Source organism: Sciurus vulgaris, assembly GCF_902686455.1.
Source record: "Sciurus vulgaris genome assembly, chromosome: 17".
Lineage (NCBI taxonomy): Eukaryota > Metazoa > Chordata > Mammalia > Rodentia > Sciuridae > Sciurus > Sciurus vulgaris.
In genome coordinates this window covers 30,188,418-30,476,775 of record NC_136478.1, presented here as the reverse complement: position 1 = coordinate 30,476,775, position 288,358 = coordinate 30,188,418, and the positions used below count along the sequence as shown (strand labels likewise).

General features: G+C 40.9%; 2 protein-coding genes across 2 annotated transcripts in view; both read left to right on the top strand.

The window, feature by feature from the left end:
* Positions 1–87,491, top strand: part of LOC306648404 (alpha-ketoglutarate-dependent dioxygenase FTO) — a 217,569-nt gene extending 130,078 nt beyond the window's left edge. The window contains exons 5-8 of the mRNA XM_079118534.1: positions 32,525–32,604; positions 39,228–39,371; positions 46,699–46,818; positions 87,022–87,491. Of these exons, the coding sequence (XP_078974660.1) occupies positions 32,525–32,604; positions 39,228–39,371; positions 46,699–46,818; positions 87,022–87,159 (482 nt within the window). The 3' untranslated portion in view covers positions 87,160–87,491. The remainder of the gene's footprint in view (positions 1–32,524; positions 32,605–39,227; positions 39,372–46,698; positions 46,819–87,021) is intronic.
* Positions 87,492–116,876: 29,385 nt separating this feature from the next.
* On the top strand, positions 116,877–273,702 carry LOC306648408 (alpha-ketoglutarate-dependent dioxygenase FTO-like). Its single transcript, XM_079118539.1, has 2 exons — positions 116,877–117,028; positions 272,834–273,702. Exons 1-2 carry the CDS (start codon positions 116,910–116,912, stop codon positions 272,985–272,987), a joined length of 273 nt encoding a protein of 90 aa, XP_078974665.1. The 5' UTR covers positions 116,877–116,909; the 3' UTR covers positions 272,988–273,702.
* Positions 273,703–288,358: the final 14,656 nt, after the last annotated feature.

The following is a 288,358-nucleotide window of genomic DNA, read 5'->3' as shown; positions in this document are numbered from 1 at the left end:
TAAAAAGGAGATTTTTATATCACTATTTTAAACAGAAACCAAGTATCACTTGGCATAACTACAGGGTTTATAAATACAGAGAAACTAAAGCAATATTAAGTGCCTGCTACTTTTCTTTGCTGGAGATCTTGAGTCTGAGTCCTCTTCTGTCTTTGTTAAAAAGGGAGTTTAGTAACTGTTAGAGAAGTGTTCATTATGTACTGGTACCAGTCTGGGACTTTTTCCTTAATGTCTGTAGGAGGATTGGAAGGTGATTATGTAAAGATTCTTTCACATGGCATGATTTAATGGTACTTCATGCTGTAACCCTTTACCTCTTAAATTCTTCTCCTGAGGTGATGATTCCCACTTTTGTTGAACACTAGCTTTAATCTCTTGCTTTTCCATTCTCATGTTGCTTTGCAGTTTGCAGATCAGTTTCTTAAGTGATCTCAGTCTCCAGAAATCTGCTGAGGAAGATGGCAGAAACAGTTTTTCTTAAGTAATTTACCCAAGGTCACTCCATTAAGAAGCAGAAGAGGGACCAGGATGGGTTGCAGGTCCATCTGTACGCAGTCCTTTTTTTACTGTAAATAGGCCAGTTTGATTGACTCTCAATACACTGAAATCTCAGTCTGGATAGTTTTTAATGTTAAGATCATCTCTTTTACTCTTCCTCCCCTGTCTGTCCTCAGGAACTGAGTTTCTCTACTGAAGTTTCTGTCCCATCACTGTGTAAATAGATTATCATTTCATTTTTTATGTACTACACAAATTTGGATATTTGGCTTGACTCTATATAAGTGTCAGATTCAGCCAATATATTACTTCTCTTTGTTTAGGAGCTTATGTTAGTAATTTGTATCTCTAAAAGAGATTAGAACTATAATGATTCCTCTTAAAACAGCTTTATTAATTTTTTCTATGTATAAAAGCAAGTATTTTGTAAAGTTCAGCTTTTATGTTTAATGACATCTTACATGTTCCCCTCTTATTAAAAAAGAAGCAGTGAAAGAAAACTCTGAACTATATAAAATGAAATAAGAATGTAAAAATTTCATGTGGGATTTAGTGTACTCCTTTTCAGTCTGTGTACACGTGTATATCTGTAATTGTAGTAATATGAATAACAGCCACATTCATTGGGGACTAGCAACAAGTGAAGCTCAGAAGCAACTATTAGCTATTATTGCAAAAGAAGAAATCGAGTGTTGGAACTTGTCATTTTATCCCACTTGGGGTCTGACACTTCACATCGGACCACCCGCCCCACCGACCCCAAATGGATGCCCTTCTCACCCCACTCCAGGACTGACCCCTGCTCAGACTTCAGTGGCCCCCTACTCCTTGACCCCCTTCTACCCACCTCAGCACAATGCCTCTGCCTCACCTAGTGGCTTTTCAGGAAGGGAAGAAAAAATGATGTTCTGTAGGTTTCTTTCTTTCCATTTCTTCTTAAAGTTATGTTTTTCTTATAGTTTAAGAATTGCATTAATAATAAAAAATATTAAATAATTGCATTATTCTTTTGATTTGCATGTTATAAGGAATATACATTTTTATATGTTGGATCTCTGTGGGTGATAAACAGAAGAAATCAGTGTTAGTTTATAGGAGCTGATGTACAAGATATAAAACCTACTTCAGCTTTTCCAGATACAGGGATATCTGTGCCTTCAGATACAGGAGAAATAGCTAGTTTCCTCCTGAAGTGTGGCAGGGACAGCATAGTGTACCCCAATGTGCATTTAGAATGTATTTTCTTATTAAGACATAGTGTTTACTTTCTAAAATTAATCTTTCTCTATGTTCTGCTAAAAAAAAAAAAAAAAGAATCAAAAGTAAAAGCAACTGTCATCCAAACACTGCCTTTCCTCGTTACTTTTTGAAATCCAAATAACAAGAAGTCCCTCAGCCCTGTGCTGATATCTGAAATCTGAACTTCATAGCACTTATGAAAAGGAAACAGTTTAGCTCAATTTATAATAATATATTGGTCTGCAGAGGAAGTGCAGACTGAACCCTGCTGTCTCGAGTAAATACTCCAGGGGTGTCTGATGGGGAACGTGTCGGGTGCCTGTAATAAATCTACTGCCCGTGGAAGTGAGTGAAGGCCCTGCTGGCAGTGCCTGAGGACACGCTTAACTGGGGTTGTCACGGTTTTACTTTTAAATTGGAATCTTTGCCCTAATCTCAGAGTTAGACATGACCAGATTTGCAAACAGATTTACAATTTTCACTAATTTTCTAACCAGGACTTCAAAACACACTTAAAGAGGAAAAAAAAAAAAAAAAAGAAAAGAAAAGAAAAGCATACTCTGGTCTTTCTCAGGGTAGGATGATTTACTTTGCCACAGATGTTTTCCATAGACTGCATGTAACCAGGGAGTTAGGGACTTAAAAGTAGGTTGGAGACAAACTGAGTCTGTTTTTTTGTGGAACAGATTATACAGTTCAAGGGACATCAACCAAATTATGTTCATTAACCAGGAGCTGGGTGTGAAGGTGGGATGTTTGGGACAAAGGTGAGTGGTAGGTAAACATTTGGGGCAAACCCCTTTTGGTCCCCCTTAATTTATAATTTTTTTTTTTTTTTTTTTTTGCAAGTCACTCTTCATGACTGTTCTCTCTAGTCCCTTTATTTTTATTTATTTAAACCCAGCTAAATTTCACTTCCAGTTATCTGTTGTTACTATAACAAACAGCTATTTTGAAGCTTTGGTTGCCAAGAAAAAAATCCACTGTGAAAACAGAAAAAAAGCAATATAAATCAAAATGCAGCACACTTCTGTTTTGGTTTTGCTTTACTTCACCAATTTTTTAGAGTAGAATAATGGAAAGGCTATAGAATTTTCTGTCAGGTGACTGGGTTCCAGATGAACTCTGCTGTGTATTGTGCTGAATTGCTAGCATCTCTTTGAGTTTCTGCCTCCATTGTAAAATGGATACTTCATGATGCTTCCTTCCCAGAGTTATTTTGTAAGTCCAAAAAAAAAGTATGGGACCTTGCTTTGCAAGGTACATTTGAACGTGGGGACTCATGACAAGGATTGGACCTGGGCCATGGCATATGGGAGAACCAATGAGGCGAGTAGGTGACAGAAGAGTGCTGAATGTCATGTTCTTATCTGGCTTCATGCCCCGAGTTTTGTCAGCTTTGCACCTAACTGTTCCATACTTATATTTCCATAGCCACATAAAGGGACTACAAGAAAGGGAAATCTCACCAATTGCCTCTTGGTAGTGAGAAAAGTTAACATCTGGCCATTGTTGAATCAGAGTTCTGTGGTAGCCAGGGTTATTTTGGTTAAGGTTGACTACTCATACAGTCTGGTCAGTAGTTTCATATAGATCAGTTTCACCTTCCATGAAATACGCATGGCTTAGAGGCAGCAAGACTCAGAGCACTGTGAGCGTTTGATGTGGTATAACCTGAAACTGTGTGGTGCTTCTGTTTTCTCCAGTCAACACGGGTACTCTGGTTGGAGTATGCAGCCCTGTGGGCAGGAAGAACAGAGACTTCTAGGAGTTAAAAGTCTCTTAACCAGGGCTCCCTTGGGACTTAACTTGGAGACTGGGGTATCTTTGTAAATCCTCCAGGTGTCCCTCAATCCTGCCCTGATTGAGACATTTTATTCAAAGGAAAAGGCTTTTGTTACGCCTTCCTCTGACCCCATTCCCTCCCCCCCCACCTCTGACTGACCAACTGAAATAAAAAATACATATAATTTATGGCTTAATCATAAATTCAAAATAATTATACTTTATTACCTCTCCTGGGTCTTGAAATGTAGGTGCTCTGTTCTGCCTTCTGCCGAGGCAAGGGAATAATGCAGAAACAGTAATAAATTATAACTTCAGGCTGCAGTCAGTAAGCTTGAGGAATTGCCGTTTAAGTGGAAAGTGCTTGAACAGCAAATGAGCACCCGTCATGTTTATTTTCACTTTGAAAAGTAGAAACATGACAGTATAGTTTCAGCTGCTTGTCCAATATGAGCTTGCAGTGTTCTTCTTATCTTCCTGCTAACTGCAAGGTGTGCTTCTTGCTGTTCAGTTTCTTGCAGGGGTGAGGACATATCTCTTCTCCTGAAACTTTCACTCTAAAATATGTCCTCCAATGCCGATGTTTTCAAACTTGTGTCTTTGAACTTGCTCCCTGGTTTTCTGGAACTCCAGAGAGGGCCTGGACCTGTGCAGTATGCTCTGAGGATAGGACTCTGTGTTCCTGGACCCTTGAAAGGATTTGCTTCTTTCTTGTACTTTATTCATATCCAGGCTTTTAGTTCATTTCTGTTCATTTTTACATCATTTATGTTTTGAAGTTTACCTGAAATGAATGTGCTGTGTGCTTAGTTAGGGCCAGGCACTGTGCTGGAAGCTGCTGTATTTTATTTGCTCCTCATCATAAGACTTCAGGTAACATTTCTCTCATCCTGACACCAAATTTTTTCAGAAAAGAATTTTGATGGTGATTGACTCATAATACATAAAGGGTTCCTCTTCAGATTATGAAAGTAGTCTAAAATTAGTTTGTGATTATGGTTGCACAACAATCTGAACATACTAAAATATGTTTACTTATATACTTTAAATCAGAGAATTGTGTGGTATATGAGTTAGATCTCAATAAAGCTCTTTTAGTAGATTTTTTTTTTTGGGGTGCTGGGGATTGAACCAGGGTCTTGTGCTTACAAGGCAAGCACTCTACTGACTGAGCTATCTCCCCAGCCCCCAATAAAGCTCTTTTAAAGATAGAAGATGAGGCTTAAAGAAGTCTATACCCTGTTCAAGGTAACATACCTGGTGAAGTTTGTGTTTGAATCCAAATTCTTAAGAATGTAGAAAAAATAATCTAACAAATAATAGAGAATACCAATATATTCTCATTCAATGTGGAACTTTTTAGAATAACATGTGGAAGTTCTCTTTTACCTTACTATCCCATTTGCAAGCATTAACACAAGTGTACAGATTGAATATCCCTTATCTGAAATGCTTGGGACCAGAACAGTTTCAGATTTCAGAGGTTTTCAGATATTGGAGTATTTGCATAGACTTTACCAGTTGAATATCTCTCATCTGAAAATTCTAAATTCTCCAGAATTCAAAACTTTCCAAGCACTGTTGGTATGTATACATATCTGTGGATGCTGCTGTTTTTTAAACATAAATGGGACTTGAATGCATACATCATTAATAGTACTTTTTGTTTCACTTAATAATATGCCCTGAAAATTTTTTCATGTCCATACTTCATTCACATTATTATTGTTTTATAACACATGTGCTAGGAAAATCAGATTCAAAGAGTTGAGGACGTTCTAAAATGGAAAGTAGAAAACTTGCCACCTACCCCTAGGTTCCATTTCTTAAAGGTAACTACATTTGCTTCATTTGCATTTTGTTCTGTGATTACCTCTGTCACTTTTGAACATGTGTTTATGCTTTATGACTTAAGCTAACAGGTTTAAGCACTATTGGTTGTTTATCCATCAAGAAAAATGGAATTAGCTCCTTTACAATACTTTTCATTTTTCCTGTTTCATTTACTAGTTAACATTTACTTCTACATGTGCTTTCTTAATTGCTTATCTTGAGAACCAATTTTTAGAGACTTCCTCTTGACTTTGAGTATGTAAAGTAGGGATATTGTTACTTTGATGGTGTTGAGTTTTATAACTTTTCATATGGATCTATAATTTTGATTGGATGAGCATACTTTTTCTATCAGTTGATTTTTGAATTTTGAAAACCACTGCCTAATGATGCTAATGCATGTGTTATTTATTGCAGAGCAGATAGAGTGATTAGATCCATAAATAGATGTAATTCACTGAAGTGACCCAACTCGAGTCAGTTGAAGGGGAATGTTGCAAGTGTCAGTTCAAGATTTCATACATCATAAAAGACTCAGAATTATGCCACATTTTAGTTTGCTTTGAATTTGAACAATAACTTTCTGGTATAGCTTTTCCTCTCTCCCTAGAATTTATAATTGCTTTTAAAATTTTTACTGATAGAAGCAGCATGCTATAGTGCTAGTTCTCTATCGCCAGATATTTTGTCATGACTTATTTAATGTCTTGATAAAAACTCCATGTAGCACAATTATGACACTGGGATTTCTTCTTATTGACCTTCTTTGCTGATTCCATTCTTACTTGGACCATTCATGTTTCTCTTTCCTGGAGTTTTCCAAAACCTCTATTATATTTTAGATTCCTAAGAAAGAGGGCTGTTTTAGCTTTATATCCCCTCTAGCAACTAGTACAATACTTCGAATATGGTAGATGTTTAATAAGTAGGTATCCATCTAATGAGCGAATGAACCAAAAATTGACTTTTCTTTAACTTCATGGCAATATCTCATTGCCATACAGACAAAAGAGAACATTAATTCTGTCCTTGAAAGTTCCTGACTGGGAAAACTGTTGAAGTTTCTCCCCACAAATGTCCCTACACCTAATACCTGTAGATCTCCAGAGACAGAATTAAAAGTCTTCCATGGCAGCCATTTCTTAGTGACCTGTGCTTTATTTTCTTATATCTATTCTAAGTAATCATGTAACATCATAGATTTTCCAACAGTGTCCAGACCAATGTACATTCTCTTCTACATCTTCTATAAAAAAAACACCAAATGTTGGTTTCTGTGTAGCTGAGCATGGATATGGTATGATGAATTGTGAACTCTTTTTGTTATTTCGTATTTCATTCAGATTCACACTATAATGGAATAAGGCTGTATCTGGGTAGGATGGGCAGAATTTTTCCCATTGGCTAGCATTCTTAATATAGCCTTGTTGGTTATCTGTATAACACAATTCCTAAAAGCTTGAGAAATGGAAAAGAATTATTAAGGCTTTTAGTTAGATTATATGTCTTTTGAGTATTATTTGCTGCACTCTAATATAGTGGAAAAAAAGACTAAATAACACGTTTTATTTGTTTTGCTTTTTTGTTGTTTTTGTACTAGTCAGAAACCATGGCCATTCTCCTTAATTGCTAATGAAAATTGGATGTAAGATAAGAGTGAGTAAAGAGGAAGGTCAGAAGGTATATGAAGGAACAGAAATTAAGTATAAGTGGTATTCATTTATTTCATTCATTAACTTGGGGAAGTTCTGGTCCCCACATTTCACTGGAGCAGTAGGGAGAAGTCATGGCTCTACCTATATAAAAGGGGAAAGGAAGAAAACTACTTCATTCAATTGGCTGTTAACCCAAATTCTGTTCCTTCTTATTTTTCCATTTCCCCATTCACCTATGTTCTTCAGTCTCTTGGGAAGAGTTGAGGTCTGGAAGAGTTAAGGGGGAAGAAGCCCTTACCAAAGTTGGATTAAAGAATTTTTGCATATTTAAAAAGCAAAAATGAATTATTAACCTCAAGAATCTTTTCTCTTTAAAGCATAACAACAAACCTAGCATTCCACAAAAGTTAATTTTCAAAGAAAGGGGAAGAGGGAGAGGTCATATTCTCCCCCATACTTTTTTTTGTACGCATGTGATGCTAGGGATCAAACCCAGGGCCTCACACATGCTTGGCAAGTGCTCTACACCTCCAGCCCCATACTTGTTTTTATGAAAAAGTTTTTAATGTTAGAGAAAGTTATATTTGGGGAAAGACTTACAAGATTAACAAAGCTCTTACTGCCTTCACTAATGGCTATGTACCATCCTATTTATTCGGTGAATAAATACCTCTTTTCTAAGAATACGTTCATTGGACAATTCCATTTGTGTCTTTAAAACATAATTTTTTTTTTTGCTTAATGTGCAGTAATATCTAGCTAAATTTGCCATCTTAAGATATATTGGAATTTCAGAGATTTTAAAAATGAAGAAAAATGTATAACGTGGAATTAAATAAATATGGTTCATGTTCATTGTAGAGAATTTTCAAACTATAACAAAATGTAAAGAAGACGTAATATTATTTATACCTAATTGGTCTAATTTCTTATAGCATTTCTTTTTTATACATGGTAACATATATTCCTTTTTCATTCTTTCTTTTTTTTTGGTACTGGGGATTGACCTGGGATGTTCTATCACCAAGCTACATCCCAGCCTGTTCTTTTTTTAATTTTGACACAGGTTTTGCTAAGTTGTAGAGACTGACCTTGAACTTGCAGTCTACCATACCAGCTATTTATGTTTCTTTTTAGAAAACTAATGTACATAATGTTTTGAATCTGTTTACTTCCCAATGCTTTTATATATTATAGCATTTTCTTTATCATTCAGTATTCCTTGAAAATATCACTGTAGAAAGCTAGTTTAAAAATTAATTCCCTACCTTCAGGCAAGAGGGTACAGGGGGAAAGGAAAATGAAGGGAATACCTGACTTTGTTGTTAACCTGACAACACATCTGCCCTAATGAATTCTGATGCCAGACTGGCCCCTACTGACCATGTGTCTTGGTAGGTTCCCCCAAAACCAGGCTCCACACCCACCCAATACCAGGCCCCCTTTACTGACACAGGGTCCAGGTTGACCTAAGGGATCCCAGATACCAAGCAACCTTCAGGCCCCAGAATCTAGGCTTGCTCCTTTGGACCCATGCTCTAGTCTAACCCTAGTTTCAGGCTGGCCCTTGTAGCCATAGTATCTGGTGGATACAAGGACCAGGTCTAGATCAATGGCCGCCCCAATGTACCCTAGTGTAGAATGACATGTATGTACCCAGGCCTCACACCCACTGCTGTAGACCCAGACTTTAGGCTAATCCCACAAACCAAGGACATGGACCTAGTGGATCCAGGTTCCAGGCTTGTCTCTGAAGCCCCAGGGGACAGAACCCAGGGTGTCCAGGTCCTAGTCCTATGTGTCCACTGACTGAAGCACTAGGCTAGCCCAGCTGAGGTCTCCCAACAACAAGCACATAGGTAGGGCCTGTCCCATGTCCCACACATAATCTCCAAATAGACTGACTGATGAAGACTAGAAGGAATTTCTGCTTTATCAAATGTGCAGAAACTAACACAAGGCCACAGGCATCTCAAATAATCAGGGAAACATGACTTTACCAAAGTGACAAAGTAAAATGTCAGTAATTGACCCCAAAGAAATGGAAATCTATGAACTCCTTGACAGAGAACTTAAAATTATTATCTTGAAGTTCAGTGAGTATTTTAATTAGCTTTTGCATTGCTGTGACCAAAATACCTGACAAGAATAACTTCAGGGGAGGAAGAGTTTATTTGTGGATCATGATTTTGGAGATTTCAGTCCATAGATGGCTGACTCCGTTGCTCTGGGCCCAAGGTGAGGCAGCACGTCACGGGGGAAGGGCCCAGCAGAGGAAATCTGTGCAGCTTACGGCAGGAGCAGGAAGCAGAGAGAAACAGGAGAGGGGTGCACAAGGAAGATGCACCTAAGACACACCTCCAGTGACCCACCTACCTCCTCCAACCATGCCCCACCTACTTACAGTTACCCCCCTGTTAGTTCATTCAGACTAGGGTGGACTGATTGGGTCACAGCTCTCCTAATCATTTCACCTCTGGATTTCCTGCATTAACAGGATATTTTGGGGGAACCCTCATATTCAAACCATTAACAATGAAAAATAAATCACTAAGAGACAGTTAAACTAAAATAGGAAAACAAGATAGGAACAAATGGAAAATTTCAAGAAAGAGATATACACTATTAAAAATCCATAAACAAATAGAAACCCTAGCACTGAAGAACAAAATGACTGAACTGAAAAATTCCATAGAGAGCTTTCAGAGCCAGCTTGACCAGGCAGAAGAATCAGTGAGCTTCAAGATAGGTCATTTGAAACTAGTCAAAGGAACAAATAAAACCATGAGACTTATGAGAGATCATCAAGTGGATTAATATATGCCTTATGGGAGTTCCAGACAGAATAGAGAGAAAAAAAGGGCATAAACCTTAATTTTAAAAAATGAAGCATAGGACACTTCTCAAATCTGAGGAGAGGAATGAATATTCAGGTCCAAGAAGACCAAACAATCTCAAATTGGTAAATGATTAACGATAAATGATAAAGTGTATTAGTTAGCTTTCATTGCTGTGAACAAAAATATCTGACATAAACAACTTAGAGGAGGAAAGATTCATTTTTGGCTTTTTCTCTCAGAGGTTTCAGTTCGTGACCAGCTGACTCCTTTGCTGTGGGTGTAAGGTGAGGCAGAACATCGGGGTAGGAGGGTGTATGTGGCAGGGAAACTGCTTACCTCATAGCAGCCAGGAAGCAGATAGTGAGAAAGGGCCAGGGTCAAGGAATAGTCTCCAAGGTCATATCACTGGTGACCTCCTTTCTCCAACCATACCCCACCTGCCTGCAGTTATCACCTAGTAGTCCATTAAAACCAGTAATTCATCAGATTGATTAATCCACTGATGAGGTTAGAGCCCTCACTGTTCAGTCATTTTCTAAAAGCCCCACCTCTGGATATTATTGCATTGCCTTTGGCACATGAACTTTTGAGGAGTATTTCAGATCCAAATTATAACACCAAGATATATTATAATCTAGGTTTTAAAGTCAGGTGTGAGGAGAAAAAATTGAAAGCAGGAAGACAGAAGCAAATTGTCAAACATAGGGGAATCTCTAACAGACTGTCAGTAGATTTTTCAGCGGAAAATTGATAGACCAGAAGAGAGTGAGATGGTATGTTCAGAGTGCTGAAAGGAAAAAAAAATCTAACCACCAAGAATATTGTACCTGACAAGCCCTTCCTTAAAAAACACAAATACAAGCTGTAGAAGTTCATCATCATCAGACATGCCACAGGAATTGAGATAGAGACTAATAACACAAAAATGCTAAAGTATAAAACTCATAGCAAATTAAGAATGTGCTCACAGCACTCTAGTTGTCCATAAATACTTTAAACTCTCATAGAATAGTTAAAAGACAAAGTATTTAACCATAGCTACAATAATTTGTCAGTGGATACACAACATATAAAAATGTAAATTTTGACATCAATAACATTAAAATTTGAAGAGAAACATTTTAAGTGCAGTTTTTATTTGCGAAGTTAAGTCATTATAAGCTTTAAGTAGAATTCTATTTCAATAATATATTTTGTGTAGGCTTCATAGTAATCACAAAGAAAAGCATAGTAGATATACTGTAGGTAAAGGCAAAGAAAGCAAAGCATACCAGTGCAGAGCATCATCATGTTGCAAAGGAAGAGGACAGGAGAGGAAGAAAGGAATAAATGAACTATAAAACTGTCAGAAAACAATGAACAATGAATAGATAAGTCACCCAATGCCAATCAATAAGGCAATAGCAGACATGAAGAATATGACAGACCAATGGGACCTAATAGATATACATAGAACATTCCACCTAATAGCAGAAGAGTATGCATTCTTTTAAAGTGCACACAGAACATTCTCTAGATTAAATAATGAATTGGGCCACAAAATAAGTGTCAACAATTTTAAGAAGGTTGAAAATTCATTAGCATCTTTTTAATTTTTCCCCACATTATTATAAATCTGCAAATCAATAACAGGAGGAAAATTGCAAAATTCACAATTATATGTGAATTTAAAACCCACTCCTGAACACCTAAATGCATAGGTGTTCTTTTTTAACGCCAGTTTGTTAAAAAAGAAAAGGAAAATCAATATTTTTGAGAGAAATGAAAATGGAAACACAAGATGCCACAATTTTTGGGATGCAGCAAAAGCATTCTTAAAAGTTTTCTCCTATATTAAAGAAGAAAGAAAGATACTTCAAGTAAACAATCTAACTTAATACCTGAAGGAACTAGTAAAAGTAGAACAAACTAATTGCAAAGTTAACTGAAGGAAGGTAAGTTATAGAGAACAGAACAAAAGTAGCTGACATGAGAAAAATAAAAGGAAACGTGAATGAACTTGTGATTTGTTTTGAAAGATGAATATAGCAGACTTTTAGTTAGACTAAGGAAAATGAGAAGAAAAATTATAAATGAAAGCAAAATGTCACCACATATAACACAGGGTTATAAAGGATCTTACGAGATTACAGTGAACAATTTTATGCCAACAAATTTGATGATCTAGAGTAAGTGGATACATGCCAAGGACATACAATCTACCAAAACTGAAATATGATGAAATAAAAATTCAAATAAGAAAATAATGAGTAACAATATCAAATCAAAAACCTCTCAAAGAAAAGCCTATGTACTTATTTTTTCACTGACTTTGCTACCAAACATTTGAAGAAAAATTATCACCAGTTCTTCTCAAACTCTTCTAAAACATTGAAGAAAAAAAGAACATTTCCGAACTCATATTATGAGGTCATTTGTGCTCTCATACCTTACTAGAGTAGGCCACTGTAAGATAATTGTAGGCCTAGTGTCTATGATGAACATAGATAAAAGTAAATCCTTAACAACATATTAGCAAACTATATTCAGTAGCACTAAAAAAGGATTATATTCTATTAATTTATTGGGACTTACCCATTGGCTGCAAGACAGTTCAACATATGCACATCCATAATTGTACACCAAATTACCAAAATAAAAAACAAAAATCATATGATTGCAGAAGATGCAAAAAAGGCATTTGACAAAAGTTTGGCATCCTTTATGATAAAAATTCAAGTTATATTTAGATGAAATGTATATCAATGTAATTTTGAGAAACCTATACAATCTCCAACCTCAGTATCAAAAACAAGACAAAGTTACCCACTTTCCACCACCTTATTTAGCATAGTACTGAAGTCCTAGATCAGTTAAGCAAGATAAAGAAATAAAAAAAGGCACTAAAATCAGAAAGATGGTACTAAAATTTTGTTTGCAGATGACATATATTAGATACAGGAAACTCTAAAAATTCTACCAAGAATTTGTTAGAACTAATAAATTTAATGATGTTGCAGGATAGAAGGTCAGCAGAGAAAAAAAAAAAACTTGCAGTTTATGCACTAACAAAGTTTTAAAAAGATATTAAGGAAACAATCCCACTTACAATAGTATCAAAAAGAAGTTACTTAGGAATAAATTTAAGCAAGGGAATGAAATATCTTTCCGCTGAAAAATATACAGCATTGATGAACAAAATTGAAGAAGACGAATAAATGGGGAAGTATCCCATGTTCATGGATTGGAAGAATCAATATTGTCAAAAGGCTCATCCTACTCCAGTGATCTATGGTTTAGTGAGATTCTTATCACAGTTGCAATACTTTTTACAGAAAAAGTGATACTAAAATTTATGTCGAACCACAGAAGACCCCAAAGAGCCAAAGTTATCTTGAGCAAGAACAATAAAGCTGGAGGCCTTCATATTGCAAATCTCTAATAATCAAATCATCATGGTTATTGCCTAGCAACAGAAGTATAGGCCAAGGGAACAGAGTAGAGAACCCCAGAGTAAATACACATACTACGTGCTTAATGGTTTTTGACAGAGTGACTGAGGTTCCAAGAATATACAGTACAGTAGAGAAAGGACAATTTCTTTCATAATAAATGATGTTGAGAAAACTAGATATTCACATGGAGAAGAATGAAATTGGCCCCCTACCTCATCCTTTATACAAAAAAAACTCCATATAGATTAAAGACTTACATGTAAGACCTGACAATGTAAAGCTAATCAAAGATTAAAAAAAAAAAAAAAAAAAAAAAAAAAAGGAAAAATATTGATACTGACCTGGGCAATGAATTTATTTGGAAATGGTACAGGCAAAATTAGGCAAATGGGATTGCATTGAACTAAAAAGTTTATTCACAACAAAGAAAACATCAATAAAGTGAAGAGACAATCTATGGAATGGGTGAACACATTTGCAAACTCTACACCTGATAAGGGGTTCATATCCAAAATATATGAACAACTCAATGACAAAAAAATAAAAACAGCCCAAGGGCCTGGACAGACATTTGTCAAAAGAGGACATACAGTTAGAATCACTGTTGTCAAAAAGACTTAGACAACAAGTGTTGATGAGAATATGGAGAAAAGGGAATTCTTGTTCTTGATTAGCAGGAGTGTAAATTGGTACAGCCAATATGGAAAATGATACTGAGGTTCCACAGAAAGGTAAAAACTTGTATATGAGAGAGCACTTTCACTTGTGGGTATGCACCCAGAGAAAGTGAAATCAGTATTTTGAAGAGATATCTGTATTTTCTTGTTTATGGCAGCATTTTTCCCAGTAGTCAAGATAAAGAGCCCAAGTGTCAACAGATAGATGGACAAAATGTAGTATGTGTGTAGGTGTGTGTGTGTGTGTGTGTATATATATATATATATAAAACATGTATACATACATATATATTACATATATGAAATGAAGTATTATCCTTAAAAAGGAAGGAAAGCTTATCCTTTGTGACAACTTGGAGAAATCTGAAAACATACTAAGTGAAATAAACCAGGCACAGAAAGATAGATACCATATTATCTCACTGATATGTAGAATCTTAAAAAGTACTTAAGGAAGTACAGGATAGAATGGAGGCTGTCAGGGGTTCAGGAGTGGGAGGAATAAGGAAGTATTTGTCCAAAGGTAGAAAATTTCAATTATGCAGAATTAATTAATTCTGGAGACCTAATGTATATCATGGTGGCTCTTCTATTGTTAATAATACTATATTGCATACATGAAATTAGCTAAGATAATAAGTTTCTTTTTTTTTTTTCCTCTTTTTGGTACTGGGGATTGAACTCAGGGACACTTTACCACTAAGGTACCTCCCCAGTTTCTTTTATTTTTTATTTTGAGATAATGTCTCCCCACATTGCTAAGGTTCTTGCCAAGTTGCTGAGACTGGCCTTGAACTTATGATCCTTCTACCTCAGCCTTCTGAGTTGCCCGGATTATGGGCATTGCCACCCTGCCTAGCAGGATCATAGTTCTTATATATTCGTACCAGACACCAAACCCTGGGCTATGAGATGATGGATATGTTAATTTAGCTTGATTGTGAGAATTCTTACAATGTGTACATATGTTAAAACATCACAATGTATGTCACAAATATATGTTATATTTATCATTTGTATATTGAAAATCTCAAAGATTTTTAAAATTAAAAAAATCTACATTTTGTTATTCAGTTCATTGCCAATTGTTTGATTATCATCATCTGCATTGCTACAGTGAACAGACTGGTCTGTATGTATTATTTCTATAGGAAAAATTAGAAGTGGAGTGCCGTGGTGAGGAAAGGGAGAGTGGGCTTTTAAAAAACTTTTCATCTTCCATTGTCAGACGGTTATTCAGAAAAATTGTCTCCAGTTTCCCTTCCCACCTGTAGAAGGTGAAATGTGACCAGCAGTTCCTTCCACCAGCCTATTTTACCATGCTCTAGACAATGCTGGGCATTACAATTGAAAAATATTTTGCCAATTTGATGAGTAAAAATAACAAACTGCTATTTTAAATTTTATTTATTCATCTATTCATGGGATTGAACCTTTTCCATTTTTGTTGATCATTTGTATTCTTTCTATTATTCATTGACTGATCATCTTTAGCCCATTTTTCTGTTGAGGTATTAGTATTTTTCTTTTTTTAAAATATTTTATTAGTAGTTGATGAACCTTTATTTATTTATTTATATGTGGTGCTGAGAATGGAATCCAGTGCCTCACACATGCTAGGCTAGAGCTCCACCACTGAGCCACAATCCCAGCCCCTAGTATTTTTCTTAACACGTACTTTATCCCATCTTTCTTCCCACTTTCCAGGTATTTTTGTATGTATTATTCTGAATTTCTTACTTAGATTTTTAATATATACTTTAGATGAATCTCCTTTATATTTAAGAATTGTTTTTAAAATTTGCATTAAAGTAAGCAACCATTTGATTTAAAATGGTTTAATGGTGAATAATATTTGAAATGATCTAAGTGCTTTTATGCTTACTACTGGCATTTTTATACTGTGATTTTATTTATTTTGATTGCTCTTGTGGTCTGCTAAACATAGTTTCTAACAATCTTCATTAAGCCTGATGGCGGGGAATGGTGTTGGCATGTTCTCTGACTCCCTACGCTGAGAGTGACTTCCTATCCTTTCTTATGTTCATGTGTCCCTAAACGGTTCTAGGATAGCTGGGTAGCACACATTCCCTTAAAACTGTAGATATTGTTCCCATGGCCTCTGGTGTTTTATAGTAGGGAGATGAGCTATCTTTCTTTTGTTTCCGTTTGGTGAAGCTGTTTCTCTTGAGACGTTTGCAGTATTTGGTATTTAATTTTTTTAGCAGAATATGTTTATGTGTTTGGTCAGCCATTTTTGTAGAGCACACTTAGGCCTTTTTACAACTTTAGAAAATGCTCTGTTATTTCTTGGTTGTTTCTTATATCTCTGAATTTCTCTCTCTCTCTCTCTCCCCCCCCCTTCCCTCCCTCCCTCCTTCCTTCCTTACCTCCCTTCCTTCCTTCCTCCAGAGATTGAGCCCCTGAGCACTTAAGTACTGAGTGACATCTCCCTCCCTGATCCCCAGTTCTTTTGCAAAATTTTTATTTTTAGACAGGGCCTCACTGAGTTGCTTAGGGCCTCGCTAAGTTTCTGAGGCTGGCTTTGAACTTGCAGTCCTCCTGCCTCAGCCTCCCAAGCTGCTGGGATTACAGGTGGGTGCTACCGTGCCTGGCTGTATTCTGCTTTCTTTTGAAGACTCCTCTTCTATGTATTTTGGCCTCTGGAATTTTCCGTCATGTCCTATCTTTCCTGTGACTAATTTTTCACATTCCTTCCAAGTTCTAGGATCGTTTCTTCAACTCACACATGTAGTTCAGTAATGTGATTTTTTGGCAACATGCCTTCTGCCATTTACCTTATCTGTCATTGTTTTAAATAAAAGAATTCAATTCAAAGGAGTCAACTCTTAAGTATTCTGTCCTGATCTCATACTCTTCCATTTCATGTTGGTTTTGTGCCATTTTCACAGATGCAGTGTCCTTTTGAGTTAAGCATTTTCTCAAAAAATTGAGAATTTATAAAAATGTTTCCTGTCAGTGTGAGTGAGCCTTTTTTGGAAGAGACAGTTCCATCCCAACTGGTTCCATTCCTTTGAACTGTAGTGTTTTTGTCTAAGTCTAGGGAGATCTCCTGGTCTGTTTATCCTCATACAAAGATGACGAGTACTGGCTTATAGGCAAATAGTTGAGATTGGTTCTGTGAGAGATTAGCATAGATTCCTGACAAAATCCTTCCCTGGAAGGAGGAAGGAGAAAATATATTCTTGCACAGCCAGATGAGCGATCTGATAAATTGGACTGTGCTTAATAACTTGTCTGTGTCTTTATTTGGTATGGATGCTTGCAGTGTGAGCAAACAGGATGGGCTTGGGCCACCCTGGCATCACTGTTTGCTCCAGTTCCTTGCCTCAGCCATGGCTGGTCCCTTCTCAGAGTGGTGGCTTATAATAGCAACACATCCTGGAGTCTGCGAGCACATAATGCTGCCCTAATCTGGGGCAGGGGGAGCCCTGCCCTCCGTATCCCCTCTAGCTACCCTGTCTTCTTGCTTTGCCCTCTGAGTTACAGGGTGAACACCTGTCTTAGGATCTGACTGTGTATTTACTAGGCCTGTGGCTCTTTTAGACATAGCCATGTGTCAACTTTCAGCCTTCTTCCACCAAATTCTACCTGTACTCTTGGTAGCACATTTTTCTGTCCTGTTGTTACATTGAGCACCTTTCCCTCATATTTTGTGCTGCCGGTGGTTTTGATCTGTTTTTATCTTCCACTGTATGTGTTTGGGGGACTCTGGGCATGGGGCAGTTAGCAGCCTGTGTCTAGACTGACATTTTGCCAGCGGCTGCCCCTCCTGCTTTCATTGGCTATTAAATTCTGAAAATGATCTCACTCATGGATGTCCCCACATCTAGGAAAAATAAGGTCATAAATATTAAGATTGAGAGATGAGAATGGACAGGTGAGTAAGAATGAAAAGCTTCAGTGATTGTGTGAAGCTGGGAAGATTGGATTTCACTATTGGACTGATTTACCTCAAGAGTGCCTTTAGCAAAGCTCCTGATTGTTACTTTAAGAAATTTGGATGAAAGAGCCCTGGTAACACTGGACAACAAAATCAAGGACGTCAGTGTGGGGGCCACTTTAGGGTGACCACCTATCCTGGTTTGTCTGCAGGGCAGGAGACCTCAGGATGTGCAGTTTTCAGTGTTAAAACCAGAAGAGTCTCAGGCATGAACTCCAGGGTAAATTATGCTCTTGCCTCTGTGGTTTTTTATATATGAGATGAGATTTCATGCTACAGTGAATGTCCAGAGTGCTCTTTACCCACTGCTGGGGCATGCATGCAGGATTTAGCTCGCAAAGAATGAGAACCTCTTTTTTTATTGATGTTTTCTTAAGTAATCTGCAAACTCTTGATTCCAGTTGTAGATAAGGTCAGGCAGTTTTTAGCTATATTCTGAGATAACTCTGGCAAATGTATGTCCTTTAATGTTTTCTTTCTAAAAATTATTAGGAATGGCCTTTGAAAGTGGAGAATGTCTTTTGTATATCCTTTGAGATACATAATCCATGAAGCTTGAGCCACTTTCATCGACTCAGAGTCTTAGAGAAATTAGAAGCTCTTAAATGAAAATTACAGGGTTTTTCCTAAAAGTCATAAAGGATTAGAGAGAATTGGAAACAATTTCAAAAGAGTTGTTTGATTAGAGAGTTGCCAAGGATTAAATAAAGGTGCTTGCCCCAGAGTGTTGCTGCTGAAGTGGTGTTTGCCAGTTGGCCTTCATCATAGTATATTAATTGCCACTCAGTAGAACAAAAGCGCTTAACAAATATGTCCATTTAGATGATTTTCCCCCCATAATGATGTCTGTGGATCCTGATATTAATAATATGGAAGTAACAGGCATTAATTTGGATAGATGAGACTAGTATTTGTGTGCTTCCTAGAAATTGTTCCAACTTTGTGGGAATCTAGCCTAGGAAAGTCCCCTTTAAGTCCACTTTTTTGTGTGTTTGTTTGATTCTGAAACCCCCTTTAGATAAAGTAGGATTAATCGGAAATGTTCAGGAGAGCCTTTAGCCAGAGTCCTTGGAGAGGCCAAAGTGGAAGAGAGAATGATCATGCAGCCTTCTTCTTATGTTCCAACTATATCACTGCTATTTTTACCCTTACCTTATACTGTGTTTTGTAGTATTGTTTATACAGTATCCTAATGCTTAGTAATTTGTTCACCTTCAATCACCTTTTCTTATGAAAATTCCAAGAACTGCTCTTGAGCCCAGGCACTAGAGGCTCATGCCTCTAATCCCAGTGGCTTAAGAGGTTGAGGTAAGAGGATCACAAGTTCAAAGCAACTTACTGAGGCCCTAAGCAACTTAGACCCTGTCTCAAAATAAAATATAAATAGCGCGAAGGATGTGGTTGAGTGACCCTGGGTTCAATCCCTGGTACAAAAAAAAAAAAAAGAAAAAGAAAAGAAAAGAAAAAATTGCTCTTGATACCATTCTTTCTCCTACTTCATTTATTCAGTGTGTTAACATGTCCTGTTATCTTTCCCTAAAACATTCCAAATATGATCACTGCACATGATCCCCCCTGTCATTCTAGTCCAAGTCACTATCAACTTCTGCAAGACCTACTGCAACAATTTCCTGACTGGTTTTCCTGGGTCAACTCGTTCGCCTTTAGTCTTCTCTAGTATTAGTCAGCTTTTTGTTAGTGTAACGAAATACCTGAGGTAGGCTGACTTTATAAAGCAAAGAGTTTTGTTTCTGCTCATGGTTCTGGAGGTACAAGGTCAAGGGGTTGCATCTGGTGATGACCTTCTTTCTGGCAGAGTCCTTAGATGGTGCAGGAGACAGGCAGATGTGTATGTGTATGTGTGTGTCTGGTCTCTCTCTCCTTATGAAGCTACCAGGATTTAATCATGGGACTCTACCTTAATGACCTTGTCTAATCCTAATCACTTTCCTCAACCCCTAACCTCCCAAGCAGCCTCCTACTACCTCACAATGCACATTAAATTTCAACACATGTAGCCTTGGGGAACACTCAAACCATATCCACACCACAGCATCTCTCTTTCCTGTAAAGCTGCCAGAGCAGTCTATTCACAGTTAGGTCACATTATTTTCCCTGCTTAAAATTTTCTGAGAGCTTCCCAGAGCATCTAGAATAAAGCCCTAAATCCTTACTGTGACTGACAGGGACCTCATAATCTGTCCAAGTTCCCCTTGCTCTTCTGTGACTGTGCTTGCTCCCCAGGGTGAAATCACCAGGCCCTCTACTTCCTCAGGTACAGCAAGCAGATCTCCCCTTCAGGACCATGGCCTTAGCTGTTTGCCCCAACTAGAACATTCTCACTTGAGGTCTTGGCATTGCTGGCTTCTCATTATTCAGTCATCAGCTTAAATGTCAGCAGTGAATGTTTTGTACAAAGTAGTGCACTACTTCCAAGTACCCGCACTAATTCTTAAACTTGTTAAATTATCCTGCTTTATTTTTTCTCCATAGCATTCAACCTTTGAATTTGTTTTATATCTTCCCCTCCATAACCTCACCTCCAGAGAATAGCTACTTAGTTTCATTCATTGTGCTTAGAAGATTGCTTGGTGCTTAGTAATTGCTCACCCTGTTTTTATGTTTCCCATGTTTTTTTATTTTTGCATTATAATTATATGTAATGGTGGGATTCAATGTTACATATTCATACTGGCAGATGATATAACAATATGATTTGGCCAATGTCTTTCCTCACTCACCCCACCCTGTTTTTAAATTAACAAGTGAAAAGGTTTTTGTTTTTGTTTTGTTTTGTTTTTACTGTTAGACTACCATGGGAGAATAACTTTATATACTTAAGTAACTATATATTATTGGTCTCAAGATGGTGAACTGAACAGTCTTAAAGAATTTTCCACTTTTCAGTTGATATGTTTTTTAAAATAGTGATTTTCTTTTTAATAGTAGTTTAAGGTTTACCACAAAACTGAGCAAAATGAACAGAGTTCCCTGAACCCCTGCCCCGTGCAATGGAGTCTCCCAGCTAGCAACATCCCACCCCAGAGTGGTACATTTATTGCAGTTGATGAGGCTACATTGACATGTCGCTGTCACTCAGTCTACAGTTTATATTATGGTTTACTCTTGATATTATATATTCTATGGGTTCTGAAAAAGGTATAATGATCTGTATCTACCATTATAGTATCTTACAAAATCGTTTCACTACCCTAAAAGTATTCAGTGCTCTGCCCGTTCATTCTTCTCTCCCCGAGTCCCTTGGCAACCCTTGAATCTTTTGTTGTCTCTATAGTTTTGTCTTTTCCACAATGTCACATATATTTGAAATAATGTAGTATGCAACCTTTTTAGATTGACTCCTTATACTTACTAATATGCATTTAGGTTCCACCAAGTCTTTTCATGGCATAATAGCTGGTTTTTTCTGAATAGTATTTCATTATCTGGATGAACCACAGTTAATTTATCATTTTACCTACTGAAGGACATCTTGCTTGCATCTAAGTTTAGGAACTGTGGATAAAATGGCTATAAACATTTGTGTGTAGATTTTTGCATGAACATATGTTTTTAGCTTCTTTGGGTAAATATCAGTTTGGTGATCATATGGTGAGAGTAAGCTTAGTTTTATAAGAGACAGTTAAACTGTCTTCAAGAGTGAGTGCACCATTTCGTTTTCCCACCAGCGATGAGTGAGAGTTCTTGTCCCAGCACTTAGTACTGTCAGTGTTTTGAGACTTTTGGGCATTTTAATTGGTATGTAGTGGCATCTCATTGTTGTTTTAATTCGAAGTTCCCTAATGATATATGATGTTGAATATGTTTTCAATACTTATTTTTCATCTGTGTCTGTCTTCTTTGGTGAGGTGTCTGTAGGTCTTTTGCCCCTTTTTAAATTTTTGTTAGCTTTCTGATTTGTTGAGTCCTAAGGGTTCTCAGGTATTTTGGAGAAGAGGCCTTTACTGGATTAAGTCTTGCAGCTTCTTTTTCCAGTATGTGGGTTGTCTTATTCCATTGGCAGTGTCTTTTGCAGAGCAGAAAAATTTCATTTTAAAGAAGTCCAAAAATCTTTTTTTTGCAAAGATCCTATCTTTGGTCATGATCATCCAGATTTTCTCCTGTGTTATCTTTAGGAGTTTTATTCTTTCACATGTAAGTTTATGATCTGTTTTGAGGAAGGTATGGGACTTGTGTCTATATTCTTTCTGGTTGCATGTACAGATGAAGAAAACTCTCTCTGCTGCCTTGTATCGTCTTTGCTCCTTTGTCAAGAATCCGTTGATTATATTATATGGGACTGTTTTGGGCTCTTTGTTCTGTTCCATTGGTCTGTTTGTCTATTTTTTTACCAAAACCATTCTGTCTTAATTACATAGCTTTATGGCAAAGGCTTCAAGTCATGTCATGTTAGTTCTGAAATTTTCTCTTCTTTTTCCCTCAGTAGTGTGTTGGCTGTTCTAGGTGTTTTGCCTTTCCACGTAAAACTTAGAATCAGTTTGTTAGTATCATCAAAATGACTTACTGGAAGTTTGATTGAGATAATAATTAAATTTATAGAACCAGCTGGGAAGAACTGATATCTTGACAATATTGATTTTTTTTAATAATCAATATGAAGTATCTATTCTTATATTTATTCTTCTTTAATTCTTTCATCTGAATTTTATGGTTTTACTCATATAGATTCTGTACTTATTTTATTTTGCAGTGCTGGGGATTGAACCAAGGACTTTGTGCATGCAATGCAAGTGCTTTGCCACTGAGCTAAATCCCTGGCCTCAGATCTTGTACACATTTTAGATTCAGACCTAAATATTTCATTTTGGGGGGATGCTAATACAAATGATATTATGTTTTAAATTTCAAATTTCACTTGTTTATCACTGGTATATAGGAAAGTGACTTTTAAATAATAACCTTGTCTCTTACAGCCTTGCTATAATTATTCATTTGTTGCAGGAGATTTTTGTTGTTGTTGTTCTCTTACATTTTCAACATAGTCATGCCACCCGTGACCGATGACAGTTTTATTTCTTTTTTTCTATGCACCTTTTATTTCTTCATGCTCTCTTACTGCATTAACTGAGCTTCCAGTATGATGTTGAAAAGAAGTGGTGAGCGGGCCCAGTGGTGCACACCTGTAATACCAGTGGTTTTAGAGGCTGAGGCAGGGGGATCACAAGTTCAAAATTAGCCTCAGCAACTTAGTGAGGTCCTAAGCAACTTTGTGAGACCCTGTCTCAAAACTAAAAACTAAAAAGGGCTGGGAGTGTGAGTCAGTGGTAAAGGCCCTCTGGGTTCAATCCTGGGTAGCAAAAAAAAAAAAAAAAAAGTGATGAGAGGGGACATCCTTCCCTTGCTCCAATCTTAGCCTTTAGTTTCTTACTTTTATCTATGATATTATCTGTAGGATTTTTAAAAGACATTTGTTATCATGTTGAGGAAATTATTTATTCCTGTTTTTTATCATGAATTGATTCTACATTTTATCAGATATCTTTCTGTATCTGTTGTGATGATGTGGTTTTTCTTTAACTTGTGGATTTGATGGACTTACATTGATTGATTTTTCAGATGTTGAACCAGTTTTGCATACTTAGGAAAAATCCCTTTTGGTCATAGTGTATCATTCTTTTTATACTTTGTTGAAATTAATTCTGTAATATTTTGTTGAGGATGTATCATCTGTGTTCATGAGAGACATTGGACTTTGGTTTTCTTGTAATGCTGTCTGGTTTTCATATAAGGGTTATCCTGGTCTCAGAATGAATTTCAATATATTCTGTGCTTTTATCTTCTGACAGAGATTGTAAATAATTTGTATAACATCTTTAAATGTTTGATAGAACTCAACAGTGAACATTGGCTGACTTCTGATTTGCTTTCTGTTTTGGAAGGTTATTATTTATTGATTCAGTTTTTAATAGAGCCATGACTATGTTGTCTATTCCTATGTGAGATTTAGCACATTGTGTTTTTTGAGGTATTGGTCCCTTTAACATAGTTATCAAATTTGGGGGCATAGAGGTAGTTGTAATACTTGTTTATTATTGTTTTAATATCTATCGGATCTGTAGTGATGTCATTTCTTTGGCTCATATTTTTCTTGGCCTGGCTAGAGGCTTATTGACTTTATTCATCTGTTAAGTGAACCAGTTTTTAGTTCCATTGATTTATCTCTGTTGGTTTATTGGTTTTTATTTCAATTGTCTGCCTTAATTTTTATGTCTTTTCTCATGCTTATTTTGAATTAATGTGCTCTTCTTTTTCTAGTTTCCCAAGTGGAAGCTTAGATTAATGAATTTAGATCTTTCTTCTTTCTATTATATGCATTTGATGCTATAAAATTTTCTCTAAGCAGGGTATTTAACAAATTTTGCTAAGTTGCATTTTCATTTTCATTTAATTCACAACAGTTTATAATTTTTCTTGAGATTTCTTCTTTGATCCATACATCTAGAATTGTTCAATGTCTACATATTTTAGGATTTTACTTTTTCCTTTTATTGAGTTTTAGATTAATTCCATTGTGGTTCTTAGGTTGAATGTTACATGATTTTCATTGTTTTAAGTTTGGTAATGTGTGTTTTATGACTCAGAGCATGATCTATCTTGATGACTATTCCATGTGAGCTTCATAGAATGTGCATTCTGATGTTGTTGGATGAAATTGTCTATTGATGTTGTTTGGTTTAGATGTGAGATGTCCCCCAAAAGCTCACATGTGAGACAATGCAAGAAGGTTTAGAGGAGAAATGATTGGGTTATGAGAGCCTTAACTCAGTGAATTAACCACCTGATGGGATTAATTGAATAGTAATTGAAGGCAGGTAGGGAGTGACTTGAGGAGGTGGGGCATCGGGGGTGTGGCTCTGGGTATATATTTGTGTCTGGTGAGCAGAACAGTTTCTCTTTCTGCTCTCTGATCATCATGTGAGTTGCTTCCCTCTATTACTTTCTTCTACCATGATATTCTGCCTCACCCTGAGCCCCAAGGAATAGAGCTGACTTTCTGTGGACCGAGCCCTCTGAAACCATGGACAATTATTCCAGTTGGGTCTCTTAGTCAAAGCAGTTTAAAAAAAAAAAAAAAAAAGACTAAAACAGATGTCAGTTATATCCAGTTTATTGATGGTGTTGTTTAGTTCAGCTGTGTTCTTAATGATTTTCTGCCTGCTGCATTTGACCTTTTCTGACAGGAATGTTTAAATCTTCAGCTGTCATCATCGATTTGTCTGTTTCTTCTTTCAGTGCTGTCAGATTTTGCTTTACATATTTTGCAGCTCTATTGTTAGGTGCATATACATTAAAGATTTGTTATGTTTTTCTGATAGAATTGACCTCTTTATCATTATGTAAAGTCCATCTTTATCCATTATAATTGTGCTTGCCCTGATGTCTGCTCTCACTGAAATAAATATAGCCACTTCAGCTTCCTTCTGATTAGTCTTAGAATGGTGTCTCTTTCTTCATCTCTTTATTTTTAATTTATATGTGTTTTTATACTTAAGTTGGGTTGCTTGTAGACCACATATAGTTGGACCTTGCTTTTTGATCCACTCTGATAATATTTTTTATGAATTCAGAAATAATATTTATTTTAATATTATAAATATTATGAAATGTTTATTTTAATATTCCAGAGGCAAATCCATGTACCTCTATAATAGAAGCACATAAATAAGAAAAACATATTTCGTATTTAATATACAATTGTATATGAATCACTTGCAAAGGAGGGTCCAAGTCCATTTCTTGCCCCTACTCTACCTCAAGTATTGTTGACTACAGATTAGGAACTATTGAGTTTGTAATTTTACCAATAAGGAAACTAAAGTTCAAGAAGGTCATGTGAATTGTCCAAATCATGCAGTTAGAAAGGAGCTAGAACCAGAGTGTTTAACTGGAACCAGAGTGTTTAATTTTTCCTCTAAAGCCTTTTAGCAGAGATAGGACCATGCCTAAACCATTTATTACCAGTGTGATCTGGGGCGGGTAACCTCACCTTACTAAACCATAATACCTCACTCATGCAAGTGAGTAATTGTATTCGATGTAGATGCTTCCTCTGACAGAACAGGACCTGATCCAGAGCAAGTACTCTATGCACATTGGCTATAGTCCTGTTTAGACCCTTGATGTTTGAAGTATTATTGATACAGTTGCTTATCTGCTGTATTTGTTACTATTTTTCCATTCATTGTCCTTGTTCTCCATTTTTTTTTTGGTATTTCACTTTTTCTGCCAATTGTGGTTTTGAGAATTTTATATTACATAATTCTATTTTCTTTCTTTTCTTACCATATTAATAATACTTCTTTTTTATATTTTTAAAATAGTGTCCTATAGTTTGCAATATTTGTTTATAACTAATCCAAATATTATTTCAAATAACACTATGCCGCATCACAGATTGTGCAAGTACATTAAAATAACAAAGTATTCCTAATTCCTCTCTTTGATCATTTGCATTGTGGCTATCATTTATTAACTTATACATAAATGTTCATAGGCATGTATGTGTGCATATATAATTGAATAGATATAACTTTTATTGTGAACAAATTGTTACCCAGTAGAGCAATTGATGATAAAAAAGATAGTTTTTATTTTACTTTTACATCTTTCTTCTCTAATGCTCTTTCCTTATGTAGATCTCAATTTCTGACCTGTATCATTTTCCTTCTGATAGACTTTTTTTTTTTTTTTTTTTTTTAACATTTTTTGGTAGTAAGTCTACTGGCAATGGTTTCCTCAATTTGCATTTGTCTGGGGTCTTTATTTCTTCTTCAGTTTTGAAGGATAGTTTTACAGGATACATAATTCTAGGTTGCTTCTTTTTGTTTTTAATCACCACTAAGTATTTCACTTTATGCCGCTTTTTTTCTTTTGGTTTTGTCTTTGTTCTGTTTGAGGCAGGGTCTTGCTATGTTGCTTAGGCTGGTCTCCAACTCCTGTGCTTTTAAGCAGTTCTTCTGCCTCAGTCTCCTTAGTAGCTGGGGCTCCAGGTGTGCCTTGCTGCACCCAGCTCACTTTCTACTCTTCTTGTGTGTTGTGCATGGTTTCTGAAGAGAAATCAGTTGTAATTTTTATCTTTATTCTCTGTTGGATAAATTATTTTCCTCTCTGGCTTTGTCAAGATTTTATCTTTGATTTTCTTCAGTTTGAATAATGCCTAGGTATATGGTATTATTATTATTGTTGTTACCATTACTGGTGTTTGCTTGGAGTTTTCTGAGCTTCTGGATCTGTGGTTTGGCATCTAATGTTAATTTGTGGAAAGTGTTATAATTATTGCTTTCTATTTTCTCCTATTCCTTCCTGTATTTTCCTTCTGGTATTCCCACTGTACATACATTACACTTTTTGTAATTGCCCCATTGTTCTTGGATATTCTGTTCCATTATTTTTTAAATTTTCAGTCTGTTTTTGATTTTCAGTTTTGGAAGTTTCTATTAACATATCCTCAAGCTCAGAGATCTTTCCTCTGCCATGTCCTATTTGCTAATGAGCCCATCAAAGGCATTCTTCATTTCTGTTACAATGTTTTTGATCTCTAGCATTTCTTTTTGATTCTTGGAATTTCCATCCCCTTGCTTACATTATCCATCTGTTCTTGCATGTTGTCTACTTTGTCCTTTAGATCCCTTAGCATATTAAGCATAGTTTTAAAAATTCATGATCTGATAATTCTAACATTCCTGTCATAGCTGACTCTGGTTCTTATTTTTGCTCAGTTTATTCAAGCTGTGCTTTTTGCCTTTCAGAATGCCTTATAAATTTTTCTTGATGGGCAGACATGATATACTGGATAAAATGGAATTGTAGTAAATAGGCCTGTAGTAATGTCATGGTGTGGTATGTGGGGAAGGGAAACAGTATGTGCTGTTATGATTATTTCTTGGTCTTTTAGTGATTCTGTACCTTTGAACTGTGAAATTTTACAAATAATTCTCATTTTTCTTCCCATTTTTAATTGGGACAGGATTCCAAGTGGAAGATCAAGTTATATATTTTCCTTCCTCCACGTAGAAAGCTAGTTGGAGCTGAAGTTGGGTATTTCCATCCTCCCACATGGAAAGCTAGAGTTGGCTGGATTAGGCAATTTTCCTCCCCCAGATCAGTTGGAATCTGATAAACCCTAATAAGTTAGGTTCTGGTAAAACAGGTTCTCTTGACTGCAGGCCTTATGAAGAAGAGCAGAATGTTCTGGTATATTTCAGCATGGTTAATTTCCTCTCCTGGTGTGGAAGCAAGAAGAGATTTTTCTCAGATTCACTGTGGGAACTTAGAACTTCTGGAGATAAAACTCGCAAATGCATAGGGCCTCCTGTCTCTGAGTCCACTGGATTTTTTTTTTAACTCTCAGTTTGTCCTCATTGAATCTTAGCAATTCAGTGATTATAGTGTAGGTTTCCCTACTCTGGTACTGGTTCCCACAGATATTTCTGCTTATTGGTTTTTACTCTGTGAAGTTGTGATTTTCTATTTCTGGACTGTCTTCTGCCATATTTTGGGGCAGCAGTTTGTCTTATGATCTCACTTCTCTAATGGATCTTAGAAGAGTTGTTGATTTTTCAGTTTGTTTTCTTACTTGTCAGGCTGGAGTGATGTCTTTCAAGTTCCTTATATGTCAGATCAGAAACAGGGAAGTCCTGGTAATATTTAAATTTGCTTTATTGAAGTTTAATGTAAATGATTCACATGTAGTGATGTCTGCCAATTTGAACTATACAAGCCGGGCACGGTTGTGCACACCTGTAATCCCAGTGCCTTGGGAGACTGAGACAGGAGGATCACAAGTTCAAAATGAGCTTTAGCAACGGCGGGGCTAAGCAACTTAGTGAGACCCTGCCTCTAAATAAAATACAAACTAGGGCTGGGGATGTGGCTCAGTCGTAGAGTGCCCCTGAGTTCAATCCCTGGTACCAAAAACCAAAAAATAAAACACCACCACCACCAAAAACCCCTAATACAGTATGATTAGTTGTTTTGTGATATGATATGTCTTTAAATACGTCCAGATTAATGTAAATAAATCAGTCATAATATAGAAAATACCTAACGTACCCAGAAAGTTCCCATGTCCCTTTGCTATCAGTTCCCTCTCCTGGCCTTTCCTGACACCTAACTCATCTACTGATCTGTGTTCTACCATTGTGACATTTTTTTTTTTTTTTAAGACTGTCTTAGAAACAGAATCATGTTGGTCATGTTGTATGTAATCACAGATTTTCTCTTGTTCTAGAAGTTTTTTGATTTGATTTGGCCTCTTACATTTGGATTCATGAATAATTTTGAGTGACTAAGATACTTCTTGTATAAAATGGTTTGTGAGATTCTCCTGCTGTTTTCTGGAAAAATTAGGGTAGATCTGGTATTATTTTTTCTTAAGTGCTTGTTAAAATTCAATAGTGAAGTCATCTTGCTCTGAAATTTTCTTTGTGGGAAGATTTTTTAACTACAAATTCTGTTTCTTTAATAAGATGTAGAACTGTTCTCATCAGGCAGTCCTATGAGTTGTAGCATGTTTGATTCTTGGCCTTTACTCACAAGATGCCAGTAGCAGCTCTAGTCTTCTCAGTTGTTATTACAGAAATATTTCTCTATACATTGCCAGAGTTCCTTTGGGGACTACGGGGGAGGTGGTAGTGACAAAACTGTTTGAGAACTACTACTCTTAGGTTTACACTATATATCTTTAATTTACCACAGTGTACCTTCAAATGTTAGTATACTGTAGTGTAACAATCTTAAAATAGCAGACTTTCATTTCTTCTCTCCTTTGTGCAATTTACATGTATTTTACTTCTAGTTTATGTTTTATCCTCACAATACATTGTTGTTATGTGGGTTTTAAACAATAATTTATCTTTAATGCTATTTTTTATTTATGATATGTTTTATTCTTTGGACAGATACAGATGTTCCTTTTATTTTGCCTGAAGAAATAATTATTTTTTTAAACAGTTTTTACAATACTAGTGTACTAAAATAAATTACTTCAGCTTTTTTCTGAAGTTTTTATTTCACTTTCATTTTGGACAGATATTTTCACTTGGGATACAATTCTAGATTGATATTTGTTTTCTTTGAGTACTTTAAATGTGTCACTAGATTGTCTTCTGTGTCTTAAGTCCACAGAGAGTAAGTCTGTAATCATTCTAGTCTTTTCTCCTCTAGATATAATATGTACCTTTTTTTAATCCTTTGTTTAACATTTTTCTTTATCACTGATCAGAGTTTGATTATGATATATATTAGTTTGGTCTTTTTAAAATTTTGCTTCAAGTTTTCTGAGCCTCTTGATTCTTGTGTTTTCATCAAATTTGGAATTCTTTTTGGATATCACTTTTACAAAACAAATATTTTTAGTCATTTTCTCTCCTTCAGGACTCATTTTACATTTTAATTTACGCTAAATGCTTCATATTGTTCTATAGGTCACTAAAGTTCTTTTAGTTTTTGGTACTCTCTCTGTTTCTTAATTTTGGATAGTTGGTGTTTGTGTGTATTCTAGTTCACTGATCTTTTCTTATGCAGTGTCTAAATTTCTCTTAATCTCATTCAGCAGGATTTTTATTTCAGATACTATACATTTAATCTTCAGGAGCTTCATTATATACATGTATATATATGAAGACATATTTATATGCAAAAGATATGTTTTTATCTTATGCACTTGAGTGTCTTTTTTTCCTTTACTCTGTTCCTTTTTTTCAGTATATGTTGTTTTTATTTTCTAGTGGCATAAGGTAACTTATTGTGTGATTGATGCCATCTTAGTGAAAATCTCTATTTCTTTTTAAATTTTTTTTAATTTGTTGATGAACCTTTATTTTTATTTATTTATATGCTGTGCTGAGAATCAAACCCAGTGTCTCACACATGTTAGGCAAATGCTCTACCACTGACCCACAACCCCAGTCCCTCTATTTCTTTTTGTAAGTGGATTGAATCCACTAAATTTAAACTTTTACTGGTCAGTAACAGGGTGCCAGCTGTATTTTGGCAAATAGTGGTTTCAGGTGGGGATTGAGAAATTTGCCCTTCATCTATTTTAATATAAGCAGCAAGGTTTGAGAAGATTGAGAATGCTGAGAATGATTTTTTTGTAACCTAAAAAAATTTGTTTTAGCTTTTATTGGTACTTTATGTATAATCATACTTAACAGTGGGATTCTTTGTAACATAACCTATAACATGTACTTAACATAATTTAATCAATTTAGTTCCCCACAACCTCCTGTTTCCCTCTTCACCTCTCTTGCTTTCAGTGGTTGCTAGCACGTTGTATTTGTTGGGCACCTGATTTTGTTGAATTCTTTTAAACACTGCTGAAATTTTCCCGTGAATGAGTTGGATCCTTCTAAAGACCAGGAAACCCTCCTGCAGATCTCTGCCTTCTCTGTCTCTCTGTGCATGTTCTTCTATTCTAATGTTCTCCCTTAACAAATTTGCTGCTTTGGTCTTGCCCTGTTTTCTAGAGGCAGAAACATTTGATTCACATTTTTGCTTTCTTTTGTAGTTATTTAAGGCAGAGTTTGTAAGCACTGTCCCTGTTACTCTATAATATGTAAATGGAATGAAAGTCCTCTGGTTGTTATTCTGCTTTTCCTCTCAATTTTAGAGGTCATATGAATAGACTTTGCTGACATGTATGGGGCCTGGGGTCCTTTTTATGGGGCCTGGTTTCCAAGTCTTATCTTTGTTGTTATCTTGCTAAGAGGCCTGTGTTGAGGACTTCGGAGGTCATATGTTGTTGGAGAACATACTATTCAACTCTCTTCTTTGTAATAGAGGAAGTAATGCCCTAAGGAGAGATGTTACAGATTTTGCCAGATGCTTTGCCTTAGTTCCCAGAATATGCAACAACTTGGCCATTGATTTTTCTCCCACTGATTGTGGTTTTTAAGGAGTATTCTTCAGCTGATGAATTTACCATCTATTCCATTCTTGAGTCATGAATCCATAGGCTTGAATTCTATTCTGAGAACCAAACATGGCAACATGCTGAGTTGGTTGGTTTGTTGCCTGGAAAATTATTAAGGCAAAATTGATACTTTAATTATAGAAAGAAAGAGGCAGATTTCATATGTTCACTTCCAAATAATAGAAAATAATTTATTATTCTGGCTTATTCTAAAGATACGGCTGGACCTAGATCTGTCATATGACAGAGAAAGCAGCTTTGTCCATAAATAGTAACCTTTGTCATGGGTGAGCCTCATAAGACCACATGTAAGTAGGGTGACCATTTGTCATGTTTGCAGAGGAGAGTCCTGTTTTATACTTGTCCTGGAATTGCTAATAACATCTCTTTCTGTTCTTGAAGTATCCTGTTTTGGATGTATGAATATATAATATATGTACATGTATCACACATGTATGTATGATCATACATATAAATGCTATATATGCATCGTCCTAGTTATAAAGAACAGTTTAAGAATACAAGGCTAAATATTCATTCCTTGGTTACTGTTATTCCTTAAATGATGTACTCACAATTTACTTTGTGTTCACTTAAATAGTAGAAAATGTATACTGACTAGTAAACATGTTTTAAAAAGAATTTTTGGTATTTTTCCCGCAGATGATCTCAATGCCACCCACCAACACTGTGTTTTGGCTGGTTCACAACCTCGGTTTAGTTCCACCCACCGAGTGGCAGAGGTAAGTGTAAATAAAAATGTGATTCACACTTAATTGGATGTGACAGAAGTGGTTGAGTGAGCAATTTATCACAGAGCTTTGGAAGAATATTTGATAGAAAAATTGTTTCCATCTAACTTGACTTTAGTCTCTGTTTACTTGCCTTTTTAGCTTTGGGATATATTGGATGCAGGCTTAAAGTGTTTTCACAGCATGGGATAAGTATGTTTTGCTTCTTGGGGTTATGTTTCTTGGAGAAGGCAAATGCCATTGGCAGGTGTTGCTAGTTCAAGATTTTCTTAGTTGGTAGTATCTTTCAAGGTCAAGGGGAGGAGATGGACCAGAGTAAATGGAGTGAATTTATGTGCTTGTGCATGTGATAGTGGTGGCGGGTTCAAATGGTTGAGAATTTACATTTCCCTTAACTATTTGGTTAAACAAATATAAATTTAGGAGAATCTTATAGTGGTGCCAAGGAATTTCTGAGTTCCCCAGATATATTCATAGCCCAGACTTTATTGCTTAATTCTGCCATCCCTTGGCAATGGCTGCTGGTTAGATGATCAGACTTGTTCAGAATGGAAAGTTAAGTGATGAGGAAAATCCTTAGTAGTCACTCTATCTAGAGAGCAGGGGAATAATCATAAGAGGATTAGAAGCTGACCTCCCACCTAAGCTTGTTGCCTGCGCTTGGCTTTATGGCTTGACTTTTCAGGGAACTATGGAACAAGGGTGACAAAGTTGGGCAGAAGGCATTGAACATGTAGGGATGAAGGGATCTAGGAGATTTTAGGATAGTTAATGGGATCAGCCAGGACCAAGGTGAGACTCTTAGGATGGGATGGGGGTGTTTGGGAAATACTGAGTGGCTATGGTAGAGTGGATTCCAGGGTTCCAAAGGGAGGGGCAGGGAAGGCTGACTCTGGCACCAGACCAGATTGTGAAAGGTCTTGGAGAGCAGATTAGGTGTTTCAGTTTATGTTGGCTGGCAGTTGCAGCCTATTGATTACTTTTTTTGATATATCCGTAATAACTTTAGGAAGATGAAAATGATGGGGACATTGCTTAAAACCTGTCAGGGTCTGAACTGTGGTAGTGGCAGCAGTGAAAAAGAGAAATTCCCATGAATAAAGGAGGAGACCTAGTGTGAGACGTGGCAACTGACTGTCTGAAATGGCTAGAGGGAAATAAGAATGGACTACTGCAGTGACACCCAGGGACAGGGGGCGTCTAGACATGTGGGGAAGAAAATAATTGGTTGAGTTTTGAACAGACTGAGTTGGATCTTCCAAGTGGAAAGGTCCAGCAGACAAATGGAAATGTGGAAGTAAACTTGGGAGAGAACAAGAAGCTTTTTACCCGACCCTCTGCCATAAATACACACACAGAGACGCTCCTGCAAAGAGCCCTTTGGCATAGTTTGGAAAGTACCCCGACCCCAGCCTTGATGCCTTTGTTCACATGGACCAATTTCATACTGTCATTAGTTACTTTCAAAATATCCTGAGACTTAGCTTTTTCAGATTAATCATGGTTATGTTTATATCTTCTAATTTTAGACCAAATTTTAGCACTAATTAAATAAAGAGGGGAATGTATATAGTGATTCTGTTGGGAGAAAAACATCACCCTAAATCTATGATTTTTATATTCCCTGTTTTAGTTCAAGCTATATGATATTTTACTATCAGACATGTATAATGTGAATTATATGAATATCTTGGTTTCTGTATTAGCAGTCAGAAAACCAGCCTATGGGCCAGAGGGCTACTTTAGTAAATAAAGTTTTATTGGATACAGCCACATTCATTTGTTTACATATTGTTCATGAATATTGTTTACATATTGTTACATATTGTTTCATATTATACAATGGCAGAGCTGAGTAGCTACAATACAGACTTTGTGGCCTACCAGCCTAAATGTTTATTGTTTAGTCTTTTAAGAAAAAGTATGGCCACGCACAGTGGTTCTCACTCCATAGTCCCAGCAGTTTGGGAGGCTGAGGCAGGAGGATCACAAATTCAAGACCAGCCTGGGCAAATTAGTGAGATCCTGTCCAAAACAAAAAATTAAAAAGGACTGGGAATGTTGTGGAATGCCCATGAGTTCAATCCCTAATACCAAAGGAGTGGAGAAATTGTGCTCACCTCTATTACAGATGATCCTTTATAAACAGGCTTTAAAACTTACCTTAAAATTAAAAGTATTTTTTTTTAATCACTGTTTTAGGTTTTTATTTCTACCTAAATATTACTATCAAAAGTAAAAAATACTAGTATTTGGTGCTGGTAAAATTACAAGTGAAATGGATATGTTCATGTTCTGGTAGCTTTTCTGATTGGTTTACTTTTTGTGAAGCTATATGGGAATATGTGTTAGACATCATAAGAATATTCATGTCTTGTCCTTCAGTAACATAAAATCAGAATGATACAGAGAAGATTAGCATGGAACAAAACAAAATATTCATATCTTTGATCTCATAACACTATTTTTGGGAATCAAACATAGGAAATATTTCAATAGAATTAGATCTCTAAAGAGGTTTATCCAGCATAACCAGTACTAGTGAAAATGGACAGATCCTTAGTTAATTAAATTGTTGAAATTCACCTTAATTAATAACATTGCAAATGGGAATTTTGAATACCTGTGTTAAACAGTGAGAAATAAGGTGCACATTAATATGTCTACATTGATTTTGACCATTTATGGACAAAGAACCACAATAACAAATTAAAAGGGCTAAGGTGGTGGGAATGATTTTATCTTATTTAAAAATGTTGGTTTTATTTAAATTATTGTTTCTAATATTAGGAAAAGGGATCCCCCCCCCCCCCCCAGTGTTGAAGTTACACTATTGTTTTCCTCATTAGAAGAGGGGAAAAATTCACACAACTTTATTTCCCTCCCTGAGTCTACAAATGTCCTCTCCTTACATATTAACATTATGTCTTATCTGTGCCAAACAAAATCATTTGCTGTTTTCTGTGTATTCACAATATGTAGAAAACAGATTGTCTTCTTTTCCTAAATTAATCTATTATTTATATAATCCATTAATAATGTATTTAATACAACTATGCATAATAACTGAATCCATAAATCAAATGTTATACAAAGATAGCTATTCATTTGATGTATTCCTCAGAGTTATTCAACTTTTTTTAATGTTTTTGAACTGCCTGTTTTCTTTCTTTTATTTTTATTGGCATATAATAATCATACAGAATAGGGGCTTCATTGTGGCATGGTTACATGTGCACATAACATAATTTGGTCAGGTTCACTCCCCCGTACCTCTTCTTTTCCTCCTCTTCTCAATCCCCTTTCTCTTCGCTGCTGGTCTCTCTTCTGTTTTCATGAAAGTAGATCGTCTACAGGAATGGTATTCGGAAATTCATTTTTGTTCGTCAGAGAAGAAATCTGTTCTGGTTGTATATGAGTAGATTATTTCTTTTGACTCTTGACCTTAATTTGACTTTAGTTTTTTCTATTTGAGTCAGAATATGCTTGGGATTCAACACAGAATGTCTCTTTTTTAATTTAAATTTTATATGTAATTATTTTTTGAGTAGGTACTCAAATGGGTCAAAATTCAAAAGTTACCTAAAGTTATGGCAGTTAAAGTCTCTTTTCATCAAGTCAGCTAGCTCCCCTTCCCCAAAACAACCAGTGTTATCAGGTGTTTGTTGTCTTTTAATTAATAAAATATGCGCGTGTGTACACACACACACACACACACACACACACACACACACACACACACAAATGGCAGCCCACCCTGTCCAGCATTCTGTTCTTTTTGTTGTGTTTCAAAAACCTCCTGATAATTACTCATTAACATGTAATTCTTATCTTGATGTAGGTAAGGCTTTTTACGTAGGACACCAAAAGCATAAATAGCCCAGAAAAAAAAAATAGAAAAATTGAATTGTATGAAAGTTTAAAATTTTTGTGCTTCAGAGTACAACAAGAAAGTGAAAAGACTACCCATAGGAAAAGAGAAAATATTTGAAGACCATATATCTTGTAAGGTACTTATATTTAGCATATATAAAGAATTCTTAAAACTCAGCAATTAAAAAGGAGAATACTGTTTAAAATGGTGAATGATCTAGATAGGCATCTCCTAAAGAAGGTATACAAATGGCCAAATAAGCATGTGAAAAATGCACATCATTAGTCATTGGAGAAATGCGAATAGAAACTATGATGAGATACCCCTTCACCCCCAGTAGGATGACTGTGGCAAAAAATATATTAACAATCGGGGCTGGGGAGATAGCTCAGTTGGTAGAGTGCTTGCCTAGCAAGCACAATGCCCTGGGTTCAATCCCCAGCAAAAAAAAAAAAAAAAGAATAAAAATATATTAACAATCAAGAGGAACCTCATGCACTACTGGAAGATTAAATACAAAGTTTACCCTAAGGCCCAGAAATTCCATGCCTAGATAGATATCCAAGAGAAATGAAAACTTGTCTATGAATGTTCATAGTAGCTTGATTCATAACAGCCAAAAAGTGGACACAGCCCAGAGTTTCACCCCTTAATGAATGGATAAACAAATGTGGCCCATCCATACAATCAGGTATTATTTAGCAATACAAAGGAATAAAATACTGATACAGCAACATGGATGAACCACGGAAATGTGCCAAATATAAGAAGCCAGACATAAAGATCACAATGTTATATGATTTTGCTTACATGAAATGTCCTGTATAGGAATATATATGGACCTAGAAAGTTGACTGGTGGTTGCCTAGGGCTGAAAAGTTTGGTAGAAATAGAAGAGAGTGACTACTAAACAGCATAGGGTTTCATTTTGATGTAATAAAATTATTCTAAAACTAATTGTAACATTCAAAGGAGATCAGTAGAGGAAAGGGACCAGGGAATGGGAGGGAGGGAGTGCTGGGAAGTGATATTGGCCAAATTATAATGGTATACTATATGTATCTGTAAATATATAGCAATAAATCCCATCATTATATACAACTATAATGCACTAATAAAATATGTGGAAAGAGAAAGAACAAAATTAATTGTAGTGATGGTCACACAACTCTGTGAACATATTTTAAAATGGAATTGTATGCTTCAAATAGTTGAATTTTATATATGTGAATATATAAAATTTTATATGTGTGAGTTGTATTTCACAATCATATATATGAATTATATTTCTATAAAGTTGTGGCAAAAAAAAAAAAAAAAAAAAAAAGAATGAAAACCCAGTAACCTCTCCAGGTCTGATCATAAGTTCTTTATACCAAGTAAAACTCTTTGTACCCAGGAGGAAGAAATTTCCTTCCCCCTCCTTTTTTATTGGGGGGATTGCAAATAAGTTTATATCATAGTTCATTTCACTGGTTCCCTTTTGATGGAAAATTTAGATCATTTCCAATCTTTGGCTATGATAAATGGCCATGCAGTTCATAACCCTTTATGTTGGTCACCGTATACTCGGGCAAGTGAAGGTAGAAGTCGCCTTGGGATAAGAGTGAGTGGTAATTCACCTCTATTCTTAGTTTTTTCTTTGTAGCAAATTGGAGCTGCCTGCCCTTGGTGCTCTCAGCACTCTGGGGTCATCATATTAAAATACATATTAGTCAAGCTTCTGTTTTTTTTGGCTCTGAAACTTTTTCCCAGGCTTGTCCATGTCATATTATTTAAAATGGCAGTAACTGTGCAGAGAATATTTATACCAGAAGATTAGCCTTCAAGGTTATTTCCAAGGGTTCAGTTTAAATTATAAATACAAAAATAAAAATATTTTGGGGATACATTTCCCTCATTGTGTCTAACAGATATATATAGCTTGCTTTCTGTCATTGTAGGAAATCCTTTCATTATTGAAACAAATGGATGCATGCTCCATCTGCATCCTCTTCTTTTCTGACATATGATCATTCAAAGGAGTTTGTCCGTTTGACCTCTGTTTTGTTCCATTAGACTCAGGGATGAACTCATTATCTGTATCCTTGCTGATACCCAAGTACTAAGTTCTGCCTTTGAATGTGCTTTGAGGATATGAACCACATATTCTCCTTTATTTGAATCTGTTCTACTAAGGACCTCAACTGCTTAGTATATGGTTTTGGTAGAAAGGGAAATAAAGTCCTTTGCCTTGTATTTACAAGTTCATTTTCTTCCTGCCATAACTATTCTATTTCATGTTTTTGAATCAGTTTTACAGTCTGGCTACCTTTCTTTCCCATTGTTAGATTCATGACACTTGAGATAAAATCAATGTCGTTGACTTCTTGATTAAGTAGTTATTTGTTCAATAATTATTGCTTTTATCCCACATTTAGGACTCACTTCTAGATGCTATGGTACATTTAGAAAAAAATATGTGTATACAGAAGTTCTTAGTCTCAGGATACTTACTGCTTGGTTAGAGAGAGGAGACCCACGTAATAAAAGAAAACCTGTAAACTGAGTGGCCTGGGCAAGGCCATGCTGGCAGCATGGGACCCTGTGAGCAGGTCACTGTATTAACTCTTGAGTGAAGGATTATGGGGATGACAGATGAATGCACAGAAAAGAGATAGATACTTACAGTTCTAGGAAGAGTGCCATGGTAAACGTGGACTTCTCTCATAAATCTTCATTGCTTGTTCTGTCTTGGCAGTGCTCGACGGGAACCTTGGATTATATTTTACAGCGCTGCCAGGTGGCTTTGCAGAATATCCGTGAGGACATGGACAATGGTGATGTCTCTTTGAAATCCTTTGAACCTGCAGTTTTGAAACAAGGGGAAGAAATTCACAATGAGGTGAGCACTTTCAAGAGTCTGAGATGCAAACTAACAAGTTAATCTGCCACAATTTCATGCTGTTCTAAGACAGCAGACTCTGGAGTCAGAGGTGAAGGTACGGGTTATTACAACAGTGGCAGTCCTTTTCGTCCTTTTCTTTGTCTTTGGGCAAAATCCAATAGACAGGGTAGCTTCTAAGCCACAGTCATTTATCCCCACAGTGTGGGGGCTGGGGAGTCCCAGATCAAGGTACTGGCAGTTTTGGTGTCTGGTGAGGATGGTCCCATCTCACTGTGTCTTTATATGGTGAAAGGGACAAACAAGTCCCCTTGATCATGTTTTGTAGGGGCCCTATATGCATTCATGAGAGCTCAGCCCGCCGGAGTTTTCACCTCCCCAAGGGCCACCTCTTAATACCGTCACCTTGGGGGTTAGGATTTCAACGTAAGAATTCCAGGGGGAACAGCAGCATTCAGACTACAGCGTTCTCTAAGCCTCTTATTTCCATAGCATGATGCAAAGTGGGCCGGATAATATGTATATTGGGAGGAGCTGCATTGTAAGAGAGTAAGGTCCCACTAAGGGAACCGGCCTTTCTTCTGGTGGGTAAGCAGGCTTGCTCTTAGCTCCGGATGAAGACAGTGTCTCACTTGCCAAGCCTATGAGCAGCCCTGCCCCCTGTTCTCAAGGGAGAAGCTGTCCTTGTCTTCCAAGGCCTTTCACCATAGAGCATTCTAGCAATGAGCATCTGAAATGCAGGGCAGTCAGTGACTTGCTCACACACATGCAGAAGTATAAGAGACTCAGCCCATCAAGGACTGCGGTGTCTCTAGTAGCAAGTGACCATGCCTTGCCTTTCATTTATGCAATTAGATGCATTTCTGCAGCCCATCAGACCCTCAGGTCTTGATTGCATGAGTTCATGTTTCATCAATTTACTATTCTTGTTCATATTTTTGTAACTTTTGCTTTATTTTTGGCCTACATATATTGTTAACTGTTTAGTAGTTTTCTTTAAGCCAACTAATTTTTTTTGCATTGTTCTCCCAATGTTTATTTATTTATTTATTTTTACAGACTGCATTTTGATTCATTGTACACAGATGGGGTACAACTTTTCATTTCCATGGTTGTACACAATATAGATTCACACCATTCGTGTAATCATATGTTACATAGGGTAATACTGTCTGTCTCAGTCTACTATTTTTCCTTCCCACACCCCTCCCACCCCATTTCCCTCTACACAATCCAAAGTTCCTCCATTCTTCTCTTATCCCCTGCTTACCCCCCAAGTTATATATCACCATCCACTTATCAGAGAAAACATTCAACCTTTGGTTTTTTGGGTTTGGCTTATTTCATTCACATAACATGATATTCTCCAATTCCATCCATTTACCGGTGAATGTCATAATTTTATTCTTTTTTATGGCTGAATAGCATTCCTCTGTGTATACATACCACAGCTTTTTTTATCCATTCATCAATTGAAGGGCATCTGGGTTGGTTCCATAATCTAGCTGTTGTGAATTGAGCAGCTATAAACATTGATATGTAAGCCAACTAACTTTTTACAAAAAGTATGTTAAAGGAAAATGTTTATTGCTGCTTTAAGTGGAAATCCAGCATATCTAGTCAAAAAAAGTAGCAAAAAAACAAAAAATCCATTGAAAAAAGAGTGATGTTATTATATTCTAGTAGGTACCTTTGCCTCGGGAAGGCTCTGAACCTAAGGTCTCCTTTCTTCAGTTAAGAAAGGAGATCAGTGGCAACAGTTACATGATTTCATAAAGCAAAAAAAAAAAATTATTTAGTTGTACACTTTAAATGAGTAAATTTTCTTATGGGTAAATTATGCCTTAAAAAAAAAAAAAAAAACTGTGTTCATGGAGTAGTTGGACAGTTCGAGTGGAGGGAGCGAGGCTTCCAGTAGGAGATGAGGTCACAGAGATAGTATCAAGCGACTGAGGAACAGCAGATTGTAAAGGTCCTTGGAGGCCCTAAAAGGTCAGGGACTCTCCTTTATTCTGGAGGAAAGTGAGGAGTCATTGGAGGGTTTGGAACAGAAGATAAACAGTGTCTGTACCCACGCTGACATTTATCTTTTTAATATCCTAAAAATTTTGTGAAACACTGACAAAATCTTCAGAACCAAAGTCGAAGAAATTCTGCCTTCGAGGGAAATAGTAACCACTTGCAATGGGAAGCTCACTTTCTTTTCTTCATTGTGCCTAATAAGTGTCCTACTTTCCCTACCATCAGTCCTGGCTGGAGACATTGCTGATAGCTAGAATTGCAGAAAAGATGCACATTTATGGGACTGATGGCCTCAGTGAATTATATCTGGAAGTCAAGTCATGTCTTTTTCCATTGTAAAAATTTCCAGTGTAAAAATTCTAATCTGGAAATTTAGTTCTTTCCTTCTCCAAAGACCTCACAATTTTAGGAGTCAGATTAGCAGATTGGGGGCTGTCTTTAACAGGCATGTAGGCTATTTTGTTTTGCTCTCCTTTCTCATCTCTGTGATGTTTTGTTATCATCAGTGAACAAGGAAAATCTGTAAAATCACACTGTTTATCTCACAGTAGACTATAGACTAATCTGAATCCACCTGCTTCAGAAAGTGACTGGCTGTTTTTGACATTGTATATGTTAGGGAGGTGGGCACAGATGTATCAGGAACCTTAGTCCCTCGGGGCTAGCCTGGGATTAAATGGAAAGAGACCTTGAATCTAAGCATCATGTGTGCCAGTCTGTGCTACCCCTGCCCTCCGTCTTTCATTCTTCAAGGTCATCTCCTCCCTAAAGAATAGATTCCACATGTCAAGGCACTTTGGCAGATATTGTTCTTTTGCTGTACAGCTTGGCCTGGGTTTGAGCACTTGCATGCTTACTCTGTACTATGTTCTGATGTGAAATGAAAGCACAAATGTCCATAATAGTTACTCAGTTTCTTCTTATTTGCTTTTCTCTTTCTTCAAAGCCACGAACCTTTGCTGGACTAATAATAGGGTAAGAAGCCCATGATTTTAAATGCTGTGTGCTTTCAGGCTGTCTGGCTTTAAGAGCAGCTTGTTTTCCTTGTCTAGGATGGTTTCTAACTAAGCAATTTGGGAAGTGTAGGTCCAGGAACTGAGTACGTTTTAGATATTTTTTTTTCTACTTTAAGATGGTTGGGAAAGATCCATGTTCATTTATAAGCATAATCTTCCTCAGTGTTATTGTCTGTTCTCGTTCTTAAAAACAGTAAAATGTGGAATCAATCCTTTCTAGTAGATTTCTCCTGGAAGAATATCCTGCTTGGTGGCCTTGTTTGGTTCTTATTTTCTTCTGGTCAGACCTGCGTCTTCCTTACAGCCGTTGTGCCAGGGTCCTCATAGGGTGCTCTTTGTAGATGGCACCTTAGCATCTCTCCTTGGCCTCGTTTCTTTCTCTTTTTCACTTGTTACAGTGAGACATCGGCCCTAAGGGTCATGTTCACATATCTCATGAGGGAACGACAGTCAACGGTCTAAACAAGTGTGGTAGAAGAAAAGTGGTGGTATTTGCTCACCTGTAGGCGCGCTCGAGATTATTTATGACTGTATGGGGTTGCAGCTGGCATCCGGAAACTATGATTTTAGTTTGACTATTCCCCAAGTGTCGGTGGCAGAGGTTCAGGCAGGTGATGGATCCTGTTTCTTTCTCTGGGTATTTCTGGGGGAAAAGCTTTTCTTGGTTGGTCTCTTTCTTGACTGTTCACGGAGAAGGCAGGTACAGGTAAGTGGGCTATGCTGGGGTCACAGCTCTGAGCCTTCATCTGCAGGGAACATGTTTTCATTTTTCTCTGGAGATGTAGAAGCCCGTCAAGATTCTGCATGGCCTCTCGACCGTCGGTCTTCTTTCTGACGCCTGTAAGCTTTGATTTCCTTCGTATTTTAATTGCTCAAAAGAGTAGATAATAGGGACTCTTCACTGATTGCGTGTCAGAAATGAGGGAGTTTGGTTTGTGAGCATAAAGAAGACCGAACTGAGAAGTCGTCTCCTCCCGTTCTCGTCTGCAGGGAGCCGCATCACCCAGGGGTGTTTCTCGGCCTCCAGTCCATGTTTGTTGGCCCTCTGACAACTTGTCTCTTATTTCTGCTCTGTTAGCTCAGCTCCTTGGGGGGACTGCACTCTGGAGGAGGGCTGAAGACCCTGCCCCGTCATGGTTAGAAACGTTCACGAGTCAGTCAATATGGTTAGCTTTGGTTTTTTCTTAGTCTAAAATGATAAGGTTTCCATTGTATTCTCAGTCCTGACCCTCTGCTTTTGTGTGAAGTCCGCCCTACAGCTTCCCTTTCCATCCCAGAGTCTAGGGGGACACTGGGCTCACACGCAGGCCTTAGCACGCGAGGCAGGCACTGTGCCCCTGTGCTAGGAGTCCCAGTCCCCACTCCCCACCATGTTTTTTTTAAACTCAAACTCTGAATCAACGGGAAATATTTTTTGCTTCTTCACATGATTTTAAGAAAAAAAAAAAAAAAAAAGCAATCACTTCTCTTGGCAGTGGGGGATCTGGTGAGAGTGGCATTCAATTAAAATCCTGTAATTTTTTTTACCCACAACATTGAAGTGAAAAAGTCATGTCGTGGACTTGAATAAAACGCATGCCATGGATTCACTGTCCACAAAGATCGTGTCTCAGTCCTTCAGATCGTGAATAAAGCTCTGTTGGGAGTAGGTCCTCAATGTTGAATTCTGTCATCGGCCTTAGCGGGAAGGGGTGAATCAGAGTTGACATCAATGTTGAAACTTCTCCCGCTCAGAAAATGTCATCAGCTTGTGCGATACTTGCCGACGATAAGTTGTAGGGCTTGGGCCTTGTTTAGTTTGTGTTCTTTGCATCTAGCAAGGACCTGGCACACAGTAGACCATTCATTATGAACCCATTTAGTCCTCACCACAGACCTGTGCCGTTGTTTATGTAGTTATCCCTACTTTGCAGATGGCACAGGTAGTCTGTAGTGGAGCCCAGCCAGGAACTGACTCTAGAGCCCTTCCTTGTTCTTAACCATGACAGTATCTGCCTCAGAAAACAGCTGGGTAAATGAGAGGAAGATGAAGGCACTATCTAGTAAAAGGGGCGAGCCTTTTTCCTCACTCTCTTGTCTAGTGGCGGAGAGGCCTGATAGGTCCTTCTCCTTGCTTCCGAGCTTTAATTCATCAACTAATTACATGTGACAATATGTTTGATTTCCTGGGATACTGTGGTTGCCAAGGTCTGTCCTCTTCAGTGGAAATAACCAGCCCAAAGGCTGGAAGCCCTCGGCAGCTCTCCCCACACAGGGCTTGGTACGTTGCTGACAGGCCTTTCCGATAGTGTGAACAAATTTCATGTGAAACTCTTTAAAAAGAGCTCATTTTTCTCCTTGTAATAAATGTTGTTAAACTTGTATCTTCACTGAAGTTGAACTATGTTTATATTCTTTCTCCTTTCAAAGCACTCAAGTTCACTCTGTTAACCACTGTCTTTCAGTGCCACACATTAGGTGTAGCAACTGTTGTCTTAATATTGTCTACAGTCCTTTTTTGTTTTGTTTAAACAGCTTTAACTGAAATCAGTCGTACATATTAAACAAACATTTAGTTAATGTAAACTAAAATCTTTTCGTATGCCTTGGTGTTCTCTGGTTACTCGTTTGAACCATTTTTGCCATTGTTCAACCTTCACAAGTTGCTTTTGTTTGCTTCATGAAAGTTCAATGTGGATGAACAAACAAACAAAAAATTCTTTGTGGTAACAGGTGACAATTGTAATGGCTGGGCACCTGTACATGGAACACAATCACCATAGCAAAACCAGACAATTCTGCACTAAACTGTGATTGCTGCACATTTCTTTAGAGAGGAGGTAGAAATTTTTTAGATTAAATGGTGTTATACTTTGATGGTACAATTTGATTTTCAAGATGAAGGTGGGTGCTAGAAGACTTGGAGAATGGACCGGAAATGATTTCTTGAGCTTCCAAAGTGTTACTCAGCCTCTCATCTATATATGTTGGATTATTTCAGTTGTAAGGGAAAGAAGAGTGAACCTGAATTGGCTTACATCTTTAGGAATGGCTTGATCAAGGGTCAGTTGATGTTACCAGGACCTGGTTTTTCTCTTTTCATCTTGTAGCCATCTCCTACTGTGCTGGTTCAAACCCACCCATTTCTTTTGAAGGCAGGATGACTGTGGAGTCTTCTTCCTATATCTTCTGACAGTTCTGATTGGACATGTAATTATTCTTCCCCAATCCCAATTCTGTGACTAGAGAACTGCGGTGAACTAATTGGCTTAGACTTGGGTTGCCGGTTCTACCCTGAGTGTTGGTGGCAGAGCCCTACCTAGATCACATGGACTGAGCCTGGGGAAGGGATGATGGTGGATTACCAAGGATAGCAAGGTCCTGCTGGATTAGAAGGAAGAACGTGAAGGTGGCCAACAATAAAGTTCACTATAGTAGGTTCATCGGAGGGGACATAAATTTTTGGTATCTTTGACATTCTTTACCTGTTGCCCATTAGCCTTACTGAGTTGACAAGTGGCAATTTGAATGGCATTCCAATTTGAATGGCTCTGTAGTTAATTTTTGAAAAAATGTCTTTTAGTTGTAGGTAGATACAATGCCTTTATTTTTATTTATTTATTTTTTTAATGTGGTGTAGAGGATTGAACCCAAGGCCTCACATGTGCTAGGCAAGTGCTCTACCACTGAGCTACAGTCCCAGCCCCCTAGATAGTTAATTTTGTGCTGTTTGGTTATATGGGCTGAGATTACCACCAATTTCTACTAGCCCATAGGAAAGCTCTCTATTTAAATCTAAGAAACTTACAGTTGACACTGCTAAGATGTGCCTGTGTCTTTAATAAACATGTTTTAGCAAGAACATTTCATTTTGATTATGTCTTTCCTGTCCACAGTGCAGATTGCTTATACTTTAGCATCTCAGTATTTGTTGTTGATTGACTTATGGTTTCCTCACTGTAAGTATATGACTAATAAATTTATTAGTATTAGATAAATACTAACAGATAAATTAATATTAGTATTTGATAAATACCAAGTATCCTCAGTATCTAACTAACAAATGTGATTGAAAAGCCCTCTCTGGCCTGAGCTGAGCTGTGGTCCTGAGGGGACTTCAGCCTTAAGACTGCTCTCTTCTTGGCTTTGGAGAAACACTCTGGAGATACCAGGTTATATTGGGAATGGCTAGGCTGAGCTTTTCTCACATTTTCTCACCATATGGCTTTTAAGTGACCAGAGGAAGTCACTGTCCTTGTTTGTCCATTATAAGGACATTGTAACTGCCACCTTCTCTTTCTGGTCCACAGGTCGAGTTTGAGTGGCTGAGACAGTTTTGGTTTCAAGGCAGTCGATACAAAAAGTGCACCGACTGGTGGTGCGAACCCATGGCGAACCTGGAGGGGCAGTGGAAGAAGATGGAGAACGTGGTAAGTGGCGGGTCTGGACCCCGTGGCCTTGAATTTTGCGTGCATATCCCGAGCTCTCTAATTTACATAGGCCAGTGCCTATCTAATCATTCCAAATCATTGAGTTAGATTATTCTTGGTGAGATAATGGGACAGCCAGGGTTTTGTTCTTACAACTTTAGCTCAGTGAACATTTATGGATTGAGCATGTTCTCCATCGAAGGCGCTGCGCCAGGTATGTGCTGGGAAGCAGTGACAGCAACTGCATCTGAAGTTCATCTGCATTTTTAACATCAGGCACTATTCTAAGGGTTTTCCCCATACCAACTTTAAAAATGCTTACAATGTTAGGTGATGTAGAAACCGTTATGAGCCTTAATTTATAGCTGTGAAAGCCGAGGCTCAGAGAATTGCCTCTCAAGGTCCCTGGGTAAGTGGCAGAGCAAGATTGAAGCCCAGGCAGGCTGGCTCCAGAGCTGGTGCTTCTAGCCACTGTGATCCAAGTGTTTAACAAGGAGAGAGACATAGAATGTCATTAGGTATTACATTAGCAAAAATGAGATTCTATAATAGAGTTTATAAAACTAAAACCACAGCCCAGACAAGGGAGTGTTAAATTCCGGCCACTGGAGCTAGGACTGTTTGGAAACTACAGATGTGACTTTTGGGAACCTTGGATGGGGAGGAGAGAGATGGGGTAGGGCACTGGGGAGGAGCATTAGACACCTGGAACTGTAGGAAGGAGATCAGAAATGAAGAAGTGAGCAAGGAATACAGGGCGTGGTAGGAAACAGCTGGAAGGCAAGTTGAAGCCCCTTAATTAAGTCTTCATTTAAATAGCTCTAATCATAGCAGACACTTGGATGGTACTTGTTAAGTACCAGACACTACCTCCGTGTTTCTCTATAGCTTATTTAACCTATAAGACAACCACATACATAAGGTAGGTATTATTTTCTTCCATTTTTACGCACGAGGAGACTAAAGCCCAATGGGCTTAAATAACTTTCCCAGGGCCCCATGGCTAATAGGTGGGTGGGCTGGGATTTGAACTGAAGAAGGCTGGCTCTAAGGTCTTTGCCCTTCACTGTCTTCACTGTTCTGCTTCAAACAGTTGAATTCGAAATGTAGTGGGAAAGTGATAAAAGCCTGCTAAATTCTGGACAGAGTACCACTGCACGAAATTTGTAATGTGCTGAAAATAACGAACTAATCTGCAGAAATGGATAGCCATTGCTAATCCCTATTTTAATTTCTTACTGCTTTATTGAAGTAGGATTGACCTAAAAAATCTGTGCATATTCAATGTAAACAATCTGATAAGTTTGGAGATAAATATATCCATGAAACTGTCATCATGATCCATGCTATAAATCTCTCCATCCCCACCGAATTTCCTCCACCTTCTTGATTATTGTTAGTGTCGTGATAAGAACAGTTAAGAGACTCTACCCAAATCCCTATTTTATAATAATGAAAATATCAAGTCGCAACCCTGAAAGCCCCAGTTTTAAAGATCGGGTCAGAATCCAGAAGGCCCGCCTTCTATACATCTCTTCAAGTCTTTAAACCATGGCTTTTTTATGGATCTGCGTCTGGGGAAGGAATGTTATAATTCTTCTTTTAGTGTAGTAATAATATCACAAAAAATTATTTCTCCAAAGACCTGAATCAGTGCAATACTGAGTTGGAGGTGATAAAAGGTCCTTACCTTCATTTCCGTAGTTAGTTCTGTTTCTAAATGAAGCCTGGCTAAGGGCGTGCCCTCTTTATGGGACGTATGCAGCTTCAGTTTCAGGGAATCTCCTTTTTAAAACTCCCATTGTATAATTCAGATTTCATCTATTTACGTATGAGTTTAAATTATCTTTACCAGGGTTGGAGTTGTAGCTCAATTATAGAGTGCTTGCCTAGCATGGATGGGACCCTGAGTTTGATCCTTTGTACCACATAAAAATAAATAAATAAATAAAATAAAGGTACTGTGTCCATCAACAACTAAAAAAAATTATAAAAAGAATAAAAGACAAAAAAATATATCTTTACCTGGTAAGCCTTTATTCTAACACATTAGCTTGACTTCGAAGTTGTAATTTGAAAATGTTAAGAGTAAGAAAACAAGAGAGGAACTCACTGATTTTGTAAAAATAATTTTTTAGATTATTTTTGTTAGGTAAAATCTTTGATCTTTGATCATACCAGTGATGTTCACTATAAATTCATTTAAAAGATATATGTGTGTGTAAAAAATATATATACATATATAGGATATGTGTGTGTGTGTGTGTGTGTGTGTGTATTTGGTGGTGCTGGTATATTAGTTAGAAGAAGTATCTTCTATTTATTTTATAGCTCTCATGTAAAAAAAATGCTAAAAGAAATAGCAACCCTGGGGATTTTCCAGAGCTAGTTTCCTTTCAGTTGGTGTGGCATTCCTAAGTGTGCTGCAGGAAATCAATGGCCTGGTGCCTCTTCTCTGCAAGCCTCAGGATGATCATTATCAGCAAAGTGAAGGTTTGGGCCAAGATAAAAGGGATAGTCCTTCTAAATTAAATTTAAGCACTGCTTCAAGCCTTTCAAAATGACTTTTAACAAATTCATAATAATTTATTTTTGCTATTGGAAGAGACAGAAGAGAATAATCATTGGAAAGGTCTAGGGCTCTGTGGCTCTTTTAGTGCACTGCCATCTGGTATTTGTTGTACTGGGGTGGAATTGGCCCTAGCTGGTTAGATTCCTACTCTCTATCAGCCCACCTCCTTTTTTTTTTTTTTTTTTTTTCCTGTTGCAAGCAGTAGGGGGCAATGTTGAGCTGCCATTTTGAGGCCCCCAAGATGCTGGCCTTTCAGGAAAACGCATACAAATGTACCATTAACTGTCAAGAATTATCCCTGTTGCTTCAAGTTAGCTGTAATCTCCAAGATTCCATAACACAGGAAATCAGTTGTGGGTTAACAAATTCAACAGCAATTTAACATAAAAAGTGCAGTGTTTGGTGCACATTTGGATTCTATAGAATTAGACTTAATCTAAACGACATTTCTGAATGTACTCACTTTGCTTCCAGGGAATATACTACTTAAAATTATTATCATTTTAGACAAATAATTCTTTGTTATCTTTATGCTCTTTTTGAATTGTAAAATCTATGTGTGTGTTGTGGAAGAATTTCTTTAATCAATGCATTTTGTCTGTTCTGCAACATAACATCGATCTCTTTTGGTGAGAAAATAAAATAAAAAACCTCAGGCAATGTGTGCTTTACTTTTCCCCTTTTGCTTATGAGTAAAGCAACCTTTGACGGCCCTTGTACCAGGGAAGAGACTTATGTTGTAATTTCTTTCTGTCTTTGTATTCTTTTTTTCTCTTTGTGGTTGGGAGGTGTAGTTTCAGGAAGGATATAGAAGAATGGAAAATGAGCTTTGAAATAGCTTTTCTTCCATTAATGGTAATTGCTTCACATGTCATAACCAGTCGCATATTTCAAAAAGTTTAGTCAGCTGTCTCTAAAACTCCCCCAGCCTCTACTTCCCATTCCTTGCCCCAGCAAGCACCACTTTTATCGCACTATTTATTCATGCCATTTCTCTCCCGTAGGATAGTTTTACTCTGTGCATGCTCTTGTGATGTAAATGTTAAACCTTACATTTGAATGACATTCTGATAAAATATCACTTTCCCTGAATATTACCTCATGAATTTATGAGCCATTAAGCCCAAAGCTACGTAACCCTTCCTTACAACCCAGGAATTCAGCCGAGCCTTTACCCCCACCTTTGTGCCCCATGCAAGAAGTGTTAGAACACTCTCACGCTATTCAAATATTTGTATTTTATTTTATTTTTGAGCCAACCTACTACCTCCCACCCAAGATTATTGTATTATGAAGAGACTCTTCAGGATAAGAGAGAGTTACCATTTGAAAGAAACTGTATAAGCTTTGCTTTCTGGGTAAAGAGGAATATGAAAAGCTGAAATCTCCTGTGAGGTGAGGAAGTCTTGCTGTAGCCAGAGATTCAATGGATAGGCCATTTGTCTCTCAGGGTCTGGTATCGCTCTTTGCAAAACTGACATTTATTTTACCTATAAAAATGTTTTAACACTATCAAATTCACAGTAACCCTGAAAAGAATGCTAGGTGTGAAATCCTCTAAATTGATGACATTTATTCATTTCCTTTTGACCTTAAAAAAAAAAAAAAAAAAACCCTATTTATTCTAATCCAGTGGAAATATTCTAGAATAGTTTCCAGAGTAAACATTTTCAAGAATACAGATGATTTATATGCTGGAGAGAAATTTCTTCATGCGTTTTTCATTGCTTTTCCTCTTCGAAGAGAAAGTAGATCCTGATCATTTTGAATGTTTTGAATCCCATTTCCTGTCCTGACAGTTCCTTGTGCTGGCATCGTGGTACGTTTATATGGCAGTTGGCCTTAATAACCTTTATTGACTTCAGTGGGTGGGAGCCAAGACTGGATTATTTTAATGTATCCGTTTTGAAACTGTGTAAAACACAACATATAATTATGTTAGGTAAGCTATAGGCTACATTTAATTCCGCCCATTTGTGTTAAAATTTGGCACAGGAGAGCAGAGAGACGTGGAAAATGAGTAGGTGTTTTATTTAATAATGTAACCAGTTTCTTGTTGTTAAAGTTTTAAGAGAGAAATGTACTTAAGAATGTAAAGGTTGTCCCTGACAAGGTATTTATAATACTTTAATTTCAAGATGAGTCATGCCTCTTTCCTGTCATTTTAGCCTGAGTAAATCATCTCAGGGAGGCTCATTCCAGGAGGCTTGTTGTTGCTGTGCGGATGTGGATCGCCTCAGCGTCGGTTGTGCTGTTGCGGGAAATGATGGAGCCGGTTTGGGGAGAGGTTAATGAAGCAGTGATTTGGATTAGATCCTCAGAACTGATTATAGGAACAAGGCTGCTTTTTCACATACTGAAAAATATACTGAGTTTTTTGGTATTTATTATTGTAATTGGTATTGTACTATTGTGTAATAGTTCAATTAGCTAATTTCATTTTGAACTTTTTTTCTAGATTAAAGATATTGGAAAGTATGAGGATAAAAAAGTGATAAAATATGAATATTACTTTATTGGCTCATGTGAATGGTGAAAACAGCACATATAATCTATTATGTTTATATAGGATATATGTATGTATTTCCCCTTCCCATTAATGTAGTAAGTTACATGGGCTAACATAATCCTGTCTTCCATTTTTCAGGGTTAGCATTTCTGATTTAGAAGCAGAGTATATTATAATAATTTAGGATCTGATGTGAGATGTCTGGTGGTTTCAAATTAGGATTTAAATTCCCTTCTCCCTTTTTTGATGGGGACAGTTCTGAGTGACTCAAGATAAACACAGAGGCGAGGCAGGTTAACCAGCTATAAGCACCCAATAATTCAAATTCTGAAGCACGATATTTTAGGGACTCTGTGTTTAGCTTTGGAAATTTGGAAAAAAGAAAAGTCACTTTCAGCCATAATAGCTTAAAATCTTTGGATTGCATTTTTGGTTATCCCGAACGTGTTTGCTGAAGGTTAGTTCTTTCCATTCTCCCTGCTCACCCACCCACTGCAATTCCCCACAGCCATATTATTGTTTTAAAAGTAAAATATCTTGGGGGGAATGGATTTTGGCATGTAATTAAGCAATTAATTTCTAGCAAGTTTTGCTAAACTTCTTTGATTGCCTTCTGAATTTCAGATTTTTCCATTTTTCCTGCTTAGTTGCTGCAGATTTAGTAGTGAATTTTTTAAAATGTTGTGTATCCTGTCTTTTTTGGGGGAAAAATTACAATTCCAAAAGAATTCAGGCTTAAGCCTCAAAAACAGAATGTGCATGGAAAGCACAAAGGACTGTGTTTATGATTCTCTTTGAAGTGTTTTTGCAACTGGATAAGGAAAATTTTAGAAACTGTCTGATAGTGTTCAGGGTAAATACTTAAACCCCTTTAGAGAATTTCACACACAGATACTGTGCAGCAGAAAAAAGGGATACTTATGTTTCTTAAAGCTGCTACAGCCTACAGCTTTGTACTTAAAGACAGAGGTGTTGAATAGAATTCTACTGAGGATACATCCGGTGACAATATCTCCAAGAACATCAGAGCAAACCAGTGGGTAGGACTTTCTGTTTTTAACCCTTACATGAGCCATGTGAGTTGAGCTTTGTTGGTACGCAGTATTAGAATGTGCCTGGTATATCCCAGGAATGTTCAGAGGATCATTCAGCTGCCTCTATTCTGCACACAACAGGAATGAGACTAACAACGCTGAAGATGGTGAGACAAAGCCACAGGAGTAAGGAAATTCCAAGTGAAAACCTTGCCACCTCTCTTAACTCTTGTTAGTATGTGGAGAGAAAAACTGAACCAACAAATGCAGTTTTGATATTAGCCTTGATTTCATAGGATTTGGTTAAATTTTGCCAGTCTTCATTAAGCATACGCACGCACACATACACCCCCCTATACATTTTACACGTTCTCCATGTTGAAAAGAAATAGATGAATTCTCTTGTTTTACGTGTTTTAAACTACTCTGAAATTCAAATTGATGTAAAAGGTGTGCAAATCCTCTTACTTTCCCCTGGGTGCTCTTGCAGCCCCCAAGGCTGCTGGAATTTATTTTGGATTGCTTTGACAAACTGCCATCCTAGCATTTAGATGTGAATTCAGGAACTCTGGTGCCAGATTGGGGTGTCAGGAACTTCCATTTTTCCCAGGAAGGATATAGCATTAAATGAAAGTATGCCTTCTTTTCTTTCTCTAGTTTTTTTTTTTTTTTTTTTTTAACAGAGGGTGGGAGTGGTGATTAAATTTAGCTGTAGTCTGCAATACATTTGCAATATTCTAGAAGACTCTCAGTTCAGAAGAATGAAGTAATGTTAAAAAAAAAAAAAGAACAAACAAACAAAAAAAAACCCAACAGACCTGCAGTTTTGAAAGGGAAGCAAGATTTCCAACAGATGCTGTGCCATTTATTTGAAGTATTATCCAGATTTTAGGCTCTCTTTCCCCCAAATTGGCAAACGAATGGTCCTTGAAATTATTCCTTTTTGAAGAATATTACGATGATGATCACATGAGAAAGTTGGTGCAGTATAAAATACATATGCAAGGTGTCACTAGGGTGATATTAGGCAGAAGTATGAGCTGTCCTCAACTTGGGATGTTACTTACTTTTGAGTCTCTGTTGGAATTGCATCCTTTCCCTTTTCTTATTTCCCTGCCTCTAGAATTGGGGTTCAGGTCAGGAACTAAAGACAATTTGGAGCACAGTGCTACTTTTGGCATATTTCTGTCCACTGTTGGTTAAATACTTTGGGAGGTGGGGGCCAGGAATTTTTCCATATTTTGCAAAAAGGTCTCTATAGAGAAATGAGCTCCAAGTGCCCAAAACTGACTTACCAAAGAGCTCTGGGAACACATCAAGTTGGCTCTTCCGTACATTAAGGGTAACATAACCATCATCCTGCTCTCTCCTCATTGACATCTATAAAATAATGACCCTTTATTTTCAATCAAAGGAAATAATGGTATGTTGCTTTTTTCGGTATTTGCCAAAGTATCTTCGGTCTTGTGTAGTTTTTTTTTTTTTTTTTTTCTTCTTTTTTTTTGGTGCTGGAGATTGATTCCAGGGTCTTGCATATGCTCAGTGAGTGCTCTGCCACTAAACTACATCCCTGGCTCTTTTTAAATTTTGTGACAGGGTCTCAGTTAGTTGCCTGGGCTGTCCTCAGGCTTGTGATCTTCTTGCCTCAGCCTCCAGAGTAGCTGGGATTATAGGTGTACACCAGTACATTCCATTTGTAGATATTTTTAATTCTGTCTTTTCCAAATAACTAAGTTATGATTTACTTTTTTGATTCGGTCTACATGATCCCAGCCCATCTGTAACCACCTGTGACAGTCTCACTTATAATATTTCCTTGGTATGTATAAAAAATCTCAGATAGAAAATTTCCTACTTGTTTTCGATTGACAAAATTGCCTTCAAATAAAAAAATCTGAAAATTTAGGATTATATTCAGAATTAAGCTCCAATGCTTTGGTTGTGAAGACTTGGAGTTGGTGGTAGCTTGATAATATATAACCCTGTTACTTAAATATTATTAATAAGTGAGAAATCATGAAATACCCAGAATTACATATCAGATGTTGTTTAACAGATGTTGGGGGATTAGGAGGTTTTATAAATGTCATAAACTTTTCATGCAATTAGCAGTGAATTTTTTAAAGGATAGGAATGATGAGGTATGCCAGTGCTTATAATAAATTAATATTTTCTTGGTACTGAAGTCTCACATCCTGAGGCACCTGAATATTAGACAGGAAAGATGGGCTCTATCCAGCCATCCAATAATAGGTATCTCAAATTTCGCATGTCTAAAACCAAACTCTTAATTCCCTATAATCTCTTGCTCTTTCCCCCCCGTTTCTCACAGTTCATTACCTTGAACCATGCTAATCTTCTCTGTCTCATTTCAATTTTAGTTTGTGTGTTAGAGGAAGAGGGTCGAGGGGGAGGGACAAAGGTGGGAAAGGGGGGGAACAGCAGAATGAGGTTGACCAAACTGTTATGGGCACGTATGAATATATCACAATGAATTCAACCTTTATGTATAACTATAATGTATCGATTAAAAACCAAATTAATAGAAGGAGGACCCACTGAGAGAGGAAAGGGATCGGGGGAGGGAGGGTTAAGGGGATAATACTGGGGACTGAAATGGAACAAATTAAGTTGTATGCATTTATGAATATGCCAAAATGTATCCCACTATTGTGTATAACTGTAATACAGTAATTTTTTAAAAAAGAAAAACAAATTGAATCATCCAGTTGCCCAGCTAAAACTTAAGGATCCTCTTGATTTGTCAATGAATCCAGTTAGTTCTATTTTCAAAATATACTCATGATCTGACTTCACCACCTCCTGTGCCCCCACTTTGGTAAAAACCACATGGTTTGTAGAAACAGCCACCTAACCAGCCGTCCTGCCTCTACCATCCTAATACATCCATTGCAGTTGGATCTTTTAAAATACAAGGCAGGGCTGGGGATGTAGCTCAGTTGGTAGAGTGCTTGCCTCACATGCACAAGGCCTGGGTTCAATCCCCAGCACCATAAAAGAAAAAAAAATAATAATAAATTACAAGGCAGCTCATTTCACTCCTGTGGTCCAAACCTATCATCATATTCAGAAGACCCCCTTCCTTGCAGTGACCAGAGGCCTGCAGAGTCAGTCCCTACAACCCTCCCCATCATTTCTTCCCCTCCTCTACGGGCCTCCTCACTATGTTTAGAGAGTGCCTACGCCAGCATCTTGGCATTTGTTTTGTCTTCTTTCTGGAATATTCTTCTCTCTGTTATTTACTTGTCTCATTCTCTTGTTTCATTCAGGTATCTCTATCCATGTCCCTTCTTAGAAGAGAGTTTCTCTGGCCAGGCTCTGTCTCCTGTAGAACTCTCCCTTCTTGCCTCATACCACTCTCTCTGCCCACCTTTGGACTATGCATTTGTTTCTTGTCTGAACCTGGTGCTGTCCCCATGAGGGCAGCAGGGACATTGTTTGTTTTAGTCACTATGATTTCTCAGCTTAGGAACAGTGCCTGGGACACTGTAGTTGCTCAGTACATATTTGTTAAAGGAAGGATTTGATGCAGGTTGGTTTCTAGGTCCTGCCTCTTCCTCCCACCCCTGTTAGTCAACGTGGCCTCTAATAAATTCTTCTAAACTCTACATTTTCCTAAAATATTACCTCCTGCCCAACAGGAATATTTTTGGGTTAGTTCTATTTTTAAATAAACATAACCTTCATTACAACACTGCCAAACATCTTTAACTTCTTTAAAAAAAATAATGTTGAGGGCATAGAGGTATATCCTGTTTTATGCCTATGGCATTTCTAGCTGAGGCGATTGAGCAATCAGTGGCAAACAACTTATGTAAACACAGGAAATATTTTTTTAAATGAGAGGAGTAAGGAGGTTATTAGTTTCCTAGAGTAACCATGTGGCTCAATAGTTGAGGCGTGACGCCTCTTCTCATTTATTGGCATCCTTCATATTTTAGATTTCCCTACTCTTAAAAAAGTAATCAAGTCAAATTGTCTCAAAATTAAACGACGTCTCCAACCAACCTTAACTTTGTTGTTCTTAATTTTCAAAATCATATAGAGAAAGTGGCATGCACTGGACAGGTTTTGGGCACAGAACTCAAGAAGTCCCCGAGGAGTAAACTGACTTCCGCTAGACAGGCTGGAAACTGATTAAAATATTTATCATCCTTTGGGTATGCAATAGCTTTTGATGATGGAAGGCATATTAATATTCATCTTCGCGGCTTGTCTACACTTCAGACAGATCCCAGGAAAGGTGGTTCAAATGACCAGTTTTCTTTCCTCACCAGGAGCCCTTGAGCCCCAGTACAGCTTGGAACCAAGAAATGCCTTGTGATGTGATGGAGCTTCTCCTCTGGGGGATGGGGATGGGGGAATACAAACCAGGAGGGACCTTTGGACTGGAAAGCTTTAAAGGATTACTGCTTTCTCACAGGAAGTCTTTTGCCAGAACAAAGGAAAAAGTTGGTTCGTAATTTTATAAGCAGGAGAACTACTGTTGCTATCTGAGTACGGGAAGCAGACTTGGCTCTTAGTGAAGTCGGGGGATCGAAGCCTTATAAAAGATTTTGAAGTGAATGCCACTGGAGGCTGATACCACCCCCCGCCCCACCTCTCCAAGCACTTTGTTGAGGAAGAAGGAGAAAGATCAGTTGTGTTTGCAGCGGATGCTGCAGTCTTCTGGCTGATGGTTAAAGTGCTCCATCTTCCTTTCACTCAAGGCAGAGTCTGCATATGGTGTCCACATATCCAGGCACAGGTAGCACAGTGTGGCCTGCTGGGGTTCTTAGGACCTGTCTTTTTAATTATTTTTCCTTTAATGGGAGAAAGAATTTGGCTCTATTAGTTGTGTTAATTAAGCAGTGTTGTTTTCTGTCTAGGTTGGAATAGCCTTGATTACATTTGTGGGTGCTAATATGAGCTCTGAAGAAACTTGACCTTTTTATTGATTGATCTGAAAAACCTGGAAATTGAAGAGAATGTTCTCATAAACAGGCCAATAGGTTAAGACCCTCAGTTTCCATCTTTCAAATCTGAGAATTCAGAATCTCTTTTTACATTTTAGTATTTGTTATTCTTTCTATTCAGATATTTTCATGAAAGATAACTTGAAAATTGGACAGTAATTATATTTGAAATCTATTTGTATAAAGTGACATCTGAAGAGAAACGTTCTGTCTTCATCCAAGTCATTTAATCATACACCTGTTCCACGTGGTGCAGATAAGTGGGAAGTTATACAAAGAGCTGGGACTTAATCTCCCAGGCTGATAAGGCACAAGGCAGTAAGTAATTCAGAGGAAGAAAAATCAAAAGAGAAAAGCAGATTCTGACATAGGCCTTTGGGAATATGAGGAATTTTGATAGATGCAGATGGATGGAAGAGATTTAAAAATGGCAGAAGCAGAGACACTATAGTGGGAAAACACAAGATCTGCTCACAAACTTGATTAGAATGGATGGAGTTTGGTTTGTGTGAGTCCAGTAGTGAGAGACAAGATGAGGAAGATTAGGAAGGCTTATTTTCTTTGCTTCTTCTTCTCTGCGTTTCTTTGCAAGGTATAGGACTTTTTACCACTTTATGACTGCTTTCCTATCAAAGTCTTGGAAGCAAAATTTTAAACATGTACAAATAGAAAATAAAATGAAGACCATTTTTATTCTCTTGCATTTATATAGGTTTTACTTTGGAACCAAGTCAAATCCTGTCATTTGCCCTAATTTTAAGACCTATCTCCATCCTGAGTACAGCAAATAAGCAATATGCTACATTTTCAGTATAGGAATTATAAACGAGCTTAGGTATTTTTTATCCTGAGAGTCTTTTTTGCCTCATAAATTTAATACCAGACTAATAATTTTGGACCTTGAGAGGTGGGTCTTCCCATGTGTGAACCACTTCAGAAATTTTCTTCCTTGTTAAGAGACGTTAGCTGTATTTAATTTTACCTTCACTATTAGAATTGTGGTTTGGAGGAAATGACAGGTCCCCTGCCTCCTATCCAGGTGATAGTCTTGAGGACTCATTACTTGCATAAAAGTATTTTGAAGTACTATTATTAATAACGTTATTAATGAGTTAGTTAATTTGTTTCCAGACAGCAGGTGTGGTAATGTCATTTCCACTCCTGAAAGAGAGTGGTTTCTTTCTTCCCAGGCCTATCTCCCATTCTTTGGCTTGTAGTGTCCCCTTGGTGGTTGCTTACTCTGTTGTCCTGCATTTGCCATTGCCCTTCATGTGTCAGTCACACCAGTTGAAAGATTGAGTAAATGTTCAGAAGGTAGATGGTGGTGTGCATTCGGGTGTCTTCTACTTTTGTTTGTAGATTTCTGCCAGACCCTCACTTCTGTCCTCCCTGTGATGCTGTTATTTCCAGTGACTGGTTTTATTACTTCTAAGGTGCAAGGTATTAATTCTTGAGTGGATAATAACTCGTTTGTTCTTCAGACTTGGGCTTTCTGAAAGACTTCCTTCACTTTGATTCTGTTTGGGAATCTAAGGTCTTGGGGTTAATTTAGAGGCCCCATTCTTCCTGCAGAGCAGTGAGACAGAGGAATGATATAGGGCCGTTGTTTCCTTTTACCAGAGAACCTTATGGCAGTCATCCTACAATGGCACTATCCTTAGAAAACAAATGGGCTTCGTGCATTATTTTAGGATGGCTTCTTCCTTGCCCAGCGTGGTGGCACACAACTGTTATCCCAGTGGCTCGGGAGTCTGAGGCAGGAGAATCTTGAGTTCAAAGCCAGCTACAGCAACATAGCGAGACCCTAAGGAACTTAGCAAGACCCTGTCTGTAAACAAAATACAGCAAAGGGCTGGGGATGGGACTTAGTGGTTAAGCAACCCTAGATTCAATCCCTGGTACCAAAAATTAATAAATAAATAAGAATGGCTTCTTCTTTATATCTGTTTCTCATATTGCCAGAGAAACGGGGAGCAGGCATGTGGTCATATTAGCATTGTTTAATTTCTTCCAAGGCCAGGAGTATTTATTCTGTACTCTTTTTTGGGAAGAGGTGGGTATCACCCTGGTAGGGCCCACATGCTAGGCACTGACAGCTGAAGCCCCCTGCCCTGGAGTCATGGAATGTCAGTGTTGGAAGGGCCTGAGAGGTGATCATTCTCTCCCCTTCCCTCATGGAAAGAAGGGCTCAGAAGGGAGTAGAGCCTTACCTGACTTATCTTAGGGTCAAGAGCCAGATAATGATGGCCATGGCACCCAGATTCCCTGTTTCCAGGTTAGGATTTCCCCCAGTCCCTAACTCTCCCGGGCTGTGCCTTCTCTGATGTCTTTACCAACTTTCACTTGTAGCAAAATATGACAAGCAGAAGTTTTATTCTGGAGCTTTTTCCTTTACCCCGTGTTTGATTTTAGCATATCAAAATTAGGCTGTTTGATGTCGAGGTAGGAACGTGATTTTGCTCTCTCTCGGCATCTGTTCCTCCTACTCTAGTGGCATTTTGATGTTGCCTTGTAGATCTGTTTCCTTCTCTGGATGCAGGGGAGGAACATTGTCTCAGCATGGTTACTCCATGAGCCTGGCACCTGGGCGAGGTCTTTCAGATGAACTCAGGACTACTTGCCAGGCACATGGTGCAGAATTCAAAGGGTATAAAAACATTTACAGTGAAAAGTGGCTTTCTCCTCTCTCTGTCCCCTAGATACCCATTTCCCTTCCTCAGAGGCTAGCAGTATTCCCAGTTTTTCCCTATACCTTTCCAGAGCTCTTCAATATACGTAGAAGCTTGTATGTATTTTATCATATGAATAACATACTTTGCAATGTTTCCGTATTTGTATATTGTTTGAATTACTACAGATCTTTTCATTATATGGTTTCATAATTTATTTAACCAGTCCCCTACTGCCCTCAAGTTTCCTGCTTTTACAAATAATGTAATATATATCAAAATATACAAGAATTTTCAAATAAAATATAATAAATTTATAAGTTTTACAAATTATTTGACAAATAATGAAATTTTTCACTTTTGAGATCTATTGCAATACTTAGGGGTAAAATTATCGGATCATGAAATATATGTATTTTTAATTTTGATATAGTCATATTGCCCTCCATAGAGTTTCTAGTGGAGAGTGTATGTGTGTATGTGTGTGTGTGTGTGTTTAGAGTTTATGTGACATAGTGCCTGTTTCCCCACATCCTCACCAATACAGTGTATTATCAAACCTTTTGACTTTTTGCAAATAGGATTGGTGACAAATGCTGCCTCATTTGCACTTGCGTTCTCTCCAATCCTACTTGGAGATGAAGAGACTGACGCTCAGAGTTGCTAACTGATTTTCCAGGTCATAGACGTAGTGAGTGACAGAGCTGGGGTTTGCTTAGGCAGAGGCCACTGCTTTCCTAATCGCAATACTGATGTCAGCCAAAGTGCCATTCTGCTGCTGCCACCAAAGAATCGGAATAGTCCAGAGGTTCTCACAAGGACTGCTCATACAACTTGAGTGGCGAATGTGGGAAGGTTGTTTTCCCCCATGAGATTGGGTGCCATATCAGCTGGATGAGTCCAGGGGATGAGTGCAGTTAGCATGACGTCCACTGGTGCCATTACGTGGCGGAATTGAGCTCCATACAGGATGTAGGTGGCCCTTTTCCCTGCAGAGTCACGGGCTTTGTGCTATGACTGTTTTCATCAGGAGAAAGTGAAGGGCGGGCCCCTCGCCCCTGGAAGCGTGGCACGTTGCCTGATTTTCTGTTTAAAGTTATGTTCCTGTTGGATTCTGTTCAGGTCTGAGTTTTAGTTGTCGCGTTCTGATATGATGAGCCTCCTTGGCCTCCCCTGTTCACCGTCATTCTTCCTCCATCTGTCAATCTTCATTAGGGTCATTTAAACACTGACTCATTCTCTGTCCTGGGCCTTTTCCTGCTTGGCTGCAGAAGTACAGATTGAAGCCTTTACCCTGCATGCACAGTTCCTAGGTAAGAGGTTATTTTGAGAAGACACTGGGAGAGTTGAGATGATTGGAATACGATTAGAATTATATTTTCTAGTAGAGACAAGGATGATAAAAGATCTCAGCCAGAGTGGAGTGTTTTCCTGTGACCCCTCAGTAATCAAATCAGTAGGCTCTAATGTTGGGAGCCCTTCCAGGACCACGTCTCTTGCTGTGTTGCTGGTCAGGTTCTATTGCTGGCTGTGTGACCCACAGGATCATTTCAGCGTGAGCCCCCGTTGCCTTTGTAGTGGTCAACTTCTACTCTTGGGTTAAAAGCATCAGCTCTCAAGTGAGTCAATCTGTACTCTTTAGCTGTGGACGGTCATATGGACAGTCTAAGGTTTCCTCATCTGTAAGATGTGCAAGTTGCCTGAGATAACATACGTAGTGCTTTGCACATTGCTTGGCAGGCTTTTGGCACTATCGTTTTAAGACTTCTCTCTTCTCTCATTCTTCTGTCTGTTTATCTGATGCTCCCTCCTTTTCATCCAAGTTCCCAGTTCTCCCTTAGGCTCTCAGTTTATGGTGATGGATGCATATAATCTATGTTTTCTATTCAGGTTTCTGTTCAGAAGTCATCCCTATGTTTTTATCCTAATTTTTTTTTCAGAGTGAGAATGATAATAATCTATCTGAAATGATATGTCTTCCTTCTTCCCACACCTAGACTAGAAGCACCCTGAGGGCAGGAAGGTTGTCTTGTATCTCACTGTTCTCTGCTTCTGATACAAAGTAATAGCATGACAAATGTATAAGAATCAAGAAGAACAAATGCTTTCTGGGTGCAGGCTTTGTCTGGTGCACCTTTTTATCATTGTGGTGCTCTGAATGTGATGTTTTTGAATGGACTGCAGTCCCTACTTGTGATCCTTTTGTATTGGGGGTAAGGTGGGGCTAAGGATTGAACCCTGGGATGCTATACCACTAAACTACAGATCCAGCCTTTTTTATTTTGAGACAGGGTCTTCCTCATTTTTAGAGACTGACCTCTAACTTGGAATCCTCTTGCCTCAGCCTCCCAAGTCACTGAGATTACAGGCATGAGCCACCGTGCCCAGCCCTTCTTTTTGTTTTAATCCACTTGTCAAACTCCCATATTTAAAAATATTCAAAAATCAGAAATCATCTTTTCATCCTTCTCTGGAATGTAATTCCTCTGCATTAGAGGTATTCAATGTTAGTATATATGTTAGAGACACCTGTACAACTTTTTTTGGGGAGGGGGTACCAGGAATTGAACTCAGGGGCACTCGGCCCCTGAGCCACATCCCCAGCCCTATTTTGTATTTTATTTAGAGATAGAGTCTCACTAAGTCACTTAGCACCTCGCTTTTGCTGAGGCTAGTTTTGAACTCGTGATCCTTTTGCCTCAGCCTCCTGAGAAGCTGGGATTATAGGTGTGCACCACCATACCTGGCACCTGTACAACTTTTTAAAGACACAAGTGGCATCTTTAGGCATTTGAGTTCAGTAGCCATAGCTCTTGATCTTGGCTACATATTTGAATTACTGAAAAACTTAAAAAATCTCATCATTTAGGTGTTACCTCCAAAGATACTGATTTAACTCATCTAAATCATGGCTCCCAGTTGATTTTAATATTTTGTCAAGCGCGGTACATTTAAAAAGCCTTACAGGTTAAGAACTACTATTCAACAGGAACCCAGCATCTCACCAAGTTAGATATGATTGAATGAATGAATATGTGAACCAATTAGCAATGAACACTTTGACTCACTTTAAGCCAACAAAAACTTATTAAGTTACTGCTAGCTTTCCCCTGAAGGAAAAGCTATATTTATAGTTCTTATATAAGTTAGAAGGTAATGTTGATAATGAAGGTACATACAGAGCTATGTAAGCTTGAGAGAGGGATGGAGCTTTAGAATTTCAGAAGGCTTCAGTCAGTGGGGACTTCTGAGTTGATTCTTAGAATGAGGAGAATTTTGACAGGTAGAGATGGATGAAGGAAGAGTGGATGCTTCTGGGGAAAGAATAGCAGGCATAGGGGAAAAAGCAGGAAGATGCAGCCTGTGTCTCAAGAATCTTGGCCATCAGTCTTTTCCATCAATTAGGATGGTCTGTAGCCATCTTCCTTAATATTACCCCATGCCTGTCTGTCCTGGAAGCCATGCAGAATCATGGTTTCAGAAATTATCATTTAGATGCCATTTTTTCTTATTCTTCTTGTGTTGATGCCCAGACTCACTCTCCAGCTTGAAGGGACTAGCAGGTTTTCTGGCCTAAAGGTCCCCTTGGCATAAATACAGGAATCTTCATGCTGAACTGAGTTGGATCTCTTGGTGAGAAGTGATTTGTTGTGCTGATTAGAATGTAAACAATTTCTAAAGTTGAGTTCTGTCTCTCATGCGAGTCTTATTGTGACCCTCTGTGTTTATAAACATGTCTTGAACTTGAAGAAGAAATGTGGAAACGTTTGAGCCCCAGGAGCATGTCCGTTTGTTTTCAGTGTGGACTGAAATTAAGACGCCTGAGCCTCCTTCTCTGAGGGTCCTGTATCCCTCCTACTTTCACCAGTAGCTGGGGTTTACCATTTCCTAACCATTCTCTTCTTCTAGTTGAGTCAATAAAGTCCTTTGATGAAGTATAATTCATGTTCAGCTGACATCTACAAGGGCCCAAAATTCAGGTAAGATCTGAGTTTAATCCAAAACACAATTATGGTTTCTTTCTTCTTTTTTTTAAAGATTTAATGTGTTAAAGTATTATAGAACACGAAGAATTGCTACCCCCATGAAGCCAAGGAAGCAGACATCCCCGCCAATAACACATGGCATGGGATGTCAAATGGGAGAGAGAAACAAAATGTTATGTGAGAGCCTCAGAGAGTACGCATCAGACTGAGAAAGTGGGGAAGACTTCCTGGAAGAGGCAGCACCTTTCCATTTTTAACAGAGATTTGGTGGCGCAATAAGTCAGAGCAAATAGTGGTTACAAGGGCAGGGCTCTGTAATATAGTGGGGCTTGTTTGCAAAACACAGTGCCTTGTGACAGTGCTGCAGGTACCTACCTGGGGGCAGTGGAAGAGGAAGAGGCAGGTGCCCAGGAACGAGGGAACTCCAAATGGATTTGGGAGTAGTGGGGCCAGCTGCTGAAGAGCCTTCAGTGACGTACTTAGAAATTTGGCCTTTTCATGGTATTGGTACCAAAATAGACAGGTAGATCAATGGTACAGAATAGAGGACACGGACCCAAACCCAAATAAATACAATTTTCTCATACTAGACAAAGGGGCCAAAAATATGCAATGGAGAAAAGATAGCCTCTTCAACAAATGGTGCTGGGAAAACTGGAAAACCATATGCAACAGAATGTAATTAAACCCCTATCCCTCACCCTGCACAAAACTCAACTCAAAATGGATCAAGGACCTCGGAATCAGACCAGAGACCCTGCATCTTATAGAAGAAAAAGTAGGTCCAAACCTTCACCTTGTTGGCTTAGGAGCAGACTTCCTTAACAGGACTCCCATAGCAGAAGAATAAAAGCAAGAATCAACAACTGGGATAGATTCAAACTAAAAAGCTTTCTTTCTCTCAGCAAAGGAAACTATCAGTAATGTGAAGAGTGAGCCTACAGAGTGGGAGAATATCTTTGCCACTCATACTTCAGATAGAGCGCTAATATCCCGAATCTATAAAGAACTCAAAAAACTCTACACCAAGAATACAAATAACCCAGTCAACAAATGGGCTAAGGAAATGAACAGACACTTCACAGAAGAAGATGTACAAGCAATCAACAGATATATGAAAAAATGTTCAACATCTTTAGTAATAAGAGAAATGCAAATCAAAACTACCCTAAGATTCCATCTCACCCCAATTAGAATGGCGATTATCAAGAACATAAGCAACAATAGGTGTTGGAGAGAATGTGGGGAAAAAGGTACACTCATACATTGCTGGTGGGGTTGCAAATTAGTGCAGCCACTCTGGAAAGCAGTATGGAGATTCCTCAGAAAGCTTGGAATGGAACCACCATTTGACCCAGCTATCCAACTCCTCGGCCTATACCCAAAGGACTTAAAATCAGCATACTACAGAGATACAGCCACATCAATGTTCATAGCTGCTCAATTCACAATAGCCGGATTGTGGAACCAACCCAGATGCCCTTCAATTGATGAATGGATAAAGAAACTGTGGCATATATAAACAATGAAATATTACTCCGCCATGAGGAATGACAAAATTATGGCATTTGCAGGCAAATGGATGAAATTGGAGAATATCATGCTAAGTGAGATAAGCCAATCTCAAAAAACTAAAGGACGAATGATTTTGCTGATAAGCGGATGAGGACATATAAGGGGGGGGGGTAGGAGGGGTTAGTGTTAGGGTTAGGGTTAGGTTTAGGGTTAGGGATAAGGAGGGTGGTAAGAATGGAGGAAGGAAGGACTGTATAGAGGGAAAAGAGGGGTGGGAGGGGTGGGGGGGAAGGGAAAAAAATAACAGAATGAATCAAACAACATTGCCCTATGTAAATTTATGATTTTTAATTAAAATAAAATAAAAAAATAAGAAATTTGGCCTTTCTCTTGGAGACAGTGGTGGGAGTTGGATTCAAAGAGGTTTGACTAGGAAAGTGGTCCCTTCTGCACATCTACAACCAGTTACAGCATAGGGGATAGACCAGAGAGGAGAGACTGCAGCAGGAAGAGCTGTGGGAAAATTTTAGTTGTGAAATAATGAGGACAGTAATAGAGGGAACAGAAAGGGGGAATGAATTCAGAGTTTTGTTTTACTTTTTTGTTTTGGTTTGGTTTTTGTTATTTTGTGCTACTGGGGAGTGAACCCTGATTGCTGTGCCACTGAGCTACATCCCCAGCCCTTTCGATTTTTTATTTTGAGATGGTCTCACTACCGCTCACCTCAAACCTGCAGTCCCCCTGCCTCAGCCTCCTGGGTCGCCAGGATTACAGATGCGCACCACTGCAGTGTGCTGTTTTGCTTTTAGGCAGGTGCATAAAACGTCGCCATCAATTGGATGACAGAGATGAGAGGGAAGGAAGAGTCACGGGCAGTTTTACAAAACTTTTAGTCCTAATTGTTGGCAGGATGCTGATTTCATTTACCAAGCTAAGGGACACAGGTGAGGAGGAAGTTCAAGGGCATATGAATTGGAGGATCCAAGAGAGCATCAAAGAAGAGCTGAAATACTGACCCGGAACTTGGTGGAGACCTCAGAGCCAAGCATAGATTTGGGAATTTGAGACATGCCTGCAGAAGACACGTGCCTGTCATGTGCCACGGCGTGCTCCCTCGCATGTCACCTCATGCATGAAAGCACCTTACACAGGGTAGTCATCTACACAGAGACAGTAGCTGAAGTGATTGGAGTGAGCAAGAAAAAAAAAGGTGGGGTAAGGAGCAGCCAGGCTGCATACAGGATGATCCAAGATAAGCTCCGGGCAGCCAGTGAAATGGCCTGAGATGGCAGGTAGAGAGATTGGAAGGCCACCAGGAGTAGGTGGTAGCAATGAGGGGAGGAGAAGCAAGGAGCTTACTAATGCCGAACCCTGCCCGGAAATCAAGAAGGAGCCTACTGTTGCATTCAGCACAGGAAAGGTGTGGTTAAATGGTTAGGCTGGAAGGTGAAGGTGGGGAAAGTGGGGTGAGCATGTAGACATATTTTTGTGATTGGATCTGAAGAGAAGCTTCTCAGAGCAGACTGTCTGCCAGTGACGTTTAAAGGTTGTCCTGGGGTGTACATTTCAGCCCCATAGAGTGCTTCAGCTAGCCGCCTTCTAAGCTTCTCCAGAAATCACCCTGTGGATAGCCCTTGCCTACTCACTGACCAAACAAAGGCTGACCTAAAGCCTTAAACATTTTAATTTGCAAAACCATTGTTGTATTAAATCACAAATGGGAGGCAATTTAGCAATGCATCTCCAAAATTGCCTGGGCTCCTGGCTGTGGCTTTGCAATTTATGTTGAAAACTAACATTGAACTGTGTGGCATAAAAACAGATTGTTGATTTTGTGATTAATTTGGTCTCTAAGGCCAAGGAAACTGTTAATGCTGTATATCAGTTATAAAGTTGTGGTAGTATTTGTGGAGCAAAATGAAAAATCAATATCGTAACTACAGGATAGCTCTCTTAAAATCCAAGGTGTGTTTTGTTGCAAATTGCATGGAAGAAACTGACCCCCAAAGGAACAAACATGCCTTCATTTTTTCACAAGTGTGTATCCAGGGCGCAAAAGCAGAGGAAAATGGTTGGGTATTATTACAGTGTAGCTGGGGGACAGCTAGGAGAAGGATCAAATTGTTGCAATTTAGAGTAAAACCTCACTTGGAGTTATGTGTGTCCTAAGGCAAAGGAGTGATCTTTCAGAGGGCTGCACAGTCAGAAGCCAGGACACCTGGGTCATGCTAATCACATGCTGGTTTCAGACCCCACTCTTTCCCTCCCTGATGTGTTTGTGGTTTTATGGGTTAGCACTTTAGAGAGACATTGACATTCTTGAGTGATAAAGGAATGTCATCCATTAGCATCATTACGAATTAGACACCCAGGGGTTTATTTTTGTTTTCCATTCCTAAAGGTGGGTAAATAGACTTTTCTATTATGCCTGCACAGTTAGAGGCAGACGTAGAGGATTCCTTTCCTTGTTTTGCCTTTTGTTTTGGCAAAAAAAAAAAAGAATGATCCTTGTTTGCCATGGCAAAAGAATCATGTCCTCCATGGACTGCACTAAATGCAGATGGTGTTAAGGGTGGAACCTTTTATTGATGGGCTGTTGAGAGCCTGGATACAGTCCCTTCCCAGGTTGGCTTTGGTTGGCAATGATGCTCAGGTGAGGAGCCCGTGTCTCCCCATAGAGGCCAAGATTCATTCTGCGATCCCACCTGCCATTTTCTCAACTAGTGCTGGAATTGATTATGATCCCTGGTCCAGCTGAAATTTCCCACCAGCTTCTTAGCCTCGTATGTTATCCTCATAGGTCAGGCCTTATCTGGTGATCAAAAGAGGATGCAGCTTTGAGAAAGAAGTGTTAGTGGAAAAAGAGCTCCTTCCAGAGAAAGGTGCCCCAAGTGGCCCTTTTAAACTGCTTCCGTTTCATATGACTTCTGATTATTTGAGTGTTACAATTTGTGGTGGGTCATTTTGGATGTATGGGTAAAGGTAGTGTTTTGTTTTCTTTCTTTCCCCATCTCTTTTGCTTTTCCTTTTTCATCTGAAGCCATGAATTGTGTGGTCTTTTATAATACAGAGATTAGTGCAGCCATTTTTAGTCAATTTTTGTTATCTCCCTTAGGAGCTGACTCTTTGCAAAAGAAACACTTCTGTCTTGTCAGAATGACAGTGATTACTCCACAGTTTGGATCATCTCCAGCAGCTTTGTTCCCTGAAAAACGAACTTGATTTGATGAATACAAGTTTGGTGTATTTGATGAGTCAGAGGGCAGGAAAATGTCCTTGTCTCTGCTGAGGCTCTTACAGTCAGACACATTGAACATCAGGGATAAAATAAACCTTAATCTCCGAAGGAAAAAACCCCGGAGCATGAAACTGTTCCCACTAGAAATGCTGTAAATCTTGCAAACCATGTAGGTTTTCTGTTTGGGGCAACATCAAAGCCCAGTGACTTTAGAGATTAAAGTGTGTTTGACAAGCAAAACTTTCCCTGCGCCCTATTCTTTATGAGATTTGGCTTGTCTCTTGCCTGTGTTTCACCTCGGCATGACTTCCTCTCTTCCTGGGAAGTAGGAAGCATCACCTTCTGGAATTTGGACTGGGCTGCCCTGGTTGGCTCTTAGAAAGCTGGTGTAGGCCCAGGCAGCAGCCCCTTGGCATTCTAGCATCTTCTGGCCCCAGTGGAAGACAATGCTGTCTTATGATCACTTCCCAGGGACCCTCTTATTTGTGTGAGAGTTTCAGAGCCTTTTGCTGACTCCAGGAGGATCAAATGACAGGAAGATAGTGGCTTCCCTCAGCTTGGACAAAAGACTCCATCTTCCACCTTAGAATATGTTTCTTTTAAAACTCTGTGATGCCTCTGAAGAGAAGCTAGTATCATTTTTTTTTTTTTTAAGGGTTTGTTTTTGTCTGTTTCTGTGTTTGGGATGTCTCATTGCTTTCTCTTGTTAGGTTGGAAATCAATGATGGTATTTTTGTGCAAATAAAGAAAACTACTTTCCATATAAATGATTATTTAACACAGTAAACTTTTTTTCATTAATATCTTTCTTGGAAAGTGCAATCCCATTTTGCTTTTTAGAAAAAAAAAATTACTTTTAAAGGAACTGTGGCCTCTCAAGTCAGACATCCCTGCCTCCTGCCAAGTCCCTCTACATTCTGCTCTTTGGCTGCTTCTCAGGGTGGTCAGATAGTGAGTGGAGGACAGATTGGGAAGCCAAATGGCTTTAAGGGCAAACCCCACAGCGTAAAATCTCATTACTGGAAAAGCGCTTTGTGTTTAAGGATAGGTATTCCCAAGAGGAAGGATGGCAAGGGTGAATGGTTAAGGGACTCACTAAAATATCTTAAATCGTCTCCGTTAAACATGTAGCATCCTTAGAGGTCAGACAGAGCTGAAACTTGAACAGCTGTACAACAAGCATCTGAGATTGTTTTTAATTGTGTCCCCTTTCTCTAACAGCAGTAATTCTTGTTTATATTGTCAAGAACCTTTCCACTGAGCACAAGCACACCATACTTGAAGGTCAAATGCTTAACCCTTCTGCATGGTTACAATGAAAATGGACCCTTTTGTTTTCATTAATGTATACCCCAGCCACGTATACCGGGAGAATGGGAACCCCCGCGTTCACCAGGCTGAAGTAACTTATTGTAAAAGAGCCACAAAGAGAGCATATTTTTGGTTCCATACAACAGTTGTTTAGCCTTTGCCTTGTGCACCCAACCACAAAACAGTATGCTCCTTTATCAATAGGCAGAATTTTGGGTGCCATTTTGTTCCTTTGACCTGTGTTACATTTTACTGACCCGACCAAATTGCTTAAAAATTTCCCCTTTCTGCTGTCAATGTTTAAAGCTGCTTAATGTCTCTGAAGTGATCCCCCCCTTCCCTTTTAACACTTTACATTCCTGTTTACCACAGCACCTGTTACTGTAGTGAACCATGAAATCACAAATGTTATGCAGCCCTTATTGACCCATAATACTTTATTAAATATAAATAGAGTATGCTCCCGCCTCTGGGGTGGTGCTTAAAGGTAGAAGGCAGATGCACACATGTCCATAGAGACACATGTATTGATTTGTGGAGGCCAATCAGGAAAGCAGGTTGGTGGATTGGTTTGTTTGTCAGGCAAGAAATATTTCTTTTTCTCCTCCTTAAGAGTTAACCAAAACTCAAGGGGCCAGTTCAGCAAACATTAAATATGAGCCTCAAACATGAAGGCTTCTTTGTTACTGAAACAAAAATACCGCAGCAGGTGGTAGACTCGAACACAGGAGGGAGGAGGAGGCTCAGTTGTTGCCCATTTTTCTAATCCTTTCAGAATACCCATTGTCTGAACCCTAAAGTTAAAGTGTCCCTGCTCAGTCTCATGGAGACAATTTTAGCGTGAAAGGGCTGTGCCTGTCGCTGGTTTTCTACTGGTTTAATCTTTGGGTATGGAATGTATAACCTCCAAACAAGGCAGAAGAGGCAATTATCTCTCTGAGATGAGCCAGTAATATCTGCTCATCAAAGCATAAAACTGTCCTCACTGTGGCAAGTTAGAGTTAAGTAGGAATTTGTGCCAACAGCGATAGTGTTTTTTTGCAGATTTCAGACTGTATTCTTTAAGGCAGAAATGTGGCTTTTGTTGTCTTTGGGGCTCTCAAAGCCACTTGTGGCAACCACATTAGCTTTCTAAAGTTAAAGTTAAATCTCATGCAGCCCATGCCTATTTCTATCAAGGTGCTTCACCGGGGAGATAGCTTTTAATAGGGATTAATAATTGAAATTAGAATAATTGTTTTCCCCCTAAAAATGAATGGAATGTAATTTATAACTCTAGACCACAGAACACCCTAAATGGGAGGCATTAAAAGATGAGCTAAAGGGCAAAGGCAGGCTACCAGACAAATTCCTATTGCTGCCCTTGATGAAGGGTACCAAATATCCCATTCAAGTGCCAAGTCCCTCTGTGTTCTCATTGAGCCATCCATAATTGTCTCTTTTATTCCACATCACAGTTGGGATGATTGAAGAAAATGAATGCAGTGTAATGATAGTTTTCTTTTATAAATTCATGAGAACGCTGGAGTTGAAAATCTTCCTAAAAACTTCAGACACAAATTCTAATAAGTTGACAGATGCTCCCTAAATCATGTCTTCACACTAATTGCTCATGCAAACATTGAATATTCTTTCCTAACCAGAAAGAGGCTCTCTTGCTGTTGCTTACACCACGTCAGGTCCCGTGGCCACTGCTCTCAGAGGCACCGGATACATCCACAGAATGGCTTCTGCCAAACTTGACTTCGTATCCTTCTAGATAATACTGGCCGTGTTCCCATCTGACACCCCTGCTCTTTTATTATACAGTACTCAAAAATGTGAGAAAGGGTAAAAGAAATCCTAAGTTGTTTTATCATTTTCAGCCTCAACTCGGGGCATTACTTCAAAGAATCTGGAGTAGTTCTCTACAGAAATATAGCTTGGTAGATCAGAGGCTCAATGATCATTTGATTATTGTCTTTCTCCATTCAAAAAATGATCCTGGGGGCTGGGGATATAGCTCAGTCGGTAGAGTGCTTGCCTCGCAAGCACAAGGCCCTGGGTTCAATCCCAGCACCACCAAAAAAAAAAAAAAAAGGTACTGGTCACTGTGATCTCAGGTCCTCTGTCTGTGTGTCCAGTCAGGGAGGGAGTCAGTCCTTCCACCAGCACGGACTCTCTGCACCCCTGCACCCACTGAAGCCATTGTTGTCAAGAGCTTAGTTTTGCAAACTATCCCTGTTCTGCCGCTGGCAGATGAGATCCAGGGCCAGTTACTGAACACTCTGAGTCCTGGTCCCTTCACTTGTGAAATGAGTTTCCCGATGCTGCCAACCCACCTGCCAGGTTGTTGGGAGGATTAAATGAGATGCTGTGTGCCTACTTCACAGAAAGGGCTTCCTATTTTATAAGTCACTAGGTAAGAAAGTGAACTCTGCTACCAGCTTGCCTGGATTTAAATCTTAACCCCATTCAAAACTGTGGATCTGAGGCAAGGGACACAGTATCTTTGTACCTTGATTTTCTTATCTATAAGTTAGAAGAATAATATAACCTATTTCACCGAATTTGTTATGAGAATTTAAATTAGGAATGCATGAAAAGTAATAGTTATTGTTCTTATTTTATTTTGAGACAGTCTTGCTGTGGTTGACCTTGAACTTGTGATTCACCTGCCTCAGCCTCCTGAGTCACTGGGAATACTGGCATGCACCACCACACCCAGCAATCAAAATCAATTCTAAGAGCTTAATAGATTTGAACATTTGTTTTATGTAACCCCTTTGGTCATTGTCCACACTGTGCATGTAGTTTATTTCCCAACCTAGATTGTGAACTTCTAATGACCAGTTATTGTGACCTTCTAGATGTCCACAAAGTAGCAGAGACTCAAGTATCATTAATTGATCCTGCAGAAATTTGCTTTGAGTACATTCTGTTCCATGTGCTCAGTACAAAATGTGCTGAATCTGGACTCACAACACTTGATTTCTAGTCTCAGCTCAATTCCTTTACTAACTGTGACATTCAGTGAGTTATTTAATTTAGTCAGTCCTCAGTTTTCTTATCCATAAAAATGGGGCTAATAATACTTTCTTTACATCACTTACATAGTTTTTATGAGGATCAAATGAGATAATGTTCATGAAAACTCTTTGCAAAATATAAGTTTACACATATATTAGCTTCAGGCACAGGAACCTAATGCCTAAGTTAGATTTGGTTCTGTTGCTTAATAGTGGTATAAAATTTGGCAAATTACTTACCTTTCTGAGTCCCAGTTTTTTTTTTTTTTTTTTTTTTTTTAATACCCAAAATGGAAGTAATAATACCTTCATCTCATAGAGTTATTGTTTGGATCCAGTGATGAAGGGCATGTGAGGGGCACCTGGTGTGTAGAAAGTGCTCAATAATGTTAGCTACTGTATCATCATCACCCTTATTATCCAGAAAGCATTCAGGGTAAAAGGTTTCAGCTTCTGTGGGAGAGAGGCACTCTTAATACTAAACAGAAAGAGAGGGAGGCAAAAAGAAAGGCTTTGCAAGTATAAAAGTGAAGACTGATTTTAGTAGCTGTAATGTGACTTGAAGTGACCAGCCCTCTAGATTTATCCTCCGTCTCAATAGCTGAGTTCTAGGGGAAATAAGCAGCCCACACGTATTGACTAGTTATCATGTGTCACTTCCTTCTCTTAAGGGTCTTCTGTGTGAAAAATGAATCCTGTCAGCCCTCTGAAGGAGGTACTATAACTATCTTCATTTCACAGATGAGGAAACTGAGGTCCAGGGAGAATAAGTAACTGACCCAGGGCCAACTTGGCCACTAAAGTCAGTTGACCTTCCAGAACTTTATCCTCAAAGATAAGGGGGACTCTGACTCACTAAACGTAACTTTTTCTTCATTGCAACCAAGAGCTGAGAAACCCACTCACCAGCTTTGCTTATGTTTACATTCTGTGTAGTCTAGATTCTAGCTCAGATGCAGTGATGTTAAAAGTACAGAATCCTGTGTGCATGTGTATAATTTCCCCAAATCTTTAATTTCTAGGAATACATTCCTGTCAAGCTCCAAACCCTATCTGTTGAACATTCCACTAGCATTTTCAACTGTACATCTCTAAAACTGAACTCTTGCCTTGTAACTTTGGGAGGAATTTATTCTCTGTGCCTCAGTTTACTCATCTTCAAAGTCAAGTTGTCTTTTCATATGATGTTGCCTGGATTAAATGAGATGATGTTAAGGAAATGCTTATTGGCTTGGAAGGCAGGAAGCATTGAGTAAATATAGCTTATGTTCTTCTTGCAACTCAGAACTAGTTCTCTAGGCCTGGGTGCAGTAGTAAGGTCTCTGCTGGGCCTTCTGGCTTCACTCTCCTGAGCTGTTAAAATATCCACTGGGGTCGGTTTGGATGTTACTGAAAGAAGCGGTGAGTAGAAGCGGGGCAGATATATACAAAGGAGTGAATTATAACAAAGAGCCTTTCTGCTTCAGTTCTTGTGTAGAAAACATATGTTCAGTGATGCAGGCAGCAGTTGGGTTAAAGACACACTGTAGGGCTGCAGACAAAAGGTCCGGCTCTTCCTGCATTCACAATGTTTCCCAACATATTCACTTGTCTCACTTGTTAGGGACTGAGCTGTCAGCTGGATCCTCTTGCAAGTGTGATTTCTTTTTCCCGTTCCCTTTCAAAGGCCGCCCTCCCTCCCCTCTCCCCCAATGTTTTACACTTCATATAATCTAGTGTGCATGGCAGACCCCCTTCAGTCTTTGTGCTACTGATGTTTGGGGGAAGGAGGGAGCTGATCTGATGGAGATCTTGGGTAACTTTTCACTTGCCCAAGGATTGGAAGGTGCTAAGCTACTTTTAGGCCAAACATCATCAGTGCTCAATTATTTAGTGCTTGGTGTGGTTAGCCATCACTTCACCTTCAATTAACAGTGAGGCCAATGAACAGATTAGTGCAAATTCTTAGATGTGACCCTGAGAATTAGGGGTTTGTGTGTGTGTGCACGCGCCTGCACATTGTGGTTGGGCTGGGAGAGTTCTTTTATTTATAGAGTGAATAGTTATTTTTTTATTTGTTCTCTTTAGTTCTACATGACAGCAGGATGCATTTCGATTCATTGTACACAAATGGAGTACAACTTTTTATATCTCTGGTTGTACACAATGTAAAGTCACACCATTTGTGCAATCATACACGTACATAGGGTAATGATGTTCATCTCATTCCACCATCTTTCCCACCCCCCTGTTGGAGTGAATAGTTTTTGATGAAAAGACAAAGATAAGGCAAGGTGTGCCTTAAAGAGCTGGAGCGAAGTCAGTTTTCATTCTAGTTCATCATATGAAATATCTAGGTATGTCCAGCAGAATTCTAGACCCAGATAGTACTGCTAGGTATCATGGCTGTAGATTGAAACTTTTTATTTATTTATTTTTTATTGAAGCTCTGGTGGGTTTTTTCCCATTGGTGAGATTTTAGAACAATACTTTTATGTTACTTTTGATCAAGTATACATCCATGTAATTTTCAGTATTAGGCATGATATTTTCATGTGTACTCTCTTAGAGCTGCTTTACAGTAAGAGTAAACTAGAGATTTATAGAATTAGCGTGCTACTCCTTCTGCCACTGATGGGTATCTGCAAAATGGGAATTACATTGTCATCATACTTTATAGAGCATACCATAATTAAACAAAAAGGGCTTCATAGATAACAGCCAAGAGAACACTTTGCTCATCTTTGCAGAGATCTCAGGCTGTGTCTTCATTGCCCTATTATTGAGTCAATTTCAGTGCTGTTTTCTCCTTTTCTCCCCAAGCGCCTTGCTCATGCTTTCTGTTTCACGATACTGTTTATTAGTGGAGTTGCTCATTCTGGAAAGCACCAGCATATTCCAAAGAGGGAGAGGCAGCAGGGAGGCAGAGAATTTCCCATTGGCCTGAAGCTCTGAATGGATTGTTAGTTCATTTCAACTGTGGAGGCAATTACAGTCCTGCTGATGAATAGGCAGCCAAGTGGAATTTCCCATATATGGAGTCTTCTGCCGTGAGGATAATTGCAACACCTCAAAATCCACAGACAAAAGATACTGTATAAATATTTTGTAATGGAAAGTAGCAACAAAGTCATCCCCACCAACACGTGTCAGAGCTGACAAAGGAAGCTTCCGAGGGCGTCCTAATTTTTAATGCTGTTATTTGAAAATGCTTGAAAGGAAAACATTGAACAAATGTGTATGTGTGCTCCTCAGACTGGAAGTCACAGGCCACAGGATTTTAGGAGCAGGTAAAGCTAATGTACCGCCAGTTGGGGTAGAATTGCACTGAAGGTGACACCTTCCTACCTTGCCTCGAGTGGCGTGTCACCAACCAACAGCAGAACAACTGGAAAATAACTTTATACTCTTTCCACACTGAGGGGGATTCATTTCTCAGAGTTATGAGAAAGCGGTCAGGGTCATAAGAGTATATTTGTGAGACTTACCTCCATTGTGGAAGTTTTGTTTTCTTGTGTTTTTAAAGGAAGCTAATGCTTTAAAAGCTAGAATGATTCCTGGGTAAGAATAATGAAGCCGTGTCTTTCACCTCTCCGTGAATCAGCTTTATCCTATGGACTGCATGTAACAGTCAACTGCACTGAAACAAATGAATCTATTAGGCTACGTGGAAAACAGAGGGAAAAAAGAATAATGATTTTGTAATGAATGATTTTGTAACCAGAATGGTTTAAAAAAAAAAAAAATACGGGGGAGGGGTAGTTCTCAGTAAGTATGCAGAGACTAGAAATCAAGTCCCATTTCCTATCATAAGAAGCCCGTTGTTTCAGCCGCAGTAGTTAATGTACTGTATGTGAAAGATTTAAGACTAGTTGGAAAGCTTTGCTTCTGTTTTATTAGGCTGCTATTGAAAAGCCAACAGCATAACTTCGACTAGGTGCTCTGAGATTTCTTAATGGGCTGTCAGGGGCAAGACACCAGGGCTGTGCTATACTAGCTCTTTCCTGTACATTAAAACAACAGGGGCCAAGCGATCACATACAGAAGTATGAATTACTTGATGCTTTCTCTGTTCCATATGGCCAGCCATGTCTTTGGCAATTAATCATGTACAAAATCAGTCGAGTGCTCTCTGAAGCATTGAAGTCAACATTTAGTTGTACCTGTGCCAGTGGGGGCAGTGGGGTTGCAGCGTAAAATAGCAGGATGAGGGGCTGCTGGCGCCACAGCCCAAGCAGCTGGCTTCTATAAACAACACTTTTTTCCCCCCTTCTTCACCTTTTTCCCCCTTTTTCTTTCTTTCTTTATTATTCTTTTTCCTTTCCTTGACAAACACATGGGCTGTTTTTTCACCAGCATCTGAAATACCAGAGTTGCCAGTTGAAGCGCTGAGGTCTAGTTTTGTACACTGCCCTGGTGTTCCAGGCTCAGCGTATGGAGGCAGGCCATCTTTCCCCCAGCAGCCTGCACATTCCAGTGGTCATCCACACCGCTGCCCCCAAGACTGCTTGCAATGCCTGGCAGGCTGTTGTGGCTCCCTGGTTCTCAGGGGAACAGATGAGGTGCAGTGACTTCTCCACTGGTAGGAAGAAAAACGTGGTAGATACCATATAAAAAAAAAAAGCCAGTTTGCGGGGGCAGAACTAAGTCATGGCTGCAGGATTTTAAGGTTTTTAAAAAAATTAATGTCTTCACTTTTTTTGATATTCCCCAATTTTTTAGATAGCAATGACAGTTTCTAACATTTTTCAGGCATTTTGTACCTGCCGTTCATTGTGCTAAGTGCTCTATGTGGATTATCTCATTTAATCTTCATGACAGTTTTAGAAGCTAGTTGCTGTTATTTATATTCCTTTACAAATGAGTAAGCTAATCAAAGAAATATATTTTTTTCCCCTGAATTCTTTCTCCCCAGATATTCTTGATTACTCTCAGTTAACTCTCTTAGCGCACTAGTCCTTCATGGAAAAATGCTCACCTCTGCCTTACTGGTACATTTTGGAGGACCCATTTGGTAAACTCTGCTGAGACATTCATTCAAATAAAGTGGGTCTTTGAGATGAACAGATCCGAGTGAGTCTTTAGGTGGGAATAAAAGGCTGCTTTGTTGGCAGCCTCTAGGAGAAGTCCGCTTTTGAGCCTCCCTTTCAAGGCAGCCCACTTATCTCCTGCCTTCTTGTGAGTAGGCTCCGAAGGGTGGGGGAGGGAGGGGGCTGAGGACAGCAACCTCAGGAGTCCAGTAGATGAGCACCCAGTGGTGACTTGGTGTTATCTCTTCACCGAGGTCATCCAGGATGTGTTTTCTCAAATTCAGGAAACAGGGGAAAGAAAGTTTTAACATTGTGTAAACATTGGCACCCCCAAAACCTCCTGCTCCTGGAGAGGGAGATAAGGTAGGCAAAAGAGTTGTAAGGCATGTTTATTTGTTCTGCCGGGCCGTGGATCCAAGCATGCTGGAAATCTGTGGTGGTGCCCAGTCCAGTTTAGAAAATGTGAAGACATCACTCAGCATTGAGCCACAGAGGCCTCACAAAAGAGCCATCTTAAAGTGACAATCAGTAAATGAAGGAAGACCCAAGATCGACCTTTCTTTGATGGGACTAAGGCTATCTCAGTGGGTTCTGTGCCTTTCTTCTTTTAAAAAAAAAAAAAGAAAAAAAGAAAAAAAAAGTGTTCCTGAACTTTTGAAGAGGGGAGCCCTGGTTGGGTTTTTGACAGCCTGTGGCAGTGCTGACGTGAGGAAATAGCTTTCCCAGCTGATAACATCTTAAACCAAGTTTCTTCAGGAGTTGAACCTTAGCCCTCATTATCAGTCGGAGCATATCTTTGTAATTTGTGTGTGCAGAGGGGAAATACAACTTAGCACGAGACAGCTATGTATATGAAGGGTGTCAGGAGTGGCCTTTTTCCCATAATGACAGTGTTACTTCCTTGGTAGTGGTGAAGGTGAAAACAGGAAGGTGGGAAAGGTACACAGTTCTGGGCTCCTGGCATTGATAGACCTTTTTTGAAATTGCAAGAATGATAGCAGAAATCTTTGTTTGTTTGTTTGTTCGTTTGTTTGTTTTAATAAACTAAGCAGAGGAATTACTAGCTATGTTTGTGAAATGCCATTCTGTTTCTATGCATTTCTTCAAAGTTCTCTGATGTGTAAGAAAGATTAAATCTGAGTTTTGGAGTTAAAGGCCTAACAGAAGCTGTTATTCCATGTCAGAGGGGACCCAAAAGAATTAAAGACTTACATAGAATTGTGAGTAAGGAGTACACATGCAGTTCCCCTTTGAGATCTCAGAGTGATTCCTCTCCAGAAACCCTCTGCAGCAACTTCTGCACAACTGTGTGAATGCTCACACCAGCTCTCGCTCTGACGCTGTAGAACAGGGACACCCTGGTTCGTTCTACTGAATGCAACAATATGACCAACAAAAATTAGCTGGATTGCTCTGTTTTAATTTAATGAATTCAGAATTGGGAGAATTTTTTTTCCTAAGAAAAATGTGACACTTAAGCCTGAAGTACAGTGTACCTTAGAGTTTTGGGTTTTCTTTTCTCTATCTCAATCTTTCTCTCTGTCTCTCCCTGGTTGTGGATTTTTTGCTTTGGTTTTATGCATCAAGTTTGGAGCAAGGAGAAACTGAAGTCCCCGGGGAATTCTTGGGGGTCCTTGGTATGCTGTATGTTGCCAGAGCCCAAAATAGTTTTCTCTATTTGAAATGGAGAAAGGTAGACTTCTTCCTCTGACTTATTAGAAGGACCTTAAATATTATCATAGTATAGTGAAACTATCTTTTAGACACATCCCTCCAAATGATTATTGCCTTAAGTAATCACCTACTGAAGAGGGTGCCTATTTATTTTTCTTGAGTTTTATTGTGTAGGAGTAGTTTTTACAACTTCTTTCCTATGATTGTCTTCAGGAATACTTTGCATCAAACCAAGGCTTGTTTCACATACTGTTTTTGACTTGAATACTATTGTCTGCTTGATTCTTCTCCTTGTTCCCCAGTCCTGCTCTGATATGTCATTTGGCTCCATTTATTCACAAGCATCATTAGGAGTCTACTTTGAGGGTACGTGGCCATACTAGGTGCCTTGGAAAGGGACTTGGACCCCGTCTGTTCTAGGAGAGCTCACAGTCCGGGGAGCAAACCTCTGGATGAGCACCTTAGTACAGTGGAGTGCAGAGCAGCATATGAGATGCTTAGAGATGCAGAAGATGCGTGATCAGCTCTTTTTAATTTGGTACAAGGATGTGGCTCACTGCAGACTTTACAAGGGACATGATTTTTGAAGAATGAGTAGGAACCGTAAGTTAAACAAGGGTATGATAAATGTATAGCATAGGTCAGCTGTGTGTTTTTGGTGAATACTGTTAATTTTATATGAAATAGAAGATGGCAGGAGATAAAATTTGAGAAGTTAGAAGGACTTGTATCAAGACTGCTTTGTTTGAATTTTGCCAGGCTAAAGAATTTGAACTGTCTATAAAATAAAATAAAAAATCGTTCTTTCATATCCCTTAAATGCCAATAACTGAAGCATAAATAAACAGGTGCTCTGGTCTAGGTGGGGTTTTAGAGGTCAAACCACCTGTGTTGTGTCCTTGGTAACCCTAAGGTGCTTCTTGGAAGAACAGGGCTTCATGAAGACAGCTTAAAACCATGGCTGTAGGTAAAGCAGAATTGTTGGAAGGGATGTAACATGTTCAGACTTATACTTCTAAAAGTTCACTCCTTCCTTCCTGAAGCAAGGAAATTCACAAAAGGGGTGAGATTGACAGAAAAACCCGTGTGGAGGCCATCGCATGCTTTAGTGAGGCCAGGGAGAAGTTTGAGTCATGTCGAGGAAAGAGTGGCAGGATCTAGGTGCTTATGGTAGGCAGGAAAGGGAGCAACTAGTTTGGGTTATCACATGAATAATGGTGCCAGTTTCCACTCTGGGAAATCAGGCAAAGGATTGGGTAGATGGAGAGGAAGAGATCAGGGTTCAAAGATAATCAGCCCAGTGTGGGCAAGTTAAGGTTGAGGCGTCATGTCTGCAATGGCCAGCTTAAGAAGGGGCAGCCAGTGTGATTGGCAGTGTGGGGACAGAGCTCAGTGGAGAGGTCTGCTCAAGGGGAGAAGCATGAGTGCTTTAGTCTACAGGGACCCTTAAAGCCACTGGAGGGAGATCACCCACACAGAGAGCAAGCACAGGCAACAAGAGGAGAAGGAAGGTTATAACCTTGGCATTACAACAGGGGAGGATCCCCGAATGAGGGCCTCACCTAGGAGACTAAGAAGGACAGGCTCTGTGTTGGGCAGTGGCCTGGGGAGGGAGATGTCCATTAATGAAGAGAGGTCAAGTACAATCAGGACTCATTCCAAAACTAAAACCCATCCTCAAAGGGGCTTGCCACCACTGGGGATGTGCAGGAGAATACGCCTCTGGTTCCTGGTGCAGGAGGAGGTCTTTTAGCTGATTGTTAATGGTTGCCTGATGTCTGCTTTATAGTGTTCACTTAAAGTAATAAGCACATTCAGGAATCCTTTTGTTAAACAACCTCACACAAGGTAGATTAGCTGAGTTTAAGATGAAACTAAGCAGTATTAATCAGAGTGGTATATGTACCCAGCAACGAATCCCCACGAGAACCTGCAGGGAAGTTCTTTTCTCCTGTCCATTTGTATATATGGAAATGATCCACAGCAAGGTGACAATTGAGATTTGAACACCCAGCACTCTTAAGGATGCCTCGTCCTTTCTGATCTAGCAGCATTTCTATAATTTCTATTGAAAAAGAATCATTATTGAAATGAAATTTCTCCTCCCTAGCATGTTTCCTATTTGTGGCTTGCTTTCTGTTTTGAGGGGAGACTGGTAATAGGAGACTGTTCGAAAATCAGTACTTGTCTGAAGACAGCTCTGTGTTACTACTAATGGGAAAATGGCCTATTAACATTTCCCTGGGGGAAGTCAACCCTTGAGGAGCTGACACTATTATGAAGAGAAAAATATCACCATTAATTGCCTTGTAAAAGGAATGCTCTTTTGACATTCTGAAATTTCCTTTTGTGCATTGACTTCTCTTCACCCTAAATTTTGTGACATACTATATTTTAGGATCTGAAGGATAAATCTAAATTCACTTTCCTTTTCTAATGTTGAAACTAAATTTTTGTAATTTATTTTTATCATTCATATTTCTCTGTATTTTTGCTGCTTATTCATTATATGTGTTTACTTGTAAACTTGTTTTCTGCATTCTTTCTTGTGTTAAAAATGTAGCAGAAGTGAAAATTTTAAGGTGAATTGTATAAAATTTTTGCACAATAAAACTGGTCTTTTTTTTTTTTTTTTAGCATACAGTTCTGCCAGTTTTAGTACATGTACACACTTACTTAACCCCACTACAGTTAGGAGGTAGAGTATATTCTCTGTCCCTGTAATATGGCCTTTCCCAGAACATCAAGTAAATGAAAACATACAACATTTAACCCCTCTTGAGACTGGCTTTTTTTCAGCATAATGCCTTTGAGATTCATCTAAGTGGTTGCATGTATCTGTTGCTCATACCTTTTTCTTGCTGAGTAGTATTTCATTTTGTGGATATACCACAGTGTGTTTTATTTATTGACACGTGAAGAACATTTATGTTGTTTCCAGCTTTTGGTTATTATGAACAAAGCTTCTGTAAACATTTGTATGTATGTTCTTGTGTGAACATAGTTTATTTCTTTAGATAAGTTCCTAAAAGTGGAATTGCTGGGTCTGATGTTAAATGTATGTTTAGCTTTGTAAGAAACTATCAGACTGCACTCAGGATCACAATAATGTCCATTCCCATAAGCAATGTGTAAACTTCTAAAAAATCAAATGCAATTTTGAACGTTCTTTGATCGGGGTTGACGAATTGTGTTTCACTGTGCTTTGAGTTTTGAGGAGATGCCCCATGACAAAGAGAGGTCTGGAGGGCGTCCATATCAGCTTCAAGGAGAACTGCTTCAGCTTTGCTTGCTGTATACTTTGGTGTTCCATGTACGACTGTATTTGCAGAGTGCCAGATTTATCTAAAAGTATCTAGAAACCATTGCATAAAGCATTGCGTCAAGAATGTGGGATGTGGATCACAGGCATTATGCAGGCAATGCTAGTTGGCACTAAGGGACTCTGCATATAGTGAGGACCACACAGTGAGAAGGTGAACTGCCCTTCAGCTTGGTTTCCATGCACCCTGCATGTGAGGACAGTCTTCATTTAAATCTGACACATCTTTCATATTCTCCAGCACTTGTCAGTATCTTCTTTTGCAAAGGGAGAGCATGCTTCAGTCTGAGAGCCTTTAGCAAATAGACATATCTAGAATAAGATAAACATAGGGCTTGGTTTTTAATATACTTACTTTTATGATTATTTTTTATTTATGACAAGCACCACTGTTTTTTCCATTTTTCTTTTGAAGTGGATTTATTTTCTGTTTTAAAAACAGGTCAATTATGTGGAATAGAGAAAAAGGGGGTCAAGGGGTGGAAGGGTAGGTAAGGGGAGCAACTACAGAATGAAATTGACCAAATTAGACTGTGTGCATATATGAATACATCACCATGAATTCCACTGTCATGTATAAGTATAATGTACCAATTTAAAAATGATAAATAAATAGAAGGAAGACCAGTAGTAGAGAAAGGGGATCAGTAGGGAGGAAATAGGAGAGGGAAAGGAGCAGTTCGGGGATTGAGAATGAGCAAACTATGTCATATGCATTTATGATCATATCACAATGAACCCCATTATTATATATAACTATAATTACTAATAAAGACAAGATTAGGTCAATTTAAAGAAAAATATTAAATGTTTTTTAGTTTGTGCAAATGTTTGGCAAGAATCATGAGAATGTGCTAGAAGGGGAAGCTCTGAACTCGGAGATCAGTTTATTTAAAAAAGACCTTGAAGCAAATCCTTCTGTGAAGTGAAGAGCCCCTGGGTAAAGCACATAACTCTCTCTTAGTTTATCTACTTTATGAATTTATCATTTATGTAGTAGGGAGTTCTCAAAAGGTCTTCCCCTGTTCTTTGTTTTTGCAGTACTTATTTTTCAGGTTCCTTCTTTATTTATAGATTTGACAAATGTTTATTAAAAACTGTTAGGTAGACAAGAGGAATACAGTGGTGCACTAAACAGACCCTATCCTTTGCCCTGTGAAACTTCCCTTTCTTAAATACTTCCTCTCCTTCCTCATGGGGACCTTTCGGGGTGTATGGATAAAACTTTAAATGATGCAAAGGGCATGGAGGTAACAAATGACTTTAGAAAACATTTTAATAGATGCGGAGAGGAAAATAATTTATTTCCATCGTGTTTTTGGAGCTATGGATGTGTATTTTAATTCTATTTTATACATTTTGGTAAAACAATATATATGCACAGAGATAGTGATGCACTATATGATGCTCCTTCCAACTTTAACTGCATGAAACAGGGCGTCTCAGGCAAGGAGAAATGCTGTTGTTAGAATACTCATTGATAGCCAACCTCTCTGGAATTAGACATCTTTTGGTTCAGAGGTCACAAATTGGCAGTTGCCTAAGGTCTCTTAGGTCCATTGGTGTTTCTTGTTTGGCCCCACATAGTATTTAAAAACATTTTTTGGACACAGGTTTACAGCATTTACAAAATCAGGAGTTTCTGTATTTAACCCCTGCCCCCATAGATTTCTTGATTATTTTGAAACTTGGAATCTGGCACTGCTAAGCCAGCTTTTCTAAACGGTGGAGTGGGCTGGAACTGCGAGCGGCTGCCATTGTGGACAGAGCACGTGCGCTCTGGTAACCTTCGCTGAGCCCATTCATGGTGTCCGCATGGCCCTAGTGGGTGTTTTTGAATTTGCAGGCCCTGGATGCAGAGTTGCAGGTACAGGAATTGCCTGGAGAAGTGGAGCATTTCTCTCTGGATGGAAGACTGACACAGTTGTTGCCGTGGGAGCTGACTGCATGTCCAACTGGGTACCTCTGCTCAGTCTCGTAAATGTAATAGTGTATTAAGAGGCAAAGGTCAACATCCTTTCCTCGCTGGTGTTAGTCAGGCTATCTTGGATCCTACACAACAAAGATACTATTTCCTACCTTATCTGTGTCAGGTACAGTTTCAAATTTGAAGCAACAAAACCAAATTCTGGTAAATTTAAACAAAATAGGACTTTATTAAAGGATACTGGATAACTCAAACTATCAAAGGAAAAGAGAATTATCTGGACTAAGAAGACTCAAGAAACCATCGTACTTCAAGGGGTAGGTGGTAGCAACTAAAGAAATAGATGAGTAGCCTCCAGTCCTCCCCACCCCCCACATCTTTGCCATTCCTCTCAAGGGTCTCAAGTCCAAGACAGGAGAATCGAGGTGGTCTGGCCCACCTTGTTGATAGGGATGCCTTGGTGGAGAGTCTCCCAAGACTACAAATGATAAGGGAAAAGACTTTCCCAAGAGGGAGTCTGGGTGCTCTTGCCCGGAGACCAGGTATGGATGTAGGCAACAGAAAGAACAAATATTCACCATACTTCTTCTCTAGGTGGTCATGACAATATTAATTACACATTGTAAGACACTATAGAGGAGTATAGTAGTATTTCATGTTACGGTAAGAACCAATTATGAGTGCAAGAAAGTAAGCAGATACTGGCATCAATTAGATAAGGTATTAAGGGGACCAGAGCCCATAAAGTGACAGTTCCATTCCTTTTAGCCATTGCCTTGGTTGTAAAATCTCCAAAGAATCCACACTGATTTTAAAGTAAAAAATAATGACTATAAAAATCTTAAGATGTGTGTTGAGATATACTACTCCTTGTGATTTTTTTGTGCTCATTTCTTTCTTTGCATGATCTTGATTTGCAATAAGCAAAGAAAATGAATGGACTCTCCTCCCCGGAAAAAAAAAAAAAAAATCACTGGCATGGGTAGAAATTGAAAGTAATGATTCCAGTAGGAGAGGCAGTGCAGAAAACCTCAGCTGGATGGCCAGAATCAGAGAGTAAAAGTCAGAGGCTGCTCTTTTTTAAAAAGGCAAAACAAACAACTCCCAGCGAAGTGTACGTGAAAATCATTTCTAATAATAGCTCATGGTAGGCAATTCCCAGGGGAAAAAAAAAATCATTGGTGTGCTGAGAAAATCAGAGTGAGAATGCACAGTGTCTTGATGTGTTACTTAAGGCGATGGAGCTTTGGAGTTTACCTATGTGCCATGTACATTGATTAAATACGAAATATATGCCGGCCATTTTGGGCCATCATTTACCGTATTGATTTGTTAGCAGGGGAACTGTAATAAAAAAGCCATTGATTTACTGTCCTTATTTGCTTATGGGCTTTTTTTTTTTCATTATTAATTTTTCACTTTTTCTTTCTCTTTTTTGGATCATTTCTTCTAGACAAATGCCGTGCTTCGGGAAGTTAAAAGAGAGGGGCTCCCCGTGGAACAAAGGAATGAACTCCTGACTGCGGTCCTTGCCCCGCTCACCACACGCCAGAACCTGAGGAGGGAGTGGCATGCCAGGTTAGTCCTGTAATGAAATGGGATTTGTTGTCCCTGACAAACAAGAGCTATATTTGGCTCAGCCCTTCCTTACCACTGGTCTTGTCCCTCTCATTTTGAGGGGTGGTAAAAAATAAGCAAGTTTAAGACAATTGCAGCTAAAGTTAGTTCTCCTGCCCACGCTAACCTACATTAATTGTAATAATCCATGACACCGTCGGTGTGTGTATGTGATTTCTCCCTGGGTAACTTACGTTTAGCATACATGTTTGCATCTTGAGCATAATGTAATATAAGTACCTGATGCTGAAAAGCTCTTTTTACCCAGCAGCCTAGAAGGCCTGCATTGCTCTTTAATCAGGGCGGATGTCTGGGAAATCCACATAATGCTCTTCTGTCACTGGAGGCAGGGCAGATTGTTTGAAAGTAGTCTATTTTTCTACCCCATTTTTAGAATCGACCAAGATAGGAATTACTTCTGCTCCTACCTAGTTTCTTTCTAGAGTTGCCTGTGGTTAGAAAGCTGTACTGGTGGAAAGCTTCTACGAATCATCAGGGTTTTTGTTTTTTTTTTAAGATAATTGATACATGGAAGGTTGGAACTAATACCTTCGAATGTTAGGATTCTCCTATTACATCCATAGTTTGTAAAAATTAAAGAATTATCATCTGTCTGTAATTAAGAGGGAGAGGAATTGGGAAGATTATACTGCATTTAGTCTCAGAGTCTTATTTGATACATAAAAATTCTATGTGCCTGGAGTCAAGAACATTTATTGATGGCCATCATATTCTCCAAGTGACTTCATGTAACAGCATTTATAATAATTGATAGCTTCACTGCTAATAATTATCATAAAAATAGATTTGTCTGAACAAGACTGAAGAGATGAGCATTTTCCAAGAGAGGAGACAGTATGAACTATTGATTCCCATTGGATATCAGAAAGCTACTCTTTTTCAAATAGTATATTCTCTCTAGATTTGGACTTGCATGTAAATAATAATTTAAAAATTCATAATGATATTCCCCTTTTTCTTGTGTGGCCATAGCAAATGATGGAGAATTTCAACTTCAATGATGTCTGAATAAGTTCCAATTCAACTTTCCATAATCTTAAACTTTTTTTGTATTACAATTTTAGTATTATATTCATTCAGATCCTCATGTTTTGTTAAATAAAGGTGAATCAGCATGGCGACATGGAAGAGGCTCCTCCTGTTTGATGTTTCCTATCTTCTTCCTGGGATTCTTATTAAATGAGAAAAGAAGGGAGAAAGACTAGGTGTAGTCTTTCTCCCACACACCCATTCCCCTAAAGACAGCACAGTCCAGAGAGAGCAAATGGTGAGAACTGCTGGCCCGTTTTAAGAGCATTAGGTTTGTTAACAATAATTTCCTAATACACCAAACCATCAGACAACGTGGCCAAAATGGCCTATTTGAAAGGAGTCTGGTTTCAAGCATTTCTGGCCCTTACTGCTAACAATTTAATCAGGAGCTGGAGCCAGTGTTGAAGTTGATGTAGTCTAGCATCTGAAACAAAAATTCTTAAGTCCTTTGTGGCAGGGGTGGAGGAGGGAAGAACTTAGCCGCTGACACTTCGCAGGCTCCCTGAACACCAAACACCTGAAAGACAGTTTCAAGAGGGCGATGTCTCCAGCGTGCAGAAGGCCAAGTGTCCTCGGAGTATTGAATAACCGCGGTCCTCCCCAGCCCTTCTCCACCCCCATGTGATGTTTCCCATGCTGGTGCCTATCTAAAAGGCTCATCCATATGATCTGTGTAAACAGACAGTCACCATATCCCTCTCTTCCCCTCATCAAAGCGTCCCCTGGCCGTCTGGAGTCAGGCTCTGCCTTGAGTAGCCATCCAGCGTGTGGTGAAAGTTATAAAACATCACGGCAGCGCTTACCCAGCCGTCTGTGCTTCAAAGATTGGCCTATTGTGTACTTTGGAATTACATGAGGAAAAATGTGCTTTGACAGAAAATAATTAGCACTCACCAAAGGCCAGGCAATAGGTTACAGCATTTTACTTTCATCAAAGCTATCAGGGGATCAGTTAGATTAGATAATAGAAATTTTTTCCTCTGAAAGTTACATACAGATGACTCTAATTATCTTATATTGCACGTTAGAGAATGCATTATGAACTGTACAGCTCCAAGAAATTTAGGTCAACCGAGACTCCACAGCTGGCAATAACTTGAGTGTAAGTCTATTGTAATAAACCTTCTTGTCGGCAGGTTCATTTATGATCATGATATCAGACAGAATATTTTCAGTGCAACTTGTAACTCGGTCCCAAAATATTTGTATCTTTCTCAGGCCAGGAGCCCAGCCATTGTTTGGGACTCGCTGCAGTCTTTTAAACCAAAAGCATATGTTGCCTGTAATTTAGCTTCTTGAGGAAAGTGTCAATTCTGCATGACTCGGGGTAACCGAGTTTGTCACAGTGTCACACAACCCTGCGATTCTAGAGGCACATCTGAGTGCTGTGGGTTTCCTTCCCCAAACTCGGTAATCCCATAAACAGCCCTCTCCAAATAGGCTTATTAGGGCTGTCTATTCACTTCCCCAGAGTTGAATGATCCAAAGTACGTCAGAAGACGCCGTGTGAATGCAGGGTAAGTGTTAACAGAAGTGGTACAGAATTTCTGAAGATTTGGCTTTGTTTATACAGTCCACTCTGCCTGATGGACAGCTTGTTATAGCTTTTAAAGAACTGGGCAAGCCCTCTGATCTGACCCCTTCTTGACCTCCGCAGCCCAAAGGTCAGTCTGCAGCTAATAAACTCTGAGGTTCTTAGGGTCTACTGTAGACGAAGGCAGAAAAAGAGCAGCTGCAAGGACTGGCTATCCCAGGATAGGCTGCTTTAGGGTCACTCTCTGATAATGAAAATGATTACCAAATTATATGGAAGTTTAACCGCAATAGTGAGAGAGAGGAGGGTGGAGCCCAGCGTATTAGGTTTGATAAATGAACTGTGAAGAGGCCCATCTGGCTCTCAACATCTTTTCTCCCCCTCTTTCCCTACCAAGGGGAAACATTTTAAAATAACAGCAGTACATATAGACTCAATGACCCATGCAAGGAGCTGGAATGGATTAAGATTTAATGGTGACAGTGGAAGGAATTATCATTTGAAAGGTGCACCAAAGAAAAGGTACAGTTCAGCATCCATGCCCGAGTTGTTTTTCTAAAAAAATATAAAAATCAATGCCTTTGTTTATTTTATACACATCCCCAACATCTTGCCTAGACTGCTGGAAATTTTGAGGCCATTGTTTATCATGAGATAATTATTCGTGGTCAGCTTCAGGGAATAAAAAAAAATGGGCCTCCTTTGCCTTGAACATGTCAGAGTGAGAATCAGGCATTCCATTTCTGCCTGCTTGCTCAGTTTCAAAGGTGTAGGTTAATCAAGTGTTAGAGAAAATGCTTTACAAAAAAAATCTGTGTCCCTATCTGTGTCTGACTGTTGTGCATGTTTCCATACTGGATCTAGGTCTGGCTCATGAACAGTTTTCTTCCTACTCTGAGTTGGCAGTTTTTCTGTAAAAACAAGAAGAAAGTGCATAATGTTCATTGAGTGGATTGTTTGTTCCTTTCTTTATTCCTCTTTCAAAGAAAATCACAGTGATGATAATTAGTGCCAACAGTGGCTAGGTCACTAAAAGCTATATGTCTACTTACTGTCAATTGATACTGGCAATCTGCTTAAAACTGCCCCCAGTTTCCCATGAACATGGCGTATCCTGGTTTCAGATCAGTGACACTGGAGACCAGGAAACTCTGCTTTCCTGCAGAGACAATTGGCACAAGCCATGACTCTACTTTCTGAAATGAGGATGGTTTTATTCAGTAAACATCTTTTGCTGTGCGTGTTATAGAGTGCCAAGCAGCCAATTTAAGGGTTATCTGAGGACGAGAATGTCCAAAGTTCCTAGAAAGAGGTGGCGGAGGCAGTGGAAAGGAAATTGGTGGAGCCATCCTCACCACAACAGAGGACAAGTTGCTCGAACCCATTCAGGAAAGTATTTAATTGTGGATGTCTTCGTAGCCTCGAATTGTTGTATTGAAAACCCATTACACTGACATACATCGTGTATATAATACAAGTCTCACCCAGACTGTAATTATATAAAATATAGAAATGAAAGTGCTTCTAAATGTTACCGGAACTTAACATATTTTTCATCTTGGGGTTTGTTTTGGTTACGTGTGTGGGGATTTAGAGCGAATAGCAAGCTGGGTGAAGGATAATACAGAGAGATGGAGCCCTGGGAGAAGTAACTGTGCTTTTTAACTAGAAAGCGGTGACTCTAAAATTTTGCTACATAAAGGTGCAAAAAAAAAAAAAAAGTCAAAGGTCAAGTCATTTAGGATTTGTTTAAAATTGAGATGTAATTCATGTAGCACAAAATTTCATACAACATAAAATTTATTATTTTAAAGTGTATGATTGCTTTTTTCATTGTCTGTACAGGATAGTGCAGTCATTACCACTGTCTAATTTCAGAGTATTTCCATTACCCTAAAATGAAACCCCATATTTGTGAACATCTACTCTCAATGTTCCCTAATCTCCATAGGCCTTGCAAACATTAATCTGCTTTCTATCTCTATAGATTTGCCTATTTTGATTGTTTTTTAATAAATAGAATCATATACCATGTGGCCTTTTGTATCTGATGTCTTTCACTTAGCATAATGATTCCAGGGTTCATCCATGTCTTAGTGTGTAAATATTTCACTCCTTTTTACTACTGAATAATGTTCTGTTTTATTAATATGCCACGTTTTATTTATGCAGTTATCAGTTGATGGGTATTTGGGTTGTTTCCACTTTGGGGCTATTATAAAGAATGCTCTTATGAATATTCATGTGCAGGTTTTTGAATGACATGTTTTCAGCTCTTTTGGGCTTCACATTAGTCTGTTTTCTGTTGTTATAATGAAATACTAAAGGCTGGGTACTTTATAAAGAAGAGAGGTTTATTTAGCTACAGATCTGGAGGTTGAAGGACATGGTGCTGCATCAGATTGGCTTTTGTGAAGACTTCATGGTGAATAGCATTCCAATGTGGGGAGCACAAGCAAGAGGGAGAGGTCATGTCAAGACAGGAAAGCAGAGGGCAGGAAGGGGCCAGTCTTACTCTTTTATAACAGCTTTCAAGAGAGAACTCAAATTCCATGAGAACCACCTTAATCCTTCCTGAGAGGGCTTCTAGTGACCCAACAGCCTCCCCTTAGGCTCCACCTCTAATGGTCCCACCATCTCACAACATCTCCTCACTGGGCACCAGACTTGCAACACATGAACCCAAGGACAAGCCACATCTAAATCATAGCAGGTATATACCTAGAGTAGAATTGCTGGGTCACATGGTAACACTGCATCTATCTTTTGAGGAACTGCCAGCCTGTTTGCCGTATTGGCTACACCGTTGCACATTCCCACCATCACGCACAAAGCCTCCCATTTTTCCATGTCCTCATCCACACCTGCTATCATCATTCTTTTTATTATTATCATGGACATCCTAGTGGTACCTCGTCATGGTTTTGATTTGCATTTCCCTTATGACTAATGACATAGAGCATCTTTCAATATGCTTACTGAAGACCATTAGTTTTTTAGTAGGATGTAGTTAAACATGGCCCAGTTACTCAACTCTCTTGCCAGTGGTAAACGCTAAGGAACTTGTATGGATGTTTGACTTGTTTAAGGGGTGGGGTTACAACGGAGCTGTCATTAACTTCCGGCTATGCTCATTTCACCATGGCCATGAACAGATCTTGCCCTTTGTGTTTTCACATGTAGCCCAGCTTATTCGTTTCCAGAGATTCCCTACTTATTTCTTCTGCTATTCTCTTACATTTGTTTCATTACAGTGTCTCTGAACATGGCACCCTGGAAAGGAACATGACCTAAGTGGAAATTGTCCATTTATAGCTCCTCAGCTTTTAGGCTCCACCTGAACTTACTGTATTCCCATAGTAGGCAACTTTGTACAGGTTCAAGGAGCCTTACAATGGCTTAAACAGTTTAAAAATATTTATGACAGTTGCTTAGAAAAGCTTTTGGAACTGCTTACTTCCAGTTAAAAGTAATTCTCCAAAGACTTAGGTGACTTTATAGATATATTGTCATCATTTGGGGTTTCATTAGCTCAAAACACTGCCATTTTCTTTTTTTCCTGGACAAGTCAAACAACCATCTTCCTTTAACCATCTTCCCATTCTCCATGACCCCAGCCATTGCCACTTACCCCCATGAGGGATCACTCTGGACATCTTTGTTAAGACTCCAAAATCTGGTTGTTAGAACCTAGAACTTGTCACAGGATTTGAATAGGATTTACTTTTCTAAGCTAAGGCAGCGTCAGGCCTTGGGCACGTAAACTACTTGTACAGAGCAGCTTGGGTTCTAAGACTAGCCCCATTCGGGTCTTCTCCCTGGTAACTGGTTTCTCCTTTGGTCTCTGGCAGTCCTCGATTATACTCAAAACTGACAAATCAGTGCAGTCCAGTTTAGCAATGACTTATTTTGTAATTGCTTATCATGTGCAAGTAGTTGTGCTAGACGTTGTGGGAAGTATCAGGAAGATTACGAGGAATATGACAGTCTCTCAACTCTGAACTAACTTATGGTTCAAGCTGTGGGTAGGGCAGTCGATAAGAACACAGTGGCTAGCACACACACTTTGATTCTTCTGTGTGTGAAGCACTGTGTGAAACTGCAAGGTGACTTAGCGGTGTGCTCTGCTTTAAGGGAACCTGTATTTTGTTAGAAGTTTATGAAAGGGAGACACTTCACATTTACTATGTGTGTACTTGATTCTGTGATTATATTTTTGTCCCTCCTCCCAGAATGTAAGCTTCATGAGGGCAGGGCATTTGTCTGTTCTTTCATTGCCTATAAAACCCGTACCCTAGGTTTTGTGACATCATGCTGTGTCCTCCATTAGAATCATGCCCTATATGGCCAAGGGACGGTGCCACCTTGTTCACCGTGTATCCTGGCACCTAGAAGAGTGCTTGGCACTGAGAGTGATTGAACAACTGGCAGAATTAAATGACTTTAACCTTAATCTATTCTTGTATTTCTAATTATGCTATATTCTGTATTTTTCGTAATCATGAAGAAGATCGTTTTTATTTTTTCCCTAACCTTGCCAGGGGTGGAAACCTTGCAACTGGAAGTAAGGGTAGATCTCATATTGGAAGTAAGTACTGGCCATTCATCTAACTTGCCAGAGGCAGAACCTTGAAGTTGGAAGGAGGGATCACCAATCCGCAGCATATGGTGTTTAAGGCCCAAGACAATGACCCAGGCTCTCGTTGCAGCCCAAGGGAGGAAGGATGCTTTTGTGCACAGGCCGACTCAGGGACACTTGAGGAAGAGAATGCCATGGGTCTAGGCTGCGACCAGAGCAAAAAGATGGTCTCGTCCCTTATCTGCTCATTCTTGATTCCCTGCCCTTCCTGGAAGTGACATAAAACTTAGGGGAGAAGAGGAAAAACTGGGGTAGGGTGGGGTCATCAGGGCCTCTCTAGGGGCAAGCCTTGGAAAGAGGGAGCAAAACTGAGGCGAATGTGGCCTCAAGCCTGTATTTCACCTGCTCCAGGCAGCTGCTTTTTCCTGGCTTCCTGCTGAGGTCCTGATGTGGCTGTAATGATATCAGTGCAGCCATGAGCATTAGCTTTAGTGACTTGGCATTTGGGCCAGAGCTTGTTTTCTGCTCTAGGGAGTTATGGTCACAACAGAATGGAGACACTGGCCCTGAGGACGGGCTCTGGGATGATGAGGCTGATGCAGTTATCTGCTGCGACAACCTGTGACTGTGTCACCTGACCGTGTCGGCTGCCGTCATTTGTGCTTGAAAGAGGGGCTATTTTTTCTGGCAGAGTCAGCTGGGCACTAGAAGTTGTGGCATCTGTAGTTAGCCACTATCCTTTGCAGCCAGCTGAATTTGTTTGCAGTATTAGGACTGGGAACAAACGACAGGGATTTGAGGGAGAAGCGGGGAAGCGCTGGCCTGCTAATTGCTATCGATGTCTTTCTTTTTAATGCTGCTGTCTCTTCTCCTTTAATAATTACAGTCTCTGCTTTCTGCTGCCCTTAGCAGAAGAATGTCCTTTGTGTCTCTGAACCAGATTACTCTATAAAACCCGATAACTCCATAAAACCTCCTCATAAATGTGTAGGAATTGAAACATTGTATAAATTTAGAGCAAGGATTAAATGAGTCTAGAGATAGGGTTACCTCTTTTCCAAGATACAGCAACTTATCTTGAGGAGGCAAGTGTTGTTAACGTTATTACCATTGTTACTGTCATCATTTGAACAGTTTTATGGAGGACAAAAGCCAATTGACTTCTGTGCATCTTATTTATAAAATCAACACGTGGGCTTCAGCGCGAGCTCGGCTTCTGGCGGGTTTCTGACTGTCATCAGTCTGGCTGTTATGGGCAGTGCGGCTTAAATGTTTTGAGGAGACATTGACTCATGCATTTGTTTATTCAACAAACATTCGTTAAGTGGTTCTGGAACTACAGCAGTGAACAAAACCAATGGAAATTCTTCTCCCGTGGACCTTGTATTCTACTGGGATGACAGGCAAGGACTGCTTTCCTCAGGGAACCCTGCATATTAACAATGCTCAGCAGGACCAAAATAAAGTCATTTGGTTGGGATAAAAATAGAAAAGTTTCCTTTCTGCTCTTCCTCGTAAAGTGATCACTTGGAATAAACCTTGCACCTCTAGTTGGGGTGGGTCATGCATATGAGGTCTTCATGAGATAGCAGTTTTACATGAGGGAAAATCCTGGGGAATCCACTTTAATTTTCTGATTATGTGTACCCTGGTTCCCAGCTACTTCTCCAAGACGTGTGTCATTTTAAGAAGGACTTAAATTCAGACCACGTTATCCTGATAAATCTCTCTTAAGAGAGAACTGGAGAAGCCTCGTGGGTGCTGGGGACCAATGTGCTCATATACTGAAGCACTTCATACATGGGGTGGTGCTTGCTGTGAGTGATCTGTCCGTTGTGTGTTGGTTCAGCAAATATTTATTGGCTGCCTGCCTGGTACTAGACCCTGTCCTTGGCCCTGAGGCTATAGAGCTGAGTAACACTTGATTGGGGAAATGTATTATACAATATAGAATAACAAACACTATGGAGAGATTGAGTCATGCTTCCATAGAAACCCATGTCCAGGAAAGGAGGAGGCAAGTTCTTCTTAAGTGTTCTTTTGTGACTCATTTTGTGCCAGCCACCATGAGGGCTACATGTGTTGGCTACAAGTGGGTAGGTAGTTCCTTGTCTCCAAGAGTGAGTGAGAAGCAAGAGAATCTATATGATGATGGGTTATTGGATAAATTTTGTGCTACCTTCTCTCCAGGGGGATGTGGGCATTTCCTAGTACCATGTTCTCTGGTACCCAAACATGCTTCCCACTTTTTATTTGGATACATCTCTCTCTATAAAGAAGTAATTTCCAACGCATGCTTTTTAAAGTTCAATGTTGATGGGAAAAAGTTTTCTTCCAGAGTAAATTTCATTAACGTGGCATAGTGGTTGGTTGACTCTGAGTCAGGTTGCCTTGGATCCACTTCTGTAACTCCAGGCAAGTTTCAATTACAGATTGTAACTAGACAAGTTACTTAACTCCTCTAAGCCTCAATTTTCTCATTTGTATTTTGCCTAGGGGATGGTAATAACAGAACCTATTTCATAGGGTTGATTAAGCAATTTCATGTAAAACACCTAGAGGGAGTACCTGAAACATACTAGGTGTTCAATTAAAGTCACATATTATCATCATCTTGATAGCAAAACAAAAAAGTCAAGAATAAACCCAGCTTCCCTATCCAAACTGGCCTCTCCTTTGATATGCCAGCATATAAATCCCAGCCCCATGGTAGATGCCTAGTACTGGTAGGAAGGAACTCTAAACAGGGTTTTCCTGAACTGGGACCAAAGTTGGGTCCTGTCACCAGCTGGCTCTAGGAATCTGGGCATGTTACAGACACTTTAGGCCTTAGCAGCTTCATCCAAAAAAGCAGTGACTTAGGTGGGTTCACACCTATAATCCCAGCTACCCAGGAGTCAGATGCAGGAGATCACAAATTTGAGGCCAACCTGGGCAACTTAGTGAGACCCTGTCTCAAAAAAATAAAAATGGTCTGGAAAGTAGCTCCGTGGTAGAGCACTTGCCTAGTAAGTGCAAGACCCTAAAGCCCGGGTTCAGTCTGAAGACAGAGGCATCTTCTAGCTCTGACAAGGTGTGGCTCCCTGAGTTAGAGCCCAGAGAACAGCTGAAGGTAGGTGTGCCAGGCAGTTGTAAGTCTTCCTGTGAAGGGAAGAGGGAGGCATAGACATGCAGAATCACGTGCCCCAGGCGAAGGTTAGAATGAAGTGGAGGCGGAATTGAAGCCAGGATGGCCCAGCTCAGACCACATCTGCTGTGCAGCTGCTATGAGGCAGGAACAAAGCTTTGCCAACCTCTCCTAGGGTTCCATAAGCGCTGTGACTCCAGCCTCATGATACCGGACTTAGAGATCTCCCGGGCTCCTCCCAGAGTGGAGAGAAACCTGTGCATATCTGTAAATATTTATTTCCTCTGGTACCTAAATATGTTTCACACTTTTTAGTTGTGGGTGCATCTCTCTCTATAAGGAAGGAGTTTCTAGCTGATGCTATATAAATCTCCCTACCATAAATCTTTCAAAGGGAAGTTATTATCTTTATAGCTATATCATTTCTTTTATATTGGTTACAATCTTTTAGAAGGTGGGAGAGTAGAAGCAAAGAAGAGAACATCAAAGTTTAGCCTCCAAGAATCTGTAAATCCTCCCAGTCAAGTAATCTTTGGGCTGTGTTAGTCAAGGCCAATTTGAGTAGGTGCCCTTAAGGTGAAAGGGTAGCCATTTATCTACTCCATCATGGGTTAATACCAGCTGTACAGTATGTTTATATCTAGAAAACAATTTACTTCACATGAAGACTAGCAATTTTATCCTATCTCAGGGTGTCCCCAGTGTATTTTACAAATTTACTCTGTAATGTATATTCTAGGTTATAGATAAAAGTTTAGCTCTGACTTTCTGTTGATGGAGTAAAGGGGGACAAGGGGGAAGAACAGCTCTGTTGGCCTGTAGGGGACACTGTTGTATCATTTATCAGAATTTTCTAGTATCTTGTCCCAGGACAAAAACAACAACAACAAAAAACCCAAGCAAACAAATCAGAAAACAAAGTATAGGTCAGTCACCTTTAAATCGCTCATTAAAATTATCTGAATGGTTCCAATGTGTTTAGAATATTCTCTCTTTTTGAGTATTGGTCTTGTTTTTAGTGTCTAGGCATCAGTTTGTTTCCAACATGGGAGTGATTGACATGGCCATTTTGATTTGCTTTCTCTCCATAATCTCCAGTGGACAGGGTGCTCAGGAGGTCACTTTTTAATTTAATAAACCTTTAGGTTTTATTGATCATTGTAATTTGTTAGTAAGATATGCCCATGTTCACTTGAAAGGGTTCAGTTCTGAGATATTTTAAATACTATAAATCTCGAAAAGGCCTTTTGGAAGTTCTTCTTCTTTTTATCCATATCTTTTTCCTCACTGAAACAGGTGCTTTTTACTGAGAAAATGAAGTTATGTCTACACTGAAGGCTTCTCTAGAGCCTGGTCTGAACTCCAGGAACCATACATACTGCTGGATGCTCCTATGGTTCTTGATAGGCCTTGCTTCTTTTTCCAGACTATCGACAGCTTCTGTATCCATCCAGGTGCCTATGATCTTGCCAGCAAAATCTCTACCTCTCTGCCCAGCTCTGGCCTCTTCTCCACCAGAATATGGCCCTGCACGGTGATTGTAATTAACTCTGGGGAAGCACAGGTTCTGCTAAGTCCGTGTGCACAGTAATGACATTGTTAGCTTGCTTCATTTCCAGTTTCACCATCAATTATACCATGTGTTTCATCCAGTTGGTGCTACCCTCCCAGTGTTGATTATAACCTACAAGACTGTTACAGTTAATTTTATGGCAAGCATATTGTCTCTTCAAGGCTCCGGAGCAGCTCATAAATTATCTTGAAGGTAAAATGTAACTTGGGGAACTAGTTATGAAAATTCCATCCATCTCGCTTAGGAGCTGCAGCTGCTACTGTCAGCTGCCTCGCTGCTGCATTGTGAAGGAATTATGGTGGGTCAAGTTTAAGAGGGTAGACCCAGGCTGTCACCGAGGAGAGAGGCTGTCCTGGCCCTGTCAGACAAGTACCTTCTGCCAATCCCTGGTGGTTTCACTTTGCAGGCAGAAGAGGCAGGCTGCGCAGGTGGATGGTCCCCAAGCTGTCTGTATTCATTACTTTACAGAAACTTGTTGTAGGTAGGCAGGTCCAGAGACCTTTCCTCTTCTCTGTTGTCATAATGTTAGGCATCATCTCCAAAGTGCGAGAGAGATAACTCTATAACTAACTCTGGGCTTGGTTCAGGAGAACAGGGAGCGAGAGGTGGACTCTCCCAATGGTAGAACCTCCTGGCAGCCCTTTTCTGGCTTCCCAGGCCTTTCTATCTTGCAAAAGCCCTTGGCTTGAATGAGCATTTTATTTGTGGTTGTTATTTTTCATATAATCTGATAAAGTGAGATTTCTCTGTGAACGAGTGTACTCTAAAATTGCCTACTAAATAAATTAGCAGGTTATCTTATTGGAATAATAAACACACTCCTTTTCTGTTTCCTCACACGAAGTAAAAGCTTTACATTTCAGCCCTCAGGGCTTTAGCATTATTATTTTTAATGACGGAACACAAGTCTTTCATTTAGCTTGTTTGTATAGTTACTGTAAATGATCTTTCTGCTGTTGGTTCTTCATTTGAAATTCTGCATGGTATGCCAGCTTTAAAAGCTTTGAGGGGGCCTCTGAGAATTGGGAGCTGTACTAAGCCCAGCATCTTCTAGCAGCATTGAAAACAGGCTGTGGCAGAAAAGTCAGAGAGGGTGTGTTAAGAAAGTATGCCTGTGTGCATAAACCCAGGAGTGAGTTTGAGCAAAGCAGACACTAACAGCACAGGCTTGGGCGGCAGGTCCAGGACTCTGCATCATAAAATAAAAAGCCATTCCCCTGCCATGCTGGAGATCTTTCCCTGTGTGTTTCAGAGCACTTTGATTGTCCTTGTACGTCACCAGCTTTTGTACCAAGGGTGCCTAAAACTGCAACACCTGGGTAAATAAGAGAATGAGGCCTGGTGTTGAGCGGTGAGCAGGACACGTGGAATGGTGAAATTGTACCCAAAAAGGCACCGATGTTTCCAAAGGAAATGTTCTTCTGAGCTCTTGCTGATGCCTGCATGAGAGTTGGATATTCGTGTTTGCTAATGAATGCTAGTGAATTCAGACTAGGAGTTGCAAACTCAGATGTCTACAGGACCTAGCAATAACTGAAATGAAAGAAGCCACAGAGGAGGGACTGGGGTGAACCAGGAGTTGACATCTAGTCTGAAGTGGGCGGCTGCCTCCCCTCTCACTAGGAGGCCAGATTCATGTTACCAGGCCATCCACATTTTTAAGAGAAGTGGAAAGTTCAGACTGTGCGTGCTTTTGAAGTCTCCCAGCTATTTAGGTGTTAGCAACAAATTCAAATATTGTAACTGTTATTCGGGCTGATCCAAAACACGTCTGTAGGCCAGATGTTATAGGTAGAACTTTTGTGTGTTTGTTGGGGGGGTGGGTACCAGGGATTGAACTCAGGGCACTAAGCCACTGAGCCACGTCCCCAGCCCTATTTTGATTTATTTAGAGACAGGGTCTCATTGAGTTACTTAGCGCTGAGGCTGACTTTGAACTCGCGATCCTCCTGTCTCAGCCTCCTGAGCTGCTGGGATAGATAGAACTTTGATATAAATGAAAAACCTTTTCAACCTTCTCACACTCCTCAAGGATAAGGGCAGTGGCCCTGGCCAGGAGACCAGGCCACAATCTGGGTACTGCCTCTGTGGCCTTGTCACTTGGTTCTGGCCTGGAGGAGATACTTAGGTATATGATCATTGGTGTTGTTATCATTTTGCCTTGCACTTGGCTGTGTCTCATCTTACCTTTTCCAGAGAAAGCATACGAGGGTTTTTGAGAAAGTGAATGAGATGTTTGTGGTGCTCATTGTCACCAAGAAGGTGTCTGCAAATTTGTTGGCCATTTTGGACCCGATGAAGGCTTTGATTCTCAGAAAGTACGGCCAGGACTTCTTTGCCAGTGAGCCACCATGTCTCCCATTAAAGCCTGGAACTCCTGCCTGGTCCCTTGGAAGCCAGAAGTGCTTTCAGGGCATGAGTGAAACTAGCACCAAGATGTCATGGGGTCCACATGATCTTAGCTCACTGCTACAGACTGATGGCCACATAGCAGAGTGGTTTGGGAAGTCATTAAATCCATGTGGGTTTGATCTTCTGGAGAAGAGGAAAACATAAAAACAACTGCTTTCCTTTAATAAAGAGAACAGGCTATGTCTAAACCTTGGCTGCCACTAAAGTCAGCTGTTACTCGTCCATGGTTACATTTCATTGTAAATATTTCATAGGGTTATTAGAATGGAGCCAGGTTGACATCACGCCCCAACTATACCAAAGGAACCATTTCATTAAAGTAAGCCAACATTTTCAAAGAAAAATGAATTTCTGTGGCAGAGCTAGCATAAGGTCGGTAAACCCTCTGGACGAAATGTCTGTGTTGATGTTTGTGATCTCTGCATTTATGGATTTGCAGTTCGTGCAAAAAAAATCCCAAAGAGACTTTATTTTGGTATTTTGGTTAAACAAGACTAGCTTGTGAAATAGTCTGTATATTGAAATCCACCCTAACCCGCCGTCTTGGCAGCCTTTTGGATGAATAATATCTTTTCCAAAATGTGTGTATTTGAAAAAGAAGGAAGAAGAAAATTAAGTGGCAAACTGTGTCTCTGGGTTGCCATAAACTTGACAGGATCCTAGAAGCAGGAAGCAAAGACTGACAGTTTGTTCATTCTTTGAGCAAATTACAGAGCTGTATATTTATTTATTAATGCACGATGGAAGGTTAGAGTGAAGAGCAAAGTGTTTACCCTAACTACTCTCTACTTTTCCTTTCCACCCCCAACCCTCCCTCTTTGGAGTAAAAGTTTATTTAAGCATGCTTTCTTTTATGTCACACTAAGTATGTATGAGGTTTTAGAGGCATGTGGCAGGGGGAAAAAATGAAAAGATACTCACATTTTGTAAAAAACTTAATCCATGCTCACAGATGGTCCTGTCAGGTGCTATTTTAATTATGAGGTAAAAAACAGCCCCACACAGTAGGAAGTCGTCTTAATAAATGGAGGGGAGCTTTTGTCTTCAAGTGTCAAAATCCTTGTTAACTGAGAAATTTAAATACTTTGTCATAGGGGAGAGTCTCAAATGACCAAATGTTTGGAAAAGGCAAAATGATAGACTCTTTGAAAGATCCAGTGTGTGCACTAGGAATTGTTTACAAGTATGTAGCTTTGGGCTTCCTTAGAATTGGTGATTTCAGTGTGGCTTTTCCAGTGGTCCATGTCTGTCATAAGATATGTTCATGGAATCAGAGGGAAAATAAACAGAACATATTACAAATACATTTTAAAAATTTTAATCCCAAATGGAAGTATTTCTTTACTGTTCTTAAACTCAGAGGGCCACTTTGCCCTTCAAGTGCCCAGAAGAAATAATAATAATTCATGTGATATGGTAACTTACAGCTTGCATTAATAACACACAAATAGAACAGTCTTCTTATTAAATATTAGTAATATATTATAATAATGTTTTACTGTCTTTCCCTTAGCGGGGAATTATGAGGACCTCATGTTAGGACCGCAGTGTCCTGACATAGTTAATTATCCATGGATAATGGCTTTCAGCCATTGCTGTCCTGAGCAACACAGCTTACTGTTGAGGGCTTATTAAGTGTTTGCAGACTCAGGTGCAGTGCACCTAGGCACTTTGCTACAGAAGCAAACAGCTGTGTTTTCCTTACCATATTATACATCACGTAGAGCGTCTCATTTCTTAGATCCAGGCTAATGATGCAAGTGCAAACCTTTATGTCCTGTTCTATATTGTGATAATATATTTGCTGTAGGGATGTTAGCTTGTTTTTCATAAGTGATTAATCTTTTCTTATGCCAAATAGATCACATGAAAATGGGTTAACACAGGGGTCAAAATATATTTAAACCCATCTGCAGAGATTGGATGAGAACATTGGATAGAGTGTTATTTTTTTCTTTCACAAAGGCCTCACCCTGTCTCCAAGCTACCCACCAAGACAGTGCTCACATTACTAGAAACTTAGACCACGAAGAAGAAACAGTTTTTTGTTTGTTTGGCACCAAGGATTGAACCCAGGGGCACTCAACCACTGAGCCACATCCCCAGGCCTTTTCATGTTTTATTTTGAGTCAGGGTCTTGATAAGTTGCTTAGGGGCCTCACTAAGAGGGAATTATTTCCAATCCTTGGTGTTGAGGCAGGGTTCAGACCTGAATATGTGCTAAGCAAAGTTAAGTCAGTGACAGTCATCCATGTTCCGTTCCTTGACAAGGCCATTATCCACATAGATGATGTGATGGTAGGTTCAGTGGAATCTAAACTGTCTTCCAATTCATGCATAGGTCGGCTCTTCTGAAATTACAAGTCTAGTGCCAGTGCCTAGCTCAGTCTCCTGAATGTAGCACACGCACTGATATTGGCGCATAAGATGATTTTATAATACACCCATGAATACTTTTCATTTTAAAAGTTAGATACTTTGCTTTTTTGGTTGTGAAATATTTGAAATTTACTCTTAGCACTTTGAAATATTCAGTATATTATTATAACTATGGTCACCCTGCTATGCAGTAGATCTTAAAACTTATTTTCTCCTATGAAACATATTTTACTTTTGATTAGAAAAGCATGATCAGCATATTGAATCCATGGTTCTCAAATACTTCTGTTGAATATAAGACTAAAATCAGTCTTTAAGTGGTTTCTTTTAAAGTTGATTTGAAAACAATGCTAAAGTGTTATAATGTAGATGGTTATATGACTAAAAGTCATGATGTTAGCTTACATCATCAAAATGTAGGAATGCTGGCCTTACAAACTAGAGGGATCCAGAAGCATGTGCCTCAATCATAATTATGCTCTTGATGATGACGAAGATGATCATGATCATTATGTTAACATAGTAGCAGCTGGCTTTTACTGTAAACCAAGGACTATTCTCAGTGTTTTATCTATATTTCCTTATTTTCTTCTCATATCAACCTAGTGATATATTGTTTTGTTGCCGTTTTACAGTTAAGGTAACTAAGACCCCAAAAGGTTAAGGAGTCACCCAGGATTACACAACTAACAAGCCAGGATCTGAGCCCAGAGAGCCATCAGGTTCTAATACCATTTTTTTTTTTTTGGTACCAGGGATTGAACTAGGGGCACTTGACCACTGAGCATATTCCTAACCCTATTTTGTATTTTTATTTAGAGACAGGGTCTCATTAAGCTGCTTAGGGCTTCGCTAATTTGCTGAGGCTGCTTTGAACTTGCAATCCTCCTGCCTCAGCTTCTTGAGCCACTGCGATTACAGATGTGCACCACGGCTCCTGGCTCTGATATCTTTTTAATCGCATTATTTTCTGAATCTTAATGATTAGGAAATAATATCTGCTGTCTGTTCTCTGAAAAGTAAAGGAGAAACATGAAACGTGCAGCACTGCATATAATAATGCTATAATCATCCATGTTTTGTGAGGCTCCAACCTAAACTGCGGACTGGGCCCTGCTGTGGTTGTATTCTGAGCCCTTGGCTTCCTTAGTTAGCATCCTGCATGTATTCTAGAGCAGATGCCTTAGCACTTAAAACTTTTGAGTGAGAGAGAGGGGGGCATTTAAAAACCTTATTTTTTGATTTACTGTCATCACGCCCTCTGTGCATTATTAGGGGATAAGTAGCACCTTTCCTACTATACAAGGATCTGTGTTGCACAAAAAGTTTTTGACAACTTTCAGTATTTCCACAATTTGATATCCTAATTCTTTTCCCTATTCACTTGAAATAAATGCAAACAATGTCTAATCTGGTGGGAAACTTAAAGTGAAACTCTCTAGCTAATAGCATGGTGATATTCTCCCAAAGAAAAGTCAGAGTTAACCTGTGAGAGTTATCCTGACAGTTAAGAAATGTACTGAAATGAATAGAAGAATACAGCCCATGGGACTAAAACACAGCTGGGAATTTAGGTCTCCTAGGTCCCAGAGCAAGACCTAATGCACACATAGAAGTTCTTCTGTGACTTTTCATTTAGTTTGATATAAAGACCCAGGAAAATGCTCCAACAGGCAATACTGTCTTTCACATCTGATATTTTTCTGAGCCAAAGTGTGTCGTTTCCTTCAGTAGTATTTATGACTAGTTACATTGCTCAAGAAACCTGACTTGGGTGAGGTAGTAAGGTCTGAAGAAATAGGTAATTGGGGCACTTAAATACACTGTCCAATGAATATTTCCAAGTCACCCTCTCCATGGCCCCAGAGTCATTATGAGCAATTACTCAAGAACTGTGAGATACTCAAAGAGGAAAATTGCAGAACAAAATGAGTCAAAAGAATTTATACTTTGGTCATTTATACTTGAAGCCAGGGGCTAAAACTCCTATCTTGCACCATTGTAGTCTACAACCATTTAATTTGCTAACAAGACCTAACTGATCAGGATCTGCAGCCTCCTTCTCCAGTATAATCAAAACAAGAAGCATTTGGCTCTGGAGAGTAAATGTTGTGTGTCTTTTATTGTCCGTCCCACCATTTTCTTTCTGGCAGGCTGAGATGAAACAGAAAGCTGATATTTGGAGCCACTGGAATTGCAGGCCTTGTAATTTAGAAATATCCATTTTATCCCGTGTAATTTCTTCCCTAAGATTCCTCAGTCTAAATCTGATACAGGTAGGAGCCAAGACAAACAGTAACCATTTATGGTCACCCAGACCAGTTTGAATTTCACTCTAATGTAAAGCAAAGAGAGTTTTTGGCTTCATTTCAGTGTGTAACAGGGGTAGAAAATGCATTTAAAATTTAGCAGCAAATGTTACCATATTTTCCATAACAACTGCAAACTTTTATGTTAGAAAAGCAATAATATAAACACGTAGGAATCTTGGAACAGTAAACTATTAATTTACCAAATATAAAAAATCCAGCATGAAGGGGCTTTTATAGCCACAGAAGCCATGAGGGGCCCAGCATCCTGTGAATTTCTCCATTATGCAGCAGAAAAATGCTGCCGGTTACTTTAAATGAGCAGATCTTTTAAAAATTATAGGTACAGTGTCAATTCTCTACAGTGCATTTTTCTGAACAATGGTGTGGTGGTGCCAGCCATGGCTGATTTCTTTTACCTTATTGAACTAGTAAAAGACCCTTTAGTAGCTGCCCCCAATGCACATGTATAAAACAATTGCACTTTTTTCTTCTTACCTGTAGCTTCAGACTTTATGATGAAGGCAGGGATCCTGTAGAAAGTGCAGTGCCCAGAATCTGGCTCTAATGCTGGGCAAGGAATAAATGTTCATGGATTGTTGGTGTACCTGAAGAAAGTTCATGATTTTCTCACCTATATCCATTTGAAATATAAAATAGACAAGAGGAAAATGGGAAAATTTGACCTACTTTATTACCACCTTTGAAGAACAAGGAGTTAGTAAATAGAATTGTTTAAATCACCACCAAGGAGAAATACAATGATCTCTGTGGGGCAAAGAAATCATCTTTTAAGGGATACGCAGAAACATGGCAGCCTGTGGGCAGGTCTTTTATTTATAAGTAGACGTGATTTTTCTTTTTTTTTTCATCCTTAAACCTACCTCAAAGTATGCATAGGGCTGTGAATCTCCCTAGAACTCAACCACATTGGTACCTTGTCAGGTAAGGTAAGATGATGCACCTGGACTAGTCCTGAATCTGGTTTAAGGATGTCACTATCATTGAACATGCTGATCAAGGACGGTTAAAAGTCAAAGAGAAAAGAAGGTCAAAGGGAAGTGACTGGTCTGAAAATGTGCAGAATTCCAAAAAGTGGGTATACTCAAGAAAGGGCCCTTGGTATGGATACAGGGTGGAGAGCGGGTAAGTTGGTCATTTTCAGAAGGTTGAGAGCTGAGTGTGTCAGCTGGGCCAGGGCTGTCACCTGGGCCTCCCATTAGCCTTCACAATAGAACCCACAGGCAGCTGAGCCTAAAGAGGTGCAGCAAGGACACTGGTCAAGCAAGACATTCGATGTTAATATGCTCGAGGAGAAGATGCAGGCTGAGGTAAGGAGTCTGGTGGATCTGAGAAAACTTCGATGAGCAGGAACAAGAGTACAAGACATGACTTAGGGTAACACAATATGGTCAAAGAGGTGCTTTGTGAAGTCACGATTTACTCCTGAGTCCTCGGTGGGCCTCTTTGGAGAACTGAAACCTCATTTCATCAGGTTGTCACCTTCTCTTATCAGACTAGCAAGAAAGGTTGCCATGTTCCCGTCGATGCTTGGCTGGTTCCAGAGTGCTGTCTGCTACAAAGCATCTCTTTAAGCTCCAGTGCTAATCGAGTCTAGCATTGCTCCTATGGCTCCTTAGTTGGTATTCAGCCGTGCAGTCGCATGGAGAGGGATGGTTAAGAAGATACTTATTCAACACTTCACAGTGCACCAGGCTCATGGTACCAGCGGAGCAGAAACCAGTCTGCTTATACTCTAGGGGCAGGAGACAGACTGAAAACAAGCCAACAAAGAAACAAGGAAGATAATGTCAGAGAAAAGGAAGCAGGTGGACGATTGGGGCGGGGCTTGGAGCTTTTTAGGGCAGCCCCTGAATGGATCTCTGAGGAAGCTCTGTTTGAGCTGAGAGGGAAGAGGAGCCAGTGGGTGTGATGAAGCTCAGTGACTGAGGGGGAGCCTCTGAGAGGAAGGAGGGTCAGATCTTAAAGTTGGGGGAAGGGCTTAATTCATCTTTGTGTTTGCTGACTGAGATTAAAAATGAATCCAAATTCCAAAGTATTTGGAAAGTTCCCATCTGTGACCTGTGGAAAACACAGTCCTTCCAATCAAGCATGTAGATTAATTGTTGGAAAACAGACATAACTAATTGTGAAAAAAAGTGTCAAAAATGGCGTCAGCCAGAAGTAAAAAAAAAAAAAAAAAACACAACAACAAACAAGCTCTTTGAAAGAAGTCGTCGTTAATTTGGGAGTTTTTGATGGAAGGAAGGAATCCAAATGGAGCCAAAGCAATTGAGCACCTGCTATGTGTTGATACTTTATATCCATTTTTATGTTTATTCCTTATAATTGTGATACAAACGTGAATGCTATTGCCTCTATTTTATAGATGGTGAAAATGAATGCAAAGAAAGTTAAAGGAAGATTGTTTTTGGTAAAACTTCAAATTAAACCCATTGAACATCTTGGAAGTCACCCAAAACCTAAGTCACTGACCATAAACTAGATTTTATAGGCATTTGAATATCCTTGTGGTGTTTCTCTTTCTCTCTTTTGCTTTGACGTGCAAAATATCAAAACAAACAGGATCTGTGTGTTTGTTTTTAGTGATATGGGGAAGAAAGACTTTAGGGAGATTGTGGTCTTTTCTGAATCCAGTCTGTGGGAGAAAATCTTTTCCAATAGAGTAGGTAGTAGGTGGCAAGGGAAGCAGATCTGACCCTGGAGGAGGAGAGAATTAATAGAAGAAGCAGGTGCCAGGTGTGACCTTGTAAGGTTGAGGACCCCTCAAAGACCCTGAAGGCATGGGATGTCATGACCATGTATTTCCTGGAGACCAGCAGAAATGCTGTCAGAGAAGGATAACACAGCCACAAGCACCAGTATCCCCCCCTGGAATGGAGATAATCCTATTAAAAATTTGTTTCTATAATATTTAGATGTTTGCTTGAGAGAGCCTTTCCTCAGGTGATCTTTTTGAGGTATGACCCTGGGTACAGAGAGGTCAACTTTTCTTATTCAACGGAGGGCTTATCCCAGTAAGAGTTTTCATATCCCCTGATTTCAGCTGGGCTGGCGTTTCTGACAGACGTGTAAACAGATGCATGCGTTGTTGCTAATGACAGGTGATTATAAGAGGCACGGGGGCCAAGGTAATTAAACCACAATTTGACAGGAACATTTGGCAATGTAATATTTCAGCATTAGAAATATCTTTGTAACACACTTTCCCCACTCGGCTTGGTAAATATCGTCCATTTTTATTCTTCAGAGTGTGGCGCTGAGATCTGAAACTGCCCTATCTGAATTCCTTCATGACTCATGGAGCTCCAGAAAATGGTGACTATTGGATAGTGTGGGGATCTGGCCAGTTTCTGAGACTCCATCCAAGGTCTGCTCCAGTGTGGCAGTGGGACAGGAACTGTGACCCCGTTGTTGGGACTGTATTTGGCATATTATTATATCCAATTTGATCAGGATAATAATGTCTTTGAAGAGAAACATGAGTTCTTTTCTTTTTTTTTTCTTTTTTTATTATTATTTTATTTAGCTTTTAATTTTTACAGACTGAATTTTGATTCATTGTACACAAATGAGATACATAATTTCATTTCTATGGTTGTACACAATGCAGATTCATACCATTCGTGTAATCATACATGTACATAGGGCAATGATGTCTGTCTCATTCCACCATTTTTCATACCCCCCTCCCTCTCATTTTCTTCTACATATTCTAAAGTTCCCCCATTATTCTCTCATTCCCCACCCCCATTATATATCATCCTCCTCTTATCAGGGAAAACATTTGGCCTTTGGTTTTTTGGGCTTGGCTTATTTCACTTAGCATGATATTCTCCAATTCCATCCATTTATTTGCAAATGCCATAATATTTTTCTTCTTTATGGCTGAATAGTATTCCATTGTGTATATACCAGAGTTTCTTTATCCATTCACTGTTGAAGGGCATTTAGGTTTATAGCAGCTGAGTTCACAATAGCTAGATTATCTTTGCTTCTTATTAGGAAAATAACTAAATATAATAGAAAATGAATTTAACACTTTTACATTTGAGTGAATAAAGCACACATATCAAGGGTTTTACCTAGGAAGTTGGAAATGCACAAATGTTTCTGAAAATTTACAAGTTTCATATTTAGTCCATGAAAGGATCTATGTAAGTTTGATTGTTATTATCATCAAAGAAAATTAAATGTATAAAATATGTAAAAGTGTTTAATTTATGAGAAAATTATAGAGAAAATGTTACTCTTCCAACATTTTCGTAGACATCGATAATTTAAAAAATTTAATGAATATACCAGTAATTTTCATATTTTTTTTACTTAATGCCATTCTGTTGTTAAATGGAATAATGACAATAATTAGGAATTCAAATTGCTGTAAAGTGGATTAATAAATCTAATATTAAGAGAACAAGTATCCCTAGAGGAAAGGACAAAAATAAGTAGTTCTTCAAAAGTGATTTTTTTAGACGATTGGGTCTCTGAACTATTCTTATTACCTGTGAATCATGTTTTAAATGACAATGGTCAACATAATTTTATCATTTCTCAAATAGCAATGAAATACTTGGTCCTTTATATGCAGTTCAGGTAGTTCCTGAGCAGGAACATGACTAATTTCAAAGATTCCTATGCTTACCAGCTTTGCTTCTGATGGGGGCAGATTAATTATTCCTAAAGTAGGAAAGGGAAGATTAATAGATTGATAAAGGAAAGCCTGTGGCAGTGTTCATGGGGTGATAGTCTGCACTTGGGTAAAGGCAGGACTAGCCAGTGGCTTGCAGAGTAAAGAATTAAAGGACATTTGAAAGACAAAACCAAGAGATGAACTTGTCACTAAATGATCAGACTTACCTATGACTTTATACTAAGGGTATGGACAGAGTCAAAATCTGTAACACTGGAGCTTTTCCTGACCTATGGAAGAAGGAAGGTCATGATGTTAAGCGTTGCAGTGGTTCTCATCTCAAGCTACATGTTAGAATCGTCTGTGGAGATTTTTAAAAATACAAATGAGTTACATACATGAGTTATTTTCATACCACTGTAATGTTCTCCCTACTTTCTGTACTTAGCTGATGTTGCTACCTTGGATCAAAAGATAGCTTATTTAGTTCTCTTATCCCCTAAATCCCCACTTTTGGAGTAGGAGAAAAAATATCAGATTACTAATAACCTGGTGTCCTGAGGCATGATAGTAGAAATGATCATCCATGGAATGTTTTTGTTTATTCTTTAGATTCTAATGTAATATTTTAAAGACCTATGTGTTCTTTTTGCTACCAAGATAGTAGCAATGCCTTTTTAAGTATCTGCAGCCTACCTTCTGCTGATTGCTAATGGTGGCCAACTATGAGTATGTATATCACTGGGAGGTGGGACTCCTCTTCTATCGCATTAGGAGCAGACCCTGATTGGGCTGATATTTATAGTTTTGACTATTTTATTTTATTTATTTATTTATTTTTTTGGTTCTGGGGATTGAACCTAGGGGTACTTGACCACATCCCATCCTTTTTTTTTGTGAAAGTCTTGCTAAGTTGCTGAGTCTGGCCTCTGGCTTACAATCCTCCTGCCTCAGCGTCCTGAGTCACTGGGATTGCTGGGGTGAGCCACCATGCCCCGCTGTATATTGACTAGCTCTATGAGTGTTTTCTATAGTGAATGCCATAGTGTCGTTTCTTTAATAAAATAATAACTACAATTTTCTATTTATTATGGTCTGGGCATTTGTCTAAAATGGGAACTTTTCCCAAGCAGGTGGGTTCATTTCTTGGCTTCAGAATCGGCTTTTTAGTAGCCTTGGTGTGAGGCATTTCTGGCTATTTTGAGATCAGGGAAGCAGACCACTCCGAGAGGACCAGCTCCTGGCTCCCTCGCTGTTTCTTTTCCTCCGTCGAATTTGATTTTCTCTAGGACCGGGTGCAGAGGGAGACCAACTGGTGAAAGCTGTGCCAGAGGGGTCCTGAGGGAGGGCAGCTCTTTGTGGGCTGCCCCTCCCTGGCGCACAGCTCAAGGCCACTCCTGCGTCCTGCTGCAGGCTGCAGTCAGTGTCTGAACAGAAGCTTTTTACAGCTTTGTCAGATAGGTTAAAAGGTGTCCCACCCTCGGTGTATAAAAGAGGAGAGAGATTAAACTCACTAAGCCTGCCATGTTCCCTGTAAAATATCAAGTCAAAATGATTTTTAAATCCAGAGTTACCAGGCTTAGGGGGTGTGACCTTGAGTGAAAGAGGCCTGGGTGCTGGGAAGGAGGGATCTGTGCAAAAGACAACTGGCCCGCAGGCTGGTGGCCCGGGAAAGCTGTTGAAGCCAAAGTGAGCTTTCTTGTTTCTCAGCACCAGCCCCACATAAATACCCAGCCTGACTCCTAGGCCTCTGGATTCCAGGCAGCAGCCCTTCTCCGGGCTTAACGCAAAGCCTGGGCTAAGCCCTGGGAAATTTTGGGAGTAAGATATTGTCTCTGCCCTCAGGAGGCTTAAAATCAGCGAACACTACTAATAATTAAAATTCTCATTAAACCCCTACTGCAGTTTTCAAGTGCTTTTCCTGTATTACACACATTTAATCCTAAGTAATTATAATACTAACTAGTCCTTATTGAGTGCTTTTCCACATCGGGTTGTTTTTAAGTATTTTCTGTGAATTCGCAGTTACAGCAGCAGGTATTTTTATTGTTCCTAATTTTAAGAAGAGAAACCTGAGGCAGGGGGAAAAAGATATTAAATAACCTCCCAGGGATACAAAGCTCGGAGTCAGAACTAGGATTCCAGAGCAGGAGGTCTGGTTCCAGAGCCCATGCTCAGGGGCTGGTTTTAGCATCTGACTCACCTTGGGAAACAGATCTCAGGTCCTTTCTCGGTGGGACTTGAGAGTTTTGCATTCTCCTGAGATGGGCCTGGCCCACAGCTCTGGCCAAGTGAGGAAAACAACAGAAACCTGTCACAAGGAGAAGTGAAATACCCTGTTACTGATCTCCCAGTGCTCTGAGAACACCAGTACCACAACCACACCCATTATTTGTTACTGTCATTCTCCTGGCACTTATCTGGTGCCTTCTCTGTGCTGGACACTGTTGTGATCATGTAACACTGTCACTGTTACCATGGGCCATCTCATTTAACCTGCACAACCACCACATGAGGTAGACTCTACTGTTAACCTTGCTTTACTGTTCAGAGAACTGGAACAGTTTTAAAACTTGCCTAAATGGCAGACTGAGGAGTCAAACTACCCTCACCTAATGTCAGAGCCTAAGCTCTTAAATGCAGAAATCAAGGCACAGTTGAAGGGAACCAGGAACAGACTTGCAGGGAGCTGAGGAAAGACTACCTAAATGGAGTGGATCTGTGCAAAGGCCCAGGGGCGCAAAGATGCAAGATGTGATAGCGAATGAAAAACATGGAGACTTCTGTGTACCCTGCATGGCAAGCAAGACATGAAGGATAAGACTGGAAAAGTAGGTCAGGCAGCCTTGAAAATGAAGAGTCATTGGTGCTCCAGACTGACTAAGCTTTCAAACACCTGTCAGGGGCAGACTCTTCCTCAGAAATCATCATTGGGGACTTCCAAAGAGAACGGTGGAGTCATTCTTTGTTACAGATGCTACCAGGCCACCTCTTCTCTGCCACACATCATTTGAGAGTCTCAGAATATGTTCAGAGAAGAATTGGATCGCTGAGGTTAGCGCTCCTGTAACAGTGAGTCATGCCCAGCTAGGGGAAAGGTGTTTGGTACACAGCCACGTCAGGAGCAAATGGAAAGGCGCGCGCGCGTCTGGCGTGCCTGTGTGTAAATCCACACCCTGCACTTGGAAAGCGCCCACCGTGGCACTGGTGCACGGGTATCATTGGAGCTGCCAACTTGTTTTATTTCTGATATTGCCTGGCAGCCCCTGAAGGAGGGGAGGTGTGATTTTTATCTCCCATTTACCAGACTTTCATTATATCATGCTTACAGACACAGTGTCAGCACATAAATGTTAAACATCACTGGTCTGAAGGAGGCTCCCAATGTCTTCCCCCCGGTGCTGGGGGAATCGGCGAGCTTTGCGGTAGTGGTTCTGTCAGTGTAATATGACATGAAGCATTCTCAGTAATGACAGACACTGAATGAGTGACAGGAACTCTGACCGCAAGGAATGGGTTCAATTACCAGAGATGGGAGGTTACCTGAGATAAAACCAAAGGGCCCAATTGTGCTTCTTTTGACCCCTTGACTCCCCGATCCAGAGCAGCAAAGCCAAATGGCTGATTAACCAGCCCCTAACCTTCTTTTTCAGTGATTAAACTTGTTTGGAGCACATAACTCTCTCTTAGTTTATCTACTTTATGAATTTATCATTTATGTAGTAGGGAGTTCTCAAAAGGTCTTCCCCTGTTCTTTGTTTTTGCAGTACTTATTTTTCAGGTTCCTTCTTTATTTATAGATTTGACAAATGTTTATTAAAAACTGTTAGGTAGACAAGAGGAATACAGTGGTGCACTAAACAGACCCTATCCTTTGCCCTGTGAAACTTCCCTTTCTTAAATACTTCCTCTCCTTCCTCATGGGGACCTTTCGGGGTGTATGGATAAAACTTTAAATGATGCAAAGGGCATGGAGGTAACAAATGACTTTAGAAAACATTTTAATAGATGCGGAGAGGAAATAATTTATTTCCATCGTGTTTTTGGAGCTATGGATGTGTATTTTAATTCTATTTTATACATTTTGGTAAAACAATATATGCACAGAGATAGTGATGCACTATATGATGCTCCTTCCAACTTTAACTGCATGAAACAGGGCGTCTCAGGCAAGGAGAAATGCTGTTGTTAGAATACTCATTGATAGCCAACCTCTCTGGAATTAGACATCTTTTGGTTCAGAGGTCACAAATTGGCAGTTGCCTAAGGTCTCTTAGGTCCATTGGTGTTTCTTGTTTGGCCCCACATAGTATTTAAAAACATTTTTTGGACACAGGTTTACAGCATTTACAAAATCAGGAGTTTCTGTATTTAACCCCTGCCCCCATAGATTCTTGATTATTTTGAAACTTGGAATCTGGCACTGCTAAGCCAGCTTTTCTAAACGGTGGAGTGGGCTGGAACTGCGAGCGGCTGCCATTGTGGACAGAGCACGTGCGCTCTGGTAACCTTCGCTGAGCCCATTCATGGTGTCCGCATGGCCCTAGTGGGTGTTTTTGAATTTGCAGGCCCTGGATGCAGAGTTGCAGGTACAGGAATTGCCTGGAGAAGTGGAGCATTTCTCTCTGGATGGAAGACTGACACAGTTGTTGCCGTGGGAGCTGACTGCATGTCCAACTGGGTACCTCTGCTCAGTCTCGTAAATGTAATAGTGTATTAAGAGGCAAAGGTCAACATCCTTTCCTCGCTGGTGTTAGTCAGGCTATCTTGGATCCTACACAACAAAGATACTATTTCCTACCTTATCTGTGTCAGGTACAGTTTCAAATTTGAAGCAACAAAACCAAATTCTGGTAAATTTAAACAAAATAGGACTTTATTAAAGGATACTGGATAACTCAAACTATCAAAGGAAAAGAGAATTATCTGGACTAAGAAGACTCAAGAAACCATCGTACTTCAAGGGGTAGGTGGTAGCAACTAAAGAAATAGATGAGTAGCCTCCAGTCCTCCCCACCCCCCACATCTTTGCCATTCCTCTCAAGGGTCTCAAGTCCAAGACAGGAGAATCGAGGTGGTCTGGCCCACCTTGTTGATAGGGATGCCTTGGTGGAGAGTCTCCCAAGACTACAAATGATAAGGGAAAAGACTTTCCCAAGAGGGAGTCTGGGTGCTCTTGCCCGGAGACCAGGTATGGATGTAGGCAACAGAAAGAACAATATTCACCATACTTCTTCTCTAGGTGGTCATGACAATATTAATTACACATTGTAAGACACTATAGAGGAGTATAGTAGTATTTCATGTTACGGTAAGAACCAATTATGAGTGCAAGAAAGTAAGCAGATACTGGCATCAATTAGATAAGGTATTAAGGGGACCAGAGCCCATAAAGTGACAGTTCCATTCCTTTTAGCCATTGCCTTGGTTGTAAAATCTCCAAAGAATCCACACTGATTTTAAAGTAAAAAATAATGACTATAAAAATCTTAAGATGTGTGTTGAGATATACTACTCCTTGTGATTTTTTGTGCTCATTTCTTTCTTTGCATGATCTTGATTTGCAATAAGCAAAGAAAATGAATGGACTCTCCTCCCCGGAAAAAAAAAAAAAAAATCACTGGCATGGGTAGAAATTGAAAGTAATGATTCCAGTAGGAGAGGCAGTGCAGAAAACCTCAGCTGGATGGCCAGAATCAGAGAGTAAAAGTCAGAGGCTGCTCTTTTTTAAAAGGCAAAACAAACAACTCCCAGCGAAGTGTACGTGAAAATCATTTCTAATAATAGCTCATGGTAGGCAATTCCCAGGGGAAAAAAAAAATCATTGGTGTGCTGAGAAAATCAGAGTGAGAATGCACAGTGTCTTGATGTGTTACTTAAGGCGATGGAGCTTTGGAGTTTACCTATGTGCCATGTACATTGATTAAATACGAAATATATGCCGGCCATTTTGGGCCATCATTTACCGTATTGATTTGTTAGCAGGGGAACTGTAATAAAAAAAGCCATTGATTTACTGTCCTTATTTGCTTATGGGCTTTTTTTTTTTCATTATTAATTTTTCACTTTTTCTTTCTCTTTTTTGGATCATTTCTTCTAGACAAATGCCGTGCTTCGGGAAGTTAAAAGAGAGGGGCCCCGTGGAACAAAGGAATGAACTCCTGACTGCGGTCCTTGCCCCGCTCACCACACGCCAGAACCTGAGGAGGGAGTGGCATGCCAGGTTAGTCCTGTAATGAAATGGGATTTGTTGTCCCTGACAAACAAGAGCTATATTTGGCTCAGCCCTTCCTTACCACTGGTCTTGTCCCTCTCATTTTGAGGGGTGGTAAAAAATAAGCAAGTTTAAGACAATTGCAGCTAAAGTTAGTTCTCCTGCCCACGCTAACCTACATTAATTGTAATAATCCATGACACCGTCGGTGTGTGTATGTGATTTCTCCCTGGGTAACTTACGTTTAGCATACATGTTTGCATCTTGAGCATAATGTATATAAGTACCTGATGCTGAAAAGCTCTTTTTACCCAGCAGCCTAGAAGGCCTGCATTGCTCTTTAATCAGGGCGGATGTCTGGGAAATCCACATAATGCTCTTCTGTCACTGGAGGCAGGGCAGATTGTTTGAAAGTAGTCTATTTTTCTACCCCATTTTTAGAATCGACCAAGATAGGAATTACTTCTGCTCCTACCTAGTTTCTTTCTAGAGTTGCCTGTGGTTAGAAAGCTGTACTGGTGGAAAGCTTCTACGAATCATCAGGGTTTTTTTTTTTTTTTTAAGATAATTGATACATGGAAGGTTGGAACTAATACCTTCGAATGTTAGGATTCTCCTATTACATCCATAGTTTGTAAAAATTAAAGAATTATCATCTGTCTGTAATTAAGAGGGAGAGGAATTGGGAAGATTATACTGCATTTAGTCTCAGAGTCTTATTTGATACATAAAAATTCTATGTGCCTGGAGTCAAGAACATTTATTGATGGCCATCATATTCTCCAAGTGACTTCATGTAACAGCATTTATAATAATTGATAGCTTCACTGCTAATAATTATCATAAAAATAGATTGTCTGAACAAGACTGAAGAGATGAGCATTTTCCAAGAGAGGAGACAGTATGAACTATTGATTCCCATTGGATATCAGAAAGCTACTCTTTTTCAAATAGTAATTCTCTCTAGATTTGGACTTGCATGTAAATAATAATTTAAAAATTCATAATGATATTCCCCTTTTTCTTGTGTGGCCATAGCAAATGATGGAGAATTTCAACTTCAATGATGTCTGAATAAGTTCCAATTCAACTTTCCATAATCTTAAACTTTTTTTGTATTACAATTTTAGTATTATATTCATTCAGATCCTCATGTTTTGTTAAATAAAGGTGAATCAGCATGGCGACATGGAAGAGGCTCCTCCTGTTTGATGTTTCCTGTCTTCTTCCTGGGATTCTTATTAAATGAGAAAAGAAGGGAGAAAGACTAGGTGTAGTCTTTCTCCCACACACCCCATTCCCCTAAAGACAGCACAGTCCAGAGAGAGCAAATGGTGAGAAATGCTGGCCCGTTTTAAGAGCATTAGGTTTGTTAACAATAATTTCCTAATACACCAAACCATCAGACAACGTGGCCAAAATGGCCTATTTGAAAGGAGTCTGGTTTCAAGCATTTCTGGCCCTTACTGCTAACAATTTAATCAGGAGCTGGAGCCAGTGTTGAAGTTGATGTAGTCTAGCATCTGAAACAAATTCTTAAGTCCTTTGTGGCAGGGGTGGAGGAGGGAAGAACTTAGCCGCTGACACTTCGCAGGCTCCCTGAACACCAAACACCTGAAAGACAGTTTCAAGAGGGCGATGTCTCCAGCGTGCAGAAGGCCAAGTGTCCTCGGAGTATTGAATAACCGCGGTCCTCCCCAGCCCTTCTCCACCCCCATGTGATGTTTCCCATGCTGGTGCCTATCTAAAAGGCTCATCCATATGATCTGTGTAAACAGACAGTCACCATATCCCTCTCTTCCCCTCATCAAAGCGTCCCCTGGCCGTCTGGAGTCAGGCTCTGCCTTGAGTAGCCATCCAGCGTGTGGTGAAAGTTATAAAACATCACGGCAGCGCTTACCCAGCCGTCTGTGCTTCAAAGATTGGCCTATTGTGTACTTGGAATTACATGAGGAAAAATGTGCTTTGACAGAAAATAATTAGCACTCACCAAAGGCCAGGCAATAGGTTACAGCATTTTACTTTCATCAAAGCTATCAGGGGATCAGTTAGATTAGATAATAGAAATTTTTTCCTCTGAAAGTTACATACAGATGACTCTAATTATCTTATATTGCACGTTAGAGAATGCATTATGAACTGTACAGCTCCAAGAAATTTAGGTCAACCGAGACTCCACAGCTGGCAATAACTTGAGTGTAAGTCTATTGTAATAAACCTTCTTGTCGGCAGGTTCATTTATGATCATGATATCAGACAGAATATTTTCAGTGCAACTTGGAACTCGGTCCCAAAATATCTTTCTAGGCCAGGAGCCCAGCCATGTTGGGACTCGCTGCAGTCTTTAAACCAAAAGCATATGTGCCTGTAATTAGCTTCTGAGGAAAGTGTCAATTCATGGACTCGGGGTAACCGAGTTTGTCACAGTGTCACACAACCCTGCGATTCTAGAGGCACATCTGAGTGCTGTGGGTTTCCTTCCCCAAACTCGGTAATCCCATAAACAGCCCTCTCCAAATAGGCTTATTAGGGCTGTCTATTCACTTCCCCAGAGTTGAATGATCCAAAGTACGTCAGAAGACGCCGTGTGAATGCAGGGTAAGTGTTAACAGAAGTGGTACAGAATTTCTGAAGATTTGGCTTTGTTTATACAGTCCACTCTGCCTGATGGACAGCTTGTTATAGCTTTTAAAGAACTGGGCAAGCCCTCTGATCTGACCCCTTCTTGACCTCCGCAGCCCAAAGGTCAGTCTGCAGCTAATAAACTCTGAGGTTCTTAGGGTCTACTGTAGACGAAGGCAGAAAAAGAGCAGCTGCAAGGACTGGCTATCCCAGGATAGGCTGCTTTAGGGTCACTCTCTGATAATGAAAATGATTACCAAATTATGGAAGTTTAACCGCAATAGTGAGAGAGAGGAGGGTGGAGCCCAGCGTATTAGGTTTGATAAATGAACTGTGAAGAGGCCCATCTGGCTCTCAACATCTTTTCTCCCCCTCTTTCCCTACCAAGGGGAAACATTTTAAAATAACAGCAGTACATATAGACTCAATGACCCATGCAAGGAGCTGGAATGGATTAAGATTTAATGGTGACAGTGGAAGGAATTATCATTTGAAAGGTGCACCAAAGAAAAGGTACAGTTCAGCATCCATGCCCGAGTTGTTTTTCTAAAAAAATATAAAAATCAATGCCTTTGTTTATTTTATACACATCCCCAACATCTTGCCTAGACTGCTGGAAATTTTGAGGCCATTGTTTATCATGAGATAATTATTCGTGGTCAGCTTCAGGGAATAAAAAAAATGGGTCCTTTGCCTTGAACATGTCAGAGTGAGAATCAGGCATTCCATTTCTGCCTGCTTGCTCAGTTTCAAAGGTGTAGGTTAATCAAGTGTTAGAGAAAATGCTTTACAAAAAAAATCTGTGTCCCTATCTGTGTCTGACTGTTGTGCATGTTTCCATACTGGATCTAGGTCTGGCTCATGAACAGTTTTTCTTCCTACTCTGAGTTGGCAGTTTTTCTGTAAAAACAAGAAGAATGCATAATGTTCATTGAGTGGATTGTTTGTTCCTTTCTTTATTCCTCTTTCAAAGAAAATCACAGTGATGATAATTAGTGCCAACAGTGGCTAGGTCACTAAAAGCTATATGTCTACTTACTGTCAATTGATACTGGCAATCTGCTTAAAACTGCCCCCAGTTTCCCATGAACATGGCGTATCCTGGTTTCAGATCAGTGACACTGGAGACCAGGAAACTCTGCTTTCCTGCAGAGACAATTGGCACAAGCCATGACTCTACTTTCTGAAATGAGGATGGTTTTATTCAGTAAACATCTTTTGCTGTGCGTGTTATAGAGTGCCAAGCAGCCAATTTAAGGGTTATCTGAGGACGAGAATGTCCAAAGTTCCTAGAAAGAGGTGGCGGAGGCAGTGGAAAGGAAATTGGTGGAGCCATCCTCACCACAACAGAGGACAAGTTGCTCGAACCCATTCAGGAAAGTATTTAATTGTGGATGTCTTCGTAGCCTCGAATTGTTGTATTGAAAACCCATTACACTGACATACATCGTGTATATAATACAAGTCTCACCCAGACTGTAATTATATAAAATATAGAAATGAAAGTGCTTCTAAATGTTACTCGGAACTTAACATATTTTTCATCTTGGGGTTTGTTTTGGTTACGTGTGTGGGGATTAGAGCGAATAGCAAGCTGGGTGAAGGATAATACAGAGAGATGGAGCCCTGGGAGAAGTAACTGTGCTTTTTAACTAGAAAGCGGTGACTCTAAAATTTTGCTACATAAAGGTGCAAAAAAAAAAAAAGTCAAAGGTCAAGTCATTTAGGATTTGTTTAAATTGAGATGTAATTCATGTAGCACAAAATTTCATACAACATAAATTTATTTATTTTAAAGTGTATGATTGCTTTTTTCATTGTCTGTACAGGATAGTGCAGTCATTACCACTGTCTAATTTCAGAGTATTTCCATTACCCAAAATGAAACCCCATATTGTGAACATCTACTCTCAATGTTCCCTAATCTCCATAGGCCTTGCAAACATTAATCTGCTTTCTATCTCTATAGATTTGCCTATTTTGATTGTTTTTTAATAAATAGAATCATATACCATTGTGGCCTTTTGTATCTGATGTCTTTCACTAGCATAATGATTCCAGGGTTCATCCATGTCTTAGTGTGTAAATATTTCACCTCCTTTTTACTACTGAATAATGTTCTGTTTTATTAATATGCCCACGTTTTATTTATGCAGTTATCAGTTGATGGGTATTTGGGTTGTTTCCACTTTGGGGCTATTATAAAGAATGCTCTTATGAATATTCATGTGCAGGTTTTTGAATGACATGTTTTCAGCTCTTTTGGGCTTCACATAGTCGTTTTCTGTTGTTATAATGAATACTAAAGGCTGGGTACTTTATAAAGAAGAGAGGTTTATTTAGCTACAGATCTGGAGGTTGAAGGACATGGTGCTGCATCAGATTGGCTTTTGTGAATGACTTCATGGTGAATAGCATTCCAATGTGGGGAGCACAAGCAAGAGGGAGAGGTCATGTCAAGACAGGAAAGCAGAGGGCAGGAAGGGGCCAGTCTACTCTTTTATAACAGCTTTCAAGAGAGAACTCAAATTCCATGAGAACCACCTTAATCCTTCCTGAGAGGGCTTCTAGTGACACAACAGCCTCCCCTTAGGCTCCCCCTCTAATGGTCCCACCATCTCACAACATCTCCTCACTGGGCACCAGACTTGCAACACATGAACCCAAGGACAAGCCACATCTAAATCATAGCAGGTATATACCTAGAGTAGAATTGCTGGGTCACATGGTAACACTGCATCTATCTTTGAGGAACTGCCAGCCTGTTTGCCGTATTGGCTACACCGTTTGCACATTCCCACCATCACGCACAAAGCCTCCCATTTTTCCATGTCCTCATCCACACCTGCTATCATCATTCTTTTTATTATTATCATGGACATCCTAGTGGTACCTCGTCATGGTTTTGATTTTGCATTTCCCTTATGACTAATGACATAGAGCATCTTTCAATATGCTTACTGAAGACCATTGTTTTTTAGTAGGATGTAGTTAAACCATGGCCCAGTTACTCAACTCTCTTGCCAGTGGTAAACGCTAAGGAACTTGTATGGATGTTTGACTTGTTTAAGGGGTGGGGTTACAACGGAGCTGTCATTAACTTCCGGCTATGCTCATTTCACCATGGCCATGAACAGATCTTGCCCTTTGTGTTTTCACATGTAGCCCAGCTTATTCGTTTCCAGAGATTCCCTACTTATTTCTTCTGCTATTCTCTTACATTTGTTTCATTACAGTGTCTCTGAACATGGCAACCCTGGAAAGAACATGACCTAAGTGGAAATTGTCCCATTTATAGCTCCTCAGCTTTTAGGCTCCACCTGAACTACTGTATTCCCATAGTAGGCAACTTTGTACAGGTTCAAGGAGCCTTACAATGGCTTAAACAGTTTAAAATATTTATGACAGTTGCTTAGAAAAGCTTTTGGAACTGCTTACTTCCAGTTAAAAGTAATTCTCCAAGACTTAGGTGACTTTATAGATATATTGTCATCATTTGGGGTTTCATTAGCTCAAAACACTGCCATTTTCTTTTTTTCCTGGACAAGTCAAACAACCATCTTCCTTAACCATCTTCCCATTCTCCATGACCCCAGCCATTGCCACTTACCCCCATGAGGGATCACTCTGGACATCTTTGTTAAGACTCCAAAATCTGGTTTGTTAGAACCTAGAACTTGTCACAGGATTTGAATAGGATTTACTTTTCTAAGCTAAGGCAGCGTCAGGCCTTGGGCACGTAAACTACTTGTACAGAGCAGCTTGGGTTCTAAGACTAGCCCCATTCGGGTCTTCTCCCTGGTAACTGGTTTCTCCTCTTTGGTCTCTGGCAGTCCTCGATTATACTCAAAACTGACAATCAGTGCAGTCCAGTTTTAGCAATGACTTATTTTGTAATTGCTTATCATGTGCAAGTAGTTGTGCTAGACGTTGTGGGAAGTATCAGGAAGATTACGAGGAATATGACAGTCTCTCAACTCTGAACTAACTTATGGTTCAAGCTGTGGGTAGGGCAGTCGATAAGAACACAGTGGCTAGCACACACACTTTGATTCTTCTGTGTGTGAAGCACTGTGTGAAACTGCAAGTGACTTAGCGGTGTGCTCTGCTTTAAGGGACCTGTATTTTGTTAGAAGTTTATGAAAGGAGACACTCACAATTTACTATGTGTGTACTTGATTCTGTGATTATATTTTTGTCCCTCCTCCAGAATGTAAGCTTCATGAGGGCAGGGCATTTGTCTGTTCTTTCATTGCTATAAAACCCGTACCCTAGGTTTTGTGACATCATGCTGTGTCCTCCATTAGAATCATGCCCTATATGGCCAAGGGACGGTGCCACCTTGTTCACCGTGTATCCTGGCACCTAGAAGAGTGCTTGGCACTGAGAGTGATTGAACCAACTGGCAGAATTAAATGACTTTAACCTTAATCTATTCTTGTATTTCTAATTATGCTATATTCTGTATTTTTCGTAATCATGAAGAAGATCGTTTTTTATTTTTTCCCTAACCTTGCAGGGGTGGAAACCTTGGCAACTGGAAGTAAGGGTAGATCTCATATTGGAAGTAAGTACTGGCCATTCATCTAACTTGCCAGAGGCAGAACCTTGAAGTTGGAAGGAGGGATCACCATCCGCAGCATATGGTGTTTAAGGCCCAAGACAATGACCCAGGCTCTCGTTGCAGCCCAAGGAGGAAGGATGCTTTTGTGCACAGGCCGACTCAGGGACACTTGAGGAGAGAATGCCATGGGTCTAGGCTGCGACCAGAGCAAAAAGATGGTCTCGTCCCTTATCTGCTCATTCTTGATTCCCTGCCCTTCCTGGAAGTGACATAAAACTTAGGGGAGAAGAGGAAAAACTGGGGTAGGGTGGGGTCATCAGGGCCTCTCTAGGGGCAAGCCTTGGAAAGAGGGAGCAAAACTGAGGCGAATGTGGCCTCAAGCCTGTATTTCACCTGCTCCAGGCAGCTGCTTTTTCCTGGCTTCCTGCTGAGGTCCTGATGTGGCTGTAATGATATCAGTGCAGCCATGAGCATTAGCTTTAGTGACTTGGCATTTGGGCCAGAGCTTGTTTTCTGCTCTAGGGAGTTATGGTCACAACAGAATGGAGACACTGGCCCTGAGGACGGGCTCTGGGATGATGAGGCTGATGCAGTTATCTGCTGCGACAACCTGTGACTGTGTCACCTGACCGTGTCGGCTGCCGTCATTTGTGCTTGAAAGAGGGGCTATTTTTTCTGGCAGAGTCAGCTGGGCACTAGAAGTTGTGGCATCTGTAGTTAGCCACTATCCTTTGCAGCCAGCTGAATTTGTTTGCAGTATTAGGACTGGGAACAAACGACAGGGATTTGAGGGAGAAGCGGGGAAGCGCTGGCCTGCTAATTGCTATCGATGTCTTTCTTTTTAATGCTGCTGTCTCTTCTCCTTTAATAATTACAGTCTCTGCTTTCTGCTGCCCTTAGCAGAAGAATGTCCTTTGTGTCTCTGAACCAGATTACTCTATAAAACCCGATAACTCCATAAAACCTCCTCATAAATGTGTAGGAATTGAAACATTGTATAAATTTAGAGCAAGGATTAAATGAGTCTAGAGATAGGGTTACCTCTTTTCCAAGATACAGCAAACTTATCTTGAGGAGGCAAGTGTTGTTAACGTTATTACCATTGTTACTGTCATCATTTGAACAGTTTTATGGAGGACAAAAGCCAATTGACTTCTGTGCATCTTATTTATAAAATCAACACGTGGGCTTCAGCGCGAGCTCGGCTTCTGGCGGGTTTCTGACTGTCATCAGTCTGGCTGTTATGGGCAGTGCGGCTTAAATGTTTTGAGGGAGACATTGACTCATGCATTTGTTTATTCAACAAACATTCGTTAAGTGGTTCTGGAACTACAGCAGTGAACAAAACCAATGGAAATTCTTCTCCCGTGACCTTGTATTCTACTGGGATGACAGGCAAGGACTGCTTTCCTCAGGGAACCCTGCATATTAACAATGCTCAGCAGGACCAAAATAAAGTCATTTGGTTGGGATAAAAATAGAAAAGTTTCCTTTCTGCTCTTCCTCGTAAAGTGATCACTTGGAATAAACCTTGCACCTCTAGTTGGGGTGGGTCATGCATATGAGGTCTTCATGAGATAGCAGTTTTACATGAGGGAAAATCCTGGGGAATCCACTTTAATTTTCTGATTATGTGTACCCTGGTTCCCAGCTACTTCTCCAAGACGTGTGTCATTTAAGAAGGACTTAAATTCAGACCACGTTATCCTGATAAATCTCTCTTAAGAGAGAACTGGAGAAGCCTCGTGGGTGCTGGGGACCAATGTGCTCATATACTGAAGCACTTCATACATGGGTGTGGTGCTTGCTGTGAGTGATCTGTCCGTTGTGTGTTGGTTCAGCAAATATTATTGGCTGCCTGCCTGGTACTAGACCCTGTCCTTGGCCCTGAGGCTATAGAGCTGAGTAACACTTGATTGGGGAAATGTATTATACAATATAGAATAACAAACACTATGGAGAGATTGAGTCATGCTTCCATAGAAACCCATGTCCAGGAAAGGAGGAGGCAAGTTCTTCTTAAGTGTTCTTTTGTGGACTCATTTTGTGCCAGCCACCAGGAGGGCTACATGTGTTGGCTACAAGTGGGTAGGTAGTTCCTTGTCTCCAAGAGTGAGTGAGAAGCAAGAGAATCTATATGATGATGGGTTATTGGATAAATTTTGTGCTACCTTCTCTCCAGGGGATGTGGGCATTTCCTAGTACCATGTTCTCTGGTACCCAAACATGCTTCCCACTTTTTATTTGGATACATCTCTCTCTATAAAGAAGTAATTTCCAACGCATGCTTTTTAAAGTTCAATGTTGATGGGAAAAAGTTTTCTTCCAGAGTAAATTTCATTAACGTGGCATAGTGGTTGGTTGACTCTGAGTCAGGTTGCCTTGGATCCACTTCTGTAACTCCAGGCAAGTTTCAATTACAGATTGTAACTAGACAAGTTACTTAACTCCTCTAAGCCTCAATTTTCTCATTTGTATTTTGCCTAGGGGATGGTAATACAGAACCTATTTCATAGGGTTGATTAAGCAATTTCATGTAAAACACCTAGAGGGAGTACCTGAAACATACTAGGTGTTCAATTAAAGTCACATATTATCATCATCTTGATAGCAAAACAAAAAAGTCAAGAATAAACCCAGCTTCCCTATCCAAAACTGGCCTCTCCTTTGATATGCCAGCATATAAATCCCAGCCCCATGGTAGATGCCTAGTACTGGTAGGAAGGACTCTAAACAGGGTTTTCCTGAACTGGGACCAAAGTTGGGTCCTGTCACCAGCTGGCTCTAGGAATCTGGGCATGTTACAGACACTTTAGGCCTTAGCAGCTTCATCCAAAAAAGCAGTGACTTAGGTGGGTTCACACCTATAATCCCAGCTACCCAGGAGTCAGATGCAGGAGATCACAAATTTGAGGCCAACCTGGGCAACTTAGTGAGACCCTGTCTCAAAAAAATAAAAATGGTCTGGAAAGTAGCTCCGTGGTAGAGCACTTGCCTAGTAAGTGCAAGACCCTAAAGCCCGGGTTCAGTCTGAAGACAGAGGCATCTTCTAGCTCTGACAAGGTGTGGCTCCCTGAGTTAGAGCCCAGAGAACAGCTGAAGGTAGGTGTGCCAGGCAGTTGTAAGTCTTCCTGTGAAGGGAAGAGGGAGGCATAGACATGCAGAATCACGTGCCCCAGGCGAAGGTTAGAATGAAGTGGAGGCGGAATTGAAGCCAGGATGGCCCAGCTCAGACCACATCTGCTGTGCAGCTGCTATGAGGCAGGAACAAAGCTTTGCCAACCTCTCCTAGGGTTCCATAAGCGCTGTGACTCCAGCCTCATGATACCGGACTTAGAGATCTCCCGGGCTCCTCCCAGAGTGGAGAGAAACCTGTGCATATCTGTAAATATTTATTTCCTCTGGTACCTAAATATGTTTCACACTTTTTAGTTGTGGGTTGCATCTCTCTCTATAAGGAAGGAGTTTCTAGCTGATGCTATATAAATCTCCCTACCATAAATCTTTCAAAGGGAAGTTATTATCTTTATAGCTATATCATTTCTTTATATTGGTTACAATCTTTTAGAAGGTGGGAGAGTAGAAGCAAAGAAGAGAACATCAAAGTTTAGCCTCCAAGAATCTGTAAATCCTCCCAGTCAAGTAATCTTTGGGCTGTGTTAGTCAAGGCCAATTTGAGTAGGTGCCCTTAAGGTGAAAGGGTAGCCATTTATCTACTCCATCATGGGTTAATACCAGCTGTACAGTATGTTTATATCTAGAAAACAATTTACTTCACATGAAGACTAGCAATTTTATCCTATCTCAGGGGTGTCCCCAGTGTATTTTACAAATTTACTCTGTAATGTATATTCTAGGTTATAGATAAAAGTTTAGCTCTGACTTTCTGTTGATGGAGTAAAGGGGGACAAGGGGGAAGAACAGCTCTGTTGGCCTGTAGGGGACACTGTTGTATCATTTATCAGAATTTTCTAGTATCTTGTCCCAGGACAAAAACAACAACAACAAAAAACCCAAGCAAACAAATCAGAAAACAAAGTATAGGTCAGTCACCTTTAAATCGCTCATTAAAATTATCTGAATGGTTCCAATGTGTTTAGAATATTCTCTCTTTTTGAGTATTGGTCTTGTTTTTTAGTGTCTAGGCATCAGTTTGTTTCCAACATGGGAGTGATTGACATGGCCATTTTGATTTGCTTTCTCTCCATAATCTCCAGTGGACAGGGTGCTCAGGAGGTCACTTTTTAATTTAATAAACCTTTAGGTTTTATTGATCATTGTAATTTGTTAGTAAGATATGCCCATGTTCACTTGAAAGGGTTCAGTTCTGAGATATTTTAAATACTATAAATCTCGAAAAGGCCTTTTGGAAGTTCTTCTTCTTTTTATCCATATCTTTTTCCTCACTGAAACAGGTGCTTTTTACTGAGAAAATGAAGTTATGTCTACACTGAAGGCTTCTCTAGAGCCTGGTCTGAACTCCAGGAACCATACATACTGCTGGATGCTCCTATGGTTCTTGATAGGCCTTGCTTCTTTTTCCAGACTATCGACAGCTTCTGTATCCATCCAGGTGCCTATGATCTTGCCAGCAAAATCTCTACCTCTCTGCCCAGCTCTGGCCTCTTCTCCACCAGAATATGGCCCTGCACGGTGATTGTAATTAACTCTGGGGAAGCACAGGTTCTGCTAAGTCCGTGTGCACAGTAATGACATTGTTAGCTTGCTTCATTTCCAGTTTCACCATCAATTATACCATGTGTTTCATCCAGTTGGTGCTACCCTCCCAGTGTTGATTATAACCTACAAGACTGTTACAGTTAATTTTATGGCAAGCATATTGTCTCTTCAAGGCTCCGGAGCAGCTCATAAATTATCTTGAAGGTAAAATGTAACTTGGGGAACTAGTTATGAAAATTCCATCCATCTCGCTTAGGAGCTGCAGCTGCTACTGTCAGCTGCCTCGCTGCTGCATTGTGAAGGAATTATGGTGGGTCAAGTTTAAGAGGGTAGACCCAGGCTGTCACCGAGGAGAGAGGCTGTCCTGGCCCTGTCAGACAAGTACCTTCTGCCAATCCCTGGTGGTTTCACTTTGCAGGCAGAAGAGGCAGGCTGCGCAGGTGGATGGTCCCCAAGCTGTCTGTATTCATTACTTTACAGAAACTTGTTGTAGGTAGGCAGGTCCAGAGACCTTTCCTCTTCTCTGTTGTCATAATGTTAGGCATCATCTCCAAAGTGCGAGAGAGATAACTCTATAACTAACTCTGGGCTTGGTTCAGGAGAACAGGGAGCGAGAGGTGGACTCTCCCAATGGTAGAACCTCCTGGCAGCCCTTTTCTGGCTTCCCAGGCCTTTCTATCTTGCAAAAGCCCTTGGCTTGAATGAGCATTTTATTTGTGGTTGTTATTTTTCATATAATCTGATAAAGTGAGATTTCTCTGTGAACGAGTGTACTCTAAAATTGCCTACTAAATAAATTAGCAGGTTATCTTATTGGAATAATAAACACACTCCTTTTCTGTTTCCTCACACGAAGTAAAAGCTTTACATTTCAGCCCTCAGGGCTTTAGCATTATTATTTTTAATGACGGAACACAAGTCTTTCATTTAGCTTGTTTGTATAGTTACTGTAAATGATCTTTCTGCTGTTGGTTCTTCATTTGAAATTCTGCATGGTATGCCAGCTTTAAAAGCTTTGAGGGGGCCTCTGAGAATTGGGAGCTGTACTAAGCCCAGCATCTTCTAGCAGCATTGAAAACAGGCTGTGGCAGAAAAGTCAGAGAGGGTGTGTTAAGAAAGTATGCCTGTGTGCATAAACCCAGGAGTGAGTTTGAGCAAAGCAGACACTAACAGCACAGGCTTGGGCGGCAGGTCCAGGACTCTGCATCATAAAATAAAAAGCCATTCCCCTGCCATGCTGGAGATCTTTCCCTGTGTGTTTCAGAGCACTTTGATTGTCCTTGTACGTCACCAGCTTTTGTACCAAGGGTGCCTAAAACTGCAACACCTGGGTAAATAAGAGAATGAGGCCTGGTGTTGAGCGGTGAGCAGGACACGTGGAATGGTGAAATTGTACCCAAAAAGGCACCGATGTTTCCAAAGGAAATGTTCTTCTGAGCTCTTGCTGATGCCTGCATGAGAGTTGGATATTCGTGTTTGCTAATGAATGCTAGTGAATTCAGACTAGGAGTTGCAAACTCAGATGTCTACAGGACCTAGCAATAACTGAAATGAAAGAAGCCACAGAGGAGGGACTGGGGTGAACCAGGAGTTGACATCTAGTCTGAAGTGGGCGGCTGCCTCCCCTCTCACTAGGAGGCCAGATTCATGTTACCAGGCCATCCACATTTTTAAGAGAAGTGGAAAGTTCAGACTGTGCGTGCTTTTGAAGTCTCCCAGCTATTTAGGTGTTAGCAACAAATTCAAATATTGTAACTGTTATTCGGGCTGATCCAAAACACGTCTGTAGGCCAGATGTTATAGGTAGAACTTTTGTGTGTTTGTTGGGGGGGTGGGTACCAGGGATTGAACTCAGGGCACTAAGCCACTGAGCCACGTCCCCAGCCCTATTTTGATTTATTTAGAGACAGGGTCTCATTGAGTTACTTAGCGCTGAGGCTGACTTTGAACTCGCGATCCTCCTGTCTCAGCCTCCTGAGCTGCTGGGATAGATAGAACTTTGATATAAAATGAAAAACCTTTTCAACCTTCTCACACTCCTCAAGGATAAGGGCAGTGGCCCTGGCCAGGAGACCAGGCCACAATCTGGGTACTGCCTCTGTGGCCTTGTCACTTGGTTCTGGCCTGGAGGAGATACTTAGGTATATGATCATTGGTGTTGTTATCATTTTTGCCTTGCACTTGGCTGTGTCTCATCTTACCTTTTCCAGAGAAAGCATACGAGGGTTTTTGAGAAAGTGAATGAGATGTTTGTGGTGCTCATTGTCACCAAGAAGGTGTCTGCAAATTTGTTGGCCATTTTGGACCCGATGAAGGCTTTGATTCTCAGAAAGTACGGCCAGGACTTCTTTGCCAGTGAGCCACCATGTCTCCCATTAAAGCCTGGAACTCCTGCCTGGTCCCTTGGAAGCCAGAAGTGCTTTCAGGGCATGAGTGAAACTAGCACCAAGATGTCATGGGGTCCACATGATCTTAGCTCACTGCTACAGACTGATGGCCACATAGCAGAGTGGTTTGGGAAGTCATTAAATCCATGTGGGTTTGATCTTCTGGAGAAGAGGAAAACATAAAAACAACTGCTTTCCTTTAATAAAGAGAACAGGCTATGTCTAAACCTTGGCTGCCACTAAAGTCAGCTGTTACTCGTCCATGGTTACATTTCATTGTAAATATTTCATAGGGTTATTAGAATGGAGCCAGGTTGACATCACAGCCCCAACTATACCAAAGGAACCATTTCATTAAAGTAAGCCAACATTTTCAAAGAAAAATGAATTTCTGTGGCAGAGCTAGCATAAGGTCGGTAAACCCTCTGGACGAAATGTCTGTGTTGATGTTTGTGATCTCTGCATTTATGGATTTGCAGTTCGTGCAAAAAAAAATCCCAAAGAGACTTTATTTTGGTATTTTGGTTAAACAAGACTAGCTTGTGAAATAGTCTGTATATTGAAATCCACCCTAACCCGCCGTCTTGGCAGCCTTTTGGATGAATAATATCTTTTCCAAAATGTGTGTATTTGAAAAAGAAGGAAGAAGAAAATTAAGTGGCAAACTGTGTCTCTGGGTTGCCATAAACTTGACAGGATCCTAGAAGCAGGAAGCAAAGACTGACAGTTTGTTCATTCTTTGAGCAAATTACAGAGCTGTATATTTATTTATTAATGCACGATGGAAGGTTAGAGTGAAGAGCAAAGTGTTTACCCTAACTACTCTCTACTTTTCCTTTCCACCCCCAACCCTCCCTCTTTGGAGTAAAAGTTTATTTAAGCATGCTTTTCTTTTATGTCACACTAAGTATGTATGAGGTTTTAGAGGCATGTGGCAGGGGGAAAAAATGAAAAGATACTCACATTTTGTAAAAAACTTAATCCATGCTCACAGATGGTCCTGTTCAGGTGCTATTTTAATTATGAGGTAAAAAACAGCCCCACACAGTAGGAAGTCGTCTTAATAAATGGAGGGGAGCTTTTGTCTTCAAGTGTCAAAATCCTTGTTAACTGAGAAATTTAAATACTTTGTCATAGGGGAGAGTCTCAAAATGACCAAATGTTTGGAAAAGGCAAAATGATAGACTCTTTGAAAGATCCAGTGTGTGCACTAGGAATGTTTTACAAGTATGTAGCTTTGGGCTTCCTTAGAATTGGTGATTTCAGTGATGGCTTTTCCAGTGGTCCATGTCTGTCATAAGATATGTTCATGGAATCAGAGGGAAAATAAACAGAACATATTACAAATACATTTTAAAAATTTTAATCCCAAATGGAAGTATTTCTTTACTGTTCTTAAACTCAGAGGGCCACTTTGCCCTTCAAGTGCCCAGAAGAAATAATAATAATTCATGTGATATGGTAACTTACAGCTTGCATTAATAACACACAAATAGAACAGTCTTCTTATTAAATATTAGTAATATATTATAATAATGTTTTACTGTCTTTCCCTTAGCGGGGAATTATGAGGACCTCATGTTAGGACCGCAGTGTCCTGACATAGTTAATTATCCATGGATAATGGCTTTCAGCCATTGCTGTCCTGAGCAACACAGCTTTACTGTTGAGGGCTTATTAAGTGTTTGCAGACTCAGGTGCAGTGCACCTAGGCACTTTGCTACAGAAGCAAACAGCTGTGTTTTCCTTACCATATTATACATCACGTAGAGCGTCTCATTTCTTAGATCCAGGCTAATGATGCAAGTGCAAACCTTTATGTCCTGTTCTATATTGTGATAATATATTTGCTGTAGGGATGTTAGCTTGTTTTTCATAAGTGATTAATCTTTTCTTATGCCAAATAGATCACATGAAAATGGGTTAACACAGGGGTCAAAATATATTTAAACCCATCTGCAGAGATTGGATGAGAACATTGGATAGAGTGTTATTTTTTTTCTTTCACAAAGGCCTCACCCTGTCTCCAAGCTACCCACCAAGACAGTGCTCACATTACTAGAAACTTAGACCACGAAGAAGAAACAGTTTTTTGTTTGTTTGGCACCAAGGATTGAACCCAGGGGCACTCAACCACTGAGCCACATCCCCAGGCCTTTTCATGTTTTATTTTGAGTCAGGGTCTTGATAAGTTGCTTAGGGCCTCACTAAGAGGGAATTATTTCCAATCCTTGGTGTTGAGGCAGGGTTCAGACCTGAATATGTGCTAAGCAAAGTTAAGTCAGTGACAGTCATCCATGTTCCGTTCCTTGACAAGGCCATTATCCACATAGATGATGTGATGGTAGGTTCAGTGGAATCTAAACTGTCTTCCAATTCATGCATAGGTCGGCTCTTCTGAAATTACAAGTCTAGTGCCAGTGCCTAGCTCAGTCTCCTGAATGTAGCACACGCACTGATATTGGCGCATAAGATGATTTTATAATACACCCATGAATACTTTTCATTTTAAAAGTTAGATACTTTGCTTTTTTGGTTGTGAAATATTTGAAATTTACTCTTAGCACTTTTGAAATATTCAGTATATTATTACTAACTATGGTCACCCTGCTATGCAGTAGATCTTAAAACTTATTTTCTCCTATGAAACATATTTTACTTTTGATTAGAAAAGCATGATCAGCATATTGAATCCATGGTTCTCAAATACTTCTGTTGAATATAAGACTAAAATCAGTCTTTAAGTGGTTTCTTTTAAAGTTGATTTGAAAAACAATGCTAAAAGTGTTATAATGTAGATGGTTATATGACTAAAAGTCATGATGTTAGCTTACATCATCAAAATGTAGGAAATGCTGGCCTTACAAACTAGAGGGATCCAGAAGCATGTGCCTCAATCATAATTATGCTCTTGATGATGACGAAGATGATCATGATCATTATGTTAACATAGTAGCAGCTGGCTTTTACTGTAAACCAAGGACTATTCTCAGTGTTTTATCTATATTTCCTTATTTTCTTCTCATATCAAACCTAGTGATATATTGTTTTTGTTGCCGTTTTACAGTTAAGGTAACTAAGACCCCAAAAGGTTAAGGAGTCACCCAGGATTACACAACTAACAAGCCAGGATCTGAGCCCAGAGAGCCATCAGGTTCTAATACCATTTTTTTTTTTTTTTGGTACCAGGGATTGAACTTAGGGGCACTTGACCACTGAGCCATATTCCTAACCCTATTTTGTATTTTTATTTAGAGACAGGGTCTCATTAAGCTGCTTAGGGCTTCGCTAATTTGCTGAGGCTGGCTTTGAACTTGCAATCCTCCTGCCTCAGCTTCTTGAGCCACTGCGATTACAGATGTGCACCACGGCTCCTGGCTCTGATATCTTTTTAATCGCATTATTTTTCTGAATCTTAATGATTAGGAAATAATATCTGCTGTCTGTTCTCTGAAAAGTAAAGGAGAAACATGAAAACGTGCAGCACTGCATATAATAATGCTATAATCATCCATGTTTTGTGAGGCTCCAACCTAAACTGCTGACTGGGCCCTGCTGTGGTTGTATTCTGAGCCCTTGGCTTCCTTAGTTAGCATCCTGCATGTATTCTAGAGCAGATGCCTTAGCACTTAAAACTTTTTGAGTGAGAGAGAGGGGGGCATTTAAAAAACCTTATTTTTTGATTTACTGTCATCACGCCCTCTGTGCATTATTAGGGGATAAGTAGCACCTTTCCTACTATACAAGGATCTGTGTTGCACAAAAAAGTTTTTGACAACTTTCAGTATTTCCACAATTTGATATCCTAATTCTTTTCCCTATTCACTTGAAATAAATGCAAACAATGTCTAATCTGGTGGGAAACTTAAAGTGAAACTCTCTAGCTAATAGCATGGTGATATTCTCCCAAAGAAAAGTCAGAGTTAACCTGTGAGAGTTAATCCTGACAGTTAAGAAATGTACTGAAATGAATAGAAGAATACAGCCCATGGGACTAAAACACAGCTGGGAATTTAGGTCTCCTAGGTCCCAGAGCAAGACCTAATGCACACATAGAAGTTCTTCTGTGACTTTTCATTTAGTTTGATATAAAGACCCAGGAAAATGCTCCAACAGGCAATACTGTCTTTCACATCTGATATTTTTCTGAGCCAAAGTGTGTCGTTTCCTTCAGTAGTATTTATGACTAGTTACATTGCTCAAGAAAACCTGACTTGGGTGAGGTAGTAAGGTCTGAAGAAATAGGTAATTGGGGCACTTAAATACACTGTCCAATGAATATTTCCAAGTCACCCTCTCCATGGCCCCAGAGTCATTATGAGCAATTACTCAAGAACTGTGAGATACTCAAAGAGGAAAATTGCAGAACAAAATGAGTCAAAAGAATTTATACTTTGGTCATTTATACTTGAAGCCAGGGGCTAAAACTCCTATCTTGCACCATTGTAGTCTACAACCATTTAATTTGCTAACAAGACCTAACTGATCAGGATCTGCAGCCTCCTTCTCCAGTATAATCAAAACAAGAAGCATTTGGCTCTGGAGAGTAAATGTTGTGTGTCTTTTATTGTCCGTCCCCACCATTTTCTTTCTGGCAGGCTGAGATGAAACAGAAAGCTGATATTTGGAGCCACTGGAATTGCAGGCCTTGTAATTTAGAAATATCCATTTTATCCCGTGTAATTTCTTCCCTAAGATTCCTCAGTCTAAATCTGATACAGGTAGGAGCCAAGACAAACAGTAACCATTTATGGTCACCCAGACCAGTTTGAATTTCACTCTAATGTAAAGCAAAGAGAGTTTTTGGCTTCATTTCAGGTGTGTAACAGGGGTAGAAAATGCATTTAAAATTTAGCAGCAAATGTTACCATATGTTTCCATAACAACTGCAAACTTTTATGTTAGAAAAGCAATAATATAAACACGTAGGAATCTTGGAACAGTAAACTATTAATTTACCAAATATAAAAAATCCAGCATGAAGGGGCTTTTATAGCCACAGAAGCCATGAGGGGCCCAGCATCCTGTGAATTTCTCCATTATGCAGCAGAAAATGCTGCCGGTTACTTTAAATGAGCAGATCTTTTAAAATTATAGGTACAGTGTCAATTCTCTACAGTGCATTTTTCTGAACAATGTGTGGTGGTGCCAGCCATGGCTGATTTCTTTTACCTTATTGAACTAGTAAAAGACCCTTTAGTAGCTGCCCCCAATGCACATGTATAAAACAATTGCACTTTTTTCTTCTTTACCTGTAGCTTCAGACTTTATGATGAAGGCAGGGATCCTGTAGAAAGTGCAGTGCCCAGAATCTGGCTCTAATGCTGGGCAAGGAATAAATGTTCATGGATTGTTGGTGTACCTGAAGAAAGTTCATGATTTTCTCACCTATATCCATTTGAAATATAAAATAGACAAGAGGAAAATGGGAAAATTTGACCTACTTTATTACCACCTTTGAAGAACAAGGAGTTAGTAAATAGAATTGTTTAAATCACCACCAAGGAGAAATACAATGATCTCTGTGGGGCAAAGAAATCATCTTTTAAGGGATACGCAGAAACATGGCAGCCTGTGGGCAGGTCTTTTATTTATAAGTAGACGTGATTTTTCTTTTTTTTTTCATCCTTAAACCTACCTCAAAGTATGCATAGGGCTGTGAATCTCCCTAGAACTCAACCACATTGGTACTTTGTCAGGTAAGGTAAGATGATGCACCTGGACTAGTCCTGAATCTGGTTTAAGGATGTCACTATCATTGAACATGCTGATCAATGACGGTTAAAAGTCAAAGAGAAAAGAAGGTCAAAGGGAAGTGACTGGTCTGAAAATGTGCAGAATTCCAAAAAGTGGGTATACTCAAGAAAGGGCCCTTGGTATGGATACAGGGTGGAGAGCGGGTAAGTTGGTCATTTTCAGAAGGTTGAGAGCTGAGTGTGTCAGCTGGGCCAGGGCTGTCACCTGGGCCTCCCATTAGCCTTCACAATAGAACCCACAGGCAGCTGAGCCTAAAGAGGTGCAGCAAGGACACTGGTCAAGCAAGACATTCGATGTTAATATGCTCGAGGAGAAGATGCAGGCTGAGGTAAGGAGTCTGGTGGATCTGAGAAAACTTCGATGAGCAGGAACAAGAGTACAAGACATGACTTAGGGTAACACAATATGGTCAAAGAGGTGCTTTGTGAAGTCACGATTTACTCCTGAGTCCTCGGTGGGCCTCTTTGGAGAACTGAAACCTCATTTCATCAGGTTGTCACCTTCTCTTATCAGACTAGCAAGAAAGGTTGCCATGTTCCCGTCGATGCTTGGCTGGTTCCAGAGTGCTGTCTGCTACAAAGCATCTCTTTAAGCTCCAGTGCTAATCGAGTCTAGCATTGCTCCTATGGCTCCTTAGTTGGTATTCAGCCGTGCAGTCGCATGGAGAGGGATGGTTAAGAAGATACTTATTCAACACTTCACAGTGCACCAGGCTCATGGTACCAGCGGAGCAGAAACCAGTCTGCTTATACTCTAGGGGCAGGAGACAGACTGAAAACAAGCCAACAAAGAACAAGGAAGATAATGTCAGAGAAAAGGAAGCAGGTGGACGATTGGGGCGGGGCTTGGAGCTTTTTAGGGCAGCCCCTGAATGGATCTCTGAGGAAGCTCTGTTTGAGCTGAGAGGGAAGAGGAGCCAGTGGGTGTGATGAAGCTCAGTGACTGAGGGGGAGCCTCTGAGAGGAAGGAGGGTCAGATCTTAAAGTTGGGGGAAGGGCTTAATTCATCTTTGTGTTTGCTGACTGAGATTAAAAATGAATCCAAATTCCAAAGTATTTGGAAAGTTCCCATCTGTGACCTGTGGAAAACACAGTCCTTCCAATCAAGCATGTAGATTAATTGTTGGAAAACAGACATAACTAATTGTGAAAAAAAGTGTCAAAAATGGCGTCAGCCAGAAGTAAAAAAAAAAAAAAAACACAACAACAAACAAGCTCTTTGAAAGAAGAAGTCGTTAATTTGGGAGTTTTTGATGGAAGGAAGGAATCCAAATGGAGCCAAAGCAATTGAGCACCTGCTATGTGTTGATACTTTATATCCATTTTTATGTTTATTCCTTATAATTGTGATACAAACGTGAATGCTATTGCCTCTATTTTATAGATGGTGAAAATGAATGCAAAGAAAGTTAAAGGAAGATTGTTTTTGGTAAAACTTCAAATTAAACCCATTGAACATCTTGGAAGTCACCCAAAACCTAAGTCACTGACCATAAACTAGATTTTATAGGCATTTGAATATCCTTGTGGTGTTTCTCTTTCTTTCTCTCTTTTGCTTTGACGTGCAAAAATATCAAAACAAACAGGATCTGTGTGTTTGTTTTTAGTGATATGGGGAAGAAAGACTTTAGGGAGATTGTGGTCTTTTCTGAATCCAGTCTGTGGGAGAAAATCTTTTCCAATAGAGTAGGTAGTAGGTGGCAAGGGAAGCAGATCTTGACCCTGGAGGAGGAGAGAATTAATAGAAGAAGCAGGTGCCAGGTGTGACCTTGTAAGGTTGAGGACCCCTCAAAGACCCTGAAGGCATGGGATGTCATGACCAGTGTATTTCCTGGAGACCAGCAGAAATGCTGTCAGAGAAGGATAACACAGCCACAAGGCACCAGTATCCCCCCCTGGAATGGAGATAATCCTATTAAAAATTTGTTTCTATAATATTTAGATGTTTGCTTGAGAGAGCCTTTCCTCAGGTGATCTTTTTGAGGTATGACCCTGGGTACAGAGAGGTCAACTTTTCTTATTCAACGGAGGGCTTATCCCAGTAAGAGTTTTCATATCCCCTGATTTCAGCTGGGCTGGCGTTTCTGACAGACGTGTAAACAGATGCATGCGTTGTTGCTAATGACATGTGATTATAAGAGGCACGGGGGCCAAGGTAATTAAACCACAATTTGACAGGAACATTTGGCAATGTAATATTTCAGCATTAGAAATATCTTTGTAACACACTTTCCCCACTCGGCTTGGTAAATATCGTCCATTTTTATTCTTCAGAGTGTGGCGCTGAGATCTGAAACTGCCCTATCTGAATTCCTTCATGACTCATGGAGCTCCAGAAAATGGTGACTATTGGATAGTGTGGGGATCTGGCCAGTTTCTGAGACTCCATCCAAGGTCTGCTCCAGTGTGGCAGTGGGACAGGAACTGTGACCCCGTTGTTGGGACTGTATTTGGCATATTATTATATCCAATTTGATCAGGATAATAATGTCTTTGAAGAGAAACATGAGTTCTTTTCTTTTTTTTTTCTTTTTTTATTATTATTTTTATTTAGCTTTTAATTTTTTACAGACTGAATTTTGATTCATTGTACACAAATGAGATACATAATTTCATTTCTATGGTTGTACACAATGCAGATTCATACCATTCGTGTAATCATACATGTACATAGGGCAATGATGTCTGTCTCATTCCACCATTTTTCATACCCCCCTCCCTCTCATTTTCTTCTACATATTCTAAAGTTCCCCCATTATTCTCTCATTCCCCCACTCTCACCCCCATTATATATCATCCTCCTCTTATCAGGGAAAACATTTGGCCTTTGGTTTTTTGGGCTTGGCTTATTTCACTTAGCATGATATTCTCCAATTCCATCCATTTATTTGCAAATGCCATAATATTTTTCTTCTTTATGGCTGAATAGTATTCCATTGTGTATATATACCAGAGTTTCTTTATCCATTCACTGTTGAAGGGCATTTAGGTTTATAGCAGCTGAGTTCACAATAGCTAGATTATCTTTGCTTCTTATTAGGAAAACATAACTAAATATAATAGAAAATGAATTTAACACTTTTACATTTGAGTGAATAAAGCACACATATCAAGGGTTTTACCTAGGAAGTTGGAAATGCACAAATGTTTCTGAAAATTTACAAGTTTCATATTTAGTCCATGAAAGGATCTATGTTAAGTTTGATTGTTATTATCATCAAAGAAAATTAAATGTATAAAATATGTAAAAGTGTTTAATTTATGAGAAAATTATAGAGAAAATGTTACTCTTCCAACATTTTCGTAGACATCGATAATTTAAAAAATTTAATGAATATACCAGTAATTTTCATATTTTTTTTACTTAATGCCATTCTGTTGTTAAATGGAATAATGACAATAATTAGGAATTCAAATTGCTGTAAAGTGGATTAATAAATCTAATATTAAGAGAACAAGTATCCCTAGAGGAAAGGACAAAAATAAGTAGTTCTTCAAAAGTGATTTTTTTAGACGATTGGGTCTCTGAACTATTCTTATTACCTGTGAATCATGTTTTAAATGACAATGGTCAACATAATTTTATCATTTCTCAAATAGCAATGAAATACTTGGTCCTTTATATGCAGTTCAGGTAGTTCCTGAGCAGGAACATGACTAATTTCAAAGATTCCTATGCTTACCAGCTTTGCTTCTGATGGGGGCAGATTAATTATTCCTAAAGTAGGAAAGGGAAGATTAATAGATTGATAAAGGAAAGCCTGTGGCAGTGTTCATGGGGTGATAGTCTGCACTTGGGTAAAGGCAGGACTAGCCAGTGGCTTGCAGAGTAAAGAATTAAAGGACATTTGAAAGACAAAACCAAGAGATGAACTTGTCACTAAATGATCAGACTTACCTATGACTTTATACTAAGGGTATGGACAGAGTCAAAATCTGTAACACTGGAGCTTTTCCTGACCTATGGAAGAAGGAAGGTCATGATGTTAAGCGTTGCAGTGGTTCTCATCTCAAGCTACATGTTAGAATCGTCTGTGGAGATTTTTAAAAATACAAATGAGTTACATACATGAGTTATTTTCATACCACTGTAATGTTCTCCCTACTTTCTGTACTTAGCTGATGTTGCTACCTTGGATCAAAAGATAGCTTATTTAGTTCTCTTATCCCCTAAATCCCCACTTTTGGAAGTAGGAGAAAAAATATCAAATTACTAATAACCTGGTGTCCTGAGGCATGATAGTAGAAATGATCATCCATGGAATGTTTTTGTTTATTCTTTAGATTCTAATGTAATATTTTTAAAGACCTATGTGTTCTTTTTGCTACCAAGATAGTAGCAATGCCTTTTTAAGTATCTGCAGCCTACCTTCTGCTGATTGCTAATGGTGGCCAACTCTGAGTATGTATATCACTGGGAGGTGGGACTCCTCTTCTATCGCATTAGGAGCAGACCCTGATTGGGCTGATATTTATAGTTTTGACTATTTTATTTTATTTTATTTTATTTATTTATTTATTTTTTTGGTTCTGGGGATTGAACCTAGGGGTACTTGACCACATCCCATCCTTTTTATTTTGTGAAAGTCTTGCTAAGTTGCTGAGTCTGGCCTCTGGCTTACAATCCTCCTGCCTCAGCGTCCTGAGTCACTGGGATTGCTGGGGTGAGCCACCATGCCCCGCTGTATATTGACTAGCTCTATGAGTCTTTTCTATAGTGAATGCCATAGTGTCGTTTCTTTAATAAAATAATAACTACAATTTTCTATTTATTATGGTCTGGGCATTTGTCTAAAATGGGAACTTTTCCCAAGCAGGTGGGTTCATTTCTTGGCTTCAGAATCGGCTTTTTAGTAGCCTTGGTGTGAGGCATTTCTGGCTATTTTGAGATCAGGGAAGCAGACCACTCCGAGAGGACCAGCTCCTGGCTCCCTCGCTGTTTCTTTTCCTCCGTCGAATTTGATTTTCTCTAGGACCGGGTGCAGAGGGAGACCAACTGGTGAAAGCTGTGCCAGAGGGGTCCTGAGGGAGGGCAGCTCTTTGTGGGCTGCCCCTCCCTGGCGCACAGCTCAAGGCCACTCCTGCGTCCTGCTGCAGGCTGCAGTCAGTGTCTGAACAGAAGCTTTTTACAGCTTTGTCAGATAGGTTAAAAGGTGTCCCACCCTCGGTGTATAAAAGAGAGAGAGAGATTAAACTCACTAAGCCTGCCATGTTCCCTGTAAAATATCAAGTCAAAATGATTTTTAAATCCAGAGTTACCAGGCTTAGGGGGTGTGACCTTGAGTGAAAGAGGCCTGGGTGCTGGGAAGGAGGGATCTGTGCAAAAGACAACTGGCCCGCAGGCTGGTGGCCCGGGAAAGCTGTTGAAGCCAAAGTGAGCTTTCTTGTTTCTCAGCACCAGCCCCACATAAATACCCAGCCTGACTCCTAGGCCTCTGGATTCCAGGCAGCAGCCCTTCTCCGGGCTTAACGCAAAGCCTGGGCTAAGCCCTGGGAAATTTTGGGAGTAAGATATTGTCTCTGCCCTCAGGAGGCTTAAAATCAGATGAACACTACTAATAATTAAAATTCTCATTAAACCCCTACTGCAGTTTTCAAGTGCTTTTCCTGTATTACACACATTTAATCCTAAGTAATTATAGTACTAATTAGTCCTTATTGAGTGCTTTTCCACATCGGGTTGTTTTTAAGTATTTTCTGTGAATTCGCAGTTACAGCAGCAGGTATTTTTATTGTTCCTAATTTTAAGAAGAGAAACCTGAGGCAGGGGGGAAAAGATATTAAATAACCTCCCAGGGATACAAAGCTCGGAGTCAGAACTAGGATTCCAGAGCAGGAGGTCTGGTTCCAGAGCCCATGCTCAGGGGCTGGTTTTAGCATCTGACTCACCTTGGGAAACAGATCTCAGGTCCTTTCTCGGTGGGACTTGAGAGTTTTGCACTTCTCCTGAGATGGGCCTGGCCCACAGCTCTGGCCAAGTGAGGAAAACAACAGAAACCTGTCACAAGGAGAAGTGAAATACCCTGTTACTGATCTCCCAGTGCTCTGAGAACACCAGTACCACAACCACACCCATATTATTTGTTACTGTCATTCTCCTGGCACTTATCTGGTGCCTTCTCTGTGCTGGACACTGTTGTGATCATGTAACACTGTCACTGTTACCATGGGCCATCTCATTTAACCTGCACAACCACCACATGAGGTAGACTCTACTGTTAACCTTGCTTTACTGTTCAGAGAACTGGAACAGTTTTAAAACTTGCCTAAATGGCAGACTGAGGAGTCAAACTACCCTCACCTAATGTCAGAGCCTAAGCTCTTAAATGCAGAAATCAAGGCACAGTTGAAGGGAACCAGGAACAGACTTGCAGGGAGCTGAGGAAAGACTACCTAAATGGAGTGGATCTGTGCAAAGGCCCAGGGGCGCAAAGATGCAAGATGTGATAGCGAATGAAAAACATGGAGACTTCTGTGTACCCTGCATGGCAAGCAAGACATGAAGGATAAGACTGGAAAAGTAGGTCAGGCAGCCTTGAAAATGAAGAGTCATTGGTGCTCCAGACTGACTAAGCTTTCAAACACCTGTCAGGGGCAGACTCTTCCTCAGAAATCATCATTGGGGACTTCCAAAGAGAACGGTGGAGTCATTCTTTGTTACAGATGCTACCAGGCCACCTCTTCTCTGCCACACATCATTTGAGAGTCTCAGAATATGTTCAGAGAAGAATTGGATCGCTGAGGTTAGCGCTCCTGTAACAGTGAGTCATGCCCAGCTAGGGGAAAGGTGTTTGGTACACAGCCACGTCAGGAGCAAATGGAAAGGCGCGTGCGCGTCTGTGAGCGTGCCTGTGTGTAAATCCACACCCTGCACTTGGAAAGCGCCCACCGTGGCACTGGTGCACGGGTATCATTGGAGCTGCCAACTTGTTTTATTTCTGATATTGCCTGGCAGCCCCTGAAGGAGGGGAGGTGTGAATTTTTATCTCCCATTTACCAGACTTTCATTATATCATGCTTACAGACACAGTGTCAGCACATAAAATGTTAAACATCACTGGTCTGAAGGAGGCTCCCAATGTCTTCCCCCCGGTGCTGGGGGAATCGGCGAGCTTTGCGGTAGTGGTTCTGTCAGTGTAATATGACATGAAGCATTTCTCAGTAATGACAGACACTGAATATGAGTGACAGGAACTCTGACCGCAAGGAATGGGTTCAATTACCAGAGATGGGAGGTTACCTGAGATAAAACCAAAGGGCCCAATTGTGCTTCTTTTTGACCCCTTGACTCCCCGATCCAGAGCAGCAAAGACAAATGGCTGATTAACCAGCCCCTAACCTTCTTTTTCAGTGATAAACTTGTTTGGATTTCCCTGTCTGGAGAAAGAAAAAAAAAAAAATCTATGGGTGGTGTGTTCCTGAAGGTAATATGATCAGAAAACAGTCAGGCGGGTGCTTGGTCATTTTTGTTTCTTGCAAGCACAAGACTGAAAACTGTCATTTATCTCAGAATGGATCTAGGACAGTGTCCAGAAATCAATACAAGATAAACGATTGCTCTCTTAACCCCGCCTTTCTTCTGCGGCCGCGGTTACATTGCTCCTGTTCACCTGTAGCCAACCTGACGCCAGTGTAAATGAGAGCCCCTGCCATCAGAGGCCTCCCTCGTCCTGCCCTCCTGCAAGCTGTCCTGCTCAGCACTGAGCACAGCTTCATGCTGTTTATAGTCCACTGCCCATAGCCCTCAGATAGAGTTATAGCGAGCAGCCCAATTAAACTGTCGCAGGCCGCCCTCACTTGACTAGCTCTGCAGAGTCATTTAGCCAACAGACATTCCTGACTATTAAGGCTAGTAGCAGCATGTCTCCAGTGCTGGAGATAAAATGAATGAAATTTGTTATTCTGGGCTGACACTCGATCCCAGCTGTTGAACTAATGCTGTTGCACCTTAAGTTTCTCTCTATGGTAATTGCTGCCTGTGTTATTATTTCATATAGTAAATTGGAGAAAATTGCAACAGGTATTAAATTCTTTGAGCTGGTTCACGGGAGTTCTATTATGCATTCTTCCAAGGTAGATTCCAACCTGTGTTCAAGACTGGGAAGACAGATTTTGCTAGCCAGATGCACTGACTTGGGTTTCATTATTATCAGAGACAGTTCAGTTTTAGGCCTGGCCGGCATTTATCAGCTTTACCTGAAATCTGTTTTAGAGTCCACTTCTGCTTCTAATTCAGTCAACATATGTTGGGATGCTCCTTGGGGAATTTGGTTACAATGACCAACGTTGACTGTGGTTAGCGCTGGTCTGCTTGATCCATGACACATACTTGGTGCAGTAAGTCTTTTGCACCACATATGCTTAGATGAATGGGCAGTGTGAAGTGTCTTCCCACAGGGGACCCTTGGAATCCTCAGCTCTGATGGGAAGTCCTTAAATACCTCAGGTAAAACCACTTGACTGAGAACTCATGGGAATAAGCTAAAGGTCTCATGTCCAAGCCTCCGGTCCTCATTGCTACATGCACTGTGGTCTAATCCCTGTTAACCACTTTCTCTTTGCAGAGTAGGAGCAGGTCTCTTGAGACTTTTTACTGTGACGTGTAAACCATATTCAGACTTTAGTGCAGTCTCTGAGGTCTCTGTTCCTGTTGTGGGTGACACAGGAGACCTTTATGGCATTCAAGGTAAGGTTCCAGATAGGACCCAGAATGAGAATTCTGGTCAGGCTAGTGGAGAAAGTATTTTGTTTGCCTTCAAGTTAATGCTTTGGAGAGGCAGTGACCACAGTCCTCATGTTACTTTGTTTTCTACCTGAAGGACTGTAACCTGACAAACAAAACAGGACTTTGGCAATTACAGAAACATACAGTTCTAAACCTCAGGGTTTTGTCACTTCCTCATTTAGAAGCAGTAGGCAGGCGCTAGCCCATATCTGATTAGAGGCAAATGTGAGAAGCTTAGAGTAATGGAGGGTAGACACAGGGTTTTGTGATTGTGCGTGCTTCCTCATCCTGCCCCCATAGAACAGTCTACAGAGTAGTTCAAGTTCATTGTTCCTCTAATACAAGACCATGTGGGAAGCCCATGAAACACCATTCAAAAACACCTCCTCAGGTGCTTTCTCTCCTCATGTAAATATCCATCCTTTCATGCTGGTGCCTGGGATTAGACTGTCCATGGTGGAGGATTTGTATCGTCCATGGAGTTGGTGGGGCCTCACACACACTGAATGTACTGTGGTCAGTGTTATTTCTGATATTCATAAGCTTTGTTTAAATAAGCTGTTTTGAAAACTCAAATCTGCTGAAACTGAATTACTATAATTTACCGCATGAGAAATGTATATTTTCCCACTGAGAAAATGAAAGAAGTATTAGTCTTTCATTTATGTATGAGATGTGTAGACTATGGATAGAGTATCAAGTGTAGAATGTGTCTTAAAATCCTAGTAGATTTATTTTCTCACCCACAAATCCAATAGGAAAAACTGGCATTTTTCATTAAAACTAAGACTAATATTTGTTGTATTTCCTGAAATTACCAAATGTACAATGGTTTTAGGTATTTTTATACAATATATTCACAGGCAAACATTGACTTGTTCCCAGGGGTCTTTTGATGCACATTTATTCTTGTCTTTGGTATTTGAGGATCCTAATGTATCATAATAACATGAGTAAAAGTTGCAATATAATAACTGCATGTGTGCATTTCAGACCCAAAACTAATTCCTCATTTTCCTGTCTCCATATCTCTCAAGCAAGGGTAGAACAGTTTTCCAAGTCTTACCTGGACTTACTGTTCTGTACATATGGAGTTGTTTGGGTTCCTAGATAGCTGGACCTGTTTTGTATTTATATGTGGAGAATGTAGGGGGAGATCTCAGCAGAACAGCCTGTGTAAGAGGTCATTTGAGAGCTGATTATTTTTATAACATATTTATAATAAGAGTTAGAATTTGGAGGATTCCTGAGATGAGGGCAACAGAGAAGATGTGGGATCTCAAAAGGCAAATTGGAAGGAAAACAGTCTCTTCTCCATAGTACTAGCAATTTAAACAGCTATCTATAGACAGGTCACTAAAGTAAAGAATCTTGAGATGGTAAATGTTTGGATGAGGTACGAGTAGGGCATAAAGAAGAGGACTCCTAATGGTTTTCCTTCAAATCCTAAGACAATTCCCTTCTTTCATGTGTGCATGTTAGAGAGCTGCAGGCCTTGCATTAAGTGCCTGGCATTTATGATAACATTTCCTCTCATTCACTGAGCTGGAATATCCTCCCTCAACCAGTGAAGGAACTGGGCCTCTAGAAGCCAAGGTCTAATTCACACTGAACATTGATTTAAAAATTTTAAGATGGAATTGAACCCAAGTCTGTTGCTTTTAAAACCCCATCATCAAGCTGGGGGTATAGCTCAGTTGGTAGAGTGCTTTCCTTGCATGCACAATGCCCTGGGTTCTAATCCCCAGCACCACCAAACAAACAAACAAACAAAAAACCACATCATCTATTTGGGATGGCTAGAACTTTGTGAAATGAATTCCTCTTATGTTACAAAACAGTAGCATTTTCAGCAAAGAAGTCCAAGCATCTGCCTAAAATTCCTCATTGTTGTTCCTCCTAATACTGACTCAATGCTGGGCTTTTGGTATCTACCAGGATATGAAATTGCGTGTATTTCTTAAACTTTGGGGCTGGGGCTAGAGCTTCATGCAGAGTGCTTCCCTCACACGTGTGAGGCACTGGGTTTCATCCCTAGAACCACATAAAAATAAAAAGAAAATAAAGTCATGCTATTCATCTACAACTACAAATTTTTTTTTTAATTTAAACTTTAGACTATTTTTTGTAAGTGTGAATAATTCAGAATCAGTTGAGTAGCCATCTGCCATCTGGATCACAGTAGATCTTGTGCTGATCAGGGGCCTGCAAACCTTTTCTTCAAAAGGCCAAATAGTAAATATTTTAGGCCTTGTGAGCCATATAGTCTGTCGCAACTGTTCTTCTCTACTGCAGTGCAAAAACAGCCACAGAGAGTATGTAAATAAATGTGTGCATATGTTCCAATAAAGCATCTACTAACACAGGTGGCAGGATTTGGACCAGGGGGTCACAGTTTACCAACCCTTCTCCTAGGCCATGGAAGGCTTATGTTTAAGGGAACTAGAACACAACTAATGTTTTATTCTCCTCTTATTTTTTTAGCTGTTTATGTAGATTGCTGGTGAAAGAGATGTCCTCTCAGCATAACTCAAAACTCTGTTCATTGGCTTGACTTTTAAAGGTTTTTGTTTTTTGGTTGTTTTTCTTTTTCCTTAAAAATCTCTTGTTTAAGCACATGTTAAGTATGTCCATGTTCTTTCCATTAAATATCTTGGTTGCTGTCCCAGACTTCAAATTGCAGTGAATTTATCCCCAAAGGATGTTTGGTATCAATTCTCAAGATGCAATTTGAGTGTAGTCTGCTTCCATAATGGAAACAGGATTCCAAATCTTTATTATTTAGGGTCCTTAGAAAATAATGAATCATTGAATTGGCTGTTACTCAGCACTGTTAAGGCATACTGAATCCTTTATTTTCTTGTCTTATAGCTTTATATCTGCTCAAAGAATAAAATAGTATGAAGATTTCATTTTACAGCTGCATATGAGGTATTAGATTTTGATTTTCCAGCTAAGCTGAGATAAACTCAGATGATATTGTATTGAAACTCCCCCCCCCCCCCCCCCGCCCCAGTAAGCATTTTCTACAGGAAAAACTAAAAACAAACAACAACCTGAAACACTTGTTTGTGATTCCTGGAATCATTTACCCTAACAATTATAGGTTTCCTTGTTATTCCATCCCTTTAACTAATGACTCTCTTTTGTAAACCATCTCATCGTGTTGTCACCATGTAATACGGATTAGTGGCATCTACTTCTTTTGCACAGGAAATTAGTAGTGGTGCTAGGGGTAGCTGTAGTATTATGTAACTAGATAGTATGTTTGGAAAGTTAACTTTTCTTTTTTAAACTCCATTAGAGGCATCATTGGGATCCTCAGCAAAGGCATCTGCGTTGAGGAGGGAGTGGGGATGTCAGCAATAATTGCATTCCCAAATCTCAATGTCCTTGCTCCCTACCTGAGTGCCTGCTGACCTCCCATCCAACTGTGCACAGAGGTCCTTGTGCTTTCTTGATTTATCCAACACAGTGCCTGTGAAATATTTAGTTCTCTTTATTCTCTCTCTCACCTGTTTTCTCAGGCAGTGGGCAAAGTATGAGTTTTGCAGTCAAAACCCCTTTTATCTTCCCTGACCTTCAGTTGCTTCTTGTGAAAACTCAAATGATATTAACCTTATATTATAGAGCATTTTTGAGATCTAATGAGGATGTATATATCAGTGCTCTGCAAATCAGGTTTATCATTTGTGTGAATTACTGTCACTGTCTACCTGGCCTGCCTGTTTAGGAGAATTCTCTACCATTATTAAAATAACTAAATCCATAGTGTTCTTCATATCTGAGTGTTCTACATAGAATTGCCCCTGCGAAAAGCAGCTTAATTATGACAGGATGCCAGGGGGCACTGTTTCCACTGTGTTAAATAAATGGTACCCTTGGAAACAGAGTTTCAAGTGCTAAAATCAATGAGTAAAATTCCAAGCAGCTACCTTTTGTCATTTCTGTTTGGGGGCTCATTTTTGTAACCACTGCTTTCTCTGTTTATAGCATTTTAATACACAGGCTAGATCTTTCTTTATTAGCACTCTCTCAAGATCTTTTGTTGGTGATCTTGGTTTCAGTTGTTCTGGAGAACAGCTGCCTTCCAAAGCTCCCTAAAGTAAATTTCATATTTGCCATTAGCCTATATTTAGAGTTTCCCCAAGCCAAGAATAGCCTCTGAGTTTGCTGACCGTGTTTGCCATCATTTTTTCATGATGTAATCACAAAAAGAAGGAAATTTAATTTTATGTAGATTGTGTAGGATATATCCCACATAAGCATAAGACTCTAGTAACCTTCTGCCTTGTCAAATAAGCTAAACCTTCCCAAATAGCCAGCCAGGAAAACATATGATACCATTTGCAGTGGTAGAATGTGGCATGCTGTTCTTCTGTAATTATAATGGCCCGATCCATGTGGGGCGGTTGGGTCTGACTTAACGATCATTAATCTACTGAGTCTTCGTATCAGCATCCCATCTTGAAGAGCAGCAGTACTTGGCTGGATGAGTAGGGCTTTGATTTCATTGTAATCAGGACAGCTTTGTTAAAATTCTGCTGCTCCATAGTGCCCAAGGATTCTGGGAAGGGAAGTTTTTTCTTTCTTCCTTTTTTTGCATGGTGGGGATGAATTGTTTCTCTCTCTCCCATCCCCTAGGTTACTATTTGTGCTCTCCCTTGATCTCCTGCTTGTCCCTTTATTTCCCCCACGTTGTGAAAGTTTCTTTCTGTGCAACCAAGAATCTGTTTAGCAGACCATATTGTGAGTGAAGGGCCAGCGTTTGTTGCCTGATTTTGGCAACACTGGGCAGTCAGCTGGGATGTAATTAAGACTCTGAGAACAGGCTGTCTTCTCCACGGGAAGGGCATGTTAGATGGTACTGGGATTTGGGGCTGTCAGTTTGGCCAAGGCTGGAGACAGAGAGCTAGGGACAGAGATATTTCCTTTCATTTATAATCCCTTTATGTACAGTGTATGCACTTGGCGAAGTTTACATATAACCTAGTAGCTAGAGTTTACAAGCCAATGCAGTGAAATTAGCATATGTTACATGTATATTTTAGTAATATTTTAAAGCAAGTGCATATTTCCAAAGTGAATTATGCATGGATGACAGCAATAGGGTTGTGTTGTGCTGGGTGTCAAATCCCACAACTTTTTGTCGAGACTGTGGATTTTACACTAAAAAGGCAGAAAGACTAAACGAAGTAAAACAGTTTTAATTTTTAACAGTTTGGTTCGGCCCAAGGAGCCAGGCTGTGACAGATATAACTGACATTTGAATAATTGGATTAATTTAGAGAAGGGCAAATCCGGTTTTGACGGTTGTGCTTGTGTGTATGTCTTTTTTTTTTTTTTTTAATCTGCAGGAATGGAGTCGTGTGGGTTAAACATGCACTTCACGCGATGCCAAGCAAAGCTTGAGGAAATGCCTCAAAATTTATGAAATGAATTCATTAGATGGCTTCCATATACATGTGTGCATGTGTGTGTTCACATAGTCTTAGCGTTCTTCATATGTTGTGTAAGAGGAATCCACCATGTGTCCTTTATCCCACTCTCTCGGTGACATGTGCATACATATTGCATAGATAGGCACGTTGTGTGTGCACTTGGGAACTTGGGAAGTTCAGTTGGAGGATAACGTACAGGACTTCACAGGCCCTATAGTAAACGTGCCGATGAGGAATTTCACCGTGACATTGGCAAGCCCTTTCCTCCCAGATCAATGTGTTGTAAAGCACCCAGTGCAACAGAAGAAAAGCCTAATTTGGTATCTGGGGTATCAGGAACCAAATCCACATGGTTAATTCTTCAACCCTAAATTCCTTCAGATTTACATGGCTTTTTTAGCTCCTCGTATGAAGATAATCTCAGCAACATAAAACCAAGTACACCACCACAAAACCCCCTCCTCCAGAATTTCTGTTAATGAAATACGCCATCCAAAATCAGCAGGCCGGGACTAAAACTTGTGGCAGCCAGTCTTGAATTGTAGCTCTGGGCTGGCTCTCAGACCCTTTTCCCCAGCAGGACATTAATAGACATTAACACTCGGGCAAGAAGTGTTGATGTGTGGTTTATAATGTTAGCACCCAGTTAGGCAGGTATAACACATGCGCTAGGAATCTTGTACCAACACATGTGTGTGTTGAGTTGGATTAATGAGAACCATAAAAGGAGAGCCCTTCCACCCGAGCTGGGGTTGCCGCCTGTCCTCCTCTTACCAGCCAGCCGAGTGCTCCTCTGGGTGGAGATGTCCTGGCCGGATATTTTCATTATAAGCTGCAGTTGTACTCCGCTGTGTTGTGGTGTGATCACGAAGCCCAGCGTGTTCACACTTCACATTAAAACTCCTTTTCATCTCGTGCCACTCACACGGAGAGGAAAGGACACTTGCACAACTCACTCCTAGACCGTGAGGCGAAAGTTTTTATTTGCATCTCTCAGATTGACCTGGCTCTTCATCAAGTGTTTCTGAACAGTTCTGAGACACTTTCTGGTTTACTTTGTAAATGGGGCAATGAAGCATTCTTGTCTCCTGACTGGCTTTCCTTGGAGGATTCTCAAAGCCTTTTAAAATTGTGTGTTTTTCTGGGGCAGCCTTGAAAGTCCCAGGGGTGAAGTTGCCATCTGTCCTTTATATTAAAAGAATCTTCTGTATTGTATACCTGATGTGCTTGTCCCAGAGATAGATGTTGTTAATTAAAGGACAGCATTTGTCCTTTATCTGAAATAAATCTTCTCTCTTGCCTGAAGAACATTTTCCTGAGCCTGAGGAAGCAGGTAAGGACATTCTACCCAGTGTCCTGGTGTTTAGTAAAGGTCTTGGCTGCTCTGCAGTCACTAGATTAGACATGCAGACTAGGAAAGTGTTTGCATTTTGTTGTTGTTGTTGTTTTTTGTTTGCTTGTTTTCTTAATTTACCAGGATGTGGTTTGTGGGGGCTTATGTAAATAAATTTAACATATATCAGTGATGACAATTTGTGACTTTTTTGGTGGAGATTCACAAACAGCAAGTCTGAAGAAGGAGCCCCCATGCTGCATATTTATGTGGTAGGTGTGACAGTACCTGTATCCTTCAGTGCCACTTCTCCGCTTCGTTGCTGCAGATTCTTCTATACCTTCTGCCCCTGGGAAGAGACAAATGCAAACATTTGCCTGCAGCAAACAAAGCCAGGGTTCTGCTAGACCACAGCTGGAACAGGTATAGGGAGAGAGAAAGCTGCTTCCTTAGCCCACTCACTCTGTGTCTCAGGACACTCAGAAAATAACTTAGACCTGCACTATGGAAGAGCAGCTGGAGCAATGTGGCTGTGAACTGTCATCTAAGGGACGGTCACCTCTGTAATTCTGCGAAGCCTGGAGCAGGAAGGTGACCCTGATCAGGGACCAACTTCTAGGAGAGAGGCTGAAGATTATAACAGCAGAGACATTGACTGAGGAACTGTTCAGGAGAGGGGAGACTGGGTGGTCCTGCCTGTCCTTTGTTGATAGGAAAGACCTCAGAATTGCCTGTGGCATGGGGAGGAGAGTACTGGATTGATTGGACCATGATTTTCTGGTGACCTAACATCTGAACTAAAGATCAGGCTTAATTTGTAGTGATTCAAGCTTAAAAGGGCATGCAAATTAGGTCCTGTTGTCCATTGTCTAGGAATTGGGCAGGTGACATAAAAGAGAGACAGGCTTAGGTGAGAAAACAACAAGAGTGGTAGCAGCCACGGGACAAATATCAGGCACTTATGCCATGGGAGAGGGTCAGGTGGTTACTTCCTAAATATGGTTACAACCATGTGGGGATATGGGCCCAAGATTGCAAGTCCTCAGATTTTTCAGTAAATGCCGTTAATGTGAAACTTTGTCACTTTTCAATGTTGGCAGATAATTCACTGTTTTAAAACAGTGCAGACCAGGTGAAACTCATCTATAGCAGGCTGTCGTTTATGGGCTGCTAGTTTACACACATCAATATACACAATGCAGTCACATTACCTAAGTGGGAATATTCCAGAGGATAAACTGAAAATGTAGAAGCACCAAGAAAAATGAAAATGAAAAGAAACTCAGTCCCAAACAGCTATTAATATTTTGGATATTACCCTTTGAGTCTTTGTAAACTGCATATGCATTTTTATATGCATGTTTTGAAATAGTTGTAATCAAACAGCCTGTGATTTTCCACTTACCATTATAGGCAGTTTCCTTATGGAATTTACAATGACTACAGGATATTCCATAAAGGGGATGTATCACCATATGCAAAATTACTTTCTTATTTTTGAACATTTAAGTTGCTTTTGATTTGACACCATTAAAAGTAATGTTGCAATTACATATTTGCTCATACTGCTTTTTTCTTTATTTTGGATTAGTTTCTTAGAATCTGAAAGGAGGATTACTAAGTCAAAAGGTATGAATGTTTTTATGGTTTTCAGCATGTATTGCCAAATTGCTTTCCAAAACTGTTGCACCAATTTACACTGCAGTCAGCCAAGTATGAGTATATGAATTTTCATACATCCTTGCCAGCATTATTCTGTTTTAGAGATCCACCCCCCACCATTGGTAGGTGAAAATTGGACTCTATTCATGCTTGAATTTGCAATTTTTTGAGGTTTCCCCATAAATCTGTTGGCTAATTGTATTGTTCTTACAACATCTGTATTTTTTCTAAGTCTAAATTTTGTTGAGGTTTTGTTCACTTTGTGTGTGTGTGTGTGTGCGTGTGTGTTTAAAGTTCTCTTGTTAACAACTGGTAAGTAATTTGGGAAGCGCCTCCTTGGCAGGGCCTTCCTCCAGGGGACCCCCTAGTTCAGCACTGCTACAACTGCTGCTTTTAACTGTGCATTAACTTGGAGTTGGGCCAGCCCAAGCAGGATCCCCCTCCTGAAGAGGGGCTCTTGTGTTCTGGTGAACCACAAACTCAGGTCTGTATCTGCCAGTATGTTTTTGGCAGAGCCGTCTAATAAAATCCCATCCACACTGTTCTGTGAAATGCAGTCACAAATTTGGCTGATGATTGCCTGATGCCATATATATACTTATTTTTTTCTCTTGGTAACAGCTCCTCTCCATGTCTTAGATGGGTTTTGTCTATTGCCTCCTCCCTTCCCTTCTTCATCACTCTGCTTGGCGCATGTTCTAACTACATGATGTATAATCCGAGTTTCTTGTAGCACTGTCTATGGAAAGGGGACTGAGCCAGTAATGTGGAGACAGTGGGTTCTATGATTGGCTCGGCCTTTTGTTTAGTAATAGCTTAGCAAAAGCAACAAATACCTAGCCAGTGCTGAAATGCTTTTTAGCCTTCTTCATATATTCTTGAATCTTCTCAACAAGCCTATGAAGTAGTCAGTATTTTCCCCATTTAGGTGAGGGAACTCTGGCTCAGAAAGAAGAAACACTTATCCAATGTCATGCTTCATCTCTCTGAACTAGAGTGAATTTTTCATTTCTGTAGGTCTCAGTCTTCCCATCTGCAAAATGGAATTGCCTCTCTGTAACTCATTGTGATGGCATGGAACTAAAATGGTGTCACGCTTGCATTAAGTTACATCGACTATTGAAACCCAGGACATGTAATAAGTTGTAGTCACTAACTACCTAACTTCTCTGGTCCTCAACTTCTGTATTCACAAAATGTAGAGACTAAACCAGGATAATACCAAGGGTGACATTAGCTGTATTGTTTCCTTGTTGGCTGCAGACTCAAATCTTAGTGAAGAAAGCCTGCGTAGCTCCCAGAGGCTGTAGACTGTGCAGGAAGTCGACTTTACATTGCAGGCCCTTCTGTCACTCTCAGCCAGGTTTCTTTGGAAGAAACTGCACGCTTTGAGGGAGGAGGAACTTTACTCTTTGGTGTGCGCGGAGCAAAGTGGTTGATATACCAGTGTCTGCTGGCCACTTTAAGGCCACTTTAAACAGTTTAAGGAATTGCTTACTTTGGCTCTGAGGATACTGTGATCCCTTAATATCTGGAAAAGAAAATATACCTATTCCCCTTTTCTTCCTATCTCACCCTCAGGTGAGAACTTAATTAACCGAGGTGGTTAATGGAGAAAATAAAGTGCAGAATCAACTCCATGCAAAAATGCTTGACTTCATACATCATAATAAAAAAAAAAAAATAGGGGTTCAAGATCCCATATGGCACTTAGCCTCCTCACAAGGATCATCAGGCATAGACTAGAAGCAGGTGGCCTGGCACAGAGAGTGGAGGTTATTTTTGCTGCTGGGCTCCCGCCATTTCAGAGTTTAACAGTGGCAAGACTGCTCAGCAGGAAGCTGACCCCACATGCTCTCCCTTTGGTGGGATGGAACACTCCCACCTTCACTGCTGGGAATAAACTTGATCAAATCTAGGTCACAGTTACACTCCCAGAAAGGTCTCTGTCTAAACTTATTCCCAGTTACTATTTAATTGCCATTTCCAAATCTGATTCATTTAGAGTGAAGTAATAGCCTTAATTGGTCACCCATCCTGGGTACCTCTTTAAAGCCTACAAAGATGATATCTTGACATTTTCCTTTAGGGAACCCTAGGGCAACAGGTAGCCTGTTCATATCCTTTGTCTTTTCCTATACAGTCGCTTAGGTTTGAGGACCACCTTGTAGACTGGAGATGTGAAAACCTGGATTCTACTCTGACTTGGCTTCTCCTGTGGGTTTAGTTTTGCTGTTTGTGATATGAAGGGATTTATACTGGGTCAGGGATTTCTTTTCTTTTTTCTTTTAGTACCAGGGATTAAACCCAGGGGTATTCTATCACGGAACTACATCCCTAGGGATGTAGGGGTTTGATGGGTGAAGAGCTTGTGACGTACCATGTGCAAAACCACTTTGAATAAGTAACATATAAATGCAAGTCACTATTACCTTTGTTGTAATTATAAAGAATTATTTGAATTTTTAGAATTATTACCATTTGGAATTAAAATACTGGGCTTTTAAAAGATGGCTTAAAAAACCAAAATAGGTAGATCAATGGTACAGGATAGAAGACATACAATGGTACAGGATACTAGACTTTGTCTAGTAACCTCATACTAGACAAAGGTGCCAAAAACTTACAATAGAGAAAAGATAGGCTGTTCAACAAATGGTGCTGGGAATACTGGAAATCCATATGCAGTAAAATGAAATTAAACCCCTATCTCTCACCCTGTACAAAACTCAACTCGAAACGGATCAAGGATCTGGGAATTAGACCTGAGACCCTTTACCAAATAGAAGAAAAAGTAGGCCCGAACCTCCATCACATTGGCTTAGGACCGACTTCCTTAACAAGACCCCCATAGTGCAAGAAATAAAAGCAAGAATCAATAAATGTGATAGATTCAAACTAAAAAGTTTTTTTCTCAGCACAGGAAACAATTAATAATGTGAAAAGAGAGCCTACAGAGTGAGAGAAAATCTTTTCCACACACACTTCAGAGAGAGCACTCATCTCCAAAGTTTATAAAGAACTTAAAAAACTTTGCACCCAAAATACAAAGAACCGAATCAATAAATGGGCTAAGGAAATGGGCAGACACTTCACAGAAGAAGATATCCAGGTGATCAACAAATATATGAAAAAGTGCTCATCATAACTAGTAATTAGATAAATGCAAATTAAAACCACCCTAAGATTTCATCTAACTCCAATTAGAATGGCTATTATCAAGAACACAAGCAATAATAAGTGTTGGTGTGGATGTGGGGAAAAAGGCACACTCGTACTTTGATGGTGGAGTTGCAAATTGGTGTAGCCACTCTGGAAAGCAGTATGGAGATTCCTCAGAAAACTTGGAATGGACCCACCATTTGACCCAGCTATCACATTCTTCAGTTTATACCCAAAGGACTTAAAATCAGCATATTACAGTGATGCAGCCACATCAATGTTCATAGCATCTCAATTCACAATATCTAGATTGTGGAATCAACCTATATGCCCTTCAGTTGATGAATGGATAAAGTAACTATGGTATATATACACAATGGAATATTACTCAGCCATAAAGAAGAATAAAATTATGGCATTTGCTGGTAAATGGATGAAGTTGGAAAATATCATGCTAAGTGAAATAGGCCAAACCCCAAAAAACCAAAGGCTGAATGTTTTCTCTGATAAGTGCATGACAGTATATAATGAGACAATATATAACAATATATAATGAGAAGAATGAAGGAAATTTGGATGGTATAGAGGAAAGAGGGGTGGGAAGGGGTGGGGATGGAAAAACAGTAGAATGAAACAGACAGTATTATCCTATATATGTGTATGATTACATGAATGGTGTGAATCTACATTGTGTACAACCATAGAAATGAAAAGTTGTACCCCATTTGTGTACAATGCAGTCTGTAAAAAAAAATTAAAAGATAAATTTTAAAAAGTGTCTGTAAAAATAAAAAATATTTTAATTTAAAAAAAAGATGGTTTAAAAAAAAAATCAAGGATTCACCATGAGTAAATTACTTGCCTGCAAATATCATGCAGACTTTTCATTATCTTTAGAAGAAAATGTTTCTGTTGTGTGTGGGAAAAAGAGAAGGTGTTCCATTTGTATTGCTGCTCATATAAATTGCAAAAACTCAGGGAGCTGAAGTCCAAGGTAAAGCAATAGCATATAAGGAAATGAAGTTGATGCTATATTAAAGATTCCTTGTCACACGCACTCTCCGCCTAGGAATGGGAATGCTCCAGTCTTGTCACTGACATTTTGTGAACAAGCAGCCTGTATTGGATGGTGATAAATGGATTATTTTAAATGTCATTCTGCACTGTTTTAGAGTTGCAAGGAGAGTTTTGATATTGAGTTGTTGGTTAGAATATTCTATACCAATCCTTTATGATGAAATAATCTCCTCAAGTTACATCCAGAAATGTCAAAGTTGCTTATTTCTTCAATCACCCATAGCAATGTCTCCATTACAAGATATGCAGAGAAGATTGTATAATAATGTCAAACTATTTATAGAAACGTTGCCTAGGAATCTCCACTCTCCTCGAGTTGTGTATTTAATGCTAGATGTTTGTTTTTATATACGTATATGTTTTTCTATTCCTAAATTGACTTCAGCTGAGGCATCGCACTTTAGTATTTTTATAGAGCACATTTAAAAATTGACAATATGAGCATTTGAGCACCAAAACTAAGGCCAGGTGAGCACTTTCTAAATATAAAGATTTGCTTAATCAGGTTTCAAATATTATAATTTGTCCTAAATTGTGTGTTCTAAACATTGGAAGGGTGTTATAATTAAGATCTGCTATTTATTTTGTGTAAAGTAGTATATAATACTTTGCCCAGATAAGCTTTATTATTTATTTTATGCTAATTTATGTATTATTTCATCTTTAATATTTCTTTGAAATTCCAAATTTAAGAAAATTCTTTCCATTACATAGAATTTAGTCATTTGTATAAAGATTTGGTATCATGGATTTATATGGAAATATGTGTAAGTAGATTTTGAAAGCATATCTCAAGTTTTACTTGGCAAAGTTATTCTAAATATTGGCTTTCTTCCCCAAAGACAAGATCTTTCTAGACATGGGTATTGAAAATATTCAGTTTTCTACACATGGAGACTCTCTCCAGCCTCTTTTTACTCTAGTGATCTTACCCTCATCCTCCTCTTTCTATAATTCTTTAAAAAAGGCATATCATTTGAATTTTAAAAGATCAAAACAATGTAAATAATGTTAGATCGAAACATATAAAATTGCCATTTTTGTAGCTCAGCAGTCACATAACAGTGATTTTGTACAGCTCACTCCAGAAACTAATAGTACTGGTGCATTTACTATATGCCAGACACATCTGAATGTATATGGATTCATTTACTGGTCACACCAACTCCAAGGACTGGTACTGCTATTACCCCCTTGATAAAAAGGCTGAGGCATAGACTAATTAAGTAATCCTCGAACCAGGTAGTCTCCCTCCAGAGCCTCTGTTCATGATCACTACTCTGAGCTGCCTCTCCAGGAAAGCAAAGTTCCTGACTCTCCTGTCTTAAGTGTATTGCTCTCTGCTGCAAAAGTAATGTAGTTGATTTCTGTGTGTTTAGGTCTGTGTCCTGTGCATCTGCACACATTTATATATGAGTCCGTAAAAAATGTATGATACTTTGTTCTTTTTATTCTTTTTTCTGTCCTATGCAAGGTCTTTTCTTCATTTCTTTCTTTCTTCATTCATTTTTCTTTCTCTCTTTGTCTTTTCAAAATAGTATAATCCCTGTAGTTCTACAACTTTACTCTTTAAACTGACTTAGAAAGCTATTCGTGTTAATACATAGAAATCCGATGAATTCCTTTACACTATTGCATGATATTCCAAAATATGAATGGTGGATATATCCTTCTTTATTTAACTATCTTGTTTGAATCCCCCCCCCATTTTCACTATTATAAATCATATTGTTATGAAAGCCCTTGGTGAGTATTTGGGCTACTTCTCTAGCATTAATACCAAGAAATGGCTTTAATAGGTTAAAATCTGGGCATATTTAAAATTTTGCTAAGTGTTAAATACCTGTCTATAAAAACTAATTTTCATTCTCATCAACTCTGTATGAAAAATTGATATAAACTTACCAATCTTATTTTTGTCACTTTGATAGGTGAAAAAGACTATCTCATGGTTTTAATTTGCATTTTCCTAATTATTTGTAAGCCTCACATTGTTTCTTTTCAAATTGCCTGCCTTTATGCTTTTTTCTGTTAGAGTGTTTATCTTGTATTGGTTTGTACTTCTTTATATGTTCTGGATATTAATTCTCTTCTGTTTATGTGTTTCAAATGTATTCTTTCTGTCACTTCTTATTCATATAAACTTAATTATCCCTTTGTTTTTTTCAGTGCTAGGGATGAAAACCAGGGTCTCATGCATGCTAGGCTATAGCCCTAGCCCTTGATTATTATCTTACAGGTTTTAATATTTCTTCAGGTATTTCTAAAAGTATGTTATTCTTTCCCTTTAGAGTTTTTGCACATTGTGACTTTCTTTTTCTGTGCTTTAAATATATATATATATATAAATTCACTTTTCTTGTATTCTGATGCTTTTCAATTTTTGTTTTTAATGTTTACTTCTTTTTTGAAATTTTTTACAGACCACGTTTTGATTCATTCTACACAAATGGAGTACATTATTTCATTTCTATGGTTGTATGTGATGTAGATTCATACCATTCATGTAATCATACATGTACATAGGGTCTTGATGTCTGTCTCATTCATCATTTTTCATACCCCCCTCCCTCTCATTTCCCTCTATGCAATCTAAAGTTCCTCCATACTTCTCTCACCCCCCACCCCCTACCCCCAATAATACTATGGCATTTGCAGATAAATGGATGGAATTGGAGAATATCATGCTAAGTGAAATAAGCCAATCCCAAAACACCAAAGGCCAAATGTTTTTCCTGATAAATAGATGATGATATATAATGTTTACTTCTTTAATCCACCTCATCTTCTCCTTTTTGAGCTTTTATTACATAGATATTAACTATCATTTTTCAAAGAGCCAGTTGGTGCAACACCATTTATAGAATAAACCATTCTTGCCTCCCTTGATTTGAAGAGACATTTGTATCATTTACCATGTTCCAGAAACTTAATGTATCAATTTCTGCACTTACTCAATTTTATTTCGAAAACTCTGTTGCCATTTTTATTATAAATAAATTGGATTTATAGATTTATATGTTGTAGAATTTTTTAAAAAGCAGTGTTTTCTCTTCATCCACTAATATACTCTTCACTTGTTTATGTCATCTTCTGTGTCCTTGAGTGTTTTAAATTTTTTCTTGACATCATTTTAATACTGTTTATTCCTATTGTAGTGTAATTGCAGGAATGTCATATAACTTTATTATTTTTTTTACATATATCTGGTTACCTTATTAAACTCTTGTTCTAGTAAGTAGTTATTCAGTTGATTTCCTTGGAATTTCTAGGTAAGTATTAAATAATCTAAAATAACAATGATGTTGCCTTTTTCTAACACATACACTTTTAAAAATTTGTCCTCCTGCCCTAGCTGACATTTCTAGAACAATATTGAATAGTAGCAGGGATAGTAGGTATGCTCTTTCTTTTCCTGTTGTTACTTGGAATAGTTCTAATGTTTTGCAGTTAAGCTTGAGACTTGCTAAATTTCTGGCAAATACCCTTTATTAAGTAAAGGAATTCGTATTCTCTTTAGTGTGTGTTGTGCATGATGAGATGCTGTTTTGGGGAAGGGAACTTACTGAGACGATCATATGACTTTCTCTAATCTTTAAAGGTAGCAGTCACATTGTGAGCCATCCTTGCCCTCCTGAGATAAAGCATTCTTGATCCTGATATAACACAAGCAGGGAATTGATTTGCTGGTGTTTTAGTGAGGATTTTCACAGGTGCGATTTCTGTTCAGAGGTATTTTCTAGTGTCCCATCCCTGCCCTGGACTAGTTAACAGTTCTCAGTAGAACTCATTCATTCCTGACTTTCCCGTGATGTTGAACCTTTTGAAGTTTGTCCAAGGCTTGATTGGCTTTTGGCCATTTATGCATCAAGGCCTTTGCATGCAAGTTCCCTCAAATCTTTGAAGTTTGTTTCTATTTATAGCTTTCCAGAGGAAGGGCATGAGTTTGCTTTCTCAACTATTTTTACTCTTCCTCCCAGCCTCCTAATGGGGAGAGAGCATAAATATTTCATTGAGACATAATGATGCACCTTTATGAAACCTATAGTTTCCCCCTTTTGGTTGAAAGTGTGAACTTTTCTTTTTTCTTCATCCTATAGTTTGTTTTGTTTTGTTGTTATACTGGGGATTGAACCCAGGGGCACTTAACCACTCAGTCACATACCTAGCCCCTTTTTTGTATTTTATTTAGAGTCAGCATCTGACTAAGTTCCTTAGGGCCTCGCTAAGTTGCTGAGGCTGGCTTTGAACCTGCGATCTTCCTGCCTCAGCCTCCCAAGCTGCTAGTATCATAAGTGTATGCCACCATGCCCGGCTTTGAAGCTATAATTTTAGTTACTCCTTATTTATATCAAATGTTCCCCCTAAAAATAGATATTTGCTATTTTATAGTGAGAAACACTATTTTGGAAGACAATACTGTGTAGTTTTAATCTCAATTGCATGTTTTCTTCCTATGTTTAAGTATGGTCTTTTCAATACAGCACATCAAACAGCCATTACCTGTTGACTGCTACCTGCACTTTAGATGAAACCTATTTACAGTTCTTTGTAACAGCTTAGTTTGGAAGCTGGAAGTCCTAGCTTCATCTCTCTTGCAGTGTGAGATCAAGCCATTTCATAACTAATTCTTACTTCCCACAACTACGTAATGAGGAGATTAAACAGGGTCATCTCTGTTTTAAATGTTTTCTGATTCTCTTACATTCACTGTTATTTCAGGTCCTAGAAATATTTCAAGATTTGTAAATCCCCTCTAAACTGCATGTTTATAATTTTATTATCATCACTTGTTTTTCTGTTCAGTTACATGTTTTTAAGATTCTAAATATATCTGCTTTGTAGCTAATTCCTCTTTTTAAAAAATGATTTTTCATAGTTGTAGATGGACAGAAGCTTTTTATTTTATTTGCTTTGTGATGCTGAGGATTGAACCCAGTGCCTCATAGGTTCTAGGCAAGTGCTCTACCACTGAGTCATGCCCCAGCCCCTCATTCCTATTTTGTTTCTCAGTGTTTCTCCTGTTTCTAAAATTAATAAATGCTCATTCTAGAAAATTATAGATAGCAAAAGAAGAAAATTTAAATTACCCAAAATCCTAGTACCCAGACTATTGACATTGGTATAGAATTAGAAATAATTCTGTATTAAAAATTTTTGTACTCTTTCACAGATTATCATTCTTGCTCATCAGATTTCCCTCAAAATATACAACAATTTATTTTTACTATATCACCTTAATTTTTCACTTTTAAATATTATTGTAGACATCTTTTAATAAGAATCTTTGACACTTTCTCAAACAGATACCTACATGTGGAATTACTAGGTGTGGAAGAATGTCCATTTTTAAGTCACAAACAATTGTTGGTACTTGGAAAATATGTGTGGAATCAATGTTTAAATAATACCTTGCTAATTTTATTTTTAGAAAGATGTACCAATTTATAATTTCATTAGTAGTTTTTGAAAATGCCTCTCCCTTCTTATGTTGGGCAGCATGGAATATTATCGTTAAACAAATTCGTCTCCAATTTGATGGACAAAGAGGGACATCTCACTTCTTTTTTTATCATTATTGTATTTGATCATTTCTCATATTTATGGCTGTGTGTGTCTGTGTAAATTTCTTGTCTTCTCCTGATTGTCATCCCCTTCCTTTCTGGTATGTGTGCTAATTGTTAATAGCTAGGATGGCTTCGAGCTCATTAGCAAGTTGTTGCTACATAATTTACAGGCACATGGATTTCTGTGGGGTGTTTTAGTCAGCTTTTTCCTGCTGTGACTAAATGACTCAACCAGCACAACTGTAGAGGAGGAAGAGTTCATTGGCGGGCTCACAGTTTCAGAGGTCTCAGTCCACCATAGACAACTGGCTCTATTCCTTGAAGCTTGAGGTGAGGCTGGACATCATGGCGGAAGAATGTGGCAGAGGGAAGCAGCTCACATCATCAGGAAACAGAGAGAGAGAAACTCTACTCTTCAGATACAAAATATACACCCCCAAAGCCACACCCCAATTCTAATCTCCTCCAGCCACACCCACCACTTCAGTCACCACTCAGTTAATCCCTATCAGGGGATTAAATCACTGATTGGGTGAAGACTCTCACAACCCAATCATTTCTCCTCAGAACCTTCTTTCATTTTCTCACATGTGAACTTTTGGGGGACACCTCATCTCCAAGCCATAACATGAGGAAATTTTGAGGTCAACAAGAAAATTAAAGTATCTCTCCACCTGGCATGAATTTACTTTCACTAACTCTGTTTTCCTTAATCACAATCCATAATTTATAATTAAGAATTGCTATTCTCCCAGCCAACTCGGAGGATTATTTTTGAACCTGTTTGGATGCTCAGAAGCTCCCCAGGAGGCCATCAGTTTGCCCTCTCAGGAACTTCTTGCTTCCACAGAAGCCTTAAGCTTACATACGATGACTCCTTAAATCTGATCTCTAGATCTTAAAACATGGCTTCTGCACTTACAAGGCTTGCCAGTTGCACACTCAGGGATCCTCATGCCCCTGAGAGAACCGGCTTGCAGATCTCAGCTCCATGGGTGTCCTTGGTGAGTCAAGATAGGAAGTTAGAACCAATCCCACCCTTAAGTCAAGAAGAACTGGTTAGTCACAAAGGGAAACAACCTGACTACTCTCTTCTAATATGTCTCCTAATTATTTCTGGCTATCAAATCCCTTAATTTATTCCACATTCTCCTACATTAGTGCTGTTGGGGTCATTGTACCAAACAGTTGTGAAAATACTAACTAGTCTCTACTTTCAGGTGAGATTGTTTAAAAGTTTTGCTACCTGGAAACCAGAGGGCTGGAGGGAGACTTGCCTTATACATTTTTTCATGTCCAGTGTTGGTACTTAGACTACACAGCATGGGTGTGAGGGACTGGAGTCCAGAGCACACTGTCCTCTTGGAACCTGGGAAGGCCTTATTTGCCTGTATGGCAGGACCTGTTTCTCCTTTGCTGACAAGGCCAGACCAAGCCCTGATCCACAAAATGTACAATTTGCAGAAGTGCCTCCCTCTCAAACTTCAGGTAAAACCCTTTGTTTCCAAAGCCAAGGTGGTGTTAAGCAACCACTGGCAATACAGTCTCTTGGGGACATACTTTTGCTCCAGTATTTAAGTTTGTTCTTATCGATAGTTCTGAGTTGGGCTGGGGACATAGCTCAGTAGGTAGAGTGCTTGCCTTGCAAGCACAAGGCCCTGGGTTCAATCCCCAGCACCACAAAATAATAATAATAATAATAATTCTAACTTGAAAGTTCCTAAGCACAGAGGTTTCCATATTTAAGTAGCACAGTTTACAACCATTTCTTGCTATTGTTGTTGCCAGCCCAAAAGAAACCATAACTCATAGAAGATTAGATGCCAAAACCACTTTTTGGTAGAGCTTGGAATTCCAATTTCAGAATTCTCACAGATTGATATGGTGCACAAAACTAAACAAAGTATAGTCAGTTTACTTCACAGAGCTGGTGTGAATTCTTCTACAGTGTGTTAGGCCTAGCAGACCATGATTAAATCTGGAGGTGAAGTTCTAATGGCATCTGAAAGGAGAAGTCCATATTCCCCAATGATTCCCTAAATCATCGCCCCAAAGGAAGGGGAAGTAATGTCATGACGGACAGCCTAAAGCCTTCTGCTTTTTGAGAACCATTCAGAGCTTAATTTCAACATCTTGATCCTAGACCTCAGGGAAAAATCCAGCAGACTCACCTTGCTCCTCTGTTATTAGAAAGCATCTTGGAGGAGGCTTTGGGGTTTTTCTCCACCTTAACTGTAGAAGAGGATCTCATGTGGATGAGATCTTCTTTTGTCTGCCCAAATTTGTGAATTTGATATAGTGTAAAGCACTTTTATGAGATTTAGATTCTTCTTTTTCATGGAGTAAATTAAATACCAAATAATTTTTATTAGGCTTTTTGTTCACATAGCATAACCAGTGAATAGATGAAGAAAGCTTCGTGATAGCCGTGTGCTCTTAGTCACCGTCAAAGAGGCTTCACCCTCTCCCACACCAGATCCAGTGGTTGCCATTATCATACCTGCTTGTAGGAACCTGCTCATCCCCACTGGTACAAATCCATCTCTTCCAGTGACAGAAAGCTCAGAAATATTGCTCTCTTGGAAGCTATGCCCAAGAAACTTAGTTTCCTAACTGGGCTCTGCAGCTGTTAAAACTTCCTCACCTTTCACCTGAATCTCTGCTGTGTTTTGCAAATGAGGAGCTGGTGAGGAAAAATATGCAGCTCCAAGCTGGCAAAGTTTTAAGTGGGTAAAGCTTGTAGTGTTAAGATCATAGCCCCAAATTACTTAAGGGCTTCTGCTAACATGGAAATAAGACTCTTCACTGCTGAGAGATTGGATATTCAGATAGATTTTTTTATGAAGGAAATAAATATTTCAGCATGCAAACACTACCCAAGCGGGGAGCGATGCTTCAAAACAGGGTCAGGGGTCAGGTTTTTTTCTGTTTGTTTTTTGGGATGGCTCCAAGTTTAAAGATATTGCACATTACTACCTACCCTGAGCCTCATATGGTAAAGTAATTACTGCTAGCTAGTGCAAAATATGTACATTCATTTTTATTTCCAAAGATCCTGAGATTTCCCTGTGCTTTTATGGTCCTCATTATAAAAAAATACATCATGAGGAATGATGCTTTTTCTCCATCATAGTGTAAAGAGGCAAGCTGAAAATGTATGTCTGATAGTTCAACTTTTTAGCAAACTTAATTTTGGAGTAATAAATAAGAATAAATAAGACTAGGATCCATTTTCTCTTTAGAGAATAGTATAGTTCATTTTCATTGTTTGCCTTTAAAACATGCAGCAGACCCCGAGGGTATTGGATAATTTTTAGAGGAGATGCTGACCTAGTGGTCAGCCAGTCTGGGTGCAGTGGGGCCCAGGATGTCTTCAGGCAAGAGTAAGGCTGAGCATTTTGAAACTTAAATACTGACTTTCTCAGTGGAGTGGAATTCTGGTGACTATTGGAATTTCTATATAGAACTTGGAGTTTCTGAAACCTTTTTCTCTCTACCTTTAAGTGGGGAAAATAATCATTGGCTGGGTGATCTCTTTCTCTCCCAGACAGACACATTCCCCAGCAATGGTACATTCAGACCTCTGTAGGACCCAGCAGTAATGTCAATGACTGAAGCAAGCCAGGTGTGATACAATAGGGAGTTGGGAACATAGAGAACTCCAAAGCACATCCCAGTCTAAAGGGGACAGCCAGGACTCTGCTCCAGTCAACTGTTGCTGTGATGGAATGTGGGCCCTCTGTTGTGGATGGCTCAGATCCCCACCCCCCAAAGAAGCCAGGATTCTAGATTTTTGTATGAAATGTACTTATGTGAACATCTTTGCAACATATTGGAGAGCCAGATTTGGCCTACACGTCATACATTGTGACTTTAGCATTCAAAACTTGCAAAAGGTAGAGGTAGGTGCTTAGTGGCAGTACCTTCCCTTTCTCCAAAGGAGGTGTTTTAGAGCTTGGTACATTCTGAACAATGACTTGATTGCTGCTTAAAACCCTGTTACTGTGAAGAACAGTCACTCTGAAAGTTAGGGCAGCTTGTCTCATTCATATCATTTCTTTTTAGCGATAGAGCTTTTGTCAAGGCTGACTTTTAAGGGAGTGGAGTTCCAGAAAAGTTTATAGGGTAGAGCCACCCCCAGCTGCTTCTCTTACTGACTCTTAACCCATCACAAACTGAGTAGTTGCTCTCTTCCTCCACCCCCACCCCTGTCAATCAGCCTTTGGAATGTGATTATTCTTTAAAGTGCATTCTGAGACAGACTAGTCCTGTTTCTTCTCCCTGAGCTCCTAAGCGTCAACAGAAAAGAGTGTTTGTTCCATGGTCAAACAGAGAAATCATCACTTTAATGTGTAATTTTGAGTAATGACTGGTTTCATAATGATCAGGTGGACAAGAAAAGACCTTGACTAAGTCAGTGATATTATAATATGATCATTTTAGTATTGACTCTTTTGGTTTCTTTTGAGTTGTCTAGCTGTCACCTTTTCTCCTAGTATCTGAGTTTCTTGGGCAGAGTGGAAGTGAGTTTGTTTCGGAGGACAGAGAAGAGCAGTGATGAGTAGAGAAATTACAGTGTGTCCTTAGCTGCCATTGATGTCCTTCCAAATAGGTGAAGTTTAGTTTAAAACCTTCCATTAATTCCTGGCCTCTGGCAAGAGTGGTACAAGGTTGCATGTTTGCTCTGTACGTCTAGGGAGGGGTTAAAGGGAAGAAGGAGAAAGGTAGCAATTAGTCAATGACATTTATGACCCATTTATAAAATACAAATGAAATAATTGGTTACAAAATCATGACAAGCCTTCACTTGTCTTACAAACTTGTTCTCAACACATTGTGAAACTTCATGAACACTCTGCTGAAAGTGAACTGCAGCTGTTTTGAAGAGACCCAGCCAAGGCACTCAAGCTGGGGATAGCTGTGGAATAGAAGGTTCTCCAAGTACGTGGCCCCTTCTCTTCACGGATAAACCTCATTGTGGATGAAGAGCCAGGGAATCTGTAGATTCACAGGTTTGGGATAGGACAGCCAGCTATGAAAAAGAAAAAATAAAATTAAACCCCTAAACTTTCAGTGCATGGGAACCCTTTTGAGTACCACATATTTATAAAGGAAGAGTATCCGGGAGGCAGCATGCATAGTTGCAGCCCCTTAGGTGACTCCTCCATAAAATGCCGTGTGAGGTGGCCTTGTGGAAGTAAATACCAAATTGATGTCACACGTGGGCTTCAGGTGATTTTTTGTTTGTTTGTTTGTTTGTTTGTTTTTTGTTTTTTGGATTTTCCAAATCAACTTTCAGTTTCCACCTCTAACTCTTAAGAAGTCTTTTCATTTGTTCCTCCAGAGAGAGGACATTTGCTCAAATAAAATGAGAAGGGAAACTAGAAGCTAATAAAAATTTTTCATTAGGGACATATTGGGGTGTGATATGATGCTAATTTTAAAAAGAAATTGGCCAAACCAGGGGGAGGAAGGAAGAGAGGAAAAGAGGATATATTGATGAACAATATTGGCCCTATTATATTGTGATATTGTGTACATGTACAAAATTCAACTACAAATCTCATTATTATGTGAAATTATAATGCACCAATAAAAAATATGGAAAAAAATGAAAAATAGTAATGCCTAGAAACTGGGGGGAGAAAAGAAATTGGCTAGTTCTTTGATAAGGAATTTCTCAGCTTGAAGAGTATAACCCTCAGTTTTAATAGACATGGAGATTTTCATTTAAAAAAAATTCTTAATTGCAGGTTCATGATAAAACAATGACTAACTGGATTTAGGTTCTTTATTTTCTGCACTCCTGCACAAAATTTGGAAAAACTGGCTTGTCTAGTTTAGAGAAGAAAGCTTTATGTGAGAGTATTTCCATTATGTATTCCAATTCTGAAGGCTTTGTGTTTAGCAGTAGACTATTCTGATTTTGAAATAAGTTAAGGTCTCTCTAATACTCCAGAGCTTGGTTTTCTCCTCATTGTGTTTAAAACAAAACCACTACCAGCAAATTCTCGAAATTCACTTTATTTAAAAATGTGATTAGGGCTGGAGTTGTGGCTCAGTGGCAGAGTGCTTGCTTTAGCATGTGTGAGGCACTGGGTTTGATTCTCAGCACCACATATAAATAAATAAAATAAAGGTCTATTGACAACTAAAAAATGTGTTTAAAATTTTTTTTAAAAAGTGATTAAAATTTAAAAGGAAGAGCTAAGAATGGACATTATCCAGCAAGTCCAGGTTAAACAGGTTCAAGTATGTCTAGAGCACACTATTTTAGGATTTTAGCTTCCTGTCTAGCCATCTGACTGGCAACATGGGGTTTCCCCTGTTCCTCTGCGAACCAACCATGTGTCCCCCTTCACTGCGCACCAATGCTGAATATCATCCCAAATGCTCTGGATCCCTCTGGTGAGCCTTTGTGTGGCACACAGGAAGGGATGGGTCATGAATATGCAATTACTGACAAACAGTGTTGCCTTCTGCTAAAAATATAAAAAGGGTGCTCTGATCTCAGAGTTGGGAGCTGATTTCTGATTTCAGCCTAGACAGGTCTGCTTAAAACTATAATCAAGCTGATTGTATTGCCCTGGAATTCTAATTTCCAATTTAGGGTTTTGCTATATAATCTCTGGTAGAGTGTGTCTAATCTTCATGAAACCCAGAGTCTTTATATAAACTTTATGGATTTTCTTCCATGTGTCTAGGCTGAGCTGAACTGTGTCTCTAGACTGAGCTGTAGAGACATTAAATTACTGAGTAAATGAAGGCTACGTTGTTATGTCACTCTGTCTTTTTGAAAGACCAACTCAAATTCTGTCTGCTGTAGCTTTGATCCTTTTCATTTAATTCTAAGTACACTTGTTATTATAGTAACTGTTGTTTGTATGTTATTTTAGCTTTTTACTTAAGTAGCTATTTAGCAATTTAAATGAAAATGTAATTAGGTTACATCTGTTTTACATGCATGTAATACCACGCAGATGTAAACTTCTATTAAAGCCATATTTTCTTTTTGGCAAGAAAAGGCAAAAACAAAATTGCACCAATCATTGGAGTACGTCTTGCTCTTAAAAAAAAAAAAAAAAAAAAAAATACAACAACAAAAAAACCCAAAACATTATATACCAAGCACTATGCCATTATTTATGTGGTGGTAAGGGTATATCACTTCTGTGTTTCGAGAGTTTAAAAAAAAAAAAATTAAAGAAAACTAGCTAGTGCTTTGTAATTTATCAGGATACAGTGTTAAAAATAATAGCAGAATCAAAATGCAGTCTGTAAAAAATAAATAAATAAAAATAGAAAATTCATTTGGAAAAAAAATGACAGCAAAGCTTCCCCTGTCCTGTGGGCTTGTCCACAGGGATATACCTACCTCCATGTGGTAAACACTGGCTCTTAAAACTACACAGAGTGGAAGGACTCAAGGACCAGCAACAATTCTGACTTAGCCCCACTTTTAACTGATATTAAGCCACTATGCCCTTTTCAGTTATTTAAAACATAGCAAAATAAAACAAACAAAGAAAAAACCACCCAAGAGTTATATTTCCCAGCTTGACCTATAGGCTTGCGAGGATCCAGGGAGATAAGGAATGTATAGGTACTGTGAAAAGCTATATTAATCGTTGGAGAGTAGGATTAGTATGTGAGTCTGAAAACAGTGTGAACAGTGAGCCTCCCATGCCCTCTCATTTTGTGTGTACAACAGGGATTGAACTCAGAAAATTAATTCTCCTGTTTAGGGAACCATTGCTTCCCTTATAGCCCGTTAATAGGATTTATAAAACATCATTTCAGACAAAGTCATTTATCTTATTTGCTAACGAGACACAAAATTTGGACTGTCTGGAACCAGGTAACATTTTAAGAGTTGCCCATTTGTTCCATACATGTTCAGCTTTTCAATGCAGTCATTTTTAATGGTGGTTTTTATAGCATCAATAAAAATATTTTCATATAATTCTTCCTTGTAAATATGGTTAAACTTTTAGCTTTCTGCTACTTGGTGACCTGTTAAATAACTTAATGTACTTTCAAATTGCTTGTTCAGTGCCAAAACAACACAAGCCAGGAGGAGCCAGCTTTATTGCATCGATCTTTTACACTGGGGCCTCAAACTCAGCTATGAAGAAAACATTTTTAAAAGCAGGGCTTGCACCATCCAGCTTTTGGGGTTTCTTCCTCTCTGATTCTGAAGGAGGGAGCAGGGACTATAGTGTTTGCTTCTCTTTCATACCAGTTACAAGAAATTTGTATTTTAGATGACAAGAAAAGGAAACAACTTACCCAATGCAGTAGTATATCTGCCATTTATTAAGCACTTTCTGTGTACCAGCTACTACTGTGTTTCATTACTGTCTTTTGAGATCCTGTACAGCAAATTCACGGGGCATAAGAACTGTTATTATCCCCTATTTTAACCACGGAGTAATTGAAGCCCAGAGAGGTTACGAATCTTTCCCAAGGTAATACAACTAGTAAGTGGTAGAGCTAGCATGTTAACCTTGGCAATCTGGCACCAAGGCCTCAATTTTTACCCACTAGCTTTTGCCATACCTCATAAAATACTTGGGTCATTGTTATTATTTCCTTTTTATTATTGGTTTTGTCATCTGCATCAAACATCTGTGACCTGGAAGGAATCCTCTCCTCTCATCCTCCCCTTCTCCCAGTTCAGAAAACCAGTTTTAGAAAACCTAGTTGCTATACAGATAAAAAGAAAGAAGGCCAGGCATTCATGGTACTTAGAGTTCAGTTGGGGAGGGCTGGGAGAGGGAATGTGGCTAAACAGAATGACAGGGAGGTGACATGCACGCTGAATAAAGACCGCTGATGTGTACTGCCGACACAGAGGAGTGGGAAGCAAGGTCAGGGGAAGCTTCGTTTGACCTGGGCATCAAAGAAAGTGGAGGCTTGTGATAAGCAAAGGAGGCGGGTAGCGTTTCAGCCTTTGGGGATGGAATCAGAAGGGATGCAGAGAAAGGAAATGCAAGCTGGCATGTTGCAGTAGTTAAGGCAGAAGATGGTGAAATCCTTCACTTGGGCTCTGGCAGAGGGAGCACAAAGCAGGAAGTAGAAGGTCATTGCACAGGTGGGTGATGGGATCTGGCGATTGATTAGCAGTAGGGAGGGAGGAGGGGTGTGGGGTCTCTAGCTCAGTAGCATAGTAGTGTAATCATAATAGGCAACAGATTCAGAAAACTCATTGTGGTTAGGGAGTATTAACAGGTAGAAGGTAAGAACATGGACTCTTGTGTTGAGACAATCCTGGGTTAGAGTCTGTGCTGTACCACTTATTTGATCCAGTAACTTTGAGCAAATCACTTGTTTAGACCCCAGGCTCCTCGTCTATAAAATAGGAACAATTTTAATACTGCTTTCCTAGTATTGTTGGAGATAAATTAATACCTGGAGAGTCCTAACACAGTGCCATATAGCATACATTCAGTTGGAGTTAATAGCCTCTTGCTTTGGGTGAGGAAGCTTCTATCTGTTTCACAGATGAGACTATCAAAGTTTCAGTAGGAAGAGTCATTTCCCAATGTTCTCCAGCCACGAGGACTGGCCCAGGCTCCTACATTCGGGAGAAGTCTCTGTCCTGCTCAGTTTTAGGCACTCACTGCCCTCCCATCAGTCACTTTGACTTCCTCCCAAGGAGGCAGGATGTGATAGAAGCAAGCCTCTTCTCTTTCCTCCTGTGGCCATTTATTAAGCATGTATTATGGGTCTGGCATGCTATTACATGTTTTGTGAACATTTCTAATGACTAAATACAGGTTTTCATCTTCTCCCTTTACTTTCTTGCTATAAAAACAGACATTCATTTCTCCAGAGCCCTCTTGGGCACACCAGAGGGAGTTTTACCCTTTTGTGTGTGTCTTGTAGAATTTCTATGGCAATATAAAGTGTATTTCTTGTTGACTTGCCACTACACAAAGGCCACCCAAAACGTGCCCTCTTCTTTAACCCAGATCTCAGTGTGTGTTCTTACTTTACTCCTTTCAATGTGTCCAAGTTCAGCTATTAAGTAGATAATACACTCTTAAGCCCAGATCATGGTGCTTGGGAAAACAACACCCAAGATTCGTGATTAGCCGGCACTATGGATTGTCAAGCTGCTAATGCCAGTGTCTGACCTGGCAGCATGGTGGTGTGGCAGCTCTTTTGCACAGATGAGCTGAGTGAGTATCCACCATGATGGCGGAGATGCCAGGACATGGCATCAGATCTGTTTCACCAAGAGAGCAAGATTGATTTATTGTGTTACATGGTGGCAGAGTGGACCCGGCACCACTATACCACGTGCTTTTTGATTCCCTTGTCTGCTAAGTATGCAAGTACAAACAGCTTTAACACAATTTTTTACCTAGAAAGGAGCCTGGGGCTGCATCCAAGTACATTTAACATATGAAAATTGAGCTGCTTTGAACTTGTATGTTTTTGATAACTGCTTGGTATGCTTCCTGGAGGATCACCTGTAGGCTTTTCTTTCCAAATCCTAATCCCTTTGATTGAGTGCCAGGACAGATAGCTCTCATTGAATAGCTCCAGTCTCATAATTCTTCCTTCATTCAGAGTTGAAAGGGAGCAGCTCCAGATTCAATAGGCAAATCCTCAGATTTAGCTAAAGCAATTCAAACACTTTAAAACTGAAATTGTTTTGTTCTAAAATAAGGTTCAGATGGGCTACTGAATGTTTACACAAGCCAGTTGCTGCCAGGAACTGCAGGATGGGGAAGAAAACCACACTTCTCTCCACCTCCACCCAGCCCCTGCGCCTGCCCACTGTCTCTGTGACCTGTAAGGATTAAAAGAAGGACAACTTTGAGAATTGGAAGTTCAAAGCCACCTGGTGCGATCGTGCTATATGTGGGCACAAGACCATGCCTGACTCTTCTTGTTTTTTCTCTCCCAGAGACCATTCCTGTCCTCTCCTCCCAGCCCCCTTTCGGAGGAAGGAAAACAACCATGTTCTTTTTATCTTTACAAATGTGCCTGGTGGGGACGAATCTAAACCAGTTCAAGATGCTTTTATTTAAACTGTTTAGAGGAGCGGAAGGTGCCGCAGGATTCAAAATCAAGTGGCACATGACCCCTTTTGCAGTCCTGCTCCTGAGCTGACCGCTGCTTTTTTTGTTTTGTTTTGGGGGCTTCTTGGCACCTACCTGGATTTCTTCCGAGCTCTCGGTTTCAGGTCTTTTCAGAGATCATGTTTACCGAAAGGTGGTTCCTTTCTGCTGAATATCCTGTGTCTGTCCTATTTGGCCAGAGAGTGCTTGTGTTGGGAAAATCCATCTTCTTTCTCTTTGTGCCTGGTGCCCCATTTTAGAAGGAAGCTGAAAAGCCACTGTCTTGCTCCGGATGTGATTGGGCTCTGCACAGCTTATCAGAGTGGATGTCCTCTTTTGGGTGAACAACAGCAAGCCTCCTCTGGGCCACCAGATGAAGGGAAGGACTGTCAGCCATTGTGAGTCCTAGAGAGTCCTTGACACAGGTTGAACTTGAGGCAAGACTAGGACATTTCCCCATCCCCCACTGCTTGATTCCCACTTGGAAAATGGGGCTACTTCACTCGGCATTGGTACTAAGCCTCTGTAAGGAGCATTGTATGTTAGGAAATGAATGATATTCTGTGGTCATGAAAAAGGTTTCAGGATTGGAATCTCCCCCATAAGGGAGGACATAAAATGACTCGGCAGTGATCCATACAAATCTCATCTGAGCACGTTTTATAGACTCCTATTGGACTAAAATCTACATCTGTACCAGGACTTGACCCATTGATGGTATAAGTTTATGAACAGCCTTGTTCATTAGATCCTTCCTATTTCTCCTTTTCTGTTTCTATCCCTGGAATGTTTTTATAACATTGTAATCATTTATAATTTTAGAATGCCTCTAATAATGCTTAAAAACAGCCCTTGATTTTAATGGGTACAGCGTAACCATAGGATTGTGTCTGTATTACTGTCGATTCTTACAACAATACTTTGGAATGAAAGTAGAAAGTTTATGACACATTTTATTATATCCCTAAATGTGAAAGAGGATTCTAATTTAAAAATAAGTGGCTATACTTTTTAATTCTTATTTAGCCTCTGTAGCCATTTTAATATCCCTTTTATGGTTGACTGGTCGATGTTTTAAAACAAGTTCTTCAGGGACTCTATGCCCATTAGTCCCTGGCAATAAAATCTGAACTTTACTAAAATAAAACATGATGCCATGGAGCAATTAAGAGGAGAACTTTCAGCAATGACTGTGAATATGAAATATAGTGATTTATATTATTAATGGATTTGGGAGAAACCAGCCCACCTCTTTTAAGCTCAACTATGTGTATTCGGGGGGTTTTATATTTTTAATTTATTTCTTTGTTTCTCTCAAGGCAGTAGGGAGTTCCATAGCAGGCTCTTAAGGCACACCAGTCCTTCTTTTTGTAGCCTGCTCTTTCTGAATATGAGCCTTTATTTTTTCATTTTATATGGAAAATGGGGTGATGTCACTAAGGAAAGCATTTTCCCCCAAAGTGGTTTTGGGAACCAGAATCTGGTGAAGTGTTATTTAAAAGCGATAACATAGTCAAGCTATGCTTTGTGCTTTAAATAATTGTAGGATTTACAGGCTCTATCCCTAACCTGTTCGGTTTTATGATAAGACAGAATACAGGGATTCATTTTATCATAGTTTCTTAAAAACTTAGAAACACAGCTGACAGGTATTTCTTAACATTATAATAAGTTCTTTGTGTTTATTAAGCTGAGTTTGTAGTAATTTAGGAGTGCTGCGATTTAGTAGTTATTTAATTCGCAAATGGGATTGGCCTCCCTAACCTCCAAAGAGAAGAGGGACTTTGAATGCTTTAAAACTTTCATTGACTCTCATTTGCCAACTGCAGGGGAAAGTCTGATTTTAAAAAGCCTTCCCTGCTTTTCAGCCTCCTGTCCTGTGACTGTTACCTAAGCCCTTTGCACGTCCCTCTCTATGGCCGATCTGTTCCATGAAGGATTCACATCATCTCAGACTTCCTCCATGCTCCACTTTTAGTTTTGGGCTCCTCTGCTCATGTCGTCTGCTCTCCTTTACCTTGTCCCTTCACCTTGTCCTGTCCTCCCAAATCACCTCCAACTCAAATGCTTCTTCCTGTAAGAGGCCTCCACATCTAGGGCTGCTTCTACACAAGATGTGGGAAACACCTGTGCAGCTGGAGGCAGCGGCCCTATTGGAATCTTTGTGCTGCAGTTCAGTAAACTGGCCCTCCTCTCTAGTCCATGGCACCATCTGTGGATCTTCATTAGTGCACTTATCTCCTTGAACTTAGATGTTTGTACCTGTTTGTCTTGTTTACCACTGAGGCGTGTGAGGATACAACTTGTCTTAGCTAACTGCGAAATGAATACGTGAACAAATGGCTTTTTGCCTTAAAAAATGCCTTGAGATTTCTGGACTTGAGTCTAGAAACCCGAAACTTGATCTTTCAGTGTCACAGCCAGGTCAGGTACCCTGGCAACCATTGCAGTGTTATTCTGGCAGGAGGACTGTTACCAACCCGACAGCCAATCCCCTGTTCCCGCTCTTTCGTCTTCAGCTGTGCTAAGAGAATATAGATTTTGTTCAGCTGGTGGACAGAGGGCCCTTCTGCCAGTCCAGGTGGGACAGCATGGCCAAGTTAAGCCGGTCATGGTGTTGCTACTTCTTGGCTAGATGCTCACTTTCTCAGCTTCCCTTGCAAATAGGGCACACTGACAAGTTCTGACATGTGACACATAAGACATAGACTGCCGGGGGCTTCTGGGAAGAAGAATTCTCCTGGTAAAAAGACAGAGCCTGTGTTGTTAAAAAGAGCCTCGCTCTGTGCCCTCTCCGAGGCTTCCTACCATGGCGCACAGTGAGAGGACTTGATGCTGGGGGTCTAGTGGTCAACTTTCAACCATGAGATGACAAGTTTGAGGACAAAAGGCTATTACAGTAATATTGGTAGAATAGAAGGCCAGGAAGAGCCTGGAACCATGGTGACCAACCTTGAACCCTCCCACCTCCAGACTTCTTGTTAAATAAGTAATAAGTGTCCTGATGGCATAAGCTTTTGATATTTGGTTTTCTGCTACTTGAAAAAGAACATGTCCTTTCTGATTCAATTGCTTTTAGAGGGAAAAGTAAAAATGCAGACAGCATCTTAAGCAGAAAAGAGGTGTCTGGATAAAATATAAGAAAGTCATGATAGCATAATATTTAAGAAATGTGACCTCTGTTCTTCTAAGTGTGAGGATGATCCACTGAGTAGCCCTGAAACACTGATCATTCAAGAAACATTAAATTTTTATCTCTATACTCTTGTCACTGTACAGGATTCAGAGGATACAGAATTAAAAGATGGTTTCTGTCTGTAAGGAACTTGGAGTCTAGTAAGGGAAATTGGTAAGTAAATAGACAATTAACTAAGAGTATGAAGGCTGTAATCTTTTGAAAAGGTATCTTCAGGGTACTATCAGAATTCAGATGAGGAGATCATGAAATCCTGGGTTGGGTGGGAAATAGGAGAAGAATCAGGAAAAGTTCCCTGTAAGAAGAGAAGGGCTAACAAGGCAGAAGGAATATGTTCTAAGACCAAGAGGCACAAGTGAAATAGAACATTTAGGAACTGTAGATCTTAGTTTTTTGTCATACTTTTTGGGTGCTTCCCACTGAGATTTGGCAAAGTTGATGGTAGCTATCCTTATACTTGTTATGTTACTTTCTATACTTTTGTTATTTTTTAAAATTTATAATAATTTTAAGTAAATAAATGAGCAGTAAGGAACGAGAGGCAATGGATATAAGCCTTCACTCCCACATGTGATACCCAGAACCCTAGGTCCATGCAATGCTGAATGACTGAAGCAGAATAAAAGAGGAGGTGGTCACCATGGTCAAATGGAAATAGTGAGTTAAATAAAATGGAATAATGCTCATTACTGAAAGAATTCCCAGAGTCCTTAATGTTCTCATTTTGGTTGTTACTGTCCAAAGGAGGCTGCCACCGCTTTGTTTTTAAAAACCCCTTTTTAACACAACCATCTCCAGAACTGAGGCATTAGGAAGGGTTGGTATAGAATACCCTTTCAGAAAATGTGACCATGGAGGGAAGTAAAGGGTGGCCATCAAACATAACATGAGTAAAGGGAGACATTTCATAAGCTACAGATGTCAAGGGCATGGTTATACGACAAGAGTGAAAAGCAGTGGAGAAGCCAGACAGACCAACAGCAATCAGTTGGAGGCCTGGAGCAGGTGCATGATTGCTAAAGGAAGCAAAGGTACTTGAGGTCACAAGAGGGATGACATTTTAAAGGTCTTTGCCTAATGTCTCCATTTACAATGTCAAGAACTTTATAATACTGTGTTTCTGTTGTTCTAGGAGAAGGTAGGGCTTTAGATTAGACTTAATGCACATGTCAAAATCTACTTAGTGAATCTAGCTGTTAATATTCTTCCCCTTAGAACAGACAACAAGCCCAACCCAAATTAACTTAAGCAAAAAAAGTTTATTAGTATAATTTAAAAGTGCATGTTACTTCAGCTTCAGGCATAGCTTGATCCATACTTCCAGGACCTGTCTCTCTACTCTGAGGTTCTTAGTTGGTTCCTTTCTTATTTTCCTCATGGTTGTCAGAGCTTCAGCATTTTGTCTCTTAATTGGAAGGTGGGTGTAGCTCCCAACTTCACATCTACCATCATAAATTCTGTAAAAGAGGAAATAACTTCTGCTGCTCAGAAGCCCCAACTTCTTAACCATGGCTGGTTAGTCCTATTGAATTGTGTCCATCCCTGAACCAAGTCTAGGAGATAAGGCATACACTGGTTTGAACCAGTTAATTTCCACATTCTCTCACTCCATTCCCCTGAATTGTGGAAATTCCCAAAGGAAAACCATTGTATCCAAAGAGTGGAATATGTTAATAAAGGAAGCTTACCCCTCCTAAAAAGGAAGCTTCTATAACAGAGCCCTTCGATTTTACCTAACATGATTTTAACTTCTAAATGTTGGAATGTTTAGGGTCCCAGATCTGACAGCATGAATCAGACCCCTCGATGCAGAGCACCCACGTAAGTGAAGGGTGTTGACAGCCGTCTTGGGGAATGCCGACACTCCCTGAAGAAATCTTGCAATAAATCCCCTTTGGAAATAAACAAAAGGGAGCTTTTGCGAACCCAGCTTTCACCCAAGACCAGAATCTGTCAGCTACAGGCAGAAGCCATTAGCAGGATTTATATGTGCCGGTATCCAACACTGAGTCAAAGGGAGATCCGCAGTGGGGATTTCTCTCTTCCGGAAACCCAGCAGCGGAATGGGGAAGACTTTCCGGGTAAAGTTTCAGAGAACCTAATTCATAAATCCCCTTAACAAACACTGGGATTTGGGTTTGTAACTCATCCCTCCCAGCTTAGGTACTGTGGAGACAAGCTGCCATAGCTTCTATAGGCCCCGCACAACCAAACTTAGGAAGAAAGGCGTAGAATTCATGGTGAAAATATGGAAGCAACTTGAAAGGGTGAGTTTTTCTAAGTTGGCACTGTGTGCATTTTCCTTGGTAGTCCCTGAGCTGTTAAAGACACCATGAGAGCAGCTGGTTGCTGGCTGCTGGCATCCTTTCTTTTCCATTTATAACTTCGCTGACCTTCATTTCGCCTCTGTTAGAGACTGTACCATTCATTGACCAGATTCTCCCAAACTCTGTGGCAAGTCAGAATGGAAAAGACTGGAATGTCTCTATATTACATTGCAGAGGGTCTCTTTAATTTGCTGTTTCCACCTCACAGGGAAACTTTTTTGCTTTTATTCCCCCCGCTCTGAATTAATAGACATTCTTCATATACGAACCTCTGGCTTTGAGAAATGCAGCCAGGGTTTATATCCAGGAAGTGTGTTGTGGTCTCTCTTCATCTACTGGCTGCCCTAGATGTGAAGTCAGGGCAAAGGGGAGTCCCAAAGGAAAGGATTCAGCACGCAGCACTGGACAGGAGACCGGGAATGATCTCGTATGCTGATAAATGTTTGTGCTCTGTTACTGCTTTGGCCATAGATTTGGCCACCATTCAACAACCTCTATGGCCACTTTTAATGTTTTTTCTTTTCCTCCTCCTGTTTGGTTGCAAACTTATTTTGACTGAGGATTTATTTGTCACCTCATGTTGACATTTCAAGTTATTGCATTAAGAAAAACAGGAGAAGGCAAACAAGCAAGTATATTCCAACAGGTCACCAAGCATAGAAGTCACACTCAAATTTCAAAGGAAAGGAGGGGCCGGGTGGAGGATAGAGGACAGATATATTTACGAGGGGAAAAATCCTCTTGGCGTTTTGGGCCTATGTCAAATCCTGGATGGTGGATAGTTTTCTCAGCTACTGGTAATTCCTGAGAATGCTAAGGGGGAGAGATTCTGGTCCAACTGAAGCTGCCATGTAATTGCATAGAATCATGCTAACATTCTGATTTCTCTGATTATAAGTGACTGCAACAACAAAGAGAAAAACTCTGCTTGAAGAACTGTTGCCACAGTGTCTCTAGGGGACAGGTTTGCTTTGGTCTGTAAATTCCCCAAAGGCAAGCTGAGACTATGTAAATTAAAGAAACAGAGCCAGTGACAACCGACTCTGTGGTTTTTATTTGACTTTCCAAAACACATGTCCATCAGCATGTCTTAGACAACACTATATGATTAAAGCACAGCAGTGATCACCCATATATCGCATTTTAATTGGTGTAATGTGCCATGAGTAGTGGAGTTGGAACCACTAGGTATACTTTTACCTTTGAGCTATTTCTTTGATTCATCAGAATTTCTTAACAAAAAACAAAATAGGAGTCAAGAAGTCTACACTCTGAGCTGGGCTCTCCCCCTTATCAACTGTGTAACCTTGGGTAAACCACTTTATTTCTTTGGACCCCATTTTCCTCAGCCATAAAATGAGGGATTTGAGCTAAATAAAATCTCCAGAGCCTTCCACTTCTGAATTCGACCATTCCAAGTCTTATTCTGGTCACTTGAAAGCAGTTTTAGCAAATTCTAAGCAAAGATGTAGTCACTTTGTCCTCTTAGGCCTTCTTATTTTCCTCTTGACTGTTGCATGGAAAAAGGATCCTAATCCTCCCGATGTCATATTACCCTTTAGAATTCCTAAATCACCACAGTTCTTCAAAGCTCCTAATAAGCAGTCAGTTTTTACAATTACTTTTTAAAGCAGTGATACTTAAAACAAATTAAGTGCTCTCTTAAAAACATATGTCATTAAAAAGATAGGTATTAACAAATGTTGATGGAGGAAGAAGAAAATCACATTGTCACACCTTACTGGTAGAATGTGTGCAGCCATTTTGGGAAACAGTCTAGAAATTCTGAAAAAGGGTAGTTACTGAATTACCATATGACCCCGCAGTTCCAATCCTGGTTACCCAAGACAAATGGAAACCCACGTCCACACAAAACTTGTACACAAATGTTCAAAGCAATATTATTCATATTAGCCAAAAATGAAACCAATCCAGATGGCCATCTAATGATAAGTGGATATTCAAATATGGCACAGCATACAGTTTGCCCATAAAATTAATTAAAATATGCTATTAAAATATGCTGTTAGATGAATTTTGAAAACATTGGGTCAGCTGCAAGCTGCAAGTCACAAAATACCACACGTTATGTTTCTATTCGTATGAAATATTAAGAATAGGCAAATGTAGAAAGAAAATATAGTAGTGGTTGTCAGGGGCGCGAGTGAGTGGGAAGGAATATGCTTCAAATCACTAAAGTGTACTCTTGAAATGGGTGAATCTCATGGCATGTGGATTATATTTCATCAAATGCTGTTAACGAAAAATTTTTATTAAAAAAATAACACCTGCATAAGGTGATGCCTTTACCCTATGACTTGAGACCTTCTGTCGCACTGAGAAGAAAATCTTTCTCGGGACCTGCCCTGCCGGCCATTCTGTATGCTCAGCCCTCATGGATCTGGCCACACTGGGCTCTATTCTGTTCTCCCAGTACATGAACTGTGTTTTTGTCTCTGGGCCTTTGAACTTGCCGTTCCTTTGGTCCCTGGCCCAGACAATCTCCTCATCCTGCTGCCCTTTTCTCAGACTACTCAGGTGAATCTGAAAGACCTCCTGTGTACTGATTTATCCTGTGTCTCTCCACTAGATGTTCCATGAGAGCAAGGACTATGTTTGTCTTATCAGCTGCTGTATCTCCAGAGCCCACCTCTGTGCCAGGCACACATGCACTCCCACCATACTTGTTAGAAGAATGAATGGGCATCACACTGTGTTCTGCTCGGCAGCTGAGAGTGGATGCCCAGGGTTGTTGTCATAGCCAGTGTTGGGAATTGCTGAAAGCTTTTGGTCTGGGAACCTCTGCTTCCTTTCTCTGATGTATCCTGAGATAGAGGAGGCTGAGCTGTATTGCCCTTAATCACCAAAGGGGACCCAGAGGCATGGGGGAAAATGAACAGACTTTGGAATCGAATTGGGGATTTACAAAATGTTGTTTAAAATTCAGTTTATTCCCATCTATCCAGTCTCTAAGACACTTCCTCCTTGTATACTTTTGTAATTGAACACTATATTTCTGTCGACTTTTCTTTTGGTCCATAAAATCAATATTGGAAGTTTTTCCTTAGTGTTCTGAACACATGTACATCATGTGTCTCATAAGCACACAGAACACACAACAATAATTACTGCTATACTTAAGTCACTCCACTCTCAAGGTGCTGAACTGGATGTTAGAGAACCTCATCCTGTGAATCTGGTACTTTCATGCTTGTCTTACTGAACAGAGTGATTCCATCTGCTGTTGACCTCGGAGGTGGTGGGAAGTGCTCAGAGGTTATCTTCCTGGCACCGGGCTGGCTACAGAAGTAGAGACGTGGGGACAGTCGCACAGGCTTTTGTGGGCTGTGCACAGGAAGGAAGCAGTCAGCCTTTGGATCGCTCTGGTGTGGAAGGCCAGCTATCCTACCCTTCCATGTAGCACTGTGCTGGTTCCTGGGGAAGGGAGAAATACTAGGAGATAAATGATTCTCCTTCTCCTGAAATACCAACCCATGCCTTGCAGTGGTGAACTCTTACGGAATTCTGGGAAGAACTAAAAGAAATAATGGTACCCTTTCCTGCCTTTTATCAAATCTCGATGGCAGGGGAGACTCTGGAGCTCTGGCTCCCCTGACGAGTGGCTGAGCCAGTGGACAGACATTTATGAGAAAGACCTTCGCCAGGAGATATTGGTGTATGCCCCAAATTGGATCATGAGATCCTAGATATGGATTTATGGGAGGAAGAGAGGATCTAGCCAGCGTCAGTTCCTATGTTTAAACAAAATTTTATTTATATTTACTTCCTATCCTATGTCATTCTCTTACCTTTAATTAGCCATTAAGTACACAGTGAGAAAATGAGACTTGCATTGATTTTCCTGGGGTTACATTTCCCTAGTATACAACTCCAGCCTCTAGGATTTTTTGCTTGAATTTTCTAGAGAGATACTGTCCTAGGAAATACAAAATAGTTTAGGTTTTGAAAAGGAAATTCTGTGTCTTTTCAACACATATATAGCTATGGTTGGCAGCCAGTGTAAAAAAATGATGTCATCATTTTTATATTTTATATTCTTTCTTTAGAAAGATGACAAGACATCTCTTTAGTGGATTCCTTTTTTAATGTTGTTCCTTTCTTAGAACAAACATAATTTCTGTTAAAATATTAAGCTGTATTACTCTGAAATGGAGAACAATAACCTCTGTCCTTTTCAGTTCTTAATAGGATTAAATAAGATGATATTGTATGATTCATTTACCCTTACCTGTAGAGGACGCTTTACATTTTTCAGTGACTTCCCTTCAAAGATTTTGTTAAAACTTAAAAGACATTTTTCCAAAATGATTTTGTTCTTAATTCTGGGTAAAAGATAATTATTTTTACATTATAACTTTTAAAAAATGATAACTAAGAAAAGGCTTGTAAAATGTTTGGTGATCTTTACTTAGAATGTTACATTGTTAGGGAGAAGACCCTATAAAGATCTACCAAGGAAAGCAGCAGCAGATTCCATGTTGGATTATTCTGTGGATATCTCTTCCAAATTAAATTTGAGTTGATATTTGCTCAGCCTTATCATGAGCTAAGCTACTCTGCAGAACTAGAATATAACTATCAAGTGAGTATGATCCATGTTAGGCACCATATTTAATGAGTTTATATCCTTAAAAAGGAGGGACAGATTCAAAATGGGCTGCTTCCGACAAATACATGGAAATATCCTCTAGGCCAGATGGGCCTTTCTTGGTTTTGATACCAGGCACCAACTTGAATGTGATAAAACGTTGTAGTCTAATGCAGTGGAAATTTAATGAAGTACCTTAGTGTTGTGGGATCTCTCTAGGCAGTTTCCAGTTTCTGGTCTTTCTATCAAGGTAGATCTTTAAAGGGAGGAGAAACTTCCAGTTCACTTTTCTAGAAATATGCATAGGACTTAGCTATACACCATACACACATACAGTTGTTACCTATTGGCAATATGAATAGCTATGTAACTTAGCTGTCACAGAAACTGCTTATGTAATACATGTTACCTGTATTATATCATTTAATCCTCACAAAAGTTCTTTGAGGAAGGTTTTATTATCATTTTACAGATGAGAAAACCTGAGAATAGGAGTTAAGTGTCATTCCAAGCTTACCCAGCTGCTCTCATTCATTCATTGATGATTCCTGAAGCATTTATTAAACAACTGTATACTGGCATTACAGATAAAGGATCAGACACCATCCCTGTCTTCAAATAAGCTACAGTCTAGGGTGAATAACTTCACTGGAGAATTTGGTAATATTATTTCAAAGGTAAAGGCACCCAGACTGGGCATTTTGCTGGCAGCTACTTTAGAACTGCAAGACTAATATAATATATAAATGTAAGCAGCAAGGTATTGATGGGAAGAAGTATCCAGAAAGCACTTTTAAAAAACTTATCTAGGACTCTTAGGGACTACTAATCCATCATTAAGTTCTTTGAGGATATGGACCATTGCTCAGAAATTTCTTCCCAGGGAAATGTATAAATATCGAATAACTTTTATGATAGGTAGTTCCAGAAAGGGTTAAAGTTAGCTTCTCTGGGACACATAATGGGAAAGTAGCTGAACATGATTTCAAAGGGATTTTTTAGGACAGAATTCCAATTACAGAGAAGCAATTTCCCTTTCTAGCTTACTAAGCTCTATTTCAGACTAATGCAGTTTCAAGATCCATATCCCTTCTCCCCTTATTTCAACAGATATTTTGAATATGAAAATCTTATGTCAAAACTTAGCTGAAGCCTTCATCAAGCTTTTGAAAGGCTAAGTAAGAATTCTGTTTCTAGGAATAAAAAGATTTGGATCAGAAAGATTCTTTGCTGCCTGGAGTTCCTTTTTTGGATGGTAGTTCAAGCAGTCTTTAATCATATTTTTGTTGATTATTTATTAGTTTCCCTGGGAAATCAAAGACTCGGTAACGTAAAATGTGTTTTCCTTAAGATATTTTATGAATCAGAATCCACAATAAAGAAATAATAGAAAAAAAAAAACATTTCCTTTGCTGATATGGACTAATTGGGAATTAAAATACCTTTCTCTAGTCAGTGCCTCACATGGAAATGCTAAATGATCCAACCAGCCCAATTGTACCAACCACAGTTTCTGCCTAGACAAAACTCTTTTGCCACTAGTAGATAAAGAGAGCGCTTTGTCAGTAAATCAAAACTGTAGAGAACTAGAACTAATTTAAGTGAAAGGGTAGGCTCCAGGCCAGCTGTTTGGGTAAAGCCACACTGAACCAAATGGGGGACCGGCGAAACTTAAGACGTGTGTATTCCAGTCATCCGCTTAGAGTATGTGTAATGCAAGCCCGTGGTGTTTGTCACTGTGAGACATGTGAAGACCGACTCCCGTCCTCAACCGTGTGGCCCTGCCAGCCGAAGGCAGCTTTGGTCAATATTGGGTTTGCCATCGGAGAGCCAGACTTTGGCTAATTTCCTGATAGGGGTTAGGGATATTATGAAATATGTTTACTTATACAGATCCTCCTGATCAAGAGAAAAAAAGGAATTTCAGGGGAAAAGCTGGTAAATAAAATACAAAGGAAATACGATACATTTCATGCCTTTGAAGCCATTGTGGCTTTTGCAGGGGGGTGCAAGCTGTACAGATGTGCATACATGAAAAATTTGGAAACAATTCAGAATTTCTCAGTTGTGGCCATACTGCAGAGAAGGCAGACCATGGTGGCAAAGTGCATCAATCTGGAGCCAGGTGGTTTGAGTTCAAAACCCACTTATAGGCCATAAGAGCTCTGGAGCAAGGTATTTACCCTTTTCTCAGTTGGGTTCATCTGTAAAATGGGTCATTGTGAATGAATAGATACAAAGGTATTTAGAATTATTATTAGCACCTATTGTTATTATAGATCAAATGCCTACAGTGCCCAGGAATGTCAGCACAGCAATCACTGGCAACCAAGACATGGCCTGAGTGGTATAGAGGGAATAGAGAATGGTGGGGACAATGTGGGGTGCTCTTCACCCCAGCCACTTCCCCTCATTTGCTGGCCTGTGGGAATACTGGCCCCGTAGTGCTGCCACGTCTTCTGATGTTTCAGAAGCAGCCTGAAATCTGAATTTTGTCAACATCACCCAACTTCAAAATGTGGTTGATTTATTTTAAAATACTCTTACAATTCAAGGAAGATACCATCTGCAGCCTGTGAGCTACCAGCTAATAACTTCTTCAGTCTAATGATGCAACCTATTTAGACAATAAAATTTGGCTTTTAGAAATCCATCTGATTAATTTATTGCACTGTGAAAGAGGGATTAATCTTCATTCCATAAATTTTTGTTGAGTTCCTACTATGTGCCAGTCCTGAGAATATGGTAGGGAATGAGACAGACCATCTGAGGAACCACCTGCCCTTGTTACAAGGTATTTGAAGATACAGCAACACCTGGTACTGAAATAACTGTTGGTCCCTAGCTCCTTCCATTATCCTTTTCGTTTGTTTGTTTTTGTGTTGCTGGGATCAAACCCAGGACCCCATGAATGCTAGGCAAGCGCTTCCCTTTTTCATTATCTTTGATGAGTCTGAATTGGTGCATTGAGTATTTGGAAACTAATTGAGGTTTCTCAGGTAACAGTGATGCAGTTAAAAACTGAAGAATCTACAGATATTATCACAGAAATCCTCTACTAAAACTCTATTCTTCTTAAGTGTGGGTGCCCTGACTTTTCTGATTAATCATCCTTTTATTTAATATCTACCCAGTGCTGATGGATTTGGGTTGTACTGTTTTGCAGGGTTTTTTTGTTTTTTTGTTTTTTTTTTTTTTTTTTTTTCATTTTGCTTCACAAATATTTCTAGTTTTTTTTTTTTCCTTTAGGAATATAAATTCCCTTTATACTCCCAAAGGATGTTCAGTAGAACACTGGTCCTGTGACTAATCCAGTGTCATTTGGGAAATTAAGAATATTATGTATACCCTCCTTTGGAGTTTCACAAAACCCTTTAGGAGATCCCATTGAAGTCTCTAAGGGAAAACTGCAGTTGATAAATATTGTCTAGATAAATATTTCCCAAATTTATTTGGCCAAGGAGCACCCTCATCCTTTTTTCCCTCTTAATGCACCTTCCTATGCTGAGTTACTGATATTGTTTGACCCTTTTGGAGAACCGGTGGGTTGCCAAGTTATCATTTCTCCTGGGAACTATAATTTCTTCCCCACCTCAGCATCCACAGACAAAAGAGCCTCCAGAGGCTCAGACTTTACTTCCAAGGAGTCTAGCAACTGGAGCATGGCAGCCAAGTTGTTGGTACCTAGCAATTGGATCATAAACTCTGGGAGGAAAGGGACTGTCCCCTTTGTACCTTGCCCAGCACCAAGCACTGAGTCCTCATCCAGTGGGCATGAGTAAATGCCATTGAATGCTACCATGCTGCTTTTGTCCCTGTCATAACCACATTCACTGTGACTTAACCGAGCTCTGAATGGCCACAGGGGGACTGGGGATGGAAATACATGCACGCGCGTGCACACACACACACACACACACACACACACACACACACACACATATTGCAGGTGATGTTAACAATAGATGAAATTTTTAACAATTACTTTCACTCATCAGACTCTGCTCTCCAAGTGTCTAAAACTGTACCTCAACTTAAAAATATATATGTTGTAAGTCTTGCCAAGCAAGAAAGAAAATGGAAGATGCTGATAAATAGGTCAAGAAGAGGGAATGAGAATTTACTAGGAAGAAGAACAAGTAAGCAACAAAATTAGCAGGTTTTCCCAAAAGTCAGTGCCTTACACTGATTTCAAGATGGCATCTCCCCAGAACCCAGTTCCCAGAATGCAGTCCAGACTGAGTTTGCCCAGTCCCCCCACCAGGTGGGATTTGTCAGCACAGTTCTGCCTTCACAATTGCCAGCTTCCCCCTACCACCTTCCTCACCTGCCTCAAGATGCACATGTGGCTTTCTGCTTTGAAGCCAGCCCAGCATTCTCCGCAATCATGTGGCTCCCTCCATGACTCAGCCTACCCAGCTGCTCTCCTCAGGGCTTCATGACAATATTCAACTGACCTTCCTTTGGACAATCAAGAATTAGTGTCAGAGTTGAAGGTTCTGCCATAAAGTGATGTTTCCCACACTCATAAACTTACATGCCAGTGAGAAACTTTAATGTATTTTTGCTGTGACTGTGAACTCTGTAGATCCGGAATGACAGGGGAACATTAAAGTCCTGTAACCATCCTAACAGGCAAGTCGTTCCCGTGTGCCTTTTTGGTTATGACAGGGTGCTAATTCTTTGGCTTTAATACAATTCCTTTTCTGCCAGCCCTTCACATTTGTAAATCTTCAGCGAAACAGACATGGCTTGCTCCATCCAGTCACCAAAGTTAGGGGAAGACCAGTCTAGCCTATAAAATCAGCCCTATTGTTGAGCATGGTGACCCACTCCTGTGATCCTAGCAACCTGGGAGGCTGAGCAAGAGGATTGCAAGTTCGAGACCAACCCACTGCAGTTTAGCAAAACCCTGTCTCCAAACAAAAATAAAAAGGACTAGGGATATAGGCTAGTGGTAAAGCACCCCTGGGTTCCACCCCAGTACCAAAATTTTTAAAACTACATTAAAATCAGTCCTATTGACACCAATATTTTTGCGACCAGTTCCTCCTCACTCTTCTCCACCTCCTGGTTTTTATGAAGGCGAGCAGTTCAGGACAAGGAGAGTCACAGAATTCTAAATAGCTCAATTCCTAGGTGTGTTTGGTATAGAAACAAAGATAACCCTGTTCAATAGTAAATTTGTGCCCCTGGGTGAATGGCCAGGTGTTCTTTCAACTGAACTGTGAGACTAATTTCTTCCTGGCCTCTGGAAACCAGCTGAAGCAGTGGGCCAGCTGGTATATCTTCAATCTTGCATACCAACATCTTTCTCTGATTCACAGATTTCCTTTATCCCCAGCACTTCCTCTGGTATGTGCATCCCGACAGTAAGCGATATCTCTTATTGGATTTGGGCGTTTTAAAATTGTGATTCTTCGGGAGGGGAGGGTAGAGGAAGGAGGGTGGATGGTTACATTAGAGTATTTCCAGAGAGAACCTCACTTTAATCTCATCCGCCCTGACTCCTGAGCATCTGATGACCTCTCCATTCACAAGGGGATGACATTGAAGTAATTGAAGATGGCATTATGAGCGTTACTCTTTTTAATATTTAAATGATACACAATTAATCTGAGAGAAAACAAAATTAATTTACATCCAGTAGTAATATCCATGACTAGGAGCATAAAACAAGAAGCCATGGAGATTGTTATCTAGAGGAGAAATTTCTTCTGGAAAGTTTCCTGATGACTTTCGGTTGCAAAGCACACTTCTTTCGTATTTATTGGCTCGTTCACAATAATTCCAGATTCACAGAGACCCACCTAGAGGTTTACCTGGCAAGTTGCAGAGTCACACTGGATATAAAAACACAGGGGCCTGTACCTGACAAGCTAAGAGTTCTCAGAATGCCAGGTCATATCTGTAATTTATTTTCCCAAATAGCTGTAACATATGTGATTCTCCATGCTCTAAGAAGGGTATTTGAAAGTCACAAGTAAGTGACAAAGGACCTCTGGTGACTTGAAGCATGTCCACTTTCAGCACTGTGCGCCTGTGGAGATGTCTAGAATAATTGGTACCCTCTCTCCTTCACACCTGTTTCCTGGGAAATGCCTTCACCTTTGCTAATGACGTATATGCTGTGGTTTTCATGAGTCTCCAGTGCTGTGGTGGAAGGTCTCTGTTTTAGAAGACTTACAGGGCCCCTCAGTCCGTATACCATGGGGCAAACTGGGGAACTTCCTTCAGTCTTGTGCCTGAGAATTTTGATTGATTGAACCAAGGAGTCACCCTCCTGACTCCACTGGAGAAGGCCAATCCCCGTGTCATTCCCACAAATCAACCCTGCCTAAAACACATGCTGCAAAAGGTACCTTGATTTTCAGGCCTTTTGTCATGGAGAGATTCTAGACATTCACCTGCAGATTCCCTCAAACTGGACATTGTTCAATATTTGCATATTATAAGAGCAGTTGTATTTTATGTCAGGTGTTAAACATCAGCCTGATGTCACCTCAAAGGTGCACTCCTGAGACATACGTCACCTCTGCGGCCGAGTTGTTTGCAGCAGTTCTTTTCAAGTAGTAACAGCTGAAATAGTTGTAGCAACACCATAAGAAGCAAGTTTCAAGTGAGTAAGATGAGTTTTCAAAACTGAGTTCCTTTCTAGGTGTGGTGGCCCACACCTGTAATTCCAGTGACGTGGGGAGACAGAGGCAGGAGAATCTCAAGTCCGAGGTCAGTCTGAGCAACTTAGCAAGACATTGCCTCAAAATTTAAAAAATAAGAATAAAAAAGCTGGGAATGTAGCTCAGTAGTACAGTGCCTCCCCAAAAAGTAAATAAAAATAAAAAATAAAATAAAAGTGAATTCCTTGTGGTTGGCCAGTAAAATAATAAAGCTATATCCTTGGCAGAAAGGAATGGAACTAGAGCAGAAAAATTAGATCAGCTTTGTGGGGGAGAAAAAGACTTTACTAATTAGAACAAATTTTTTAAATTTTAAAAATTCAAAGACTTTGGAAAAAATCAACTGAAGTAACATGAATAATGATTACTAATAGTGGCTGAGTTTTGACCATGTGCCAGACAGCATGCTGTAAACCTTCCTTAGATTTCATCCACACAACAGTCCGAAACTGGTGCTTTGTTATCCCCACTTGCCAGATGAGAAAGCTGAGAATTCTTAAAGTGAAGGTTAGACAGCCTCCAGCAAGCAGGGCAGGGGAAACAGCATTTGAACCCACATGATCTGCCTTGCGAGCAGTACTATTGAACATTTTTCTATCTGCCTTCTCTATCTTCTGTCTGCCCATAGCAGAAGTCACAACTGAGAACCAGGAGGCCAGGCCACATCTAGCCATAGGTAACAATAGAGCTCTTGAGCATTCAGGATTATTTCACTTGCCTTCATTCATTCCTTTATTTAATCCTCAGAATAAATCCATGAAATAGGCAGCAATTATTTTCCCCAGTTTACATAGGAGGAAACAGACTCAGATTTAGTTACTTGTCCCAGATGTTAACAGAGCTAACATTCAGATCTAGGCAGTCTTGTGCCAACCTGTCAACAAAGGGCAGCTGCCCATTTTGGAGTGGCATCTCCTACCGGGTTGCTTCTGCACTTTTTGGTAGGCTTCTCTGCTCATTAGTTGCCTGCCTGGACTTTGGGGCATTTTATTTTGCAGAGTCTGTCTAGTGTCTCCCCAGGACTGGGGTGCCTCTGTGGCAGGCTGAATGGCTGTATGTTTTATCGTAGCACAGGCTACTCAGTGCCCTCTGAACGCATCCCCGCAAAGTAGCAATAAAGTCCTCCCCTGCGTCTTCCTCAAAGAAGGGCATCTCCACACAACTAGCGTTTGCACCCACCAGGTGGGAGTCCAGGGGTTTATAGCCTTTTGTCTCTTCCTGGTTGATGGCACCGTGGTAGTGCTGGATTGGCAATAACCAAGGCGATGACAGCATCTTCAGATTTTGGCACAAAGCTTTTGTAGGCAGTTGTGTGACAGAGACCCAGCCACTGTACATGCCAGGACAGAATACAGCTATAACATCCAGAAATGGAGGGAAGGATACTGGCAGGCACCTACCTCCTTTTTGAACTAGAGATTTATATATTTAAAAAGGGCTTTTCTAAGAACTCAGTCTTGATTATTTGTTCCATGTTGGGCCAAACCAGTGCATTATTGGTGAGATAATGAGTGGCATTCACCCAAGGGTAATCCTTTCAGGGATTTTGATGATGCAGTAAATCATGAGTATAAAGCCTGAGTGGTTTATGCCATTAAAACCTCAAGATAGAATTAGACTTGTAATCACCACTTGCCCATGTTTTGTCATTTATGATAATTATAGTAGTAATAATCCGTGTATTGTTGGGAAGTAGCAGTCAGAGGCATCCATCAATTTTTTATCGACACCAAATCAAGTTGATACTTCATCTTTGCAGCAAAAATGTAGATTGCACCAATTAGTCTAAAGAAATTGGGCAGTCATTAGCAATGAAGCAAGCAGTTAATCTGCAGAACATTTCTGGTCCCTCTGATGCCAACAATCCCTCTTAATTATGTGGAATATCTCAAGCTTCTTTGGGACTTCAACAGTGCCATTGTTGGCTTAGATTAGAAGCAGCACCTATGTCCCTGTGTTTATTTAGAAGAATGCACTACTGCCCCCGGTCCGCACCTTGCACCCTTGTGTGCTTCCAGGCAAATTTATTCTGAAGCAGAGCACTTGAATCAAGGCAGTTGGCATTTTCTTTCTTACTTAGAATTTCCCCAATGGGCTTCTCCACTGCTGATATTGTGTTAGCTCACCACCCCATATGTGTTAATGATTTTTGTTCACCTTACCCAAATCATGGAATAATCATCTCCTTTAAGGGGGGGAAAAAAAGGAAAAGAAAAGTCAGAGTTTAAAAGAAGAATCCAACTAGTTGTGAAAAATCCAGGTGCTAATGAGCTTGCTGCCTCTGCCTCAAGTCTTTTCCCCAGGCTAGCCCAATCTCCCTCTCCAGACATTTTCAATCAGCCTTGCCCACAAATTGTTCCAAGCAGCTGAATAATGCAAGGGGGAAATTTCAAATCTATGATTTTTCTATTTAGGAAATTTGGAAAAGAAAGAACAGAAAAAAAAGTCACTTCCCTCCTCTGTCTCCCACCATGGTACTATGTCTGTCAATGCATTGGTGGACATTATTCTAAGCTCTTAAACACATACACGTTGAGTTTTGGATTCTTATGTTGTTACTTTTATCATTGTCACCAACATCATCATCTTCATCATCATCATTATAATATCTTACTTTTCCCTTAAAATAATCTTTGTCACTTTTCTAATAGTTATAATCATTTTAATAGATGCATAATACTCTATTAAGTGTACAGCATACATTTCACAATGTTTTGGATTGTTTCCTGGTGTAGATTGCCAAAGCGAAGTACCAGATTAGAATTCCTAAACTTCTTTATAACTCTTGATACACATTGAGAAACTGCTTTCCAAAGGATTGCACCACTTTAAAAAACTCCACCAGTCATAAATGCAGATACCAGTTTAGTTTCAGTGAGTGAGATTTCAGTTGTGTTGGCTTGCTCCTGGAGTTAAGCTAAAAATATGTTACTCCTCCATAATGGACAGTGGGCACAGGATCACACTGTGCCCTCATTCAGATGGGCTTAAACAAGAGCACTTGTGATCTCGTTTCAGGATGTTTAGAAGGTAGAACAGCTGTAGGTACAATACAGTTGAAAACCCAGGGACATCATTGAAGACCTGGGCTCTTCTCTTGTTTCAGGATGTTTAGAAGGTAGAACAGATGTAGGTACTATACAGTTGAAAGCCCAGGGACATTGTTGAAGACCTGGGCTCTTCTCTTCAAGTTTGGCCATTATCATCTTCACCCTCATGCCAGCTTCCATCATGCTGCCGATGGCTGCAGTAGCTCTGAGCATCACATCCAGATGTGAAAGCAACAGAGATGGAAGGAGATCAACTGTTGTAGTGTCTCCTCAAGAATGAGGAAATCATTCCTAGAAGCCCCTAGTGAACCTTTCCTCTGGTCTCATTGCTCAGATCTGAGGCTCACATCAGGCCTTATACCAAAGACTATCAAGGGAAATGGAAACACCATTATTGGCTATTAACCAAGATTTTATTCCTGAGCTGGCAAGGGAATCAACCTTCTCTGAGGGTTCAATACTAAATAAAATAGAGATTCTGTTAGCCAGGAAGAAAGTGAAGTAGGACAGAAGAGCCTAGACACCCGAGAAATCTTCAGGAAGTAGGGTTCAAAGGGGCTCTTGCCTAAAAATTCTTCCTCTGAACAAAGACTTTGGAAATTCTTTGAACTTTATATCGAGGAGGGTAGGGAAGAGGGACTTGAAGTTTCACATGATAAATGCTTTTTGTTCCATCCTCTAGACCAGAAGTTTCACAAGTTTTTATTTATTTTTTCTTTCTGCAAACCTGGCATTTAAAAGAAGAGAAAACTACCAACCATGATACCCTCTGCAGAGGTTTTTGCTGATATCTAATATTCTGTGTATGACAAGATGAAGAACTTATATGTTACAAATATGGTGGGGGTTTCTGCTTAATTATGGTAAGGGTCTTTTGGGTGGGGCTCTCTGACCTGCTTCAAAAGGAAATGATTGTTGGGGAGGTTACCAGTAGTGCCTTCTGTGGATACCATGATGTTCTTTTGAAGCCTCTGGCATACTCTTTGGACCTTTCCAAATTCTTTAGTAATAGTTTGTACATTTGATAGATATATGCAAAATCAGGTAGCAGATCTTCCAAGTACTGGGCTTTGTCCTACATGGAAGGTCCTTGTGGCCAGTGACCACGCTCCATATTGCCTTTTTGTCTTCCACCTTCCTCAATGCTGGGCCCCTAACACAGAAACCAGGACCTCCTGTATATCTCTGTCACTGTGGTGCATGGTTCTCCTATGGGAAAGAAGTTGGAGAACTGGTTTTCCTCTTGGAGGATTACTCTTGAGTGGAGGAGATCTGCCATCTATTACTGTGCTATCGTCAGGACTTTCCTGAAATGATGGTTTACGGCCTGATAGAATGATCTCCCTTTCCGATCTGAATTGCTCACACTCTGGGCTTCTTTGAACATTTCACTGCTCATTAGTACCTCCAGGAAAGAAGGGGAAGGGCGGGTTGAGGAATTCAGATCAAATACCACTTATTTTCTCTAGTTGGAGAACTAGTTGAAATTATTGCCTCAGAAGATATTGGAAAATGGGCTGGGATCATGGCTCAGTGGTACAAGCACTTGCCTCACATGTGTGAAGCACTGGGTTTGATCCTCAGCACCACATAAAATGAATAAATAAAAATAAAGGTTTTGTGTCCATCTACAACTAAAAAAAAATTTTTAAAGGTATTGGAAAATTACCTAGCATATTTCTGTAGTTATTTTCCCACTAGTTGTACAGACTGCTAGAAGTAAAAATAAATAAGCAACAACATAAAAGACAATAACAGAAGAAAACATGTTCCTAGATTGAAGGAACAAGTCTAGACATTCCTTTATGCTCCGAAATTCAACATTGTTTTGCATTTCATGTATCTGTTTGGATTATAGGATATAGATGTTATCTCTTGATTTTTTTCCTGACTTATAAAAATTATTTGGCATGAGGACTATCAGGGAATGTTGGACCAGAGCTTCCCATCCCTTCAATTCCATAGATGAGAGCCCAAAATATATCCATTTCCCACTGCATTGTGAAAACTCATTGCTTCTGGGTGGAGAATTGATTCTGGGTGGAGACGGGGAAGAAAATCTCTTTAGAAAAGAACCACCTACTGTATTCATGCGCTTTCTGTTTTACAGTTTCATAAGGATTTTTACAACATAATTACATGTTCTTATTATGAGATTACATACATTTCCACCACTTATATAATCAAGTGCAATTAGACTGACTACTTGAATAGACGATGGTAAAAATTACTTGAAGCAAAAATCACACCACAAAATGCTATTTCAGAAAGGCTTTTGGAGTGTATGCTCCACAGGCCCCCGAAAGAGGTAGAGCCAGATGATTGCAATAGCATTCAAGTAGCTCATAGAATTCCCTAGGTTATGCCCCCAGGAATGACTTTTAGCAGTTAGGAAGGTTCGTCTTTATAACTTTTTTTTTGAAAAACTATTTTCCAAACATAGCACTTATCCCAGATAGATAGATAGATAGATAGATAGATAGATAGATAGATAGATAGATAGACAGATAGACAGACACAGAGACAGACATATATGTATATATATACCATAGCTACCTGTGCAGAAGCTGGTTGATTTCTGGTTCCGTCTCCTTCTCCTACCCCTCTTCACCTCTCGCTCCCTCTGTATTTCCTCCCATCTTCCCTCCCTGTCCTACTCTTTTCTTACTCTTTCTTTTCTTTTAAAGGCTGGGAGAAGGATTTGAAACAGTAGGTAATGGGGAGAAATGGAGTGGATTCCAGGAACATTATTTCTCACTACCGTAACACATGGATCAAAACATGTGTTCGGAGGGCAGCTGGCCTACAGGAGTTAATGTGGTCCTTAAAACTGCCTAACTTGACAGGCATATTGTCAAGGACCACTGGGTTTTATGGCCTTTAGGAGAATTTTTAGGGTGGTATACTTGTTATATAGGAAAAAAATAAAAAGAGGAGGAGGAAAGTAAACCCAGAATTCAATGTACACAAAATTAGGAGCCTTTAAACCATAGTACAGATAGTTTCTTAGAAATAACATGCCAGCTTATTTACGATTGGGTCTTCCATTGCTGAAAACAAAACACACTGACAGGGCAATTTTTCTCCTAGCTAACCCCTTTTCTTTGCTTTTTTTTTTTTTTTTTTTAAAGAAAACCAGACAGACATCATTGCCCTATGTACATGTATGATTACACAAATGGTATGAATCTGCATTGTGTACAACCATAGAAACGAAATTATGTACCCCATTTGTGTACAATGAATCAAAATGCAGTCTGTAAAAAATTAAAAGCTAAGTAAAAATAATAATAAAAACAATTTTTTAAAGCAAAATGTTCTGTAATGAATTTTTTAAGTAATTGTCTTTGTGGGCTACTATTACATCCTTAGTATTCCTCCAGAACCCTTCTATTGCTTCACCTATTTTCTTTATTTAAAGGAAAAAGAAAAACCCACCGAGATTCCTCACCACCTGCCGTAAGTTGGCAGTTCAGAGCAGTTTGGGACTATTGAGCGGTGCTCTCCTAAGGACAGTGTCCCTTAGGTGCGCTGCTTGTAGTCCATATGGAGCAAATTAGAGGACGAAAGAACGGTGCCCCTGCTGGTTCTGATTGGTTACGGTAGTACTAAAAAAACAAAAACCGACTTGCCCCGCTCAGAAGAAAGATGGATAAAATGCTCTTTGAACACTTTTTTTTTTTTTAAATGTCGGTACAGAAGGGTTGCATTTATATTTGGCTTTCCAAACCTGTCTCTTGACCTTCTAATTACTTTATTTGAAACAGCACTGAGGGTATAATAAACCTGGAGGTTGCCTCTCCTTTGCTTTATCATAAATTAAAGCTGCTGGTTTGTTGAGGTGAAAGTGGAGGCAGAATGTTCATTACTGCTCAAGTGACGGCTTGTCAATAGCAGTGCTTTCTAGTTTGTTCTAGTCAGCACTTGCTGTGCATTTTGTTGGACCACTGGGAAATAAATACAACAAGATTATACATTTGGAATACCACAAGAGTTCAGGGGAAAAAAAACCACCAATGATAAATTATACACTTGGTAGAAAGTGACATGCTATCTTGTGCTATTAACAACCAAAGATAATTGCAACGAATTGTAATTGCAGTTTGCAACTTACAGTACAGTGTGTCCAACATCAATCTTAATAGTGAACAAAGCAATTTATATTAAAACTTAATTCACTTGGTAACTTCCTGCTGTATACACGGGAGCTAACAGATGTAGCTTTTCAGAAAGTTCAAAGGCATTTGAAACGTGGAGAGAAATGCTAATGCAGTAAGCCTTGGAGAAATATTGCATTACTACTTGTAATGAAAACAAATGTATGTCATTATCTCCTAGTTTGTGTTTATTTAATAAAATATGCAGTTTGCACATTGGTGAATTCAGTGTTTCTGAATGGGGATGGAATGATGTCCTATTCAGAATCAGAGACCAAGCAGGCCTAGCAATTATGCATCTTCTGCAAACCGTCTGCTTGCTAAGTATGTACTGTTTTTAGTAGCATGCACCTTAATGCTTCAGTGGGTTTTGTATGAGGCGTAGCAGCAAACTGGGGTAACTTTATTCATGACTTTCCTTAGATTGGATGCCTTTGAAGCAAGAAGGGGAGATCTCCTGGAATTACTTAAAAGAACAAGCATATTTGTTTTGTGAGCTTGACTGATGGCCAGTAGAGCAGTTGAGTGAAATCTCTAAACTGATTAGGGCTTTCGTTCAAATAATCTTCTACCTTTTTCATTAATTTATTCCTTAATGCTATTTTGCTGCTCTTCTACCAAGGATAATAATCTCACACTCTCTGACCTCCGTGAGTGGATGACCTGGAGCCCATAACTAATCTTATTTACTCTCCTGACCAGCCGAACTTCATTTACCTTGGCTGGATAAAGAGCCTGGCGTTGCTAAGCTGCCCCTCCTTGGCAGCACCGGGCTAATCTGTAGTGAAGGGCGAATGGCAGGCGCTCCCAGTCATGATCCGTGAGCATCCCGGGGCAGTGGAAACTTGGTGCCATTTCTCTTCTTCCTTGAAAGTCTTTTTCTCTCTTCATTTTCCCCCCTTTGGAAAATGGGAACATAACAGAGAAATGATGTGGGCCCTGACATCCCATTCTCCAAACTCGACTGTCTTCAGAAGTTGATTTCCAGACATTGGTCATATGCGTTCATAGTTTAACTTAGGTATATTTGTTGAATCCGCGAATTCTGTATTTTGCTATTTTATCTAATACCAAGGTGTTTCCCATGGTGCGTTATAATGTAATAGTTATGCATTTTAATGACTGAGTGATAATTTGATATATATATATGCTATATTTTATCTAATTATCCCCCATTATTGAAAAGTTAGGCATTTCCTCCTAGTTTTGCTATTATGAATAATGCTACAATCAAAATCTGTATGTTTTCTTGATTCAGATTGTTTCTCTTTGGCTAGAGGTGTGGCTCAGTGGTGGAAAGCTTGCGTGCTTGCGTGGCATGCATGAGGCCCTGGGTTCAACCCTCAGCACTGATTTAAAAAAAAAAAAAAAAAAAAGCACTTCTTCCATTGTTTCTCTTGAATATATTATTTTTAAATGGAATCATCACAAGGCACAAACATTGGTGTGACTCTTACCATATATCACCATATACATTCCTGGACTGCTTAGAGCAGTGTTTGTTTATATTGCCATCAACAATGTTGGAGTATAAAATTTTATCACAATAACTTTGGAAATTATCCTGATTCTTCCATTTGCAAACCAGATGGCATTGAACAAATTACTTCACCTCTCTGCCTCAGTTTTCCATCTGAATAAGGGGAATAATAATAGTGCTGACCTCATAAGTTGTTGTATTATATTAATTTATGTAATTAAACTTGGGGGAATAGTGCCTGCCACATAGGAAGCACTGAATAAAGTTTAGCTGTCATTGCTATTGCCAAAATTTAATTTTCTCCTAACTTAATGTCACTTCTATCCAAGTAGCAGTTTTTAGAGGAAATGAGTTAGAGTCCACTGAAGGTAAGTAGTCCGTTGACTCCATAAGTAGCAACTTCTGTCTTCAGTGAAAAATTTCAGTCACTTAGGCAATGAGCTATTAGGAAGAACTTCACAGTGATGCGTGTTCTGTCTGGGAGATAGAGGCTTTTCCATGATCTACCTCTTAGTTTATTATAATAAAACAGCTTTGATTTCAGAACCATCTAAATGGCCTTGAAGGCTTAGTCAAAGACTGCTGGGGCCTAGTCTGTATCTTGTACCTGGTTCTCCACTAAGATGACAGACATTTCTACCAAGAATGCTTACTGTAGGGGGAGGGATGTCTCAAAAGAAAATTGGAGTCCAATAATAAAAGGGAAATGGAGGCAGAACAGCTTAAAATAACAATGATACAATGAACTTCTTAAATTCTCAACACTGGTGACTGGAAAGCTATTAAACCATTATAGACACCTTGAAGTTTTTGGACATTCGTAGCTATTGCCTATGAATAAAAGAACCAGGATAAATCCCAAAGCTACTGAGATAAAATTGTATGTTCCTACATTGCAGGTGGCAATATAAACTATCTCATTAGTCCTAGAGATAAGTGTTGCTTATTTTACTTATTTTTTTATAAGTTGCTATGGCATTGTGAACTCACATGCTCTGACATTTTTCCAGAGAGATGTTTCAGTTTGCAAATATCAGAGACCTGAAAAATCAGTGGTTTAATCCACATAAGGATTAGTCTTTCCTTCAAATGAAAGAAGTACACAGAGAATGGGGTTATTCTGGTGACTCTTCAATGTCACCAATGTTCATGGCTCCTTTGGTCTGTCTGTTCTACAGACCAATAAGGAGAGGGAATAAGGAGAGGGAAGGGGAAAATATGCCTGGTAACTGGTAAGTCCCCACCCACTTTTTAAGGATCTTCTCCAGAAGCCCTGCCCAACAATCACCACCGAACAACTCCATTAGCCAAAACTTAGTCCGCACCAGTTAGTAAAATCTTCATTTGGGTACGTTGCTGTTCCCAACAGAAGCAGGATTCTGTAAGGAAGTGAGAAGGGAAGAGTGACGCCTTAGGAAGGCACCCTGCAGTTGCTGGCATAGTCCCCTTTTCTGCGAACTCTCCTGGTGGACCCTGATGTCGGCCAGCATTAGAGATGGGAAGCCAGGCGAGTAATGAAGACATGCTTTGCAGGGGAGATAAAGAAGTAAGTGGTTTGAATGATGAAAACTTTCGGTCATTAAATAAAGTTCCACCATTCTCTTCTTGCCCAAAACATTTCCAACAAACTCTGGAGTAGGAATTGAAGGGAAATGTGCCGTGCCATTTTTCTTTAGCCTTTTTGCAATGCAACAGGACAATCAATACAAATCTTTGCAGTAATCATATATTGATTTTCCTAGAATATAACTCCATTTAAAGCACTTTTATCCCCAAGAGTAGAAACATTGGAGGCTATCGAAGGAGGAAGTAGGTTTCCTTGACCCCATCTGCAGTGCACAATTGATTAACAGGGGGTAGTTATGAGAGCGTGAGAGACAGAGAGAGAGAAGAGAGAAGTCACTGAAAGGTTAATACCAGCTAAAGAGAAACATGATTATAGGACATTAGGCTTTTTGTAAAATCATAAGGTCAGGATAAGATAATGATACCATCTAAAATTACATAGGCTCTTGAGTACTTGGCATCCTCAAACTGGGCCTCCCCTCCAACCCCTGACAGCAATCAGAGCTGAATTTTTGGGATTGGCAGAACTGTAAATAGACTGATAGGGGAGCTTCATGAGCTGGCTTGATAAGGGAATAAGTAGTACTGCTTTAGTTTTCCTCAAGTCATGACTGTGTACCAAACCAAACCTTAAGCATCCAACATACTCAATGTTTCTTTGCTTCAGACAAAACCAAAAGAAAAGGCAGCTAGGGAGGTAGCTCAGTGGCCAGCATGTGCTTATCATGCACAAGTCCCTGGGTTCCTTTCCCAGCACCTAAAAAAACAGAGAAACATTAGAAACCCTAATTTGTAGGCCTTTTCTCTTAACAAAACATCACTTTACTCTCTAAAGATTAAAAAAAAAAAAAAAAGAAGTCCGCCTTCTGAAAATCCCAAGAGTTCTATGCACAGATGTCTTCATCCCAGAGACAAGGAGAGTAACTGAATAGCAACACTGAAATAAGCACGCAAGTTCTGCTCTGTCTCTGGCCTGCGCAACTGGTCTGTCGCCAAAACAGAGGAGGCACTTCCTGAAGCAGCCTGAAGTTACGTCTCTCACACCCTTGTTGAAAAGGCGGGAGATGCGGGTGTTCTCTTGTTTACAGTATATTGTTCTCCCATATATTTCTCTCCCCAAAGGCTGGGTTCTCACACACAAGCTCTTTATTAAAGTAAAAGGTGCTTGCAGCCTCATTATCCTTCTCAATGTGCTGTGATTGATACTGTTTGTTTTGCTAACAACTTCGGGAGTTTGTATTTTTGGAAGGTTTTTTTTTTTTTTTTTTTTTTTCTTTTTTGGTTTCAGGCAAAGCAGCTCCTACACATTGTGAGATAAAGTCTCTTATCTGTCAGCAGCACCCTCGTGAATTAATCATAATTCAATAGGCTTACTAATCAAGATTTGAGATGGATGTTTTGATAGAGCAATCAGATTTGTCTAATCTATCATTAGTTGACAGTGGCTGCCGGCAGAGTGCAAACTTGGCAGCAGTCGACCTGTTTCTGATTCCTTTGGCTTGGCCCACCAGTTGGGTATCTTCACTGATTGTAGCAATGAACCCAGGCGTTGCAACTACTGAAGTTCTAACTCTCCCTCCCTCTTCCACCGGCTTTCGGCTTTCGGAATAAGTTGGGTAGAGATCAGCTCTTCCCCAACTCACCCACATGATCAGCAGGTTTGGAAGCATGGTGTTCCCTTTGTCGTCTTTCACCTGGTAACAAATGTGTGCCCGGCCAGGTGTCAGATCTCAAGTGGATTTGCGGTGTCACTTGCAAACAGTGGTCAGAGAAAGACAAACCTAATGTACTGTTCAACATTACTGATTACAACTCTTGCATCTTATGTCACTAAAATGTGTGTACCCCATTTTACTGAATTGAACAGTCTCAGAGGTCGCTTACAGCGTAGATTGCACATTTGTTCAGTTTGAGCAGATAAATGAAATCTTTTGGTGTAGATTGATAATTTCTTACATTATTTACAGTTCTGGTGTAAACTGCTGAAATAATAAGTTGCTATGGTGAATTATGTGGTAGTCATTAATGCTGTACATAAAATGATGAGATTATTTCATAAGAAGTCTTTTACCAACTTCTCTTCTCTGTATTGTTACTAGTATAGACATTTCCTCCTTACAGAAAACTTGGGAAATTCTAGAAAAGTCCAAAGAGATCATTTTTAATTTCCCATAATCTCATCGACTCAGTTGTCAATATTAACATTATATCATCTTATTGGAATTAAATAAATAATAACACAAAGACCTTGGTGAGTAATTGCTTGACAGCATTGCCAATAAAGTGCAATCCTACCTGGCATGTTGTTCTGGAATCTGTAGAACAACAGAAGACAATCCAAAGGAGTCCAGGAAGATCCTTTCTCTCAGTGTTTTTACTCAACATGAAAAGCATATGGGAAAACTCACTTAGGCTGTTAGTGTATCCTTCGTGCTGGCATTGACAACCTTTCAACTTCACAGGCCCGTCACAGGCCTAACGCAGTGAGTGCTGGCCACACTTTGAGGTATTTGGAGCTTGGATGATTTAGACAGGGAGAGTGGAGAGTTACCTAATTAGACTCCAGGTGTAATCGTGAGGCGGTGCAGGCCTTGGTGTGCTGTGTGTTGATTAACTTGCATGCTGAACATGCAGTCAGCACCCGAACAAAGAACAATTCATGGAGAAGAGAAGCGTCCTCTCTCTGCTCTAGCTTTAGTTTTCCTCCTTCTAGAGTTACCTCTCATGTTCCCCTTTGTGTAGTCGAGACTCGAGGCAGAAGGGCAAACCATCTTGCAAAAAAAGTCTACTTGTCCCTATGACTCTCCTCCCACTTCCATAACCTTTGGAATCATCTTTTATAAAATAAAATTTATATATACTTATATATCCACTGGCTTATCAAGTCCAAGTGCTTTTTTTTTTTTTTAATCCTGGTTTTTGTTTTTGCTTTGCTCTCAGTTAAACTCCACAGGTCCCATTCTGTGGTGAAGGGGAGAATGATATTCACCAATCTGCAGGATTAGCTAGTATCCCATCAGGCGTTGTATGCCATAGACCTCCTCAATCCACCCCATTCCTCTCTTTGTTTAACAGTAGGAAAGGCAACAATATTCTTTCTTCCAGAAAATTAGTCCATGACTTCCTATGTTCTGATCTCTGATGTTGATTGCTACCTGAATTTTTAACTAATGAAATAAAAAAACTTTGTAAATCTATATAAGTCAGCTGTAAACACTCATATGAGAAAATATTTCAGGAATCAGTGAAGTACTGAATACGGACTCATGGCTTTCCCAGCCTTTTCCTAGTTCTCAAGTGAGAAAGTCACATTTGAAGTTTCCTTGCTCCTCATGACCCTTTCTCCTTGACATCACCTTCAGGCTTCATTTCTTGCTAATCAAGTCAAGAATGACAAGCAGGGCCACCTTGTCCATATGGTGAGATGAATGGTACTTCTAGAATTCTCTCTACAGGAGCACGAAATTCACATAGATTAAGGGTTTACCAGAAACATTAAAGACAATCAGATTCAACTTTCATTGTCTAAGACCTCTTACCAGTAATGAAAAAGAAATGCTTCCGTTTTACTGCCCAGTACTAATAACATCTTGTTTATTATTGTCTATCAGAAGAAAGGATTATTTAAAAAAACAAAACAAAAACAAAACAGCCCTCTGTTGTAGAGAAAGCAGTATCTGGGAGTCCTGTGGACTTACTATTTGGGAAATGGTTCCAAGAGTTGCAGCCCTAGTTAGGGTCAGTGACTGTGGACAGTGTCATTGCTCCCTTTCCATCATTTTCAGCTGGATACAGTGAAACTCAGTCTCCATTATTTGTTTGGTTTTTCCCTCTGACATCCAATGTGGACACATCAAAACCAGAGCAACTGATTTTGACCAAGCCCTTGCTCTTTGCAAGATCACATGTGGTACACCAGGAGTCCAGAGCAGTGGAAGACATAATCCCTGTCCACAGAGAGTTCACCATCTGTTTGGGAAGATAAGACATAAGAAAAGAAAAGTAAAACTACCAAAAATTTAAAGAACAGTTCCAAACACTAGGGAAAATATGTCACACGACATGATCGTCAGATGCATTTGCAGGTTTCTTTTAGAAGAAAAAATGTCTTTGGATCCTTCCCTCTCAGTGGCTCATGGAGACCATTGTGATCCTTAAAATATGAAGCAACTGAAGTATTATTCTGTAAAACCATGCCTTTCAATTTGGAAATCTCAATGCAAAAGAAACCCGGTTGATGTAACTGCTACAAAAATGGTTTTATCTTATCTCTGAAATGAAAGAATTCTCTTGAAAAAATTCTCCTGAAACCATTGGACCTCTGAGAAAATGCCAGTGAACCCTACAGACTCAGGACAGGATAATTATTCCTTTAGTGAGTTACAAGTGTAATAGGTTCATTTCAAGCTACATAGCTAAAAATCTTAGGGGACTAAGATGGGTTTTGAGTAGGGTAAGACATGGATGGTAAGATGTCACCCCACTTATATAAAATATTTTATATAATATTTGGAGAAAACCAGATGAGGTGATAGCAGGATGTGCTACATTGTAGGAGCAGTTATAACAGAAGAAATGTGAAGTTCAAAGGACTTCTATGGGGAAAGAACTTCATAATCAATGTGTTTTAGGAAGGAAGAAGAGGAAAGAGTCAAGAGTGATTCTCTGATTTCAAACTTGCAAATAAATGGACTTCTGGAGGAAGAGCTGTGTACTTCACTACCAGTTTAAGTATGGGAAGAAATTTTAAGAATATAGCCATGTAAATTGGCTACCTGGAGACCTAAAATGCAAGGAACTATGACATTCTTCTGAGTGTGAAAATTACACATTGATTCCCCAAAGAATTAGTAATAGCTTTGTATGAACTCAGTAACCTGAGATATATTGATACCCAACGTACAAATCCAATAATTAAAAGAAAAAAAAAATCCCAGTTATTTTGTGATGTTGATACAGTTATTCCCTGACTTGGGATAGTTTGATTTAAAAATTTTCAGCTTCATGATGGTAGGAAAGTGATGTGCATTCAGTAGAAACCATACTCCAAATTTTGGATTTGGGTCCTTTTTAGGGCTAGTGATTTGCAGCATGATCCTCTCTTGGGATGCTGGGCAATGGCAATGAGCTGCAGTTCCCAGTGAACCCCAGTACTCTACAATGGACCATGCACTATAGGACATTCACTAGGTTAGGTGTGTTCAATGCATTTTCAACTTACAGTGTTGTCAGCAGATGGATAGGTTTATCTGGATATGACTTCATTGTTAAGCCAAGAAGCAAGTGTATTTTTTTTTTTTTTTTTTTTTTTTTTTTTTTTGTAAGTTAGTAATTGTCTTGACTCTCCTTGGAGAGAGTATAGTTAAGGGCTTGCTCATTCCCTCCTCAGTCAATGGCCAGATTCCCTCTTTATGCTATTTAGGATAAAAGCTTTTCATATCCCTGTTTTTCAGAAACTAACAAATTGCCAAAGGCCTGTCAATTCTGGACTTTTTTTTTTTTTTTTTTTTCTTAACCTGCTTAAAGAGGTACTGTTGTTTCTTAAGAATTGGCGAGTGTCTTCAGTAATGTTACTAAGAATTGACCACCTTGTGGCAAACAAGAAAATGCAGTTGAAACTGTGGGTCTGGGCAGTCTCTGGGGCTGGATGGTGATATTTTAAAAGGGAGGAGAAATGAAGCAGAAAAACCCTGCACCTTTTGCCCTTCACCCAAACCTAGGCATCCAGATCTGAGCAGATAGTTGACCTGAGTCCATGGAGTTGTCCAGTAAAAAAACTCTTTATAAAAGTGGCACTCTTCCCATCAGGGATTAAGAAATGTTGCAAGTTGAGCAGAAACAGTTGAGTCCCCATAGCCCCAAACAATGTAACTTTTCTTTTAAATAGGCAGCTCAACTTCAGAGTCCTTTTTTTTTCTTCTTCTTCTTCTTTTTTCTTTTTTTTTTTTCTTCGAAAGCTAAGAACTTTACTTATTTTGGGGGGGGGAGTGGTCACTGATTTATTTTTTATTTTTTAATTTTTTTACAGACTACATTTTGATTCATTGTACACAAATGGGGTGCATCATTTCGTTTCCATGGTTGTACACAATGTAAGAGTCCTTTATTAAAAAAAAATTTTTTTTTTAGTTGTCAATGGACCTTTATTTATTTACATGTGGTGCTGAGAATCGAACCCCCTTATGTTATATTCAATATTGCATTGCCTTGTCCCCTTCCAGGCAGTGCCAAATTGTGCTGCGAGGACCCACTGCCACAGCGCCAGGATGTAGCAGTGTCTACCAAATTTTAAAACCATTGAAAAATCAGAAAATAAATATAGAGCATGGTTATTTCTCTCATTACCGAATAGTATGTGTGAAATCTTGCATTCACCTTTTTAAATACAGTTTGAACATTGACTTTTCCTCTCTGAGATGGCAGATGTTTGTGTAACTGGGAAATAAAGCTGCTCTCAACAGCACTTTTCTAATAAAAGGCTTTGTTACTTTTCCATCTTAAAACCAGAGTTTAAGAGCTCAGTAATTCTAAATTGAAAAGAATACCCTCCCTATACAAGGAAAAGGAAGAGTGATGGAATATTTTTGTAAGAAAAAATGGACCTTACTTGGCCTCCCCACTGTAGCTTGTTGGTATAATTGGAATGAGGAAGCTTTTATTGGGAACTAATCATTTCTAGTTCTGTTACACTCATTATCCAAAAAGTTTCTCAAATTCTGTGTGCAGTACTAGGCCTTGGAACCTGTTCAGCCACAAGGGGGGAATGCACTGAGCTTTTGAGACTAATGGTATGGTGTGAACATAAGGCCAGGTAACTGAGAGGTTTCTTCTAGTAGTTTTAAGGTCTTGAAAAGGGCCATTAACTTTCAAGCCACTAAACAATCTTTAATGTTCTGGACCTGTATTTTCTAATCATAATATCATATTTCACATTTGTACATGAATTAGCCTGAATGAATTTTTAATCATGAAGTGGTATCCATAGCTGCTTTCACTAGGTTCTCAGACCCCGTTGGCCATGTGTGCTTTTAACATGTGCTCACCATTCTAAATATAGTCTGGGGTTATCTATTTTGAAATCATTCTGTGTGTGTGTGTGTGTGTGTGTGTGTGTCTGTCTGTCTGTCTGTCGGTCTGTCTGTCTGTAACTGTTCAGAAAATGCAGAACTGATTCCCGGTTTTTCCTTGTGGTTCTAAAGAATTCATACACGTCTCAAAGTGACTGATGTTCAGCAAGGAAATGCCTTATTGATTGAATGGGATCTGATTTGTTGTTTTTGCTGCAAAACAGATATGCTCTTTAGTAAATCCTCTTCTTTGTTGTAAAGATATTTTAAAGGATATTTCTTAATATAAACTTGCAAGGTAAAGAGCCACATCAGTACCTTACAGGGACAAAAGTAAAGAATCAAGAAAGCAGGCGTCAGTCTTAAGACCTCATGCCCATTCATATCCAGAAATGAAATGAGACTCACAGGAGGCCTCTGCTTCATTTTGGTGGGGCCATTGTGGTTCTGGTGTAGGGTGAGACGAGAGTGCGTCAGCTGAACACAGCATCTTCACTTGATGTCCTGTAGTTCTGTCTAAATGTGACCTCACAAAGATCTCTTAGCCAGATGCCAACTAGGACAATTCCTCCCCTGGGAGAAAAGGGTCTTTACAGTATTTTGAGGGGAAGGGAAAAGTTCAGAGGTCTAATCCATAACTCTAAATCCCTGTGCTTGGGGAGCTCATTGACATGGTGGGTTTTAAGGGCTCCTTTGGAGCCATTAGGGTTTGTCATGCTGAGACCCCCTGGAGAACACTTAATTGTAGATCCTTGTCCCAGTGTATTGCAGCATCCTGCCACTTATGGGAAAGCTCGGGAAAGTTTTGATGCAGACAAATCCAAGAAAAAAATTTTTTAGGTCTGTACCTTTAAATTAAATAATTGGAATTGCCGGGTTGGGAAGTTGTATCTTCCCCTTACCTTCTTCCTCTTTAAATCAAACCTCAATTATACAGGAATCCCTGGCTCCTGGATATATGACAAATACATTTCTTTCTAATGACTCATTTTTTTGAGGTTGGGATCCTTTTTGTTGGTGGTGGAGATGGTATAATGAGCAAACACAATTATCACATCCTCGGCCTACAAACCTGTTTAGAAATGTCATGGAGCTGGATGTGGTGGCACACACCTGTAATCCCAGTGGCTCAGGAGGCTGAGACAGGAGGATCGTGAGTTGAAAGCCAGCCTCAGCAAAAATGAGGCCCTAAGCAACTGAGTGAGACCTTGTCTCTAAATAAAATACAAAATAGGGCTGGGGATGTGGCTCAGTGGTGGAGTGCCCCTCAGTTCAATCCCCAGTACTTCCCCCCTGCCCCGGTAAAAAAAGAAAAGAAATGTAGTAGAGATCCCATCATTTCATATGGAAGCAATTCCTCCTTGTCTCCTTCCCCTGGAGGAGTGAAGCAAATGTCTCTGGTGTACAGTTAAATACCTGAGAGATTAGACCTTCAGATAGGTTGGTGGAATAAGGCAAAACACAAAAAAAGCTCATGTTTTCAGTTGTCTATCCTATTTTAAGGTTCCTGTTGCCCCTCAGTACTCTGAATTTGCCAAATTAGCCCTAATCTAATTTTTTTTTTATTAATGTTTGAAACATTTTGGCTGGACTCAGTTCCCCACTTCCACATTGCCTGTCTCTGTTAACATTGCCACATGCATAAGAGGGCATTTATTAGGGCTGGATTAAAGGGAAAACACCAAAAGACCAGGCCCCATTTCTTGGGGCAATGAATCAAAGTCCCCAGCACTTTATGACTTGTGCATCATAAAGACAGATTGGAGAGTCAAAAAGAAAAATCTTCAACCTCTTTTTGCCCACAAGTCTAAGCTTACTCCAAAATAAACATCTTTCTGAAAATGGTGAGGCTTCTCCACATGGTTTCTCACACTGTAAAACAGAAATTAAACTATAAGGTCAGAAAGAATTAACAAAGAGTGTCTGTGCTAAGCAGGAGTCCATGGGTTGAGCCAGAACATTTCTGTGTTTGGATTTTTCCAGCCCAGGTTAGTTAGGTACCCACTTCTGGAACAACCAACTGTGGCCAGGGAGTCAAACATGGCTACCAAGAACCTTCTGCTGAAACCATTTACACATTGGGGAATTCAGCTTCCCAGAAAGGGGAGTGAGGAACATAGCCCAATGTATTTCCACTGGACCACCCCCTTTAAGGCATAGGTTAAATTACCTAGAGTTCTTTGTATTCCTCAAAAGAAATTTGCTTTAAGGAATGAATATAAAATTTTAGAGCAGGAAGGAATTTTAAAGTTCACCCAACCCTACCTTCCATATCACATTGAGGAAACTAAGGCAAAGGGAAAGCAATTCATTTTCCAGAGGTTCTGGAGCTAGTTAACACTCTCCAGTGCCTGTGCATTTAGTTAAGAGCATCTCATATCCTTTACTCAGTTGCCTCTGCTCCTCACAGCACATATTTCAGATGTTATTTTTTCCTATTACCTAGAAGTTTTTGAATTATAGGGAACTTATATTTATAGTCCCTCATTTATTAGATGGTTTAAGGTTTATAGACTCTTACTTTAGAAAAACAGATAATGTTTATGAAGATTACTTAGGAACATGGAGAAAGGCTGTGAGTATATGCCATACCATTGAGTGAAAAAAGCAAGTGAATGTTTACATAGTCTTTATTTTCAAAAATATATAAAAATTATGCACACCTATGGAAATCAAGTAGACTTGTTAGAATGGTGGTATTATGTGTAACTTTAAATTTTCCTTAAAACTGTCATTTGATTATTTTTATAATTTTTGAAAGCATACATAATACAAATACAGCCTATTCTGCTTCTCCTGTTAGAGCTACCTGGATCTGTGTGCCCAATGCTCTTGGTCAAGGAGACAGATTTTCTCGTGTGTAACGCATATATATTCTTGGCACAACTGGAACCTTTATTCCAGTAGTGACACACTGAAAAGGAAAATCCTCATGGCTGTGGCTACAGCTGCATTACATTAGGGTCTAAGTGGAGACTTGGCCCCAGGCACGATGACCCAACAGAGGCAATCAGAGGATAAGATGTTCTCAAGCATGGATAGAATCAGAATCTAGCAGCTGGGAAGAACCTCACATCGTGTAACTTGACCCCTGTGGGCTTCAGAACTGTTCGTGGGAGCATAGAACATTTCAGGTATTTGGAGGCAGAACTTGGCCCAAGTCCAGATAGAAGGTGAAGTTCTTTCTGCAGCGCCACCAGCTGCATCATGATCAGCCTGGAACGTGCCTTCCCCAGCCTCTCACTTGCTTCCTTCCTTCCCCAAAGCCTCACTGTCTACTTTGAAGAGCAGAACTTGGGGAGAAATGTCTTAGGTGCTGTCTGATTTCCAGTCTTTCCCCAGGGAAGTCTACACATAGGACAGGGACAGCAGGGGCAGCTGGCCTGTCTTGTGCAGGCAGAAGGGTCCACCTTGGAGGTAGGAGACCTCCTGGTGACGTAGCTCCCTTTCTTCCCTTTGAAGAAGGCAAATGGGATTTTCAGGGAGACTGAGAATTGGAGAGAAGGAATCAGAGCAGAGCTGACACCACATGTGTCCCACCTGTAAGATGCCTTTACACCCGCTTTCTTCCAGAGCCCAGGAAGCTGCTCCGGCTGGCTTTTGATACAGCAGTAGCAGAGCACAGTGTGGTGGTGGCTTAATGAAGATGCTGTCCCTTGAATTGTGATGAGGAAGCCAGCATTGACGGTCAGGAACCATCTCCGAGGTGCCAAGAGTGAGAGGCTTTGCTTCAGAGTAGACACAGAGGGCCAGGGAGGAAGTAAGGATGGAGAGTGGAGAAGAAGTTAGTTTGCTTCCTGGAAAGAAACTATGTAATGATCAAGGGGGAAATGTAGGGCAGAGGTAGGACTTCCACTTCTGCAAGATCATTGAGCATCTTAGCCCTGCAGGGCTGATGTGATCTATTCATTCTTTGCCCAATTGATTGATCAATTTGTGTTTTCCAGGCAACAAATGGGCTGTGCTGAGCACTGAGCATAAGGTAAAGAACTAGAAAGACATGACTTCCTCAGAGAGCTAGACGTTAGGCCTGTCCTCTGGACTCCTCCAAACTCAGCCCACTACCTACCTCAAGCACTTGGTGTTGGGTACAATAAGGAGCTAAAAGATGAACCAAACGCAGTCTTCAAAAAGTATAGGGGCCAGGAAGGATTTATCCTGATCATAATCCCTCCAAAGATTTTGGTCGTTTCTCTAAAACATCTTAGGAATTTGTTTTCTATGTTGGGTTCAAATCCATTGGGTCCAATTCATGCTTCTATTTTTCTGGCTCTGGTCACTCCAAAGTGTACAGGATCGCCACCTGCACACCTGCACGCAGTACCTGCGGCTTGAGGCAGGAGTGTTATGAGCCGAGTATTCCTGCCTTGGCTTCAGTTGTACTTGGCTATTGCCCTCCAAAGCTGGATTTAGCAGGGATTTGGTTGAAGCCTTGCAAACCCTGACTCAAATCAGAGTTCAGACCCCAGTGACTGGTCGAGTGAACTGCTTAAATACAGTCAAAAAAACTGACTTTAAAATAATCCTGTTAGGGACACAAGATGCAGTGGTTTAACCTCTTTTGAATATTCTTTTCTTTCCAAGAATAATGGTTTTAAGTCAACATCTCTTTAAATTTGGTTAATTCCATTAGGATCACTCCCAAAAAGAGGTTTCTCGGTGGCTTTGAAATCTAAATGAGAGGAGGAAAAATGATTTATATGCCAAAATCTCAACTACATTAACTAGATTAAAGAGTTTCTGCTGAATTAAAGAAAAAGTCGACATGTGGATTATCTGAAACTAATTGTAGATTTGTTACTTTTAAGCACATAGAGAAATCTACCCTAAACATGTGTTTCCAAGTTCTTTTAGAGCTTAAATTCTGAGGAGAGAGACCCATGTTAAACAAATACAAAAATAAGGCCATTTCAGGTGGTGAGCTAGAAAAGGGGAAGAGAGGTAGGTAATATTGGATCGAGGGGTCAGGGATGGCTTCTCTGCAAGGTGACATTAGAGTCAAGGTCTAAGAGACAAAAAGCAACCACATGAGGACTTGGAGTTGGCGTTTCAGACAGAGGACTAGGTAGGCACCATGTCCCTGAGGTAGGGCTGGATGTTTTGGAGAAACAGGAAGAGAGCAGAGCAGTGTTGGGGGTAGTGAGAGCAGGTGAGACTGGACAGAGGAGGCAGGGCCATGGGTCAAGTTCAGATTCCATTTGAAGTACTTTAGAAAGGTGACCAGTGACTTTCCTACGCCGTCAGCAAAGGAAGAAAAATATGCCTCCAGTGTACCTTTTATTTCGGAATGAAGTGCCAAGGTTTCTTCCCTTTTTATCTTTTTCCACTAAGTTACAAAAGTATTGGTCAAATGAAATATTATTTACAGAAGTGCTTTGGAAATTTTAAAGTGCTCTGCTCTATATATTGAAGAACATTGTTATAAAAGTATTTTAAATGACCAAGGTTACTAATATTTATTGTGAGATCATCATGCCGAACTTAAAGCCAACGCTCCCTGCTGGGCCCACCTGATCATTCTGACAAATCTGTTACCCTGAGGATTCCATCGCCCTTTTCTTTAGCTCCTGTATGTCTAAGGAAAGGTGTTCCCACCATTTAGATTGGCACCCCCCAGGAGAGAACCCCTTCTGGCTGCCCTGCTGTCATATCTGTCCCTCAGGGCAAAGGTGAGGCTTTCCTGAGGTGATGATTCCCAGGATGTCTCCACTTCTGGGGCCACACTGGCTAAATGGAAATTATGAAAATATCTAGGGCAAGAAGCTTATAAATAAGAAGTGACAGGCATCGCATATTAGGGGATTATTGCGCACACCGACTGTTCTGCAAGTCACATGATGAAGGCTGAGATTGTCTAATAATCCCCCTGAAATGTGCAGTCTGATGCACTGATGATACCAAAGGAAATCTGCTCTATTGGAAGAGCAGATGAGAAGATGGATGTCCCATGGACGACTGTTCCAGAACCTTCATTGTGGATCTGCGGGATTTTCCCTGGCTCTGATCGCTAGAAAAGATGAAGGAATACGTACCAAGTTTGTTCCATGGCATCAGGAATAAAAAAGCTCAAGATTTGAGTTTCCCTGCTGGTGTGGGTACAGGGTGGGGCTGCGCATTGCCGTTGGCTGCTGTCTGGGTGTGACTCCCCTCATGGAAGGCCCTGGCCGGAGTGCCATCATCCTGTGCTCAATGAAGGCAGAAGTCATTTTGATTTTTTTTTTTCATACTAAATAATTCCACCAACAGTGCCTGAGCCTTAAGTGTGGCATAGATTAATTGAGAGAGAGAAAAAATAAAAAAGTAACTTGCATACAGTTGGCACTTCTGTTCTTATTAGGATCAGAAAGAGCAATTGGATGAAGATCACTTTTGGAAAAAGAAAAAAGCATATGTTACTTATTGTTTTGGGTGAATGTTTTTATGAGAAAAGGGGATGCCGCGTCATTAATAACTCTGGCACGCCATCCCAATTCTGGTCGGCCTGCTAGATTAAACATGAGCCCGCTCTCATTATTCCAGCAGCCGTGGAACCTTGGCTTTGCCTGCAGCCTGATATGTATTCCATGCACAGTCAAGCCTCTGAGTTGACATCTTCTTCTAAAATTGTTTGGCTGTAATAAATATAAAACTTTCACCACTGATGTAAAGCATTGCTGGTTGGCATCATTTCCTACCCCCTTTTAATTATTCCTGACACTGTGGAGAAACATCTAATATAAATCTGTAATGTGCACTGATGACAAACTACACGGTTGAAGGACCATGTAATTTCTCCACAATTAATTAAAGTGCATGGAGATTTTTCCCCCCTCTCTCTTTCTTTCTTTCCTCCTTTTTTTTTTTTTTTTTTTTCCCCCAGCAGCCAGATGCCACTGACTGGCTCAAATAACACTGCTGTCAACTGTAAAAAATTAAGATCCAAACCATAAGAAAGGTACTTAGATAAAGAAACCAGATGCCAGGTTATTTGTGATAGCACCGCATACATCTTGATGTAAGCCCCCATTGTTCAACATCTGTAGTTCCGCAGCCTCAATTACGCACTTAACTCGGCAAGTCTGTCAGCAGTTTATTTCCACAAGTATCATCACTTTGGTAAATCTTTTTATTAAAAATTGAATGGTGCCAATCAGCAAAGGGAAGAGAGACAGAGACACTAGGAGCCCTTGTGGAAAAAAAAGAGGCCAGTGCCTGTTTATGCCGGCGGCGGCAGTGCGTGCTGGTGTTTATGGGCATGTGTGTGTGGTCACTCCGAGGGGGAAAAATGCTCTGCTACCATTTCAGGCTGATCTACCACCTGGAATTGATCAAAAGCAAATTAATTTTCATTTTCAATTAGGAATACAATTAAGTCCAAAGTGGTGAGGGGGGGAAATTGTAATGTTTACATATTGCTCCTGGGGTGGGAGAGCTCGAGGAAATACCAGATGAAATGAAATACACGTCTTTGCATCTTTGTTTTTAATTCATTAAAGTGTTAAGGTGGTGGCTTGGGCTGCAGCTGCTACTGCAGTTGACCTTCCCTGGAGCTGCCCCTCCTTCCCCTCAGGCAAAATTTAGGAACCTGGAAGAGGGAGGGTGAATCAGGAGGTAGAAATTCCTAGATATCCATCTATCGGTGGGGCCCTGCCCCAGTGTTCAGAGGGCCGTTTTCCCAGGGTTGGACTGGGGATCGGAGATGTGGGTGTTTTAATAAAGAGGCTGCATTAGGAAACAGGAATTTGGCTTTGCATTCTGCTGGCTCTCAGTGTCAAAGCATTACCTGGCAAATGGATCCCCCTTCCAAGTCCGGCCATCATCAGAGATACTGAGTGATTGTGTGAAAACAATCTGGCTGTTGAATGCCTTGTGTCACAGGATCCCAGCTCTTTTCACTTGACTTTTCTCTATATTCAACTGCTGCCTTTTGTTGGAGTAACTGAGTGGGGGCCAGGGGGCAGACAGGATTCCTCTTGGCTGCCTGGGAACAGTTGGCCCAGTGTGTTCATCACCAAGGGTGGTAATTTGGGGAGCTTTGACCCTGATTTTAAGGAAAGTCAATTATTTGTCAATTATGAGTCCTAGGAATCCAGATATGAGACTCAGATGTTAAGTGCCCGGCTCTCTGGTCTGGAAGCAGAGTTTCCTTCCCATATCTACGGGGCTGTCCCCCAGAGTGGCCGCGTTTGGCTTGCCGTAAGCACACTGTCATGCTGATCAGAATTTCCTAACTATCCATCTCACAGGTCAGCTTCTCTGAAAAAGCAGAGAGTGGGTGATAAATATTTCCTCATATGAATAACAATGAAGATGGCTTCAGATAATAGCTTACATCTTCCTAAAATCCTCCGGGTGATGGATTAAGAAGAGAAAATTCTGGGTCAAGCGAACAGCTGCTTTGGGTGAACATTTTCCAAAGCACTGTGGGGCCCGCAGGTCCCCAGTACTCCAGCCCATATTTTACCTCCTACCACCCCCTTCCTTGTCCCAATGCGTGGGTTTACGTTTCCTCCCTGCATGGTATTTGTGCTTTAAAAGAAGATTTTATTACTTCTGCTACAGAGGAATTTCTCTTTTTACTAGACAGTTGGCATGACCGCGGCCTGAAACCGCAATGGAGTTGTTAACACGCTGGGATCAGTTTTTCCCCCCTTTAAAGCTATTCTTTTCTTTTCTTTATTTTCTTTAAGGGGGCAGTGGGCTCTGACAAATCAACAGAACTATTAACTTTCTGATTTATTTGCTACAGAAAGCAAAAAAAGTCAATGTGAAGTGACAGAGAAACCAGAACAGACAGTACGAAAACATTCTATGTGCAAGTTTCCAAGTGAAATCGCACCACAAGCAGTTGGTTATCTGGAGATAGACATCTTCAATTTCCTGATTGCATAATAGAAATGGGATTTCTTTTTCCTCTAAAAAAAGCGTTAGCCATAATGTTGACATGAAGTTTTCTGTGCTTTGGGTTCCAGAAAGTACTCCTCTCAAGAATATCCTCAGTTGCTCAGTGTCTGCCACTCCTTCTCCTCTAAAAGAGAAGGTCAGTGGCACTAATGTGATGAAGGCCAGAAGTCTTCAAAAGCCTGGGAGATGAACTCTGCACAGCCAGCCCATCTCAGGACCTTTAGTAAATAGAGCTTCCCCCATAAAGTGAAATAGGGTTGAGGAAAATTAATATGAGTATTGATTGGTGACTTAATAACTGTACCGCCAACAAATATTATGGCTTTGTAACTGTCAGGGTTAGAGGTTTCTGAGGCCAAGATTCAGGGCAGTTTAGGACAATGGTCCTGGCTGAACCTGGCCCAGGCTGTGCAGCTGACTAACCCTCTTCCACAAACTGACATGGGTGATGTGAGGTCTTTGACTTTGTCTTCCCAATACAGTTGGTAACGACATACGATGGTGTCTTCATCCCTAAGTTTCTGATGACCCATTTCTGAGATGGAAAATTCTTGGCTTGGGCCTACAGCTTACATCACTTTGGCATTTAAAAATGGCCATGATCTCAAAAGCAGACCTCGTTTTTAAAATCACCCTGTATATCGATACTTCATTCTATTTAATACAGTGTTTAAAAATTATATTTAAAAGCCAACTTCTTTTGTCTCCTGTGCCCTTGGCTGGGAAACAAAGGAAATCTCTTTTAAGAGGTGTTTTACATTTTACAACTACTGAGAGAGAACATAGTTCTTTAATAGGTATATATGTAAGAATTCCACATTATAGGTTTTCAGAGATTAGAAGTTCTGGAACAAGGTTGTTTGATAACATCTCTGGAAGGTGAAGGAGCAAATGGAAACCTCAGAGGTTTATATGCCAAAACAGAGCACTCCCTAAACTTGTGGGCAACAGGAGCTTTTCTGAGATCATGTTATTCTCACCGATAATAGCATCCTGCCTAGACTGCGGGTAAGGGGTGTGCAAGATGGATCATTCTTGTCTTATACTTCATGGTTATGGGCATGTAATATGTTCTTCATTGAGCCAGGCAATTGACAGAGACGCCAGTGCATTTAAGACTTGAGTCTACTGGAAATGAGACTTGCATTCTTGCCAGAAATGGATGCTTTTCTGTGTCCACCACTATCACACATCTTGATTTTTTTTTAATCCTGACTCTTAAAACAATAATATCAAACAACTCCAGGGGAAAAAAGTTAAATATTTCCATATGAAGAGCTGATTAAATTTGTATGGTTTTCTTTGCAGTAAAAATTGATATGTGATGAAACCCAGCGCAGCTGCATGTCTGGGGCAGCCGATACCCTGCGTCCTCTGGTCTCCCCACCCAGCTCTAAGAGACTGTGCCCTGGTGATCCACCATGCTGGGGCCCAGCTTCTGAAATGCTTGTTCCCGGGCACTGGGCACAAAAGCAGTTGTTGCCAGACTCAGGTCTTTCCTGTCACGTCACGTCAAGGACAGACTGAGTCCACACAGAGCACCATGGTTGAGAGTGAGAGTGTGATGTTCCATCAGCTTCTTTCATTTGCAAGTGGGGGCCGGGGGAGCCTGCCATGCCGTGCAGGAGGCACGTGGTGGGAAGATGGCTTATTGACTCATGCCGGAAAGGTCGGCAGTATCTGGCTCTAGCACAGTGTAATCTGAGCTCAAGTGAGCTGGCCATGACCTCTTATTTTGCTCCACATGCTGCTTCTACTTCCTTATTGTTCATTTTACTTTTAACCTGACTTCCCTCTCTTGGTCACCAAGAGATGTTTGCAGCAGCTGTCCCTCCACGGTCACACCTACAGGTAAAGCGAGAGGCCTCACCCTGGCACTTCCAGCAGAGGCGCTCATTTGCCTCCATTCCAGCCTGGGGAGTGGGAGGGTGCCTTGGGTAGACAGTAGAAGCCCTTGGGCCAAGAGTCAGGGAAGAAGAGGCTTCCTGGAGGGAAACTAGGGCAAGGTTACAGACTGCGCTGGATGGATACAGGGCCACAGTACCAAGAAAGCCCCTCATCTATGCGGAAGGCTGTTCCACTTAAACAGCAAGACAGGGAAGTAAACCTCCAGTCAGGAAAGTTGAGTGTTTAAGAAGAACCACATTGATCGCTTCTGTTTTCATTCTCTTTAAAATATGCCTACTAAGAGGAAAGAGCTTCCTGATGATATGTGGACTTGACTTTGGATTTTCCCAGTATTCAGAATGAGTGGATGGCTTTGCCGTTGCCCTCGGTGGCCAAAGGTAACAGCAGTATATTTTTTTTAGCAGACTTCCCAGAGAGGTAACCATTCTGTCACTTCCATGCTTAAGAACTGTGTCCATCTGCCCTATCTGCAGAAAGGAAGTTGCCAAAGAGGTCAGGGGCTTATGCAGACTCAAGCCAGCTGCGGCCCTTGCTCATCCTACATCCTTGGGACTCAGCTCTACAATCAACTCGCACCTGTTTTCAGCCTTTATTTCGATCTTCATTATCCTCCATTTCTCTTCCAGAAGTCCCATATCACTGTCATGCTTAACAGTAACCAGTCCTCCCTCCCTGCCATTTCCAAAGATCTTCTCCTACCAGGCCTTAGCCCCAAAGTTAACTTGATTCTGAGGCTTTACTTCCCAAAGCCACACTGCCCTGAAACACCCCTCGGGAGTCATGACTCCTTTGCTGAGTGAGGTCAGGCACTGAAAACATTGATAGGTGACGTTCACTCCAGGACTCCTCATGTAGATTCCTCAGTCGGGGATGGTAAAGGTCCCCCCCACCCGGGGACTTCAATTTTGTGACAGAGAAAAAGACAAATTTGACTCTCAACATTTGTTGGGCTCCAGGGAAGTCGTATGTGCCACAGAGCTTTTATAGATCTCTATTTGTCAAATGGAGTGTTTACTGTGGGCTCCTTTACAGCCCCCGCCACCCGCCACCGCACCTAGGAGAACCAGTCTACAAACAAAGCATTCACCCTCCAAAGATTTCTTTCTAATTAAAATTTTACATATACCAAATAAACAAGGGCACTTTTGAAATGTAAATTTGTCATTTTAGTAGGCAACTTAAAGCAGCTCCACCTACCTGGAGACTGGTTTCTCCTTCAGCACAAAGCGACATGTTCCTGGCTTCCCTTTAGTCTTGTGCAGCTCAGATCCCCGTACACTTAGATCCTGGGGTGGATTTTTTTTTTCCTTGAACACTTTCTGCAGTTTAGTTATTTGTTGTAATTATCAAGTTCATTTTTCTCTAATAGATGTGATTAAGTATATTTAGCACTGTGTAATGAGTTTTCTGCCTGGTTGCATCTTAGCTAATAAGGAATTCCTTAGCGGCATTTCTGACAGCTGCTGCGAATCCCAGGTCCGGACTGCCGCAAGAGACCCCTTCCATGAACTGCTAGCATTAGAGAAATTAACTCCATTACACTAACCATAAAATTGAGGCTGAAATTTGATTACTAATAGATCCTCAATTCAACTAGAAACTATAGCAATGGGGAGGTGCCAGTAAGGAGGAAGGGGATTGCACATGAAGTGCTGCTATCCACGTTTTCATCGGTGCATGTGTTCAGACATTTCCAACCTTACCTCCCATTTTTTTTTTTTTTCCTCTGAGCAGGAAGGAGAGAACAGTGCCAAACCGATGGGCTTGTAATGTGCAATGCTTTGGTGGGTCTAAGACTAGAAGTCTTTGTTACTGCCATGATGATAGTGCCTGTTATTAGTGTCTCTGTCTTCACTGAGCTAAGAAATCTCTGGGTATGTTTTTTGGCCATCGAAACTCTGTGCCATTGTCACAGGCAGCCCAGGTTTGTAAGGCTAAAGTGCTGAGGACAATTAGTAATTGGTGACTGGCTGCTATGATGTATAGTTGCTTAGCAACAGTCCCTGAATTAAGTCTCTGGAAGGGGTATACAGGAACAGACAAGACAGGAAGATGAAATAGGTATCATTTCCATGTGTAGGTGACTCCATAATGAAAAAGAGCAAAAGATATTTGTAATCACAGAAACGGCTGAGTGGAAAATTGGGTAAAGTAAAGAAAAGGCAGAACGTTGTTGCCCTTTTGCTAAATAAAATAAGAGTAAGTGGCCATTGAATAACCCCATTAATGTAAGAACTCATTCTCTTCCTTTGACACTTTGCTAAGATTCCAAAGCAAGCAGAGCCCAGGGAGCATGATTTATCCAAAATGCAGCATGAAAAGTCATGGGAGAAAGAGGTGGTGAGTCAAACCAGGCTGTCTTAAAATTTTTAGAACAAGATTAATTTGACTTAAGTTAATTCATACCAGCGAACTGGGATTCACTGAGCAACAAGGTCCATGTTCGGCCCTGCTCACGGTACCAGGTAGAAGGGGTGCTCTCCTATGCTGATCTTCAGTCTTGCTCTGTTTGAAGTTGGGAAATATTTTGAAGAGGCCAAGAACTGCATATTCATTTCATTAGAAGCAGCTGAGGTTAGAGACTCTCAGCAGACTAAGATATCACCCTGAACTACATGATTTAGTGAGCTGGGTTAGCCTCTGGAAGGCCAGATGAGCAAAAGAAAGTGGAAAAGCTATAAAAGACCTTGATCCAGTTACTGAGCCTTGTTAAGGGACTGCCTTATCTATGGCAGGGAGCTATGTCTGGAGGTCTGCAAAGGGCCAGGGGCTCATTACTGTTAGCGAGGGCTGTTTTGCAATTAGTGTTGAAACACTGAGATAAAGAAAGGATATATAGGAATTAAAAACAGATAACGTAAACACTAACAAAGAGTCTTAATCCCCTGGACTGAGTGTTTTGCATGTTTACCTCTGATCAGAATTCTTAATAATATTGAGTGTGTTGCAGCTCAATAAAGATTCCCTAGGAAGAAACAAGTCGATTCTTGGATTAAAAACAAAAACAAGGAAAAACAGAAACAAAAACTTGCACTTGTGTGTTTTATTACTTTAAAAAAAAAAAAGTAAATGACACAGAGAGGTTTTGTTTCAGCATAGTTTGGTTCAGATCACTTATGAGCAGGGTTCCCTCCCTGTTATCTAGTGATTAGAAAGGTATCTTTAGGGCTCAGAAAGCAAATTTTCTATCTCTGCCGCTGACTTGTTTTCTATCTGAAGAATGAAGGTGTTTTGATATAAAGTTATTATTGTGCAATTGAGAAAGTCTTTCCCACCTGGCCTCAAGTTCCCCCACTGGAGAGAGGAAGCTGATAAGCATCTCTGACTCTTGCCTAGTACCTATAAAGGTACTCACCATCACAATGGAGCACTGTGTTTTCAGGATAATGTACAGTTCTTCTTTGGGAAGATGCCAAATGATGGCTGGTGCATAATGACAGCATGTGTAATAGCACAGTCTGTCTGATGACCAGTGATTCCAGTTTACATATCCACCCCTCCACTTTCCCTTGGGTAAGCAGTGCTCATGCTCCAGTTGTTTAACACCCTGTTTCCCTAGTGGATTGTAAACTCTGTGAGAACAGGAGCCATGTATCTTGCTTCCTACCAACCGTCATATCCCTAGCAGTCAGCACAAGGCGTTACACAGAGAACACCCAACAAATGTTGATTGAATTGAGTTGGTAGCTGGCAGTGGTAGCCAGCCCCCAAGATGGCCCCAGTGATCCATCTCCTGGAATTCACAGCCTAGTGTGCTCTCCTGCTTTTTACTGTGGGCTCCACTGGTTGACTGGCTCCTGACAAATAGAATAAGGGGAACAACTAGGTCATAATAGGCAATACAGTCACTTTATGGTCTCTTTCTATCTGAAATACTTATTCTTGGGGAAGCCGTTTGTCGTATTGTGAGCAGTCCTGCGGATTAACCCTCGTGGTAAGGAACTGAGGCCTCCAGCCAAGAGCCATGCCATTGAGCTGGGAAATATATTTTCCAACCCAAAGCAAGCCTCGGATGACCAAGCTCCAGCTGACAACCTTGATTGCTTTCTTGTGAGAGACCCTCATCAGAACTTCACAACTCCCAAATTCTTTACCCACAGAAACTGAGATAATACTGTTTGTTGTGGTAGTGATGGGGTCTTTGTTTTGTTTTTGGTACTGGGAAGTCAACTCAAGGCATTTTATCACTGAGCTACATCCCCAGACCCTTTTTTTATTTTTATTTTTTGAGGCAGGGTCTCACTAAGTTGCTTATGGCCTCACTAATTTGCTGAGGCCGGCCTCAAATTTGTGATCCTCCTGCCTCAGCCACCCAACTTTCTGGGATTATAGGTGTGCACCACCACACTTGGCCTGTTTGTTGTTTTAAGCCACTGATTTGGGGAGTACTTTGTTACACGGCACCAGATACACTGGCCAGTTACCACAAACATTAACGTAGCACTTATTCATTAAGTATTTGTTGAATGCCAAGTTTCAAGGAGACTGTGCTAAATATTAAAGATACAGAAAGATAATATAAAAAGGTCCCTGCCTGGAGGGGACTTCCCATCTAAGAGGGAGGTAGATGTGTGAACAGAGCATACTAAAGTCCATATAAATATGGTGGGCATGCCAAAGTGGGAGGGGACATCTGATTGACAAAGTGGTTTCCTGTAACCACCCTTCCCTCCCTGCACACACTCAAGAATGTCACAGATGACCCTTCCTTGCTCACTGACCTTGGCTGAGCTTTAGACAGTTCCCGTAACCCTGGTTTAATACTGCTCCATGTAACACTGATTCACATGGAGCCAAGTGGCCACTACAGAAGACCAAGCACCTTCACATGTTCTCAGCCCTTGGCTGTGAGCCCCCTGTGCTGAAGGGGACTCAGTTTGAGTGACTCTTGCCAGTCTGTTTTCTTTAGTCCTCCCTGTTCTCTCTCTCACAAGTACCCTGTTTCCTGGGGACCTCCTGAGAGAAGCAAATACTTTGATTATTTTTTAAGGGCAAAAAACTGTAGGATTATTTTAATGCCCTGAACGCTTGCTGAAGGTACAAATGCAAGTGTCACCATGACTCGAGACTGAACATGGCAGGTGGGTGTGAGTCAGGCCCTGGGCCCAGCTACATCCACCCACAGAGAACTTCTAAGGAATGTGGCCAAGAGAAGGACTTCAGCCGGGGAAGCTCGAATACACTGCTGGTCAGTGATCAGTCACAGTGGTAAGAACCTCTCCACAGGGACCCTTATCGTGACAGATCCTTCAGGAGACCGATTCTCAGGGACTCATCTTCTGGGCCACACAGATAGCCTGTACGGAGATGGAGAGTCGTGTGGTGCATGAGAGCCTACAGATGGGAAGGAGCTGTGGAAGGAAAAAATTTACTGTGCAGGAAAGATGCAGCTCTGCGGGGCCTGGGCCCTCTACCCTCAGGGCTTAGGGCTCAGAAAGGAGAAGGAACGGGAGCAGGCATCAAGCAACCCCAATAATACTGTCAAGATGTGCCCAGGCGTAGAGTGGGCTCCACCGACACGTTCTTTCCCCCTTTGCTGCAGGCCTCAGTGGGAAAGCAGTAAAATACCAACACCATGTCCCTGCAGGTAGAACTGCCTCTCATGGGAAAGGGAGACAATTTAGGAGAGACTCCAAGGAGAATTTGGCTTCTCCCCAGCCTCTATGTGCCAACAGGAGAAAGATGGAAGAATTGGTTGTGTTTAAAGCCTTTCTTTGCTTTACCCATCCCCTTAAAAATTTCTTCCACTCTATGCTGCTGCTATGTCTATTTTTTGTTGTGTGGTGGTTGTTTTAAATAGGAGAACGTGTGAAATGAGACTGCATAAAAGATGGACTTGTTTTATATATGGGATATTGCCTGTCCTTCAGATCTATGTGTCTCGCTTATGGAATGAACCAAAGTAGGAGAGATAAACTAATATTTTGTATAAGCTCAGCCAGACAATACAGATGATAAAGATGTTTCATCTTCTTATGCATGCAGAAAATATGAAAAATCGTAGTTTACACATATTTGCTCAATTCAAGTGTAAAATTGGGCCCCTCGATTGCCCTGGGCCACAGTGGCTGAGTTAAGGAAGCTCGATTTACCTTGCAGCCGAGTGAAAAATGATCAGAATATTAGACTCATCTAGCCCACATTAAGGAGCCATTGCATTTCCCGACAATTTTATGCTATCTCAATATGAAAACAGAGCAATTTCAACTCATATCAGGTTATGATCGGCAATTACAGTTGCATAATTCACCTAGTCGTCTCTTTGCAGGGCCTTTATTTTCCCTCTTGGTGACATTCCTGAGAAAGTGCCTGATAAAAATGTCATATATCATCCCGGCTTTAGAACCCGTGAGGGGGTAATCTGCCATGCCTTGCTGAGCCCATATTCATCACTGGATTTTTGACTTGGAGGGGTCATGGCACTCATAATTTCCTGTTTGATATCGTCCTCACCGGCTCTGACAAGGGGCTGTAAAAGCCGGGTTGTAGGCAGTGGTTAAGCGCTGCTCCAGTGGGGCTCGTCACCAGCAGTAGCAGCGCATTACTGTGGCTCGGGCGGTAGTTGGCCGTTTCGAAGATAATTAGATTTGATGTCAACATTTCTTTATCACCTGCATCCCTTTGTGCATCTGTGTGTCAAGTTGTTATTTCCGGATTTATTAGCACCCTCAGAGCTCCGCTCTATCTGTCAGCCTGCGCGCTGTTTGTGTTGACAGTTGTAAAGTTAATTACTAGTACTAATGAGCATCGGGCTTTTGGTGGACATGGCATTTTGGACATTTAAAACTATAATTAGTTTTTTTCCTTGTGTAGTGCTTCAGTACAAAAAAAAATGTTAAAAAAAATACCTTCCTTCCATTCCGTTTTGACATTCTGTGTGCAGTCAACTTATCTTTTATTCAAAGGTTCCAAAAACTCAGTTCTGTTTCTTTTTAAAATAGACTTCCTTTCCATTGTAACTCCATGAATAATTTCTTTTGTTCCTCTCTTCTCTTCCAACCTGATAATGTGTCCATCTCATATGCCTTAAGAATTAAGAATGGCATGGGTGGAACGATCAGAAATTGGGTGGGTAGCTACGTGTTAGCCTCTGTCCAGTCCATAGACTACGGATTTTCCACTTAAAAGTCTCCCTTTTTTTTTTTCCATATCTCACTCTGGGTTCAATTGAAAGATTCAGCAAATGAAGAAGACCAGATAAAATCTAAAGCATAGTAAATAGTTCTCTGGGCGGCTGGTCCCAACATAAGAGCAGTAGCTAGTATTTATGTAGCATTAACTCGATGCCCAGAATCACGATGAGCTCTTTCTGCTGATGACCTCATCTAATCCTTGTGACAGACATAGAGGTTAGTGCTATATCTCCATTCTACAGATGTGGAAGCTGAGGTTTAGAAAGGGTAAGGAACTTGCCCAAGGTCTCACCACTAGGAACTTGCGCGGGTCTTTGAATCCACCCAAGGTAGCTTCCGAGCCGGTCCTCTTCCCCACTGTTCCAGAGACACAAAGTATGCTTTCAAGGAAAATTAGCAGACTCCGGGGGCATGTATTCTAGAACAACAAAAAAAGCAATCACTTACTAAATCAGATCGGCTCATTTGTATTTCACTGCCAGTCATACAGGGATGCTAGTTTCAGTGTAATGGCAATTATCTGTGGCATGTACTTTATGGAGGTATTTTGTTTGGTCTATTGCGGCTGCAAAGCAGCACTCCCTTGCTGCTGTTCATATTTACTTTCTATTCATCATTATCTGCCATTTTGCTAAATAACTATCCTTCGCAGACATAAATCATCTATAAAAATACTCTGGCTCAGAGAAAATTTCACCCTGGCACTGCAATGATGAGATAACCATTTTCATCTCTTGTTGAAGCATTGAGATTTATTGGCTTTCGATGGGCAACAGCCTGGGCATCGCTCTCTGCTAAACAGACTCCCACTTGCATTTATTCTTATTGCATTTAGCGATTCAAAATGGAGCTCTCAGAATCCCTCGAGGGTCCATTCCCAGCCTGGGTGGGGTGTTATTACTTTATATTAGATAAGGGAAGGACACACAAAGAAACATGCGGTGATTCGGATGATTTTTTATTTCCGTTTAGCAGTGATGACAGAATGTCATAGTGAAATGACTTCAAAAGTCATTTTTCCCCACTGCCCTGGTTCTGCAGCCTTGTCCCTGGAGGGCTCTTCCATTGTACAGTGTTATTAATTCTGCTAACTTTCAGACTTCATTGCTGACAACAGGCCTCTTGGCTTTCGCAGCCTATTACATTAAATTTCCCATCAAACCATGTCAGCCTCTGAGGTCACAGATTTCGAGAGAAGCTTTAGATATTTTGCCATCTGACTTCACGGGCAGGTGTTTTCTAAATTGCTTTTAGGTTTGTTTTTCCAGTGTCAGAAATCAGCTTGAACCTATTTTTTAAAAAACTCAGGGAGTGCTCATCAGGATAAGAACAAAGCGGAGTCTGAGACACTCCTGAACTGGCGTCGCATGTGCGTGTGTGTGCGCGCGCGCGCGCACCCACATGCGTGCACTTGTGTTTCAGTTGACCTTTCAGAGGGAAAGCCAAGCCTTCCAGCTCGATTTCATCCCTGACCCCACCTGGTAAGTAGAGTGTCTTGTTGATTACCTATTTTTCTAACACTAGCGAAGCCCCCAAATATAGTGTGACTGGCCTGGTGCACAGACCTAGGCTTCGCCGACCTTGATTTTGGAGGGATCTATGAAACTGTTGAGTGGCATTAGAAGGTCACTCTGGGCAGACTGGTGAAATGATTGCGGGCTGGGTCTGGGGCTAGCGTATCTTAGTGTGGGTTTCTCAAGCAAGTTCTTGGTGGCAATAAAATTTCAGTGTTTTCCCTTGATGCATTAATTTTGGCATACTGTTGTGGGATTAAAATAAAGGAAAGGCAGAAACCTTCCTTCCAAGTAACATGGCCACAGGCATGACGTTGCTGTCAAAATTACATTTCGAAGGAAGCCTGCGGAGGAAAATGGAACTGGGGCTCCATTTAACAACAGAAAAGAAACGAGACGTTATTTTTGAAGCAGTCAACTTGCGAAAATGATTACAAATCATTTGGCAAACCCAAAGTACTCTTGAAATTCTTATTTATTGTTAGTTTCAGTTAATATATCTGCTCCCAAAATGACAACATTCAAATCTCAGCTTGCCATTACAGTTCAGATTTACAGGCTTAGCAGTTAGCAGCCTTTTGGTCCCTTCACTGTGTATGGAATGTGTGCTCGGGAGGGTGGAAAAATGACAGGCCTGGGGAGTGGAAGAGGAGGGAGGACCCCCTCTGGCTTCCTCAGTGATAGGTATCTAAAGGCGTCACTGCCTCACCCAAGAGCAGGTGACAAGAGCTTTGCGCCTTGCAGGAAGCCCTGCAGTCCCCTCCAGCCCTGCCCCCTTTCTTCTTTATAATTTTTAGCGACCACAGAAGCTGCTCTTATCCAAACCCAGGCTTAGCCAGCTCTTCCTGCAGGAGGAGACGCTGACCAGGCTGGCACTGGATAAGGATGGGTGAGGCGAGGTAGTGTCACTGCGCTTCCCCCTGCTAGCAGCCATAAGGAGAGAGAATCATTTGTGGCACTCTGGGGACAGTTTTGTCACCCTGACAGTAATGCTGTTATGCGCTGGCTTGACACACAGGATGAATCCATAAAGACAGATAAGTAACTGTGAAAGTGGCTGGGGATCAGGCTGAGTGCCACCACTCACCTGCAGTGACAAATAGATAGTCATGAAGGATTGGAAATCCTGCCCAACACGGAGATCTGTCAGCAAGGAGATAGACTGCAACCCTGGTGACACAGGCAGCTGGAGGAAAGTGTGCGTGTGCGCAGGCGCCCCTTGCAGGGTGTGCAAGGAGAAGGACTTCCGAGCCTTATTTGGGAGGGGGTTGGGGGGGGGGGTTTCAGCACTCCGAGGTTTTTTTCTTTATGAAGTAGAGCTGTAGGTGCTGTGTGTTTTTATTGGTAAGTTCAGGCTCATTTGGTTAAGAAAACAGTGCTCGGTTTCCATTTTCCCTGGGATTTTTCTCATACCAATAGGGGTCCCCATCTGCAAATCAAATGAATCCAAGTTATGATAGTTGGCAAAATATGACTGCTAAACGGCTCATGTCAGTGGCACCAGGCAAAGGGCAGGCGGAAGCAGGGTTTCTCGTATTTATCTTTTATGCTACAAAGGTTTGCTGTTTCTGGTTGGGAGTCTGCTTTACTTCAACGAAAGAAATTCTGAGGGACTCATTAGAGAAGACAGGCTCAGTGCGGGACCTGTGTTTCCTGCTCAGGCTTGAGATCCAAACAGCACCATGTTTCACAGCTTTGAAATCTGTTGTTATCAGGAAGAATATGCCATCTTGGTTTAAATTATTCTTGAAGTCATGAATGCCTGGCTATGTCCTGTGTCCTTCTAGAAAGCTATAAATAGATTTGAAGTGCCAAATAACCATAAATGATAAGAGTAAAACCTCCTCGGATCACCATCAGGGACCTGGACAGAAGCTGAGAGATTCTGTACCGCCCTTGAGAGCTCTTCTTTCTTTTGCACAGAAAGAGTATTTTGACCCTAGATGTAAGCATAACCAGATCAGGGATCCAAATGTGTCAGAAAGGATGGGTCCTGGATCTCCAGCACGGCTTAGCAGGAGATAAGAATGGAAGCAAACCAATATCCAAGCATCTCTAACTCTGGATTGCTAACCTTAATAAGGCTGGTGAATGCGGAGTACCGAGACTCCTCTATTCAAGCCCTCGTTCTGACTGTTTAATACTTTTTTTGAAAGAAACTATAGTAATGGGCTTTCTTTTTTCCTAAATGAGTCCGCTTATCCTATTCCTTTGCTATCATTTTGCTCCTGTTCTTATCATAGATGGAAGTGCACTTCATCTACACTGACTGTATGTATCCTGCTAATTTTACCTTTAGAAGCTTAATGTACAGAGCTTGTGTTTCTGGAACTTGAATTCCTCAAGAACGGTTACACGTAGCTTAAACCGCGACTGCTAGTACAGCTTCTTTTTGAGTGCTGTATATTTAAACATTTACTCTGCTGTCTAGGCAAGCCCTTGCAACCAGATATTTCTTTAGAAAACCCTGGGGTCTATTTGTAGGTCTTAAGCTTCTTTCTTTGAGTTTATCATTTTTGGAGGCTGAGAATATTTTAAAGCAATTCAGCTATAATGAAAACATTATTTTTTTGACCCTGGGTTCTTAGTTTGACATGTTTTGACCCTCTCATTCTAACCATGATTTAAATTCTGAATTTCAGGAAGCCTTATTAAAGATGTCAATTTGTGCACCAGAATGGTAAATGTTCCTGTGAACTTTGACTCCTAAAGGAAACTCTATTTGAAAAGAATAAAAGATTTTCCTGATAAATATGTTCCTCGTTTTGGGCTAATGCTTTCAGTCTGGGTGCTGGAATGGGAAGGGCTCCGCCCTTGCCTGACCCCACTTGCTCCTTCGTTCCGTGATCAACACTCTTTTACAACCCACGGCATTAGATTTTTATTTTGCCAAGAACACTTTTGTAATGGGATGTAAATCTCCCAGCGTGCACCTGATTAAGTAGGCCTGTACGTGAATTAAAAAAGAGGGTGAGCCCCTTACTGTCACGGGGTGACAGGCGAGCATGCCAGATAACCAGAGCTCCGTGAGCTGTTTTTATTAACTTGGGAGCTAAGGTCATGCTGCTTCTCGGGGCCTTTCTTTGGCTGCATATCTCCTCACTTTGATTTAGAAGGATTCTCCCGGAAGTGGTCCAGCCCCTTTCCACCTGTTCTCATTGGTCACCCACAGTGGGGCACCAAGGCAGGGGTGTCGAAGGGAGGGATGGCGACTTGTGCCAACACTTATTACAATCACTCTTTCTATTGTCCTCTGCTGCTCGTTTGCTACTCTTCTGTATCTATGCCAACCTGGGAAGCAGGACCCCAAATACCAGAATTTGTCAATAAAAAGTGTTAAATGATCCTAATTCCCTCTATGTGAGCTCCAGACCCGAATTCTGAGTGGGCATGCTTTAGGAGAGAAATTTCTTCTGGAAAGTTTAATTTACCTTGTCACTGCTCTCCTCATCATCACTAAATAAAACTGTTCACAGAGAACACTGAGCCATCTTTTGTATCTTTCCAGGAATAGAAAAATTATTTTGGTACTAAGATAAAACTAAAAAAAAAAACAAAACTGACACGTCCAGCCCGCTCTTCAGGGTCAAGGCATTGTGCCCATCAACACTTAGGATTACAAGTCTTCCTCCTTCAAGTCTTCCTCCCATCCCCCCTGGTCCAAGTGACTTTGAGGACTTTGGTATATTTGGAACCCAGCACCTTTAGGAGGACACCTGTTTGAATTAACTTATGTGGTAAATTTCTTTGGAACGTACTGACCACTTTTGCACACAACTATTCCTGTCAATCATAAAAGCACAGTGAGGTAAGCTAGGCAGATATTATCAGGCCTGCTTGGTCATGGGGAGACCAGGTCCTGGCGCACCACACAGTACGTGGCTGGGTTGGAATTCATCATAGCATTTGTGCTGTCCCAGGAGACCTTTGTGAGCATTGTTAAGGACTATTGTCCTTAACAATAGTCCATGCAGTAGGTAGAACAGGTGATAAAGCCCCAGTTGGCACCTGAGAAGGATGAAGCTCCAGGCTGACTGACTATTTTCAGGACATGGCAGCTGACAGTGACATGCTGAGAACATATCTCAGACCTTCTGACTCTTAGACCAACACCCTTTCCATTACGCTGGGATTAACTCCACAATCATGAAAATCTCAAGAACAAAGCTAATCTTAAGTCTCCGTATAGCTTCACCCTTAATATGATTCCAAATTCCCATGTCAATCAAGCTGCGATTCCCTGGGGGAGATCCCATGAGGGAAAGTCTCCTTTGGCCGACTGTTCAGATGAGGCGGGGGAGGACCTAGCTTGCACCGAGTGTGTGCTCTCCAGCTGGTTGGCACTGAAGGTGCTGCCAGTCTGGACCTAGATTCTGGTGCTCCTTGCCTTTTGCTGACTCATGCCCTGGGTGTCTGCAAAGTGCATAGCTGTCATGCAAAGATGCAGTGGAAGGAAAGCCGGGGGCCAGCACGAAAAGTGTCCCTGCCAGTGGGGACAGGAGCTAGAGTGCAACCATGTCTCACAGCAAACACTGAAGGAATAAGTCTGTGCTGTAGAAACCTCCAGTCTCTGCAGCCCGGGCTTGGATCACAGGGGAAGTTACCGCACAGCCGAGTGTGCTGCGTTTGCAAAGGTCAGGCTTTAATTACATGCACAGTTAAATGGAAATACTGTAGAGAGGTCACACTCATATTTCTTTAGCCTTCATTAATGTTATTGCTCTGTCACTTTCTCTCTCCTTGGGTTTGTAAATGAAAGTTCCTTTAGTACATTTAAAAGGATTATTTATTTTTAATTGTTTTACCTCTGAAGGGAGAGGTTACTCTTTTTTTTTTTTTTTAGTGGATTTAAAAAAAAACTTTGCCTGTGCATTTCTTGTTAATTTATTTCAAACCTTGTGCTTTTTATAGTCTTATCTACTAATGCTTTTGATTAAAACACAAGCAAAAACCAGTCAACATGAACAGGTTGAATGCCACATCTGTGCAGAAGATAGCAGCTCACTTATTTATGGCTCAAAGAAATGGAGCCTAAATTAAGCTAGCTATTGCTGGAGAGTGGATAAGCGGCCATTATGAATTATCCTTAATTATAGCGATTTCCTAAACTAATAAACCTGCTAAATCTTTATTGCAAAGGTTAGTTTACGCAGTGCATATAAAATCCGCATGTGCTCCGCATCAGCCACCAGCTGTCTGACAGTGTGTTGCTATTTCACTGAGTGTTCACATAAATTTTATGTTGGTTATATTAACAGTCAGTCCATATCACTACCCACAGATGCCAGTAGACATAAAAATTGCTCTCTAGTGAGCCTAAATATCCCTAGAAGCTAGTTGTGTCTAATGTTCCATGTAGTATTTGTACGTGAAAGCACCAGATTGGAGGGTTATTTACAGATGAATATTTCAATCCAGTTAGTTCATATAGGCCTACTTAGCCTCCTTTGCTGGTTTATTTGTATGCTAAATAATTCACCAAAGGTTCTTGTTTACTTTCTATAGTAGTTTCTATGAAATGCAAACAAGGGAGCCAACTTTGGGTGTTCAAAAGGCTAAGCAGCTCTGTGTTTAAATGCAGGTCAGAGCTGCAGCAAACGCAGTCTTGCCGCCGGCCTGTCACTCAGTTTTACACGTTCCTCCGGTCCCCCCCCCCCCCCCTCCGCACCACCCTTCCTCCTGCAAATCCAACTGAAGCTTGCTGCTTTCATAGGCATTTTTGGCTGGACTGTCTTTTTTTTCTAAATTTATCTTTCTCAATACCTGCCTGTGTGCCTCCTCCAGCTTTTGCACAATTAACCCCAGCAGCAAGGAACACATCCTTGGCTTTGAGACACTTCCCACAGTCCTCTGGGCTAACAAGAGCAGGTCAATCTTCTGCTGTTGGAATGCCCTTGTTCTCTTCCTCTTTTTTTTTCCTCTCTCATTTTCTTCTTTTTCTTTTTCTTTCATTTCTCTCCCATGATTGTGTTCTGGTGGATTTCCAAATCTTGAGATCAGAAAGGATAAGAAAGAGGGCCTTTCTTTTTTTTTTTTTTTTTTTAAAGCCCTGAGCTAGTCTTGCCTCTGTCACCAAGAAGGACAGAGGGACACAGTCCATCTCTAAAGGATGCAGCCTTGGGTGGCCCTCAGAGTAGATGTCTACCCAGGGGTGGGAAGGATCCTTGTTTTCTGGCAAAGTGACAGTTACCTGGTCTGTTGTTCAGATGTTCCTGTGGGTCCTTTCATGTGTGAAAAATAACTGCCTGCCCCCACATTTTGCAAATGTTTATTATCCTAAACATTTGCCCCCAAAGAGATTGGAAAATAGCCTCCTTCATTTGCAGGCAGGCACTGCCAAGATCAGGAGAGAGTTCAATAGCAGTGCTAACTTTTTATTTAATAATATTGATTTTATCATTTTTACTACTTACAGTGGGGATTGGTCGGCTGATAGTTATTTGACCTCCCTTTGTGCATGGCTGTGGAGTGCTTCGTTAGAGCTATTGACATATATCTCTCTTCCCCCACTCTTCTTCCAGCAGCCCATCTCGGCAAATAATATTGAGATGCAGTAACTGTTCCCTGATATTGATTTCAGATTGTGTTCATCACACCCTTCCCAGGGCTTGGCAAAGAGCAGGAGCCCTAGTTCTGCAAACCCTTCACTGCTGCAGGCCGAAGCATCATTTCCATCTTTCAAGCAAGAATACCCACCGTGTATGCCACCCCCACCCCATGCACACACAAATTGCCCAAGAAAATGAAAGCATTTTATGATTATTTTCATAATGAAAATACATAATTAAACTGATCTCTTCAGATTTATGTTGGGCTTTTTCTTTTCTTTATTTCTTTTTTTTTTTTTTTTTTTTTTTAAGGAATGCTAGATTGGTGGGTCTCTGAACTGGTAGGAGGAACTCTGATTACATTTTAATCTCCTGGGATTCAGGGTTTGGCACACTCAGGCAAACCCAGGGCCTCTTTGACCTTCAGTTCTCAGCCAGCTGGGGCTGTTCTCACCACCTGGGCCTGAAAAGTTCCATGTTTTGCCTCTGCGGAGTCAGAGGGACTGGAAGAGTGTTTAAAAGAACCAACGTTTAACATTTAGGGAGCCGCCGACCTGATCCAGTGATTATAGTCTGGATGTTTGTCTCTGGGAAGGACACAACACGTAGTATGGGTTGCATATTCATTAAGAAAAACATCAAAACATCCAAATAATACCAGCGATTGTAAGTCACATAGGGAAAAAATGTCCTTAGAGAATCAGCACCTAGAGCTATTGTGCCTGGATGGTAGAATTGCAGGCTATTTGTATTTTCTTTGGGGGCACTTCTGTTTTCTAAAATTTCCTTCATAATTAGAAAAACAACCCTACTTATAATTTTTATTTTTGAAAATGGAAAGCTGAATAGAAGGATCGGAACTCCAAGGATCTCTGTCCACCAGAATGAATGCATTAGCCAGGGTGGAAATTGACTCACTGGCCATGGTAATCTCTGCCCCGAGGGACCTGGGGCAGGCTTCACTCCTATCACCGCGCACCTGCCAGTTTTCATTTTGTGAATCCAGTGGGAATTGCACCAGCCTTTGCCACTGAAGCAAAAGTACAAAATGGTTAGGAAGAAGGGCTTTGGAATCAGATGAGCCTGGGTTTGATTCTTGCTTCTTTCTCTTGCCTTTCTCTTGACTTTGAGCAAGTGACTTAACGCTCTCTTGGGCCTCAGTCTCTTCATCTGGAAATTGGGCTAAATGAGAGAATTAAATGAGATAGTATAGGTAAACTCTTATCACAGTGCCCGGCACTGAATAAGCAATCAGTAAATGCTAATTGTCATTCTAGCATCTCTATAGCAACTTCCCCATCATACCAGAGCTATAAATGAGAATTACTGTAACATGTCCACAGAATGGTCATTTTTTGATCCTTAAGCTCAAGTGAGACTTAGTTGAGATCTATCTAGTGTCATACATATATATATCTGAATATATATATATACACATACACACACACATATATATGTGTGTGTATATTGTTCATATATATGAATATATACATTATGTTATATATATATATGAATCAGATTTTCCTGATTTACACAGCACTCTGATTCAAAGCACTTCATTTAAAGTATGTATCTAAATAGAGACTTATTTTTATATTTTTGGAGGATTTTAAATGTACCTGTCTTTATTCATGGTTGTGAAAATATTATGGCCATGCTTGGTTCTTCAGGACAGAATGTCTCTCTCTCTCACACACACACACACACACACACACACACACACACACACACACACACACACACACACACACCTCTCTTATTCAAACATAATTCCAGAAAAATATCAGAAGCCTAACAGGAGTCTTTAGACTCCTGTCTCATTTTGGCCAGAGTCCGTTTTGCTCTTCTCAAGCATTTTTCATTTGGAGGGTCGGAAACACTCTGTGATGCCCCAGCTAGCAGAATCCCCCCAGGCAGCATCTTCAGGGCCGAAAGCCGGGTATCAAAAGCAGCGAAATGAGAGGCTTTACACAGTTACTGGAACCTGCTTAATGAGAGACAGTGAGCATTTTGCAGGCTACTGAACTTCTGAAATGTGACAGTCCAAGCAAATGAAATCATGGTACCTTTCATTGTAGTTTAATTGGACTCAAAGTCGGCAAGAGGGGCTGTCGAAACTGCACGCGCCAGACGGACAGGAGTCGGACCACAATGCGCTCAGCCTACACAACATGTCTTGCACTGTCCGGGCTCCACACTTGCTCTCAAGACTGGCCCTTTCGGTCAAGAGAGCGAGAACTGCAGCGAACAAAACCAGAGATGATAGGCCCGACGCTGGCATGGTGAATGGCACAGCTGTCACCCGAGTTCTCCAGTTGAAGCAGCTCAGCCTCGTGGCAGCCAGTACAGGCCAATTTATTTTAAAGAGACAAAAAGAAGGGAAACAAACTTAGGCCCTCTCTTCTGCCTGTTAGGGTGTCAAGATATCCATGTCAAAGAGTCCTGTTAACAGAAGGCTGAGGATGAGTTGAGCATAAACACTAACAAGAGAAAAGCTAAGCACGGACTTCCTGTTGAGTGGAGCTAAGTGGGAATCCCAGTCGAGAAACCCAAAAAGCAGGAAATTACCATAGCTGTCAGGAGTGGGACCAAAATCCTGTCAGACAACAGTAAGGAAATGGAAATTGCAAGGGGAAGGTGAGTTTTGAGGGGGGATGATGTTCAGAAGCAGATCTTGTTCAGAAGGATATGCGCGTCTGGAAGTCAGGGGGCCCTTGGAAGGTTCAGGAAGGTCTCGGGGCTTCCTTGTTTTGTTCCTGTTTCATTTGAATTCTCCGGGTTGAAACGGACTCTATGATCTCGGCCTCTTCCAATCTAACCACCCCGCCTGACCACTTGAGTCCACTTTTACTGTCATTATGACTTTAGGTTTAACCAGTAAGGCTAAAAGAGTGGACAAATTGGGTGCCTGCATGTAACAGGCCATCCTGGACATTGATTTTTGAAGGTTCATTAGATAAATGCTGACATCACAGATTGATGTCTCTTTAAACCAGTACCTCGTGCAGGACCGTCTGGGGAATCAAAAATATTGATGTAACATGTTTGAGCAGAAGGCCCACAGGAGAATTCCCCTGCCTAAATGGGATCCATCAATTTAGGCTTTCTTTAATTATTCTAATTCTGCGCATCTCATTGGAAGGAGAGTTCGTCTGCTGAACCAGCTTTTGGGGGGATGCTGCCCCTTCTTTAGGAGCGAAGGAAGGCCAAATGAAGTGCTCATGTCTATTTTTCATTACTGTTTTGAGCTGCTGTTTAGTAATTAAAATTTTTGATCATAGACTAATTTTCCCATAGAGTGTGACCATGCAATTGACAAGGGACTGATTAATGGGCCGACCCTGGGGCCAGGAGGCTGCTGGGTTGCTCTCTCGTGGAAGGCATGCTGGCAAAATAAAGTTGATGGTTTTGTTTGTGTTTAACCCTTCACCTTGGCACTATCAATAGATTGAAGACATCATTTGTATCTGCAAGTGTTTCTTTAATTAAGACCTTCTAAAAATCTTTCCTATTGATTCATTCCATTATCCTATTGATTAACTGCAGTGGATCATGTACTTGGTCTTCAGTGGAAGGCAGCGTTCTCAGCCGTCTGTCATGACTGCAGATGTAAACCACAGGCGGCGGCAGCCAGCACCCAGGGCTGCCACGAGTGTCTGGCGTTCTAATGAGGCACCCGTGTGGCTCACCAGGCCCCACAGAGAAAGCCAGTTGTCTCCTGCTGAGGGCGTGCCAAGTGCAAAGTATTGCTTCCAGCTCATCGTATGGCAGCCACTTAGCTAGTGGTCCAGTCCAGGGGTACTGGAAGTCTTAAGTTGGGGAAGGGGAAGGACTCTGCTCTCCATCAGAATTTGAAAACTTTGGACTTTGAAAGGCAGGCTACGTGGTGCATGTCTGTGCTCTCAGTAACTCGGGAGGTCACAATTTGGAGGCCAGTGTTGGCAACTTAGTGAGACCCTGGCTCAAAATAAAAAATAAAAAGGGGCCTGGTGTGGTGGCACATGCCCATAATCCCAGTGGCTTGGGAGTCTGAGGCAGGAGGATCATCAGTTGAAAGCCAGCCTCAGCAACTTGGTGAGGCCCTAAGCAATTCAGCAAACACCCTCAAAAATATTTTTGTAAAGGCACTGGGGCTGTGACTCAGTGGTTAAGCACTCCTGGGTTCAATCCAGAGCACCCACCACCACCACCAGAAAAAGAAAAGAAAACCTTGAGCTTTGAAAGAAAATCACACTCAGAAATCCAGATGCGCAGCATGACTCGAAGGCCAGCTGTGATGGTACTGTCCCCAGGCTACAGTTCACACCCTTCCCTCCTACCCCATCAACCTCTCTGCTAGGCTAAGGGAGGGGGACAAGAACTTCCTGTTTTTAAGGCACTTCCCTCTGACTAGTCCAAAAAGAAGAGCTGCCTAACTTTATTTATTTATTTTTTCTGCCACTGGACATGAATCCGAATTGTCCCCTAGTATGAACAGCGAAAACCCTGTGGCTAGACTACTTCTTAAACTTGCTGTTTTGAAATATTCCTTAATATTGGTAGTCACAAAGATTTATCCTCTCTGGAATTTGAGAAGGACTTTAGAAGGCTGTGGATTCTGGGACATATAAAATCAAAGAGATAACGTACAAATGTGTTGAAACAGCAGGTAGTAGGTACTTAATCACTAAACCAATAATTGTTGGCCCTCCAGAAATTCACTTTTATTCCTCTTAAGCATCTCCTAATACATCTCCCTTTTATTCTCTGCCTCCTCATCTTTCAAGTAGACCAGAGAAGATGGCCTCCTCAAGGGTTAGGGCACCTTTGTTCCCAAATGGAATGCAGAAGAAGAGAGAAAATGTAGAAGCTGGGATGCCAAACAGATTATGCAGAGGCAGATTATCCTGAACATGAGGCAGATGAAGCTGAGGACTATGATGTCTCTCTTCTTAAACTCTTTTTTTTTTTTTTTTTTTGGTACTAGAGATTGAATCTAAGGTTGCTTAACACTGAGCTATATCTCCAGCCCTTTTTATTTAATTTTTTTTTTAAATTTTGAGACAGGGTCTCACTAAGTTACCTTGGGCCTCACTAAGTTGTTGAGGCTGACCTTGAACTTAGAATCCTCCTGCCTCAGCCTCCCAAACTGCTGGGATTACAGGTGTGTGCCATCATACCTGGCTTCTGCTCTGACTCTTTAGTTAGCAAATTAATTAATTTTCATTCTTGATGAAAAACTCTACGACGGAAACATTTCCCAAAGCAAGGTCATAGTGGCCTTCTTCAAGGTCAGGCTTGGGTTTTTAGTAGTGTGTGTGGTCCCCAAGTTCATGCCAGTAGCGTCTTTTTAGTCCTTGAGAGAGGAAGTCAGAAAGGCTCCCTCTGCCGTGTGTGTTTTGGGGTTGAGAAGGTTGGGGAGGAAAGCTGGAGGTTGCTGGGAGGAGCTTTTTTTTTTAACATGAGCATTTAAAATTGCCTCATTTTTTAGAATCAAAATTGTCTGCAAATTCAGGGCTGATTTGTGCTTTTCCTATTGACTGTTGCTAATCACCAGTTGTTTGCCCTGAACCCAGATGCCGAGTTTTCCTTGGCACTGTGTTTTGGGTGCCCTACATCCTGTCCAGAGTTTTAATATCATATAATAAACAAAGTTATTTTCTCAGGCTTAGGTGATCATCCTAACTGCCAGTTCCACCCTCGTAAACTTTTTGAAATGCCTTTTCTACATTTCTGTTCAATCTGTTGTTATGAAGTTACCCCCCAAACTCTTCTCCAGAAACAGAAAAAAACTTATTTAGATCTAAATATACTTTTTTAAAGTATTTTTTAGTTGTTGATGGGCCTTTATTTTTTTATTTATTTATCTGCGGTGTTGAGAATTAAACCCAGTGCTTCACACATGCAAGGCAAGAGCTCTACCACTGAGCCACAACCCCAGCCCTATTTTCATAAGGAAAATAAGCCTTTTAGATAATATGATAGGAAACATTTTTAAAGCTCAATATTTCTTGACTTGCTTTTTTTTATGTTTTATGTTAGCATATAATCTGTACTGAAAAGTTTCCCTACTACTCTGAGACACCACTGAGTAGTGTATTGTCTCTGAGTACCTGTATATCTGCAGATATACTTTTTATAACAAAAACAGGATCACAGTATTTTATAACTTGTCTCCTTTTACTTACTTACTATAGCATGAGCAACTTTTCATATCATGTTCATTGGGAATATGGTTGCTAATGGAGCAAGAATATTCCTGTATTTATTTAACTTTTCTTCTATTGTTGGACATTGAGTTATTTCCTATTTTTTCCTATCATTTAAAATGCTGGGATAAGTCTCCTTATTTAAAACTTCTGAATGATTCTTTATCACCTTAGGATAGATTCCTAGAAATTGAATGACGAAGTCAAAGAGACACACATTCTTAAAGTTTTTGATACATGTTGCCAAAATGTCCTTCTAAAAGATAGAACCAAGTACACAGGCTCCCTTGAAGCCCAAGCACACCCTTCTTTCCCGTATACCTGTGCCACTTTCGTGGAAAGTGTGTGTGTAAACTTATAAACGCTCCCATTCTGATAGACTTGAAAAATCAGTATCTCCTTGACTTATTCTGTAGTCTTTTGATATTCACGAGATAGAAGTTATTTTCTAGTAGTTAATATTTAACCACATTTATTTTGTGAAATGTTCATGTCTTCTGCCCATATTTAGTGGAATGTGTGATTTTTTTCCTAATTAATTTAAAATTGTTTTTCTTTTTAATTAAGAATTGTAACCCTTTTCATAGATAATCAGATTAGATTATTACAGGTAATGAGATTGTGCTTTTCATGTAGACATTAGTTATATTTGGAATATCTACTGATAATGACAATATTATTAATGTGCTTTTTACTTTTAAAAAATGGCTCTTTTGCCCCTGATAAAGAAGATATATGAAAAAGAATCTGACAGTGTCAATCCAACTCGGGTTAACTATCCCAGGACACTACCCGCATTTTATTACAGTTGTCAAGGAAAAAAAAAACCAACAATTTTATTGTTTTGATTATTGAGATCTAGCCACAGATCAACTGAGCAATTAAAATCTCTAAATAACATTCTCCGAATTGTCAAACAAAGGACTAGTTCCCAGTGGAAAGGACTTTTTTAAAAGAAGATAGTTTTCTCTGTAATGCCTATGCCAGTAAATGGTTGCGCTAATTGGAATATACAGAAATATTCTACCAGTTTAACAATGCATGACATCCTAATAAGAGCGTGATGACAGGCTTCTCTTTTTATGAAAGGTGATGTTACTGTGTGCTTCTGATATACATGGGCTCATGTGTCTTTTCATGACATGTCATAAATGAAATTTTTAGAAGGAATTAATCTACCATACTAAATCTTTCCTGTATACGAAATTATTTTTTTAAAAAAACAGGACAACGGAATCTTGACTTGTTTTTATTTACAGTTCTTGGATAATATATTTTAAGGAATCTTGGAGGTGAGTGAAAAGGATCACAATAAATGCATATTAAAGTGCTGGTCTCAAATCCCCCTAAGCTGCCACTAGAATGTGTGAGGACAGATTTCTCCTCTTCTTCCAGCTCAGGTGGCTGGCTGAGTGCAGGCTAGGGACGGTTAATGACAATCTCCCAAGACAAGCAGGACTTAACATCAATATCCCTCTCCCTGATAATCTATAGACTCTGGAGGTGGTGAGCTCTGGCAGGGTTTTGATGATTTTGTGATGGCTTGTGTATATTTACAGTGTGTTTAAAATACTCTTTTTAATTATCATTTGAGTGACAAAGCTTAATCTTTCGATCTTTATCTGCACCTCCCGGTGATGTATGTTTGTTAGGTAACTCCAAGGAGGAAATTTAGCAAAGCCAGAGCTTTATGCCAGTAATAAGACTGGGGAGTCAATAGAGGATGAACCTGCCTTTTTCCTCTTCATGAGAATAAAGGAGCCATCCACTGGAGAAAATCTTTCCAAGTAGTGCAGATTCTTCAGAGCAATATCCTAGAAACATGTAATAGTTCTACAAAAATGGGCAACGTTTGAATTCCACAAAGCAAGTATGTTTGGGAAAGAATTGCAGAAAATCGATTGAAAATTGTTCTAATACACTGATGTATACCCCCCATTGAGACTGCCTATGACAGCTTGTCTTTTGTATTTTGTATACAATATGTTTATTATTCACATAATGTGTTTATGCACGCATGTGTAGACATGTATACTACAAATGTATATATGATGTCCACATAAAAGACCATGTGGCGTTAAACAATATGTGTGATCGAATGCTGATGCTCTGTTAGATTTTAGGGACTAAATAAACAGGATGCAATCATTATCTTCAACCATCAAAGTCATAATTTAAAATACTCCCTTAGTTTTATTTCATTTGAAAAGGAGTGAAAGGGCAGGCTTATTCCTTACTCCAAATGAGTAAAGGCATCTGTATTGATAGACGCTTAGGAGTTAGAATTAAATATTGAACTCTGGCTTGATTCTCCTGAATGCTGAAGCATAACCACTACTCTTTTTGAAAGCTCTTGTTTCTTATAGTAATGGGTCAAATTTTTAAGTGAAAGCAGAGGAAAACAACTTTGGTTAACTGGCCTATGTCATGATTTGACATATGTGATTAACTGACCGAGTTAAATCATTATTATCATTGTCATATATAAAGGAACTCCAAGCTAAGACTGCTCTCAAAGGATCTTAAAAATCATGGATTGATTTGCAGATTTAGTGGGATATTAAAAACTGATGTTGTGCCCGAGTAAGATAAGCATTCCATATTAGAGTGCACTAGAGAAAGCCCTCACGTGGCCATGTGATTTTATTGACAGCTCAGAACCAAAGACCATAAATTCCACTATCAAGGCAATGTACTGTCCTAAGAAATGGACATCATGAAGACTGAGGCTGCCTTCGGGAGCCCCAAGGATGCAGTGTGGAGTTGAGAGAAGCATTAAGCCCAGACCAAGCCCAACACCTGCACAGCCACCATTTTTTCGAACCTGGTGTTGGTAAGCCTTGGTTGTCATTTGTAACACATCCATTCCCTTGAGCGTTTTTTTCTCTAGCACCTGTGAATCACACCTAAGGCTAAGTAGTCGACCCAGCCATCTCCCCCACCAAGCTACCGACATCAAAATGATGCTTATCACATGATTGCTAGTTTGAGACGGAGGCACCAATAAGACAATGTGGAGCTTGAGCCAAGCATTGAGCTCGACAGGAAAGGAGGCTTCCTGAGCCCCCTCAGCCAAGCAGGCAAGAGTCCAAATTCAGAGAAATCATCAAATGCAGCAAGTCAAGGAGCTGAATGAAGCAGCTAGCAAGGGTGCAGCCAGACGAGGGCTTTGGTATGTGGAGTGAACGGGAAGAGGCAAACATGGACTGTAGGTCACAATAGCCGACAACTGGACCAAGAATCCCAATTAGAGGATTTGGGATGAGGATATCAAAGACTCAGACCCAAGTTCTGGGCCAAGAGGCCTCAAAACCCAGACCAGAATGTCTTCATGGGAAAAAACAGGAATCCAGTTAAGAAATGATCCCTGAAGAAAGTGACGTACTGGGAACAGGGCAGTGTCAGGACCCCCTCTCAGCTTCCACTTCCCTTCCCCTCTGCACTAAGCCAGTGAGTGGGCTGTCTGTAGGAAAGTTTTAAATTATAATGAAACAAAGAGTCGGGTGTGCTTTCTTATCACCATTCACCGTCAATTCTAAATAGTATCAGTGATAGAATACTTCTCCCTAAAACAATCTGTGTTCATCTTGGTTCTAAATAATCTCTAAAGTTACTCCTGAAGTTTTGATGATATGTATCATCAAAATGTATGATATATATATATTGATATATATATATATATATACATAAAGCTAAGTATGTACCTACTGCTTTACATATATATATATATGTATATGCTTCAGATTAGCACATTGTAGTAACATATCTTTTTAATACACGTTGTGTTCTACGCAGATGTTAAATCCTAGAATTCTCTTTTGTACTATTAGCCATTGCACCAGACTCAGCTACACACATCATTTCAGGAGTTAAGTTCATTACCATTGGGAATCGTTCGTGCTCACTTCAGGTATGGTTTGTGTCTCCAACAACTCTGGAGCCACATTCTCCTGCATTAACCAGTATAGTCAGAATAAACGTGACAGTGATGTAGATGACGATGTCATATCATGTGACTACAGAGAAACTGCCTACAAACTACTCAGTGTAATATTTTCATTTGGTAAATGAAAACAATTTCCTTCAGTTGCTTTAAAACTAAAGACTTATTTTTTTAAAGTTACTCATTATCATATGATTGATTGTTCTTGAAAATAATTTTGTCGCAAGGAAGAGATGAATATTAAAAATTATCTGCTCAGGGGCTGGGGTTGTGGCTCAGTGGTAGAGCACTCGCCTAACATGTGAGGCACTGGATTCGATTCTGGGTACCACATATAAATAAATAAAAATAAAGGTCCATCAACAACTAAAAAAATATTTTTAAAAAATGATCGGCTCAGCCATCAGACATGCTGGGTATGTCCTCAGAGGTAGAATAGCACTTAGACTACCTCTTGAATTTGGCCTGCCAAGATTGTTAGTGGTAATGAGGCAACACAGGCTCCGGATGGCCTGACCAACAATGACACTTGATTCTGAACTTTACACTATTTTCCCACATTCTCTGGGAATGTTGAGGTCTGAACTGGCCTCAAAGTGAAACCAGGGCAAAAGCCACAGAAGGAAATACATAAGTGAATTACTGCTGGTCGCCATGAGCACAGCAGGCAGATGCCAGCCAAGTGACTGCTGTGGGGTGAGGGGACATATGACACTATGCTAAAGCACCTACCAGACCCTGAGCTAAAAATGCAGAAAGCAAAATGACAGAATTGCAGAAGCAGCTAGATAAACAGCCAAAGGATTGCAGAGGGTGACACAAAACAGGCTGGCTCAGTGACTGAGCAGGACCTGGTCAGATGAGTGAAACAGGCCAGGCAAAGAGGTGGGACTCACTTCATCTTGGAGCCTGTGTGTCCCATCTAAAGGAGGCGGCTGCTACTGAACTCCTGCCAGTGGTCATGGAGTATTGACCCAGAGTAGCAGATCTTCCCACTTTTTAAGTGAAACCAAAAATCTAGATTTTTGAGCAAAATATATGGATTTTTTTTTTTGCTTTTTTTTTTTCTTTTAGTAACTAATTGACATTTTTAAAAAATTGTAAGAGTTAATACTGTTTGAGCCACAATAAATGTCTATGGCTAAATGTAGCTCCTACCCCACCCTTTGTCATCTCCGCACCAGGTACTTAAACTGTTCCAGTCTAAACTGTTGGTGGCGCTCAAGTTTTCATGCTTTGGTATATTAGAGAGGGGTAATAATCATACGTATGGGAGGAGCGGAAGTATTTCTGAATATTAAAAGACTGTCACAAAAACAATCACGACTTGCAGTCACCAAGCTCTAGGGAAGATATCATACTTGTGATAATGGCTGTCATTAGTGGAGCTAGTTCCAAGCGCCAGGCATCGTGCTGTTCACATTACATTCAGCATCCCTCTGAGTCCTCGCAGCAACTCTACGAAACAGATATTTGTGACCTCCTTTACACATAGGGAACTTCACAGAGTTCCATAATTTTCAAGATTCCAATGCAGGCCTCTCTTGGACTTCAGGGCTCAGGGTCTCAAACACTGAGACAACTCTACCAATGGGTCGGGGACTCCACCAGCTGCACCAAGAAACCACAAGTTGGAAAGCCATGAATATCAGTCTGAAGGACCCATCAACACAAGAGCCATGGTAGCTTCCCCAGCAACGCAAAGATGAACAGATTCCTTTTTGCTCTCCGGAGGGTAATTATTTCAACATCAGAGTTGGTCGTTATTGTTGTCCTCTTATGGAAAATTCTCTTTAACAAAACCCACGAGAAGCGGGGCTGACTCTCATGCAGTTTGGCCTGGAGGGTTCACGTCAGTGCCCTGCTCCTGGAAAAGTATACTTTGACTTCTGCGTTGCTTGTTTAATAGACCACAAAAGTCAACATCCCTCTGGAAGAACAGCTCGTGCTTAGAGGTGTCACAAGCTCCTAAAGATCCTGCTGAGGCCGGATATAGTGTGGAGCACAGCCTGTGTCTCCTAAGTATCATGCTAGTATTTCAAAAAGCTTCAGAGACCGCCTCCGTGCTAACCAAAGGAGTCCAGGGTTTTGTTTTTGTTTCCCATTTGCTTTTCAGATCTGGAAGGATATCAACATTTTTTTTCCTCCAACAAAAGAATGTGTCCCTTGTCCCTGGGTATGGCAAAGCTACAAAGAAACCAACTTAGGGGAGAAAGCAGAGGCGACTGACAGAAGTCAGAGCAGACGGGGAGGAGATGCAGGAACAGGGACTTTCCATCTCCAAAGAAGGCAATTCACTGTTAGATATTAGATGGTTGTCCTACTGTATCCGCATTCCATTTTTCACAAACCCTGTGTCGAGGCCCCAGCTTTTCTTATCCTCCAGCCCAGTCAGGTTGGGCTTGTGTGGGTAGCTGAGCTAGCCATGCAGGTATTGGCATGGCAGACAGAAGTGAAATCCAGTCTGACACCTGATTAGGACACATTCTTGAGTGGCTACGTGGCCCCAGAGTATCTGATAGGCCCCATTGGCTACCTCTTGTGGACAGTGTATCAAAATAAGCACTGACCATGTTCAGTCCACGCCAAACCCTTGTGTCATAGCCAAAGAGGAATCAGATTTGAAACAAAACTAACAAGCACTATAAATCATTAAATGTTCCCAAACACTGTGGCATTGTTTGAAGATTAAGCTGTGCATAGGATGAGCAGGAGGCATCTAATCAGAAACTCAAAATAAACAGCCTTGTGGAACAGATGGGCAAAGCCTATGGACTCTCCTTCCTTCATGGAGGAGGGACCATTATTTAAATTTATATACAGTAGAAGCCACTGGAACCCCATGCTGATGATTAAATCTGAATGATCACAACATCGGGATGCATTAAAAAATGACCTTCTCAAACCAGACATGAACAGAGATGCCACGTGGCCATAGCCAAGGACACTGTGAATTCGTTCGAAAGCCCTGTTACTCCTAGTGCCAGGTCAGTGGGGCATGCAGAAAATCAGTCTGATTTCCACTAGCATCTGCCTGCCCCTAGAGAGTGGGGGGAAGTTAGTCTGCTACCCTTCTTAAACTCCACTCACCCCCCTACCCTGCTTATTCAAGAAATCACTTCAATCGAATTCTTCTACCTAATTTATCCTGAAGGGCCCTGAGAAGGCTATGTCAAGTAAAGGGATATGTTGGCTTTTGTGAGATTCAGTTTGAATTCAATCTGAACCAAGGATGTTGTACTCCTCCCAGGCTGTTCAACTCCCTCCAATAAATCTGTCGAAAGCAGACCACTGCTTGCTTCAAGCAGTTTGGATCCCAGTTGCCCTTGAATCTTGCTCCAGAAGTAGGCGCTGGGGACCAAGGTGGACACCAACACCATCCCCACTCTACCTGGAGTTTAATGTTGGAGGCATGACCTTTAAGAACTGTCTCAAAACCCGGGGTCTGGGCTGTGTGGTAGAGAACTCTACCATTGGTTGAGTTATGAGAAGACTAAGAGACATACTCACAGAGTGTCCCTAATGTCACTTTAATGCTCTATGGGTCACTTGTGCTCCCTTACTTTGCCTCACCCTTTTGGGACTTACATACCCCCACAAGACTTAGAGGAGAGCACTCAGGGTGGGCTGATAGTCTACAATGCTGGAATTACAGTGTGATTGAGCAGAGATCAGGGCCCAGTCTTAGAGATCCTTCCAAGTTCATTTCTTACAAGAACAAAATTTGAATTTCAAAACTTTACGAGCTAGGCAGGATCATTCTTCACTCCTTTCAGGTCCAAGGACCACAAGAGAAAACCTTTCAAAAACAAACTCTATAAGAAGAGGAAAAGGGTTGCAATTTGGGGAGCAGAGGAGGAGGGGGAGGGGAGGGGGAGATTTGCCTTTTGGGCCCGCAACTTGAGTGGAAAATGGAACCCGTCACATGTATGTTTTGTTAATTATAAAAAGTAAATACTCTAAAATGTATTTTTTAAATTGCGATTATGTTACAGTGGTTTCTATGTACCATAGATTAGATTTTTATTAAGGGTTTTATTAAATAACTGGTGTTTCACCAACATCTAATTAAATCTTCTATCTAAATTGAACAGAAAATTATGGGGGAAAAGAAAGCATTTGTAGTAGACTTTATTACAGATAAGGCTATTATTTGTTCATCTTAAGAATTTGAGATCAAATTTACAAGCAGCATCCTCATCAAATTTCTTTTCTGGGCTGCTGAGCCCTGGCCCCTTGAAAGCAGCCCATTATCTCCCCCCTCCCCCTTTTTATTATAGTGTCCTGGTTGTTGGCAACACGCCCGCTGTTTAAGGTTACTTTCATTAATTAACCGAAAGTTAATTTCTTTGCAAGCAAAATCTCTGATCTCATTATGTTGTCTTTAAAGCTGAAAGCTTCAGGTTTTCTGGTCTCCTTTGATGACACAATAAAAAGCATGCTCTTTATCTTAAGGGAAACTGTCTCCAGGGTTTAATTTAATAGTCCTTGAAATAGTTACAGCACACCAGGCAGACTACAATGATATGCCAGTTCAAGAAAAGCTTGGCTTTGTCTGGGTTAGAGAGCCCAGCGAATGCGCAGATGTGGACCACAACACATCCATCTCCAAGAAAGTTCTACGTTTTGCCTCTTCCTGTCCCATTTTTACACGAGCCCTGTGCCCCTATCATATGTCCTGTTTGAGAATGTCACAAACACCAACACCAGCGTTCCTTCGGTGTGCCACTGCCCCGCCATTTTATTCTCCAGGGCTTCAGAAGATTCGATGGGTTGTCTCTTTAATGCTTTTGATGAGCTCTTTTGTCCTCTGATGGAACCAAGAGGACAATATTGGGTGGTCTAAAGAGTTCAGGGTAGTGTGGCAGGCCTGTATAGGAATCCCAGACTTTCTTTGCACTGGCTCTGTGCCCTTGGATGTGATATATAACCTCTGATCCTCAGTTTCCTCATCAGGAAACTTTGAATGATTATATAAAGATAATTAAATGAGATAAAATGAAATGAAATAATTGATTTATTGCAGGAACTTACCACATGTTCATGCCCTTCCCTTGACAGTCACGTTCTAGTCTTTACCAGGTGTGTCTGTAGAGGTGGAATTCATCCTGGAATTTGGGAATGGCTTGTATACAGATTGCTACACCAAAAGAAGCAATTTGGGGAGATGGCTAGATTCCAGACAGCATACTTGGTGTGGACTTGATGAGTTAGTCTCTATTGCCCCAAAGGTTCTTTTATAGACTTGGGGACATGAACTGTGTATTCTCTTTGTCTCTCTGAGTTAGCTTCATTCTCAGTGATGAAATCGTGTTGCTTTTTGGAGCATTAAATTCAGTGAGTCGAGAGTGGCCAAAATGTCTTTTCAGAACCACCAGGTGTAGGTCACACAGAGGGGACAGAACTCTTCAGGTGGCTGAAGTCTCGAGAGCAATCCAGATACACAGAGAAGCCATTTGTATCCCACTGAGTCCAGTTGTGTTGCACACACAGCTGAGATTGACAGTCTGGGGGGAGGTCTGCTTGGAGGGGGTAATGGCATGACCCGACATGCCACTTTGGGTGCTTGGGAGACTGGGGCTGCACTATTTGCATATTTCCCCTGTACCAGTTCCTGATGAAGGATGCGTTGACTCAATTCAAGCAGGTCAAAATCACTTAGGCAGAAAATCCCAGGTCTTGGGAAGAAAAGTCATGTGCCTCTTGGGCCCTTGGCAGGAGTCAAAGGTCTCAGGTAATGTATTGGCAAAGATCCTGTCTGCCTCACTGCCTCGCTTACTGCCTCGCCAGGCTTTTAGGCAGAAATATTGTCAATGCTATTGATTAGTTGATCTGATAATCCAACAGGCTTCCTGATGTGTTAAATTTCCTCCCTTTGGATGACTGTAAGTGTGGGCAGAGGGTAGACTTCTGTTGGGAGGAACTCTCTGTGGGCCTTGCTAAGACACCGCTTCTACAGTGAGGTTGCTGCAGGCATGACAATTGCAATTATTCTTTTGGCTGTCACATTTAACCCTTCCCAAGACAGTTTTTCCCTAGTTAGCCATTTTTTCTAGCCTTAGTTTAGATTTGAAAAAACACTTTGTCTTCTTGTGTTGGGCCTTTAGGGTCTCTGGGTTTATTGGCATGTTTTACATTTATGTGTTTAGGTTTTTGTTTGTTAATTTCCCTTTCTGCTGGGAGTATGTTCCATTTCTAGATCTTTCCTTCCTTCATGTGCCCTCTATGGCAGAAATGAAAGTTTCCTTTTCCCTGGTCCTATACCAATCTTTAAACCTTCCCTCAACTGTATCCCTCATTTGAAAAGCATATGGCAAAAAGAAAAAAGACAAAGCATATGGTAACTTTATGAAAGGCACGTAATTCTGATGTGTAGACATCAAAGAAAGGGTGACCAGGGCCGTAGAATTTTCCAGAAGGATCAGAGAGATAATAAATAAGCAGTGGTGACAAGCAAGCACTGAAGTTTGTTTGCAAGTTGTTAGTGAGGAACCTGGTCTGGAATATCCAGAAACACTCCTGAATCCTCTCTTTTTAGTTGTTGGTTTCTCACCCCACCTCCCTCTGACTTCCAACTAAAGGCCCTTCAGCCTTCTTGAAAGGGCACAGAGCTACCCTTGCACATCTACACCACCACTTGGACAAATTATGCCTTTAGCTGTTGGGTCCCCGGTGCCATTTGTTCTACACTCCAGCTTACAGTGCCCGACATCAATTATACTCTCAGCCCTGGTACAAAGAATGCAGGATGACTACTGTAATCCCCTTTGCAAAATAATAATAATAATAACAACAACAACAATAAGGCCTCCGGGCAGAGCGCGTTAAACCTAATTCAGATTTTTTAAAAGTGGAAAACAAATCATAAATACCTGAGAGATGAGGTTCATAATAGAAGCCCCAAGAAGCCCTTTAACCTGGGCAAAATCCTATAACACAATTATATACAATTTCACACTTGACTGAAGCTGTTATTTGAGCAAAATAACCATTTTTCTGCTTGCACTAAATGAACCACGAGATCCCTGTATCCAGCTGCAGGAAAATGTAGGATTGCTCATTCAGTCTACATATAATCAGCGTACTTGATGGCAAGGGCATCGTAGGATCAAAAGAGTTAATAATTGGATCCTGCCCACAGCAACCACACAATTAAGGGCAAGATTAGCAGAGATGAAAAATTTATTGTGGGAAATGCAGTGATCGTCTGAAAAACAAAATGATTTCACTGAGCAGTTGTTCCGTTGCCATAATCCTAATGATCAACTCTATTACACTAATAATAGCAGAAAAACTAATTGCAGTGAGGACAGGACAAATCTTTTTTAATCTGCGTTGTCATCCCAACTAAGTCCCAACCCATTTGTATTAACCTTTGCTGACAGAGTCACATGACGGACATAATTTCTTATAATTTACCAGCTATGGATCTAACCTTTCTTCATCAAATATTCATAAAGGCAGGATTCTCAATGATTTTCTGTCTCTCTTCATATTTACAGCTTGTTGTCTTCTTCCTTTTTACAGTAATTTGGACACAATTGAAGTCAAATGGAATTAAAGTTAAATGCCTTTAGCAACAAAGGTGCCTAAAAGCGAGGACTTAGGGGAGGGGTCGTGAACTGAAGGGGGAGAGCTTGTGTTCCCAGGCCCCTCTGCATCCAGAGAAGGTCTCCAGGCTGTTCTGCCCCAGAAAGGCAAAACAAAATCAGCCCGAGAGTGAAATACCATTTTTTTTTTTGTTCCTGCTAAGAATGTGTTCAGGCCTGTTGTGCTGGGTGCTCAGGAGCCGAGTTGAGACTGAGAGCCCCAGGCCTTCCCCTGTCTCCAGGGCTTGCCGGGAACTTCAGCTGCCGTGGCCAGGCCCTGTTTGAGCATGTGTGCCCAGAGGGCCCCAAGAAACATGCCAGGGGCTGAACGGTGGACAAGGAGAGTTGCTTGGTACATTTCCTTAGAAAACAAATGTGAATATCTGAAACCATTCCTGAGAGCATTTGGGGTAGAAAAACATCTGTTTCCACTTCGCATCTTTGTCGCTTTGACAAGTTTTCTTAACAGGTATGTAGAAAAAAACGGATGAAGCTTAGGTGTTTAACCTTAGTAACCTGTCCCTTATTTATACTTTTCTCTGTGCAGGGTCTCAGTTTCCTTGGGATGGCGAAAGTAGGAGGAAAGAGACAGGCAATCAAAAGAACTCCCTTTTTTGGCTCTAATCCTCAAACGACCCTACCTTTATTAAAACAGCAAAGAATGTTGTAGATAAATTCTCCCTTAAGATGCAAAGAAATTGTTTCCCCTAGTTGACTTCAAAGCCCTGTATTGACCAAGCCAAGCATTTTCTTCTTGCTGAGTTCTCAGAATTTTGATTGGTAGAAAGGAAATAAGAAGAAGGTCTTCATAATCTTTAACAACTGATACGCATCTCCAGCTAAGTGATTTGGTTCTATTTACCATCATCAATATCTTTGTGTGTGTGTGTGTTATGTTAGGGATTGAACCCAGAGGTGCTGTACACTGAGCTACATCCCCAGCCCTTTTTATTTTTTATTTTGAGACAGGGTCTCACTAAGTTGCCAATGCTGGCCTCCAATTTGTAATCCTCCAGCTTCAGCCTCCTGAGTCGCTGGGCCACTGTTAATATTTTATCTATTTTTAATTATACAAGTATATACACATTTAAATGTCCTTTTTTTTTTTTTTTTTTTTCAGTACTGGGGATTGAACCCAGGGCCTCCTGCTTGCTAGGCAAGCACTCTACCAACTGAGCTATATCCCCAGCCCTAAATGTCCGTTTTAAAAATTTAAGTTTTATAGATAAAGGATACATAAAGATAAAATCTTCTTTGACCACCACTCCCAGTCTGACTTTCTTTCCCTTCTGATATTCTCCTGTGCATTCACAGACACAGCTGTTCCCATAGGCAAATCTGTATTCTTCATTTATTTCACATAAATCGTTATCCTGCTGTTCAAATCAATATCCAAATTGCCTTTTTGACTCAATAATATGTCTTAAGTTTGAATATCTTTCCATGTTAGAACATACACATCTGTTCTATTTAATTATTGCAGAGAAATCCATACTGTAGATATACTGTAGTTTAGTATCATTCCCTCAGTGATGGGCATTTAAGTTGCCTCCAGGTTTTGAAATTATAAATAAATTGGCAAAACATCAGTGTCTATTTGGAACTGAGATGGTTCAATATACTTGTCTTGACCGCATGCTAGCTATTGCAGATAAGCTTTGTGAATGTTTATAGTGACCTGATAGTTCAAAATACTTTTTAAAATGTTTCCTATAAGCCACACTTTCTTTCTGATGGTAAGGGCAAAAACAGTCATGAGATATTAGCATCCCAAGTGCCCCAATAGACAGCCAGGTGTGGGGCACATGCCTATAATCCCAGTGGCTCAGGAGGCTGAGGCAGGAGGGTTGTGAGTTCAAAGCCAGCCTCAGCAACTTAGTGAGGCCCTGTCTCTAGATAAAATATAGAAAAGGGCTGGGGATGTGACTAAGCGGTTAAGCACTGGTACCTGGGTTCAAGCCCTGGTACCAAGAAAAGAAAAGAAAGAAATAGATGTTCCCAACATGGCAGTGAATTAAATGTCTTCTGTATGAGAAAACTGATAAGCTGCTGTCAGAAATGCCCGAGTAAAGGTTGCTATGAAGGGAGAGCGTCATGAGGGCAGGTTTCCTGCACAGATTCAGTCAGCAGCTCACGCTCTGTCCTCTGCGCTCCGCACTGGGAAAGCTCTGGTGGACAGTGTTCTCCCGCCCAACCCCGCGTTCTTCCCTTGCTCGTTTGCCAATGCCCCTGGTTTGAAGGTGTCGCTATTGTGTAAGGGGTGGCCTGCTAATCAGGACATGCACACGTGGCCTTGATAACCACCCCCGCTTTCATGAACCCAGTCAAAGATGGCAGGATAGTCTTTGAAAGGACAAGATTTTGCCAGAATGTTTGTTTAATGAATAGCATGGAAACTGTTTCTCTAGGGATCTCTAAGATGCTGTCATTCTTCTGGACAGAAAGTGGAGAGATGCTGTGATGCCCACATGCTGCCTCTGGTAACTCTGTAAAATGATGCAGCACCTTTAGAAAACAGTTCAGTGCACCCTCAAAAAATCAAACTTCAAATTATTTATGACTCTTGCAGTTCCACTCCTAGGCATAGACACAAAAGAATCGAAAGCAGGTACATGTACGCCAGTGTTGATTCCCGCATTAGTCACAACCAAAAGGTGGAAAGAACCCAAATGTCCCACCAGCAGATAAAGAAAATGTGCTATATACATGCCATGGAATAATACTCAGCCATAAAAAAAATGAAATTCCAGTACATACTCTAACATGAATGAACCTTGAAAATATGCTAAAATGAAATAAGCTAGGCACAAAAGTACAAATATTACATGATTCCACTTCTGTGAAATATCTAGAACAGACAAATTCCTGCAGACAGAAAGTAGATTATAGGTTACCAGGGGCTGGAGGAGGGAAAATAGGGAGTTGTCCTTTAATAGGGACAGAGTTTCTCTCTGTGATGATTGCACAATATTGTGAATGCAATTAGTGCCACCAAACTGTATACTTAAAATGTCAAAATGGCATATTTTTGTTGTATGGATTTTATCACATTAAGAAAAAAAAAAAAAAAAACGGTCATGGAACCAGAGATTGAATTCAAGCACATCATCTGAAGTTACAAAGGCTTCTCACAAAGGAACTAAAAATACTGAAAACACTGTTTCTATTATCCATTGCAACATAATGAATCACCCCAAAACCAGTGACTCAAAACCACCATATTTTATTATTTCTCATCTAGGACTCTGGCCTTCTGTGGGTTGATTGGGGCTCAGCTGGACAGAGGGGACGGGACATCTGCAGAGCTCACTGTGGTGTGTGTGGGGTGGGGCAGGGGGTCAGATAGCAGCTGAAGCTCTGCGAGATCTGGGCCTCTCTTGCTCCAGTATGCAGGGCTACCTGCTGTCCATGTGGCCTTGCCCTGTGGTCCCTCCAACAGGGTATTCCGTCTTCTTCAATGATGGCTTTAAGACTCCAAGAGCACAAAAGAAGTTGCCAGAATTTTTTGTTGTTGTTGTTTTCCAGAAACTAGCCCAATTGTCACGTCTTGTAATCAGTTGTTGAAAGCAAGTCACAGAGAGGGCCAAGGCAGACTGCAGATAGGAGTGCATGGTGGAGGTGGGTCCCTCGGGAGCCATGTTTGGAGGCTCATTTCCCAGACACCATTTGTACGTGCCTGGGATAAGAGAGAGTCAGATCCTCACGTGACACTGCAGGAAACCAACAGATGATATCCAAAGTCGGTAAATCAAGAAATGGCAGTCTGTGAGTATTAGAGATGTAGACTGACCACCATAAGACACATGTCTGGGGCTCTGAAGGACTATTGCTTTTTCATCATGGACGCTTCTAGATCATTAGATTTAAAACTGTGTACGTGCAGAGTTTCATTACATTGTAGGGTGGTGGTTTGGAGTATGGGCTCCGGGACCAGACCACCTGGGGTCATATTTTAGCCACAGCATTCCCAGGCGCTGTTACCTTAGGCAAATTACATTACCAGTCATGGCCTCCAGGATTCCGTCTGTAAGGTGGGATCCTAGTCTTACCGGCCTCAGAGAGCGATTAGGATTCTAGGAGTAAACGCACTTACAGTGCCCAATAATGTTAACTATTAGCAATTACAACATTAAAAAGAGAAAACGCAAGCTAGCCCACAGCAAACCCAGGATCCCAAGACCTGGATGCTCGTCTCCTGACTTTGTCACAAGCATGTTGAGCAAGTCTATGAGCGTCACCTTTAAACTAAGTGAGTAGGAGATAAGATTAGCTCCTGAGGACAGTGGTTGTATCAGATTTGAAGTCTAGGAGAACAAGCCACAGCTGTCAAAAATTACCTTGTTGAAAAATGAGAATTCCCTCCTTTTAGGGGAGCGCTTCAGATTCTTCACAGTGGAACCTGCTTCTTCATGCTCACCCTGTACCCACTGTGGAGAAATAATTCAGAGACTCACTCACTGCCTGCCCAAAGACCTCTCTCCTGGGAAAGAACTTTATAAATCATTTTAAAAGAGTCAGTGACCATAACTCCCAGGCGCTTACATGAGACCAACTGGAAAAGGACATTAACTTGGAGCCAATTAAATTGCTTCTAGTCTGTATTTGCTGGCCTCCTGAATGAATTTCTCCCAGAAGGCTATTCACGTGGTCCACCCAGGTGAAAATGCGCAGGCGCTTCCCTCCCTAGGGAATGCAGAACTCTCAGCCCCCCCATCCTCCCCGCAGGAAGCAGCGCAACCTGAGAGGTGCCTTAAAATATCACCCCATAGAAGTGGTCGAATTTTAAAAATGACTTTCCCTTTCATTTCCCCGTGCACTTGAGAAAATGAACTCATGATCGCCTCTCTAGCATTGGTGAAGGCCGCGGCAGGAGCTGCTTTGGGATGGAATGCCATCCTGGTACCTCTCCATTCACACCACACAGCCCGGCCACTTGCTGGTGGCACCGCCACATCCTGGCTTTGGAACTTACTAGCAGGTCCCTTTGGGCACTACTAGTACCTTTGTGAATCAATCTCCAGCTGGAATGAGCTTCTTAAATTAAGAACAGCAAGTTTTTCCCGGTCTTGCAGCCTCGCCTGAGCTCACCTACATTAGCACAGCACAGAAAGCGTAATGGCCCCTCAGTAAAGTATTCTGCACCAACTCCCAGGTGGTCTGCACTGCAGAAATGTTCTTCCAAAAAGTGTAAATTCTAACTTAGCAGTCTGCGGAGAGGCCTGGCTCCCTGGCAGGCCCAGCGTGGGGGCAGGAGGTTACAGCAGCTAATCAAGTCCTTGCTGTGCTGTCCCGACTCACTGCCGAGCCCTGGCTCGTTCCCAGCTGACCCTGCTCCTGTGATGCTCAGGAAGGAGCCCAACTTCTCCATTAATCGGCCTGTTTTCAGGAGCTGGAAAGGTGACTTGTAACAGGCCTCTTGTTCCCAGGCTCCCCTATAATGACATTCTGCACAAGCAGATGTCGTCCTTTGATTCCTTATGACCTTCTGAATTTTGGCAAATGAGAAAGCGCCTGGGATCTGCAGTGGGGGCCTAAGGGTGTCTTTCCTGCAAAGAGCCACTGTCATCCTCCTCGCCACCCACCCCCAGCCCTACCAGACAGCATGGCAAGGACATGGCCTCACTCATTCCTCGTGTGGGAAAAAGCCTTCTTCCCGGAGCTGGGGGGCTGAGATGCAGTGGTGGGTACCGTTCCACACTTCTGTATTTACCAGAGGTGGCTCCAGGTCCCTGTGGCTGTCTCAGCTTGACAGATGAGAAAACGCCGCTTAAGTGCCCTCCTCAAGGTCACCCCACAAGCTAACACTGGAGCTGGGAGAATGAGATCAACCCGACAGCGAAGGAACTGCAGACCCAGGCTTCAGAGCCCTCGAGTGGGAGTGTTTGTGCCGGCCACTGGCAGGGACACAGGACTGCGGGAGGCAGATAATGTCTTATCTCTGCTCCCCTCGTCTCAGAGATGCACAGGTGGGAAAGTTGTGGTCGTGATTAATTCATTAATCCCCCCCCCCTCCCGTTGACCTGTGGTTGGGAGGCCACACCGCGACCCCGCTCCAGTCTCTGTGGCAGCTTGTCCTTCCTTTCTGAGGTTCCAGTGGGCTTTGTTCTGTGGCGGGGTCATCACCAGAAGTGCACACAAACCTCAGGCAGGGGATTTTAGAATTGGGTCTACTCTTTCTTTTTAAAAACTCATTTCAAGCCAAGTCATTCTAGAAGCAAACCCAGGGCTGACCCAGAAGGCCTGTTCAGTCTTCCATGGCTCTCAGCATATAGGATTACCCTTCTTCCTCAGCCTCACCACCAAAAAGAATAGGAACAGCATCATCTGGATGTGAGTCAAGTTCTGAAGATACACATTAGGTGGACTTGGGAACGTAGGAGGCTCTGGTGTTGATCCTTCTCTCCTCTTCTAGTGTAGAGGGGACAATGCATCAGAGCCATCAGAGGATAAGGCTCAGCTCCCCTGCCTGCACCTCAGCCCCAGAGCAAGTGGAGCCTAAGAGGCCACAGAAGAGACTAAGGAAGATGCTTTGGTTTACCAGACCAATTGTGTGTCTGTCAAGCAGGGACGTGTCCTCTCATGAAATGACCCAATTCCTAAGGAATCTAGAGGCTTTCTGTGCAGAGTATTGGGTCAAGAATCTTACCACCCTCCTGCTTGAAATCCTCCAGTAGCTGTCCATCTCACTGAGGAAGTGGCTTCACAGTGGCTTCCAAGATGTTGGACTTTGCTGACTCCAGCTTCTTTCCCCCATTGCCCTTCTCCAGCCCCTGTGGTCCCTTGGCATCCTTTGAAGATGCCTAACTCATTCTCACCTAAAACACTCCCCTAGAAAAACTCCTACCATAACCACCTAGCCAAAGCACCCCCCAACTCCTCTTGATTAACTATTTTTTAAAGATATTGATAGACCTTTATTTTATTCATTTATTTATATGTGGTGCTGAGAATCGAACCCAGTGCCTCACACCTGCTAGGCAAGTGCTCTACCACTGAGCCACAACTCCAGCCCTTTGATTCACTTGTATTCATGTCCCCATTGGATTTGCTCCAGAGCATTTATCTCTAACAACAACAACAAAAAAAAATAATAATAATTATCTTGGTTTAAAATTATCTTAATATTTATTTGCTTACATCATATGGCAAAAAGAAAAATACTGGTTTCTATTGTGCCCCCATTCTTTCTTCTTCCTTAGCATAGAATCTCATGTTAAATGGTAAAGAAAATAGCAGTTCCTCCAGGAAGAGGAAAAAAAACTACACTTCCCAGCCTCCTTTGCAGCCCAGTGACTGTGCTCTAGTCAGTGAGATAGAGGTGGAGGTGATTGACTGTCCTCCTTAAAAGGAGGACATAAGGGTCATTTCACCCCTCTCCCCTTCTGCATGTTCCCTGCCTAGGACTCAGATATGACTGATCCACAGGTAACCTCAAGGATGGCAGCCGTCTATTAAAGATGGTAGAGCCAAAATGTAGATGGAACAGCTGGGTCCCAGATATCTATGGGCTGCTTTTGTGTGACCTCTTCAGACTTCTTCAGTGTAAAATAAAGGCAAACTTTCAGCTTTACCCTGTTATTTCTAGTCCCTCTGGCTAGTGGCTAGATGCAATTTATAACTCATACACATGTTTATTGTTTGTCCACCCCTGCCCCAAAAGATAAGTTCCACAAGACTAGGACCTTGTCTAGCTCCCTGCTGTATCTGTACATCCTGGTACCTAGTAAGTATTTGTTGAATGAATAAATAAATGAGTAAATACTAAAAGCACCAGCGAAAATTCTTTGCCCAAATCCTGGCTTTCTCAGTAGGCACTTTGTAAGCTACATGGAGTGGCATCCGTCTGAATCCCTGACCAGTGGCATAAATATTTATGTGGGCAAAAGCAATTTTAATTTCTAAATGTTAGCTGTAGAAACAGTATCATACAGTTCCTAGAGGTATGAAATGCAAATTTGCTTTGAATTTAAGACTAGGACACTGAGAATATCATTGGAGTTCAGAGGCATTGTTAAAGAGATCTTCATACCACAGGTTGAACTTCCACAGAAGAGCTGCACCACAATATAATTCTCTTCCTATCATAAAATGTCCATGGCAAATGGAGCAGCCTGTTATCTCTAACCTTGAAGTTGAACAGCTTAAAGAATCCATGGATTGTGCCCTGGAAATGGTGGAGTCTCCGATGCAAATGTGCTACGTTTGATGGAACCAGAACTTGTCTACAAAAATAGTTTTTGAATCAGAGAAACAGTGGCTGGTGGTGCTTCCATTTCTACCCAGAAAGGAAGCACAGTGCAGTAGAAAAATGCTGGACTAAAGACTGACCTACATTCTAGTCCCAGCCATGGGTCACACTAGCCACGTGGCCCTGAGCAAGGCCTCTACTTCCTCATCTCTGAGATAACGTATGCAGAGAGAAACCATAATGTTTTTTAGTTTAAAAATCCAATTTTTTTTAAGGAGATGAGAAGAATCTTGGGGACTGTCTAACCCAACTCTTCATCATACAGATCTGGGTAATGACACCCAGAGAGTCAAGGTTTCGACTGCCTTGATCACAGGGAAAGTGGTGGCAGAACTAGGTTTTGAGTTCTTGGACCAGTATCCTCCCCAACACGCTGTCCTGCTTCTCCGTGGGATATTAGTATTACCACCCCTCTGATTGTATTCTGATGCTATGCAGCAGGGACGTTCTTTCCACTTGAAAGGTACGGTTCAGATGCAAGGTGCTGTCTGTCCATCACTAGCACATTCCACAGCATTTATTGCAGCTCCCACATGCCAAACTTTGCCCTGGGATTGGAGGATATAGCAACAAGCAAGACAGACAGATATCTCTGCCTCTGGGGAACCAAGCACGCTCTTGCTCTCTCTCCTTCTCTCTCCCTCTCTCACACACAGACCAGATGGTGTCAGATGTTATGGAGAAAAATTGGGGTTGGGAGAGGGCTAAAGGGGAGACATTGCCAACTTAAATTGGAAAGGTCAAGGAAGGTCCATGATTAGATTCTGTTGAAACAGTGACCTGAGGCCGGGAGGGGAGTAAGCCCCATGGATATCTGAGGGGAAGAGGTCCAGGCAGAAGCATCCCAGGTGCTGGTACCCTGAGAGTGCTCTGCCTGTTGAAGGAAGAGCAAGTAAGCCAGGACCAGTGGAGCCAAGGGCACAGGGGACAAGTGGAAGGAGGGAAATGGATGGGGAAAGAATAGGGTGCATCATGAAGGACAGCTGGAGCTTCAGAAGAATTTCAACTGGTATGACCTTCATACCTTAGCATTTTTATTTCAGTCCACCATTTTCTCTCTAGTACTGAATTTGGCCTCCCTCATGGTATTCAGTATTGGATGCCCCTGAGCTTTCTACTGTAAGTGCCACTGGCATGTTCTTAGGGGAGAGGAGAGACATGAGGGTCCAAGTAGCCTGAAGTTCCAAATAAGGTTCAGATAACCTGGGAGAGGTTTCTCAGCATCCAGACACCAATTAAGCAGGTTACACGGAAGTATTTCTAGAAACAGCAGTGCAGCAGAGATAGACTGACAGGTGAGCAGATGGGGAAACCATCAACTCAAATTTATTTCACAGCTTACAACTCAAATGAGCCACCCAAAGTCAGAACAGCTGGCCTTTTATTCTGTAAGCCATTGTCCTTTGCTTTGCTCATCTCTCAGGAGCATGAGTGGATTATGCCCCAATGGCAGTCTGTCTGTCAGTCTTTGACTTTGCAGGGAAGAATCCTTTGTAGAAAAGCAGGCTCTTTGTGTAAATCAGATTTTCCTGTAAGGTCTGCTTATTCCACAAGTTACGAAGTTCCTGGGTTCTGGAAATCAATGACGTTGGCTTTTTATCTTTTATTATCATAACTATATTCATTACCCATGTGACTCCCATTATCTGATTCTGAGTAAATGGAATTTAACCAAACAGTCAAAAGCAAAATCTTTAAATTTTTGTAGGAAAAAAATGTTTGTAAAAATGTAGAGTGCATCTGAAAACCACAGCCGCCTTGAATTTCTAACCGTACTTTTCTCTGGAATCTTTCTGAAGTTTGAGCCTGTCCCGAGCAAGCCTTACTTAAGTTTCAAGCAACAGGGAAGTCATGAAATTTGGAAAGGGTTATCTTTTGTCAATCATGGTCCTTTGTGGGCTACTGTGCTGACAGAGGACAGTGGAGAGACCAGATTCTATGACTGAAAAGAGGGCTTGATACTACCCGATGGGGATTTTGTTCCAGTAACTGCATCCAGTTGGACCTTCTGCCATGTTGCAGGTATAGCATTAATCCCGCTCATTAAGCCCTATGCCTGTATGCTTCCCTCCCGATGGCTGAGTCCCTGGCAGAATATATTTTCTTCCAAAGTGTTTGTTTTCATTGTTGCCCTTTAAAAATAATGAGTTCATTCTATTCCCTTGCAAGGAAAGTTACTCTAGACCGCTTTGAAATTGTATATCTTTTGTTGGGCACATTTCTGCAGTGGTTCCATAGCTTTGTGTGCTGGGGAACTCAACCCGGTCTCTCTTAAACTTCCAACCAAGCTGCCTCAGATGAATACATCTAATCGTCCAGCCCATTTGACCTTTATATTGTTACCCTCAGGCAGGTAGAAGTCATGCAAGTTTCAGGTGACCCTATCATGTGACCAGAGACCAGAGGTCAGCAGCTCCTTAATGTTCAGCTGTCAAGGTAGCCCATTCATCACTATCATTATGCAGCTGACGAGCCGGCAAATGAAGCTGGGGATAAAATTATTCTCAACCTTCTACCTCCTGAATTTACAGCCCAGTGGTGAGCCAAGCAGTCTCACATATTAAGTGATTCCAGGGGCCTGCCAGAGTCCCTGGAGTAGAGGAAGGACTTCAGAAGACCTGTTATATGTGCTGGGCCCTGGGAAGTCACCAGTTGCCCGCTTAGGGGGCCAAGTTGCAGATCTGAAACAGCCGACCCTAAGTCTGGTTTCCTCTGAAATGAAGATGAATCTAATGTCAGTTCTTTGGAGACCTAATGAGACCCTCGTCTACGCACTCCCATCACATGCTCCTCCGGCGTCTTTGTGGTCCTTTGAGATGAGTTAACATGATACAGTGTTTTCACCAACAAGCCTGATCCCAAGAGTCACTTATGAACATGAAGATTCTCAGGTCCGTCCTCCGGAGAATCTGACTTGGACTAAGTGCCACGGGAAACTGTTTTTAACAAGGGCCACAAATGATTTTTCGATGTCTGTGTTTTGGAATTGTACTAGAGATTGAGATGTGGAATCAGTTGGTTTTGGCTTCATATCCTGACTATCCCTCATTTGGCTGTGGTTTATTGGTTGGGTTGGTTAATCATCTGGCCTCAGTTTCCATTTTGAGGATAAACATTTAAATGGAAAATGTGCACAGTACCTGGCACTCAGCATTCGGTATTAGCTGTCTTTAATGCTTTTAATTAGCATTATTACTTTCACTGGAGGAGCATTGGCATGAGATGGAGTAACTGTACAGCATCTCCCATGGCAACAAAGACCTGTGGTAAACCTCTAAGGGCAGTTTTCAGAGGAACAGGAATAAGGGGATGCTTTGAGGGTCACACAGGATCATCACAAGGATTGCAGAGAAGTCCTGGTGAAGGCAGCACCTACTAGCAGAAGAGGGGATACCTTTAAGCCATTTCATGACCGGAAAGTGTCCCTCACTTTCATAGCAGGAAGTGGGTCTTGCATCCCTGAGCCCTCATGTCCTGACCTCCTGGAGGCACTCTTTAAGCACCCAGCTGAAAAGCCTTTGCCACAGTCTGAAGGAACTCATCCCTGTGGTCCCAACTGGGAAAAGGCTCTGGTTCCATCAGCCAGAAGGACAGGAAGCCCTCTTCAAAGGAAATCTCTTCCGAGAATCCCAAGTTGAAATTCTACATGTTCTTTCTCATTTAAAACAAAACAGAAACCTTGATATTCATGGTTATTGGAGTATAATACAGTATAATTAATAATCCATTTCGGAGAAATACAGTTGCTGAGGGGAACAATGGTAAACTATGATAACCACTGTTTATATAGGAAATGCCATTGGGGTTTCAAACAAATGTGGGGGTCACAAGCCAGTTATGGCAGCTGGGCAGCACCTGCATTATGTCCTTCTCCCAGTAAGTAGAACACTATAGTAGGTCCTCTGTCACCTCCGTCACTATAGTGATTTTTTAAACCAAGATCCAGGCAGTAGAGTCATCCTTGCTGAATGGCATAACAGTGTCTTTAAAAATGTCTGCTTAGCCATGGCATCATCCTGGTTTTTAAAAACATTCTGGGCCTGGGGTTGTGACTCAGTAGTAGAGAGCTTGCCTAGCACATGTGAGGCCCTGGGTTTGATCCTCAGCACCCCATAAAGATAAATAAATAAAATAAAGGTATTATGTTCATCTATAACTAAAATATATATATATATATTAAAATAAAACACTCTTGATATATGTGGTAGTCAAAAGCATTTTTTAAGTGCCTAAACAGTCTATCTTATTTTATTAGACTTCTCACTTCTTCCCAGAAGTGCGAGACCCAAAAGTAGATTTGTACACAATTAGAAGTTTAGTCAAGCCCAGCTTCTCAAGTGGTCATGGTTGGAAAGTACTACCTACTATAAAAGTTTATTGACTAAAAAGGAAAAGGAAAAAAAAAAGCTGACCCACAGGCAGAAGTGTGGCTTTTCCTCTGTCTGGCGTGTGTTGACTCCACTGATCTGGAAACACGTGGTCCAGAAGCTACAGGTTAAAAGCCTTTCAAAGTCAGAGTGAATGTGGCCTTTATCGGAATTCAGGTAGAAATTGGTTTTGCTTGGCGGTTCTGCATTAGGTAAACAGTCCTGCAAAATTGGCAAGCTGGTTTTATAAAACCATCTTTGCCAAAGTAGACCATCATGACAGACAGAAGTAGGACAGGGTGGCTCTTTATTTGGTAAAGTTTTCCAAAGTGCCGTGACAGCAATAACAAAGGTCCAAGAAGACAAATGATCAATTAATTAACTCTTTTCCAAGGCCGTAGATTGTCAAGGACTGGACTGCACACTCTTCCCACCATTGACCAAAACAAAGCACTTGAAACCAAGCATAAGGAGACTGAAAAACAGTGCCGTGGAGTGGCATCCTCTTGTGGCCTGGATTGTGAATGTGGGCTTAAGCAGACAGCATGGAGAGCAAAAATTACACGTGAAAATCCCTGAAATTATGCATAAAGTACTGTCCAGGATTTAGATAACCATGTTGTATGAAAAACCCTTATGTTTAAACACTGTGATCACTTTCTGTGGCAGACGCTATGACTAATGGCCCAGAGAGGCAGAGGCAGAGAGGCTTTGGGTGCCATCTTGGTCCCATGCTCCCTCCAAAGCATAAGGCCTTTGAGGGAATTGTTCCCCCTTTACCATTGTTTCCTGGTTTTTCATGCTGATCCTGGCACTTGGGATTTGCAGGTTAATGTGGATCTGATGTAACACCAGTGTTTTCAACCTGAGACCTCTTAAGCCTTGAGAGTAGCTTATATTGTTTGAGGGAATCCATTCTGATGTAGCTGATACCCTAAAACCGATCTCTGTCTAACATAAGTAGAGTGACTGTCAACACCTCATTGTAAATGAAAATTCCAGAAAAAAATCCAACTTAGAGAACATACTTTTTTTTAGTAATTGGATACTTTCTGATTGAGTTGTTAGTTTGAACTGCTTTCACCTTTGGAAGTGTGTTGTACTTCATTTTAAATCACCCATATTTACAAATAGAATTTACATACTCTGGGAAAAGATACAGAGGCATAATTATACATTTATATGGTACTACACATATCTTAGAGCACTTTCATATATATTATTTGATCTTACCTTCACATAACCCAGGGAAACAGAGAAGCACGAACTTCATCTAATAGTTGAGGAAACCAAGAGTTTGAAATATTTTTCTGAGGGTTACCCACGGAATATAATTAGGGATGGTTTAGACCCTTAAAAGACAACAGTATCTGATTTCAGCAGACAATAGATGTTTATATCATAAGAATGTCAAAGTCATTAGAATGGAAAGAAGAAAAGTTTTGTCAGTCATTTGTCATAACAATAGTCCTTTTAGAAACTAGAAAAAACATTTTGCCTCCCTTACCCCGCTCCCAAAATTTGTAATCTCCTGAATATCTAAATTTAACAAGAATGGCTCAGTAGTCAACGGACAGTATCCATTTTAGTCCAAATGGAACTCCATGGAAAAGACGGAATGTAATGGAAAGGGAGACCAGCCAGATGCCTGTGGGTCTGGCCCAGCCCTGGTTTTCCTGCTAACCATTGCAGGAGGTAAGGCAACCGTCCCAAATACCTACCTCCACCATCTCCGAGGTTATTGTGAAAGTCAAATAAACCTGTGCTGTGTATTGAAATTCTTTGGGATATCTAACTAATGTTCAAAATGTAATTATTATTATCAGCAGGAGTTACTCTTCTCTTTCCCAGTAAAGAATTCTCTCTGAACAGGTTCATTTTTCTTTTCTCTTCAGTGGCCTGTGCTTGGCAATATTTCTCCATGAAGTTGTGTGTGTGTGTGTGTGTGTGTGTTAAGCTTGCATATTTCAATGACTATTAGCAGAAACCACTCCTCCTGAAATCTTTACCATTGCCTCAGGAGTAATGGAAATGTTACCTGTCCGTCTTTATTTGTTGCAAAATTTAGGGACAAGGAAGAAGATCGTATATGTTTTCTTAAAATCAATGGCCAGCACATTACTGTAAAACCTATTGATTAAAAACACAAAGTATAATGTTAGTCATTTAGTCTGTGAAGTGATGCAATAAGGGAAGAAATTTATCCTTTGACTTTTGCATTAACCTTTTATTGACTGCTTGCATACCCATAATTAACACACACTTTAGCTAAAGTGGTTAATTTTAGCATGGCGACCAGTGTTCACTAATGTAACTGCAATCTTGATCGGCCAAATGTAAGTGCAGCCCTGGGGGAAATCAGTGGGCAGTGAGGCCCACATGAGTTACACCTTGGGGTGGGGGCTGGGAGACCTCTGGACAATCTGCTAACAGACCAGACGGCGTGACACCTTTCAGTCGCTTCCTGTTCTGCAACTAGGTTATTCTGGGAGAGTCTTTCCTAAGTAGCTAAGGGTTTGGGGAGTGGCTTATAGAGCGCTTGAATGTGAATTTAGAAAGGAAGATCTTCAGGAAAGGAGCGTGGTTTCTAAGTAGATCCCAATTCACTGGCTAACCTCAGGAACTTCAAAAATAGACTTTCTTTATGATGGGAGAAGAGGACAAGGTTGAAAGGGGAAGTGGTAACTTTCTTACTGTTCAGCTGCTTTCCACAGGACTTGGGAAGGACATTAAGTGAGGGAATCTTTTAAATGTTCTTAAAAAGATCATGCAGCTCTGGCTCGCTCTTTGCACAGGGCAGTGTGGATGAAGCCAGCATTCCCTTGACTTTGGGCTAGAGATTTATCCCAAATGAAACATTTGGTTTGACCTGAACCAAAGACCAGGCCAGTTTGCCATGCTTTCAGACCCAGACTGTCCCTGCATGTACCAGACTATCCATTACTACACTGGATATGTGACAGGGCCATGGCCATGGATGCTGTCAAAGCCAGGACGTAGCAGAGAGGAAGGAAGCAGGGCCAGTGTGTCAGCTAGGATTCTTTAGGTTGCAAGTGACAGACAGACCTAAGTGAGAGAGTAAAGGCTCTGGGAACCAAAAAGTCTAAGCAGAGCTTGTGGAACAACATTATCTAAGACCCTGCATCTTATAGCATGGCAGCAAATGACTCTGTCAGGTCCAGATAATAGTCCACAGATGAGGAGAGAAAACGGTCTTTCCCCCGCTGCTCCCATAAGGTTCCTCTGATTGATTCTTGATTTTTCCCTAGTTTGACTCATGCTTCTCCCCACAGTCCTTCCCAGTGGCTTGAAGAGGGGACATGCTCATTAACTTGGGCCCATCAAAGCTGTCTCCTGCCCGAGAAGTGGAGATAGTCCCATCCAGACCACATGGAACATGTAAAGAACACTAACATCACACTTTGTAAATGGTGGCTGCTTCGGATGGACTTGATTTGTTTCTTAGCACACATATTCTAGAGTCTCTTACACAATAAAGGGGCCCTGAGTTGTCTTAAGATATGGGGAAGGGATGAATTCCCCACAGGAAATGTGGAATCCTGTTGGTGGGGAAGGAATAGATACCAGACAAAATCATCTACCGCAATCAGTATTTCCAAAACATATCTTCCATGTGCTAGATCTTTAGGAACAACGGCTGATCCTGTCTGAGTCTGAACACTTTAACTCGTCACTGGAAAAGTTACAGCAGCTTGAATATATAAGCCACAGTGTCCCAGAATGTCCTATGTGACAGGATTCAACTGTAGGCTCAATTTGATTCCAGCCAGAAAGTACTACCCCTGGATCTCCAGTGTGCCCCCCAGAACGAGCCAGTCCAGAGGTTTCCCACCCAGGTAGCGTGAAGGGAGGAGACCGGCACAGGTGTGGCAGTCGGTGCTCTTGAGGGTGTTGATCGCCCGTCACTGGTACCCATGATGGAAGTAATGGCAGCAATGATAATGTGTAGTATTCCTCGAACTGCATGCCGGGCAGGGTTAAACACTTTATGTTTTGATTCATGCAACCTCGCAACAACCCCATAAGTACTGTTGTTACGGCAGCCCACCCTCATCCATGGGGGATATGTCTAAAGACCCACAGTGCATGCTGAACCATGGTTAGAAACTCCATAGGTACTGTTTTTTCCTGTGCATACATACCTAGGATAAAATTAGAGTAAGAGATTAACAACAACCAATAAAAATGGAATAATTGTAACAGTATGCTACAATAAAAGTCATATGAATATGCATTTTCTTTCTGAAAATACTCCCCCTTCTGACAGTGATGGTGATGATGTCAGGTGACAGGGCACCTGTGCAACGAGGTGACCCCAGGTGAATGGTGTAGGCCTTGCGCTGTTACCTTAGGCTGCCATTGAGCTTCTGAGGCTACATCAGAAGGAGGATCATCTTTTTGGAGCAATTCTAGGTCATCAAACCACAACAGCGTGGGGCGGGTAGAATACACAGTGTGTGCACGCTGGTCAGTGATTCACTTCCTGGACGGGACAGAGCTGGATGGCATGAGGTATCATCGTGCTCCTCAGAAAAGTACACAGATGAAAATTTACACATTATTTCTGGAACTTTCCATTTAATATTTTCTGGCTGTGACAGACAGTGGGTAACCGAACCTGCAGAAAGTGAACCACAAATAAGGGGGCCTGCTGTGTCTTTGTCACTGTCACTGTTATTAACATCATCCCCACTTGACAGAGAAGGACCTGAGGCTCAGTGTGGGCATGGTTCCAGTGCCATGTCCCTGGAAGCAGCAGCTCCAGGAGTCCAGAGGACACTCCCTGCCCACCACAGGGCAACCTCCCTGTTTGGCCATCTTAGAAACTGAGGTGGAAGGAGGCAGAACTAGTGATTTCAGCAAGAGGAATAAAACCCCAAGGGGACGTGCTCTCAAGTCATTCTCAAACCTTTCTTTCCCAGTCCCATGGCCCAGCATAATGCAGAAGCAAATGGCATATAATCTGAGTTGGGTGTGTCTGTCCCTTCTCTTAGGGAGATGCAGCAGCGAGCCCTTGGAAATTGGCAAGGAGCACTGGCATTAAGAATTTTAAAGCAATCTTGAAATTGCTGAATTAGGCCCTGAAGAACTCGGTGAAGGGCTCCCGGCCAAGCCCAGGTGGAGGGGGTGGATACACACAACTCCTAGCTAGCAGGGCCTGCAGGGAAAGGAGAGGCTCCCACACCAGCCCTCCTTGGATGCAAAGACCAATGGCAAAAAACCAGGGAGCAGCTTTGCCCCAAAGCAAAGCCAGTGGCCTTGGGAAGCTTGTACAACATGGCATTAAGCAGACCTCTGCCGCGGGTTCTGATATTTTTAATACTTTCTCAAAGTGAGGAGGCAAACCCCATCTGACAGGTGAAAAAGCATCTCTATTGACTTTTCACAAACCGTGTGATATTCTAGGTGGATCGACACTTATCATGGCCCTTTAATCTGCCAAGCAGGATAATGTGTGCACGGATAATTTATCCACTGTGAGATTGAAATGCTCAATTTGGAATAACTCTCCCTACCCAGTAAATTGAGCATTACTCTACGATTCCGAGGCAGAGAGAAAGCACAATTTAAAAAGCTTTGTGGAGTTCCTTTGTAATTAGTCGCAGCTTCCCTTGAATATTAATTTCCCTCTCATCCCTTTCAAGTGATTTAGAGACTATCTCTAGAACTAGGGAGATGCACCCTGAGAATGGGGCCAGCCGGCAGCCCGGTCCCCAACACCTATTGTGCAGGCGTCTGCCGAACGCGCCCTCTGTCCCCCAGTGCAGGGTGTGCTTATCAGTGCAAACAGTTTAATATTTATGCTAAGAGGATTGTCAGAGGCAGCTTCTGTTGCTTTAATTCTTGTTTTAAATAAATAATGAGAACATTTAAACACATTACTCTTCTTGAGGCCCTGAGGTCAGCTAATCTTATTATTTATGAAGTGATGTGCTACATAATAGTACTTAGTGCATGTTAACAGACGCTATTATCAGGGCCTGATGCGGAGAGCTGAAGATATATTGGAATGTTATGTGTAATGTACGACGGATTGAGTGCACAGGATGCCGGTATGGCAATTAACCACATGCGAAAATAGGTGTAAAGTTGAAGTATGTTTTCCCCCTGGGGAGCCCCTCACCATTAATAATTCCCCAGAGGAGATGATGTCTTGCAGTTAGGAACCTTCTGTCCCATCAGGCTTGGAGCGGGACTGGGATATCCCATTCTTTGATCTCTTCGTGGTCATTCTTACACAGTCAGAAGACCAATCGTGGGGCTGGCTGCTTTTTAATTGATGCAGAGAAAGATTCAGGAAGGCGGAGGTGGCTTAGCTGTGCACCTCTGCTTGGCATTTGGTTTTGGTGCATGCGCCTTGGCAGCCACGTGCTCCCAGAGAGTGCAGAAATTGTTCATTCTTTATTGCCATTTGTTTCCTTCTCTCTGATCCTCGCTTTTCAGATAAATAAAGCTAAAGCCACTGAGCTCTCCCAGGCCAATTTTAAATAAGCTAGACTCTGAGAGGTAGCTGCCTGCTGAGGTGGCGGTGATGTTGCCCCAACATTTTTTTTTTTTCCTACGAGGCTATAATTTAGCTGCATATGATAATTAATTTCTCTACTATTGATGAATAATCCATTTAATAAAAACCGTGATTTAAGTGTTTTCCTTAGGGACTAACTCTTGCTAGCCTCTTAATTTAATTTTGTGGAAGTTTCCTCCACCTATTCATCAGTGGAAATGATTATTAACCTCTATTTGCATATATCCTTATAAATCGGTCTCTCCTTGGCGTGCTTTTTCCTGAGCCCAGCAAGCTGGGACACTTGTAAATCTCCAGGATCTCCAAAGTCAACCCCGGTCTGTAATATTGTTTAATCTATTCTTGGACGTTTTAATGCAGTAAATTCAATTTAATCTTTCCCAGTAATCTAGTAATACATTGAAATCCCACAAACATTTAAATCTGATAATGGCTTAATCACACACTTTAAATAACAGTTGAGATAATGAAAAAATAATTCACTATTTTAAAGGCAGAGTGACTGAATTTCTCTGATGATGGGCTTTTCCAGAGTTACTCAAGATAATACAGATCTGGGAATCGGGGGAAAAAAAAAAACCGGCACCTTGAGGAGGAGGAGTTCTTCCCCTCAGGGACACGTGCCTCGTGGCCTCGTTCTCCCCTGTTGTCTCTGGGCCTCTGCCTCAGAGGACTGTGTGGGCAGCACGTGTCCGTGCTGGTCTCCGGGCTCCCTGGACCTTCCAGGAGTTTCCCCCAGTGGGTTCATTGCCTGCTCTTACTCTTGCAGGTGCCAGTGCCGAATCGCCCGAACTTTGCCCGTGGACCAGAAACCAGACTGTCGGCCATACTGGGAAAAGGACGATGCCTCCATGCCTCTGCCCTTTGACCTCACAGACATCATTTCAGAACTCAGAGCTCAGCTTCTGGAAGCAAAGCCCTAGGAGGAGCACCATCTTAGGTGGAGAAGGAAGAGACATGGTTGGCCTCTCTCCCGCAACCTCATCACGGGCTTGGGCAAAGCGTAGGCCTCTCTTGGCCCTCGGGTTGTAGAACCTGGGTCCCAATTCAAAACAGCTAGGGGATGGAGCCTGTGAATAGTACAGTGTTGAAAAACAACAGTGCCATCGTCCCATTTGGTATTAAACAAGAACTTCCCCTAGAAAACGTGCTCACTTGGATTTTTTCATAGGAGCCTGTCAGCCCCCAAGGGAGGTAGCAGGGTTGAGCCCAACTCGAGACAGAGCCTCACCTGCTTTCCTCCTTCTCCAGCCTCCACCAGATGTAGAGTGGACCCAGTTGTCTGGGGAAAGACAGATCCTAGAGTCGTCCATCCCTGTTCCTCACCATACCCTCTAGAGGCCAATATGGCCATCTCTAGCTAACTGTGGCATCTCCAATTTAAATTCAATTTTAATTAAAAATTCAGTTCCTTGGTTTCCCAAGCCACTTCAAAGCCACATGTAGCTAGTGACTACTGTTTTGGACAACAAAACTCTGGAGCATTGGCATCATTGTAGAAAGTCCTCTTGGAAGAAGTGTTCACAGCAGGTATTCGCCTTTCCAGTTCTTCGTAGCTGCTCTTCCTACAGGAGAAAGGAATTGAAAGAGCAGGGACCCTGAAGAGTAGCCTCTTTCCCTTTTCAGAGACAAAGCTCAGTGAAATCCTGAGATGTACGTCCCGCACACCACACTCAGGAATGGGGAAGTGTTCACAATTAAAACAAAGCTGACATCCTGTCTCTAGGGACTTGCCCTGTTCTGATGACAGAGATCAGCCCAGTTTACATTGCGTCATGAATTTAGCCAGCATAGCACAAGTTTTTCTCTAATGCCCCCATTTGCAGATAATGAGCCCTGAAGAACCCCAGTGCTCCATCCTAATGACATTGGCACTACAGAGACACCAAGTAGAAGAGGTCGAACCTGGCCTCTGGGTTCAGTGCCTGAATTAAGACTCCCACTAGCTTTGTGACCTTTGCAAAGCACATTCTCCTGCCTCAGTCTCCTCATCTCTATAATGGGGATGCTAAAGGCATCAGATCCCAAGATGAAGATTAAGTGACATAATCTAGCTGCAGACTTAGATCATTTCCTGGCACGTTTTAAATACTAGATAAACATTAGTGTTGTTATGTATGGCTAAGTGGACCCGGATCTAGATGTTTTCCCCTCCCTTTCTAGATCTGTGCCAGTTTTTGTCTTGCGATGCCATTAAGACACCTTTCCCGTTCTGGCTTGGCTCCTGCCCTTTGGTGTCCCAAGAAATCACCAGGGTACTTAGCCCTTCTCCTTGCCTGTTGCCTCCCCTCGTAGCCTTCCCAGTAGATTAGGAGCTGGAGAACTTTTGCCCGTGAGAGAAGCACTGGGATAGCCTCTTTGCTGCCACCAGGCTCTGAGGACTGAAGGCACTCTCCCACGGAGCTGGTTCCCAGGCCACAGAGTGGCCAGGGTGCGCCATGTTGAGACTCAGGGCTCTCAGACCCTGGACTCATTCCTTCATGTCTTTGAGCCTCGGTTTCCTCATCAGTAAAAGAGATGCGAAGGTCATTGACAGGGATGAAGGGAAATAACAGAAGCCACACTGGGGCCCCCCACCTCTGACCATCTGGCCCGCTTTTTATTTAGTCCTCCTGATGTTTGTTCGTTGTTACATTTCCTTAGGTGCCAGTACTTTTGAATTGGGAGATTTCACGTAAAGTAAAATGTCTGCATTCTCTTTAGAATCTGGAGCACCTGCCAGTCCTAGGCCTGCCTCCCAGCATGGCAGCAGGCCAAGTGGCGTCTTCCCGCTCTGAAGTGGCCACACCTCCCTGTGATTTGCAGTGAACCCTGTCGCTCCCTGTTTTTGTTTGCTATAAACCTGACCTGCTCCACCCCTCATGTCCACGCTTTCCAAACCTGCTTGCTCGTGGCCCAGTAGTAAGAATCACTAATGCTTAGCGCGTACCCCAACATGTGTGTATTCCTACCCAACTATATTCATGAACTGCTTGTACTCATATGTTGTGTGCATCATTAAACATTCATATACAATAAAGATATTAAAAGGATAAGAAACAGGGTCTGTGCTTTGCTCCTTGCACACAGGCCTGCTTCACCAGCCTGGGTGGCCCAGGTGGATGGAGGTAGTTTTCAAACCCTCCAGGTGCAGCCAGGTGACAGAGTTGGAGAAGCCACTACCTCAGATGAATCTGAAAGGTAAAGAAGAATGGCCTTTGGGGCGCCAGAAGCTTGGTGTGCTTGAGGATCCTCACATCTGCTCCCTGGGGAGGCCAGGTTAGTGGAGGGACGGGAGTCTGGAGACAGTAGAAAAGTGCCTGGCAAAAACCTGGGGGCCGAGGGAAGGCCTGGTCCTCCCCTTGAGCGTGGGAAGGACTTGCCCGGGAGCACGGGCCCAGAGCCACGATGGGCGTGGACGAGGAGCGGGGCAGCCAGGCCCGGGACACCTGCATCAGCACCAGCCGCTTTCCTACCAGGCGTAGCCTGGCCATGGGGTCCCAGCTCTCCTGAGAAAAGTGACCTAAGACATCACTTTGCACTCAGTTGCCACCGGCCTCCCTCAGCAGTGCGGTGAGCCCCGGAATCCAGTGATGGAGCTCACCCTCCATGGGCTCCCAGGACCTGGGGACCGGGGGTGTGTAGTGACCAAAACAGGAACTTACCCTGTAGCTGGGAGCCAGGAAAAAAAATGACAGGATCATCCCAGGTGACTGTAAGTGCTGAAGGAAACCAACACGGGTGGGGACACGGGACCAGTGACCCAAGAAGGCTGGTAGATCGACGAGTTGAAGAGGGGCATGGTGGGAAAGGGGACGCCAGGCACAAAGATCCTGAGGCAGGGGAGTGCTGGGAAGGGGCACGCAGAAAACAAAGGGCCTTTGGCCCAGACGGAGGACGGGAGAGTCACTGCTGGAGCAAAGGCAGAGGTGACCCTGGGGTTTTATCCCACCTGCCCTGGCAACCTCGGGAGGGTTTTGGTCCGGGAGGGCGTGCGGCTGCTACCTGACTTCCAAGGGCCTCTGCGCAGCAGAGGGCTCATTCCAAGGAGCCACCTTCCAGCTGGGAATTCCCCAGCTCCCGGAGGGCTGCTGGCCTGGGCACCCCTGCAGTCACCTCCCACTTGCAGAGTTCAAGCTACCTCTGCGACTGTCCTGTCCATTCCCACTGGCGGCCTCTAGCCCAGGAGAGTTTTTTAGACAGAAAAGAAAAGAACAGGGTCGTGGCATGACTGGTGACACAATTTGAGTAATCGGCTTCTAAGTCCATCACCGACGGCATGAGGGAGGCTAGGAGTGGGACGCCACAGGCCCCGGTTGACGGATGCCCCGGTGCACTGGGTTTCCGTGTGTTCCAGGGAAGGTAGTTTCGAATGCAACTTTTTTTCCCCTGCTCTAGTTAAGGCTGATTTTACCACTGGGCAAATTGCATACATTTGGATCCATGCCACGCTAAATACTGTTTATTTTGGAGATCTGTCAGCGGCAAGCGCATGGAAGACCAGGGGATTCTGATTTGAAAAGGCAATTTCCATCCGAACAGATTCAGACGGAGCGAAGCAGTGCGGATTAAAACGCGCTGGAGTGGTAATGCCGCTTATCCAGTTTGCCTTTGTTACTTTGTGATTAAATGGTATTTTTAATTAAGTTTCATTGGGAGCCATAGGTATCGCGGTGGTGAAATCAATTTGACAACCATAAAGGGGGAGGGAAGGCACGGCGTGTCGGGATGACTGGCTGGGGGAGAACCAGGCGGCTCTGAGCGGAGGGACGAGGTGGGGAGGCAGGAGGAGAGCCAGCCCATAATGACTTCCCGTGGGAGGACGAGGGCACCCATGGCTGCCACCGAGCTTGGGAGGCAGGTTTCCTGGTTGGCGGGGAAAGGCACGCGCTGCTTCTCTCGCTCACTGGAGACGCTCCAAGATGTTCCAGAACCAGAGCCGCTGGAAAGTCCAGAAAGGGTCCAACTCTCCTTTCTTTCATATGAACAAGAAGGCTTAAGTGTCCCCAAGGGCACCTGCTGCAGCCTGGAGGGACCAGATTGCTGCTCAGCCTGGCTCCCCATCCTCCACCCCTTTGGACCCTTGTCATCTCACCGTTCAATTCTCACCCTCTCAGGACCTTGCAGGGTCAAGTCCTTCCCAATATCTGACCCACATCCTCCGAAAATAAAAACCAGTCTCCTTTGCGCTCCTGCTTTACCAATCTCATTGATATCCATCAGAGTTCCCGGATCTTCAGACTCCTGAGGGGCAGCAGAGGCTTCTGGCTGCAGTCGTTCTGGGTTTGTCCGGTCCTGGATCTCTGTGTGTGACCTAAAGCTCCCGACCCCTTCAAATCTCCGTTTTCTCATCGACAAAATGGGCAAAATAATAAACGCTTTTGTCACATAGGGTGTGCAGATTCATAAGGCAACGTAAAATGCCTCCGGCAGTGCCTGGCACACAGCCTTTCAGTGAGTTACAGGCTGTTATTAGCCCAGGTTCCTGTGCTAAAAGTTAGAGCTCTGTGATGTGGGCAGATTGCTTAACCTCTCTGTGCTCCAGTCTTCGTAGATACAATGCGGACGATGATAACGCCTGCCTTGCTCATCCGACGGCTCTCTCCCCTGGGATCACACATGTTAAGCATTCACATCATGTCTGGTACTGGTAATCACTCAATGTCTACGAATTATGATGATCAGTGTTATCTCAACCAAAATATTCAACAGTCATCAAAAAAGAGCCCAAAGATCTCTGTGGGTTTACTTGAGAAAAATAACATGTTACCATCCCTTATTATTCCATTTGTGTTCACAGCTTCTGTGTGTGTGTGTGTGTGTGTGTGTGTGCGCGCGCGCACGCGCATGTGCGCATGTTTCCAGGCAGAAGGCCTAGAACATTTTCTAAATAAGATATTATGAAAAATGATCCCTCAGTACTCCCGTTACTACAGCGGGATTAGGTCGCCCTTTGCAATTTTAGATTTGCTTTAAAAAAAAAAAAATTCTTGCCACCCTCTTCTAATGGATGATCTGTGTACAACAATTGTTTATTGACTCTGAATGTCTAAGTACCAGGGTCAGTCTCTTCCAAGGGGAGGGAAGCATTAATTAACTTCCAGCATTAGATTCCGTGATTCTTTTCCAATGATGCAGTTCATGACTTTGTTTGCATTTACTTTTCATCAGTCCTGAAAGAATCAAGGTAAAGTAGTTCCCCTGCACATGTGTGTCAAGCTAAATGGATAACAGCAGATACAGATCTGTTTGCCTGTCTGCACTTGCCTTTAGACAAAATTCATCAATTTTACAAAAGCCACTGACTAAACATGGCACCCATACAAATGAAGCACTTCTGGCTGTGGCTCTGGGCTTTCCTTTTGTTTCCAATCTGTAAGTGTGGTGGCTTCCTGCTGAGAGGTGGGAAGCGCTGGCCCGGGATGGACACTGCGCCTCACGGGGGGTGCAGAAAGGTCAAGGCCATTCTGTGGGTAGTTCAGAAAAAGTACAGGGGCTCTAGTCCCCCTTGATTGGGGAAAATGGCATATGAGCATCTCTGCATAATCTGTCCTGGCGTTAAAGACCAAATAAAGGTCACAGGTGACCACTCCCTTCATGGTGGCAGTTTTGAAAGGTACCTGCTCCCCCTTCCCAGCCTCCTAGATGAGGAGATGGAAGTTTCTGCAGCTGGAGCGATGCACAGGTGGAACTCACCAGCTCTGCCCCCCTGCACGTTTCCCCCAGGAGGCGGCGATTGGAAAGGCTACGTAAACACCAACGCCCTGGCAAGCCCAAGGGTGGGGGCTCCTTTTGAAAATAGCAATAGGAGGTGCGGCTGTGGCTCAGTGGCAGAGAGCTTGCCTAGCACGGGTGAGGCACTGGGTTCCATCCTCGGCACCACATAAAACATAAATAGATGAAATAAAGGCATTGTGTCCATCTACAACTAAAAATAAACAACAACAATAATAATAACAGTAAAACAAGCTTAGCCCTGTTCGTGGCTAACGGGAGAGTTTGCACATGTGTATGACTCTTGACCAGGCAATGCCGTGTGACTGGAGCAGCCTCTGGCTCACTCTTGAGGCTACAGCAAGGAGCCAACACACCTCCTGAACAAGGACAATCCCAGTGGGAATAATGCTAAGGGATCCCTTATATTTTTTCAGACTCCATATACCCTGCAAAAAAATGCCAGGCTGAGTTCAGGAATGTTCCGCACTTGGGCAAATGTTCTTGGACACACCAGAGGGGAAGCCTGTTTTCATCTGCTCCTTTGTGAAACTTCTGTCCCCCACTGAGAAGCCCACTTTCACTTATCACCTGGAGGGTTTGGTCTTTGACTCTGGAGCAAGCACGTTTAACCTACCAAACCCCACAGGGAACAAATCGATTCTCAGAGCACAGAAAGCTAGGGCTGGTAACTTATCCAACGCAGAAAACTGGAGCTCTGGTCTCCCTCCGTCCCCTGCCCCCCAACCCTTCAGACAGAGATTTCCACTTGATTACGCCCTGATTAGAGTCGGAGCGAAGCAAGCCAGGTATATAGGATTCCCAGTGTCCTCCCCGCCTCTGCTCCTGACCAGGGTCAGGCTGAGAGGCATCCCAGCGAACATGTGAACAATCAAGCCCTGTTTACCATGGACGTTTAGTTTTCTTTTCTCAAAATCAAAACAGAGCTTAGTAGGCAGAGTACTTCATACATGCCCTTGATCAATGGAACGATCTGTCAGAAGCCATTAAAGCCCTCATTAGCTTGAATGCATTCAAAGCTAAACTATTGGATCATTTAAGGGCCGCAGTGATTGTTTTTAATATACTGTACATTGATTTCTCCCTGTGAGCAGCAACATAAGTTTGAGACTAACTGTGTATGACTAAGGCCCCATTTGCTGTCTCCAGCCCTCTGTGAGAAGCATGGTTTCACTTGGGCCAGAAATGTCTGTGGATAGTTTTCAAAGGGAGGCAGGCCCTGTTAGATTTCCCAAGGTTTAGACTGAGCTGGGTTGTTGGGTTTTTTCCCTCCCAAGCTTTCTGCCATTTCTTTGTGCCCACGAAGTGAGCTGTGCGTGCAGAATGGGAGAGGCATCCCTGCCAAGGACCGCTCGTGAAAGGCGGTGGGGCAAATTTTTCTGAAAGCAAGAAGCTCACATGAGGCCAGAATCGGAGTGAGTTTGACAGCATCGGGCCAGCAAAACTCAGTGCCCAGCACAAAGTCACAGTAGTGTGGCTGGGTTGGGCATCCTCGATGGAGCTGAAGATGCTGTGGAAGAGCCAGGAGAGGACCCAGCCAAGGCAGTGTAGTTGGCCGCCATATTGCCTGCTCTTGGTGGTGTAGGCTCTTCTTTTCTGCCTTAGTCAAATGGCTTCAACTTGCAAACACTGGTTTATTCCCTTCTAAATACCACCCTCTGTGCTAGAAATACCAGTCCCCTGTCCTTCCAATCCTGCTTTAACAAGCATTTCTAATTCCTTCACTTTCCTCGTTTTACTACAGAATGGGAAAGCCAATGGACCAAAGAAGCATATATCCCAAAGAGAAGTTAAACATCACACCCATTTATAGAGGGAGCAATTGAAGGCCAGATTACTTACCATGAATTATACAAGCTTCTGGTGTGAATTCAACTATGAGAAGAATATGGACATTCTTGAACTCATCTAAATAAACCAAGGTTTGTTGAAGATGATCCCAGGTCACTTACAGAAATGGTCTCCCCATCTCCAAAATTCTAGCCCAGAAAGGAGAAATTTTGTTAGACTAGAAAACAATTTGTGTGGTCATTATTTTTCCCCCTTTGGGTTACAAAACCCAACCAAGTTTTGGTGGTTTTTAATTACCATGAGAGTCATCAGTACTCACAGACCACGATATGAAAATCAAAGAAGCTGGGATTCATCATTCAAAATGCTGGCAGGTCAAGAGAAAGTTATAATAGTAACGTCTAGAACAGGAGTCAACAAAGTACAGCACCCAGCCAAATCCGGCCCCTGCCTATTTTCATGAAAATAAAGTTTTATTGGAACATAGTCCATAGTCATTTATTTACACATTATCTGTGACTGTTTTCTCGAGATTACGTCAGTAGTTGACTGGTCACAATGGACAGAGCCTCAAGCAGTCAGTATTGGGCTCCTTACAGAACAGGTGTCGTGATCATGCGTGTTAAGTGATTCACATCCTCTTTGGTCCTTATCATTCCTGGATGCATATAAATTACAATGATAGGTGTTTTCATGGCATCTCATCAAAATAGGCAAAAAAAATAAGGAAAAAAGCAATAAAGAGCTAGTAAGAAGAAAAATAGATTCAGGAGCAAAGCCTGAGACTGCCTGAATTAAGCCTAAATCCTTAGATAGTAAGAGGTCGGGGGAAGCCATGCTGAGAGGTGGAGAGCCACCCCTGGCTCTCACCAGCTGGCTTCCCATGGAGAGCAGATTGGCGGGCAGCGGTTGGTGTCTGTGTGGAACGGCTAGACAGACAGGCTGAGGATCTTTCCCCAGTGCTTCTGAGCCTTGGTCCTCCAACACCGCTGAGATCGTTCAAATGCCTCATTGAGAGAGGGGGTCTAATTCACAACGAGGCAGGGGAGGGCGCCAGGGAAGCATGGAGTTACTTTAGATTGGGTAGAGGGGAGTGAAGGGAGGGGAGGGGACGTGGGTAGGAAGGACAGTAGAGTGAAACAGACATTATTACCTCATGTACATATATGACTGCATGACCCATGTGACCCTACAACATGTGTAATCAGAAAAATGAGAAATCATACTCCATTTTTGTAGGATTTATTAAAATACATAAATGCATTCTACTGTCATGTATAACTAATTAGAACAAATTTAAAAATTAAAAAAAAAAAAAAGGAGAGGTGGTCATCTAAAGATTCTGGATTTTTCAGAGGGGAGGACATGTCATTATAAAGAGTCAGTGAAACACAGCTGCTTTTTACTCCAGCCTTGACTTACTCCCCAGACGCCCTGGCTCTTAGAGTTTCTACTGAGAAATTCTAAATTGCTCGTTATAACTGCAGCTACGAATCCCAGAGTGAGTCGATGGCAATGTGGGTCCCTTCTCCATGCCCCGTGGGCCGTTCTGTCCTTTCAGCCCCCTGAAAGTCTCCGCATGTGGCTTCTGCTGTCCATCCTCCCCAGGGCTGCCTTGAGTCCTGACTTCCAGGCTGCCTCTCTTGCCTCTGAAGTCCTCGAGTCACGTGTGAGTCACTCCACGCCAATCGTTTTTACTGGTTCTCTTAACAAGTGCTTATGAATATGATTTTACATGTCAGAATTGGTTTCTACGTTAGACTGTAAAACAGTACATGGCAAGCTTTACCGGATCATTTCTTTGCTTCCATTTTATTATTTTCCATGGTAATAACACTCCATAGCCCCCAATCATTCATTTTTATTAGCTGTCTCCAACTAACTTTTATCTGGCATACAGCAGGTGCTCAATAAACATTTGCTGGCTGATGATTTGCTGGAGTAAAATTAGCCCATCGTTCCCATCTGATCCTCTAAGAGCTCTGGCCTCTGCTTGGATTCTCTGACCATGGCTCAAGGGCTGGTGGAAGCTGCCTGCAGCCTCTCTCCAACGTCACCTCCCAAAAGGTGCCACCACCTGCTCTGCCACCACATCCCCAGGTTTTTTGTGTCTCTGGCATGGTGTCTGGTGGAGTTGGCTGTGACCATGGTGGAACCTTAGTCACAGGTAAGAACAAAACTTGACAGTGGGTGTAGGCTCTGCAGTGGGCTGGGGAGAATTTTTGTCCCCAAGGGACACATGATAAGGAGGCACTGAGGTATCTAAGCTGCTGGTCAAGGCGTGGCAGCAAGATCTGCAGAAGGTCTTGGAATCGTGTAGATTAAGGGGGCTGGTGCAGCACCCCAAGGAAGGAACCGAATAAGGCCTTGGTGTGGAGCAAGGGCTCAGCTGTCGGTGTTGGGATCCAGGTCAGCAAGCCTCTGAGAGCAAATCACAAATGATCAACTGCCTTGGTCCAAAGAGGCTGACAGAGGCTGGGAAGGCTGAGTGGTCATGGACTTGGGGCACGAGATGTGGATTGGCAAGACCGATTCAGATCCCACTGGCCGGGGTCTACAGTCTACCAGGACAGTGAAGCCATATTATTGCCGCTTAGCTTGAGAATTCAGTTACCTGTGATCAGCAAGCACAGGCAAAAGAGCAACAAAGAATTAGGATTCTGGTTGCAGAGGACACTCAGGGAATGCATGACCGGAAGTGTGGGGAGATGGGAACAGAGAGTCTGTCCCTCATGTGGGACATTTCCATATGACTTCTGAGCAGAAGCCAGGTATTTCACCAGGGGCCCCGCTGAAGAACGGCAGTCTCTTCCAGCATGGTATGAAGAACTGTGCAGACATTTAACCCAAGAGGATAAACAGCTGGCAATGAGCCCGTGAATAGACGTGCCACAGGGAAACGCAACGAAGCACCACAACGAGATGTCACGGTACACCAGGAGAGTGGCCATCATTTTAAACATAGTGACAGCACCACATGGTGGCGGAGATGCTGAGAGCCTGGGTCACTCGTACGTAGCTGGTGAGAATGTAATCACTTGGAAAAATAATTGTGGTGATTTCTTATAAAACTAAACATGCACCACACGTCACCCAGCATCGCACCCTGGGCGTTCCTCCTAGAGACACGAAAGCCATGGTCATGCAAAACCAGGGCGTGAATGTTCATAGCAGATTAATCACAACAGCCTCGACCTGTGAACACTCAAGTGTCCTTTAGTAGGAAAGTAGCCAAACAAACTCTGGAACAGTCTTAGTGATCTATGGACGGCTCTTAGTGATCAACAGGGGCTAATTATTGGACGAATCTCAGTGGTTATGTCCTGTCTGATTTCATCTACATAACCTCGAAATAACGAAAATGTGGAGATTTGTGGGTGCCAGAGAATAGGGATGGGGGTACCTCTACAGGGACAGCACAAGGGTCCTGTATGTTGATGGAAGAGCTCTGTGTCTTGATCATGGCGGTTTGCACAAGTTTACACATACGATAAAATCATGCATGCGTGTGCACATGTGTGTGTAAGACAGGAGTGAAATCTAAAGCGAGGTGCCATGGGTTCCCAGTTTGATGACTGTATCCTATTTGTGCAGGATGTTACCATCAGGGGAAACTGGTATGAAGAGTACACACAGGACCTCCCTGCCCATTTGGGGGCAACTTCCTGTACATCTTTAATTATTCCAAAATGAACACCAATGAAAACCAGGCCAGAAAGGCAGTGCGCCAGTTTTCAATATGGCGCCTCCCCAGGGGGTTCTGGTAACTCCCTCCCACGTGCTTTCACACCTGGGCATCTCACAAGGTGGGACTCCTCTCTTGAAATACCAAGGTTCACTCACGCTCTGTCCTTTGGACGTGTGACTTGTCTTTCCTCACAGATGCTGCCAGAAGCAAGCCATTTGCCCATTTGTTGGGATGGGACTCTTTGGGACTGACCAGGGTGTGGGTCGTCTGAAATGGCCTTTTAGCCAGACATATTTGGCATACACTATTGTATTAGTCAGCAGTTTGTTGCTGTGATAAAATACCTGACAAGAACAACTTAGAGGAGGAAAGATTTATTTTGGCTCATGGTTTCAGAGATTTTAGGCCACAGTATGCCAACTTCATTGCTCTGGACCTGAGGTGAGACAGAGCATCATGGCGGAAGGGCATGAGAAAGGAAACCACTTAGCTCATGGCAACCAGGAAGCAGAGGGGAGCTGGGGAGGGCCCAGGGAGAACATAAGCCCACCCAGGCACACCCCCAGTGACCCACTTCCTTAGCTAGGTCCACATCCCCTGAGTCCACTCAACCATCAGTGGATTGATCCACTGATGAAGTCAGAGCCCCCTTGTTCCTATCACTTCCCCAAAGTCCCACCTATGAACACATGAGACATCAGGGGACGCCCTGATCCATCATGACAACCAGGCTTCATTTGAAACCCCTGGATGGAAACAAGAGCTGCCCTCCGTCAAGAGTTTTCTACATGCTGGGCAAAGTTCTGAGTGCTTCGCATCCCTGTCTCATTGACGTCCACAGCAGTCCGTGGGAGTGTGACTTGTTCTGAATCTCCATTTTTCAGGTGAGAAAATTTAGGCACAGAGAGGCTAAGTAACTTGTTCCAGGTCATGGAGCTAAGAGCTGGCAAAGGTGAGATTCAAACCCAGACGATCTGGCTCCGGGACCTGAGCATTTTAACCTCTGTCTCAACTCGGGTCTAGCAATATTTTCCGTTTCATCAATATTGGTTCCATCCAACACAGAAGACACCAGATCTGCCAGATGAGATTTGATACCACTGCCATTTGAGGGCAATGCACTGTAGCAGGGTGGTGAGATTCCAGAGTGTTGGGGTAAATCATAGCCAGAGTCCAGGCCCGTACCACACACACACACACACACACACACACACACACACACACACACACACACACACACACACACAAAACCCATACACAGCAGTTGACCGTAAGCAAGTTGATTGACTTCTTCTTTTAATTTTAATTTTTTAGAGTTGTAGATGGGCAGAATGCCTTTATTTTAATTGTTTATTTCTATGTGGTGCTGAGGATCCAACCCAGTGCCTCACACGTGCTAGGCAAGCGCTCTGCTACTAAGCCACAGCCCCAGCCCCTCGAGTGACCTCTCTGTGCCCAATTTTCCTTCTATAAAATGGGGCTATTAACAGCACCCACGACAGGGTTGCCTGAGGGTAAAAAAATGCATAAAATACAACACAGTGCAGCTCATGGTCCTTGCTGAGAAATGTCAACTATTTTTTTGGGGGGGGATCAAATATTATTGAATGATAAACCTGGGTTTTTGGTGCTGGGTAGTGGGAGGGGGGATGGGGAGTTGTTGCCTGACCATTATTTGTATAAAAGGGGGAATTCCTCAAAGGGTTTATTTTAAATAGAAGAAAAATGACAAATTTGAGGGCTTATGTATCATTGTAATATGAATGGGAAAACAAATAATAAATTTAGAATCTGCAATTTGCAAAAAAAAATATAATAATAATAATAATAATAATAAATAAAGGCCAGGAGGGATTCCTGATCCCTGAGAAAAGCAAAGGCACCATCTCACGAGTCCCGCTGTTTGACGGAAGTCGGAGCCCTCCAGAGCTTGGAGAAATGTGATTGACATGCCACCTCTGGAAAGGCTGTAATGGAGGGAGAAGGGGGCTGCCCAAGACCACTGCATCTGTGTGTGAGGGGGGCCACCTGAAGGGACAGCAGAGATGATTTTTCTACTATTCTAGAAACTACCAAGGGAGGAAGTGGAATGGATGGATAATCCCACTTCCCCCAAATTAAAATATATATACATATATATTTAAAATCTTTTTGCCCCACTTCATAGAAAATCAGAAGAAACTCTACTTTTGCTGCCAACTCCCTGATTCCAGCTTCCACGACCTTCTCCACATACTCCAGCCCCCTATTGTCTCTCTGTACTGGTCGCTCTGGCTTCCTGCACCAAATACCCACCCACCGCAGGACCTTTGCATTTGCTCTCCTCTCTGCTGGCTCTCTTCTCCCAGATCTCCATGCAGCTGGCTCATTCCTCCTTTCAATCTTTCCTCCTTTCAAAGGTCACCTTCAAAGCGAGCCCTTTATTGACCACTCTCTACAAAACTGAATATTTGGATTTTTTTCAACATTAAGTCCAACATGACATTTTTCAGTAACAACTTTATCATTCCCATATCCATCACCAAGATCATAGTTTCAAGATTGATATTGATCTTTACCTCACCTAGTTTTGCGGGTTGTATTCTGTGGATTCTAGGGTGCGTTGTTCTTCCCAGTTCTGGCATCTTTGATGTCAGGAAGACCCTCACAGGGATGGCATGCCATCATTTGCTGAGCAGAGGACCTTAGAGCAGAAACACCTTTGATCGACGAGATATGGTCTCTAAAGTTCCCATAACCATTTCTTCTAAAGAGTTCAGAGCACAAATTTTAGCTGCACTATTGATAAAAGTGCAAAATAAAAATGCATTTGGAGTTAGTTCATTAACATCACTGGGGTTAGGAGGTCTTCAGATCTGCAGTTACTTCTAAGTTCATGTGCATTAGAGGGTGGGGCATATTTCATTAATTTTGAATTCTAACTGTTCTTTTCAGGCTGTCTTCCTTTTCTTCTCTCCTGTTTCTGCTTCTCTAAGACTTGCTGGGAGCAGGGGCGGTTCTTTGCTTTTGAGAATGTTAAAAACGGTATTAATGAAAAACCTCCACAGTGACTCTGTCTTTGAAAACTGATATCAAGGTGAATGTCGAGTGGAAATTTGGGGCTTGCTGGGCTGCCACGGGCAGTTTACATTTAAACAAGTTGTGACTTTGATTTAAGAATTTGACTCGATGGGTCGTATATCCAGAGCAGGAGATGATGTATATACTGTTTCCATCAGAAATATCAAGTTCTTTATGCGATGTGTTTATTTCTCTGAGTAGTTATGTATTTAATAAATAATGTGTTTCAGTGGGTATTATTTTCATTTCAGTGTTTAATACCTCCACAATATGTCTCAGATTCAGGGTGAATGGCACCTCATAAATTATGAGCTGTTTTTAGCTACTTTCTCGTTGCATCTTAATAATTAGGTTGAAAAGAAAGGGCAGACTTTTATAAGCATTCATATTTTCTGTTTACAAGGCTTTTACGGACGTCTAATAAATTTAATTACCTCTAATAAGAAGAGGAAATGAAGTTCTATTTAGCAAATTCATAGCTTTGAAAATGCCTCTTGTAGCTTTTATGAGGATGGCAAACTCCAGGAAGGTGAGAGCTATTTAGGAAGCCGTCACTGGGCTCAACTAACTGCAAAACTGCTAAATTATTTTTGTTTCCATTTTATTGCTTAACCTCCAGGGTAAACTTCAGGCTACCTGAGAAAACAGCCACTCAGGAACTTTCAACTCCACTTGCTTTACCCCACGGGGCCAGAGCAGGCTCCTGTATTAAAGGTACATTTTTCAAACACAATTTTAAATTTGGAAATTGATTGTGTCTTGACCTACATATTTCCAAGAGCTGTTCATTGCCGACTCCTTTGTTTTGCTCATATTGTAAATCTATTGTTCTTTCAGGAGGGCTCCCAGCGAGGTAGGGGTGGCGGACCGATCGATGCCACAGCAAGAGGAGCCCTTGGAGCCAGGACTGTCGCTGGATCAGACCTGCACTGGGCGGGACCCGGCTGCAGAAAGATGCCCGGGCTCCAGTGACCGCCTCCCACAGGGGGCTGCCAGCTTGCCAGCTTGCCTGCCGGGTTATAAAGACTGTGTATAAAATAT

Coding starts and splice junctions, on each gene's coding strand:
- LOC306648408 (XM_079118539.1), top strand. CDS start 116,910: ATGCCGTGCTTCGGGAAGTTAAAAGAGAGGGGCCCCGTGGAACAAAGG. Junction 117,029..272,833: donor AGGAGGGAGTGGCATGCCAG/GTTAGTCCTGTA, acceptor TTACTCTTGCAG/GTGCCAGTGCCGAATCGCCC.